General features: G+C 35.2%; 1 long non-coding RNA gene across 1 annotated transcript; it reads right to left on the minus strand.

The window, feature by feature from the left end:
- Positions 1-193,945: 193,945 nt before the first annotated feature.
- LOC120512111 lies at positions 193,946-195,936 on the minus strand. The gene is made up of 3 exons (XR_005629936.1): positions 195,849-195,936; positions 195,055-195,086; positions 193,946-194,027 (listed from the first exon to the last, which is right to left on the minus strand). It is a non-coding gene; the product is annotated as an uncharacterized LOC120512111 (long non-coding RNA).
- Positions 195,937-288,358: the final 92,422 nt, after the last annotated feature.

The raw sequence follows: 288,358 nt of genomic DNA on the forward strand, positions 1-288,358 counted from the left end.
TAATATCCCATCACGGCAGTAAAAGGATGTTTTCAAAGTTAATTTTATTTTTACAACTGCCATTTATTCTTGGATCTTGTAGGATCCAAGCAGTGAGCCCATGCCTCCTGTCCCAGAGAGCAGGCTGAGTGGGATAACAAGAAGAATGTGGCTGTTCTCTTTGGAAATGAGGGGAAATAAACATTTCCAGCAACAACTGGCTCCTCTGATCCCTTTTTAATGCTTCACAGCATCAAGGACAGGAAGCCTTAATGCTGGTTTGTAGCTCATCAACAGCAGTTGACCATCCTTTCCCCAATGCTTTCCCATCTCACACAGGTTTTGACAGAAACAACTTGAGAGACATTGGATATTATTAATGACATGGGATTGGTTGTACAAGAAAAGGCAGAGGAAAGAGATTCTGATGGACTTTTTGAGGTGAAGGGAGTGTAGGCTACTCACAGGTGTATGGAAAAAGAGCCCTGTAAGGCACAGAATTGAGAGGGGCTATGACTGTGGTTCTGTTCTCCCGGTAAATTTTGAAAGCAGAGAATCAGACAAAGAAATATCTGGAGTCAAATATCTAACATGTTTGGCACATGATGACCCAGTTTAACATCTCCTATGTGCTATATTTGAAATCACTGTATTGCTTTAATTTTCAAAAAATACATTCTCTAGATTTCTTGGAATTGATCTGTTCCTTGACAGCATGGAGCATCAAGATCTCTGCTTACACAATTGATGCTGTCATGGCAGAGAGAAAACATGAAATTAGCCAAGATAAGTACTGTAGCTGGAGTTAATAATCCCAAACAGGCAGAACTAATTAGTTATCTGGTGCTGGGAGGTCATATGAGCACCTTGTTTCCAGAACAGACTAATGCATATGACATATTTCTACAGTTAATACCATGCCACTGTTTTGCTTCCCAGTGAGTAGATGTGACATGGTTCATGTTAAAAAGTAAAATTTCGCTTACAGAGTTCTAGGAAATGAACAAATTATATTCTGTTGTTTTAAAGTGAAAACGTTGCTGCCACTTAACAAAACATGTAATTTCAATTTCACCATGTTCCACCAGGAAATCAAGCTGTTGGCAGATTTCCCATTTCCCTTCAAGAACATCCCAGGATAAACCAGCTAACAGATGAAACTGGTAGAGAAAGGACCAAAAAAATGTGGTAAGTGCAAGACATTGTAATGTTGAGCAGATATAATAGCTACAAGGTAAGAATTTGTAATGATAATTAATGCACAACTGAGCAAGGAGTGTCACCAGAGAAATGAAGTTTTCCTTCTGACACATTTTTGTACACAAGATTAAATGAAATTATAGGACTATTTCAAACAGTCTCTCTTGTGGAAGTCTTTTATTCACTGAAGTTCTGAGCATGGAACTTTTCCAGAATACTGTTTTGTTTTTTTTTTCAGATAGGTTTTTCCATCTTTATAGATGCCGAATATTTGTCTTGCTCTACGTTCTCAGGTGTGAGCACAGAATATCTTAAAATGAGCTGCTTTTTTCCAGAAGCTATTATTCTCATTGCAGTAAACTTTCAATGAGTAATCTTCTTAGACCTGTCATAAGTAGTCCCTATGGATTGTTTGGCTTTCAAAGGCGTAGAATTCCTTGTTGTAGTTGTCTGAATCTCGTTATAACTGGGCATAAGCATGGCCATTTTGTAATTTCCCCACAATCTTGATAAGCTCTTACAGCACCGTTAAAAGCAGCCAGCAAACTTCTCAAGTGGGTAACTGCATAACTGTTTCATTTTCTGTTTTGCATTGACTTTTATTATTTACTAACATTTTCTAAAAAAAGAAAGAAGCAAATATCAAAAGCTTTGGAAAGTATATAAATCATATAATGTGTGCATGCAACAAAGTAAAAAAATGTTTAATTATCTAAAATAATTAAAATTATTAAAGGCAAGATTTTTGTTCAGTTTAGAAAGTAGAAATTCAGGGAGACAGTAATGACTTTGAGACAAATATAAACCTTCTCTGAAGGGAAAGAACTTCGAATTTGGCCCACAGACCTTTTCATGGCCCTCAACTGAGAAATGACAGCATCTGATATGTTGACTGATTATTTACTGTCTTTTGAAAACCAAATGTTGTAGTGTTTACTAAAAAATAGAGGGAATTGCATATTTGCTAGATGTACATGAATAATTCATAACAAATCATTTATTCAATGATTTCACCTCTTCCTCAAATTTAGAAGATTGCAATTTTCTTTAATATATGTTCATTAATTGAACAGCTTCAGTGAATAATTCTGTCATTCTCTCAACAGGAGTATGACACAGAGTATTCAGAAAAAAACTCAACTTGGTTTTAACACAGAGAAAAAGATATTTTTTCCTAATATGGTATATTCTTATTAAAAATATTTATATGAACATTTACTATTGAAATGGCAACTGAACAAAATAATTTCTGACACTAGCTACCAAGTTTTCTTGCAAGTTCTTTGTTTCTGTGAACATGATTGTACTTGTTACTACTTCTACAATAATAGCTGTTCTGAGTATTAATTACATTTCTCTTTTCCATGTCAGTTTTTCATAGTGAATTCAAGCTTCTGGGTACTGAAATAAGAATTTAATCTTCTGGAAGACAAAAGATTCAAATTATTATGCAACAATGCTTTTGTAACAGCTTTTAATATTTAGTTGGTGGTTTTCTTTCAATAGAGATACACCTGATTTATTTTTTCTTATCTAGCTCCAAGTCTCTGTTGTCTTTTAGGACACAGTATTTATTTGCTCAGTCTAATTTCATTTTCACTGCCACATTTTACCCTTTACAGGTCATCACATAAATCTTAATATATGGTTTTAGTGGAATTGGTCAAAATTGGGGTTTTTTTGTAACATTGCCCTTATGCCTACCTAATTGCTGGCGCATGAAGCAAGCATCTTATGATTTAAGTACCAAAATTTCATCCTTCTCTGTTTGTGAGCTATTCCAAAAGTTCTAAAATTGAAAGAAAATGTACGGTTTTGGTATTTGTTACTTGGTAGTTTCCAGGGGACAAAAACTAGAGGATGATTTCATTTTTCTCCTGAACATGTCTTGAATTAGGGATTGCTTTTAATCCAAAGCCATTGGGCAGTCCAAATAGATTAGACATCCACTAGAAATCTGAGCTTTCTACTTAAACACAGCTCCTATAAAAGCTAAATGAATAATTGATTTTTTGTTCCCCAGTCTGGTTGCTGAGATGAACCCTAATATCTGTTCAAATTGAATTTAATTTATTTTCTAGTTTTTCTGTACTGGGAAAAGAAATAAAATAAAACAAAACCAAGAAGCACACTACAGTGTGTTGTGTCAAACTGCAATTTCATTCTGTAGGAAATATTTCATTTTCAAATGGAAAAAAAAAATCAATGAAGAACAAACGGGATAAACACAACAAGTGAGGGCCATCCTTTAAGAAGTGCTTGGACATTTCCAACAGGATGAAAAGGACCTTGTGTACCTCCTTTTAAGTAGGCCAAGAAAGTATGACATAAGAAAAGTGCCAATCAATGTAGCCACTAAGAATTCCAACATGGAAACTAGCATGGAAATATCAATCTTTCCCACTACACAGGGTCTATTGGATTACAAACTTATAGTTATAACAAATCTTTTCTAAATGTGCAATATTTATGCTCCTCAGTGGCCCCTGAAGTTTGAGCTCCCTTTTCAGAAGTATTGGAGCAGACCACAGGTACTTTGCTGCCCTCACATCCTGGTTCTATTTCAACTTAAATTGGGTCTTGGGAAAATGTTTCTGACATAGATTTCATTGCAATATGCAGGGAAATGGTTGTTCGCTTCCCCAACAGAAACACATGCTCTGAGTTGGGTAAGGAGACTGTATGGTCAAGGGTATAGAAAAAAAAACTTCTAATAAAGTGAGTATCTGTGCTCTTTATCTACTGCAGTGACATTTAAAGAGTTACAAAAATGGAAATATATGTGAGGGATGTACATGGATCTATATGATGGACATGTTAATGTGTGCCTGTATTTCCTGTCACCTTTGATATGGTGTTGCAGCTATACTTCTTGAGAGGGGAAAAAAATTATAGGAAACTCCTTCCCCTATATCTTTGGTGAAAATTATAATACCACAATTCACAGTCGCTGCAGAAAGGCCAAAAGAAGTTGATGACTCAGAGACTGATTCTTCCTCAAGTACACAGCTCCTTCACACAGGAATATTAGCAGTGCAGTACAGCTCCAAATCTTTCATGAATATTTGGAAAATAGTCACTATGTTACTTTGAGACAGAAGAAAATTATTTTCCTTCAGCACTTCTCTCCCTCTGTAAATCTTTTGATTCCTTAATTTTGAAATACATATTAAGAATTGGACTTGATGACCTTTAAAGTCTTTTCTAACCTAAATTATTTTATGATTCTATAACCATGATAAAAATAAAATCTACTGCCTTTAATGGTACTGAAATCATTAACTTGGCCTTGTTTTACATTGTTTTGTAGCATCCACCGAGTGCAGTGCTAATATTCATTAGCTAAACTACAGCCGGTAGCCTAGAGCACTTATGTACTGCGAGTTTCTCCTGGATTTCACTGATTTTTATTTACAGAGCAGACACATTTGAGTACAAAGCAGGATGTCTATTATTAAGCAAGAAAAAGCTGTTATTCTCTCCCCCCTTCTAGAGTTTTCTCTCTTCTTTCTAGAAGGAAGAAGACACCATCATATTATTCCCCTGGGACTAAAATTAAAAATGTGATATCTGATCTGCATCCACCACTGTATAAAATTTGGCATTAATACTGGGGTGTAACCAGAAACTGCAATCAAGGAAATATTTTTCTACTTACTTGACTATTTTCAGAACAAGGGTGTAACAGAAAAACTGAGCACAAAATATGGGGGGACTTACACCACAGAAGCACAAAGGCTTGCAAGTTTGGCCATCTGTGGGCCAGTGGACAGTCAAATGGACCAGGATGCACCAGTTCAAACCTGCCCTTGAATCCCAGAAACTCCAACCCAGAACAACTGGGCAGGAACAGATAATTTTTTTTCCTTTTCCTTTTCCTGTTGTAACATAAAGCCTACTCCTTGCAGAGGAGCCTGCCCAGATATCAGTTTTCCCATCAGTCGGGAAAGTCATATAATGGAGCACCATATTTCCATTGCATAGCCACAAATTATTAGTAATCATAATAAAAACCCCCTTATGGGGTCAAAGTCTATCAGCCTGTCATGTTTAAATCCCAAAATATATGTGCTTTGCTGTCACTTAGATGTAGCAGGCTACATCCAAAGCATTATTTTTCAATTCATTTTAGGCATTTTCAGAGTACATAAGTGCCCTCTTAACCTCTCTATGTGATTGAGTTTTGTCATCAGCTTTGGAAAAACATATTTCTATTGGTAGTTTCATGTTTTAAGAGAAGTTTTCATTTCATATGTTAACATCTTCTGTAAGAGTATGCTGCTCACTTAAACGATTTTAAAGTAATTTATTGTCCTTGCAGCATGAAATAAAATAAAAGAGTAACTTTAAACAAAAAATCTGGAAACATTTTGTATGACCGGGATATATTTATTTCATGTCATGAGTCTGGAAGTAGGTTTGTAGTATTTTCAAATGTTAAGCCTCTGTGAAATGAAAAATTGATTGAAAAAAAGAAATTGCATTTTGAATTCTGAGCTCATGCAGATGCTTGTGAGTTTTTTGCTTAATCTCTTGTTTAGTTATCAAAACCATAATTTGATGTGGTTAACATAAACCAAATGTATTTCTGAAATAAAAGACGAAGAAAGGTTTATGACTGAAAGAAGAAGGATGAGGCAGCAGTAGGAGAACATCTGCTTCCTCTGAGTATTTTTCTTTTATGATTTTTACCTTAAGATGTCACTTTCTATTTCATCGTTGGGTTTGGGTTGTCACAAAAGCTTTATGTAACCAAAAATTGCACTGTCTGTATGCCCTCTCTTCATGCACAGCCTTGGCACCCAGGGTGACACCTCACTGCTTCTTGGCTCTGCAGAGAGACCTCTGTCTTCCAAAAGTCTCTGGACATCAGTGGGGTATGCCCACATGCCTTCAACCTCTACTGGGCAAATTATTTTAAGAAGGGATAATTTCTTCTTCTTTGTGGCTGAGCAGAAAGGACAAAGGATGTCCTTGTTTATGCTATGAGTGCCAGTTATAAAAAAGGGGAGTTTTGTTATCCTTTCAAAAAAAAGAGATTGATTACATTTCGCATAGCAGATGGTCTCTTGGTATGGAACTACCTGTTGAGCTGTATGCAATTAAACACAGAGATAAGGGACATAAATACTTTAAAGAACAAGGCTTACTTTTTTCCTTTTTTTTTTAAGTCTGACTGTGATCTGACTACCTTAATGCAGAAATATATTTCGTGCACATAGCTATGTTGTTCAATATCAAATTGCACACTAATTGCATGTCTTTTTCACTCTGAATATATTAAACTAGCTATTTAGAACCCAACCATCAGGTTTTAGTGGATCCTGTCTACCCTTCCAGAAGCATAAGTTGTATTCCTGGCCTGCTTCCTTAAACAGTCTCTGAGGGGAGACAGCAGGCTGTGCCCATATGCTGCTCCCGCCATGGATGGTTAGATGGCCTCAGTGACTCTACCTCCGTGACTAATCTGGAGCACACCTGAATTAATTTGGTCAGATTTCTCCCATAACTTCTGCAACAGTGACAGGATCTTTTTGAGGCATTGCGATTAAAAATATCCACATCTACAGCAGTTTGTATTTCCAATTAATCAACTGTCCATGATAACTGCCTATTAAAGGCAGATACAGTCTGGTTTTCTTCCTTGAACAAACAAAAAAGGGGACATATTTGCATTCAGGAAAGGAATGTAGAGCTGAAGGAGAGGACTGAGAGAGCTTTTATCTCATCAGCTTCAGCCTGTCTTCCAATCAGTGCTGGTATGAATTTCCTCTGTTATAAACTAGCAACAAGGAGGCAAATACATCTCAGAGGCTTGTACCTGGAGGCATGCATCTCTCAGGATGGTTTATGATGCACACTGTTCCTCGCTCAGGGCTGTGCTCACAGGCACAGTTTAGCTCACAGGTATTTGAGTTGCCTGCTCAGTTGTCTCATCCTGTCCTACGCCAGCAGGAGAGGGCTCCCTTTCATGTATTCTGAAAACGCTTTGTCCATTTCCTTTCTGAACTTGACAGCATAAATTATTTTCTCAATTTTGCACACAATTCTGGTCATAGTAATGAACATTTCACTTTTCAGTCAGTCCTCATTTAGATGCAAACTCTGCTCTCGAGATGTGCATGGCTGATCTTGATTAAGATATTCTTCTCTTTTACAAATATAATCCTTTTGAAGTTCCATGCATATGGGGAGAGAATAATATTGGAGTGGAGATCTGCCTTTCAGATCTGAGAGGAAAATTCCAACCTTTTGATTAGGACCATCTTTTTTGAATATGACATAAGCAATTCAGTAGCCTATATTCTGTCTTCTACAATAAGGAAGAAATTTTGCAGGCATTCCTGTGGGAATGACCAGATTCTTTAATGTATAGATGGCCCAAACCCTACTTACGTGATTCAAAATACTGTTTATAAAGTAAATTATTTTGTAAAGGAAAGAATAACGTTAAGTGACTTAGATTATGCAGTCATAAACAAAAAAGCTAATCTGATTTCAGTGTGTGCATATATATGTGGGAGAGGGACAGAAACACACATGGGAGCTATGGAAGTGGTATGGATATTTAGTCCATTTAGAAAATCTGATCTCTACTCAATAAATCTGTTTGGCCTGGGAATTTCATGCCACAGTGGATTGGCTTCAAATGTCTATTGAAATTCCAGGTACAGTACTGGTCATCAAAGAAGTCACCTCAGTGTGCCTCCCAGAATGAGCGTTTTAGCATTTTAGCATAGCTGTAACCAAAAATGTTTCATATTGCCTAAGAATAAAAATAATCATACCACAATTTCTAAAAAGTGTTGAAAACAGATTATTAACAATTCTAATAACTGTTAAGAACATTTAATAATAGACTATTCATTATTGTAACTACTTAATATATAAAGAGAAAACCTTGATTTACTGATTCCAATATTTAAACTGTAAAGTAACTGCAGCTGGAGTCCATACAATTAAACAATTTAACTATAGCAAAGTGCAGTGTTACAGCAGAACTGCCATTACCTTGGACTTCTGGTGGAATTAAAAAATTATTATAAATTGCTGTGCCACTTTCTAAATCATAAAAAACATACTGACTTTTTAAAAAGGAAGGCTTTTGAAATCTAAAGGACAAAACTGGCACAGTGTACTCCTCATGAAAAAGTTACAGAATTTCTGTCAGCTGTGAAATAAATCCTACGATTGACCTAAGGAATGTTTTGGAAGCTGTAGAAGTTGTTATCATTCTGCAGCAACAAGGCAAACCATATTTTTTGTTTGAGTCTGAGTTGCTGCTTGCTTTAGGCTGTGAATAAGGGTAGGGGGAGCTCAAGAAATCTGGTCCTTCACCTCTCGTTCTCCAAGGCACAAATTTTCATCTTAGCAGGATCTTATCACAATGGTTTCTGCCAAATATGTAGTATTAGAAAATCAACTCTTTCTCACCTCCAGTCAAGTTCAGAGAAAGGAGAGTAACTGCTACCATGTTCACCACAGACCAAAAAAAAAAAAAAGTGAAGCAGTTAAACCAAACCAGCAAAACTTTTGGTCCAACAACTGTAAAAGCGAAACCAAACACCCATTTTTCTTCAGTTTCTTTAAATGTAACTAATTTTCTAACACATATGTGGTAGAATGCCATTTTATATCTTATACTGAAAGTCACAGTTGCACCTGTATACAAAGGTAAGGCTCTTTTATATCTCTAGATTTGAATCACTTTGTGTCTCTCTGTGTAGCTATAATCTTGCCAGAGCTTCCCAGGATTCAGAAGAAAAAACACCATTACATAGTCTCATAAAGTACAATTTCTCTGCAAATCTCTCTCAAATTCAAGGGATCCAGAGGATCCTGAGAGATGTTTTCCCATCACTTCCATGGGTATAATTAGGAAATTATATTCTGCCAGAAGTCAAATAACAGAAGTTCATCAGTAGGACATTTTATAATGGTCTTTTTCCAAAGTAAAGTCAGAAAGAGTAATAATGTAAAAGTATAAAAATAAATAAAGAATAAATAAAACATTTTATCATAAGTTTCATGTGTGGCTTAGTTCTTATGTATCTCTGCTAAGGATCTTTCAATACCATACATTCAATATTTGCCTGTAAAATGTATAATAAAAAAGAGCCAGCTTATGTGTTGCTTTTGGGAAGAAAAAGAATTTCACTTTTCCTTCAGCTGGGGAAAAAAACCACCTAAAATCTTCAAGAACAACTCATAAATCCGGGGGGGAGGGGGGTGTTATGTTTAAATTCAATCTTTTTTGCTGCACTTTTTAACTGTACTTGAATGAATAAAATAACAGTGACTTTCTCTATATAGGGCATTAGAATTAAATTTGAATATGTTTCCAATTTTCTTGCTCATCATTGTTTTACAGCTGAAATCACTGGAATATAAACTGGCTTTTCCAACTATTAGTAAAATCCTTTCCAGCAACACCACTTCAAACAGCCCTTGAAAATAACTTCAGTACATGTTCTGAGATATAAATCTATTGCTTTATAAGGATTGATGCTGAGGTTATTTCACAATCTTGAATGTTAATGTCCACTCCAATTAAAATGCTGCACATGGCACATAATGTATATGTCCTGTCCCCCCCCAAGCATACATAAGACTTATTTGTGAACCAGTTACCAGTTTCATAGCAAGCCAATATGCAAATAAAGCAAAAATGCATTATTTATCTTATGTTTGCCAAGACAGGTAGCGAAATGTAATTTACAGGATGAAAACCCAGATATGGATGCTTTTAACTGTCATTCACAATTAAATTATATCATTCCTCTCATTTAAGTAGCCAGAAATGTTTCATTTTTTATATTTCAAAATATAAAGAGATGCATGATCTTTTTTTCTTTTCTTTGTGCAACAATAAAACAGTACAAAAAAGGCTGAGATGCATGATCTTTTTTTCTTTTCTTTGTGCAACAATAAAACAGTACAAAAAATATTTTTTCATGAGAATCTTTTTGGAGGTAATAATTTGATTTAATACGTGTGCTACATTAGTGTAGGAAAAGAATCTTTTTGGAGATTGGAGGTAATAATTTGATTTAATACGTGTGCTACATTAGTGTAGGAAGAGCATTCTTTGTCATTGTTCTGCCTGAAAAGCTTTCCTGCACTTGCTCTCAGAGAGAAAGAAAGGCAGAAAACAGCTTCTGGATTTCCTTATGCTATCCTTTTACTTAGTGCACTAAATTCTGAAAGAAATAAACCCAAACTAATTGCCCATTTCCATTTGTACTCAACACATTTTATTGACTTGGGTGTGACTACTTGGGAGTGGTAGAGACAGGGAGTGGTAGAGACAGTGAGAAATCTGGTGTGCTCTGGGATGATTATTTACATGTGCTTGCTTGGTTGCATGGTTATGCTTGTTTTTGTTTTATTTTTTGCCAGAAAAGTGACCCCTACATGTCTTTGAACCATACTTGTGTCTTTATTATCTGGTACCTATGAAAGAAAGTTTCTCCTCTGAGAATGTAGTCCTTAAAACAGACTTTGCTAATCAAAATGAAACAACCTCTTCAATTTGGCCTTCTCAGAAGAGCATGATATTTTAAAGACTGAGCTAACTGTGTCATTTTCAATCAGGTCATAGAGTTTACCAGAAGAACTGAGCTGAAAGATTATTCTCTTTTGTGGTTTCCAGTTTTGTTTCTGTCTTCTTATTCTGTTGTGTTTTCCTCCTACAGTGATCTGTGCCATGTGCAGGACATTCTGCTATGGCAGCATAACAGTATCTGCTGTGTTAAAGAAACTCCTCAGCTTCATCTTTTTATTAAATTATTTATTTTTATGGGTTTTTGGGGAAGATCATAAACTGAGACTGCTTGCATAGCTCAGAAACTGGGGGGTGGGGTTCATAGCTCAAATGCCAACTCCATAAAGTCTGAACACAAAGTATCCATAAAAAAGAAGAAAACTCACCTTATTATCAAAACCCACTTATTTTTGAATATATGTATCCTTGTGTGCTGCAAAGTGGCCATAAGGAAAAAGAAGCTGCTTCTTAAACATGACCAGCTAATTGTTTTGACTTTTCCTGCTTGACCACAGTACAGCCCTTGATGTAGACAAGAAGTTAAGCACATATTGATTTTCATTCTGGTAACCTTTTCATAGAGGATGCTCACCTGCTTCCCTCAAATGACTACTCAAATAGTTAAGATTTAAAAAAAAAACAACATAACTTTCATGTTTCTAATGAATTCTGTTTCATTTAATGTTGGATTTATTTTTCTTTGATAACAGTTGCTGCTTTTAGCTGTGGTCTTTTGAGTGGCTCTGCTTTGTGACTTGAAGCACTGCTGATTGCAAGAGCAGGAAGGAGGGAAATGTGCAAAATGAGACGTCTTGACAAAACAGGATGAAGTAAATTAAGGTAAATTTAAGTACTGACCTTTGATTTCAATTCATTCAACAGAAATGCTCATATAATAATTTCTTAGTGGAAGAACCAGCCGAAGAAGAATGGTGCCATCTATTAAAGTAAGAAATCACCATTTTGTTCTTTTCTCTCTCCCGAAAATGTCAGACAATTTTGGTTGTTCTTTTGGAGCTCTGAAAAAGCTTTAGGACTGCTCATTGTCATAAAACATAGTGTCTATAGTGCCTCCTCTCATAGAGAAATTCAAATCAAACCTACTCAATAATTGCATTTGAAAACCCAGACCAGGTGTTTTCCCCCCTTTTAAAAATTATTATTATCATTTTTATAACAAAAATCCTGTTCAAGACAGGAAGATTTTTACAGACTAAAAGCAGAAGTTTTGGGAGTTAATTTAATTTCCTTTAATTTTTGATGTTTTAAAAAGGAGTGCCTCTAAAGAAGAGGAAAGAAAAATTTTCATCTTATTACTTTCTGATTGACATTTTTTTGCAAGGCTCTGTTGTAAAAACATGGGCACCTTAAAACAGCTGTATAAGTTAAGGAACTGTTTGGAAACCCAGTAATTGGAAGTGTCTGTAGGTTTCAGAATATGCTGCTCAGTTATCATTGAGGTTTGCTGCTTTCATTATACTTTAGTCTGCCAGTTGTATCTGATCCAAAAGTACAGAAACAGACTTGTTTAAACTCAGCCATTGTGTAGTGTTTGTGATGTGTGCATAATGAATTCTGTATGCAAATATATGCTGTAAAGTGAAATACTGAAAACCTGTATGACAAGCAGTAGGGCTGCACAACACAAAATATGGCTTTATAGCATAAATATTCACTTGTGTCAAAAATATAGGAGCTGTTCAAAACAGAGCATTCTAATTATGCACAGTTTGTTCCTCACTCAGTTTCAGCTACTTGAACTCTTTCATTTGAAGTGTTTGACCTTCACTACAAGAAGAAAACTGAAAGAGTAAATACCTGACTCATAAGATTCCCCCCCACAAACACAATTCTGCAGCAGCAGAGTATTTTCCACTTAATTGTCATATAGTTAGCTCCCTGAAAGCATTTGGAGACAATAGTTAGGTTGCATTGTTTGGGGTTTTTTTTTGGTTTTGTTTTGGGGTGTTTTTTGTTGTTTGTTTGTTTGTTTGCTTTGCTTTGGTTTGGTGTCTTTTGTTTGGTTTTTTTTTGTGTTTGTTTGGGTTTTTTGTGGTTTTGTTTTGGTTTGGTTTGGTTTTGGTTTTGGTTTATTTTTTTTAATCTGAAACAAATCAAAATGCACTCCCTGAATATGAGAAAGCATTTTATATCTGTAGGAACAAGAACAGCTGTTATCTCAGGCTGATTGATAATGTAAACTAAGCATTGGTACAGGGAATGGTGCAGGTGAGACACATAAGGTTATGGTTTTGAGGAACAACTTTAGAATTTCATAGACAAGAGACTCCAAACTTTACTAGAGTCTCAAATAACTCTTTGTGCTCTCTTGAGTTGGTGCTCCCACTGTGTGTACAACTGATGCTCTTTTGGCATTCCTCTGAATTTCTGAGTTGCACCAGTTGTATGTACAGTTGTTTGCAGCTTCAGATCTACAGCTTCAAATTAGTGCCCTAAGGGCATTGTATGACATTATAATTTAAAAAAAAGGCAAACCAAAAAACCAAATAAGACAAAACAAGAAACAAACAAATAAGGGAGAAGCTAAGAAGAAATTAAATGTAAGAAGAAAAAACCAAACAGACTTCTTAGTTGAGCTGAATTTAAATCAATTGTAGTAACTCATGGAATCTTCTTATTTGCATTTAAATTTAATGGTCTTGTCTTTAGTTCAAGCAGCTGAAGACACATAGTTCTTAAAGAGAAAGAAATGGATAACAATATTTCAGATCCTGACTAAAATAAAACCTTCAGAATATTCCACAGATAATAGAAAAATCAAAAGAAGAAAGTAAGACGGCAACATTAGTCTCCAAAATTTCTTGTCAACAGCTTGGAAATTTACCAATTACATTCAGTTCAAGCACCATGAACAACCTCAGTTTCTTATCTGTCTTTGAAATAAATAAATTCAACCAGAAAGAAAAGGAAATAAAGCCTGCCTGTTTGTTAAAAGACAGACAGATAGACATCTGTACTGCATAATTTAGCAAATATTTGGAAGCAGTGGAAGACTGAAGACATGAGGACCAGATCATACAAGCAATCACAGAATGAGAATATCCAGAGTTGGAAGGACTTCACAAGGACCACAAAAGTCCAGCTCCTGATCTCTCTACAGAACAACCCTGAGCATCACACCATGTGTCTGAGAGCATTGTGCAAATTCTTTCTGGAATCAAGAATTCAGTAATATTTTCATGTATGCAGATAGCTTCAGGGCTGGGCTGTGTTGCAGTGAGACAGTAGCTGCTCCTGCATTTTTTTCAATGCCTCCTCTAGGACAAGTGCTTGCCCACAGGAATACACAAATTCAGCTTCCTACAACATTAGGGCAGAAGAGATAAATATGGATGGATTGAAAATTATGAAAATGGTTCTCACATTTTATTTTATAGAAAGAAAACACCTCAAGCCACTCAAACCTTTCCCCCTTCGCCCCCTTTACATATCTAAATATTGGCAAAGTTTACAGTTTTTCAATGTTGTGCCTAATTTTCTGGGTAGTTAACTGAAAAGCAGGTGTTAGGTACAGTTGGCACATCCAAGAAGAGAAGTTCATTTTAAATGAGTTGGAAAATATTAACATTAAAACTCCCTTTCTGTGATATTGGTCCAGATACATATTCTTAGATAAATGGCATTTAAAATTCAATCTGTGAGTATAACTTACTGGAAAAAAAAAATGGTTTAATGTGCACTAGAAAGCACATGAAAAAAAGCATCCTATCTTTCATCATACTTCCACAAACACTGAAAAATATATTGCAAATTAAGACTGTTCTATATGTCTTTAAGGCCAGGGAACAGTCATTAACCAATCCTATGAAAGAGACACCATGATACACAAAACTTTCTGAGAAAACAATTTATTTCCCAAGACTTTTCCAAATTACAGTAATTCCAACCTCCTATGTTACATATTACAGAGTGCTGGAGTAAGACTTAGAAAAAGTGCAGACTAAATATTCTAGTTATTTTGATAACTAAAACTTCTAAGTATTTTAATGCGCCTGGAAAATTCTGAATAGAATGACTATAAGGGTATGGAAGATCTCCAATCAAGGAAATTCTTCACTGTGCTGTCTCTGATGTATGTGCTCTCTACAGCAAATTTTGATGATGACAGCAAAAAAATTTTCCTAATTCAACAATTTCCAAACAGTTTGTGAATGAGTTCTTCAGTTCTAATTAGTGTTTCTGTACTAAGAAACACACTTAAGTCTTCAAAACTGTCAAACTGACTATTTTCCATAGAATTAAATTCAATGACAAAATACAATAACTTAAAAAAAAGAAATGACAATGAAACCTGAATTTGTTGCTGTACTTTATACTTCTCTCCCCCTCTTAAGGGGTTGAAGCTGCAGAAAAAATTCAGGAATTGTTTGTGTGGATAATCTGTGTACAGGCAGGATTTTACTCAAAGTTGAGTCTATTCATGGTAAATGAGAACTCCAGAAGAGTCAGTGTGAGGCCGTTTTTCCAATTGATGCAGTGGTGTAGTGATTTTGCACCATCAAATGCTGTACTTTGGAAATGTTTACTTTTCAGAGGTTAATTTTTACATGCAAAGCTACTGTTATAATAAAAAACTAAAATAATTCATTTTTGTAGCAATTTATCCCCAGTTTTCTTCTATTCTTTTCCTTTCTAGGCATCTATTTATTTTAGGCTTGATTTAACATGTGAGGATGTATGAAAATTTGTCTTGATACCAAGATGACTCTAGACAGAGAATGGGACTTGAAATTATATTTATGATGTAGATATTCTCTACTTTTTTTACAACAGTTCCTGTTTGCATATTACTTAATTTTCTCCTATAGAGTACTTTTGTGTTCACTGGAAATGTTCCTCCACAGTGTGATTTCTGCCTTCTTTTACCGTAGTTGACAAATTTGTTTCCCAGAAGACCATTTGTTCTAAAATCTTTCTTTATGTATTAGTTCCTTTGATTTTTTAAACTTGTTTATATACCCGCAATATTCATATACCTACAATATTGTCTTAAATACAATATTTTTTTCATTTTCTTCTCCAGAGAATTCACAAACTTCTGATTTTTTTCTTCTTTGCAATGCATCTGCATTCTCAGGAAATGACACCAATTCTATCCCAGGGATATCAACTATTTTTTCCTTAATTTTTTTTTCATTTTATCTGCAGAAGCTTAACATATTTATTATCATGCCAGTGTACACCCATGTAAATCTTTACAAGATTTTACATTTTGAATATTTTTTATTTACTTGTATTTATTTTTTATTATTATTAGTTGAGGTAATTTTAACATAAATATCTGTTGCATGGTTTTTTCTCAAAAACTGACTTCCATTATCAGTATTTTTCATCTTGCTGCCTCTCTATTATGATAGTCATAGAAATTATATTTGTATTTCCTCCAAGCATATCCACTGGGTTTCCACTTACTAAGCCATCTAGGCCACGTTCATTTCTGTCCCTCCTTTTTTCTCTGATGAAAAATAGTTATTTCAGTTGGAGTCCTGCTATAGAAATGAACTGGTTATTGGAGCAAAATTGCTTCTAATTTGTTTTGAGTGGAATAACTGCTCCTGCTACTAACTTCCCTCTTTATGTTAATCAATCATTCAAAGTTTTTTATGAAATTGGCAATGATGTTAGTCACTATTTTCATCAGTTTAATAAAGATTGGACTTTACCCTTAAATCTTAAGAGTACATTACATTTTCCTCTCTTACACTTAGTGCACTTTCCCCAAGACATCACCTGCTTTCTTTTCTCTTTTACTTATTCCATCCTAATTATTTTACTTCTGTGTTATACTTCAGTGAGCAAATACCTTTGAATTTCATTATTTGTAAGACTTTCTCTTTTAAAATTCCTTTTCTCAGCCTTGTGTCCCATGAAAGAAAGTGATTAGGCTTTACATAAATATGTACAGGTCAGTTTTCAATTGTTTCTTTACAAACTTGATGGCACTGACCATGACTATTTTTCAGAATCTTCACCTTCAAAATATTTTAATCAGACCTGTGGGTTACATTATATAGTGCACAAGAATCGTACTGCAGTCAACCATATCTTAAACGTTGCCCAGAAAATTCCCTCTGATTCTGACATTTTATCCAGGAAAAAAATAAAAAAGTTTTCTCAGAAAATAAAATGCAATATCTTATTTATTTACAAAGCAAATGCCAAGCAGATATTCTTGCGCTGTAGAGCTCAAATAGAAAATTCAATTTGCCTAACTCCTATCTAGGAACACAGACATGAGAGAGTGCTAGAGGGCAACATGAAGGACATCACAGAATAATCCCTGCATCAGCTGGTCCAGACATTCCTGTAGGATAAAGAAGAGTGAAGAATAAAAGTTTGAATTATCCACAACAATGCAATTGGAGTATGAGTCTCGATGCATGGAATACAAAACAGGTAATGATGAATCGTGGGACAATATTTCCATTGGGGGGGTTGTAGTGAAGGCATGAACTGCACAGCTAAAACCATTATATTCAATATGCTTATCTATTCTTTTGTCTTACATAATTCATGGTTCCAGTAACATCCAAGCTATAGCACATTTGCATTTGCATTTTCTTCTGTTTGACTAGAGTACAGGGCAAATACATGCAAATAAATGTTCATATTTTTGGTTTATCTCTGTTCTTTTGCTCTTCATTTGTCATGAAATCAAATAGCTTGACATTTTGACAGCAAATAATACATTCTTATGGGTAAAAGTCAACTGATTAAAATAACCCCTTACCTGACTTTCACTATCTTTCAGCTAAGACTGTTTCTAGAATGAAGAAATTCATGACAGTAGATTCTTACAATTTCTACAAATTAATTTACTCCCATATTATTCATGTGCTCTGTGATGTCATTCCTGTAAATAAAAGTATTTGCTCAAGCTTTTTGTGCTATGATTCTTGAATTTTGGTATCTATTTGGCTGTCTCCCTATTGTTTCACAAAATTTGCCTGGAGATGATTTGTAAACTCAAGTTTATTTTCCTAAATATCTCTGGGAAAAAAATTGGCAGAATTTACAAAATTGATATGTATAACATTGCACAGATTAAAAAAAATCTGGATGCACAAGATAGGGATGCTTTCTGCCTCAGGTAAAGAGTTGCTGAGTCAGACAGAACAACTGTGATTAGGATGCTGCAGGGTATATCTGAGATGATATAAATCCTCAGGTACTTCACTCTGAGGAACACCTTATGTAGTCATAGAAAGCAGTCACTCAATAAAATAAAAAGCATTTGGGAAAAAATGGAACATCATTTTTGCATACAGATTCAGGTGGTTTTTTTCTCTTGAGAAATTTATTTTTTAGTTTAAACTAATTATTTCCTCTCTAATTTTCAAGTTCATAGCTCAAACACAAAACTAGTCATTCACGGAGAATTAGGTGGGTATCTCTGACACAAAATAAGATAGTTCAGACTTGACCGACTCTGCCACTGTACCTTAGTCCATCTTCTTGGCCTTTGTAACCCAATGTAATTTTTCTTGTCCTGATTGCTTCTTTCTCCTTTCCCTATTATGTTTCATTATTTTCCCTTGAGATTGCTTCTTTTTCTTCATTTATTTCTTATAAAATACATACAATACTTCTACAGTTTTTATATCACTGTAGAATCTCAGTATCTTCTTTCTTCCAGCTTTGTGCAATTGATTTTTTCCCAATCTCTTTTCTTTTTTCTTTTTCTCATTTTGGTTTCTTTTTTTTTTTTTTTTTCTTTTGGTTTCTTCTGGGTTTTTTTTCTTTTTTCCCCTCCTTTATCTCTTATTTATTTTCCTTCTCCTACTGCTCTTCATCCTGTGTGGTAGCCCATTTTCTCACTGCTCCTACCATGCCACTAATTTCTACTACTTCATTCTCCATCCCACTCTTTCTGTGCTTTTTCCCAGTTGTTTTCTCTGGAGCATCCTGGCACATCCAGTAGCTCCTCTGCTTGAAATTCTTCTCCTCTGTCATATACTTTCCAGACTTCTAAGAAGTGATCTTAAACCCTTGAAGCCTTTCTAAGAGAGGACATTTTTAAACACTGTATATATATATTTTGTATTCCCTATTACATAGAACTGGCTTGTCAAAATTAGTGTTTTGAGGGAGAAAAGGAAACTAAATAGAGAGAAAACTTTCACAGCCTGGACAAATGACCCCAAATTATCTCTTCAACATAGAGAAAATAATTGTCTGTGCTCATCACAATTAAAAAAAAAAACAAAAACCAAAACACCTTTTTTTAAAATTCTCAACTGAAATTTTGGTGCAATAGACAAAAAAAAGTTCATTTGAAACCAATTAATTTGTACTGCTAGTGGAGCCAAAAACAAAAGAAAATTTCTTGGTTTTGGACTGATATGAACAATTATATGTGGAGATGAACCTGTTCACTCCAGGTCATTGCAATACAGGTATTGATTGCCCAAGTCATTGCAGCATAAGGTTATTCATTGCTATTACTAATCTTTATCACTGTTTGTATGGCAATAGCTGAATTTAAATATAAAGTAATTGCAGTGTAGACAGAGTGCAAGTAGTGTCAATACTACATTCAAGTACTGCTCAGCCACACATGGGAAATCAGATCAATGGGGAGTTGAACTTGCTAAACTGAGAAATAAATCAGAAATAGACCATGAAAGGGTGAAAAATTTTAATTTTCTCTCCCTGTCCTGCCTCACCCTGCAATACTTGCTGTCCCCTGACTTACCCATTAAGAGCCAATTTTTTTAGGCTTTAAAATGAGCAAAGAATTCACTTTTACTCAGTGTGGCCCTGATATAATTTACGCCTTCTGGCACTGCATTTTGCACAGAGCATACCATGGATCTGCAGTCATAGCAAATACTTCTGTCAAAAACCTGAATCTGGCTGTTCGTGAGAATTTCTACTGTAAAAAATACAGCACTTTCATACACTATTCCTTGATTCTTGGTAAGTATCATCAGTAAAATTTAAAAAATAGTAGTGGTGGAAAACAAAGAGAAATATTCATCGTGCAAGCACCAGATCCTTGAAGCAAGGTAAAATTGCACCTAACTAAAATAAACCACATTCAAACAACCCCAGACTTTCCCATGACAACCTCTAGGTCTTAAAACATTCTGAACTTATTCTTTTGTTTTGACTAGGCCTGACCATTCTCCTCAAAACAAAAGGTTATTATTCCTGCCTAGAACTCAAGAAGCTGTAAAAAAATGCTAAAATAAGGAAATTTCTTCACTAGCCTTGGTCATTGACACTAAAGTTAAGGTTTATTATTGGAGTATAATGGTATTGGATATGAGAAATGGTCAAGGGGGAGTATGTGTGAGCTTTTTTTTTAAGGCGATCCACCACACATGGTGGTATCAATGGATTTCTGCATAATTTCATGGTGAAGAGGCTTATCCATGGCATGGGAGACTTGAGTTGAAGAATCATTTTGGGACTTTTAAGTAATAAAGGTACAGAGTTATCACTGCATTATTCTAGAAAGGGGTTTCTTGTTCTGTTGTTGTCATCAATCTTTTTCCTCTGGTAAGAAACTGTACTGAATGAATTGGATTAGCAGAGAGAGGCTGCCCTTTTCCCCCTCCTTTGGTCAGTTTCCTTTTCCTTCTCTGACTGCCACAGAATGAGGTGTAAAATTTCCTTTTGCTCAACATCTTCTCCATCCTTTCTATTCCACACAAAATGAGACCATAGGTGGCTCCACCATTATTTGCTCTAAAAAGCGACAGCTCTCTACCTCTTTTATTTCAGGAGAGACCCAGGTAGAGCAAATCTTAAGGGGAGAAAAGTATCTAATAATCTAATATCATATAATCTCAAATCATATTTCTTTACCTTCAAGAGATCTCTGTACCTTCAAAAGAAAGAAGTAATCTTCAAAGACTGCTTCAGGATGATTTTCTGGATATATTTATCTCTGATAATATCTCGGAACACTGAGGTCACTATCTTGTCTCTCTCCTACTTTCAGAATAGTTTTAGTCCAAGGAATGGTTCCTATGTTTTTGCTGTACCACATATAATACTTTTTTTTAATGTTCTTAAAATATTAATGCCAGAGAATTCAGTGGTCTTGTGTTTAAGGAATCAGGACGTTTGGATTTTGTCCCAAGTTTCCAGAATCAATATAAAGGGATGAGTATTGGTTTCAGATTAATATAGTAACAAATAAACCAAACCCTTTTACTCTTTTTAATAACTGATAGAAGAACAACTTAGTATAAAGATATATTTTTTTATTTTTTTAAGAATTGTGTTAATATCAGAAATAATCTGTTCAGACTTTTCAGCTTAAAAAATATGTCCAACTCTAAAATATAGATCAGTGCTTACCTTTACTTTTATTTAAAGTTAGAGGTCATAACACTTGAATTTCAGTGGTATTAGAGCCACCAAAAATATCCACACTCTAGGTACGCTGTCTCAGAAATTAGAATACCAAAGAGTTTACAGGCAACTTAATTATTTCATGACCACAATTACTTCATGTAGCTTATAGGAAAAACACAGGCTCCTATTATTGAAAACTATCAGATTTGGCGGGTAAAATTATTAAGGAGTTGTTCCTTGTTAATGGAACTAAATGAAGACCATATCATATTATTAATATGAACAATAAATTATTGAAATGCAGTATCTTTTACATTAAAATATTATTGCTTTTAAAATAACATATTAACATTAATAAAATACAAAAAGGAACAAAAGACTTGGAGTTAATATGGGGTTTTTTTCCAGCTTCTGAGTTTCTGCACATTTTGTAATTGTATCAAGGTCATCAGCTCTCAGATGATGTAGCTAAAATTGATTTCTGAATAGTCTCCTGCTGTGCTTGATGTCATTTTTTGTCCTTATAAAAGACAAAAAACTCCAGGAAGAAGGCAAAAATTCTTGTTTTTCACAAGATATTTTCTTTTTATGTCCTACTGTTGCCGTTCTTTTACTTGCAGATTTGTTTATCTGATGATCAACCCAGAAGAAAAGTTAACTATTCCTGAGTTTAATGTTCCTTTCTAAAAACCTTACATAAATATATCTGACAATGCCTTTTTGAATTAATGGTTGTGTGTACTGAGCATGAAAATTTTCACAACCTCTTGGAGTCTTTATTTTTTTCATTTTATTGTGCTGTTTTTTGTGAAACTATCTATTTATAGTTTTATTTTTTCATAAACACCAAAAAATCTCTGTGGCAAAAAGAGCCTGGTCCCCACATGAATCAGCATTCAGAATTTTATTTAGTCAGGAAGCAAAAAAAATAATGCATAAAGTGAGAAATTTTAAAAGTAGTTAATTATATTTTTTTAATAGTAATTCAAACGCTCATACAGGCATTGCCCTTCTTTTTTCCTCTTCCTTCTGCAGGAAATGTAAATTGACTTCAGTTCTTTCATTACATTAATTGTTGTTGCACCTTGCTACCAATAAACTTCCACCTACTCTCCTGCAGAGAGATGGAAACACTTGCAAAGTCAGAACACCCAACAAGCCCAGTTTAAGGCAACATCTGGAAAATGTTTATTTCACAAGTTATTTCTGCTGCTAATTAAACAAGTAAACCTAAAACCAGAAACTTCCAGAATATTAGGAGTGTGCTAATGAGTCCTGGGGAATGGAAACAGCGCCATGCTTGTGACATGAAGTAAAAGTAAGATAATAAGGGACTGGCAAGAGAACTGAAGCTGCAAAAAGAAGTCATGAAAGAGTCTTTAAAGTTATACCAGGGAGCCATAGAAGAGAAGAAAGAACCAATCTGAATTTTGGAAGAAAATGAAAGAGAAAACCAATGACTGCTTGAAGATAAAGTAGGGATAGAAATTGTTAGGAGTGAGGTTCAGAGAAGCAAATTTAGCAGGTGAATTTTATTTGTGCAATCAAAATTTGCATGCCTCTGATTCTAAAGTTAGAGACAATGTATGTAATAATGAAAAATAATAGAAAGTATTCCTCAAAGCATCTGTGACAAAGTTATGTCAAAACTATTATTGTCAGTTTTCAGATGGGTATTTTGTTTGAAAAAACGTCAACCATATACATATGATGCTAAAAGTATCTGGGTACCTGTGTTGTGATTCTCCTAACTGATGTAAAGAAATGGAGTAACAGGCAAAATTTCAGTACAAACTTGAGACATCAGAAACAATGGAAGGGATCTGGATTTTTCATATCTCTATCTGTTTACTTGTTTGAAACAAATGCCATTACATCAAAAGACTCTCTTTCTCCTAGAAAAAGAAAAATGTTTATTGGCATAGTAATTTGGGGAAAGTAAAAAAAAAAAATCTAATTCAAATTTATGATAGAAAAAGCCACTTTTTGTTTGTAATCAATAAAGAAAAAAATTTTAAACTCAGAGGTGAGCAAGTGCCCAAACTATACATCTGGATTAATTTGGAATTATCATACACAAAATATGTTAAATTTTAGACAGATAATAGAAACATATATCAGAACATCTTATTGTTTTACTTTTTTTGCTAAAAAAAGTTATAGGTCTTTTTTAATCATTATTTTTTTATTCAGTCAAGAAAATTTTGCTTATCTACTTTTTTTCTGTCAAGGAGGTTTAATTGTGTGAGAACTGCATTAATTTCACCTAAATTTTGATTTCATAATTCTGGAAATAATGTATTAAAAACGCCAGCATCATTCAACCTTTTTATGAGTTGCATTTTATGCATTTTATAAGTTGAATTTAGAAGATAACAAAAAAAACCTCTCCTGTGCTTTTTCACAGCAGGCTCAAATGGACTGGCATCTCAGGAGAAGATTAGTCTGTATCCATGATACCTTGAAATATCCAGTTACCATAGTATCCACAGTTTTAAAAGGTTGGTCATTCCAAACCATTTAGTAGGTGCATGAAGGAATTAATCCAGAGTGTGTTTAAATGCCTCAATGCCCTATTGTTCCAGGTAATAGCAAGTTTTACAAGATAGCAAGGGCTTTATTTAAATGCTTGGACTATTACTGTTTCCATTGTAGCATCTTGCATGGAAAAAAATTTACTACAATGTGGAAAAAAACAAGCAATGTCCTTTTTGAAGCTATTTATAAGTGCAATATTTATAGCACATCAGCCCAGAAAACTAAAATAATTTTTTTTTGTTTCTCTGTTAAATTCTGCCAAAATATTTCAAAGGTTCAGTCTGTGTAATCTTTTACAGATAGCTCTAAGCAAGCTAAGTGCATCTCTCAGACAATTAGGGGCTATATATATTTTCATAGCCTCCTATCCTATTTGTGGATATTAATTTTCAAATCCAATAAGTATTTACCTCATTCATTGTTATCTGCTTTGTACCTTTTTACTTCAATCACTAGATTAATATCTTGCGAAAAGACAAACCATTTGCTGCAGAAGATTATGGGATATCCTTCAGAGAGGTGATTATAAATAGAGAACTAGATGACTTCACAAAGCAGGATCCTGCAGACTTGCTGAAAATGAGCAATGAATAGGAAGAGAGATTCAATAAAATATTCTGAATGGTTGAAAATGTTTTTAGAAGTAGTGAAGTAGTCACTTAGCACTTTACTAGTAGTTGCACTCACTTGACTTGAGAAGAATGGACAAAAGGTTAAAGTCAGTGGAGAAAATGCACTGATCCTGACTTAAAGAAAATCCTTACACTAAAAGCTATAAAAAGCTTGATATGTTTGCATAACAAAGAGAAAGTAAAATAAAGTTTCATATGTTTTAAATTAGTAATGTCATAGTTATCTCAACAATGGCTAAAGAAATTTAAGATACGCTAGTTGGAGAAAATTAAATCAAGTTGGTAGAAACTAAACTGAGACAGATTCAAATTTTATGACAAGATACATATTTTTGATCATACAGGCTGGTAATTGTTGCAACATCTGCCAAGGGAAATTTCAAATTCTTTACCTTTTGATAGCTTCAAGTTAATGGGGATGTAATTTGTCAGTGTTATATTTTGCCTCACGGAAATACCTGGGCTCAGTTTCTATACCATGTGAGGAATGACATTGTAAAGGTGCTACTAGATTTTCAATTTCTTTTAAAAATTAAATGTCTTGAGTTAGATTGTGAAGTCCTGTCTTATATATGGACATTTTTACTGCCCTTGGTCTTACAAAAGCTTACAAAATTCCTTTATTTTATACATTTTGTGATTAATTAATGTACTGATAATGTAGCAGAGGTTAAGAGCTATTGATGGAATATTCCTAGTAATAGTTATAAGAACTGATGACCAATTTACTTTTCTTAGTTTAGTGATAGGAAAGTAAGGCTGGAGTTTTCAGCCTAGTGATCTCTGGAAAGAGGAAAAGCTGTGGCTGCATCACAAGGTTAGTTGGAAATATTTCTTGAACTGAGCTGGTAAGAGTGAAATTGAGTCAAACTTTTCTGAGAGTTTAGATGAGTGTTCATCTCCAGGTACTACACAATATCAGAGACATATGACCCCATCTCAGTTAACATGCACAGGAAAAGTGAATGCCAACATTTTTTCTGATACTGCCTTGCAAAAAAACTGCAAGCCCCTTTTTTTTTTTTATTCTGCCAAAAAAATCTATCAAGTTAGGAAAAAACTTTGCTACAAAAGTGAAAATTTCACTTAAGTGTTTAACTCCATTGTTTCAGTCCAATTTAACCTACAGATATATTAATAATTTGTGTTTAGAAGGCAAGAAAATATTCAATTCCCGCAACAGAGTGCAGGGAAGGGACACTATTTACCATGGATTGTTGGCTTAATCATGATAGAGATGGTAAAGGTCTTTCTCACTAGAGGCTGGGGTGCTGAGCTCTGCAACTAGGTCTTCACTTCTGCTTGGACAGACTGAAGGGCATGTTAACAAAGGCAATTTGTACATACTGTGAAGTGTAAGTTTAATTTGATTCTAATTTAAAGCAAAATAATTGTATATAAGCTCATAGTATTACACTATCCATGCATAAAAATTAGAGAACTAGTTATGCAGAAAGTTCAATTTCTATTTTAGAGCTCTTGGACTATCTAATTTTAACTGTTTATTACATGCAGCACAGTCCTGATTAAGCATGCAAAAATGTATTGGTATGCCTCTAACGCAGAAGAAATTAGTGTGCTTTTTTCTGTAAACTATTCAAAACCTAATTCAAATATTACACTGGAAATAAAACAGATTTTCTCTTTTGCAATTTCTGGATATGAAAAGTAGAGACAAGTGACCACAAAATTATTTCAGTTGACGTCAAGTTGTCAAAATCATAAACATAACTGAAATAGAAAATCCTGCTCTGTAATCAAGGCTAACATTCTGAATTTCAGAGTACCTGGCAGGTGAGCCAAGTCTGTATCTGGATTTTGGAACAGATGAAACAAACCTATGGGCTTCCTCATGCTTTGCCAAGTAACAACAGCATCTTAAGAGATGTTCTCTCAAACTGGAATTTCGGCAACATAGGAACTCTTAAACACACCAATTGACTCTTACAAAAGCCAGAGTCAGGAACTTGAGTCTGTTCTTTACACTATAAGCATCTATTATGTTCAAGTGCCTTGAAATTATAGCAATCTTAGGGCCTATGTTTCTTCATCCTATGGAACACAAAAAAACCCTGACCATTATTTGAAAAGCCTAAATTTAATAGTTTCCAGTATCTCTTTATGAGGGGTTTTCAAACCTCATAATTTCTCAATCATCAGCTAGTTTGACTGATGGCTACCTGAAAGAGGAGTGAGTGACTAGTGATATAAACTGGATAGCAATTAGAGAGGGCTGGCAGATGGCAGCTGAGCACAGGACTGGCAGTGGAAAACCTCAGAGCAGACAGCAGTGCTTACAGTGATGACAGATTGCCTGACTGGAAAAAAAGCTTGAATTCTCTTGTGTTGTTTTCCCCAGTGTTTTAATGGTTGACACAGAAGTTCAAATTTAGCTTTACATCCATCTTTTAGAAAGATAATCTAAATTGAACATTAAATATACAGTATCCTTCTATAGCCTTTTCTGTTGTCACTAAGCAGCCCCTTTCTCCTATGACTGTGATTATTAAGAGAAGTCTACAATGTCTCAAGGAGTATAAATCCACTGTAGTACTTCTAAAAATATTAAGCCAATTAAAATACATAAAAGAAAGTAGCACATAAACTTGAATATTCTTTAAAAGTGTAATTTGTTAAAAAATTAGATTTTTTTCACCAACAGACCTCATTTTATTGCTTAATCCAGATAACCTTAAGTCAGACCTGGACTCCATTCTGCCCAGTTCTTTGAAATGTAAGTTTATCCCTGTCATTTGTACAGACTGAAAAAAGATACTCCAAACCTTCTCATAGTTATGTCCCATTTGTCTGGTGGACTTTATTAGCATTACAGTACTTTTTGGTGTTTCCCATTGAAAGTTATTTGCACTGTTAACCATCCTTCTATTTCTTTTAAAATAAATCAATTCATACTTTCTTTAATCTTATGCATTCTTGTGTGATGGAAGTATCAAAATGACCTTTGCTGTTTCCAGAATCAAGTGAACAATAGCAGCAGCTAGGATAGTTCAATGAATATTGGACTAAGTCTGACACTGCCATCACATTTGATTTGCCTTTATCAGAATTCAGAGGCTATCAGGAAGTCTTTAGCACTCCTCTTGTAAAATAATTTTGCATTCCACATTCATATCCATTTTCATTCTCTGAAATCCTAAATGTTAAATCTCTTATTTTATTATTGTTTTTTAGTTCTCAATTCTATTGAATAGATAATTTACGGAAGTTTTCTAACAATATTCTTGTCAAACCTATAGATAGTACAAGCCATGATTACTACTTTAACTTATTATTCTCTCTTCTTCCTATAATGCATTATTTTCCCAGTTATGCAGTTACATTTTGTATCACTTTGATGCTAAAGATCCTTGAATTAGAATACAAATGTGTCATTTGTTTCTCGTTGACTTTCTTAAATACCTTGCCAGTTGGAAACAGATTTTCACTAATTATATTGCCCTAGTAGATGGTACTGTCATCAATATTGCAAACCTTTGCTGTCCATTCTGCTCATTTATGCCACTTTATCCAATGTTATGTCTTTCCTAAAAGGACATATCCTTCCCTATAAAATGAAATGAAATGAAATGAAATAAAATAAAATAAAATAAAATAAAATAAAATAAAATAAAATAAAATAAAATAAATGTGAAAACAAGAAAAAAAATTAAATTTTGAATGATAACTACCGCATTAATGAATTAATAAATTATACTTATGGTTCATTAGATGCATTTATAATGCTTATAATTTAGCACATGGTTTATGGTGTGCTTATATTTATAAGTAAATTAAGCTAATTCAAATAAAATTTCTGTAAATATATTGCTTAGGAATTTGAAATCTCATTTGTGTTAAGAGTTTATGATTCTTATTCATGATTCAAAATTTCCATCATATTGAACTGTGCAAAACTGTTTTAGAATAAAATAAGGAAAAAAATTTGAAACATTTGAAAAATTAAACCATTCATTGTAACCTATGGTGAAATTTCATATAAATGTGCCAGTCTGATTCTTCAGCTCTGTGAAGGAGATAAAAACTGGTACATTTCATTTTCATTAGATGACGTACTGAACTTTTGGGTGCTTGTTTTCTTCCCCATCCTTTATTTTCACACTTTGATATTAGTTTTTTACCACACTACTTCAAGTTGTTTTTTGATAGACAATGTGACTGTGTTATTTTTAGGAGTGTTTTCTCTACTTTTTAATCCCTTGCTGGACAAGTGTTTGACTTGGGAAATAAATAGGCACAGGAGCATCAAATCTTAATAAAAGTTACGCATTAAGAAGACCAAAATAACAATAGAATATTAACAAACAAATTGATAAAGCATGTAGAAGCTGATCTCCTATTGTGTGTTCCTCTTCCTACTGCAATTTTTCCTCTTGTTTCCTTTTCCCAAGATACTGACACATAAGGTTTCCCTCCATTCATTCTGCTGCATTCATTTCCAGCTCCTAAATTAAAGATGCAGCTGTGTGGTGTAACTCACACCCAGAGGGTTTTATATGGCCATCTTCATTCCACTGAAGATTGGCAGGAGATGATAGGGAAGTCTGGGGAAATTTTTGTTTGCTCTGCCAGTGCTATGCTTTAAAAAGCCCATATCTGGCCAGGGGAGGCTTGAGCAGATAAACTTTGTGCTCATCTAGGCTCTTCGTGCGTTCCTGTGTTTTGTCCTGGAATATGCCTCCTACCCAAAAGTATAAACCAACATCGCCCTACATTTCCTTATTGTGGAGAGATAAAACTTATGCTGATAAGTTATCTTTAATTTGGAAAAATGTACAAATAGGTTTTCAAAATATTTAAATAGAGTGAGCTATTTAGACATCCCTTCCTTTCTTATTTGTAAACTTGGAAACACTGTTGCTTTGAGGTTCTGTACCTTGTTTCAATTAAAAAAAAAAAAAAAAGGGCGCCAAGCTTTTTCCCCTTTTTATAAGCTGTGAAATCTCCTGGAAGGTTATTGGATTTATAGGTACTTTTTACGAACAACTGATGAGAGAGATAGAGTGGATGTGATGAGAGAAGTCAGTTTGTCATGCCTAAGAATTATAGAATATTAGCTGGATGTCACCACAGTACTCTGGAAACATGGTACCAAAGGAAGATTTCTTCTTGAAATTTCTTATATAAATTTTGGAAAGGATATTTAAGTTATTTTAATAAGAAGAAACTAAACTTTTGCAGTTATTCTTCTTTTGGCCAATGTGATAATATCTTAGGACTCATGCATCCCTACATACTTATGAAAAAATAACAGCCTTGCAATGCATGAGTTCAGTATAAATTTTATTGCACAGTGGAGAGCAGCAAGTTTTTATAAACAGAAAACATATTTCTTGTGGAATACCTAATGCTGTTTCCATCATCATTCTGCATTGAAAATGATCTCTCATTTAATTATTATTCCTCTTTCATACTGGCCACCTTCATGTAAGAGCAGTACAACCTTCACTACAGGGAAATCACTGAATTTCCAGAGGAAACAAGCTGGGTTGTTAACTCTATAAATATGCATAAATTTTCCACACAAATTTTGCTCAGCTCATAAAAGAAAATGAGCAAACCAGTTCCAGTTGTTCCTGGCTTCCAGAGTCAATACATGGCTATGTACAAAATAAAAATCTTTGTTTCATTTAATGTGATCTCATATTTATTACAGTAAAATGAATCTGGAGTTTAACAGAATTTATTTGTCAAGCTTGTCAAATTTACTGTTAATCTAATATTGTTGTAACTGTTCAGAGGTAAAAATATAATTAGAGTATAATCAAATTCAGTTTTTTAAAAGTGGCATTAGTTATAAATTATATAACAGCTTTGTCCATTAAATATTATAAATTTGTTACTATTAGAAACAGAGAAAACTCATAATTTTTTCATGTATATTTCCAGCAAAAATTTCAAGCTCATGTGTGGCTCTATGCTTTTCATCAGTGATCATGGATTTGTATCACTGAGACCTCTCTACAAAAAAAGGAGTGAAGTAGCAATCAGAAGCATTATTATTTTTTTAATCCCCTCTCACTATCTGATTTTACCTTACCACACACACATTTTCTCTCAGCATTCCATAATTCTGAAGCAAGACACATCAGGCCTTAGCTGCAAAAAGGTTTTATTCTTAAGAGTAATAGTGTAACATGGCCAACAGAAACTGCATTGTCTGGTTTATAAAAATAAGATAACAAACTAAATTATGAGGATTACCTGAGCAACACCTGAAGTCTATAACTATATTGAAAGCATATTTCTGTATTGAAAGTATCTTTCAATATTGAAAGTATAAATGATGAAAAAAAACCCCAAACAATATATATAGGTATATTTCAACATGTGCACCCAGTGATTAAGAAAGAAGAAGCAGCATATTGGAGGGAACTCAGGAAAGGGAGTCATTGGGGAGAGACTTACTTGCCTATACACTTGTTTCCAGCAGAGTGGATTCTTAATGTCTGAATAATTATATACTGTCCTGCAAAAACCACTATAAAATACACAAAAACAGTGTCAGGAAGATAGACTGACCATAACTTTATAAGTCTATCTCTAGATTTTTATTTCTATCAATATGACAGTCAACTGGAATTTCACTGGAAAATCTACGAATAACTACAGATAAGGAAACTATCAAATTGATGCAACATATTCGTATTTTCAGGTTCACTATGTAATATTAGAATGAAACCAAAAATTTTGTATCTCTTATTTAGATTCCTTCCATTTAAGGGACAAATATTGTTCTTGAATAAGATATACCGGCAAAACCAAAAAGTTATTAAATCATTCTACCAAAAAGTTATTAAATCATTCTAAGTTTTCCACTAGAATTAGAGGCATTCCAAATAAAGAGTACAAAATTCTCATATACTGATATATCCCTGCGGAATTTTGCTGTTCCCTCAACACTCAACTCAGAAACAGATAAGTGTAGAAATAATATTAGGCAGGAGCAGATATTTTAAGTTTTCCAACTTGTTTTTGTGTTTGTTTTGCGTAAGTTTTGGGGCACTATCACAGGCTCCTTTCTGGATTGGGTGGTGGGTTTGCTTATGCCACTGCCATTTACAGCACACTGGTGGCAGCTTTGGAGTAAGCCATGAATTTACCTGCAGACTTCACTTGACACCCTGACTGGGCCACTGGGGCGGAAGGAGAAAGTTGGTGGTGTTATGCAGTGATCAGGAATGATCAGTCACAGAATGTTTTTGAGAAAATGAAGGGTTTAGACAAGATAACAGGGTTTATTCACAAAAGTTCCCCAGTACATGAAGCAATGCAATAACCAAAAAGTAAGTGGTTGAACACTCCAATAGCTCTTAAAATGTGAGACGACTATCACTTGTGGCTTATGAGTGGTGATAAAATTTACAGACTGAAATAAGAAGCTGTATGGATAAAAATAAAGATATTATCCAGCTGCTTGCAAGTTTTGATGAAGTATCTATTACTGCTGTTGGAAAGGTAGACGCCAAGTGAAATATTTGTAGGAGCAAAGGATAAAAGCTCATTTTCTGTGTAGTGGCACCAGAGATGCTTTCGAGCATGGATTGTGTGTAGATTTCATTTTATCTCAGTGCTTAATAACTCAGTGTTAAGAGATCAAAGTTACTTTTGATGGGACAAGGGCAGGCATGAAATTTTATTTTCAGGCTTCGTGCTAGGATTTATATTGAGAAAATAGAGATACAGTGATGAATTTGTATAAAACCCTTACCGGTGAACATGACAACAAAATACGCTTGCTGTTGTGTTTTCTTGGCATGTGCTCTTGTGGCATATATATTGTTATGACTTCCAATATATATCCATATCCAAAGAAGAGAAAGTAACATATTTTTTGCTTCTTCTCATAAGTGTTCCATTTCCATCCCAAATACTGAACATTTGTTTCAAAAATACATTTAGATATAATTTTCATTTTAATAAGACGATGTTTAAGGATTTTCTAGTATACGTTATTTGCACTTCTTTCAGTATTTTTCTCCATGGAGGGAATGTTTTGTTACTAGAAAATTACAAGAAAAATTATTGACATAAATTCAGAACAAGATCAGCCTTTTTATATCAATGTAAAAAACCCCCACTTCCCAGAAGCCTAAAACCTAGAAAATTCACTGGGCTTTATTCTTTGTGTCAACTGAAAGTGAGTACATAAATATCTTTTAGTGTGAAAAACAGACTGTAATGTTTGAAATTTTACAGTTGTTTCACACTATGTACATCTACACTACAAGACAAGACATAGTTCTGAACTACTCGCAGTGGGTGAGGACACTTTCCACATGAGTGAACATCCAAAAAAATCACCATATCAAACTTTAGTTTCTCAGTTGTACTATTAAAATACCTGTAAAGGACATATATTACAGCCCTTAAGGATGATCAAAACTCCTTAACCTTTGCAGGATAGACAAGTAAAAGCTGGATCAAATCCTTAACATGCTTCAGGGGTTTGGAATGTCATATTCCAAAACAGAGAGAAACTGTCTGCTTCTAGTTAATTGGATAAATAGCACCTTTTCAAGAGGTACTTTGCAGCACTGTTTTCTAGCCTTTCTATTGTTTCTGCACTGAGGAAAAAGTGGTCCTTCATATTTTCATTCTATGTTCCAAGCATATTTAGGAACAACATTGTGGAGGCACAGCTGGGGCAGGAACCTGGTCTTAGAACACTCCTTTGAGGTATGTGAAGGGATAAAAAACAGTGGCAGTATTGACTGACTGAAGCAAAAATTTCATTTTGAAAAAAGAGTGGAAGGTTCCCTATCTCTTCATGTTTGCAATTCATAATATATTTCCTTTTTGAAAGTTATGATTTTCTTGTAGTAAAGTTATACAGTCTCTTCTTCAGGTTTTATTTTCTTAAATTGTAGATTTTTTTTTGTGTTTTTTTTTTTAAAGAAATCACAGATAATGACAGATTATATAATCTTTATAATCTTTAATCTGTTATATAATACTTTCATTTCAGAGGCATGGTGAGTAGGTAAATTCTGTATAATCTATTAGAGAGTTCTCAAACATAAGAAAAATTAAATCCATCTGGCTCACATAGGCACAGGGAGTGACATAAGTATAAGGAGTTACAGTATGAGAAGTTAAGAAGCATCAAGGAGTTGATACAAAATAAGATAAACAGGAAACTTTACAATAATTTAGTATGCCAGATATTCACAGAAAAAGTGGTATAAGGCCACCTTATATGTATGGATACCTGCAGTCAGAGCTGAATAAAATAGGTGGAAATTACTGAGGTGGGTTGCTGTTATACAGCTTTCTCACCTTCTGTCCGTGTCTCCATAGAGGCAATAGTGGCAACATCATCCAGGTCTAAAAACAAGAGCAGTGAGGTCACCATTTGGGTGCAGCCAGACCTGACCAAACTGCAATGCGTATAAGTATGTAAAATCCCTTAGGGAGAAATTTTGTGCCAGAAAGTCTTCCTAGGCCAGGTATTAGAAACAGGGAAAAAACACCAACAAACAGGTTCTTCCATCTATTTTCCAATTTTTGCTTGTATTTCCAGCCAGTGGTGGGATTGTCATGAGGTAATGAGAGGGGATACTCTCTTATACCCTGAGAATATCAATATCCAAATCCCTGAAGTCTGTTCCCACCCTGAAGGAGCATGAAGAGTTGTATTAGCCTACTGTGAGATTAAAAAAAATAAAGTGATGAAATCAAAAGCAATTGAACTACAAGTCAGTGCTCCATAACTGCAAAGTCCCTGCTGACGATCTGCAATCTGTCAGCTTGTCCCGACCATCAACAAATAAGATTTCAGTTTAATTACCTTCATGCTTCTAGCTTATGTACTGTCACGTTCCTTGCTCACTTACTACAGCTATAAGTTGAAATTCCAGCCATAAATCTTATACTTTTGTAACTGCCTTGTAAAGAAATATATAAATATATTCTGATATTGTTTATTATTCCTCCAAATTAATTTGTTTGCTTTTAGTGCAGAGATACTGGTTTGATAGAACTATTACAACCATATAGCCCCATAATACAGTACTCCCACTGCTAATTACTGGCCATAGTTTTGTTCTGAATTTGCAGGTCTCTGGGACTGAAGTTAGTCATACTTGCTCTACTTGAACTTCTCCTATGCTGCTTGTAATTTTATTTTACTCAGCTTAGTTTTGACAACAATTTCTCTAATTGACCTATGGTTAATTTGTATTCCTTTTGTTTACCTTTGTGTGGTCCCAGCAAAGTTTTGTACAGATTGCAGTAAAAGTAGGTATTCAATGTAGAATGAAATATTTACGACTTTACCTTACAGTGCAGTGTGGAGAAATACAAGGCTGGCACTAGAGAAGGGGAGACAGAGGACAGAGGGTAGAGAAGTGTAGGCACTGAGTATGGTACAAGCTTGACATGAGATTCCACAGCTATGAACAGCTCAATAATTAATCAAAGAAATAGAGACCTGGACCTGGGCACAGCTAGTTTTAGGGCTAACAGAGGAATAACCTCTCCCACACTCAAGAAGCATTTTATATATGAAATTTAGATGTAGTGTGGAGCTGCAGATTAATGAAGAATGAGTAAAGGTGTGAAAGCATATCAGCAAATGTTTAAAAATTATTACAAGTGGATCCTATAGGGAGCAGGATGAGAGTGGGCGTAGAACCAGGAAAAGTGTAGGAAAATAAGCACACAAACTGCATTGTTGCTTTTGTTTTTCTTCAGTAATTAAATCTGCACTAATAATGATTAGACTCTTCAGACTTCATTTAGGCTAACAACAAATTTTTGGCTTTACTTGTCTATAAGGTATGCTTCTACTTTGCCTGTAAACAAGATTTTGAGCATGATTCTCTCTTTCCTTAGGGTAATTTAAATGAGTCACTGATCCTCGGTCTTAATCATATTATGCAGAAGTAAATAAAACAGCAGTTCCAAATTACTTTCTTGTATGACTCCACAATCTGTTGTGTATTTTAATCCAGTCTAGTTTTGGGAAGCTGCTTGTCAATGCAGGTACTTTTTCTCCCAGAGATGCTGTATATCCACTAGATGACAAAACACTCTGACAAGATTGGAGGAGGAATGAAAGAAACATCTAGGGAGAGCCACAGAGAGGTTAGGCTATTTTTCTCAGGATTTCTGGAGAATTAGGACATAGAGAATAGTGGTAACAAACATGATGTTGGGAGAATAGGATGGGGTTTTGGGAAATATACTCTGTTGAGGGGAGAAAATATGGAGAAAAACAAAAAAGGATGTCTGAAAACAAAACCTTTAGTGTAAAGTAGGGCAAAATTTTAAGCCAGACAGGAAGAATTCTGGGAAGATAAGCTATATATGGAGCAGTGAACAATGTGTCTAAGATACGGTGTTCTACTGGTTTGTCCTATTTAATTACTTGAACATCCCCACCACATTTTAGCCTGGGCAGATTAGCACTCTCACAAACAAGACACTGCTCAGGGGACAGCAAGGAAAAAACACAGTTCCCAGAGGGTAGAATGGATGATTCCAACCTGCCTGGATGAAGGTGGCAAGAGAAAAGAGGGGTTGAGCCATATAATGGCACTGTGGAATGGTCCCTGGACAAAGAACTGCTTAGACACTTTTTGTGTACTAGTCTAGATGCAGGTTGATGTGTCAGCTAGGACTACTGTACTGCTTTGTGTTCCTCAGAAGGGCAGGTGATATAATGGGATGCATGGAATAAAGAGTATTTAAAAGTGTACCTGGGAAGTCTCTTGTAAAGCTGTGACTTACAGAAAGTTAAATCTCACAAAGGTCACAAAGTACTAATTCACACAGTACTTGCAGCAGATATTGTTTGTTCCGTGATGCAAAACTTGTTTATATGTCCAGAGCAAGTCAGTTACCACAGATGGCCTTTCTAAGAAAAAGAGATCACATAATACAGGCACAATTGGATTTGCAGCTGTGTAATTTGGAACTGTGTGTACCAAACCCCTGATTTTTATTCTTTCTGTGAATGATTTTCACAGAGCATAATATCCATGTACTCTGAAAACCACAATGCAGTTTCAAAAGAATTATACGCCAGTTTAGTACGCTGTAATAGGGTGTAACAGCACTGTGAAGATCTGTCAGGACTTTTTTATAGGACTGAGCACTTCTTACAACAGATGAAGCATAGAGAACTTCCTAAACAACTATTACTGGTTGGATTTTTTTTTCCAAAATTATAATTATGAAAAAAATAAAGTTAAAAGAAAGAGTGTTGAGTCTATAAAAAAACCCCATAATTTGATTGGCATTTATTTTTCTTTAGAAACTTTATTGCTTAGGCCACTTTTTTTTTTTTTCCCACACACAGCTTTTTTTAGGTGGTCTCATATATATAATATTAATATTTATTTGTAAAATATTTTTAGTATATTATCATAAGACAGAACAAACAAAACAAAAAGGTCCTGAAAGATAGCTTTTTATGTCATGTTATGGGTGGCTGTGGTGCTTTTTGTCTCTGTTCTATCACTAATTGTCATATCCCATGAACTCTTTACATAACAGAATGAAAGGTAGAGCCTCATTCTGCAACAGGTGAGGAGACATGGATTTTTGTTTTGAAGAGAAAATATATGTTTTGGAGTTCCAGGCAAGGATAAAATCTGTAGGTTTTCATCCACAGAAAATGTCACATACCTATCTTTTTTTTTTCAACCAAGATAAAAATTTCAGGCTACAAGAAAACATAAGAAGTATCCACTTAGTACACTTTTGTTTGCATTTGATTTTGAGTTCAAAATAATTCAAGCATCAAAACAAAGAACATATGGATTTAAAATTTTTTTCTCTGCAAGATACTATTCTTATTGCACAATTAGAGATTTGAAAATATCAAAAATACAGTCATCAGCTATAGCTGATACAAAATAATTCGTGTTAGAAAAATGCACCTTTTGTACAAAATAAATCTTCTGGAAAAATACCAATTTTAACTTACTACTGAGATTGAATTTATTTCTAAATATAAAAAAAAAAAAACCAAAAAAAAAACCAAAAAAACCTTCCGAAACCTTCTGTCTCAATAATATCTACTTTTACATTACAAACTAAAAGGTTGTTTTCCATTTTCATATATTTTAATGAAAAATACATTAAAATGTTTATTGATGGCCACAACAAGTAAATACATGTACTGTAAGAGAGCTTCATACTTAATACCTTGTTTTTATTCTTGCCTCTTATTTTTTATCACTCTTTTATCACTCACAAAATATTGTGAAAGCATGCTTTAATTTATATGAACAACAATGCTCTGAGAAAACAATATCTTGGTGTAAAAGTATATTCAAAGATTTTTAGCTATAGATTTAGATTTGCAACTTGGTTTAGTTTGCCATGTGTAATATACAAGAATGTAATCTAATACACTACAAAATCCATTATTCTATTAGTGATACTTATTACAAATGATTTTCCACATCAGAGTGTACAAAAAGATGTTTTTGACATCAGGGACAAAATTAAGATGAAGATAATACATTAAGGTTAAGGAAATGTATAAAATTGGGGGGGATTGGGCTGCTAATTTAAGTTCCTCCAGTTTAATGAAAAATGCAATATTTCCTAATTTAAAACAATTGTTCAATTTCTACTTGTGAAATTGACAATATAAGTGTTGGTGAAGATGTAAGTCACAGAATTAATGCAAGAATTCCAGGTATTGAAATCAGATATCTTTTTGCATTAGCAATTGAAACAGCTGTATTCATCATTTCACTGGTCTGAATTTTAGTACATTTGATGGCCAGATTGGCATATTAGAAGTTTTATTTTATTTTAAAAATGGGATAATTTATAATAGAATAGTTTGAAGGAGCTTATTATAGATCAATAGCATAAGAATAAAAATTAAAATGAAACACCATGAGTCCAAATATGCTCCTAGAATATAGATCTGAAACCCTAACTAAGGCAAATTCAAAGATGCCCCCATTCACACTGAAACTAACCTCCAGATTATTTTGTTGAGTGCAAAACAAGTACAAACAAAATCGAAAACTCTTTCACCACACAAGAAGGATGAACATTTGGATACAGAGATTTGTTATAGTGTATTTCCATTCTGAAAGACTGATTTCAAAATTTAAGCTGTTCGGTTTTTCATATCTGTACATTATACACATCATTCCTACAGGCTAAAGTGGATGCCTTGTTTAAAAAGCTGTCTTTCCCTCATATACATCTGATGCAACCACTGTGCCAAAACATTCTCATTGTTTTGTTTCCTTAGAAAAGCTTTCTGAAGTATTCTGGACATTTCATAAAAAAGATCAGCCTAATGCTTGAAGCCTATCAATATACAAATGTGATAATCTATAAACTGTCAATGATAAATTGCCTTTCCTAAATGGCAGTTATTAGGTCAAAACATTGCCCCATTTACTATTTCATCATTATTGGCAATAACTTTTTATGAGAAGTGGGAAGGTGAAAGGAAATTAATGTACAGTTCAATACAATTAAGGCCTCTATTTTGCTAAGCAGTTTTAAAGGAAATTAATATAATTTGAAAACAGATGATGACAACAATTCAAATAATTTGGATCAATAATGTCCAGGAAAGCGAACCAGAATATTCAGACTTTGCATTCAAACCTAATGGCAGTCTGGAGGATAAATAATAAGAATGTTATTGAAATAATAGGAACATCTCAAATGAGAAGTCAGACATCTCAGGCATCAGTGTAGTTAATTATTCTTTTGTTCTTTAGGAACAAAAGAATACTGTGCTGTCAGATCATGCATTGCTTGTTTGATGCACCTTTCTTATGGAAGCTGGAAATATAGATTCAAGTCTGACATTTGTAATCATGATCAATGCAAAAATATGCAAAAAAAAGGAAATTAAACAAGTATTGATTTAAGACAAATGACACAACCATTTTTCTATTTAATTTGAACTAAAATCTGTAAAATTGAATTCATAATTTTTAATATTTTATTATTACTATTTTTCTTTCTGGTCACCATTATTTCAAAGTTTTCTTAAACAAAAGTTTTTATAAGGAGTTCACAGTTTTTTATTGTTAATGATATGTTAAGAAAATTTTACTTTAGATTTTTATGTATATTTTGGTAAAATTCAGAAAATGGAATTAAAATTAATTCCTTTATTATTTGAGGACATGTTTTCTTTCTTCTCCTTTTTTTAATTTTTTTTTTTCTATCAGTGGCCTTGCTAAAGTTTCTTGTAGAACTAACAGAAAATGTTGGTTTTAAGTTTTCCTTGTTAGAGAATCCTGTGATTAGTGTATAAATTTTGTATTATCATTAAATTGTAGCCCCCACAGATACATGTTTTAATTCTTAAACTAACTAAAAGAGGTTGACTTTAATAGCAATTGAGCAGCTTAATCCCCTAATCAGCTTTGGAAATCTAAATGCAAAAGTCATGCTGACAAAATAAATTAAGCAACAACCTACGCATCCTTTTCATTCTCTAAACACAGAGCAAAGCTTGATAAAAGGAAAGATGAAAGTAAAGGTTGATTTTATACACAAAGTTTAGCAGAGCAGGGTCCATTCTAAGCAACCCACTGCTGGGGGCTGAAGCATTTCCTTGGACCACAAAAGCAGCAAATGAGGTGTCTGACAAAAATGACAAAAAGGAACTGGGGTCAAACGGGGACCTTCCCCTTGCTTTCCTACATATTTACACCAAAAATGGAAATCAGATGCAGTCTGATAGTTTGGCTTTAAAAAAAATGTATATACATATAAAAAGTAATATACATATAAAAATAATATACATATAAGTTCTTTCAAAGTCTGTCATCTGCCACAAATGATCTCTGTTGCCACTCTCAATCTGTCCTTAGCTTTCTTACTCTGTTTGGATGTCTAGTAAGCTTTCAAAGCTTCATAGTTAAGAAGAATAGGAAGAGACATCAGTGCGTCCTTAATTACACCACAGGCCTGAGTCACTGAAATTTTACAGCATGTTGCCTAAAACTGCTAAGTCTGCTAGTTCAGTTTGGTCAAAACCTTCTTAGATGTCATTTGTATCGCTGCCTATCATGCCTGTGATTCTATTTAGAATCAGGGATTATTTCTGCCATTATGGAGTGAAATATTTTAATCATATTAGGTATCTATAACTTGAAATCTTGTTATCTACGATGTCTATAGATGAATCTTCTGACGCTACTGCATGTGATAAAATCAAATATTAGCTGCAGCCAAGACACAGAGGAACAGTTTAAAACCATTTTCCTTCATAATTTTTGCTTTCCTATATTTTATATTTGGTGTTCCTATTTCATATAATCAGTGAGATATAAATGTTTCTATGAAGAGCCATTCCATCATAATAGTTTGTCTGTTCCAATATTGTTAGAACAATGACACTACAAAAATACCTTTGCTTGCAGAGTCTAGAAAGTTGCTCAGCCAACACCTTTTCCTTGTCATCAAGGCATTGAATGCAAATCCTTTAATTCTGGAAAACTCTTTGTGTAACATTTTGTATTGAATGTGTTTGTCTGAAACACAGTACAATCAAAATGTAGTCAGTAGTGCTGGACTTCATTTTAAAGTAATATGTAATGAAATAAGAAATTATAAACCTGTGCAGATCTGAACATTCAGTGGGTTTACACATGGTCTCAGCAAAGCAGGTTTGTTAGCCTCATGTTATGTTCTGAATATCTGTTAATTTATTCATTTTATTGTGAATATCACATCCTAAGGGAAGAAAAAACACCCCCAAGAACTAAAACAAACACGCTTTTCAGAAAGTGGCACTGTTTCTTCTCTAGAACTACTTTACTTTTCTTCAAATAACTCTTCTGTAGGAAAAAAAGTAGATCACATATGGCATGTGTGTAAGTATTAGAAAGAGAAACGTATGTGTTCAAAATACTGGGGGTTCATATAACATTCTGCTGATTTGAATCCTTGTAATTGGTGATGAAGTCTAAATAGCTGACTTATCCATATCCATTGAGCTTCATGATACTGCAAAAGTAGCACTGAAACTGAAAGTTATACGTGTATAATATATATCTCTGTATATATGATATAAATATGCAGTCGAGAAATAAGTCGTCCTGATGTATAACAAAATGACTTGTCACCTAAATTATAGACCCTTTGCATGTATTAATGAAATGCACTCAAGAAACATAAAGGGTTCCTAATTTGTTTAACTTATCCTGAAATTTAAAGAAATAAAAAGGAAAGATGTAGAAATCAGATACAGAGAAAATATTTCAACAAGGTTCTGATAATGATAGAGGTCACAGTACTGTTTGCTGGGTGACTATCCTCTGCAATGAGCCTTTTCTAAGCAGAAGTTTTCATTTTTTACAAAATATATTAATCAAAATCCATTATTTATTGATTCTTCACCTTTTTCAGTTAAAAAAATCAAGCTCATAGTCTTCACCTTAGAAATACTACATAGCTACTCTACCAGGAAAATTCATCATTTTCCTAATGCCTTTTTTGTTGCTGTATTTTTTTTCATTGACACCTCATTAACACCTGCCTTTGTAGCATTATTTTACTCCTTTTCTTATCTGTTTCTTAAGAAGCCAGGCTGAGCTCCGGTATATCACAGAAAGGTACCTATCAAGCAGCTGCCACTATGTCATGCCCAATCAGTGGTCCTTGACACATGCTTATCCCCCCACACTCATTTTAATTCAAAACCCTCTTCAAGACCACCTCATTCAGTTGCATAGCTCTCATTCCCAGACTAATGCTAATAAAACTATTTATGTTAGTGGCAGGAAGGAATGTGAAGGTTAAAAACTGGACTGCCCATTTTATCTGTGCTGCTGAACACCAGCAGTCATGAGATGCTGAGTGAAAGGACAGCTTCTCCCTGTGTCAGATATTGCACAGTACAAGCACATATCTTCACTAAAGCATCTTAGTTTCAATATCACAAATTGAAAGCAAATGTAGTAAACAAATTTTCAATTATTTCTCATAGCTATCAAATCTTTGGGTTCTGATTGGAAGATTGTGTGGTATGAAACTCATGATAATTTCTCTTTCAGATGGTGTCTAATTTTTAAAAATTAGCAATACTTAAAAAAAAAAGGTGTTGCTAACCTGAATCTCAAAGGATAAATTTCTTTGGAAATCTGACATTTAGCAATAAATTGCAAACACATGGAAATCTGTTCTTGATTTCAATTCAAGTTAAGGAGTTTGTTTTGTCTAGTGTTTCTTTTATACCACCCTCCCTTACCTTTTTCTTTTTTTTCTTGGAACTTTCTTTTTTTTAAAAAATTTTTCTTTAATTTGGTCAATAAAAGAGCAAATCCATTTAGAGCCCTCCAATCTCATAGACTCTCTCAAACACAGCTGTAACTGTAGTTTGATAAAGATAAATTACCCCTCTTTCCTTAGACTTCAGATTACTTCTTGTGTGTGCATTAGGTAATTCATAGGAGTACCTATTAAGTCTGTGGCACCAGAACCTCTAACACAGGTTCAGTTGAATTAGACACAAAATGCACTGATTTTAATCATACTTTTTGACTCAAATTCTATTTCTTTACTGGACATTACTTAACACACAATTATCCCAGACACTGAAAAGTAAAATACACAAATGCCTTGGTGTAAGATTAAAAATACCATTCCATCAGATATCAAAACAGAGCTGCTCAAAATATTTTATCATGGAATTATCTGTAAAATCAGAAAGTGTTAACAGAGGCTACAACATATATTTGAAGATGGATAGGTCAGTAGCTCCCATCAGTCAAAATAATTTATTTTCTTATCACAAGAGGGACAAGGACATGCTCACATATAAGATATTTGAGGGTCAGAACACAGGTATTTTATTTTTCTGGTCTCTTTTTTTTTTTTTTTGCACAGAGCAGTAGAAAGCCTAATGAAGAATTTATCAGCATCCATGATTATCTTGTGTGCATTTATTATACACATTAAGGTAGGTTAATTATGCCTAGGTTAATTATGAAGATTTAATGAAGTTTTTCTACCCTTATTAATCTCCAAAATATAAAAAAAAGTTATGGAAACATTCTGAGTTCTTCATACTTCATCTGCAAAAAAGTTTTTTGTTAGATAAGCATATGCTATATAATTCTCACCACAAAAATGTAATTAATAATGCCAGTAATATTCAAATATGTCATAGTAACATAAGCTGAAAAACAAAGAAAAAAAAATTACTTGAAAGAAAAAATTACTGTGACCAAACCCTGCAAAAGGCATTTTACAGAAAGATCAGTATCAAACAGTCTACACCACTGGTCTTATTTATCCTTGTTACTTTGGGTGAGCAAGCTACCCTTATCGACAGGACTAGCCAGACCTGTAGGAAAAATCTGGAGCTTGACAGACTCCTAGGGGAACACTTACCCTCTTGATAATATCTTAAACCCACCTGCATATGCCCTCGTATTGTCCTTTTTTACTGCCTAGTAACTCATCACATCATAACCAGGATATTTTTCAGACAATCTGACTATGTTTCCTGAGTACACAAATAGTGAAACAATTGCCAGAATCAAGGAATTAATTTGTAATAAGTGACAAAACCCCTGTTGCCCTCTGAAAAGAATTTGATTTCAAAATGGTCCTCCAATCCCAGATACTGAACATCTCTGAAGGATACTGAGTTATTTTTTTGTAAAATGACATTGAAGAAAGTGCAGCAGCCATTACAGATGTGCTCAGCAGTAGCTCACAGGCAATCTTAGGTAACAGAGAGTTTTATAGAGAAGAGATGCTGCCCACAAGAGTGCTATTATCTCCAGCTCTTATCTGAAAATGTCTCTTATGATTTTTAGCATACATTTGGATAACTGCCAGAAAGCTTGTTTTAAAATGTCACCTAAAGTACAGATAGCTCTTCTATCAGTAGAGCACTAGAGTGCCACTTTGAGACTTGAACCCATGACATTGTGTCAGGTGCAAAAATCATAACAAATGAACCAGAGAGACCTTGGCAGCCTACCTCATGACTTCTTATCTTAACACAAATTGCTATGACAAAATGCATTACATCTTAAAGAGAAATGTCATTTGAACCCAAACCTGGAATTATAACATCTGGTCTTTATTCTGTTAAATAATCAGAGTTTAAGGCTGTGTCTCCTTTTATAAACACTTAGGTTAATACTTCAAAGCAGGAAAGGGATCTGTGAGTGTTAAATATAATTCTTAACAGTGACCTTAACTTTTTACCTTCCCATTTATTTCTGATTGCTGCTATATGTAGTTTTAGAATAATAGTAATGTCCCTTTAAATAATGAATTGTTAATGCAAGAACTAATTCTTTTATGCTGAATGGCAAAAATGAAAAAAAAAAACAAACTAACCCTGGATAAAGTGCTATTGTTGTGAATTAATGGCAAACCTCTTTAAGTCAAATATAAGAATTTGATAAATATATATTCCTGGATATATATTCGAAATATTGGATAATTATATTTCAAAGCACATTTTATGTACAACACAGATAACATATTTTGCATCTCTCTTTTTAGCTTGTCCTAATGACTACTAAACTTAAATTTTTGTTTAATTCAGAAGGCCTAAATGAAGATGAGACCAATCTATTAGTTGCATTACCACCATTAGCCAGTAAATGCTTCCATTTTCACTGAGATTTTTCCATATGTATTAGAAACCAGCTTAAAACCATGACCTTCTCCTTTTTGTGATTGCCATAAATTTGTGTACCATTAATTCCTCCATCTGTCAGTCTCAAAAGCTGAAAATAATCTGACTAAACACGTGGTTATCTTTAGGCATAGTTCCCCCACTAAAATGGAAAGCTTTCCCAGACAGCTGTGCCATCTCTTTTGTAAAAATACACCTTCTGTCTATCACTGCTATTTTGCCAAACTGCCGTATGAGAGCACAGTAGAGGTTGCCATCAGAGGTTTTGTTGAGGTCTTATGTGAGAGCTTTTGAACCAGTGATAGAAAATACTGGCTAGTCATTTGTCCATCACATATTTTTAACTTTGTTCATTGCTCACTTGCTGAAATATCTATTTGACTATGCCCATTTTCTTCACTGATATAACTCTACATTTGAGAGTATACAGAAATTTCAGTTACAGAAATGGACACCGATACTATATTACTCTGCAGAAACTGTCCTTTCTTTTTTGACACTGATTTCCATAGGATAAATGTTACACGGGGATTAAAATTATGTAATTAGTTCCTTCTTTTAGGTACAAGATTTCTTTAAATACAAACACAAGTGTTCTGTTATGCCATCGGACTTCAAAAATAACTGAGATTCCAAGTAGTCCTTTATCTTAAGCCCCAATTTAATTTATGTTCTGTACAACTACCTATCCAGCAAGGTACTTCTGTAGTATCTAATGTAGTGCATGTTTAATACAGTGTTCTGTAATATATTCTGATTATCCAAATACTTTTTTGTTCTAATAAGAAACATTGAAGTTTGTAAAAAGGTTTGACAGTGGCACCTGCATCCTGACACATAAACAATAATTTACAATCCTTGTGATGTTTTCAACAGCATCTCCTTTTTAAATAGTAAAAAGTACATCACAAAATTTTTCATTAAAATTCTGAAATCCCTCAAGCTAAAAAATATTTTGGGTAAACAAATTGTATGCCAGAATGAAGTATGTGTGCCACCATACATCTTTGGGGGCAGTAGTTCTAGCATGCATTCTCTGTGTGCATACAGTGATTTTTCTTTTGAAAACACTTTTTGCTCTAAGTACAAAATTCTATTTTTAAGCACTTAATTTAATTTTTCATTAATTTCTTCACCAGCACACATTCCTAATGGATAACTTGGGAAACCACAGACCTCTCCAATGTATATGTACTAACTTAGATGTACTACAAAACAGGGCTGGTTTAATAGATGGTTTAAATTTATCCATCATTCACCTTTCAAGGAATACATTTTTGCTCAACAAAGAACCTAAACCTCTAAATTGTGGCTTCAGCGTCTTCACTGCAGGAGGAAGATTTCATGACATGGCTATAGCTAAAATAAGTCTGAAAATGGGTGATACCTGAGTCGGTAGAGCACACCTCAGCTAAATAGATTTTCAAAGGCAAGGCTGAGTAGATAGTTCCCAGCATAGCAATTTATGTTTTCTGGGATTTACCTTAGTGTTCATCCACAACTTTGAAACATATTCCATGAACCAACTTTTTCTTAGGACCATATTCAGGGCTGCTCACCTTGTGCTGTGTTACAAGCTATAAACATACCCTCAGGATTCAGCTGAAAGAAGAAAGAACTCAGACAAATTTCATTACTTTTACATTATAACAGGTATAACAACATGACTGATTTATTTCACAGGAGTCACCATCAAGCAGCTCTCAAGTAGATGTAATGTTCTGACACTATTGATTTAAGGAATTTCTAATTTAATTAGGTCATTATCAGACAAATATGAATGGTTGAATTTGGAAATTCCATTAATTCAAGCTTAATCTGTGAGAACACATTCTGCACTAATATTCATCATGTTTAGAGTGAAACCAAAATGAACTATTATTATCACTGCAAATTTCTTTAGAAATGAACATATATCAGTGATTAATATTCTTTATTTTCTTCTGTGACTTAATAAAGTGAAAGAATGTGTTTCATGTATTTTATTTCTTTCTGTTAAATTTCTTCTAACAGCAGGACTTACCTTCACTGTTTTGTCTGAATGTCTCTTCTCTTGAAATGCACTGCTCATGCTCATGCTTTATTTTTGCTGTAAATTGATCACATCAGCATCACAATTGGAAGTATTTGGTAATAGCTACTGCAACCAAAATAAGTCTATTTACAAGACTGACTTTACAGAATCAAAGTTGCACATATTGATCTGGAAGAATGTTCTTTCTAAACCTCCCTGATTGAATCCACAAAGAGAATTTAGAGAAGGGCAGAATTGATGGAAATAAAATACCTGAGGAAAATACATTAATCATACATGTTCTTAATGAGTTCTGTTCCCTGTTACAATTAAAATTATAAAAGAAATCAAATTACTAAAATAAGTATAAGTCTTTGTAGAGTTGTAACTAATTAACAAAGCAAAAAAGGATGCTCAACACTGACATGAGTACATCTAGCACATTTTGATTAAAATGTGGTAATATCCCCAAGGGATAGGCAAGTAATGTGAGATTAGATGAAAGCTATAAAAACCACTAGTATTAAATCACTCTGATTCATACTAAGCTGAGGAAAAAGGAAAAGAAAATTTAAAAGATCAACGCTCTCTACCTTTGCTTTTCTCATACTTGATGTTGATCAATTGCTCATTTCCAGTAAAATGGCTTTTTAGGTTACCATAATTCAAATTTAAATTATATCTCCTGCAGTATAAAAAGAAAAGAAAGTAAAATACATTAAATGTGATTCTAAGTGGGAAATTTTAGCATGCAATCCTGCTTGACAGACACTTGTGTGTATTGCATATTACCTAATTTGTTTCAGCTTAATATACATTCCCATTCAGAGGGGGTTTTTTTTGTTTTGTTTTTTTTTTGTTTGTTTGTTTGTTGTTTTATTCAGAGGGGTGTTTTTGTGGTTTTTTTTTGTTTGTTGTTTTTTTTTTTTTAGACGAATGTGAGCTACTTTCCAGCTTATTGTGACTATTTTCCTGTTGTCAGGATTTGAGCCTGCTTAATAAATTAAGATTTTAAGATTTTCCTCCAACTTTTAGAAGGGAGAGAATAAATTTGAAACAAGGCTTCAGAAAAGAGTAAATGATAAATGAGTAAGTAATGTTTTCCTGTTTTGCTGCTGCATAGAGGATGAAACTGTTTGGCTATGAATTTAGAAGAGACTTTGCGCACTGCATTGCAAATAGATATGGAGGATAATATGGTACCCATCTCAGATTCAGTTTCTGGGAAAAAAAAAACAAAACCAAAAGAGACAAGAAAATAAGTATGGAAGATTGCATATAGGTTTTCTTCATTAAAACACTGTAAGAACAGGCAAATAATAATATGATGCCTCTCTGCTATCTCCCATGGCAACTACAGATTCAGAGAATTTTGCATGTGCAAATGAACAAACAGTTGTGAACAGGATTATTTTGAAGGTCAGTTTGTGATACTGTTTTTGGAAATTATATGAGAGAAAGGAAGATAGAGCAGTAGCCATGACTAGAATTTTGCATTTTACTTAATTTTAACTTTAAGAAGTATATAGATAGATCATAGAGCAGGAATTAATAGTGAAGCTGATTATCAAATTATCTATTTTCAAAAGCTGAGAAGCTTACAGTATGTGCTTTAAAAGGCTTGCTTTTAAAAATGTTCTGAAGAAAGTTGAAGAAAGAATTTGTTATTTCTTTCACTTATCATCTCTGTCATTTATTTTAATTTGAAAAAGTGAAAGACGTGTCAGGATAGGGAGGCGGAAGAGCAAGAAGAATGAGAAAAATTTTAAAAAGGAGAACATTTGATGAAAATAATGTTTAACCTCTTTAAAATATAGATAACTTTGTACAATTTTAGGAATCTATAGAATGCATATTTTTAATCATTGAACAAAAGTCTTGGGAGATCAGGGTACATATTTGACATGGATTCATATGAAAGGTAGTATAATTATATTGCTGCATGGAAAAATTGAGATGAATGTCATTAGAGCAAATACAGAGAAGCAGAAAAATCTTGAAGCTTTGTTTCTCTCCTCTGGACACATTTGAGGACCTCCAGGTCCTTCCTGACTCATGGAGCTCAGAACTGCACACAGTGCTCCAGGTGAGGCAGCACCAACACTGAGCACAGCAGGATAATTGTCTCTTTTGACTGATTCGTGTAGTGTTTGATGTGCCCCAGACTGAGGTTTGCCCTCTGGGCTTGCAAGGCAGTCCTGGCTCCCACTGAGCCTCCTGCTGGCATGCAGCCTAAGATCACTTTTCTCAGTTTCCTTGTGCCTTACATTACTCCATTCTAGGTGCAGAATCCAACAAATAAGACTACTTCTTACATTTGTAACAAGAAAATGTTGTGTTTCACTTTGTGTTAAATTTCTGTGTTTAAAGTGTCTTAATGTCATTTCTGTTTTTTCCCTGTCCATTTATATTAGTGTTTATTGGTGCAAAAGTGTTTTTCAAGGGGAAAAAAAAATAGAAATGTGTTTTCTAGTGATGGGTAAATTACATATGAAAGTCAAGAAGGTAATTTGAGATTATTTCCAGCCACTCTTCTCCCAGTTTATACTCATGTCTGGCATTATTCCATCCCAGGTTCAGAATCCAGGATTTGTTGTTAAAGTTCATGCCGTTGATGATGCACAAGAGCTGTTCAGCAATAACTAAAACATGGGCATTATTAACACTGTGTTCATAACAAATCCAAACCATAGCAACCTCAAAGCTATACTTGTCCCTTGTGAGAACACCTCCCAGTTTCATACTGCCAACAAATTTGCATCCAGGTTGTTGATAGGCATACTGAACAGAACTGTCCTTAGAACTGGGCCCTGAGGAGCACTGCTGGTGACCAGCTGCAAGCCAGATGTAGGCCCATTCATCAAACACTTTGAGCCCTACCCTTCAGCCAGTTCTTCACCAAGCATGCTATGTATCTGCTTATCTGACAGCTGGACAGCTTGTCCAGAAGGATGCTGTGAGGGAGATCGCCAAAGACTTGACTAAAATCCAGAAAAACTTCATTCACTGCCTTCTGCTCATCCACTAGCCAAGTGACCTTATCACAGAAGGATCTCAAATCAGTTAGACAGGAATTTCTCTTTATAATTTGTGTTGATTCTGCCTGATGAGTGCATTGCCCTTTAAATGCCTTTCAATAGCACCCAGTGTGACCTTCTCTGTAATTTTTTCCAGTTACTGAGGTTAGCCTAACAGATCTGTGGTTTCTGTGTTGCACTTCTTTATCACATAGCAGAAAATTCAGAACTCGGGAGAAAGGGGTATTTGATTTACCTTGCTCTTGTCAGACATTACCTTTAGAATTTAGACAGCAACAAGGATTGCTTTTTATTATTGAAACCACCACCAACCCTTCCTCAGGAGATATGTACCTGCTGAAAATCTTTGCAGTTCTCTGTATTTAAGACCTAGTTCCAGATGTTTCTTCTAGATTTTCATTGGTTTTTGTAAGAATGAACCAGCAAGGACCATTTTCTAGTGGTTGTATCTAGTGATTGTACTTGAACTGTCTTGGTTCAGGAAGTAGTCTAATATTTCACACTTTCTCAGATCCTTTGTCCTTCCTGGACAAGTAGGTAAGGGGCAGAGGATCTGACTTCTACTTTTCACTGAATACCAGTCACGACTCAGTTTACCTAGAGATAATTTTTATTTTGTAAGTTGCAAACAATTGTCTGTGACCAAATGGATAGACCTGTGCCACTGCCAGTAGGTTAGGTGAGATACAGACTAATGTCAGGCCAGGTCAGTTTATGCTGCAGGTAAGGGTAAGGCTGAGGTCTTCACTGTGATGTTGGAAATGACTTTTTCACAATGACAATGAAAAAAAGCTCTGGGCAGTTATTGTTTATGCATTTGAGCTCAAGTTCATCTCACTTTTTATGTAATGTTTTGTAATGTATTATGATCTTATGGCTGTTTTCAAATATTGAGGTCAAGATTTTATCTAATTTTTTAACATATCTCCTTGCAAATATTTTAAAAATACCTAAAGCGAGATATAAAAAAAACTGTTAATAATGAGGATATCTTCCATGCTGGTTTTGTTTGTGACAAAGGGCACTTTTTTCTCTATTTTTAGATTATCTATCTATCTATCTATCTATCTATCTATCACACTTTTTTCTCTATTTTTAGATTATCTAGCTATCTAGCTATCTAGCTATCTATCTAGCTATCTATCTACCTACCTGTGGGGGAATAGAATGTAGGAGAATAGAGATAGAGCAGAAGGCAATCTCACCCCTGATGAGTTGCAGCTGTGCTAATTACCAAAGATCAGGAACAGGCCTGTCCTTAATTGGCCACAGCTGTATCCAATAAAGATGAGTGCTATAAAAGGGTGGGTTAGCTGGTCAAGAAGGGTTTGGAGTTGGTTGTGCTGTGAAGAAGAAGGTGAGTCTGTGCTTTGAAGGGCTGCCCATGAGAAATCACTGAGAAGGTATGGAAGTTTTACAATAAGATAATATTTATCTCTCTGTTAAATATTTACTTTATTTGAAGTGGCTGTTTCTCTTGGTTGACTACAGTTGACAGCAGGATAACTAGTCCAGATGTAGATAGACATCTATTTATATTTTTTTTCTGTAAATAATTCAAATGAAATTACACAAGAGAAAGTAATATTGGACATCTATACTGTAGACATCTCTTTATATTTTTTTCTGTAAATAATTCAAATGAAATTACACAAGAGAAAGTAATATTATTCACCATTCAAACATTATGCTGCTTTTTTACTCTGTTCTGGAAGTTTTTACCAACTTTGCCAGCAATTTTTCAAAGGGCAACAAGAAAGCAGTTAAGTTTGTAGAAGAGATATAACAAAACTCTAAAAAACATGGAACTGTACTGTAAATCACCACAAAACAATGTCTTAGGGGTCTTTTTTAAGGTAGTAGTTTTTTTGGGTTTGTGAGTTTTTAAAGTTGGTTTTCCAAATGCAGAGAATAACTGAACTAACCAAAAATTTTAAAAATGGTAGTTTTTATTTATGGTATGCTGAAGGTTAAACATATTCAATATGTAGTATAAACTTTCAAAAACTAAGAGTGCAGTGTGAGAGAACTGAAGCTCAATGCAGTGATGTCTGTGTTCTCAATGATGTATAAAACTTTTGACCTTTACTCATTAGGTGCTTAAGCAAAACTGATTTCTTAAAGCAGCTCCAAGGAGAGGAGTATTATTCATAACCTGCAGACTTTATGAAAGGTTTATGGTTTGTTACTATGAGATTTAACATTGTTAGATATGTGTGATATGTGTGGACAGAGCTATTCAAGGTAATCATACTGATCTCTGCAGTACTGACTGTATTTTGTGCATGTGCTGAAGATATGAAGGAATAAAAATCCCCCACTGAAAAAGTTTGCAGTCTCTCTTGAGCATAAACAGCAAAAACAAAAAAAGAAAAATGCAGGGACCATGACCTCCCAAAAAAATCCTCGTTTGCCTTTGGTGACTCTGTTTTAGAATACAGATTTTATTTGCTAATAATTCTCTCTCTTTACTTGTGTAGCTGATTATTTGTAGTTATTTACAGTAACTGCTAGTAATGGTTTACAGAATTTTTAATTATGGAGTCACACTTGCAAAATGGGTTTCATCAGTATTATTACATTACATTAAATGCTGGCATGAGTAAGTAAGTTTCTGTTAGATGAGAAATCTAATTTATAACCAACATGACTCCACTTGGGTTATGACCTCTAGTAAAGAACTACCAGCTCAGGATATGACTTCACAGAACAGCTCTAGGTGCTGAAGATACATGGATTAAAGACCTGTACATCAAACAGACATGTCCAGAAATACTCTGTCTTTAGTAATCTGATCATTTAAACCAAGAAATGTTCCTGTGCTCAGAAGGGAAAGAGATACAATGATTTTCATTTTTTAAAGAAAGGTATCATCTTTGTGGAAAATGATGATCCAAGTTGATTAATAACAACTGCAGCACTTTCTCACAATCAAAAGCAAGCCTCTTGAAACATTAATGGGATGAGTTCAAAGTCCCAGAAACTAATAATTTGTGTACTTTCAGCACTTAGTGAACTCATCTTTCTTGTGTAGCTCTTCCAGTGTCAGAGAGATCCACATGTAATGCACGATATCTCTTGTAACTTCTGAATTAACAGTGTAATTGCACTTGGCATTCAATTCCACTCTGTGCCAGGCAGTGAAAAAAGTGAGAAAAGAGACAGTTTGTCTCCAGATAGGATTGAACTCTCCTCTTCAAGTTTCTACAGTGTAGATGGCAGTGTATGAGATGGATGTCTAGGCTTCCAAGAAATGCAGAGGAGAGTGAATCAAAAATAGTTAATGCAATCTGGAGAGTAATTTCTCTCCAGAATTAGGTATGCAGGTATAGAGTCAGTTGTATGAACACATTATGCGGTGTTCTACCATATGTAAGATTTTTCAGGGATATTAAACTAAATGAGGTTGGACTAGATGATTTCCCGATGTCCCTTCTAACCCTAAAAATTCTGTGATTCTGTGTTGCTCCAGCACAATGTTGAAAAACATGGTATTGGATCTACAGAAAACTTGTCCTCTTCTGAACTAGCAGCTGGAGAAAAAGTGGGACACAGTAAATCTGTCTTTTCAGTGTAAAAATAAAAATATAATTTAAACCAGTAGTTTAATAGATAAGAAGATACCCAGAAGTAAGTATTATTGGGTTTTTTTTTCCCCTCTATACATTTGTTGGCCTACTGAAGAAAAAATGGAGGGAAGATGTTAAAGAATTTGAAGAAAGTAATTTAATTCTCTTTAAAGAGTGCAGATGATCTTTTTGTATGGTAAGACTTTGAGCACAAGTTGGGGAATGAGGGTGGTCATTAGTTGCAGTAAACTAGCAAATCTTGAGGAATTTGTGTAAATACATAAATACTTTGGGTTTTTTATAGCCAGAGACAAAGCAATGATCTTCAAGTTTAATTTGAAATTTAGATTCTTCTGAGAAGGCTTCAATATCCCATCCATCCATTTCAAATAATAAACAACTGATTCACTTCAGTAGTCTGATTAGATCTACAGATACTATGAACAAGTAATCCAGGTCTTTTCTATAGATACATAAAAAAATAAAACCTTTTACTTTCCTTTTGCTTTGGTATAATCCCTTGATTTAAAATATTTCTGTTCATTCCTTTCTTGAGGCATTATCCACAGGAACAAGTAATTTTGAGGGGCATCAATTCATGCCAAGAACAATTAAGAAAGGATTTGAGGCAAGTAAAACTAAAGAAAGCCTAGATCTATGGCAAATGAAGTTTTGACAAAAAGATTAAGAGAGAAGGGTTTGAAGAATGTTACCTATTAGGCAGTAACAGCAACTTAACCCTGTATGTACTGCATATGTTAGCCATATATTCACAGAGGAGGGCAAAGTTAAGCCCTTTTAGACTGATAATATTTTTCATTATATACATTTACTGGTTTCAAAATACTGATAAAAGAAAAAATGGTACATTAAAGAGCTTTGTGGACAAGCAGCAAAAAAACCCCAAACAATCTTTGTAAAATACTGTTCAGATATGTTGTACTGCTTCTCCCCCACAAAAGAGTTCTATCGTGTTAGTGACGAAACATGCTTCTTTCTTATGCATCTTGTTTTGATTGAGATTTAAGACATGTTTTTACCACATATTAAATTATTCAAATGTGTAATTATTCTTGTTCATATAGAGCAATTTATTTGATGTCAGTACACCAATTTTCTCTTGCTGTTATTTTGGTGGGTTTTTTTCAACTGTCATCAAAAGATCAATCTGTTAGTAACACTGTGGGCAAATGTAATCCATTTAAAAAATAATTTTCCATCTATAATACCAAAGAACAATCATACAAAAATTGTATTTTGAGTTAAAAAGTTAATTTATCAAGCTACAGTCATTCTATAACTTCAGGCAATAAATAGCTATTGTGAGAACTTTGGCACATAGTGTTTCAAATTGCATTCTGAATTTCATATCTTTAGGACCCAAATCTTCTAGGCCACATTTTAACCGCAATACAAAAGTAGTGGTTTTTTAAGGGAAAAGATTCAGGTCCATCAGGGACACATTGCTGGGAGGAAGAGATACTGGGGGAGGTGGAATATGACAGCTCTCAACTGTCCTTACATCTTCTCAGGTTTTGGAGCCAAATTATGCTTGTTCACAACTTGAAGCTCTACTTTGTTTCCTGCAGCAGACATCCCAAAGGGACTGATCTGGCAGCCAGAACAAGAGATGTCTGATACTTGGGGACTGTGATACACAACAATATTTCCCAGATCCATAGCCTAGAGAGGAACCTGCATGTAAACGCAATCAAAGCTTGGTTGTTTCAACCTATTGAATCCAGTGTGCAGTTCAATTAACTTTAAAAGGAAGAGATGAGGGTAGAACTCAATAGAAGGAAATTAATTGAGTTCTGGTGTATTAACTTTGGCCTCCATTGTGGCTAAAGCATAGAAATGTGGAAAGAAAAGTTATATGCTCTGATGACTGAATGTAAGCTGTTTTTAAACTTTTAAATTAAATTCTTATAGCCAAAGTTTTAAAGTAAATTTAGATTATTAACAGAATTTTCATAGTTCAGGAAAAGAACTCCATAAAAAATCAAGGCTAAACTGAAATAAGCAAAATGCAGTAGTCTAATTCTTATTTATACTAGGCAGTTTTATACTACTCTATTATTGCAGGGAGATTTGGAAATACTTGCAAAAGTAATTTATGCTGACTTTAATGCCCATTTATACTGCCAGAACAATGATAACTGAGTCACTGAACTTCTGAGAGTCACAGCAGTCAACCTGCATAAAAAATTCTAAGAGTGCACTTACTCATTATAAGTGTCTAAAAATATTATTCATCTGTGAACACTAAAAAAAAATTACACTCAGCAAATCAAGAAGGAAAAGCTGTCACGTGAGCTGGGCATCCAATTCCATTGCTCTGGAATTTTCAAATTATAAAGCTTTAACTAACTTTACTGGGACCAGAAATAGACTTCTGCAGAGTGATCTTAAACTTCCCTTTAACAGAGAATACAGACAAATTGGAATTAACTTTACAATCTGTAGGTGGTAAAGTATTTGAACAAAATTTCAATGATCATTTAAAAATGGCAAATGTTGAAGCAAATAAGATTCCGATCAGGTGAGCAATCAAATCTCTGTTGATATAAACTATTGTTATTCATTATAAATGGCTATTTCAGCTCTTCAAAAGAGTTTTTTCAGAAGGAAACATAATTAAAATCATTATGACTAGCAGCAAAAGTTGACATATTTCTCTGATCCAAACTTTTGATGCATATCTAGCTTGCAAAAGTAAAAAGAGCTAAGTAATTCTTTTGATGACAGAATTTCTAAAAAAAAAAAAGGCCAAATCCGAAAGTTACAAGATTCCAATATTTTACAAACAGTGATATCTTTTTTTTTTCATAGATATCCTTCTTGAATTTATCCCTTTCTCTCACCTAATTTACTCCCTATTCAAAAAAGAAAAAATGTTCATTTCTAAAGATATTTCTAGTGGCAAAAATATATTAAGTCTCATATAATGCAGCTGGAGAACTGAAAAGTATTCAATTTATAAATGTCATTCTGCAGTAGACTATGTGTTAAAATTGGGAACACTTTGTAAAAAGCCATCCACATTTAAGAGGCAAAGATTCATCATGTAATGATTAAATCCCTGATAGTCATTAAAGTTAAGGAGCCTGCTGAAGAGCAGCTTCAGATAAAGACTTGCAGAGAATAAAGTAAAGATTATCACAGACAGACAAACACATGGTACATGTGACATCAGTTCCAAAGGACTTACTCCTTTATTCTGCAAACTAATTCCAGACATAGTCAGCTAATGAGCAATATCTCATGATATAACTGAGATAGAGGTTTTTCTTCTTTGGTTTTCTTAACTTTCTTAGATATTAATGTCAATTCACAATTCTAAGAAATTTTCAGCTCACACACTGCAAGCTGAAATTTAGACTATAATCCCTCAACTGGGGCAACGTGACAGATCAATTGGGATGTGCAATTTACATTTCTACAATTTCAAGTATCTTTAAATGTTCACATTAGGTCTAGTGTTAGCCTTTTGTCTTGGTGGTCCTGAGACATACCAGGTGGTTTCTAAAACAGTGGCAAACAATCTGGTCTTCATATGTGGAATACAGTAAGTTCTCTTGTGTTGTTTGATGTGTTTCTTTGCGCTATTCTATTTACTAGACATAGCAAGAGCCTCTTCCTTCTGCTGATCCCTCTGGAAGAAATACCACACATGGGCTGTTTATTAAAGAGCACCGGAGTACACTTTCTAGTCACATATCTCAGAGTCACAGAAGCCAATTTTATATGCCTTCACAAATTCTGCATTCCTTCCAGACCATCTGCTTAACAGATAATAGAAACATCTGACACATATTGAATGAAGTGTCATTCAGGTTTAAGGGAAAAGATTTCCTGAATTAATGATTAACAAATGATGGCATTAACTGGTTGATAAATCTTTCAGAACCTCCTTATATATATAACATGATGAGGAGAATGCCTCTTCCTCCCTGACTTTAGAGTGCTTTGCTGAAGAATATCTTTAAAGAAGTGAAATTGAGAAGATAAGGGTCAAAGATTACAGACTTCAAGCATCAGTGGGTGTGCAAGAATAGACTAAGAAAGAAGACATTTCTACGCTATATTAAGTCTTAAAACCCAAGTTTTGCGTACCAAGATGTGCATCATTCATTTCTCAGTCATCTGCACATAAAACACCCATGAAAATCAGGGAACTGGATTTTCAATTCTTTAATCTCTAAGCTCAAACACACTGTGCACAGCTGAAGTTCCTCCTAGATAAAACATTGGAAGCAAAAATCAGTGTGCAAAAAGTGGTCTGTACCAAAAGACATTGAAAATGTGTTATATTAAATATGTGATTAGTTTTATGAGTATCTTCAAGCCTGTAAGCAGGTAAAACGTTTTTAATTTAAAGTAATCAGTTTTTTGCAAAGAAAATTGTAGCTGACCTGAAATGCAGTGTCACCTTCTCATACAAACCACAAAACTGAAAATGCCATCTCTCTTAAATTGTACTGGTGGTTACTGTCATTATTGTGCATTCCAGCAACTTTTTCCAAAATAAAATTTTTCATGTGTTTATTTTCTCAATTTCTTTCCTGTTCATTTTCACCACAACTATTTGTGCACTATTCTAAAGGCATATCAAGAAAATGCACTGATAACATAAAAACTCTATTTTAGCAGTGTATTTATATTTAATTTTGGTCTGCTTTAAGCTAATTCTAGTCAACTAAGTGGAAAAGGGGTAGTGGTGCAGTGCGGGGTGATAGTGGGGGGAGTTGAAATATTCCTGAAAATAGCTTCTTAGCCATGGAATAAAGCAGTATGTAAAATGTTGTGCCTCTTCCCTGCTTGAATAGACAGTGGATAGGAGCAAGGCCTAATTTAGCATCAATTTGTATCACATGAGACACTAGGTAGAATCATAAAGTAGTCTTTGCTATTCACTGGACATCATTAACAATCTCTGAAATTGGGGAGAATTTCTGTTCAGTATCCTGCATAAGTCTGCAAATTTATTATTTCAGTGCTGTGCCCTGTCATAAGCCCTGCCCTCCAGGTTGAATTTGATCAACAGCTCAATAGATATTTTGAACTATCATCAACCATTACCTAAAAGTTTAGTCATGCAAATAAATATATGCCACTGTGTTGTACCTACATTTGTTCTTCAGCTATTTCAGTGGTTCTATTTTTAAGTACTGAGAATTCAAATAAATTTCCTCTAAAATCTCTTTAGAACAGTCATATATCATGTGCTGTAGTCTCTATGCAATGAGGGTCAAAATAAATCTGTTAGGCAACATTTTGGATGCAGTCTTATATTAATAAAAAAAGTTGAAATTACCACTTGGGAGACATAGCCAGAAAGATTTGATAAAAATTTGTCTATCTTTAGTGAAACACAATTTCTCTGAAAACTAAAAAGATGATAAATGAAAGAAAAGGTTGAATGGAGAGAGTGAAAAAGAGCAAGAGAAAAATGTGGTGAGCAGGATGTAACATTGCAGTGGAAATAAGCTTCTTAATTATGTACTGACAGCTCTTCCCATTTCTACCATGCCTGAAATACCTTACATCAACTAATAAGGACTGAGGTGTGGTTAAATGTTAGAGTTCTAAGTGTAATATTATCTTTGGAAAATGACAAATTATTGTAAAGCTAAATTGATAAATTTGCTGTTTCTTGGAAGATTTAGTCATTCCTACATTAAAATGTGTTCTCAAATGTATATATTGCATTTTACCCTCTTCTGACAAGCATGAGTTCTCTTGCGGTTTTAATCTACCTTTCTTCTAAAAATTCTACTCATGCCAAGCTACTTCAGGGCACCAAAAGCAGTACTGGTTTGCAGTCAATGTCTGGTAAGTGGAAAGGAATTATCTCAAGTGCAAGGCAAAACTTAACTAAAAATCTGCTGAACTATGTTTTAAAAGTACTTTAAAAAAATTGTAATATCAACCACTTATTGAAGAGATATGAACAAAGCTAGAAAAAAAATATTGAAAATGTTTCATTTGAAAGACAGTGATAGTAAGAATGGAAAGGGAAACTGAAGAAAGTAGGTCTGTTTGAGAAGCCCAAATATTTGAGATGCCCAAATTATTCTTTACCATGAAAGAAAACTTAAATAAAAATTAAGATAAACCACTGTTTTCCAAGGAGGTGGTGTTTATTGTATAAAGCTTTGGTTACTACAATCTTGTGGAATCACCAGACTGTTGATTGTTTTCATTGTCAGACAAAGATGCAAAAAATATGCACTGTTTATCATCATTGAAGCTCCTGAAAATGTTCTTCACTGAGCTTGACTGATATCATACTCCATGCACTAGATAGAATAGAGATATGAGAGATTTAGCTGTCAAAGAGCATAAAAAATAAACTCACAGTAAAAGGACTAGCAACAGGCAAGTTTTTCTTACAGAAATTCATACATCAATTAGAAGTATTTGATTAAAAATTAAAAATAAAAGAAGAATTTTGATGCTTCAGTAGGTCATATCCACCACTAGCAGGATAGTGTTTCTACTGTTTGATACAAAAAATAATAAAATAATCTCATAAATAAGTAAATACAGTGTGCATTGTCATTTATAGATTAAATGATACATCCAAATAAGAATATGAAAAAGGATCATTTTAGTCAAGCAGTTGTCACTTGCCAAAAGTACAAACAAAATAGTAATTTAAAGAAAACCAAATGTGCACCACTGACTAGGAGAAAATATTCTTTTACAAACTTCCATAAAATGAAAAAATTAAAAAGAAAGAACAAATTCTAAGTTTCATCAAGTTGCTCAGCCTAAAGAGCAGCACGATGCAGATACCAGATTTTCCAAAGATACTTTAAACTGGGTAGAATCTAAGAGTCATGCTAGGATGGACATATTGCAGTGGAGCCTCCTCATGCACATCCAGATATACTTCTCAAAGCTCAGCATGGCATTTAAGTTATATTAAAAAATTTACAAGGGAAGTGGACGTCTCTGCATTCAGAACTGAACTGAAAAGTAATTCTGCAAAGGAAAATGTGGCTTTAATTGAAGATAACTCACTGTGCTGTATTGATGCCATTTTAAGTCAGCAGATACAGAAAAGAAAGTGTTCTGAAAGAGTATGAGAAGCAGTAACTGATTTTTAGAAGGGGAAACTGAAAAAGTGTGAGAACCCACAGGTGCAAAATACAAAAGACTATTTAAATATAGTCAATCAGAAAATTAAAAGGAGTACTTTAAAGGCTTTATAAAAATGGGACAAGCCACTATTCAGTTATTTTACTCCAGTCTAAAATCAGAATATCCTCAAAACCCTTTTCACAGTTTATTGCTCAAGTTCTCACAGAAGCTGATGGGTACAATGCTTAAACTCCTGCTCATAAAACAGTTGCGTGTCATAGAGCACAGGAGATGTGAAAGTATAGATGGGAAAACAGAACACCAGTGCACATATCTATACCTCTGCTACCTCAGCATCCTCACTGGCTTTTTCTGCTAAAATTAGATTTCTTGATAAAGTCCAAAGTCATTCTTTTCCATTTTCTATCTCATCTATCACTGTCTGCTCTTTCATCAAATCTTGGGGGTTTTTTTCTGGTTTATGCTTGGGGCTTTTTTAGAGTTTTTGTTTGTTCCATTATTGGTGCAATCTGGTGGTTGTTTGTTTGGGTTTTTTTTGGTTGGTTTGTTTGTTTGTGTCTCTGTCTCTACTGCTTTAAAGGAAATTTGAAACATTTTCTTTATAATTGTATGATTCTTAATCCTCTTCCCCATGCTGAAATATTATTTATTTAATTCAGTATGCAAAGAAGCTTTGAATAACATGGATTGCACTGGTGTGGTGGGTTAATAAAGCCACCCAGCCCTTAACCAAATGGAGAGAAAACAAGGTGAAAAACTCATGGGTCAAGATGAAGGCAATTTAATAAAGGCTGCATGTGCTAAAGTAAAGGGAACAAAAAAACCCCTTATTTTTCCTGAGCACCAGGAGGTAATTCCTAGTCACTTCCTGGGAAGTAGGGCCTCAGCATGTTTGGTAGTTGCTTTGGAGGACAGACAATAATAGTTAATATCAAATGCCCCCCCTCTTCCTTTCTCTTAGCGTTTTATTGCTGAGCACAATGTCGCATGGTACGGAATATCCCTTTGGTCATTTTGGGTCAGCTGTGTAGGCTGTGTCCCCTCAAAAACTCTTGCCCAGCCCCCACCTACTGGCCTTTGGTGGTGGGATTGGAGAGACAGCCTTGATGCTGTTTGAGCGCTGCTCAGCTTTATCCAAAACATTGGTGTGTTATAAACACCCTTTTAATGACAAAGCACAGCACTACAAAAGCCACTATGGAAAAAGTTAAGTCCATCACAGTCAGACTCAATATAAAATCCAGTTCTTTGTTCACACAACCACTAAGGTTTCATAATAATCACCACCCCTTGAGACAACAGCTGAGACAGAGCAGAAGGAAAATGATATCCATTGCTTAGCTATGGATAAAGTCACCCATGCTACTTTTAGAAAGAAGTTTTGGGAGTGAAAATCAGCATAGTGATTTCTATGATCAGTTCATTTCCTTTTAAAATATGGATTATTTTTTTAGAAAAACCCTCTTAAGCTTCATGCTGGAGTTTAAGGAACCCCACTGGCCATGCACGTGGGAGCTTGCCATGCACTTAAGATGCACACTCACCCTAGAGTGATGCTGGTTTTTTGGTGTGTTTTCCACCACTGACTTACATTGAGCTATGCATCATTACTCAAGATGGAACCTCTCTTTCCTTACCATAAAGGTGATTTCTAAGCTTGTATAAAAGTGGTTTTAGTTTCTATTTTTAATTTTCTATTTTATTCTTCTGCTCAGACTTCTCTGTGCTTCTAAATCTACTTCTGGTTCATAGGCACACTTCTATAACATCTCTGAGTGATATTTACGCATTTCCAAAAGAGTAGCTGCAGAACCTGTTCAGGCTTGTCATTCCAGGCATTTAGCAAGAGTATTCATGAAAAAGTTCATAGATTTTTGGTATATTTCCACACTTGACAAACGTTATAAAATGTATTTATTTTCTCAGCACTAATCTTTTGACTTAAAGGTGTAGAAACATCACTGTTCTTATAGACTGTTACAGAAAACCCCAACCAAAAAAAACCAAAAACAAAACAAAAAAACAAACAAACAAAAAAAAACCACACAAAAAGACGTGGGGTAAGCACATCTATATTCATAGCAAATGCCTCTTCCTACTATACTTGATCGCATTTTAGTAACTAATTTAGGCTAATGCTTTACTAGTTTATATTCAGATTAAATCTCTTTAAGTAGGGGCAAAACTGGGCATTCATATCCATTTCCTTGTTAAAGGAACCTTTTAAAAGAAGTCCAGTACCAATCACTTTAAAATAATTACCTACTATAATTGTCTGCTAATTAAACAATTTATCTGTTTCTTATCACTTATGTAAGCAAATTTCTATTTCAACATTTTTTTTGCCTTCTGCTGCCTTTCCACCAAGAGGTCTATCATGTACATTTATATCCACTGAGGGAATACAGATTATCACAGTTCTATTCTCTGCTAGTAAAACTAATGTAGCACTAATTATATAAACTTTAGCTTGTGAAAGACAATTTATGTTGACCATAGTTTTAAAAGAATCATAAAAAAAGATTAAACAATTGATCTGTTAATAAGTGTTAAAAAATAAGAAAGGGAAAATACTAGGCTTTTAAGAAAAAAATAATGAGAGAAAGTTACCTTTCTATGGATTAAGGAAAAAAAGGTATCAATCTGCTGCCGAGTTTTGAATCCTAATTTAAAATGTGGCGTTCTTTGCAAGTTCCTAGCCTTCGACAGAAGTTGCAGTTGCAAGGATGGATGCAGATGACAAGACTGCTGTTCTCTCTCTGGCAAAAAATATATGCAGAGAGGTAAAGCTAATGCCTTACTAAAGCATGAATCATTGCAGGGCACAGGAAGCAAATCTTAAATAATGCAACCATTTATTTTCGTATTATTATGAATAGTACTAAATCCAATGAAGAACAGTTTTATTGAAGCCTCTTGTGCTAGATCCTGCCTTTAACAGTTTGCTCTGATGAAACCTCTTTTTCAGACTAATGCAAACATTATCTTGCAGGCAGGTATAATATTTTTTATTGTACTCAGAAGCAGAAACAAAGAAGCAGAATACTACTGGCAAAGAATTTGCTGTACCACGGAGATTGGTCTGAATTTCAGGTGCTGCTTTAAAGAAAGAAAACAACTTGAAAACATGAGTTAAGTTGAATTTCTGTATTTGGTAGAAGTAAATGTGGATCAGAAATAATGTATTAGACCACTTGTGTGTTCTGCACTGATTCATAATATCTCATGTGAGTGATGAATGTGGATGTTTCTTTTTCTTAAAACAAGTATTTCTTCCATTATCTCTCTTTCCCCATTTTTAAAACTGTTAACTCTTATGCTTTCATAATGACCTTTTGCACCATTGTTTCTGGAAGCTGTCAATGCTACACTCTGAATTCTTACGATGTTTTTTTAAAGAATATCAAATAAATCTTTCAACATAAAAATCTGGAAAGCATTTCTTATAGAAAATTAATTTCTTACTACATAAAATATCCTCGCAACTGGAAACTGTAGGTCTTGAAAGCCCCAAATATCAGCTTGAAATATGTGTCTAGAGAAAATAAGATATTACTTTCCACTTTCTGCAGGGATATGCACTGGAGAGAAAAAAAAATACTAGTTTTGCCAAAATGCTTTCCAGCACCGTTTTTAATCACAGGAACTCCCATTAAATTACAGTTAAGCATAGGAAAGAGAAGAGCAGTAGTTTAAAATACAGAAGAGTTTTTTGGCCTTTAAAAAGTCTTTGCAATTTGAGAATATTGGTTCATACAAACTGTTATAAATCAGATACCTGAAAGGGTATTCCCAAGATGAATTATTAACTACACTGTTTGCTTTTATACAAAAATTATTCTAATTGAATGAACTAATGAAACTGCTATTAAATATATGATCAGATCTTTTTTCTTGTATAATAATATTGAACAGATTAATAACATGTGATGTAGCCTGATGGCAGATGTAGCATAGTGTTCTAAAAGCTAGCTTTCTTTCGTATTAACAAAAATGTTGGGATATTTAATGTGGATATTTTAACAATTTTCATTTGCTCCAGAAAATATTGTGCATCTGTACAGCTGTAGATTAGTGAGTGAGAGGGAGAGGGCTGTTTGATTTTTCTTGTGTCCTTGAGAGTGCTTTTATTCTGTCCTAACAAGTATCTTCAGAGTTATCCAGCAAATTAAGGCATGATAAGTTTTACATTGTCATCTTGACAGTTGAATGCATTTAAGGTTTATTACTTTGCAATATATTTCATACCAACCGTATTTCATAAACAAACAACATTACAAAGAGTGACAATTTCGTTTATTTACATGTATCCAACATTTTCAGAATGCAGACACATACAATAAAAAAAAAGTAAGGGTCTCTCTGCTAGAATTCTTTGACCAGTGCTATGTCACCTGGGTCATAATTTCATTTGTACTCCCGAATAAGTAAAATAGTGGGTGTCTAAAGGGATTTGGATCCTCATTTTCAGATAGTATAAGCAGTGTAGCTGGGCTGGAGTGTGCCTCAATTCTGGTCTATGTTCCTGACTTCTCTTGTTGAAAAAAAAAAGAATTGAATCTATGCAATGGGATCAAGGAGCTTTTAAATAATTTATATTTTTCACTGCTGAGCAGTTCCTCCTGTGGAAAAAATACAGCCGGAACTAACCCTCCAGACTAAAGGTTAAGACCTTGGACTGGAATCAGAGACTGTAAAATCATTTCAGCTCTAGGCTTTAAATAATAATTCAGACTAACTTTCTGATCACCTTCTTGCATTTAGATATATATCCATACCAAAGGTCTTTGGATATGTCTGGAACAAATGGGAACGAATGACAAAGCTTCTGCTCAGATTTTTTCCCAAACTGTTTCTTCAGTGCATCTGTGTTATTTCTGTCCTTCATTCCTGTAGGTTTTTCAGGTGTCTTTACTGAGAGAATGGAAAAATTATGTCTCCTATGCAATGTTGAATGATTTAGAGGGAGAGAGTTATGGGTGGTGGTGATCCTGATGCTTTGCTGCATACTGTCACATGTGATTGAGTGGGAGTTTCTATTCGAGGTATGAAATACAAAAAGTGTGAAATGAGGGCCAAGCATCAGCTGTGTAAATGGGGATGAAGGTACATGCCTGCTTCAAAAACTCCTTTGAAATGTATCAAAAGGCTATTCTGGAAGGTTTGTGACAGCAATAAGTCTGTTTTCAAATCTGCTTCCAATACCTTCTGGTCCTATGTATTCACACTTGTCTATGCTTGGAAAAGCCTGTGTTTGTTAGTGTTTTCATCATCTGGTCCAAAAGATCAAGGGTTTGAATTTTTTTTCCAATTTATTTATTTATTTATTTAATTATTGTTTCATATTTCCCCAGTTTTTCCCCAGATAGTCATTGCCTTAAATAAAGGGGGAAAAAAAACAAACTACAAAACTGGAAAAAACCTAAAATACAAAAAAAAAAAAAAAAAAACAACCCAAAACAAAACAAAAAAACCCACACATAAAACCCAAGCAATAAAAAATACCCTAAAAACCCCACCAAAAAACCCCAACAACAACAAAAAAAATACCAACCAAAAAACAAACAGCGCCTCCGACAACTGAATCAATCTACTCAAGACAAAATATGCTCTTTTAAACTGTACTGAATTATTGTTATTGATGCTAATGAATGAAAAAATCTGAAATATTTAAGAAGAAATTTTGCTTTGGCCTAATTTTTTCTCATTATGCTTTGTATCTGCTATGTAATCAACAAAGGTGGCACTGCCTATCATGATGGAGGACACTGATAAAAAGTAGTTATTAAAATTATCTCCTACAGTCTCAAAAGATAATTTTAATAGCAATGAAAATGAGTCATATTAAAAAAAATTTCCTTCAGAGCAATGACAACATGATCCAAACTAAAACTAAAAATTATAAACATCTAATTCTGATGTTAAAAATTATTACATTCTACTGTTCTCAAAAAATGTAAGAAAAAAAACCTGGTTTACATACATTCTTAAAATAGTTTTTAGCATTCATGGTATAAGATTTACAGTTTTCATTACTTTATATTTAGTGTCTTATTTTGATTTTTTTAATCTTTTTATGTTATCTATATTTCACTCACCATAGAGACATTTTCCATAGGTTAATAATGTAGGTTAGAGAAAGAGCAAAATCATATTATCTTACTTTTGTATCTTACACAACAGGAATGGCAAACATATATTTATATCTATATTTTCAAATGCTCTGAAACAATGTACAGCTGTGACCACTAAATATATTATTGAACACATAATATCTGTAATTGTACATCCTGTGGTTTCAGTGGAAATTCAAAATGCTGAGAAATACATCCTCTGTGTTTATGGCAGTAAAATGGAACTATATTTTTAAAAATATACATTAAACTGAAATTATGGGGAGAGACAGAGATTTGACTTTTTAATTCTGTATTTTCCTATATCAAGAAATAGGCATATAACAGGAAAATAGTGTTAGTAAACATTTGTCTGAAGAAAATCTGCCCATCTTATTCTATGGTATTTTCTAATTTTCCTAAAATTGTTTTTGAAAGAGAGCAAGCAGCAAGATGGGCAAAAATATGACCTGACAAACAACATTGTTAAAATGGAAGCAAACATTGTTTTAGAATTCTGTCAAAATATTAAGACGGCCTTTATGAATTTATTTTTTTTTGTTTAGAAGATTTTCTATTTTGGAGAAGAAAAACTGTTATCTGAATTGTATGACAGTCATACAAAACAGCAAATTATAAAAATATATGTTTCATAAAGAATAATCACTGCAAGAAGTTTGAATGCAATCCACAGAAATTATGATGCTAATGCATGAATTTGATCAATCTTCAGCAATCCAAGTTAGTAAAATGACAATTTATAAAGACACAGATAGAACAAATGAGTAATTGTAAATATTATGAGTAGATTTTTATAGAATTTTCTCATTTAATTATGCATTTTTAAAAATAAAAATATAAACGGTCACCAAAAAGCAATGCCTAACATTAGAACTGAAGCTACTGGAGTAGATAGATCAAATATGTGTACTAATAGCTTCTCCTTTTTATTAGACTTACACTTGTCTTTGTCCCTGAAAGACCCATCTGAAATGTGCACTATCAGGTGCATGTATTTTATCAGCCAACACACATCAAGAGAATAAGCTTGGACTATAATAGCCGTGATGATTCCAACACCACCATCTGCACTGGTTTTTTTTTGGGTTTTTTTTTTTTTTTTTGTTTTTTGTTTTGTTTTGTTGTTTTTTTTTCTGGAGGCCTTCTTTATAAGAGTAGCAGCTGTGTAACCTTATCTATTGGTCTTCTAATTAAGGAATGCATTAGCAAGTGCTAAAATTATTAAGGACTTAAATCCCAGGGATTTCAACTGTACTTTAGCATATTCCTAAGTGCTTTAAAGAAACTGAAGGGAAACAGCAAGAAGAATATATTGTATAAAATATATACATGTACTAGACCTGAGCAGCAAGGTCTAGCATCTCTCCACATATACTAAATACCAATGTTAATACAATAAAATCTAACTGACAAGAAACCCATGCAAACATTTCAACCACTGGAGGAAAATAAAAACAGAGAAAAGTGAGGAAAAGCTTTCATCCAATGCTAAGATTACAAATTTTAGAACACTGTGTTTTACTCATTCTGGTGTTCATGTACCTGGTTTTGGTTCTGTTTCCAAAGAATATGCTCCCTGGCATATTTTGGATTATGGAAAACAAGGCCTATGACCAAAGATAGTCACAGAATGCCTCCTGAAATGGTATACGATTCTTAATGTAAAATACACATGAAAGTGTAGAAGGTATCTATATATAAAGTCTTCTTAAATAATAAAAAAAAATAATTAAAAATTAGCACAGAACTTGTAAAACAGATAAAATTTCCACTTCTTTCTGTTTTTGTAGTGAATATTCCTCAAGGATTCTAGAAAAATACACTTACTAGACAAATATGTATTACTACTCTACAGGAAAAGACTTCAACATGATTTTATGTTCTTTACATTTTACAGCAGATAGTTTTATTTTGTCTATGTTATATTTTATAAATTTTATCCTTAAAGATCTAATTTGGCAATGATTTTCAAAGTTCATTCAGTATTTGATAATTTAAGAGGCTTTTCGTTAGTTGGCTGATTGGGATTGTTTGTTTACCTAAGTACTTCAATTATCTCAAAATATCAATCTAAAGATATTTGCCGTTTATCCTTAACTAACAGTGCTTATCCAAATACATATCCAAATTATTTTCCCTGTTCTTCATAAGTAATCTTTGTCTCTTCACTTTTTAGGGGATGCAGGTTTCATGTATTCCCCTCCAGGATTCAGTGTCAATATTTCCATCAGGCTCCGATCATGCTTTCATAGTGCAGAAGTTTAGTTTTGCGATGGCATGGAGGAAGACAGTCAGTCCAGTATAGACACTGAAGAAGGCCCCTTAAACTTTCTAATTGTGGAAGCTACCATGAGGCTAAAGTGGGATAATTTCCCCAACAGAGATGAAACAAGAGGAATGCTGGGAAGGTGAAAGGGGGAAGCAGGCCAGAGATAACAGTCACATGATTTCTTTAAGTAAAATCCCAACCACCTAAACCACAACATGGAGCAACCTGGCAACATTACCCACCTATTCTCTCTGACTGGCGTCTCTAGAATTATTCTGTACTATACATTTATTTGATGACTTAGTAGTACCTTCAGGACTACTTTCAGAACATTACAATTTTTACTGTTTTGCACCACCAATATGCGTAGAAGAAAGTAACTAGCTGAAGTGCCATTCAAGTCTTCTTGCTGACAATAGAGAGGTGATTTAGAATGAGAAAATGTAGGTTCACATTTTAATTAATTTTTTCTAAGACTCATAACTCTACATCCAGTGACAGCTATTATTACATTATTTCAGTTAATTTCTGTCCTGTTAAATTTTGTTTGTAATACTTAGACAACTGTAGATTTGGTGTGTGTGTCTCTCTCATGTTTGCCAAAACCAGACAAATAAGTCACAGCTGGCCAATCACTAGAGAGATGGTTTACTTCAATGTTAAAAGAAGATTCTCTCTTTGGATTTGCTGGTATATAGATAGTCAATTTGTAATTCCCAATGATGTTTTTCAGTAATAGTTAGCTATATAGCTTTTATTTACCTTATGAAAATAAAAAAACACGTATTTGAGTTAACAATATTCCAAGGAAAAAAATTTCTTCTACATTTCCAAAGGGTATCCTACTACAGTAATTTCACTTTTGCTCAATAACTACTCATTTACTTCTATGTAACATTAGGATGACGATGTGAAAAACTCAACCTGTCTCTAAATCTGATATTTTTTCCTGCAAATCTAGACCAGCACTTATATTAGTAAAAGCATTGTAAATTTCTCTGATTTGGAAACAAGCAGTGATTCTTATACTGTTGTTCGCTCAGTAAAAGTTCAATTTTAAGGCATAAGATTGCATTTGAACCATAAAATCAGTAGTACATCATCAACCCTGTATTATCTTGATGCTCTCTGATATTTTGGCTGCTGTTTTTCTAGCCAACCTTCTGAATTTTCTAATACTTTCAACAAGTTTGATCACAACACTTCATGAAGGACTCAAAAGAATAATATGAACAACTGATCATAAAATTTGCAATATAAGCATGTGCACTAATATGGTGACAATGAGTTGATTGAGACTATATGGGATGATATAATGTTACTCTGCTAAGCATTTCTGCCATATTAAAAATCCCGGCTACTGTATAAGCACTTATCAAAAATGCTTTATCAACCTTATCAGGCTTTATCAAAAACAGATAAGTAAAGGAGTTAAAATGAGTCCTCTGAGTATGTATTTGTCAATGCTTACTGAAAATGCGTTGCAGCCTCCATCAGCTGTGTCTGCCAAACTCAATAAGCAAAACAACATGGTATGGTCAATTTGTGCATGAGACAGATGTTTTCTGGAGTATTTGTTATGCCTGCAGGGAGCTGAGTGACCACAGCTTCCAATCAGCAGTAGATGTAATATAACATCCTAACATCGCTTTCCTCTGCAACGAGATTTAGCATGTTGCACACAATACTAGCAAGATTGCTAGCTTTTTTTCTGAATTGTTCCAAAAATGTCTGTTGAAATTGAATGTAAGTTGAAAAAATGTCACTAGAAAAACAAGAATGAAGTGCTGCATTGCTCTTTCATTTTAAGTTAATCTGTCAAACAATAAGCTGTTTTCGTCTTTTGGCAATCTTATTCAATGGGGAAAAGGAAAGGATTATGGGACACAAATTCCTAAATATATATTTACTTTTTCTTAGTAACCATTCAGTTCTTGTTTCTCCTTTGAAAATCACTCCATGCCACATCTCCTATGCAGAGACCCCATTCTACAGAATTCTTCAAACTTTATGATATAAAGAAGAAAAAGGTCTCACAGATCTCAAAGATGAATGCAGAAGAAAAAGATACTTGCTAACAGAAGAAATTAGATGTAATATTTAGCTCATGAACCAGAAATTTCTTTCAGAATTGCAGGATTGTTCTGTCTCATTGCTGCCAAATTTTATTTCTTCACAGTTTTCATTTTATTTTCATTTCAGATAGTCCATTTTGATAGCCTTGCTTACTCAGTCTGTTTAGGTAGTATGTTCCCATTTTCAAAACAGAAACACTGAGTCTAAAAATAATGAAAAATACTCAATTTTTCTGAAATTTCCTATTTCTTGTGGATGATATGCCTAAAACCGGTTTGACTGTAATCTCGGTATTTTTAAATAATCTAGGAGGAAAAAAAATGGAATGTAAAAAACCCTATGCTTCCCAGCATGCAAGAAATATAGGTTTATCCCTTTTTGGGGCATAATTGGTTATTATGGTTCCAGGATACTATGGCCTTCAAATGGCTTAATTCCTTATCAACTTTAACTCCTTTGAATGTAGTTTTGGTTTTCATGGTTTGTTTCCCCATGTATTAGCTTTCAAAGAGGAAGTACTTCAGTGAACAATATGACAATTTCAATATGTTTGGCTGAAGATGTGATGCTTGGGTACTATCATTGCTACACCTTTAGCAGTTGGGACATTGTTCTTGTCTTTACTTAGACCCCTGACACCAAGTCTGTTTGTCCTTTCTCACCCAACACTTTTATTATAAGCATGAGGTGAAACAGGCAAAAAGAGCTTTCCCAACTAGATGACTTTGTAAAATAATTGGTAAAAGAAAAAAGTAGATTTTAACTGGCTTATTATCTGTTACTTTAGGTTTTTACAAAGCATATGACATATTTCTATCTATCTATGGAACCAGACTGGTTGATTTTATAAACTGAGAATATCTTCCTATTCAGGATGAAATTTAGGATGAAATAAGAAGGTGTATTTGGAAGATTCATACCTCATGTTTGACAAGTTTGGTGATACGTGACACACATCTGCATGTATTTATCCAGTTGGCTTCAAAATATCTAAAGCCTGAAACTTCAGAAACTCATTCTTCACAAATGAACAACTTCTCCAAATGAGGGCTGACAGTACAGAGCAGGAGTCATGACTAGCAGCAATCAGAAAGGACAATTTTTACAGTAGAAGAAAAAATTAATTCCCCATTATGTCATCCAGAGTGTTACTGGAACGACTGTGTGATTATAAAATCCTTATATATAAAATATATATCTTAAATAAAGTCATGTTGCTATGTATTGAATAGTGTCTTGAGTGTAAGATAAATATCATAATTTTCAGTAAAGTCTGAAAAGCCTGTGCAGTAGATGTTCAAATAGCAAACTATTCCTCTACTTCAGCTGTGTAACCTGCAACTGGCTGGACACCAAAATTCCTTTTAGAGAGGTTCCTTCTAACCTTCTAACTTTTTGAGCCAAGCTTCAATAGCCTGCAATTTTTTAGAATCCAGAATAACAGGGCTTATAATGAAAATACTTATGCTCTTGTGGCTATAGATGTGCCAGCTACTGCTGCAATAATCAGTAGATAATTACTTTTAGCTTTCCACTCAATGAATTAGCACAGATGAAATTTTTTATTAAAAGATGAGATTTGCTGTAAGTAAGTTCATTTCAGGACATGTCCACAATAATAAACTAACTGCAGCTTGTTCTGTGATTTCTCAATACAATTTTTCAGTGTTATTTTTTTTTTTATTTCTGGGGAACTAGCGTGACTGAAGATATTCAGAATGAAAGGACAGGTAGCTGAGTGCAGCTCACTTGTCCTTTAAACATGACCCATCAGCACAGAGATCACGGGTCAGTGTGATGTGCTGAAGTGAGCTGTGGTTTGATGAATCAGCTCCTGTGGAGAGTAGCCTGCAGATGTTCTCAAGGAGTTCTAAGAGCTGCTTGATATTTAGACAAAAAAAAAATTAAAAAGCTGTTGTCTGACAGCATGAGAATCACCCAGCCTACCTTATTTTTTAGGAATACTGATTTCTAGTAATTTTTGTTTTATTAGGAATGAAAGCAACTAACCCATTGCCACCAGCAAAACAGTGATTATGAAGATCACATTATGAATTTTAACTTTTAAAATATTTCACTATTATTAAGTAGTCATTATTATAGTAAATGATACTAGGAGTGGATATAGCAAAATAACATTTATTGTTATAATCTATCATTAGTTAATCAATCAGTGCTCAAGGCTTTTTTTTCTGGATGTTAATTTGACCCACAGGATAAATTTAAATTGTGTCAGGTGATGATTTCTTTCATCATGAGAGGAGTTAACCCTTTACCTAGAAGAACATTATTTCTTATAAAAATTCCACAGAGTCATTAGATAATTCTTTATTATTTTTTTGATTCCTTCCTAAGTTGCTTTACAACTTAATTTGCCTTCCTGAAAGCTTCCAGAACTGTTGGGGCAAGGGAAAAAGGAGCCAATGGACAAATGAAATATATTTGTATCTATTATCTTCTACTTTCTTATATACTGATAGTAGGTGGCATGCAGCAGCTCAGAGCTACTTTAAAAAATAGTTACAGTACATACAGATAAAATCATCTTGCATTTTCACTAGTTTAAGAACTCAAATCTATATTTAGTTTTATTAGTAAAATTAGAATAATTTCAACTGACTTCCTCTCTGTAAATTGAAAATATGATATAATTTATAACATATATATTTAAATTAAAATTATTAAAAAGAACAGCTGCTCCTATTATGCTCAAGTTTTATTTTGCTTTCTTTCACCAAACAAAATGCCAAAGGATTCTCCATTTTCTTGTCAAATCCTATCTATTCCTCTTTCATATAATACTTCTTAAAATAAGATATGGTCATTGTCATTGCAAAAAAACAAACTAATTCAGGAATCAAATTAAATCAAGTTGGGATTATTAGAAGAAGGACTCTAGAATTGGTGGTAACAACTGGAAAACCAATTGGTGACTAATTTGTCAATAGCTGAGGGTGAATGTTACTTTTTCATTTAGTTCATTCACACTGCTCTCAGCTGTCAGAACCCAGGACATCCCTCTGGGTGATCTGTATGGTTTGGGCCCCTGCAGGGGAGTGATGAGTCCTGGCAGAAGGCAGAAAACACTTGGGAATTCAATCTTAGCCTTTGGGAGAAATTACGATCCTTGTATGAAGAGTCACAGGTCACAAATATTTAAGTAGCATAGTAGTAGCAATCACAGGGTGAAGGGAGAAATTTTGGAACCATGTACAGGGGGGTTTAGAACCTTGTACAAGGGGGTTTGGGATTCTGTACATGGGGGTCAGGGTCTCCAAGATTGAGGGATTTGGGCGTGCCCTGTCCTTCTTTCTTCTCCCTGGCATCCATGTTCAGGATGATGTTGGCATTCACAGATTGGTTTAGAGTAGAAAGTCGCTGTCTCATATAGGTGATAGGTATTGGAACATAATTGTAAATATAGTACACGTAGTTTTTAGTATAAAAGATAACACCAGCCTGGGAGGTGGGCAGTGTGCCTCGGTCCAACCTGCTGGACAGACCTGTGGTGGGTCAGAGAAAAAACATCTTAGATAAACAACATAAACAACCTTGAGAACTACAAATGAAGAATTCTGACTCTTTCTTCGACCATCAGGCTGGCTTGGGGTCATCCCGACCACAGGGAACCCGAGACTGAGCCATGGTTTCCATTTCCTTCTTTTCATTTTGTTTCTACAATGTGCTCCCCTGCAAGGTGTCAGATGGGTTTTTCAAAAGGCTATCATTCTTTCATTAATTTTTCAGTTACACAGTCCCCTCATGACAAATTCTTTTTATCATATTCCCCAGTTTCCTCCTCCCTTGCTCTGCTCTGCTAAACCTCCAGACTATAAAGTTATGGTTATATGAGAAAAGTTCTCTTATCTAGACATTCAAATTGGAAAATAATGATATTTCTGATTTCATCCAATCATAGATATTTCAACCATTATTAAAAATATTTGGTGCTTAAAACATGATAGAAATTTCACTCTTTTCCCTTTTGATTTTTTGGTGACTAAATTAACTTCTTTTTTAACTATGTCATATGAAGTCTGTAAAAAAATATCCTACTTCCTCAAAATGGATAAAATAAATTTATTATTATTTACTCTATCTAGTATAAGGAGAAATATATTTAAATGTATCTGCATGTATCTGCAGCAGGAAATTTTCAACAAGGGCAAAGAAATTTCTTCCTAAGAGAAATTTGTTTTTTCCTTTTTGGACAGTACTTTTCCTGTAATATGGGAGTAGCACAGCCACCTTTCTTTGGTAATAGAGGAATGGGACCAATGTATTTATTTCAAGTGAGTGTATGACCTACCACAGTAGTGCTATTTGTTCTTGCTAAGTGTATGTTTGATCCTGTTTAGTTTAACTGAAAGGTTAACTTGTAAACTAGTTTTGCCCAGACAGAGAAAGACACTGGGAAAGAACATGAAATATTTCCCCTTTCTGTTGTTTTTGAGATGTCTTGAGAAGAAAGAGTAACTTGAGACTGGGTTGTTTCAAGGTAGCCTCATGAACTACTGGAAGGTTTTTCATTGTTGCTCCAGTCACACCCTACTGCCCAAGACAACCTTTTGTGCTATACTACACCATGGGCAGCTATTAATATTTCCTTTTCCAGTTTGTCAGAGAAAGCAAAGAATTATGATTGCCCACATCCTTTGCTTGTTCTGAGTTTTTCCTGATGTTTCACTGAAGTTTGTCCCTGATATTTTAATTCAGGCAATCAATTTTAGAGATGTTCTCCTTACACATACGGAAGTGATTCCTGAGGCTTATGGACTAAAACCAGAATGTAATTTGATTTTCATAAAATGGTAAGTGTATTGACGTGCTGATTAAGAAGCTCAGATTTCAATTTGCAAATTAAGAAGTATTGGGATTTAAATGTTCTAGAGCACCTGAAAATAGAAAAGGGAATGACAAGATTTTTCTAAGTCTTTTGCCAGACCACAGAGAGATTCATGATGCCTAATATTTAAGAAAAGGAGCACAGTGCATAAAGTAAGCTATAAGTAATAATATTAGGATGTAAAATATCTCTCTGCACCTTTGCTTAACTCTGATGCAGCCTAAAGATGCTTATAATAATAAAACATCATTAAGCTAATTGAATTTCTAATTAAACCATTTATGAAATCTGAGGGGCTTTTGGCAAGCAAAATACTGTACTTGTTGTAAGATTACATTTATATTTGGTCAAAGCATTTCACACTTCTCAAGTCTTTAATTTCAAATATGCAACACCTGTGGGGATTTACGGTAGTTTTGTGACTTCTGTTGGAGTTGACACCTGCCAAACTTAGTTTATTCATTTGTTTAATTTATGGGCCCAGTGCGATGAACACATAATAGAAGTACAAGTAGATTCTCAGTTATAAACGGTTTAGAAAATGTTTATGTTTAAAATCAATCTTGAGGACATTTGATTTTCAGTTTGACTCAAAGATATGTATGCACATCTGCCTTTCCCATTTTGCACTGATATGAACTTTAGTGTTTCAACTGATACTGGTGTGAAAAGGATCAGACACCTACTGAAACTTAAATTATCAGGCTGTCACATGAGATTTCATCTTTCTCTGTGCTAAACCAACATATTAAAAACTGAAAGTGGAAGTAGAAATAAAGCAGCAGATGCCTCTTAGTCTACAACATTTGACCATTGTCACTAACTCAGTTCTTTTACAAATAAACTAAATGAAAACCAGCACAAGTGTTGCTATCAGACATTTGGAATCTCAGTAGAAAAAAGTATTTCTCAAAGGTTAATAAAGACTGCTGGCAATTGTTATCCAGCAGTGGCTAAAAATAAAAACAATATGAACAAATAACACAGAGAGTATGTTATTGCATTTTCATAATGCAGTTTAATTTTGCAGTTCTTCAACAATAAAAGTAAGTGATTCAGGTTTAATAAAAAATTGGAGTCAAAGTGAATGAAATATCTTACTTTTACAGCTGTGGGAACAATTTGTAATGCAGCACATCCAAGTGCAATAATAAGTTATGAGAGCAAGAGTGACAGGAAAGAAATAATTTTACAGTGTTAAGATTGGCAAAAAAATAGAACTAAATTAAAACTTATTTGTGGAATAGCATCAGCCTGTACTGAAAATGCTATATTAATATTATTTTTTTTTCCCTTTCTGTCATAAATGCATGTTTGGTTTGCAGGGCATGGGTTTGGTAGCAGGTGTGCTGGAGAAGTGGCTCTGTGAGAAGAGACTAAGAGTTTCCCTGTGTCTGACAGTGACTTTTCCAGCTGGCTCCAAACAGGACCTACTGCTGCCCAAAACTGAGCCCCTCAGCAATACTGGTGGTGCCACTGTGATAACATATTTAAGAAAGGGTAAAAAATGCTCTGCAGCAGCTGTGACAGTGAGAGGAGTGAGGGAAATGTGAAAGAGGGTAAAGTTTTAAACACATGAAGGGTAAGTTAGGGTATACTAGAATACTGAAAAGCAGATTCTCAAAGCAGAAAATGAACTTAAATTTCTGCTGATCTAGTTTTAGCCTTCAAGATTTTTAGGAAACTGCTGTCACAAAGCACTGTGTATCTCACTCAAAAATATCCACTCAACTTTTCACTTCATTGTAGCTCTGGGTGGTTATGTTCTGAGTTTAAAGATCAATTCTAAATTTAAGTTTAAAATAAAAATGCCACACTAACTCCTTGATTCTTTGCGTACCCCATGGTCAGGTATCAGCTCTTCAGATAGTACAATCAGGGCAATTATGTAGATTTACTCTGCCACAATTAATTAAATTCCAAATTCTTTGTGACATTTGAAACATTTAACAACTAACATATCCAGAGGTTGCTACGCTACTACACAGTTCCTGGAAGCCACAACCTTCATCAAGCATGGGTAAAACAGGTAAGTGATTTGGGCAGAAAATCAGTGACAGAAGAAGAATTGCATTCTCAAGTACAGAAAATGGATCCTATGTATATATTTATCTGTCTAAATAAAAAAGGGAAAAAAAAAATTAAAAGGACAGTGGGGCAAACTTGTCACTGGATGCTAGCTCATCTAAACCACTTACATTTTTGCTCCAAGGCTCTTTTTTATATCACCTCAATGGTGTGTCCTTTTTACAAAGACTCAAACATGAACCTTGTCATGGTAGCACTTTGTAGGAACTTCTTCCAAGACACAAGGTAGTGTTGTAGCACCATAATGGGCTGTTCCAAGGGTTCTTCCTTTCCAGCAGGCTTTGTCATTGTTTTCGTCTTGAATGATGCCCACATCATCAAACTAGTTCTATAAAGCACTACTCTGGCATATTCTTGTCCATAATGGGCTGTTCCAAGGGTTTTCTAGCACTATTCCAGCAGGCTTTGTCATTGTTTTCATCTTGAATGATGCCCACATCATCAAACTAGTTCTATAAAGCACTACTCTGGCATATTCTTGCAAGCATTTTAAAGTGAGAAAGAATACAAAGAATTACTGTTTGCCTCTTAGGTCCACAGGACTCAGAGATAAAAACAATCTCGTGTGACATATCAGCTCACACCAGCCATAAACATGGGGAGTCAGTATGCGTGAGCTAGGTTTTTGTATTTCCTTGTTTGGCCACTTCAAAACAGCCTTGTGTTCATTTCACAAGATGTCTGAATGCATGTGAGTGCTTTAGAGGTTGACAGGTATGCATTTTTGAACATATTCTGGGCATGCATTTAAGTACCCAGAATCTTCACAGATTTACTCCCTCCCCCAAACTCTGCTCTCCAGACCCTGTAGGAAGAGACAACAATGCAGGAAACAGGAAGAGCACGGCTGGGTTTTTTCCCTGGCTGGCAGCATTAGTGACAGAGGCAGAGTGAGCCAGACTGGTGTTCTGTGGAGAGCTAATAGGATCAAAGGCATCCAGTATTTAAGTGAAGGAATTCATTTGTTTTGACCTGCCCTGAAGCTACTGCAGAATTAAACTTTGCTGGTTCATGAACTGAAGACAATAAAGAGGAATTTTATCTACTTTACAAAGGCACACTTAATCAACCCTGCTAAAAGACAGCAAAAACTACTTGCAAGTGTAGGAGCTAATTTTTTAGCCAAGTATCTAATGCTATCTAAAATATCAGCTCTTAGTGTTGTCACCATAAATAAAAGCATGGTAAATTACTTGTTTTATCTGCTGGACATATGAAAAACAAGAAGCTTGGCTTGTGAAGGACAGACCAATGTGCCATCAGTAGTATGCAAAGTACTTTGATGGAGTACTCTGATGAAATGCTCTGTTTCTCTGCAGATATCATTGCAGGGATGCAGCTTTGTCCCATCCTCTAGAGTTTAGTGCCTTTCTTAAACCACATCATAGCTTCTGCTCAGAACATGAGCTGCTGGTCTGTATGACAAAAGCCATACATTTCTATCCCAGTTTTTCTGCTACAGTGAAAGCACAATTGAATAAGATGGAATAAACATCTCTGCAGAATAAAGAGCTGTGTGAACTCTTGTCTAATCTTTTCTAATAGTTTTCTCTTCCAGAGGCAACTTCAAGCTACAGATTTAGAAGTGAAATAATTATTATTAAGACATTGACTTATTTAAATCTGAAAATCTGTAGAAATGACACACTCACACACACATATATTTATATATAAAAAAATTCAATAGTCTGCCACATTTTAATGCTCCCTTGTTTAGTCTTTACATATCCTGAGTTTGCAGGGTTAGAGATGATCTTTCTTTTCATGAAATTATTCTCCTGAGAGTTATTTGAACTTCTCATGACATCTCTGCATTAAAGTATTGACTCATTTTACAGTCACATGAAAAGTCACTGCTTCATACCTTGTTATCTTTTCAATCTGCTGAAATTTCTGTACTTTAAAAATTACAAAAACATAAATTTGCATTTTTATACCATTTACCTTTTAAAAGTATTTTTATTTTCTGTAAATTATTGTATCATCATTTCTTCTTTACATTCTAAAAGTATTCATTCCTAATATGCTACTATACTTATATTTGGTGGATGTATTTAAATAACTTTATAAAATAGGAAATTTACTGCATCATACCAGATTTTCTCAAGATCCTTCAATATTTTGACATATCAGAATAAAACAGTGATAAAAAAAACCCTAATTATAATTCTCTTCCCTTTCTTATTATTTTAAATGCATATTCTTGCTGCTCTGTTGCCTTCTGATTTAGACCTTCCTGAATTGTGCAAACTCAGCAGCCAAGGTATATACAGCTTACCTACTGCAGCATTTACCCAAATGAAAATTTATTGTTGACATTCTTTATGAAACCATATACCTGACACTCTGTAAGAGGGGAAAAAAATCTAAATTGCAACCTGGAGAAAATAATACAGATTCTGTTCTGTGGATTACTCTTCATGGATATCTGGATCCACAAAACCTGATGGCCTTTAATGCTACTTCAAAGACATTAAAAAATTCCAGAATCTAGCCATGCAAGATTATAATTATTATTATTAGGCTATGTCTGAAACAATTTGTTAGTTTCAAGATTCAGCACTTATTTCAACTAAGAGCAGCATCCAATACCTCTAAGAGGAAAATGTATGCACTGTTGTAATTCTTTTCATGATTGTGGAATTATAGAATATGTAGAGTTGGAAGGAACACATCAGGATCCAACTCCTGGCCCTAACAAGATAGACTCAAGAATCACATCATAATTTCTTGTGCTCTTTTCCTTCTCTTTCCACTTCTCACAACATTACATGTTTATATTTTGGTAGCATATAAAATGTGAAAAAAAAAATTATTTCTCTTCAGAACTATCCTTTTCATTGTGAATATATATAGCCTGTGTTCTCTATCTTATATTCTGGGATAATATTGCTTTTCAACAAGAGTGCACTGAAAGTCCTATGTTTCAAACTCACATACATACATACATACAAGTTTTTATCAGTTTCTTCATTTACTTCACAGAAATGAGATATGAAGGTCTTGCATGCATCTAGTTTTCTTTCTGCAGGAATGACATATTTTGTGGCACTGCACAAAAAAAAATGCCTTGCATTTTTTGTAGATGTCGTTGTAGCTCTAGGGCTCTGATCATTTTAAATATCAGTGATATTTTGTAATTCCACTCCTACTCCAAAAATACATACATCAGTGGAAAAAAAAAATCTGTCAGATTCAGTACTGTGTCAATAAAAAAATTTAGCCTTCTTAGATGACAAACTAGCTAAATATAAAATCAGAATGTTCTGACAAACCTTTCAGAAAAGGAAAAATATAATAATGCAAATTACATATCACTTTTCCTACCAGGTGAGTTCTGTACCTTTTCCTGACTGGTCTAGTTTCTACTTCAAGCCCTTTATATATTCAGGTATTGCCAGAAAGCCCTACGTGAATATAATTTTCAAATTGGTCCACCCAAATTAAAGCAAGATTTTGGAACCAACTCAGCTTCTGTGTACACATATTTACCTTAGTTTTGTGCTGTTCATCTCTAATATTACCCTATTAATTTTTTTCTGCTGCTACAACAGCTTGATCTCTCACAGAATTTCTATTTTTATGTTTTAAAAAGCTAGAAGAGACTGGTCTAGAATTGGTTGGGTTTTGTTGTTGATGTTATTCATTTTTCATCCTTGTTCCATTTTTTTGTTGTTGTTGTTATTGCTTTAGTTTTAACATGTGTGAACATTAAAGGGAAAGTTACATTTCTGCTATAGTTATTAAGGTTAAATACATGATACCTGATATTGGTATATGATGGGATCTTCTGAATGATGATGGTAGATGCAACCCACTTTCCTTACCATTGACAGGTTCAATCTTTGCAAAGTCGAGTCTATCCCTCAAAATAATTTCAGTAATTTACTCAATTGACAATGCATCCAACACATTTTATTATTTGTTAAAATTATAAATTATACTTAAAATATAGCTCAAATAATTATTTAAATCGATAAGTATTTTTCTGCCTAGTATATTTCAGTCCCTTTTGTGCTCCAGCTGCAAATTACAATATTTAGAAATTCTTCAGAAACTTACATTTTTTCTTGTCCCCCTGTGCACTAAGAGATGTTTGGGGCTCGCTTTAGTCAGTTGCTGCCTTTGCTATCTCTGGTATTGTGCATTAGAGTATGTTGGTAAAATATTTTCTTTACTTGAAGACATGACTAACTCTGATAGAATGATGTCATAACTTTGTCTCATAATGTAAATTAGTATTTACTGATTTCAGACGACACATTTGCCAGTCGACATATGGGTCAAACATCCTGTCTGCTTAGAACAGCTAGCCAGAGTGCATGTTTCTTTCCACAATAAAGATATAAACCTTCCTACAGTTCAGTTAGTCTATCTCCTCAGTGCCATCAATATGTATTTTTCATATTGCTTTTCTTACACTGTTCAAATTTTTATTTATTGAGATGTTTATTTTTATGTCTTAAGGAGGAAGAAAGAAAACCCCAACCAACAACCATACAGTCAGACACAAGCTGTAACTTCCCTATTTGAATTAATTTTATTTTTGTGTGTATTTACATTATTGAAAATTATAGACTATTCCTGACATAGACACAAATATGAAAGAAGCAAAAGCTGAAGGTAAATGTAAGATTCTGTTCCACAATGGAATTTTTGAAAACAGATTTCTAAATGTGACACATCTTTGAATCCAGGTATAGCCAATGTGTTCTCCTCGACATTAAGAAAAGTTGTTTCTAAGCAACAAAGGGATATTTGGGAACTCACTTTGACTTTATTCAGTGCATATCTGTACCAGTGTTATGTCTTATCTGAATCGCTCTCCAGGTGAAAATCAGTTAGTGAAAATGAGAAATTTCTGAAAAATATTTTCAGAAAATCAGAAAATCTGAATACATGGAAGTGCAAATATCTGTTGGTCTATTGACCTATGAGGCTTGACTTTTCATTTTCTTATATTGCAATATTTTAGCAATAAAGGTCAAGAATTCAAGGCAGCTGCAGTGGAGTTGGTGCAATAATATTCCTGTGACTATTAAAAATATCCTAAACATAAACTTAGAATTTTTTAGGATGTGGTCAGAATTGTTTCAATTGGAGAAACCTTTCTTTGGCATTGCTCCTGCTGCCCTGCTGACTTTCCTTTCCCATAGACAAAGTGTGTGGAAACAGCATATTTGTTAAGGATGTCTGAAACACTGGGCACATTTGAACTGCTCAGTCCTGCAATCACACAACGCCGGTGGGTATATAAGCATATGCAGAGCAAGGCCAAACCTGCTGGAAACAGAGGATTTTATAGGCAGAAGAACAATGCAGGAGAGCAACAAGTGATAGAAACAGAAGAGCCCTGAGGGAAAAAGATACAGGCAGCACAGGAGAGGTTACAGGGAGAAACTGGGCTATCAGCTACATGGCTGGATAAGAGTAACATAAAAAGAAAGAAAGAACAATTCATAACTGAAAGGAGCATTGGAAGGATAAAATACATCAATAAACCTCTTTTTTAAAAAATCATTTTCTCTGCAAAATAGTCCAGAGTACAGAGGAGAGCACTTCTAAGATATATGGCCTCGAGAGACAAGAATCAAATGGTGACTTGGGAGCCATGAATGGGAGAAATAGATGGGTCTCCCTGACATATGATAGCTTGACTGGGAATAAATTTATTTGAGCATAGTTTTAAACTCTTCTCTAGGCTTACCAGGTTCATAAACAGACTTGTTTACTGAAATTCAATGGAGCATGTTAAAGTCAGACTGAAAAACACAGTCTGTTTCAGCTCAGGGGAAGCCAGATTGGGCTGGTGTCACTCATCACTGCCTCTCAAGGTTATCAGGAAAGATGTAAGGACAGTATATAGGGATCCTCAGGACCATTCTGACCCATCTGAGGGTGTCACCATCTCCCTAATCTCTCATAGCAAAGTCTGTGATAGCTCCTCCATGACTGCCTGTGCCCCATGGAGTGGGTCTGTCAATAAAAATGTTGACAAATAATTGTCTGTGAATTCCTTAAAAGCATAATCTGTTAAGATTTTTCTGGAACCTGGCCCTCTTAACTACTAAAGGGATGGCAAAGAATCAAAATTTTAGTGCAGTCATTCACAGATAAAAAGTGATTTTAATATTTAAGATTTTAGCTAACAAATAGTGAAAATTTTGCCAGTTTTACATTTGTAAATTCAAAAGTTAAATAATATATGCATGACTCTTAAATGAGTAATTTGCTCTGTAGAGATTTCAGTTTTTGTAGCTTTTTGCTTCACCTGTGCTTACATATACACATATATCCTCTCAGGTAGACCCACTATCTTCTACCAACAAAAAATTCCCATACTTGCATTTCCACCTGTCTCCCTTCAGTAAGCTTTGGAAAAGTGACCCTGACTAGGACCAAATTAAACTTAGTGCCAAAATTCTCACCCTGATTTCCTGTGCCTAGATAGCTCTACGAAACCTTGGTAAAAAATCCCATCTGTGCCTGTATATGGTGTGCCAATGACTTCCTTCAGTCCTGGAGACAACTCCAATTGCACAGAAAATTACCTTGCAAAATTATGTTTTTTCCAACCTTAACATTTCTCAATCTGCCTCAGGCTTGAGATCCTGCTTTGGACTGGTCTCTCCTGTCCCCAGCTTCCTGGGTCTAAAGAACATAATAGTCTCCTTCAGACAGAATACTCAGAAAAATAAGTAAGAAATGAAAATGGAAGAAAGATGGACGGGGATTTTTCAGTAGCTTTTATAATTTCTCTCCATTATTTACTCCCTTGAGAACTGCACAACTGCATCACAACCACTTCAGTGTTTTATTCTAAGAGAAGGATTATTGATTCATTGTATGTGCATTAAAATATTCCTTGTGTTTCCATCTCACCTATCCTTAATTTCAACTAGATTGTAAAAGCATGATATGCTTTTAGGTTGTTTTTTTTTTTTTATTGCTATAAGACTTATCACTATACGATTTTGTATATGGAAGAATATTTTGCATTTTGAAAGCCATTTCTGAGTACGTGAAGAAGAAAAAGGTGCTTGGGAATAGCAAATATAGGCTGATCAAAGGCAAATCTTGCTAGACAAACCTGGTCAAATTATTTATGATGAAATTACTCTGGAAAAGAGAAGAGCAGTGAATGTTGCCTACCTCTCCCATAATAGGTATTTCTTCATGATCTTCCACAGCATCCCTCTATCCCAGTTAGGATATTAAGATCTTAGGTATGGGGACTACTAGGTGGGTGAAAATCTGGATGAGTTTTCAGACTTACAGTATGGTGGTAAATGGTTTTTATACTGAAGAGTTCCTCAGTGGTCAATGAGGACACCATTCAATATCTTTTATTCTGTTCAATTACTTTAACCTAGAAAAGGAGATGGGGTGCAGCCTAATCAAACCTGGGGATAACTTCAAACTGGGAGGTACCCAAGGGCCATTCAGAAGGACTTAAGCTGTAGAAAGGAAAGGTGTCAGCAGAAAACTGCAGCCTGTATATTGAGAGACATGATTTTTCTCCTCTCGGAAGTATTGACAAGTTCAGCTGAAATATGAAATGTACTTTTGGGACTATAGGACAGTAAGTTTTTTGATAAATGGAACCAAATTCATCTGGTTGCTGTTGATGTGCTTGGAGTGGGATGCTGAACCAGGGACCTACTGAGGCCCCTTTTGACCAGAATAGTTCTCCAATTCTCAAATCCACAGACCCTGGCACTGTTATAATGCATTAGGAAGTATGTAATTCTCATTTTGTGTATTTTGTGAGCTTGAGGTGTGCCAGACTAATGAAATTGTTCCCTGAAATTTTCTGTCTGCATTTTTTTCTCTAATTATCTCTTGGGAAAAGGCATTCTAGTCCACATAAAGAGTGGGTTTTTTTGGTGAATTTCTTATTTGACTGCAGCCCTGTTTTGAGTGATTTTTCATCTGTTTGTAGCCATAATGGCATTATTTGCATGGACTGGTGGAAGAGCCTTCACTACAAACAGATTCATGTTTTGTCTTACATTATGTTACTACCTTCAAGTACCCAGTCATGCTAACATCAGATTTCTAACACTAAAACCAGTCATATTTTTAGCTCTGTTGAAAAATGTGTTAATGACTAGCTGTTCTTAGTTCAGTGATTCTGTTTCTTAATCTGTTAAAAACTAATCAGAGCTTCGGTCCACAGATTTGTTAGAAAATTCTCTCTGTGATTGAGGTTTCCAAATACCTGAGAGACCTGGTGTGATATGTGATGTTTTTAAACTCCAATTTCTCCTGAAGTTATATGAATTTGATGGTTTTTGAAGTATGAGTTGTGTACAAATTTTTAATATGTTGCAATATTGTTGGTTTTTTTTCCCTAAGATCTTGGCATGATAGTTTGGTAGATGATAACTTCATTTTTAGTAAAACATTTTCAAGTGAGACTACCACAAGGAAGTGAGTCTAATAGTCTAGAGGTAAAAAAAAAACCAACCTCTTTTACCTCCACTTTCTCCCCAAGCCCACCATCACTGTAAATTCTTCTATTTGACCTTTTTTGTAGTTTCCACAGGCTTTTGATGCATGTATTCATTTCTGAGTAGTATAAGTAATCTTTGTCCCTTCCCTTTTAGAATTTCTTTTATTCGGCCAGTGAACTACTTGTATGGGCTGTTAGGTTATAAATTCTTTTTCTCATTACTTCTTAATACTCACATTCTTGTATTTTAGAGCAAGACCTGGTATTGAGAGAATCTGTAAACTCATATGACATAGCTGAAGGTAGAGACTTGACCATCCAGTGATAACAATTGTTTTCTGCCAGTACAGGTTCTCATGTCTCCTTACAACAGAATGAGTGTCTGTCCACACATGTCTGTTTGAAATGGATTTCTATTTAAAGCTGGGGCCTAGTCACATTGTTTGAAACATTTTAACACTGCTGAGCTATAACATATACTAGAAAGACTTTCACAGTATTAAGAAGAAGGCAGGGTAAAGAGCCTGGGGGGCTTTTTTGTAGTTCAGTTCTATTTAAGGGAAATATAACAAGAAATCAATGTTAATCTAACATTTATGAGATTTCTTAGAAGCTGTCCCTTTAACTCCAGTTCCCTGGCAGCTTTTGTGCCTTTCTTCCTTTTTTCTCCCTTTAATTTCTTTCTATTTTGATTCAAAATGCTCTGAAAGCTCATATTTATTAACAGGGCAGGTTTTGGCTCATGATTTCAGTGGGACAGTCTGGCTCCAAGCACATTTGAAGAGACATCTAATGGCAGCCCTAATGGTTCTAGCCCTTGACTATAACCTCATGTGAAGCTTCAATTATCCATTCTTGTCCAATAAAAATCAATCCACTACTTCCTTCACATTCACCTTGTCCAGGTTTTGTCTAATATTTTTCTTTTACATTATATGGGTGATTCAGAAATAGAAAAAAATAATTTAAAAAGGCAAGGTCCTGATACTGCCAAATTGTTTTACATAGGTTTCAGTAAAATCTGTGAGCATTTTGTCATCGATGACACCGGGAGAAGAATTGGGCTGTGCATGCTCATTGTAATTCAGTGGCTCAGTTGAAGAGTGCATGGTGTCACTAATAAGCTCCCTTCAGAGAACAGTAATGGGAAACTGGTATCCTGGCACCAGCTGTGTACCTTACTGTGCCCTGCTTCTGCTGAAAATGAAAATGACATATGAATTCCACTGATCAGAACATATTATGGAAACATGCAGAAAGGAGCAAGTTTTATTTTCCACAACAGAAAGGAAGATACACTGTAAAGGCTAAATGTTCCAAAGGACAAGCATCCTGGGCATACTCTGGGTAAAGGATAGGTGTCCTGGGAACACTTTGTATTAAACAGTTGAATGTCTGACAGCAAAGCAGGAGCAGTCAGATGAGCAAAACTGCCTGAAACATTAAAGAAAAAAAGCTAATTACATGTTTAACTGAATCAATGATAAACCTGGGATTGCTGAGACTTCTTTATTGTTGTGTAGGTTTTGTTTTCCTTTGCAGCGTTTGTTTTTTTTTGTAATTGACTGATAGGTAGAGTCTTGGTCCTGAAAGGCCAATCTTATTATTCATCTCAATCTTCACCTTTCACAAGATGAAATCTCAGAGGCAGTCATAGCTATAAGCTCTCTCCTCAGTGCCTCTGTAGGCTGCCTTTTGAAGGTTAAGTGAGCACCAAAATGTTACCTTTTGTTTTCTATTTTTATTTTTTTCTGTTTATCACAAGATTCCATCTTCCCTTTTGAAGCTTATGGCATCTATTTCTTGTATCTTACCTCTAGTCCTCTTCTTCTATTTATCTTTTAGTTTTCCTCTGCTCTTGGGGTTCTGTCTGTGAAATCCCTTGTAGTTTCATGCTAGAGATATATGACTTGTCTGCAAACTTTCAAGAGTCACAAATGAAACAAGCTTAGCAACACCTTCTCTCTTGATACCAAGTGCAAAAAATTTGCCTAAATGCAGTAGTTTTGCCCATCAATTACTGAGTAATAACATTATGGGACATACTGCAAGGAAAAGCAGGAAGTAGGAAGTCTTGATTTAATCAAGAGGATCATTATTGATTCTTGTCCTCTAGAACAGAGCTTACAAACAAATAAAATCTATTACTTTCAATAGCAAATATTTTAAAAGCCTCTGTGGAATGTCTCAAAACATACTGTATTGGAGTTACAATGTCTCTTTATTATTGTCATTTCTGTCTTGTTACAGGTGATGTCTTTGCTCTTACATCATCAGAAGATCTAATTTTCTAATAACTATAGTATGTATTCGTATAGATTCAATTGCACCTGGTTTACTACCTTGCCCAGTGTTCTCAGCCAAACAGGATCTACCATGTCAAAATATAATCTGCAAGGAAATACTAGATCTTGCAGGAAAAAATCTGTAGACTTGGAAATCCGTGACCTGGATTCAGCATTGCTTTCAACCCCCAATGTATAGTGAGGGAGAACCATGGTCTTCAATGTGTTTCTATTTCAATTAAAAAAGTTGAAATCACCTAAGCTCTTTCAAAAGCTATGGTTTACTTGGGGTCATGCTGTCATCAGTTCAGATTTTCCTTCTTTGTGCCACTTATCCCATCTATTTTCAGCAAGCATTAGAAGTACCTTCCCATGAAAGGCCTTTTGTGAATCAGATCTTAGAAAACCGGCGTACATTATCTTCACCTATTTTTCATCTTCTTCTTGAAAATGGCCTCTGTTTCTTCCTGCAGTAAAAGATACAGGAGAAATCAGAGTACCTTGGCAGTGTGAGATGTCAGCCAGTTTTTGTCCTCACATTCCTCACTTTTTTTGTCCCCCACATTCTTTCATATGGAAAGTAATGATCGTGACTTGGGAGTCACATAAAATTGTGACCTGCAAAAAAAATTATTCTCCATGTGAGAATTATGAAGAATGTGATTCAGTGGACCATCAACATCTGATCCCTTCCTAGCATTTCAGAACTGAAAAGAGCTGACTCGAAATGTTTTTAACTTCTAACATTAATCAAATGTTCACAAAACTTTCTAATTAATTAGAGGCACTTGTTCTCAGTTTTCTGAGTGACCTTTCAAACACTGAGTTCTGCAAAAATTAAGACAGTCTATTCTTCTGTGTTCTATGAAAAATGGAGATCATTTATGTAAATGAAGAATAAGAGCATTTAACCACCATGAACAAGTAAATGTATATGTACATGTATACAAAAACACACACAGATTCATATATACATATATATGTATTTGTTCCAATTAGTTTCAATTGTGTATTCTTCTTCTTAGCTCTCTGCTTAAAATCCTAATTTGGAAATGAATAAACCAATTTTAGGGAGCAAAAATCCATTATTTTGGTTAGAGCATGTCCCTACCACTGGTATCCAAATATGTATTTTTAAAATGTCTCTTTTTTTTTTTTTTTTTTAATTAAAGAGACACCAACAGGCTTGACAGAAGTATTTCAAAGTAGAACTGTTGTACATATGGATTAAAATAAAACCCAAAAATACCTTGTGGGTCCCTTCCAACTCAGCATTTTCTGTGATTCTCTGAAAATAATTTGGAGGTTATACTTATGTATGCTTATACTACTACTGATACTACTACTACTACTAGTACTACTAGTACTAGTGCTAATTTGGTCCATTCTGCTATGGAAAACTTCAAGAGTTTTTATCCAAGTCTAATGAGTTCAGTAATGGTGATGACAGAATGACAGAACCACAGATTAGAAGTGTCTTCTGCTGATGTTTTGGTCCAAACCTCCTGAAAAGGCTGTGTCAAATAAAGCAGGTTATGCAGGAACACATGCAGGTGGGTTTTTAGTGTCTCCAGAGGAGAAGAGTCTATGACCTCCATGAGCTGCCTGTTCCAGTGCTCTGCCACCTTCAATAGAAAGAGGTTCTTCCTCATGTTTAGGTGAAGTTTGTTGTGTTTTAGTTTATGGCCATTGCTTCTCATCCTGTCACTGAGCACCATCCTCTTGACATCTGCCTTCAAGATATTCCTAAGCACTGAGTTCTCCTCAGTCTTCTCCTGACTGAACAGGCCCAGCTCCCTCAGTCTCTCCACATAAGGGAGATGCTCCAGGCCTCTCATCATCTTTGTCACTCTCACTGGACCCTGTCCGATAACTTCTTTACTTTCTTGTACTCAGAAGCTCAGAACTGGACACAGGACACCAGATGTAGCCTCAGTAGGGTGGAGTAGAGAGTGATGATCACATTCCATGGCCTGCTGGCCACACTTCCCTATTTATGCCAGGATTCATTTGCCCTCCTAGCCACAAAGACACACTGTTGGGTCATGGTCAACCTGTCATTCTCCAAGACTCCCAGGTCCTTCTCCACAGACCTGCTCTCTAGGAGGTCATCCCTCAGTCTGTGTTGGTACTTGGGCTTATTCCTCCCCATGTGTAGGACCTGCCTTTGGTGAACCTCACTATATTTCTCTCTGCCCAACTCCTCAGCCTATCAAGGATCTGCTGAATGGGGCAGTGCAGCCTTCAGGTGTATCAGCCACTCCCCCAGTTTGTATCATCAGCAAATTTGCTGAGGGTGCTTTGTATCCCTTCATCCAGGTCACTGGTAAATAGGTTGAGTAAGACTGGACCCAGCACGGATCCGTGGGGAATGCCACTGACTACAGGCCTCCGTCTGGATTCTGCTCTGCTGATCACAAACCTCTGGGCTCTGCCATTTAGACAGTTCTTGATTCACCTCACCGTCCTTTCATCTACCCCACATTTCCTGAGCTTACCTGAGAGGATGTTATGAGTGACAGTGTCAAAAGCCTTGCCAAAGTCAAGGTAGACAACATCCACTGCTCTCCCCGCTTCGGATCATCCATCATAGAAGGCTCTCCCTTTGGTCAAGCATGATTGATGCTGATCTTCCATTTAAAAATCTCCCTAATTTAGATCTTTATCCGTGTAAAGAACAGATTTCTTTACTTTGTCATGTATATAGAATGTAATGCATGTTCTTGGAGATGCCTTCCAGACTGTAACACTCTGGTGTATCTACAGCAACTGAAAGTGCAGTTTATAAGCATTAGCAACATCCTCTATTCAATCTCTCTTGAGATCTTTGAGTAAGAACTTAACAGCCCTGATTAAAATGTCCATCTACCGCATGCTCTTGGCAACTGAGATTTAAAAATGTGCTACAAAAAAGATAACAGGAATACTTGAAATTGGCCTACTCTTCTAATAAATTTTTCTACATATCAATATAGAGACTTTGGATTATTAAATGTTTTATGCAACTCTGTTCTTAAAAACATACAGAACAGGTGTGAGAGGTTTTGTGATTAAATGCATGTCCTATATCTTTGATGAGCTTTATCATTGAAGTATCCATTACTTAATTTCCCATGGTAGCCGTGGTTCGTGTTTTCTCTTTTTTAATTCATAAAGCTGTGTTCTAGCAATATTTTTATAATCTGTGCACTAGAATTGAGAACTGGAACCTTTTAAATGTTACAAGATTTTGCACAGCAGGCCAGAATAGACAATTTAAGCTTCAAAATCCACAAGTGGTTTTGAATTGCACTGAATGTTCCGGGCTTTGTTCCATGGGATGCAATGACACAAAAGCTTATATATAAAATCTCATCTTATGTAGCAATTTCAGCTCTTTAATCCTTGTTGTTAGTTCATTTCTGTAGCTCTCTTCAAGAAATTAATCATCTCTACAAGTTCAGACTGGGACTAAAATATCCAAAGAGCTTTCTACAGTCCACTGTACCCCACAGCGTTTACAGTTAATGAGGCTAATACTGGTGATAACAATGTTTATCTTAACAATATTTGTATGCTTTTAATGAGAGATTTTATGTGATTTTTTTTTCACTGGTTTTAATGCTCTAATAGTTTTCTATTTTCTTGCTGTTCAAATAAATTTGTTCTCTTCTTCTGCCTCAGTAATGTTACCCAAGTTATCCATTTTATTTGTAATTAATTCGTTTTAGGCTATTAATTTTACTTGTAGTCAAGTTGCTTTAACTGTAAAACATTCTTATATTTCTTTCTCACATCTAAAAAACATCCTTGCTCTTGGAAGAATTTAATTACTTTTATTTGTGTGGCCTGTTCTTTTTTTTCAAATAAATGGACAATAACTTCCTGTCCTTCTGCATTTCCATTAGAATGGATAGTTTTCACTCTCAAATGACAATCTATATGTACATTAGAAGTGTTGACTTGTACGGATCTTTTCCAGTCAAACAGAGCAAGCAATCTGATTTTACTTGCAAACGTTTTTCTAACTAAATTAATTCATTTTCATGTTCTAGATTCCATAGACCTCAATATGTTCTTAACAACAAAGTAATGTATGATAATGAAGTGGTAGATATCTGACAGTAAAGTAATATTATTGAGACCAAGCCTTTTTCTCCTGACATCAACCCCATGCACTTGTAGGCAACTAGTGCTCAGAGGGCTACTGCTCACTGCAGTTGCTGTAATGAATTTTATATTCTTATGCTCTCTTTAGGTAAATAACTTTTTAAGAAACCTCAGTGTATCTTGGTATTGCAAATTAAGTTATACCAAATATTGGAGTTAGGAATGTGGTGTGCTTTGTTTTGTTTTACAGATACGATTTAGGTCTCTTTACAGAAGAGTATTGTCCTCTGGGGGATGATTTCTCACTGATTCTGATAAAACAAGATGTGCAACTGACAAAGGAAAAGAATAATGTTTTGGGCTCAATGAAGAAACTCTACTTGGTGGTGCTGGTACTAATTGATTAAAAAAATCCAGCTTGTGAAAAAAATTATATTTTATAAAATTTTTAGTATACAGCATGACTTTTGGAATTCAAAATGTATGTGTGCTAACATGAACATAACACAAAAATGTGTTCATAAGAAAGGATTCTGTTATGACTTGGTATATATTTTATCAGGAACTTCAAATTGGAAATAAATGTAGGAAACTCATGTATTAAGGGTTGTCATTATTCACTCACTTAAAAAAAATTATTTTGTGAGATAAATTTCCTATCAAAACAAACAAACAAAACAAAACTAACCAGGAAATATTCGCATATGGAAATAACTGTACGAAGTTTAACTTGTATAAAATACTGTCATTAGCTCTCTACAACAATATCTATAAGGCTCTACACCAGTTTTTTAGATGTCTTCACTGCCTTAATAGATGATGAGACTGCAGGGAAGTGAGAAAATACTTCAGCATTAACCAAGATAGGAATTGGCACCTGCAATTTTCCACTGCTAAACAGTTTAAGATCACAAATTTTAGTTTGACTAGATAAAGAAAAATAATTTTTTTTCTGTATTTGCATCTATTCACAGCTCCTAAAGTGAGAAAAAAATCTGCACAATAGTTCCCAAGTCATCCATTAGAGAACAGATCGCAACATAAGAATAATCCTGATTTGTAGGATTCTTCAAATACTATTCTTAAAAATTGCTTAGCACTTTATGCAGATCAAGTCTGGCAAACAAGTTGATCAGAAAAAGCCAAAACCACATCTATTAAGCATTGTTTAGAATGCAAGTGAGTGTTGAGATGTGATTTTAAAACTTAAATTTAATCTCCAGTTTTTGAAAATAATGCCTGATATAGGGAAGGCTAGAAAAGAGGTTGCCTTTATTAAAATTGCCACTTGTGTCTTTTTAAAATGTTCCCTAATGAGCTTCTTATGCAACACAGTCAAAAATGAAACTTGAGACAGGCCACAAAGAAAATTCTAGAATCTGAATCCTTATAGATCTAAATATGAAATTAAGGTCTGCTGAAGGACTAATGAAGCACATAGACTATGCTTTGCTCTGTTTTTATCACAATAGCTAATCACAGTTCTAAACATTAGAACGAAATAGACACATTTCGAGAATACATGAACATTTGCATCCTCCCGTCCTTCCAAAATAATGCATTTCCCTGTTGAGATACTTGTTTAATATACACAGCAGAAAATTTATAGACTGTAAATAATATGTGAGGCTTTCTTATGCTTTTATTTCTGTTAGCTTTTTACTACCCTGTATGGAGGGAATGTTTACATAAATACCATTCAAAACCAAATCAAGTTGAGTAAGGGAACATCAGTAAAAGACGCAGAAATGAGTCATGCAAATTATATCAAAGTTAAGAACCATCAAATTGTTATTTGGAGACTGCTTGGCAATTTTTCTAAATATCTCCTATAGTCAAAGGGTAGAAGAATACCTACATAAGTATGGACATTCTTTTGACATTGATTTTCAAAATACATGTCAAGCAATTTGCACTGTGTACTGTACAAATGTCAGTCAGAGGTAGAAACGTGGCCACAAGGGACGACTGTTAAAATATAGCATAATATCAAAATCCCAACTTTGGTGGAAAAAAGTTCAGCAACAGATTTTAGGATTTTAAAAAAGATCAAGGTAATCATAATTAAAAGAGGTAAATTTGACCCTTTTGCTTCCTTACCTCAGATCATACTAGTCCTTTAAATTCTTTGAAATACAGATTTAGTGACAATATTGAACTAACAACCATGAGCAGTTTCCTATGTTCTATCTCCTCCCTTATACTTTTCTATCAATGGAAAGAATATGTTGATATAAAACCACCAAATGGATTTTTCTGTGTTGTCAATCAGCGGGAAAAAGACAGTTCTGAAGAATTTGACCTTACAAAATATAAATATTTGGTTGCAGTAGGCAAACAAGATCAAAGTCTTTAGAGGTGTAGATTCAAATACATTTCAATCTAAGATGCAGTCAATTTTCCTTGCTGTTTGTGGATAGATATGAAGGTTTATTTTATAAAAAAATTATAGCCCTCGGTCAAGAATAAATTAAAAGTAAAGAAATATAAATTTATAGTGAAAGACAACCAGAAAAATATTTTTACTTTGTTTTTAATTTTCAACTCATGCCATGTTACTCTCTAGATAGAACTTTCAATTTTCTGGATCTGCACTTTAATGAATTTCTGTTTCAAAGACAACTAGGAATAACAAAACCCATAGTTCTCTCTGATTAATGTAGTTCCAGATACCCCTGCAGTGCCAAGGTCAACAAACAAAGCAGCATTTTCAAGTCATGTATTTATTACATTTCTAAAGTGTATAAATGAATGATACATGATACACATACGTATCACAGACATTGTACACATACACAAATACATAGTGCATAAAAAAGAATATGCAAATATTTAAAAACATTCTTTATGTCTTTCCTAGGTGCAATATCAGCTATTCATAAATATTCATATATTTTAGTGTTCACATAAAATTATATAAATAAAGAAGCACAGACAAATATAAATATGTATATTTGTATACATAAATATAATTTACATGTACTGACAGGGCAATTCTGCTATCTATATTTTTTCACTTTTACAAATTTGGAATGATAATCATGAATGGAAAGTTATTTATCACTGTACAAGAACATTTTAGTTTAATGAAGACTTATATCGTGGGTTCTTCTGCATTTCTTTTGATATAATAAGTTTTCTAAATTTTCAGTGATGGAAGGAGGTAAATAGAGTTTTTACAGATATTCAATTTATGATCATTTATTGCTGAGATCATTGTTTAATTCCATTTTTTTACTACAATTTTATGCCAGTTTTGTAAGGGAATGAAATAATAATCTGTGGATCCCAATCTGAAGTAGCATTCCAATACATACTGTATTCATCAAAAAGCATCACGATTGGATATGTTTATATGTAACAAATATTTGTATTTTGAAGCAGACTGCATAGGAAACTGTTAGACTATATGATTCCTGAAGCCTTGGACAGAACATTTGTCAGCAGAGTCTGACTACCCAAACTGTTTCCATCTGTCCATTATATGACATCATAACGGGAATTCTGAACAGAAAAGGCAGCCCAGGGTCATTGCTAGAAGAGCTCTGAAGCCATCTGCCCCAAGGGCAGGTGGAAATCGAAGTCATCTGCAGCTGAGGTTGCACAGAAGGGTGATATTCAGCCCTGCTGTTGTGGAATCACCTGGAGCTTTTTATCCTCTGAAATGGCTCTCACAAGGCTGAGTACAAAAGCTGTAGCTGCACAGACACCTTGCTGTTTGCAGTGAGATTGTAAACTGGGGATTTATGAATATCTAAAGGGTTCATAAGAACAGCTTTCTTTGAAGAACAGCAAATCCCATTCTCTTTTCAAAAACTATATAGAAATAAACTTCCTCCTCTCTTTATAGCTATTTAAAACTTGCAAACTTATTTATATATTTTTTAATCATGAAATCAATGTAGTATATTGATGGAAATCTTTCATGTTGGTTTACAAGGCAAGTCAAAGTTTATATATAATTTATATACATATATGTACTTTTTGCATACATATGATCAAAAAGTTGCCTATGTTCTGTATTACATTAATGATTCTCTAGTAATAATTTCCATAGTAAGCCACAGTACAAAAGTTACCTCTTGTATCAGAGCCAGTTTTAAATTCTTATCTCAGTCTAATGCTAGTTGAAATCCATTAATTTAAGTTGATTTATGTTAGTGTAAGACTGGTAGAATATGAGCTAGAAAGAAAGAATCAGGTCAACACTTTTTAATCAGAATTTTAATATTCACACAGTCAGAGTGCTATGTAGGTTAACTTCATAACAGCTCCATAAAGTGAATTGATGTACAGTACTGTATCATGCCAACATAGCATTGCAATCTATAATTTAAAACTTTTCCTTTGAAACTTGTTAAATACAGATTAAGAAAATAGATGGAGTCTCATCATCTATCAAGTAGATAAAACTATACATCAATGAACGTGCATAGGCATTCTTCTTTGTCATCTCCTGTGCTGCATATGAGTAATAAAATCTTGATTAGCTGAGAAACTTGTGTAGATTTTTATAAGTTTATATATTTCATATATTCCATGGTTTAACAAAAAAGGTACTTAATTATACTGAATCTATGCCACAAGAACCATCACTGCCGATTTCTTCACAGAACAATGAACTGGTACTATAATTCTTAAATGCTTAAATGAATTCTTAAATAAAAATCATGTTTCCCCAATTCTCAGAGAGAAACCAAAGTACCAAATGTACTAGTTTTGGTAACGATGTTGAGTAGGTGTTTGCAATATATTTTCAAAGAACATGGCTACTGCTAATATATTTTTCATTATTTTCTTTATGTTCTGGAAAATAGAAGTTGTTCCAGACATCAGAACATACCAAAATCTGTGTTTTTTTTTTTTTCTTTTAAGTCAGAAATATAGGAACACTCTTACCCAGTTTTGTTCAGTGACAGAACAATTCCCATGAAGAATCCATGTGTGTGAGATTAAGTACTGATAGATTATCTGTTAATTTATGGTGATATGATTTCCTGGAGCTGTGACAACAAATGGACTCTTAGGATCATTGCCTTGGATAGTATACTTTTCCTGTTCATGTCCCCTGTTCATGCCTACATGCTCAGGTACTCCAAAGAAGTCACTACATATCCAAAACAACCGTTCAAATTCAGTATCCATATTTCAAAGTGCTCCTTGCTACTCCTTTCACCCATTTGCCCTCTCACCCTGAAGAAAATCATCTTGGCTTGAATGCTGTGGTTTTTCTGACTCATCTCATATTTCAATGCTACATAACTATCATCTCTATCTCTGTTCCCAGTGGGTTTAGTACAGTATCTCTCCATTTCATCAGTCAGTAGCAATAAGCATGTATGTTAAATTAAATTTAAGAGCCAGGAGGGGAAAGAAGTCTGCTTATCTGACTACCATTTTCTTTTAAGTGGTGGAATAAAGCACTCCAAATGAAGAAAAATAACTTTCTGTGGCTTACCAGAAAATGCTGGGTCTGTCCTTGTGGTAAATATGTGAGGTACAAAGTTTATGAGGTCTGTAACTTATTAGTTTACCAACCTGTTTTTTCCAATGTGAGTAGTCTTCTAAGAGACTATCTGTTTTGACTCTTTTTACAGGTTTAGTGGAAACCTGTCAGTGCTGGTTTAATGATTGGACCTGATAGTCTGAGAGGTCTTTTCCATCCTAAATTATGCCATGATTCTCTAATTTTCATCTCATTTTATTGGATACTTGCTGCAGGGGTACAAAGAAGAACCACTGTCATTGACACCTATTATAACTATCATGTACCAGTTTATATTTTTTCCTTTCAGATTGGAAAAAAAATAATATATTCAGTATTGAGTGCAAGATTTTGATACTGCAAGGTGCTCCTTCTGGGTGGCCTCTCTAGAAGGAGGTCAGGAACTGCCTAGCACAAGTGGTTCCAGATAGCTCTAAAATGGATCCACCACAAGACACAGCCAATCCCACCAGGAAAGCTGGTGGCATCTCTGTTAGCATATTAAAGAAATTCTCAGTGAGGAAGGAAGGAGAAAAATGGGGAAAAATATCAGAAGGAATGGAGGTGCTGGAGGAGGAGGGATCCATGGCAGAATAGGCACACACCAGATATGGCTGATGTCCCTAGAGGAGCCATACTGGAGCACAGGAAAAGGGTGATAGGAAAAGGGTTCAGAGGGAAACCACTGAGCATTGAGAGACCAAGTGCAACCTGTGGCAATAATAGTGGGGAAAGAGGGGTGTCTGAAATGAAGCCTAGCAAGGGGAAGGAAAGTGCCTAAATGTTTTGGGGTTTTGTTTGTTTGGTTTTGTTTTTTTCTCTACTTTTTGTTGTTTTTGTTGTTGGCTGGTTGGTTGGGGTTTTTTGTGGTTTTCTGTGGGGTTTTTTTTTGCTCTTTTTTTTTTTTGTGTGTGTGTGTGTGTTTTGTAAGTTTTTTTTGGGTTTGTGGTGGGTTTTTTTGGTTTTGGTTGGTTGGTTGGTTTCAGTTTGGTTTTTTTCTTGTGTTTTTTTTGTTTTTTTTTTTTTTTTTTTTTTTTTTTTTTTTTTTTTTTTTTGTTGTTGTTGGTTGTTTGTTTGTTTGTATTTTTTTTTGTTTCCTAGTACATTAATCAATAATTTAATATTTATATTAGCTGGCAAATTAAATTTCCTAAGTTCAGATAACTTTGCCCAAAACAACGGTTACCAAGTGATCTGGTTGTCTTTTTTTCACCCCTTGAATTTTCTCTCTCCTGTTCCCCTGGGTTTCTCTCTCATTCCCAGCAGGTGGAGAAGTGAGCCCTGTGTGGGTGCCTGGCTGCTGGCTGGGGCCAACCCACCACAGTGAGATCACCAAGTGGTGACCCTTACCCTCACTTACAAGGCCCTTGTAATTAAATATGCCATCAGTCTTATGAAATTAAGGATTTCTTCATGTCATGCACCATTTTGGTAGTTTCTGGCTGTTCTAGGATAAATCTAACACTATGCCTATACTTACATATTTTTTATCTCGCATCTTTAACTGTAGAATGACCAATAAAAGTTCCATGATACTAATTTGAGGAGAAGGAGTCAAAACACAGACTAAATTGAAATGTGAGAATAAAATAGAAGAGAATTCAAGTCAGTGAAAGAAATAAAATGCTGCAGTCAATATCACCATCAAATCATCAAAGGCATCTGAAAAGACAAACAGCACCAGGTGAGAAATACTTCTCTAATGAAAGCCAAATGTCAGAAACATATGACATTTCATCACATTCTTTCAAAAAGTCTGCTGGAAAGACCTGCAGCACCAATCACCATCTGTTAAAACATCAATGACATCAAAATTTGATAATGATTTTTCAATATATTTTGAAAAACATCATGACTGTTTTTGTACTTTAAAGACAGTTAAATACTGTGCTGTTCTTTAATGTTCTTGATAGCTTTATAGAGTAAAATTTGTTCTTCTATTCCCCCTTCTTTTAAAAACTGGCTTAGCAAATATAAACTTCCACTACTATGGTGAGTCAAAGACCTTTTTTTTTGATGCAGAGGATATACATTGTCCTTTAAATGCTTGTTTAAAAGAACACAAATACTAATATAAAAAGGAAAAAAGTAATCAGTAATGCCTACATCCTTGAAATAGGTATATTTGGTCAAAGAAATAGATCTGCAGCCCTACCTGCATTATAGCTTTTAAAATTAAATAGCAAACATAGCCTATATTATTTATAAAGGGAAATGACTCTTATTCCCAGGATAGATTAATTGATTTTCCAATGCCAGTTGCTACTTGATTGAATAAAGATATTCAATGAACTTACTGTGTTAATTACAATAGAAACTTTTAAGAATCATTAGTTAATTTTCACATTTGTCAGTCTTTATAGAATTGAGGTATTTTATAATCTTCAGGTTTTATTTTGATTTGTTTTGTTTTCAGTTGTGGAGAGCTTCAATCAGACTCTTTTCTCCAAAAATTTTAGGAAAAAACTCAGAAAGTATTATTTATTATTCATGTCTTTTGAACACCAGAAGGAAATTTCAATAGTCTCAAATTCTTTCCTATGATTCTGTTTTTTCAGGCTTCAGTTTTCTGTACATAAAATAGTCTTAATCATGCCACATTTACATCTTTGTTAGTTTATATTCATTCTGCTGTCATTTGAAGAGGATCAATTGTTGATTTATGTTTTTCCATTCCATTCTACACCATAATACCTTCTACTGTTGTGATTATGGCTGTAAGAAAATCAATCTTCAACTTCACAGTTTCACAAGTGAGTAGTAGATTTTAGGGATTTGTTTTTAAGGCTGACAGGGAAATAAATTTGTTGTTAAAGTTTCTTCTGTTCTGCTACATGAATAACAAGAAATTCAGGATTCTTGACTTATGTGCAGACCTTCCTATGAAGAAATCCTACACTTAGACCTTTGTGTAAAATATTTTGAGCCAAATGCTCAGGTGCACTTTGCCTAGCTAGCATTCCCTGTGTGTCCGTGCCTATATTCCAATGCCTGGCTCTAATTATAGGTGAGCTATGTCCTTTCCCATGGGAGCCAAATACAGCTCTGGCTAACAAGCTAAACATTGGGTTGACTGCCACTTTTACTACTTCTGAAGACAGACATGGGCCACAGACCCTACTTAAGATGGCCCCAGCAGCTGCATTAATAGAAATAAGGAACAGCAAGTTCACCTCTGCTGAAATTTCTTCCTGGCATCATTTCCTTCACTCATATTAATCATTCCCAAGAGCATTTGGTCTAGTGGAGGGCTGGACAAGTGAACTCTGATAGCTTATTCTTGGAACAATGAAATGCAAGCCCTGAGACAGTTCTGTGCTAATAAAAATACACAATAATTCCGTGATTAATATGAGAGGAAAAAATTCTGCTATTCTGGAAACATTTGATTGCAGAATTGCAACAATCATTCCTTTGGTTTAAAGTCACTGTGGCACATTGTATTCTGGCTGCTCTGCTTGTGTTATTCTGGACCGTGCATCACACAAAGAAGATAAACTAGGTGAGTCTTACAGCACTTTTATATATTTGACATTTCTATTTAAGCATAATACTTTCTGTAAGAGAAAAAAACATGTTCTGATCAACAACATTGAATGCATTACACTTATTTAGTACAAATGCTAGACAGGGACATAGGTCATGGAATGCAGTTAAATACATTTCATATACATTATACATAGAGGAAGATACATTATATGTTTTCATGAACTCAAGGATAACTACAGGTTTATTTAGTAGCATTGCATAATATATTACAATTAAAAATTGAATTAATTAATGAAAATAACTGACAAGAAGAATTTCAATCATCTGGAACATGCTCTGGTATTAAATCTTACTATTGTAATGTGATATTTAATAAAGACTGAACAAATCAAACAGTTTAAAATAAAGTAATTATTATAATTATTTTCTTGGTGCGATAGTGTCTTGCTAAGAATTCCATGAAAAGTGTCGAATTCTTCTCAATTTCACCATTTCTCTCCTAAAATATATTCATTTAAAGGCAAGAAGACATCAAAGGTGTTCTAAGCTCAGACTGGGTATGTCTATTCAGCATATGCTGTGGAGCACCAGCATGAGTGATACAATGGCATATGCCTCAGGATGCTCTGTTCAGAGAGCCCTAAGAAACCAGGATGAGGACTATGCATACGTAGCTTCTTGTGCAGCTTCATTCTTTAGGCGTAAAACCTTAGCTTGGCTTGTGGGTACAAGGAGAGGAAAATATCAGACATGGTATCTAAATGCAGTTCTGTAATTTAACTGAGATGTACTGATTTGGAATGCTGAATTTTCATGTCACGTAACCTCAAACCTTTGTGATGTGATTAATGTGTCTTGACTTTATGTATGAGGGGAAGAAAAAAAATCTATGATGAATTGAAAAACTTTCTTTTGAAATTTGTTTCTGATTAGATAGCTTGAGTCTTAAATATTTAGAAGGTATTTTAATATGTTCTCAGATGGCATGAAATAGCCCAATTCTATGGCAGAGGTCTTAGGTTAGAAGATTATTAGGACATTAAGATGTTATCCTTTTTTTCTTCCACGGCAGAGGATGATTATGCTCAAGGGAGTAATTGGCTGAGGTGGATAAAGCAGACCAATTTAATTTCTTCAGACAGCCTCCATTCTTCACATTGGCAGCCAAGTGCCCTCTGAGGGGACAAGGAGGAAACCTTTGCAAACTCCTTTCTGGATTCCTGACAAGTGCCTCCTCTGTTTACTAAAGAAACCCCACGACTGCTTTCTCTGCTGTCCTGTCTATGTATTTATGTTATAGATTATACTGTGCTGGCTGCAGATGTATGTGCCTTCTCAGCAGCCAGCCAGACAAACCTTGTCTTCTCAGCCATAAATTTCACATTTTAAATATGAATGGAAAATAAACCTTTCCCCTTCAAGAAAGAAAACCAGGAGTCATATTTTGTCTGCAGTTTACAATGCTTTGATAAAATGTTGGGAAACCTGCAACTGAGACAAGCAATCTACAATTACATGTATATTATGAAAATATGTTTTGTATGTATATGTAACATATTTAAGCACAGAGAAGACTTCTATTTATGGTCACAATAAAGACACCATCCTGGTGTCATTTTGTTACTGGTAGATCCCAATGCAACTTGTTTATCTTAAGACTTTTTTTTATACTTTTCTTCTTAATTTTAGCCATAAAATCACAAGATATACATAACCACCAACACATATATAGCTCATCATTACATTCATGTTTTTAATACAAAAACTATTTTAAAATGTAACATTTAATTCTGTGCTATACCCCACACCCACTAACATGCCAATAATTACATTTTTTATTTATTCATACTCTTTTTTTTTTACTATTCCCCTTGGGAGAAGCTGCTGAATATAGACAGGTTTTGCTGCATGACTTATATATCAATTCATAGAAGCTCCAGAAGACAACAAAGAAGTGAATCTCAATGTTAAATGTGAGATGATGACAGTTGTTTTCATAGGTGAATTCAGAGTTCAGAGAAGGAAAAAGGAAAAGAAAACCTCCTCTCCTTTTGTACATATGAACAGGAAAACAAACAAGTGATCTTTAAAATATCTAGAAAATTCCAGATCTTTTAGTGCTCTAGAAATGAATGCCAGTACCCTGAATCCAACTATAGAATGAATACAAGCCAGTGAAGAAAAAAAAGAGCACAAATATTTTTCTTTTCTTTAACTTGAAATATTTTATACCCATTTCTCATCACTTTGCAGAGGCACAAGCAGAATCACGCAATCTAAAATATCTTCTTGTTACACTATGTTTGGTTTATTTTCTGAATTATCTTAGAGATGAACCATGTATATATTAATAAGTAATATATTCATGCTTGAGTTCAATACACAATATTATTATTATTATTATTATCCTTGTTTTTGTGAAATATCAACTTTAGCATGTGTAAGAGTATCCCATTCATATTTGTGTGGTGACTCAGGACCAGAAAGTTTTCTCACTGGTCTACTGATTTGATTATTTCACCAGGCATATGAAATATCTGAATGTGTTTAACACGTGTTTCCAAAGAGCGGAGGATTGTCAAAATATCAGCACTGTTTCTTTATACTTTCATAGCAAAGAAGTAGCACTGAAGAGGATTACTTAAATTTGAATAGACTTTAACAAAACCCGAGCAAATGTTTGAGCATAGATATTAGTGCCCTCTCAATGGAGACAATGACCTTTCAGGCTGCAGTTCAGTATTCTTGCTGTGCCCAGCATCACAAAAACTATTTCCAAGATGTTGAAAGGGTGACATTGGGGATGAGGCTGGGAGCTAGTTCTGCATGACCAAAGTTTCTTCCAAATACTAAAACATACCATTATATTCCTTGTCAGCAGCATGGTAACACAAAGGAACCTTGAGGAGCTTTGTGTCCCTCTTCATCCCATCCCAATTAAGACCGTTAACAACTCATTTTATGTAATTTCACATTTAAAAACATTGTTCTACACCACATCCATCTACCTACTGTACAGAAATAAAATTTCTCACTAAATGTCCCTGCTACTTACATGGTCTCTCTGTGTTATCTTTCTACATAGGTAGCTGTTACAAATCAGAGCACATACCTTCAGAATGGACATAGCTTCTATTTAATGCTCTAACATATTTTGAGTTGCTGAATTTTGGAAGGAATTTCCTGCATTTCACTCCAGCCTAGTGATAAAATGTATAGATTTTGGAAATAATTATGCAAAATATGGTTTAGTTGTGTATTTGTATAAATACATGCACACATATCTCTATATCATTAGAGGCAATTTTACCTTCATTGGGTCTGCTAATTGAAATTTTCAAGTTATGCTCTCAGCTTAAAGAAGACATTCCCATGACATATGGAACTAGCAAAATCAATGAGAAATGGGAGACAGAGAAAGCATCCTAAATATCATAGTAAGAATTATTTTACCTTTGTGTCATTTACATTGATGCAGATAACTAACTGTATTTAATTGAAAACAACCCCTCAACTTTGAGAAATGTTTGCTGTCAAATGGAAAGAATACGTTCAAGATCAACATTAACACCAGATAAAATAAATAATTAATCCTTAGCAGACATTACAGCCATGTGCCCACAGTACAAAAAAGTGTGTGATTTAAAAAACACAGCATGAATTATCACTAGAATGGTAAATAGAAGTTTCACAAGCCAGTTTTCTGTATTCTGGATCCTTCTTCTCCCACAACAAGCATCAGTGCTTGGAATTGCAATCCCTTCAACAGAAATTTTTTGATCTCATAGATTCAGGGTGGCTGAGGCTAGAAAGGACTTCTTGAGATCCTGTGGTCCTATCCTCCTGCCTAAGCAGAGTCACCTCCAGACAATTTCCCAGGACTACGTCTAGATGTTTTTTGAATACTTACAAACAATAAGCCTCCATAACCTCTCTGCTTCTTGAGAAGTGCTTGCCATCACCCTGCTTCAAAGGGGCAAACCATGATGATCTCAATGACTGGCTCAACCACAGGCCTTGTTTCTCAAATGCTCAAGCTCAATTGTCCATCAAAGAAGTGGTCAAAATACAGAAGAGATTTGCTGAAAATTAATCTTCTGTAAAAGTAAAATATAAATTTTTTTAAGTCTTTTAAGTAGGTAATACTTTATATGTGGATACATTTTATTTTCCTTTCTTCCCCCATTTTCACTGTTATAAACTTTCCAGGCTGATAATCTAAAATTAGTATCTATCTATTTCATTAAGCTAAGCATTGTTGTAGGAGTAGCAACATCTTTCAAGATTTTCATCCCATGAATCTCTAGATCATGACTTACCCTATTTAGAATATAAGGAAGGCTGTTTCCTGTGGAGGTCTTTTGCAATTGTCTAGGTAATTGATCTATTAAGCTACTTTCTTTTAACATCATATGAGGCTAAAAAATCTGAGCAAAACTGAACTTCAGAAGATCTGGGACATATTTCTTTCTAATCAGCACTTTCTCTTGGCTCAGAGCTCACTGTAAAGCTACAAATTAGCTTTATATTTGGGCAAGTACCTCTTAAAATGTAAGCTAACAATCCTTGCAGACACGGAGAGGAATGTTGTTTGGTGGAGACAATACATAAAAGATTAAGGAAATTCAATGTACAAAACACATTTGTTCTTTTTTTCCCCCTAAAGCCAGGTTTAGAAATTTTAATTTATTTCTTCTGGTTAGCTGTGTACTTGGAGAAGAACTATAAAGAACAACTCTAAAGAAAAGGATAGGAAAAGATAAAACCTGGAGATGATTCTTGCTTGAAGAAGAAGAGTTATAATAATATTTTCTTTAGCCCTTTGCATCCTCAGTTATACAGAGCAAGGAACATCTAGTGTATCATGAGAAGGAAACATATTCAGACCATGAAAATAAACAACTGATGCTTTAGTGAGTCAATTCATATAATAACAGATCAATAGTTTGCATAAGGGTTGAACAAATGATTATAAAAGCAGAAAGAAACCCTGTTTATTTCTATGGGCTTGATATAAGAATGCTATTAATGAGCAGGAAGAAAGACTGAACTTATGAACTTTACAAATAGTTCCCCAGATCGTGGTGGTAATACTGACTACCACTGAAAAAAATATATGCAACACATTGGTACAGCAAGAGAAAGAAATGTGTATTGCTGTCACTTATGTTGTACCTGTTGTGTGGATAAATACAGCAAAGAACGTCTGTTTCACAAGGCTGCCAGTCTAGCAACTTTACTTAGCACTACATTTCAAAGGAAAAAATAGCATTTTATTACTTCACTTATCTTCTCCCTGTGGCAGAAATTGTTGAAGAGTTATCCAGGGTTTTAGCTGCTCAGTTTCTATTGACTTTAATGGCAAAAACATAGCTAAAACCCTATGCATCTATAAAAACCCTAATTCTATCTGCTTGGTATACTGACAAAAAACAAGTTGTTATTACTGTCAGTTCAGCACAGCCAATGTAACTGTTAAAGAGCAAACTGAATTGCACTTTGCTTTGCATATTGTCAACAAAATTTCAGCCAGATTTTGATTCCAGTGATTTTACTGCTAGCAATGATTAGTGTTGTGCACAGCTAAATGGCCAGGCAGCTTAGTTTGTTCTGGATGAGGCCCCAAAAGTTCAAAAGGTTCTCTGAACCTTTTTCCAAATCCCATGTTTCAGCAAAGCTGAGCTGGTATTCTTGAGAGCACTGTGCTCCCAGATCCATTACAAGTTCATGAGCACTTCATGCTACAGGTCATTTGGAAAACACTGTGAAAATTACTTTTATCAGAGTAATTTTGACTCTGCTGTCAGTGTTATTTTCAACAAAGATTTGACAAGGTTCACAAGCATGGGCTACATATGAAAACGTGTATTCAATACTTGTTCATGAAAAATGAACATCATATGAACTGTAATACAAACATTTTCTTCAGAAAATCCATAGAATGATTCCTCAGAAGCAGAAAGAACATACTCAATTCATGGGAAGAATGGAAGTGCCAATGCAAAAGGACCTAGTAATATCTTTCAGGAAGCCTTCCCTTCTAAAAAGAAGTAGCAATTCTGTGGGATAACTAGAGGGTTATAAAGGACATTCTCCAAGTCCTCATTAGATTTTTTTTTTTTGACTTAGTAAAAAGTCTTATACCTCTATCTCATCATTCTAATCCATAAAGGTGGTTTTCTGGAGTTCAGTACCAAAGCAGTAACTGAATTTCTTCTGTCAACAGTGCTCTGTGGAAATAGCATGAGGATGACAGCTTTCTTGCTGGTACCTTACATGTTGCTGAAAACAAGCAAAAAAAAAGTTCAAAAAAACAAAACAAAACAAAAACATTTTGAGGGAGTTTGTCTGAATGTGTTAAATATCAAAGCATTTATACACGTACCCTTCATAAAGGCGTGACAAGAAAAACTAATATTGGCCCAATTTTACCGATACAGATTTCAATCCATATCAAAAATTAAGAACAATAAATTATATAGGCAGTTAGTTTCTCTGTCTCATTTTGTAATTTGTACTTCTTGCTTTTTACATTACTACTAGATGGTGCAACAGAATATCTAGAACAGGAAGACTACCTTAAAAAATCACCCTTAAAGATCAGAATACACTTTAAACATGTGTCTGCCATGAGAGTTGTGATGCCTAACAAAGAAATAATGAGCTGACAACACAGCTACAGCATCTAAAAGAAATTAGAATTGTCACCTTAACATTTGTTCTTGATTTTATGACGTTATATGTGTGTGTTTGTGTGCAGTAAGGGCAGAGAGATGTTTGAAAGAAGTTACACACAAAAAAACCCCCAAAAACCAAAACAACAAAAAAAAAATCCCAGTTCTTTTTCTTTCTATGATCTTATAACTATGAAAGAGAAAATATGACAAACAACAGATTGATAGGGAAAGAAAAAGGAAAGAGCTATGTGCTCAAAAACATTGATATGCACAGTTATGTTCAGATCCTGACAGTTATTTGCTTTTATTTTAATTGGATATTTTTTGCAAAATATTCTTTTGTAAGAAGATATGCAATTCATATGTGTTGTCAGAAGACAAGAGGAAAGCCAAGACAGGAAGGCCAGGGCAAACACAGTGCAGTAAGAGTTGTTTCTGATGTGGAAGGTAGGATGAGGTTGTCTTTAGGAGGAAGGCAACAAGATAAGGGAAAAACAACACTTTCTTGAGCCTGATAATGGTGTCAGCAGGGTCACTCAACATAAAATAACTCAGCAAAATACCCCAATACCTGTTTCTTTACACAGGCTTTAATTTTTCTGGAATTCATTCAAACTCCCTAACTTTTAAAGGCTTTTATATGCTTAAAATGGATCCACTGTGAGACAGAATTTCCCTAGGTTTTTTGGGGTTTTTTTAGGGTGTGCAGCCATGGAGATATGAACTCAGGAATCAGGCAAGATTTTACCCTGCAGATGTGACCGAAAAAAAAGCCTATGTCCTCATTCTATCTACCGCTCTTACAAACAGGCTTCAAGAGGGTCCCTGGAATAACAACCAGGATGTACAGTGGACTGCAATGAGTCTTATAAATGAGCAGATTCTGAGGAAATTTCTTTCTGTTTTTCCATGGGCTCCAAAGTGAATTACAGCCTCCTTATAACCTCCTATTGCCTTTGCTCAAGTGACATCACCCATCCCTCAGAAACAATGTTGGTCCATATTTATTCTTAGCTACTATAAATTCACATCATGGCTGTCTTTTTATACTAATTATGTCAGCTTTCAACAAAGAAATCTGTCCTTTTGTTTCTTTCTCCTGTGAAAGTAAATAAATTTGTAAATAAATTCAGAAATAGAACTTAGAAAATGTTGTGCAAAGATGGACTTGAAGTCAACTGAAAATGGAGTTCTTGAAAATCAGGTCTACAACATAATACAGCTTATCAAAATCTATTTCTTGAGCTAGAGTCAATTTAATGAGCATGCATTTCTGCAGTCATTATACGTTAGAAAAAGTTTCTAATAATTAAGGATAATTGGCAATGGAAATAAAATGAACAGATGATAATGGTTCTGCAGAAGACTTAGGCAGCCTGCTCTTTCAGCATGCATTGAGTAAGACAGCAGAGGCAAAGGTTTCTAAGAGGCAATCCAAACTGGTCAACTCTTTCTTGATTGTTATTCACCTAAATTTTTATACTCTGTCTCTGCCTACGTTTTTCAAGTTGTTGTTTGTTTCTTTTTATACTGGAGCAGGAAGACTTCATAACGTCAGAGCAAAAGCTTTTTTTATCATGGCTGTGCATACTAGCTTCACTGTCATTAAAGTGTTTTCATTATATAACTTTCCATTTTAATTAATTTAAATTTTGTTTTTTAAAAAGTTTTTTTGTAGAATGAAAACAGAATTCCAAAAGGACTGCAATCACAGTGTTTACAGTATTTGTTTGAAGCTAAGATATTCATTCACCCTTAAATTTGTATTTGTTTGAAGCTAAGATATTCATTCACCCTTAAATTTGTCTCTTGATGCAGCCTATAAAAAAATATACATTTCAATCTCAGAAACTGCATCTGGACATGGTTGTCCAATCCATTGTGCTCTCAATCAAAATTGCTCTAAAGAAATCCCAGAATTATACTTGTATACAGCAAAAGTACTGAATTATCTGATCTTTTTAAACATCACAGTGTGCCCAACCTAAATATCAAAGTGTCTGCCTAATTTCACTGGAAATTTCTAGAATAGAAATCCAGGAATATTGCTTTGTTCTTGAGTAGGAAAGCTTTAAATTACTTATGCATTAAAAAAGGTCATTAAAAAAGTGACAAGAGAATTTTGCAATTGCAAAGCACAATGTGTCTGAATATACTACCTATAATACCAAAAAAATGAATTTAGAAATTCTAGAGAGAGTTTTTCAAGTTTTAATTGAAAGTCTTTTATTTGTATAAATTTATACAGCTATGAACTTTAGTAAACTTGAGACCCCTTTCCAAAACTCATAAAAGGAAAACATATTTTCTGTACTTAATAATGTCATAGTCTTAAAGTCCATCCTCATGAGATACAAAAGAGATAACAAATGAGCAACAAAACTCAATTTCTGAAATGGATAAATCTTCCCAAGCACAGCAGGGATTCTGTATCTAGTTTAAAGTACTTGTTAGACCTAAAGTTAGAACTAAATTCTTTCCACTTGGTCAGACACATTAATGAGACAGGAATTTTCATATTTTAGAGAAGAGACAAACAAATATTTGAGTGATTTCCTGTTTTAAATATAACAACTATCTTAGTTTGCTTGAAGGCATTGCCTTTGAAATAAACCAACCACTGAGTTGTGTAAAAGAGAAGATATGAAAAGTGAGGTATAGATGCCATAATTTTGGTCTCATGAATTAATTTTATCTTTTGATAAATTCACTACTTATGTGGTAAACTGTAATGATTCTAAAGAAGGATTTCGTTTTGGTGAAGTTGAATGTTGGAATTATACACAACCGGTTTTCTCACCAGCTTAACTGAACATTAATAAGTAGTAAAAGTTTAGAAGTTCTGTTTTCTGTTTCAATGGAATAAGGATACATAGTCAAAAGCCATGTGTCAAATGATTCAATGTGGCAATATAGGAATTTTCTGTTTAATAGATATCTGTGTATACAAGCAATAAGTATTATATATATGACTGCACATAAAGTCTTATGTGTACACAAATATTTGGGTTATTTGGTAATTTCAGGTAAAATATTGCAGTTTTCTCTGGAGCTACTTTATGTATGAGTTCCAAATGAACTCATTATATGTGCAACTTTTGTTAAGACACAATCTGTGGCTTGAACAGAAAAGAAAAAAAGATAAAAAAAAGTAAAATGGGACCAGTGTTTTGTGCACTGTAGCTATTCATAATTTGAAGAACTCTCTGAGCCAGGTTTCCAACAGAATATAATTTTTTCAGGGTCAATAAACATAGACAAGCATTAATACTGCAACTGAGCATTGCAAAGCCCTTCACAAGGTACAAGTGGTAGAGTTCATGTCAATTTGTAATGGCAGGTCAGAACACAAACCTCCAACTTTATTTTACTGTCACAGTAGGCACCTGAAGAATAGGAACAAAGCTCTAAGTTTATACAGTAGAAAGAATGTGGGATAATATTTTGTTAAGTTGGTAATGCTATATTGCATGAAACATGAATGCTATGGGCTGTATGGGGATGAATGATTTTACTGTTCAGTATTCTACAGTCAGGTTTTATAATAGATTTTTATGTTGATTTATGGCTCTGCACTAAAGCCATAGTTTTATATGATAATTCAGCTTGGAAGGGACACCAGTATCTCTACTCCTGGTTCAAAGCAAGATCAGCTATAACATCAAGTGAGGCAATTCTGGGGTTGAAACCAGGGCTTTGCCCAATGTAAAAATCTCCAAGGATGGAGACTCCACAACCTCCCTGGGTTCCTGTGACAATACATTACTGTTCATCGGTGAAAAAGTTTCTCCTGATACCAAATCTGAAACTCTCTTCTTACAATTTAGCAGTTTTTCCCATTGTCTTCCAACAATGTAGCTCTATGAAGAGACTGGTTCCTTCTCCTCATAGATGCAGGGAAGGTTGCTGTAAGGGTGCATTTAAAGCCACCTTGCTGGACAAGCCCCAGTTCTTCAGTTTCTCCTCCCGTGACTCCTGTTTCACACCCTATCCATCTTGGAGGCATTCCACTAGTCTCTGTGCATGGTAATTAAGTATTCTGTGAATTGCTTATGTTTAGTCATAGAAAGAAAAAAATTGATTGATGTGCATGCAAAAGTCCCATGCATTGCCTTTGAGGGAAAAATCCACCCAACTAAAGTTTTACAAAGGCTTATACTGAGGATATAAAATGTGATATTTACAGATATGTTAATTCTGCTCTATATTCCAAGAAAAATAGGATCAAGCAATACTGGCTTCGGAAGCAGTATGACATGCATTTTCACTTATTCTGCCCTTTTGTCTTGCTAGAGCTATGCCATTTTGTTTACTTGAATAGACATACCATGGTGAGTTTCTTTTGAGCAATGGATCTATATGATTTACCAAATCCCATTATATGATAATCAGATTATGTCAGACAGAAGGTCATAGAAAAAAAAGAAAAGCCTTTCACCCTTGTTTTCTGTTTTCTCCTAAAAGTATTATGACAAAGCATTGGCTAAGAAGATGATAACATTGGGTTTTGGTGGTGGGGTATTTTTGTTTTTGTTTGTGTGTTTTGTTTTGTTTTATTTGTTTTTGGTGGGTTTTATTGTTTTGGTTTGTTTTTCGCTGTATCTGACAATCTGTTTAGATAGAATTTCGATAGAATATCCCTGACCTATCTACCCAATCTTTTTAACTTCACCAGCTTTATGATTTTGGCTGTTGCTTTTTCTACCAGGCCTGCATGCTAATATAATTTTTTGAATGATAGTAAGAGTCTTACATTAGCTTATGCCACAAAGAGTGGCATCTGCCTCTGAGTCTCATTTCTCAAAATTCAGTCTTCTCACGGGACTCATTTTTTCTCTTTGTATGATTGTCCCTATTGTACTAAACTTCTGATGGGGCTTGCTTGATTAAGTCATTTCCAATCTTTTTTACTGGACACCCAGTATACCCATCACAATAATATATTTTCTACTTCATGGTAATCTCTAAATAGGAAAAAGTATATTTTATGGTATGACATGAATGTTCAGTCTCTAATTCCAATTTTCCATTCTGTTCAGTCTTTAGTCATGCCAATATGAGCCATATTTTATCTCTCTGTCACCTAATTTATTTATCTCACTACTTCATAATTAACACACTAAGAATGTACTTTGATTTCAGGACAGATTACTTTGTACCTTGAATATACTTGAATAAATAATCACAAAAGTTTGACCCTGACATTCAGAAGGAGGCTCAGATATCAGAGGAAGTGATGGTTTTTGTGTATTTAAAGAGTTCAAGTAATCAATGAACACAGAAATGCACTTCCAACATAAAGTCCTTTAACATAAGAGTCACCTTACCTGTCTTTCTACATTGTCTGTAAAGCAACCTGAGGAAAAGAAGACTGGCACAGGACTTAAAATCCTTTTTCTCCTTAAAATAGTGAAAATAATTTTATCAAATTCATTGCAAGCAGTGAAAAGGAAACTGTTTCTTCATACCCAAGTGATATTCTAGGAAGGCCTTGAGAATTACTGGAGGAGTTCCAAAGTACTCGAAAGGCTTTAGGCAAACATTGTAGTTCTGACTGCAAAGGAGATCTATTTTTCTTTCAGATTTCCAAGACAAGTGCTCTCTGAAATCAGAGACACCACTCTGCTCACAAATTATTGATAGAATTAAATGGCAAAATGGAAATTGCTCCTTATCACTTTAGAAAATAATTCCATAAAAATACAAATTTGAAGGGGATGCTCACATGGAAAGACTTATTTAAATAAGTAAAATTAACTGGAGCTGGTCCATATTTTAGAATGAAAGGATTGACATGAATAAGGAAAAGGTGTGTTTCTGTTAATTATTCTCATTTATAAATGAACAGTTCAATTCATCCCAAAAGATTATGACTGAATTCTCATTTACATTAAGTCCTCTTTAAACCTCTTCACAAGTGGGCTTTGAAATGCACATAAATGTAATTGATGCCAGAAAAGTTAAGAGTGGCCTTACTACAGCCCTTCATTTGGAATATTTCACATGTCTTAAAACTTAACTTAAAAAAATGCCAGAATATTTTCATATTTGAAGTAGCTTTTTATAAGAGTATAGTTCAAAGGCAGATTTAATTTTTTTAAAGCCTAAATGTCAAGTGATTAGTTTGCAATATCCACTAATCTCCTCTGGTAATTTCTCTCAATGTTTATAAGGATTTTTACTATGCTGCATAAAGCCTAATGTTCCTTATGTACATTTACAACATTCAATGCAATTGCTCTGTAAGAGTTGCTGTGGCTTATTATAAACAAAACAACTCCCTTGGCTCTTTGATAGAATGACACTAAATTTAGAAAGCAATATTTCGAATTTCAAACGTTCGAACAAGTTTGTAACGTGCTTAAGGATGCTTATGAAATTCTTATAGCCTTGCTGTATCTCTCCATTAGACAGTAATTCACTGAAGTATTCACATAGCATCAGTTTAAGAACAGGCCTGAGACGCTGTCAAACAATTTATTCCAAATTCAGCACCAAACTGGATGGGACAGTCACAAACCAGATGTTCATTCCCATGACTGGGGCTCTCAGGACAAACATGATGAACCCCTTTCCTTGGACTCAGGATCTCCTCAGTTCAGGCTTTAGTGTGGCAGCTTTACAGACATTGTGCATTAACATCCTGACATTTTGCCTTGAGGAATATAAGTGTCTGGATACATGGCACTGCTTTCATTGAAAGGACACTGCTACCTTTCTTCTGTGTAAAAACACAATGGTTAGAGCACATGCCCAAGAAAATAAAAATAGGTTCATTTTGCCACTTCAAGAGACCTTCCCATTCCAATGGAAGAAGTCTAACCGCCAATTTATAGACTAGATCATATGAAAGTCCTGTTTGGATTTGGATTCGAGCTTGGATGCTGTCAAGGATACTGTCAAGATATGAATGGAGGAACCACAGGACAAACATAATAAGGAAAAATCCTATCCTAGTAGAGGCAGAAGATGGACTATGCAGTCTCAAGAACTGTGTCTGTATTAGTAGTTTGGCCTATGCTAAAGTTATCAGAAAAAATTTCACGTTTAGAACTTCCAAGCAGAAAAAATAATTTTCTTAGAGTAATTTTGTACCCCTCATCCAATCTAAATTTCACTTTGTAGTTTCATATCCTTTTGGAGGTTTTCTTCAGAGTTTGCACTTTTCAGTAAGTGTACAGCTAGTTTAAATGATTTAAAACACTTTTTGAAAAGACCAAGGGCAAGCAAGAGTGTTTATTCTTTTTCACAAGAGTGTAAATATTTGATTTCTGAACATAAGAAGATGGAGAGTAACTCTATTGACTTATCAAAAGGTGTTTGATCAAAATGAAATATTTTAGAGTTTCAGCTGATATAAGAAGTCTAGACCAGTAGATACTGACCTAGATATCATATATATGTCTCAAAATGGTCACATCCTGGGATCACTTCTGACAGGTACTCTTGTAAACATCCCTGGTATTACATGGTTCAATGAGAAGTGAACTTTGTTAAAGTAGTAGTAATTAAATTTCACATGAAAGTGAATGTACTATTTTCATTCACTACTGCATGCTTTAAGATTTTAACAATTAATTCCCCTTTCCCAAAAGTAAGAATATTTATTATTACCAATCTACATGGACTTCATAGGTACCAGTTTTGTGCCCCAATGCATCATAGTAATAAAAATATTTCAGTTATGTTTCTTAAGAGTTATAAATAAGTATACCTCCCTTGATTAAAAAAATGCATTTTCTTCTGTTCATCAGACTTTAGACCCTTTCTTTTTCATTTACTGTCACTTAAACACAGGACTCAATTCTGTGAGAATTCAATTTTTCTACCACAGAGCCTATGGTTCACTTTGACAGCTTACATCAGACGATGACAGAAAAATCTGTAACCTAGATTCTGAGACTGTGAGTTTAAGCAACTGTTAGGACTCTAGACTTTAAGACTTTTGAGTTTAGTAATAGATGGCCAGGTTTCCCTGGGGGACCATAAAGAGGAGCAGAGTAGAATAGTAATTTTTAGCACTCAGGAACAAAGTATCCTGTTCTACAAAAAGACAAGACATTTTGGTAAGAGGCTAAGCAAAAAGTTCCTAAAGAATAAAACTTCAAATACAGCATCCATTAAGTGTAATCAAGGACACGCAATGAAATAAAACTGGAAGATAATTCCTTAGGTGTTCGGGTGTGAACATGAAAAAGCCAAAGCTGAGCTGAACTGAACCAAGATATTTTCATTAGTGTCTAGTGATAAAACAACAGATAGCAGTTACAAGTTAGGGTTTGGGATCTGCAGACTGACCTTAGGAAAACTTCCTCATTATAAAGTTAGGGTAGTAGAGAAACAGATTTTCCATAGAAATCTTTTCAAGATTCAAGTAAACAAAGAAACAGCTGACCCAATCTAATATGGAATATAGTCCTAATCTAAGGAGCAGTGTGCCTAGATGACAGTTAAATGTCCTTCCAGAAAATATTTGGGTGATTCTGAAAATGTGTGTGCATAGAAACCTATTTGAAGACTTTCAGAATCAAAAGTAGTCACAGTAACATGAGCTGGTGAACAAGATGGTGTACAACATCTTTTTGCCCTTTGCTATGTGTAAGGTCATCCTTTTCACTGATTACTCTCTCTTATATTCTTTCACTGATTGTTCTTTTTTTTTTTTTTGTTGCATCTAGTTCATCTACCTGCTCTTATCTTTCACACTTTTTGAAGCTCTGAGTATCCCTACCTATTCCTTCTCTGACTCTAATGAGTTGCTCTTTGACATTTCCACTCCATCAGTGATAGTAGCCTAAACTGTTCACTTGACAGTTTCTGCCCCAGGAGTCTTAGCACTTTTACAAATAGAGCACACTCCTTGAATTAGTGCATAAAGCCATTAACCTCTCATCTTTCAATTGCTATTTGAGACCCACAGGATTTGGAAATGGCCAACTGATAATGGCAAGAAAAAAGGTCAGTGGGGACTGCTGATACCTATTTTTAGTGTTTACAATTACATCAAATGATAAGGTCAAAAAATAGCATCATAAATATACTTTGTTAAAATAATTATAATCTTCTTATGGATCCCATCCTCACCTTCTGTCTCACTACAGATTTACTATAGTCTTCTTATCTTTCAAGCTCTGCATTCTAGGTGGCACACTTTTAATTGCCTTCATGAAATATCATAGAATATCCTGAGTTGAAAAGGACCCAGAAGGATCATCCAAGTCCAACTCCTGACACACTACTTCACAAAAAAGCTCCATATCCTTTGAAATCTCAACTAAACTGATGAGTAGAATAAGCCTTGGTGTCACTATTAGTGTTTAAAAAGTGTTACATTTAAAGAGTGTTGAAATTAAGAAATTAAGAATCATTCCAGTAACTGTGGACATAATTTAAAAACAATTCTTTTGGTTCAACAAAGAAGTTGAAATATCCAAATGCTTTTTATGGAGAGCAATCCCTTGTTACTCAGGAAAAAAAACCTCTTTGGTGACAATGTATTCCAAAGGACCCACAGGTTTCCATATACATAAAAGAGAAGGAAAATAAAACACACTATAAACCAGATTGAATAGTAATATAAAATCCAAATCTGCATAACTACAGTAAGCCTGGATAAAATATTCACAACATATTGGACTATTTTTTTGTGGGTGAACTCATTACCACTCTTAGATGACAGGAAGAGACCTTCACACTTGTCAGTAAGGATGTAAGTTGGATTGTGGCTTGGCTAGCTGCTCTGAACAGCAGGAGTTCAAGCGAACAATATCTCAGCAGAGAAAGAGCTGTGGCTTGGAGGTCAGAGACCGTCCTGGATTTCTCTGTGCTCTAGGGTAGGTATTAGTAACTTCATTCTTCCACATAAATCAGGCTGCTGCTCTTAGAACATATGTTCAGCTACACACAGTGTTTTTGCCTTCCAAACTCCAGCATATAGAAAAGTTGGGTGCAAAATCCTTTTTGCCTCCTCTGAGGAAAGCCATTTTTCTTTTGAATAAAACAATTTACTTCCCATAAAATATCTATAGCCCATGCTATGGAAATTTGAGACTCTCCTGGCTTAAGAATACAGTGATTTTTCATGAAAAACACATACTGGCAATGCTGAGAAACCCGTTTGCCGCTTCCCCAGCTAGCCGATGACAAGAGAGGGGAAGGCGGCAGGTTCCCCCTGGAGCTCCGTTGAATCCCAGTTGTCAATTGTTTCGGCACAATATAAAACACAGGCAGCGCACACGGGTCCCAGGGAAACTTTATTTGATGATAAACTTCCCCTTTTCCTCTCCTGGGACCCCAATCAAGGGGCAAACAAAGACTTATAAGTGTGGGCAGGTCTCAGGGGAAGGCGCAACTTTCAACAAATCAGGAGAGTTGGGAGTAAAAATCTAGGTGGAGATAACGGCAGTGAACCAATAACATTCCAAAGGAGGAAAAGCGGTTTCAATAAACGGGTAAAGTTTGGAGAAATAGAAACTAGAAACTAGCTGACGAAATAACTGGGAAAAGGCGGAGTTAAAAGAAAACAGCACCAAGGAAAACCACCAAATCATAAATCAAACCATAAACCTACTAATAAAACAAAAAGCATGATACAACACCCTTTGGTTTTATTCCTTGCTAAAATTGTACAGATTATGAGAGCATATAGAAAAGTTCAGGCAAACTATGTTTTTACCTACATACAGCCTAGTCTGGTCATTTGCTAATAAGTGCCATTAATGTGTGGCTTTGTGAGGTTTATAGTGGCAGAAGATAAATTTCTCCAAGTTCAGCATTATAAATATATATTGTTTCATGTAATGGGTCTTTCTCCTCAAACTCTCACAGCACATTTTGAAAGCATTATATATAACCCATAGTTCTAAGAGAAATAAAACCCCAACAACAACCAAACCAACCAACCAAGCAAAAAAACCCCAAAACTAAGTAAAACAAAACAAACAAACAACATAAATTCAAAACCAAACAAAACAAACAAAAAATCCACAAAACTCCTCCCCCCAAAAAACCCCCAAAAACCAGAAGAGTATAGTCTACAGAGTAAAAACTAATTAAGACAATAAACTTCCAAAGCCATGAAAGATTCTCTTTTGATCATTCCAAAATTATGGGAAGAATATAGTAGCTACAGTTTCAATCACCTAATGTCCTCAAGATCCATATTAACATGCTGAATGTTATTAAGACAGATGTCTGTAGCTGTATAAATTCTCTGTGATGAAAAAGTATCTGAATAAGCAGGAAATTAGTCCTGAAATATTGTGAAATTCTGCACTGTTAATATACCCTGAGGAGGATGTTACAGCTGAGGTTTAGATCTACTTATATAAAACTCCTTATCTTGGAGCTAATGAAGAGATACTGACAGTTTTGCTGCAGTGTGAAGTGTTCTAATGACTACAGATTAGTCATTTTCTAAAGCAGCATTCCCCAGTGGTTCCCCATCCCAAAAATCATAACCCAAAACAAGCAATAAAATGTCTTTGATAATAGAAAAATCCAAAAACCAAAAAACAGAGCAAAAAAGCCAGGAACAACAAGGAAAAACCAAAACAAACCCTCCAGCCCCTCACATCTTTATGTCAGAAAAGCTGCAAGCATTTATAGTTACATTCTCCACAAGAAAAAAACCTAGAGGTGACAGTGGATCTAGTGAAGCAGTCAGTTAATTGTTACGGTGAGGGTTTTAATTTTCTTTTCTATGTAAATCACAATTGAGGAAAGCATCTGCCACCTCTGATATTTCCTGTACAGTAAATTTAAATGGATTAATCACCCTCTTTTTTCTGAATTTCTGAGTAATGACAGGCACTTGCCAATGGTCTGTGGAGTCCCTGGCTCATTGGTTTTTAGCTGTCTTGGGGGAATTAGTGAGGCTATAGAAAGATTTAAAGAGAAATTAAAAAATAAATTATGCTCAAAAAATTTCCACCGCACCCATGTCTACATCCTATCATCAGAAACTGATTAAAATATTTTCTAGGACACCAAGTGTGTTTGCTAGCAGACTATCAGGATAGAATTGTACTTGATTTCAGCCAAATCAAGATTCTAATGACAGGAACATTTTTACGCATCCAATAGAATTCCTCAATACAGTGGATGGTATAAAATGTCACAGCTGATAGTCATTTTTCCAAACAATTTGTGTGATTTTTGTATTCGATCCACTCCCATTCTTGAATTCATTGAAATTTAGCAGAGTCTGTGTGAACCATCCACAGACAACTGTCTTGCCTTGTCATAGATTGCGCTTCACTTAATTTGGGTTTCCTTTAAATCCCCTTATTAAAGATAAACTGGGGTGTTCAAAAAATGGAATGGAGTTGGTAAGGCAGCTTTCAGAGTCTGCCCAGTTCTTGTTTTACAGATAAACATAAACTACATTGTCTGTAGTTGCCATGTGGTCTTGCACAACATCAACCATGAGAGATGATACAAGAAAAAAATACCCCTTTTAAGGAACATGCTGCACTGCTTAGAGGAAACTCCTGATCCACAGAGAGAAAATAAGAAACTAGGCACTAGGAAACATGGTATGATTTACTTGTAAGAAAATCTTTGCTTACCTTGTGATCCACGTATTTCTACATTTCATTTATTTTCTTTTTTTAAAATTGATTTTTGCATTTCACTGCCTTAAAATTCATTTCATATGTAGTCTGCATTTGTCCATTCATTATTTTATTTTGAAAAAACAGAACAAACCAAATAAACAAACAAACAACAAAAACTCTATATGTAAAACCTCTGTTCTGCCAAGAGTAATTTTCTAGTATTTCCACATGGTTCTTAAAGTGAATTTTTTTCTGTGCCTGAGCTAAAATTATTCATAGTGAAGGTCTATAAACCATTAAAAAACAAATGCTGCTGAAACTCATCAACCTTGCAGAACTCAAAGAAAGGATAAATAGTTGTTTTGGTGAGATTAGTTGTATGTTGCATTAGTTGTTTGTATGAAAGAGAGAAAAAATCTGTAAGGTGATGTCTCGAATCTATGGCTGAAATCTCTTCTACTTTAATTTTCTAACTGAATCATTGATTCAAGCAGCCTGTGAAATAGCATGAGGTGAAAGTAGATAGCTGCTTTAGCTATACAAATTAATTTATTTTAAAGGTATTAATGTCTATGTAGATATGATAAAGAAGATCTTTTACTTTGGGATCTCAAGGTGCCTCATGTATATTCACTAATTAACAATCACAATAAATGTAAAAGTTAAATAAAGAGCATGAAGCAATTTTTTCATGCGCAAAGCTATACCAGATAGGAAAACAATAGCTACTTCTTAATATAGAACAAAATTTTAAATTAAGAAGTAAAGCACTTGTTAATGAATTTAAAATGGACATGAGCACCTGTACAAAGTTCTGGGACATGTTGCCACAAAGAGTGTAATGACCACAGATTCAGATTCCTATCATTGTCCCAAGCAAAAATATCCTTGTTTTGCAGGAACAGTATTTTGTCCACATCATGCTCTCTTAGCCATGTTCAAATGCATCAGGGATTCTTCCCAGGAAGGACAGCCAACTGCTGCATTTTCCTATTCCAGTGACAACAAAGATGTGCAGTTTACTATTCAGGTGGCAAGTACAGTTAAAAATATATCTATATGGCTGTTTGAACACAGGTTTTATAATGCAAAATATGGATTAAAGGGTATAAATTACTTTGATTTTTCTTCTGGGTTTGTCAGTATATGAATCAAACAAGATCAACTGTCTCCATGCCAGCAGTGTATTATTTTATCCAGACAACATGAAGACCAGACAATCAGACTATGGTGATGTTTATAAACCATAACAAGACCTTCTTTGTTTGTTTTTTTTTTTGTTACATTTGTTTTAACCAACCCTTTCCTTTCAGTGGTGGACAAGCAATGTAATTTTCTTTTCAGAAAGTGTTTTGAGGTAAGATATAAATGAGGAGATACACAGGAGTCAAAAGAAAGTTTTCATGTGTAATCAATGCAGTAATTAACTTTGGATTATCCTCTACATTGGCTTTGATTGCTTGTCTATCTTCCAGCTCAGGTGTCTGTCTGGACGGGTGTATGACATACACCTATGTTAACCATAGTTAAGACAAAAAATACTTGCTAGTAATAATGAGTCTGAATTATCTGGATTCAGGCAGACACAGAATTTCATCCTGGTTTTGCCAGCTACTCCCCAGCAGTTCATGACTTCCACACCACATACCAATGAACCTGCCATGTGAGTAAGGATAGGTCTGAGCTCTCAGCAGCCCATTCCACCTCTTTCCCCCACCACGTCTGTGCAAGAAAAAGAATCTCTCCAGACCTGAGGCACAGTGAGCATCAACATACAAACAGCTGCTCATCTTTCAAGGGAATAGCTGGTGGTGCTAAAGGAGACCTTGAGCCAGGTGTCCTGGGTTGTGCTCTCTCCTATATATAATATAAATATGTTTATTCTACTGTGTATATTACCTGTGATAATTCTAGGTTAGAAATATCTAAGTATATGGAAGTTATTTGTGAATTTTTCACCAAGAAAGCTGGACGGAGAAGCTGGAAATATACAGCCATATAGCCCAGTCTGATTTCATCGAGACAAAGAGGGCAACGGAGAACAATGGAAGATTCCACTGACATAGGATACAGATTTGGGAAAGCTACAAGTAACTTTATAAGACATTTTAACCTAAATTTTCTCTTATGAAGTGGATTACAAAATACTAAAAGACAGGAAAAAGGTCAAAGGTATAAGGATGAAAACTTAAGTAATTGAAAAGAGAGGAAACCAAGGCTAAAAATTTTATGACTAAGCTCCTGATTATGTATTTCCTTTCACAGTACAGCTGTAGAAATGTAAAAGCTTTAAGTTTAATATCAAGCTAGGTTTCATTTTGCTCCTGTTTTTCAGGCTGTGAGGAGAGGAGGCTGCTATCCAGGCTTGGCTCAGACCCTTAGCATGGTCTGGCTGACAGGGTAATAAAATCTGTGGGGTAATAGGGCACATCACAGCTCCAACTCACCCACTGTCCTAAAGGGCTGTTTCTGCCTGTCTTTAGTGGTCACCAGAGGAGGTACCCAACATCTTTCATGTCTCTTTTTGTTTCTCCTGTTTTTCTCAGAAAGAAGCAACCACAAGTGGAGCTCCTGAGCAAAAGGTATGTATTGCCTTTGCAAAGAGTATGGTACTTTTTGCTCTGTTTCTAAGATTCTCATGTGTCTAATATGTACAGCAACCATCTAACCTTTGTTCTCTGGGCTTTTTTGTGTTTGAGTGTCTTTCATTCTCTTGTTCTGCATTTAACACAATGTATCTCTGATTCTGATGCTCTCAATCCTTCTGTTGTAGAAATAAATAATAATAATTACAACAATTTGTCTCTAAGCAACTACTCTTTTAAAAGTAAAATATGTGTTCATTTCAAAGAGTTTCTTACCATACAAATACTGCACCTGTTTTCAGCTAAGAGCAGGATCACAAATGCTGTGATTCAGGGAGCAGAGCACAGACTCAGGAAGTTAATAAAATGTGTTGATTGCTTTATGAAGAAGTTGCAAGCTTATGAATCCTTAACACTGTGCAATTAATGACTACCAGTGAAAACACACCCTCCTCAGGACATCAGCAAATCCATGAATTTCAATAAAGTTACAACTAAACCAATTAACAAGTGAACACAAAATCAATTATTGTGAAACAAGCTAGAACAAAACAATGAAAAATCCTAGTTTTAAAGCAAGAACAGAAAAAACTCCAACATATTATCATTTCAAACATAAGTATTAACAGGCTACACGTATTAAAACATATTAGAATGATAGATCTTATACAAAGATTTATACGTGAATAAAAAGAACCACATCTTAAAATATCGTATTTAAAACAAAATTCACAAACAATTCTACCACTGTGCATTTGAAGATGACTTCTCTTTGATCTTCTTAGGTACTATAAAAGACCTCAAATTTGTGGCCTAAATGAAAAAAATACTAATTAGACAAAGGAAAAAAAATGTTTCTTTGTCTTGTAAGTCTTTTAATTTTTGCTTGACATAACAGCAGCCCAACTTACAAATAGAGGAATCCAGTCATGAGAACATACGATGTGCTGCAGAGAACATAATTCTTCCTTAAAGGATAGCACACAGACGCTTGTTGGCTTTTTAAATTTTATAATGAGGAGTCTTAGAGCAATGTCCCATGTACACAGCCTCTGTACATTTGACTATACAATGTCAGTGGCTCAAAATAAATACGGTGTGGTCTTGCTCTTGAGAATGATATCAGAGGACTGTTAGCTCATAGTGAAGCTGCTAAGATTTCATGGAAATGAGCCCGAGATCCCTGCTGTTTGGGATGTTAATGGGGAGAGTCACTCATGGCTTTGTAACAGATTGCTCCTGTTGATTACGTTTCTAAGGCTAGATGGCAGCATTGTCAACTCTCATGATTTTTATAATAAGTTTCCTAATATTTGGTATTATCCTTGAAATACCAGCTGTCAGAATACCAAGTCTCCCTGAAAAACTCTGTGTTTTTTTTTTTTAAATTGTGTTTTTTTAATTATACTTCCAGTTGTCTGATGGTCAGAAACATGGCTAGAACTCAAAAAAGAGGGATGATAAAACTGCAGAGGGGAAGTGGAGTCTAACGATCATTTTATGCAGCCCACTACTGATAGCATAATTTAAATCACTAAATAAATCACCTGCAACATTGCAAAAAGAAAAGATAGTGATAAAAAAAGAACCCTTCAGCTCTCCTGTCAGAAAGAAGAGGCAAAGCCCAGTGCAGGTGGAGAAAAACATTTCCCCCTTTTGTTCTCAGGACTAATGGTTATTTCTGGGCTGTCAGCTAAAGACAGTCATCTTATACTTCCAAAGAGCTTTATCAACTTATCTGTTCTTATCCTTTTTCCACTTTGCCCTATTGTCATTTTATATAAGACACTCAAGTCAGAGATCATCTATTTTTATATCGCTGCCAAATGCCAAATACAACTCCAGTGTGAAATAAATAAATAATTACAGTATTAATAATGTCAAGTATTCATTAAAAACACTATCACAACAACCTTCCAGGAGTAAATTCTTTTATGCTTGTAATCAGTTATGAAATATTCGTTTGTTGTTGATCCTGTATACTGCAGTTAATTTGGCAGTAATTATGTCAAGAAAGTTACTAAAAATACACAGTGCTTAAATACTTGTACTGGTACCAAGCTCGCATTGAATTATGAGAGATCCCCTACTTAATATATTTTAACTTTCAGTTGAATATCTCACGTACATTGCATTACTTGTATTTTTCAATTTCTTTTAATTAAAAGACATTAACCTTTCTAATACTCACCTTAAACTTCTTCACTTGTTTCAAATACATGAAACTCATTACATGGTAAAATAATTCATGGCATAATTTATTGATATAAACTCTAAGCAGGATTGTTCAGTCTTGCTTAAATTTACTGTAGAAAAAAAAATCCTGCCCAATCTTATAGTTGAATTTTAATTATTCTATATTTTCTTTGGATGTGTTTTTTCAAACACAGTGGACTTATGCTACCTTTTCATATCCAACCTTCAATTGCAGATTGTGTGTTTCCTCTTTGACACAGCAGCTCTAGGATTTTGTTTTTCAGTCTTCAGCTTGTAGACACCTAAGAACATTTTCAAGCAAAGTGTGGATTCTGGTATAATTTAAAATTACTGTGTACTAATTTCTCTAAATTCCTGTCTCAGAGGGTCATAGGTTAACTATTCAATACTTGATTTTTAGAAGTATTAATGACAATGGCTTTTCTTTCTAAAAAATACATTGAATTGGCTATTCGATGCAATTTAGTGCAAACACTTTCTACAACTGGTATTATTAAAAAGTATACTGTATAAGTTCTCCATATTGAATATGGAACGCCAAAGGATTTGAAAATTTCAAGGAATTTATGTCTCTCTGCAGCCTGTTCAGTACACCACCCCAGAGGAGATGGATGTCTGAGGGAGGCTTCCTGGTAGGTCCTGTGGACCATGGAGAGGGGAGCCCAGAGCATCAGGTTTGTGGGCAGGACCTATGATCCTGTCATGACTCTCCCCTTGAAGGACTGAAGCCTGTGGAAGAGACACACTGGAGCAGGTTGTGAAGAACTGTAGTCCAGTGGTAAGGACTCACACTGGAGAATTTCATGGAGGATTGTCTCCTCTGGGAAGAGTCACATGCTGGAGAAAGTAGCAGCAGAAAAAAACTATATGATGAACTGACTATTCCCAGCTCCCGGCACTACTGGGGGTGAAGAGAAGATCAGATATCTTCTAAACTAAGTTAAGGAAGGACGAAGACAGGGAAGGAAGGTGGTATTAAGATTTGGGGTTCTTTCACATTATCCCTGTCTTTAATTCAATTGATTTCCCCAGGCTGGGTCTGTTTTGCCCATTATGGTAATTGGCACGTGATCGCTCCCTGTCCTTAAGTTAACCAATGAGCCTTTTGTTATGTTTTCTTCCCCCTATCCGGTTGAGGAGGGAAGTGATAGAGTGGCTTGGTGGGCACCTGGCATTCAGAGAAGTTCAGCCCACCCTGCAATTTTAATAACCCCAGTACAACCACCATGCTTTTATAAAAGTCTCCACCAAATCTCCACAGAGCTATCAGCCTTGGTTCTCTAGAAAAGTGTTTTCTTAGTGGGTGTCATTCAGCATCAAAACTGAACAGGCTGCTCTTTGAGGATGAACAAAATGAATCAGAGATTTTATACTTCCCAATACAACAGGACAACCTACAGGAGAGACAAATACTTCTCTTTCTTGGAGGTGGAATGTAATGAGTGCAGTGTTGTTAAATTAAGGAAGTCCACTGCACTGCCTGTGATTTTGATCACTCTTGAGACAATGTGTAATAATAGGCTTATAAGAGATGAAAGGAAGAAAAGGGTATGGAGCTTGAATATCAGCAGTAAATGCCTAATAGCCAGAACATTAAAAGGTTTTGGCTTTTTATTTTAAACATTAAACCAATGGACTAATTAAGCAGTATATAGAGATTGCTCAAGGGTTTCAGTTTCTCTGCATGTGTCACTTAGGCACCGTAGGACAAAATTCAGCATATATTGCAGGGAGCCGCTTAGCATTGGAAGAAGAGAATGATTTTGAAACCTAACTCCTATGGATCCTTCATGTGCTGGTTTCTTTGTGCCAGTGGCAACTTGTCTGAGTAAAAAGGGTGTAAGAACCATGGGATTTGGTCTCATTTCCTCTGTAGTTGTCATTTTGTAATCCAGTGTGAGTCATCACAATCTTTCTTAATAATTATTGCACTTCATGTACCCACAGGAAAGACATATTTTTAACTATATTCCTAGGTCACAGTAAGCCAGTAATGTAATTTAATGCTCCTTTCTCTCTCTCCCCTAATTTCTATTGAGCTCAGTTTCTATTTCCTATCTATATTTTAAAATGCCAGGTTGCTTGTTTGAAGCTGAAGTGACGTGTTTGGACAATGGAGTCTGCCTGTCTTTCTTCCTCTAAATTTCATTAAAAGGAGGAAGAAAATAGATCCTGCAATTGATAAAAATCATATTTTGTTTGCCTGGAACACACAGGAGATTGCTACATTTTATATTATGTTGAATCATGACCTATAATTGGTTACAAATGAGGGAAAATAAACAAACAAGTTATTGATCTTAGAAGACTTAGAAATTTTGAGGGTGGTCTCCTGTCTGAAAATAAATTTGATACCTATTTATAGTCACACAGAGACTAAAATCCATTTACTATTTGTTTAAAAAACATGTGATATTTATAGCTTTGGCTATTGATTTCTATGGTCACAACACTGAGCTGATTAAAAAAAAATAGATAAGCTTAAACAACAGCTTTAGGCATGAAACACTGCCTGAAAAAATTGCATCACCTTCTATGAGTATCTAGGTTATCAAATGAGAAAAATTAATATGCACATACAAAAAAACCTTTCTACTAAAAAGTAAAAGAAAAAACTTATTCAGTTGTTGCTAAAACTCATTTGTCTTTCTTCTTTTCTTTTCTGATGAAGCTTTCCGACTTATATTGACTACTTGGGTGACATCTCTGAAAGGCAAGTTTTTGACTGTAATTTCACTTATGCTGAAGATGTTATACTGAAATTCATTTTGGAGCTTCTTATTGCTACATTGGCACATTTTTTGGGGTGCTTCCTTTAAGAAGATATTTTCCTCTGTGAAAGGAAATGTTGTTTCCTTGTAAGAAGAGTAATAATTTTTCCCAAACAAACTATATTCCTCTAATTATTTTGGGACTGGAGGTGAATTTGAAACCTCTTGAAATTTTACTCAGATGGCAAGTCTTTTCAAAATCAGACAAAGGTTCACATTAAATACCAATATAGTTTATATTTTCAGGACACCTTTTATAAAAATTCTATTTTCCTAATCACATGTCTGCCTGTTTCTCTTCTGGTTGGATTCAAATCTCTGAATGCACATATTTCTGCAAAAGAAATTAGGCATATGTGAAGAAAGAAGGAAATAGCCCTACTGCTTTTATGAAATTGTGTCAGTATGACTTTGAACTTTCATTACATTTTCCAAAGGGCTAAGAAGATGCCCACATTTCAGTGATCTACATAATATCACTTCTCGCTTTAGCAGCTCCTAATAGTTCCTCTGCACACAGCAGCTCAAATTTCCTGATTGGCTTGATGACATATTTTTGACCATTATAGCAAGGGCTTGATTCACTCAAGAGCCTAGTAAGCACTGAGGCTTTACAATGAAGAATGACATTACCAAGCAAGTGGAAGAGGAGCTGCAGGCAATTTTGTTCACTCTTACATTACTCAAAAAACTCCACGAGCCTGAAGCAGATCTAATTTGTGATTTCCAAACTATATGTAAATTTACCAAGCAAAAGAGAATAAACCACACAGGACATAGAAAGAATGATTGAACCAGGAAAAAAGTTGCCTATTATACTTTCAGGTTGTGGAGAGGCAACAATAGGGAAGCAAGCTGGTTCGATTTCTGCTATAAACATGTCTCATATCAGAATGAAAGAAAACATTCAATGGAGTCCATGGGGTGTTTTGCATCTCCATTAGACAAGTGATAACCATATGGTGTTATCTGGAAATGAAAAGCCCTGAAAGCATGCTTGCTTAATTTTTAAACCATGGTTTTACACTGAAATAAATGTTATTAGGTAAAATAATGCTAAACATGGGTGTTTTTGTTTGTTTGTTTGTTTGTTTTCTCCCCCTATGGATTTAACTGCAAAAAATACTGTCTATACAAATGGATTGTAGGGAATAGTTTCCTTCACTGGCAGTATAGAAAGAGGAAAATTTCCTTGCTTGCAAAAAGTTTCTTTTATCATTAGTAAAAATTCTGCCTTGGGTCTTTCAAAATAATTCTGACAAAGCACTGGTGGCCAGATTAGGGAACAGCTTGCTATTATTTTCTGTGCCTTACTGGTTTCACATTACAATTGGAAATATTAGAGATTGCTTCGTTGTTCAAATTTAAATCTAACTCTTTCAAATTGAACTGGGCTTAGAAAAAAAAAGGCACATGTGTTACACAGTTTAGTCCACATCTGACCTGGTTTCAAAACAAAAAAAATTGCATTTCAGATCAATTAGTACCTGATATTTAACCTACTTATATGGTTAACCAAAAGGGAGGAAACATTACTAAACAGTGTGCTGTTATTAAACCTACTAATTGTTTTTAAACCACACAGATGGACAAAGACCACTGGGGATTCTGAAACTGAGTAAGAAACTGAGGACCTAAATATGTATATCTTTACATCTCAAGTAGGTCAGGTCTCACCCTTTCTTATCGGAATGAGCCCTACTGAAATGAAATGTGAAGTAGGTCTTTCCCTTATGGGGCACAGCCTAAAGAAAGAATAGAGCTCTGTGCAGCAGTGAGAATTTTTTGCAAAATCTGAGACACCTGAATTCCTTTCATGCCCTTAACCCTCCATCATTGTAGGGCTAGAGATTACTGAACATTTTTGAAGAGTGTTAAGTGGAAGTCAAATATTAACAACTGGGCAGTGATATTTAGGGAGAATTTTACCACCTCAAGATGCTTCCTCATTTCTGAAGATCTTTGTGGGAAGCAAGAAAGAACCTCTTCCCACCAACAAAAAGGAAAAACTAAATTCCATCAATGGAACCATGGAGTGCTCCTCAGTGTTCTGATGCAATATGCAACTTTGTGTTCCAGCTGTCTCTCAGTGACCTTTGTGAAATGCATTTAGCCTGTCCTTCTGAGGTTTCCCTGAAAATCCCAAAAGTGCCAGTGTCCCTGGAAAGTGAAATCAAACTAATCTATATGCTAGGTGAAGGAAGAGTCAAAAATATTTTCTAAGCTCATGAAATGACACTGAACTCAATTTTTATTTTTGGTAATAGCCTTTTCTTCATAGTAATGCAAAGGTCATCTAGGCATAAAGGTTGTTAGAAATTTAGCGCCCCTTTGATCAACTTTAGAGCATGTTATTTTTATTGTACTGATACTTAGAAAACATTTTATGTCTAAACCCTTGGTACTGAGAATTCAAAATTTTCCATTTTGGTAAGTATTTTGCAAATCTAATTTTACTCCACCAGAGCTAAGAAGGAAAATGGTGTTTTTCACTTTCAATTGCTTTTCTTTTCTTGAAAATTATCAATTTATGCAAAGCATTGTTATACAAAGCATTTTTTTTACAAAAAGAAAGATTTTGTGCCATTTAAAAACTTTTGAGTAATACAGGTGAGAATAGAAATAATGTTGAGTGTGAAACAAAATCACCAAATGCTCAAATTTAAAAAGTCAAAAATGGAAATGCATAATAATAATAATAATAATAATAATAATAATAATAGTAATTTTAAAGGTAGTTTTTCTTTGAGTACACTTGTTATTTAATCTTTTGGTTTTTATTCCAATGAAGCTTGTTTACGATTCATTTGACTTAAATAGGACAACAGACATTTTGTGCTCTGCAACTGCTTATTTTTTAAATGATCTGATGGAAATATATTAGTAACATTTTAAGATTGACCTGTTCAAGCCAGGAAGGGAAATTGGTTCCCCATCTCCATCTGATTTCTCCAAATGTCGTGATTCCATCTAGTGGATGGGTTAACATAAAACATTTTCCTCAGTTCCCACTGCTTAATTTATGTGGCATGGTCACTGACATCTGAGTTTCTGTTTGTAGCCAAGGAAATCCCATAAAAGTTGTAATAGTTCACATAGCTGACAGCAACCCAGTGCACTGAATAAAGAGTTGGGGTCCATGTTTTGAGTATTAAGGAATATCCAGCATATGAACCATCCTCCAGCTGGTGCTTTGAAATCCGTTTGGAGTTACAAGCACTCAGTCTGTGCCAGCTTAATGCAGGACTTAATGCAGGACTCTGTGAATAAAAGCAAAGAACCACATTATGCAGGAAACTGCAGCAGAACAGCAAAAGACATCTGTAAACGTGAAAGACTTAGTGGCCACAAACTTATCTGTCTTTGCAGAAGGCTATTTTGGGGCTTTTCTAGGAATGGTGTTGCACTGTGGTATTTTATCAATATTTCTCATATGGAGGTATAATTTATAGGAACACCTTGGCCAGGCACAGTAGTCTGAGCCAATCCATTTTCCAGGTGAATGTGCATGGGGACCCAAACAGAGAGGAAACAAAAGCCTGATATTCCTCTCTGTTCTTTGCTAACATTCTTTTTCACAAAGCAGTGAAGCTTACCTCCAAATCAGTACCCATTGAAATGGGTACAGAAAACAGACACAGACATGGAGCATTTTGGAAATCTAGATTCGCAAAAATCCTGGTTGAATGTTCAGAAGTGACAATGACTGCAACTGCTGTTTATGAATCTTAGAAAAAAAACAGTTCCTGCAATTTAAACATGTCATATTGCTGAATCTAGTGTTAAATGTGATTTTAATTACTCAAATTTCTAGACATCAGCAAATATGCACCTGTTATGCCCAGAAGCAAAGAGCTCAGCATAGAGGAATACTGCTGTGATTCACAGCTATCTCTATTTACTTTTGCTTTATTTGTTAAAAACACATTAAGAAAATTTAAATCAAGCTGTATGAAACTGGAAATAGAAACTTTAATCCTTCATCATAGGTTTCTGAAATGGATTAAAGAACAGAATACAGGTTTAAAATGACAAAAAAAGATAGCTTAATCTTTGAGTCATTCTGCCATGTGCAGTAAACCTGGGATTACCCTCTGCAGAACTGAAGGCTTGACTTCTTTTCCAGAAGAAAGCATCTTGCTCCTCACTTGCTTCAAGATTAATAATATCATTCCAACGAGATTAGAGCCATTAGTCTTCCTGACCTGACCCAAACGGTACAAATGGGATTTTAAAGACAGTGTCTACTGAAAGATCCAGCAGAATGATGAGGTACACAGAATAGGTACCATGAGGAATCACCAGAGATAGACTGTCAGTGCTATAAAGAAGATACCCTATTAAGCTTAGCTATTATCTCAGAGGAAGATTATAGGCATAAATCCTGACCTTTAATTAAATAGACAGCGCAAAGACAGAAAGATAAACAAACTTGTGCAAAAAGTAGCAAACTTGTACTGACTTGGTAGATAAGTCTATGAAGCGGAAAAGAGACAGTGACCAATGGGAGATTTTACAGATTGCTTTTTCTCTCATTTATGAGGCAAAATGTGATGATGACGACTGTTTGATAGAACAGAAGTTCTGCTTTATTGACGAAACAGCAATGTTAGAATTAGGAAAGGAAAAAGAGGAGAGGAGAGGAGAGGAGAGGAGAGGAGAGGAGAGGAGAGGAGGATTGTTTACAGTGGATCAGCATGTATTTTGAAGGTGTGTTTGTTTTTACTCTCTAGAGAACTGCTTTACTTGATGTTGAATACTAATGAACTGTAGATAAGCTTTGGCTTCATTTGTCCAGAATATCGCTTCCCTTGTGTTACAATACGGCAGGATAATAATATCCATCATTTTGTACCTCACATTTTCTAAATACTGAAAAAGATATACAATGAGAAAATGTTGGTGACTTCTGAAGGTGATATGAAGAACAAAAATATACCAGTGTTCTTGGTATAAGTTTATTTCTTGAACTTTCATTATCCAAGGACACTCAAAAAAGTATTATGTGTTTGTTCAGAGTGCACTGTATCTTACTTTATGGTTATTCCTAGGATAATATTCTGTTTGGAGAATATGCCCATGTATGCATGAGCATACAGCACAAGCAAATCTGTCAATTATTTGTAAATAATATGACAAGAATTACTGAATTTTTATAATTGGTTATTGAGAAAAGACAAAATTGTTTTATTTAATAACACTTAAAATCATGATGATTCAGCTTCTTTTGCTCTTAATTTCATCTTCTCCAAGAAGAGAAACTAGAATTTAAGTGATCTGGAATTCTTAATTTCAATCTATTTTAGGAATTGCTCCAGTCCTCCATTATAAAAGTAGCAGCATATAAAAGAGCCTTATGACTAAGGACTTCGAAGATGACATGACTACAAAAAATACTAATTCAATGAACTCTTAAGATGAAGGCTTATATAGACAACAGGAAAATTCATAGTTATTATTTTAGTTGACAAGTAATAAATGTTTTCAGTTGATTTAAAAGAGGTTCCACAAAAGCTATAAAACAGATAACCAGCCAACAACAAATCATGTATGTTAATGGAAGGTCCTATTTATCTTTAAAAAGTTATTCTGTTTAAAATTTTGTATTTATGAGGAAAGTCTAAAGCAATTCACTGAAACTTATTTTAGGTATTAAAATTTAAGAAGTTTCCCCAGACATTATGAAGATAGCATACATTTCCCAACTTACTTATAGTGTACACGACATAGATGACTTTTCTATTCCAACAAACCAAGGAACTGCTACTGAAAACAACCTGAATGTTTCTGCCTCATCTACTAAAACTTAGCAAAATAGTGGTTTCTTGCATTTTTGGGTTCACCTGTACCGACACAAGTTATGGTGAATGGTGCAGAATAATTTTGCCATAAAAAATAATGGTGGATCCTGTAGCTCCAGCTGCAGTATGTATCACTTTCACCAATTTTTGATTCCAGATCATGGCGGAGATGGCAGTTTGGTCACATAATGCAGCTGTCTAGTATTATAACCTAGTGGTTTTCATCTGAATTAAAAATATTTATGGGTATGAAATTAAATAACAGCAGAGATATGTGATATCACAGAATTGGTAAGGTTGGAAAAGATTTCTAAGATCACTGAGTTCAGCTGTAAACTCAGCACTGCCATGTTCACCACTAAATCACTCTGTAGGCAATATCCACATGTTCCTTTAACGCTTCCCTGGATAGCCTATTCCAGTGCCTGACCACCCTTTCAGTGAAGAAATGTTTCCTATGTCTAATCTAATCCTCCCATGGTAAAGCTAGTTAATCTTTTTTACTATATAATAATTTAATAGAATGTTCACCTCTGGAAGCTTAACTTCAGCTTCTGAACTGGTCATCTAAATCATCCATTGCAACAAGCCTCTGGTCATTTATTTCATGTGCTTTCCAGTGAATAACAGTTTTCTACCAAAAATTGCGACATACTGAAAGCCTTTCCTTACCAAAATTAGAAGCTTGGAATAGCAGAAACACCCTTAAGTATTAAGATATTTTCATATCTTGGTATTAGCAAAATCTCTCTGAATTGTGCACTGTTCCAAACCTTTCATTTTACTATATATCAAATATACTTATTCAAAGTTTTTTAAGCATGTTCTTATTCACATGATGACAAATTATATTGACAGACAGTTTTCCATGATTAAAAGAGATTGTTAATAACTGTTTTAAGAAACAACAAAATTTTAAGTCAGGTTGCACAGAAATCCAGGTTTTGATAACAATTACATTTAGTACCTATGGACCCCTCTAAACATTCAATTTATTTTAAGCAAACTATTTCTGAAAAAATCCTAACAATTAAAGGCAGCCGCTAAGATAGAAATGAGATATCTGAAACATAAGCATTTAGCCATGCAAACCTTTACTCATGTAATTAATCACATTGGCCTTCATCAAGGTACTTGCATGAGTAAACCTTTGCAAGATCAAGCTTTTATCTTGCTGACTATCTTTCAAATCAAGGGCATTCAAAAATTGAGGGACCCAGAACAATGATTTCACAGTATTAAACATTAAATCAATGATCAAATATTAAATGGAGGATTACAGAAAATGACTTAGATGCATTGCTCTTAATTGTGTAAGTTATGGACCAAATTGCTGGTTTCATTTGCAAAGGGGGAAATCATTTACAAGGTTAATTGCAGTGTCACTTCACAGCCTCCAGTTCTTTTTCGTGTTGTGCAAAGCAAGTGTGAGCAGATGGACAAGACTAACATCTGGCAGAGAGAAGTGGGATCAATGCTGCTGACAGTCTTGACTGATTTCCTTTGGTGTGCACATAAAATAGTTGGTGACAGAAAGTACATTCAGAAGTAAGGTTCCAAGCCTATTTGCTGATGCTATTAGGGGACAAACTACCTTCTGTAGCCCTCCTTGACAAAGTCTAGAAGAGCTTAAATGTCTTGCAAAAAATGTGGTGATAATTGGCTTTTGTGCAATATATGGGCTTAAAATGAGTGACATTCGCTTACAATTTTGTTCACATACTTTTACTTTGATCTCTAAAACTATGAAAGCTCCAATTTAAGCTACATTTGTGAAAAGGTGTCCATGTGAACCAACTGTAAGGTTCTTCTTTCTCATCTACATGCAACTGTGTTAAAATATAGTAGATCCTATGAATCACAGATCTGCAAACTTGTAGGATGCACAGTACTATACTCCAAGTTATTAAAATTATTTAGCATTCCTTTAAAGCACTTTTAATGTGTTTGGAAAATAGGGATTTAGATGATGTCTTGTTGAAACCACTCTCCAATATCTTGAAGGAGTTGTAGCAATGACAGAGGGTCCTTGGTTTTGCACAAAAGAACAAATGTAGCACCTGTCTTCAACAAATGTCAGAAGAAAGATCTGGGGAATTACAGGCTACGCAACCTTACTTTAGCTCCTGGAAATCATATCCTCCTAGAAGTCATTTCCAGGCAAAAGAAATAAAAATTTTGTGTGGAAGTTAATAGCACAGACTTCCTGTGGGGAAATAATATTTTATCATGAAGTTGCCCTTATGCCTCATCCTCCAGTCTGTCTGCTCCAGGCCTGCTTTTGGGTTTATCACCTGCATTCCCAGCCTGACATAATTTAGAAACCTAATGAAGATGCACTCTGTCTCTCCTGTTTGTTTTTGGGTGGGTTTTTTTGTTTGTTTGGGTTTTTTGTGGGTGTTTTTTTTTGTTGTTGTGGGATTTTTTGTTTTGTTGTTTTTTATTGTTGTTGTTTTTTGGTTTTTTTTTTTCTTTTTTTTTTTAAGAGAGAGATATTGCACAGGATAGGTTCCAAGATATATCAGAGAGCATTTATCTTGGCAGGCAGGATATGAAATATTAGCCATTTTGTCTTAGATCCAGCCAGTTTCACCCATCTACTAGACCACTCATGTAGCATAGCACCCCAAGTTGGTTAGAAGGATATTCTTGCTTCTTTTTTCAGAACTTGACATAAGATTTTTTTTTAAATAATTTGTTTCTAATCTTGTCTCACACATTTGGACTAGATGGGTTCTAGATTTCATTTTGGAAACTGGTATAAAAACAATTGCGTTTGCATAATTCCATCTTTGTATGTCATGTAAAAAAAATTGCTTTTCAGGTTGGTTTTCAAAGTGACCAATTACTTGTCTGTATATATATTCATATGTGTAATACTTCATATGAATGCCTTTATTTTTACAACAAAAACATGAAATTCAACAGATCATTACAAATCTTCTTTGGCCAAATTTCTATTGCACAATTTGGTATTTGATTCCCTGCTCATAAGATAAAACTAATATTATTAAATGTCTTTACACTACTATCTTTTGATTCTGAGGTCACAAGAAGTTTATGGGTAGCTAAAGTTCTCTTTTTTCTGTCCACCTGTTCTGATTTTTTGTCTAGATTTCCTTTGATGGCCCTTAAAACTTTACATTACTACCAGATTAAAATATCTCATTATGAACATTGCTGTGCCTTTCTGGTAACAAGGGAACTACATCTGTTCTTTTACTTTTTTATGGTTTTGTAGTTTTTATAATATTTTTCTGTCTTTTCTCGAGGTAGGGAATGATTTCCCACTTATCAATCACAATGTAGAGTGCACAGTATACACATGATACATGGAAGAGGAAGTTCAGAGCTCGCACCTGGTGTTGGTATTCCTTCTACAAAGTACAGATAAAGTTGTCTCTGTCTTATCAAAATAAGAAACATTGTGCACAACACATGTAATTAATTACCATCAACATTATAATCACTGGGATCAAACCAGTTACTATGTTGCTTCAACTTGTATCCTTCTCCCTCTAAGGATACCCAGGAAGGGAATTTGATGTATTCAGCCATGTAATTAAGATGTTCCTAAACAGTTTATTCCTTTCCCCTGACATTGTCATATGTTTTTGTCTTTTTTTTTTTTAATGAACTCATCAATTCCAGTGAGTTGCAGACAAACCTGTATGTACAATATAGATTATTTTCCTACATTTTCACATTTATTACAAGTGCTGTGTGAATACTAATAATAGAAAAAGGGGAAAAAAACCCCATCAACAAAAGTTTGCAGCAGAAATGTGAACAGGTTTATTTTTCTAACTTGGAGCAGAAAATAATGGGGGCATACAGGAAGGTAAGCTTGACAAGTTCAAGGAATGGAGTAGATGTTGCCGTATTTGCTGAAGGGTGACTGAGGATTGCAATAGTTGCAAATTTCTTCTTCTATGTTACCACAAGTAACAATATCTGTTGGAATCTTTCACCATAGTATCATTTACTATAATAATACTAACTTTTGGTGTCATAGTAGCTGACAGAAAATTCTAGTTACTCTTTGATTTCTCTCCCTCACTTTTTCCTTACACTGCTATAATATTCTTAGGGCAGCAGGTAGCAACTTTTTTTTTTTTTTTTTCCCATGATGGAAACTGCAGCACAGTGCTGGAGTAGATTTTCTCAGGACCATGATAACTTTCCTCCTGGGACATGAAGATCTCCCCTGCAGAGCTTTGACTCTTCACAGGGGAAGACAGAATGTGCAAGAGCCAGCAACACGACTCCCAGCCTTCTTGTCTCCCTGTAATTTCTGCAGAGAAGTTGTGCTCTTAAGAAGGGGCTTCAAAAACATGTGGTCATGAAACTCTCTGGATTAAAATGATACAGGTAAAGGTGCAATGATAACATTCTTGGCATTATTGACAGACATTTCTTGAACCAGCCAGTTAGAGACCTCAAGGTCTGAGAGAGGCTTTGGTTATATCTTGAAAAGTGTTGAAAGCATTATTCCAGATAAAACGGACAAATGGAAGTGCAATAAAGCTGTGATATTACTAATCCTTACAACAGGTGTAAAACCCAACAAAATATAATACAGTAAATATCTATTACTAAAATAGGAACAAACAAAATGAGGAATAAGGAAATCATAAGTCATGATTAAATGGGAAAAGACATGTATGGCACATGAGAATGATCATTCTGTCCATAGGGAAACTTTGGTATAAACCAAAAATTAAGCATGAATTTAAAATAATTCAATAAAAGTTAATGGGATCAAATGGAAATATAAGAAAATTATTAGAACCACAGTGTCCTGGCTTGTAAAATAAGCATGTATTCTATTTTTGCCATCTGTTGGGGGTTAGGCAGTTTTTCTTATCTCTTTCAATAACAATGACACTGCCAGGAAGATAATATCCTGCTAATGGGCTATTGAATTACTCACTGTGGCTGGTAAGATTAGTTACATCATCCCATTGGGAGATGCTCCACCCAGAGGGAGGAGCCAAGCATCCCTGCCACCATAAAACAAGCATTTCTGAGACCACAGACAGCCTTCTTCTCTGGATTTCCCAGAGGAATCAGGAACCAAGGCCCAGCTGCTCCTTCGCTGCATTTTCAGAAAGGATCTACACCCTTCTGCAGATCGCCGCTCCAGGAGGAGCAGCCACCATCTGGCTGGACTACTATCAACACCCTGACTTCTCAGGGTGTCAGGTTTTTCTCACTCTGCCCGTGGTTTTTTGCTTGTGCTAAATTACATTGTTATTTAGGTTTTTTTTCTTCTTAGTAAAAAACTGTTATTCCCATTCCCATATCTTTGCCTGAGAGCCCTTTTAATTCTGAAATTGTGATAATTCGGAAGGAGGGGTTTTACATTTTCCATTTCACAGGAGGCTTTTGCCTTCCTTCACAGACTCCTGTCTTTTCAAACCAAGACACACAGACATCTCTCAGAAAGAAAAATCTGTGTCTTAATGGAGAAAAATGAAAATAACTAAATTTGAAAAGTTAAAAGTAGAAGTATAATAGGGTGCATGAGAAAAGATTTTTATAAGCAGCTTCCTCATCCCAACATACGTTAAAATACCACAGAAGCTTAAGTTGAAAGTATAAAGCACTAGGTTGTGAAGCTTCTATATTATGATACTATAAAAGGAATTAGACTTTGCAAAACTAATTTACATTTTTCATTGGTTTACACAGAGGGATTTTGGAATGTTGTCACACTGATGATTTCTCCTTGTACTTACAGTGATGAACCTTGTAAAATTGAAATGTTGGTAGAAATACCTTTGCAACAAATTGCTAAACTTTAAAGCAAGAAGTTGCCAAGTATTTTCTAGAAATTCCAATTTAAGATTAAAAAGACCTCTCTATAGATCATAATCTGCTGTATACCTTGGATTTAACATCAAGGGAAAAGACATTCGTTTTTAAAAATAAGTTACTTTTACAAAGATTTCCATACCCAACACAACAGATAAGTGAGGTCCCTATAGAAGGAAAGCTGGAAAGATTGAAATCATGACCACAAAATTATTGAGAGTCATAAAAGTATTAAAAATGACCACAAAACTCTATAGGCAGTTGTCAAGGGCATGAGGATCCAGCTGCTCTCCTCAATCCTGCCTCTGAGAGGAAGAGAAGGGTACTAGTAGAACAAGTTAATACTTGGCTGCAGAACTGGTGCTGCTGTGTGGTGATGCATTTAGTACGGAGAACAAACACTGTGAGTTAGAGATCTGAATTGAGTTTGCAGAGCTATTATCTTCTTTGGGTCATGGAGGCATGGTGGATGGCTCCCAGGAGTGGAGAGTTGCAAGGGACGGATAGAGGGTCTGTAGGAAGTACAGGAAGGGAAGATAAGAAGTGAGGGTTGTCCTTAATGTGATAATGCACCTGGAGTGCATGGAGCTCTTCTTGAGGATAGACAAGGGAGAATATGGTTTAGGATTAAACAGAGGACAGGGAAAGGTGACATTATAGTGGGTGTCTGCCAGAGGCCACGTGACCAGAAAGAACAAAAGGATAAGGAAAGAATGTCGGAGCAGTGTCACATTCACAGCCCCTGGTCCTGATCAACCATCTGATGTCTGTTGGAGGGTAAACACAGCAGAGCACTAGGAATTCTGAAGGTTCTTGCACTGCATTGACGACAAATTCCACCTCCAACTGAGGAATAAAGAGCCAATGAGAAGTGTTCTGTTGGGCTCCCTATTCACCAAACTGTGAGACTTTTTGGGGATGTGAATATCAAAGGTGATTTGGCTGCATGATCATGAGTTGGTGGCGTTCAGGATACTGTGGACAGGGATGAGAGTGAAAAACAAGTTTACAGCCCTGAACTTCAGGAGAGAAAACTTGGTCTCTTCAAAGATATGACTGGAACATACCCACGGGATAAGGCCCTGGAGGAAAGGGGAGCCCAAGAAAGATGGTTAATATTCAAATAATGCCTTCTCCAAGCTCAAGAGAGCTCCATCCCAAGGAATACAGTATCAGTTGAAAATGCTAGGAAGCCTGCTTGAATGAACAAGGAACTCCCCAGACAAACTCAAACACAAAAAGAAAGCCTACAGAGGATGGAAGCAAGGATAAGTAACCTGGTAGGAATATAGAAGCATCCAGGGATGAAGCTGTGAAAACTAAAGTTCAAATGGAATTGAATCTTGGCAGGCATATAAAAGTCTAGAAGAAAGGCTTCTCTAAGTACATAAACAACAAAAAGAGAAATAAGGAAAATGTGGGCTCATTATTGAAGACAAGGGACCTGGTTGCACAGAAAGTAGAAACAGAAGTACTGTAATGCCTTTTTTGCTTCAGTCTTTACTAGCAGGACAAGTCTTCAGGAATACTAGGTTTCAGAGGTGAGGGGGAAAGGCTGGAGAAAAGACCATGTACTCCTGGTGAAAATTAATAAGTTAGGAAACAATAAAGCAAACCAAGGCCACAATATTCCACAAACTCTGATGGGATGCACTACAAATGCTGAAGAACCAAGCAGATTTCAATGGGAAGGGTGGGGGAGATGACTCACTTAATAATCATTAATTAATAATGGTGACTGGGAGAAGTTCCTGAAGAATGAAGGAATAAAAATGTCACCGCCTTATGGAAGAATGAAGACCCAGGGAACCTCATGTTTGTCAGGCTCATCATAGTTCCTGGAAAAGTGATGGAGCAGCTAATCCTGGAAGCCATTCTTCAGATACATGAGCAGCAAGAAAATCATCAGGAGTACTTAGCATTGCTCCACCAAGCAGAAGTCATGCTTGACTAACTGGATAACTTTCTACAAGGAAATGAGTATCCTGGTATGTGAGAAGAGAATAGTGGACATTGTCTACCTGCACTTCAGTAAGGCCTTTCATGCCCCCATAAGGTCCACAGAGGGAAGCTGTTGATGTACGGTCTGGATGAGCAAACAGTGACATGGATTGAAAACTGGCTGAAAGGCCAGGCTCAGAGGGTGGTGATCAGCAGCACAAGGTTGGGTTGGAGGCGAGTGACTAACACTGTACTCCAGGGGTCAATACTGGATCCAGTCCTGCTTAACATCTTCATTAGTGACCTGGGCAGAATGTGACCTCCAAAATTTGCCACAAAAATAGGATTTGTAGCTGATATGCCAGAGGGCCATGCTGCCATCCAGAGAGACATCAACAGGCTGCAGAAATAAGTCAACAGGAACCTCATTAAGTTCAAAGGGAGTAGAGCAAAGTTATGCCCCCAGAAGAGAGCAGCCACATGTACCAAAACTTGCTGGGAGCTACCCATCTGGAAAGCAGCTTGGCAGAGTAGGATCTCAGAGTCCTGGTAGACGCCAGGTTGAACATGGGTCAGCAATGTGCTCTTGTGGCCAAAAAAAGGTATTCTGTGCTGCATTAGATGAAGTCTGATCCCCTCAAAGGGAGGGGATCCTTTCCCTCTACTCAATGCTGTTGAGGCCACACCCGAAGTACTGTGTCCAGTCGTGGGCTTAGTACAAGACAGTCATGGACACACTGGATAAATGATATGAAGGACCACAGAATATTGAAGTATCTTTTTCATGAGGAAAAGCTGAAAGAGCTGGGCCTGTTTAGTCTGGAGAATAGAAGGCTCAGAGAAACACTGTCAAAGTATAAAAATATCTGAAGGCAGGGTGCAAAAAGAATAGAGTCAGACTTTTTTAGGGGTGCACAGTAACAGTGGACACAGACTGAAACACAGGAGGTTCCATCTGAACAGGTGCAAAAAAACCAGTGTCAGACTCTTTTAGGGGTGCACAGTAACAGTGGACACAGACTGAAACACAGGAGGTTCCATCTGAACATCAGAAACCACTATTTTACTGAGTGATGGAACACTCGTACAGGTTGCCCTTGGAGATTCCAGAGTTTCTATCATTAGAGACTCTGGAACCTAAGAAGGATTCCAGAGTCTTCTCCCTAGCTCTAAACAGTCCTGCTTGAGCAGGGGGATTGGACAAGATGAGCTTGAGAGGTCTCTTCCAGCCTCAACCATTCTGTGATTCTGTGAAAAAGTTCTGTACTAGGACAGATAAAGACACTCAGAAGTGTTCAGTCAAGGGATGAACTGTCATACAAAGCTTATAACAAGAGTGAAATATTTGGAGTTGATCTAAAAAGAGATAGAAAGTTATTGCAGAAAGGTGTCACAGATACCGTGTGGCTGAATGACATCATGATGAAGCAAAAAATACTTATTCTTGTTCACCATGAGGGACAAGAAAATGAGTTATGTAGAATTTTGATCTAGCCCTACACAAGCATCGGCTTCTGATAATTTGTTAGGATCAGAATATACAAATGGAATGTATGTGGACTCTTCAGGCAGTGCACATAGACTCCTTTTAGCAACACTAGTGGGACAAATCAGGTAGGAAAATGTCTGCAGTGATTCACACAAATCCCAGTCTCTTCAAGCAGGCCAAAAGTCCTGAAGAAATGGAACATTAATTTTTTGAATAGCAGTGCCTTTGGATGAAAGATCCAGGGACTGCATGATTGCCTTGTTTATGAACCTGATTTCTACTGAAGTCAAAGCAAACACAAGAAGAAATATATTTTCATAAGTTCACAACCTACATGGCACTAGACTATTAATCCAGGGCTAACATGCTTTGTGAGTGATTGCCCTAAATCTGATTAATTACACAGAAAATAACCCTCATTTTTTTCATGACCTAAACAGTTGAGTCCTCCTCTCTCCCACTTAAGTTTTGATAAACAAAATGTTATTTTCTGTGGATGTTTTCACTTCACTTTGTGTATCAAACAACACCAGCTTTTGGAGTGAAATCTGCTCTAGGAAAACATAATTTTGGAAGAGATTTTGTAGAAGATACATGCACGCTTCACTAATTTTGGGGCTACTGCCAAGAATCTATTCAGTGTAGAAAAATATTAGGAAATAGGCTAGAGGATTTTAAGCACTGTATAAATGTGGGTTTGAAACCTTTTCTTCTGTATGTATACCAGCCTTTTCATAGGTACGATCCTAACATAGATTGACCAAGATTTTTTTTTGTCATTATTTTTACTCTTATGGCATCAGCTTAAAAACCACACCAAACAAACAAACAAACAAAAACATATCTCACTTTCACAAAGTTAAATTACAAGTGCTGGTGTTGCCTGGTTATTTTGAATCCCACTTTACAGGAACCGTGTCATCCTTCCCTGTTTTGTTGAAGTCAATAAGTATTCTTGCTAAACTGTCTAGGAATTTGCAGCCTCAGTTAAATCAGGATGCCAAACGTAAACCACGTCATGACTGGATTCTTTCAGCAAATACAAGAGTAGTTAAATGTTCATTGTTGCAGGTAGCATTGTGCTGGACAAGACAACAGAGAATGAGTACATTGTTTGTCAATAGGATGTGTTCTAGAAAAATAAAAAATGCAACTTTTCATTGGAGTCCATTTTAGGTAGCAACACTCCACTACTGAATGCAGCAGCCAGTAAAACAGACCCAAGATTCTCATTAATGAAATGAAAGCTTAAAAGGAGGTGTGGATTTGTCTGTTGTTTATGAACTGTACTCACTTATCCAATTCAGGAAAGGTACTTTATACTTTGACATATGCAGCTAAAAGTAATTTACCTGTGGGAATCTGCAAGCATTTCTTGTACAGTTCTGGCAGCACAATTATGGTGTAGGTAATACAGTATTCTGGAGCCTTCTCAGGAAAAGAATTTTCACTCAGTGTCAAATGGACACTTGTCAAGCCAAGATGAATGTGCATACTTAAAAGAAAGTCATCCATCTAGCTTGATAACTTCTGTAGGCTGAACAAATTCAATATGCTTCGGATATGATAGTTCAAGTAAATGTGTGAAGCACCATATGGAAGAAGTGAACACCTGCTGCAAGGTGTCACCTAGCAATATTGCATATGTCTGATGGAAGATTGCTGACATAATTCACAGAAGGGACAGAGTTTGTCTCCTACAGATAAAGAAATGATGGTAGTGTGACTCACAGGGGACTTGCAAAAAAGAGCAGATCCAAAATCTGTCACTTTTAGTAATGTACCTCAACAACTGCAATAGCCATTTTTTGCAAGGTACTTTTTTAAACTGTTGTCAGCTGTGTGGTCTTCTTTTGCCCTTTAGCTTTATGGGGATGAAGAACATACTTTTCCTGTGGCATATGGTCAGGTTCTTTAGAAATTACATTGAAGCCTTCCCAGTACAGTCTTTTTTTTTTCCTCCTTATACAGTCTCACTACATTCACATTGATATGATAAAGAAGTGTTATGATAGAGAACGTGGAACGATGCCCCATTTTATGAATCATTTAGCAAAGGTTCTGTGTTCCTGAAAAGTAACAGAAATGCAAAAAGCTATCTGCACAGTATGATAATATTAACTAAAATGAAAGTGCTATCACATAGGAATTAATGCCTAACGCTCACAGAGAGGGCATACAGGGGGTCTCTGAAAAGAGGAAGTAGTGGGAGAAGCAGCACTGTTCACTCAGGATACCTTATTCTGAGAAAATGGCCAACACAATAAGCAAGTGGATAATTACTCTTTCTGTATTGTTATAATGAAGAAGAAGGCATATATTTGTTAAAATAAATAGGGGAAAAAAAGTCTTCTAGCAGGTTTTTTTAAGGAAAAAAACCATGAAAAATATTTATGTATAGGGCAAAATATTTAGAATAACATCTGAGCATTGTTTCGATGTGATAGTTTATGGGGAGGATTTTCCATTCTTTCAGCTAAGCTTATCAAGCTTGGTAAGAATTTATATGAGAACAAGTAAAGAAAAAAGCATAGACTGCAGGAAGATGACAAAGGCAAATGGTGCTCTCACTATTCATTCCAGGTTTTGTTCTTTATTTAGTTAGATTTGCATAATGAAAATAAAAATTGTACATAAAGCTCTAGGCTCTCCTACTTAATCTTTCAGTGGTATTCTACATCCAGCAGCTTAAAAAAACCCAAACATTCAGCATGAACAAATCAGCTCAGGTTAGTCAGCCAGTGAATGACAAAAACCCAAGTATTTTCACCAACAGCTGTCTCTTAAATGTAGCACACCTCTCTCTGAAAAATCCTTATACACGAATGGCTTTGGCCCTATTCCTGGATTGTTCCTGAATACAGTCAAGCCATATAGAACCAGGAGTACTTACAAAACATGTCCTGCTGGCAGCATGTATCCTGGTAGGTGACAGAGAAGCTCTTAGATAATCAGGTCTCTGATTTAGGACTAGAGAGACAATGACTAGCAAGTATGAATATTCAGCACAGATCCCCCTGCTTGGTCTTTTGTCTTCTATGCATGACTAACTTTAATCTGTAGTGATAAATTATGCATTGTAGTAACCTAATATTTAAAAGGCTCTGGACAGCAGGGGCCAGATCTAAAAGCGAAGCTGACGTAACTCTGCAGCAATTAAATAGCAGTGAGACAAATCTGACTCTTTTAATTTTCAGTGTGATCATCATCAGCTGGTAACAGAGTACCAACAACTTAACCTACTAAAAACTGAATAAACAACCAATGACTAAAGAGCTGTTTATGGGAAAAAAGCTGAATCTTGCCTTGATCTTTCCTGAGTATTTCTGTGCTGACCAGGTTTACCTACTATATCACACAATTATTTTCTTTAATTTCTTTTCTTCTTATTGAAAAACTCTAGTTTAATTAATTTTCATACCTTTTCATGCATGATTGTAAGTGTATTTCTATATATGCGGATGTGTCTGTCAGAAGATATTACTGTGAGGTAAATACGCATGACTGCTTAATTCCAGGGAAATAACCTATGCATCATCTGGCAAGGCTAAGTGCACACAGGTTATTATGAACCTTGCAGCTACATTAATTTAGTAAAGTTTTCATAGATGTGTGTCTACATTAACAAGGAAGCCATTTCTTTCCCCTTTGTCTTGCTTTTGTTTTGCAATTTCATCCGTTCTGTGTCTACATAATAAAGAAGGTCCATTTATATAAAGAATGAAAAGCTGCAATGAGTCACCAAAATAAAGTAATTTTATAAAGAAAAGATTGTTCTGTAATAATTTGTTTCAGAGTTGAAAATAATTGGAAGCAATGCTCTGAAGACTTTCCATAAACATGGCATTCTGGGTAAAGGAATTATTGTTATTTTGGAAATTAATCTAATTTTTGTCTGCACGTTGTCATTTATGTGAATAGGACTTGTCAGCTTGATTTGTTACAATGCCTGAATTGCTTGCTTAATCCCCAAAATATAAATAAAACATTTAATTGCTTTAACTGGGAATGTTAACCTTTTCAGTACTGCTTTCTGTGTGTGCATTTCAGAAGAAAGTTTTATTATTGGCTTTAAACCTTTCAATATATGATCTCATCAAAATTATTAAAAGAATAAAAAGATACATTAAAAGAATGCCAGAATTCTAGAGTGCACAGAACAACAATGCATAGAAATTGAGTCCTTTTCACACCAGACTCATCCATGAGACACACAAAGTACATATGATTTTTGCAAGTCATCTCCATTAGCTGTAGCAGCCAGTTACAGAGGTTAAACTTATAGACGGGGTAGATAAGCAGATCATTCTAGCCAAGGGGTCTGGGAGTTTTACATTAAGCCCTGTGTTTTGTCCTGTCCCTGAAGCTGAAGTACAAAGAGGAATAATTCAGATTAACAGTGCTTTCAATTTGAATGTCATCCAGATAGAAGCACTACAGACTGAGAAAGAATAAGTATTTCATGCAGCTTTTTGCCAGTACATGAGAAGCATCCAGCATGGTAGCCCTGTCCTTTGAAATAGAAAAACAGGAGCAATCTTCAGAGACCATTCTGCCTTCACGCTCAAACAATTCTGAGAGCAGATAAATAAAAGATGGGGTGGAGCAACCATATTTTACACTGATATTCACAGTTGTTCAGCATCAGTAGAGATACTTTATTAGTACACTGACAGCTGTTGCAGGAGAACCAGTAAATGAGAAGCAAAAAACTCAGGAGGGTTATCTGTTGAACTACAGCTTAAGAAAAAACCACAGGTTGTCTAAATACATCAGAGAAAAACATCAGTGTGAGCACTCAAGTTTAACTTCTCTGAGAAGTAAGGATGGTGTGTACAGCCAGTGTGTTAGGGATCTCTAAAATTTTGCCTTACAATGTAATATTGAGCAAAACCTATGATCTTACTTGAATAATTTATCTTTAAAGAATTGTCATGTATAATCCAGACATACAGTGGCATACAAAGAAGTTTAGTACAATTACCCAGCTGCTTTCTCAGAACTACTAAAGAGTGGTCAGATTTTTTTCTTTTTCTTTTTCTTTTTCTTTTTCTTTTTCTTTTTCTTTTTCTTTTTCTTTTTCTTTTTCTTTTTCTTTTTTCTTCTCCTTCTGGATATACTGCTATATCTATATATATTAGTTCAGAACACAGAAAATCAGTGTAAGTTATGTCTCAAGTAGTCTCATTTACACTACACATGATAGAACAGGGATTATTTTGCTGCAGCAATGAGCTGTAAAACTAAACTCTCTGATTTACTTTATTTCTTATTGCTTTTCCAATGCTGAATGGCATAAACTGCAATTTAGAATGATTTTTATACAAGAATTCTCTGCTAAAGCCATGTGAAAAAAAATAGATGAATACTGTATACTAATCTTTTATTGCTGCCTGGTAGTAACATTTCAGGAAAGACTGATTTTAAGAATATGTAGCTGTAATGCTAGTATATGGCAGTGCAACTGAATTTTATCAAGATTTCGTTTTGTTAGAAAAGATGTTTATTCTGTCTATATGCAGACTTGGCTTTCAAAGAAGACTCATATCCCTATACTTTATTCATTTTCCTCTTTCTTGAATTACTTCCAAAACCAGAAACTTGATTCTACTGGAGTTAGACTGTTGGAAACATTCTGTGATCAGCAACATTGTAGTATTTTTAGGTTGGCAACTTGTGCCACCAATTAAGTTTTCATATATCTAGTGCAAATTACTTTCTTAAGTTCAAAACGTTACGTTTGAAGGCTGTAACTCTGCAAATAGAACATAAAATATCAAGGGAAATACAATATAATTTGTCTGTGAAACTCATGCTGGCATAATTAATTTCATAATTTTATAACATGCATATGATATGGACAAACCATAATGATGTTGAATTATTAGTTAGCCAGATCAATGAATGTGATATGTAGAAATAGCCCAGATCTCTCAAAGCTGCATATTAAAATTCTTATTTGTATTTTTAGGAACTAGAAATGCCTGGAAAACCCCATGGAACACAATCAATTTTATTTGTTTTTAGGAGTAGCATTTGTTATGAATGTGAGCCTAAGGGAAGGTTAAGTGAAGTCAACAAAGATCCTTAAAACCAGGAAATATTAAGGCAACTCTTAATATTGGCTCTTTCTACTCTAAAAAACAGGGAAACAGAGTAAAGTTGTCAATGTAACTGCTCTCAATATACAATCACTGGTACCTGCATGTACTTTATTGTCAGGCAGATGAAGTGGAGTGACCTGGAGCAAGGCTCAAAGGACAGCAAAAAATATAACTCCTGGTTTTCCTCTTTCTAATCTTGAGATTCTTGCGCTTGGAGTGTTAGCAGTGCCCCCAATATTCTGCTTCTTTCCTTCCCTTTCTTGTAGAGCAAGTCTGCAGGCAGTAAGGTTGGCAGGCACCAGCCAGGGTGGAGCTTTTTGAGGGAAGACAAGCTAGAGCCAAGGGTGACCACAGGACAAACAGGGCTGATGCTGCCTCCAAAACCAGCAGCACCATCTGGTACATGGACAGGAGTAGCAGGGCAGGGCTTCTGGCAGTAACAGAACCCACTGCCAGCCCCGTGACCAGCAGGCAGGAAAGCAGCAGCCTTGGTCACTGCTGGTCCCCAGTTACCCACGTCTTAGCTCTGCTGAGTCTGTGAGCTCAGGCCTGAGGTACTGTGGGGCTTCTGTACAGGAGGCACAGGGGTGGAGGTACCAGGAGAGGTGGTCAGAAAAAACAAGGACCAATGGTGCTCTGAGGGCTCTAAGTCACTGTGGCAGAGCTGATTGCTATTTCAGGAAAAAATTACCCTTTTGGAAGGGGAAAAAAAAATTAAGTGCTTCAAGTGCTTCTCTGGTGCTTCCTCCTGCAGGCACACTGGCAGATGTGGAAGAAAAGCCTGGAAGAATTTCAAAGTAAGGAGACTGGCTACATGCAAATTGTTCTGTCGCCAATTTACTGACCTGTTGAGCCCTGTGAACAAAGATTTCATCCTTTAAGCAAACATGTTGCCTTTTCCTTCAGTGTATGTGTATGCCTTTGCCTCACTATGGGACTACTTAAAGTAAAATTTGCTAATACTGGTTGAAATATGGAAGAACTTCCCAAAGCTGGCAAAATCCTAGTCTGCTACTAAAGTAAATTAGGATAATTGTTTTAATCCTCTTCTACACTGAGTATATTCAACAGTTTAGATTTTACTTCATTGTTTTAGTAATTTCTTTACTAAATACAATCTAATAGCAACTACACCTGTCACATTGAGACATCTTGAGAGGTTTCATTCTACTAGAAGCTTTTTAAAGAGAAAGAATCAGATATGAATTTCAGTCAGGGCCTCATAATAAAAACATTTTTTCCCTCTGGTTATGATTCAGTGCTGCTGCTGCCCTGATGCTCTTCATGAGGAGGTGTCCTCACCTGAATTATTCTCTAGTGACAGTGGATATAGTTGCAAAGGAAGTATCACAGTATCATGCTTCATTAAGTCAGCTTAAATCATTAGTATAGAAGGAAAATGCAGAGTTAAAGGCTGAAGATCATTAATTCACTGCATGTTGTTAAAAGAACAGCATAAGAGGTAGATGATGCATACATGGCAGCAAGGATCTCACATATTTTCCCTGGTTATTAAAGATTCATAGCTGTCATTATTAACCTGCTGTGTTAATATGTGAAAGTCATTTCACCTCCTCATGAGTCTCTCATTTTCATGGCTTTGCCTTATGTTTGTCTTACTTGGCAAAATTGTAAACAGCATGGGAAACACCTCTCAGTCCTTGTCCACAAGTAGACTTTGCCCAGGTATAACTACTTCAGGGAGGAGTGAAATTAGCATATATAATTGTTTTTGTAGACGATTAAAATAGCTTTGTCTAGGCATTTTTATACCCATTTAATGTTACAATGCCATGCAGCTCATTGGGTTTTTATTGTTCTGTTTAAACAACAAAACTTTTGCATGTTTGTTAAGCTTTTCAACATTTTCTATGGTATTTAATGCACTGGCGACCTCTTCAATGCAGCTGCAAGGTAACAAAGAATAATTATTATTAGGAATAAAGGGAATTGCCGAGCACTTTGTATTTGTAATACTGCATAAAAAGCATAAAAACCCATAGTGCCTACCACAAATAACAACTTATCCCTAGCCACAAAGAGTATTACTATAAACCAAGCACATCTATAGTATCACTTTTACAAAGATATTTTAATGCATGGTTCCTCTGCTATAGAATTGTAATGGAGACTTACATGAAATAAGAAAAAAAATAATTCCTCCTAGAAGTTTATGAGAGTTGACTGTTCCATTGGAGCCATTATGGTTTATCATATATTTAAGGACTTCTAAAATATGAATTATTGATAAGCTCCAAGGAGCAATGTTTCTTTATCATTTATAAATATTTATTTGCTGAGTTTCAGAATGGGTATTATTGAACTCATATAGACCTTAATGGCTCCAAGTGGTCTATAACACGATAGAATATGACATTTTAAAAATCCCATCTCTTATTTGATCTAGTGGAAACATAATTAAATGTTATTAAAATCCAGAAAAGGGGGAAACTTTGGTTATGATGAAGCAGGCATACTTGCAACCCTCCTTGTTTTCAACAGTCTCATATTTATGTGCTTAACAATATTTTTAGCTATTTCCACCATCAACACATTCACTGACACTTCCTTAGCTTGCATACATCTCCAAATGCTTTTTCACTGTGACCTTTCTGAACCTGTTGCCATGTGGCTTTTATGTTCCCACATGAACATACTCTTTCCTTTTATTGTTGTTATTATCTTTGATTTTGTGTTTATGTTACAGTAGCTATCTGTAACATCAAAGGTAAACTGTAAGCAAAAAGATAGTTAAAGTAGCAAGTGACTTAAAATTTGAATATGAATATTTTCACATACAGTCTGTGTATTGCACTAGGTCAGGAGCTTCTCTATTCTGTTTTTTTTGGGGGGGGGGTTGGGGTTTTTTTTGTTTTGTTTTGGTTTGGTTTGGTTTTTTCTGTTTTGTTTTGGGGTTTTTTTTGTGGTTTTTTTTGTTTTGTTTGGGTTTTTGTTGGTTTTTTATTTTTTTGCTTTTGTTTTTGTTTAGGAAGTGATTGCTCATACTCTGTGTCTACATTACTGAGTACTGAGTTAAAATACTTTTTTAAAATACAACTAACTATCTCTATGCTAGAAACTCATCTGCTTTCCAGTTTGTCCCAATCCATCCTAAGACTTTTTTCTCTATTTGAAGTAATGTTAATAAACTGAAACTTTTGAATAATCTCCTGAAACATAGACTTTATTATGCTTATTATTTTAACCCCACATGCTGTACATCACAGTTCCTCCTACAGGAAAGAAGACTCAGTGTGAAGGTTTCGTATATTTTATGCTTTGTATGACTATAATATAAAATAAATATTAGGTACACTATCTGCTAGAGCCATGTAAGTGAAAAGAGGGTCTAGGGTGTGTGACATTTATGTGGTGACAAATAAAAAAGTCTCATTGATTTGTTTAGGGGATCAAATATTTTGAGATGCTTTGAAGCTGGGCACCATTTCCTTAATACAAAGACAACAGGGTATTTATAGCAACAATAAAAGATGTCTCTTGTAGTCTGAAAATGTGGTTTTATTCTTTTTCAGATTAAGGGTAAAAAGCATGGATCATTATCATAGAATCCAAGAAAGTTTATTAAATATCACACCTGCTATGCAGGGTGTTTGAATTATAAAACAGTTCTGCTCAGATGGATTTTCAGTAATATATATAATAATTTATAAACCAGAAGAATTTCCATTGAGGATAAAATGAAATTGAATAATTGGCATGTACAAAATCTAAATCTAAATCTAAATCTAAAGAGCTGGAGTAATAAGGTAGCTTGATAAATGTTTACCCTTTAGCGAGACAAATATTTTAAAAACATAAGAACCAGATTCTGCTATCTTATTCAGTGATAATATGCAACAGGAGTATGTAATTCCACTACTTTTTGATTTTCTTTGGACTTCTTACTCAGGCTAGCACCATACAGTATGAGCAGATGTGCCATAATTAGCATTTAACATCATCTTCTTCAAGAAAAACATTCAGACTAGAGATTATGCTTCGTATTCTGTGCCGTTATTTTGTATTTTGATTAATTGTGCATTCATGATCTAAAGAAGACCAGATGCTTCATATTCATTATTATCCCAAAATACAAAGTAGGTATCACTAGCAAGATAAAGCAAGAAGCACTTGTAGCATTCACATTATTGGCATTCTGAAGTGTGAAGAAGTCAAGAACAAAAATTTATGAGTGTGTGTTTATGCAGTGTGTGAGAGAAACAAACCCATTCCCAACCCCTCTTCTGTGGACAATATCTTTTCTTCTAAAGGAGTGAGAAAAGTGTCCTGGAAGGCTCTTTTAAAGCAGTTACAAGTGTGACACATGTAAAATTAAATTCTGTCAGGATCTAATATAGAAAAGATTCTTGAAACACATTGTTTGAAGTAAACGCTTAATTGCTGATTCATCAGGGTTTTGGGTATGAACACAGCAGCTTTCATCTGATTTGATTGCAAATATAGCTACTGGCATACTTTGCCCATTTCTGTGACTTTGCACTTTAGCACATTATTTATACAGGGAAGAAGCAATTATGAGATTATAGAAGAGGTCCAGGGGAAGAAACAGAAGAAAAGACATTTGAGATTTGTTTGCTTACTTGTTTAAATAGGACTGCAAAGGACATCACATGTATTAGAGAAGCAAATTGTAAAAATAACACATAAAATTAATTTTAAATTTCTCAAAGCCACTGGCAGCAAAAGAGTCAAGAATATCATTTTGAGGGTGAAGTAGAGCATCCTGAGTTCATGTCCTTGGTTTTAATTTCATTGAAAATAATGAAATGTACAAGTACTGTAAAAACAAATAGCTTGCCTGTGGCAAAAAAAAAAAAATAGAGGAGGCACTACTAACAGAAACTTAATTGTGAAAGAAAAGTGAATTTAAATAAACTGAGACTGTTACTTCTTGCATTCATTGTCAATAGGCTTGGAAATTAAATAAAAAATTAGAAACAGAGGAATACAGTGTAATCGGAAAGAAGTTTGAATACTTTTAGCTTTCAAAAATACATAATAACAAGGATATTTACTTGTCAAGATTTTACATTCTCCAGGGTAGGATCTTCATTGCCTAGGTTCCTAGCTGTATGTTCCTGTAGATATGGCCAGAGTCTCCAAATATTCAGAAAGTGTAAATAAACAGATTTTTTTTATAGTTCAGTGGTGGTGTAGAAAAACTGGTATATTTTGCTGGTTTGCATTAGTTTCACACTATAAATATCTGTATACTTTTGACGTTTAAAGGATCCCTTAAACTGAGCTTACATCTGCATTGAAGAAGTAGTACACATCAGTCAAAAATTAGATGGTGAATAAAGCTTAATAAGTTTTAAGCAGGTACTTAACATCTCTGCCCAAAAGGAATTAACCACATAAAATGAGAATGGAAAATTCTTTATTCTAGGTTTTGTCAACTTTCCAGAATTTCTATTTTGGATAAAAAGCAAGTAAGTAGCCAAATGAGTGTGCAAAAGCCCCTAATTCTATCATAACTGCAGGCAGTTGGAAACTATTTTAAACTGTTTTTGTCTGTTTTTCTCTATTGGCTGAGAAAGTAATGACAGATGTTCAGTAAGTCAATTATTTGTAAAACATCATCTAACTAATAAAAAAAATCACAGTATTCTGGTTCTGATCAAGTCTTTCATAGCTGATCAAAGAAATATCATAGCTTTCATGCTGAACTTGATTTATCAGTTTCAGTGTTTTCAGGACAAAACTGGATCTTTGAATACATACAAACAGATATGAAGCTCAATACATTTTTAGAATGTAATGATATTTTATTTCTGTTAATTTAATATTTTCAGCATTTAATGATGGGAGTTATTTAGTCAACTGTTATCCACCAGTTTTAACTGTCCGTCCTACTTTTTTTTTAAATGACTGGTACACGATATAGGCACATTCTACATAGAGGAGAATTCATTGCAAATTGGAAGTTGGTAGAATTTTTTGCTGTTTATGGTCTTTTTCATTTCTTTAAAAGCTTTTTTTTCTACAGATAGATAGACAGAATAAATTGGGTTTCTCAGACTGACAGTTTCCATATTTATTTATTTCAGCTGGAATTTTATAATGTCTCTGAAGAACCTTCATCACTGTAATCTACTTTACTGAGGTTTGACTACACCTGCTTCCTTCAAGTTATATTATAAGTTCTATTTATTTGTTCAAGCTTTTATCTGTTGGGTGGGCCAATGGTTTAGTTTTTCTGAATCAAATCAGTCTGTGCAGAAGGACTGTGCCAAAAAAAAATGAAATCAAGGGACTCCTAAAGGTCTCTAGATCCTAAGTAAATTGATAAGAGAAGAGCTAAAGACAATATTAAAAAAAGCCCCAAAAACTTGTACTAACAAGCAGCCCTTTCTTTAAAAAATTAAGTAAACTTTTTATCCCATGTTTCTCTTTTTAGTCAGACAGAAGGTCGCGTTGGTCTATGTATTGTCTAATTTTCCAGGTTTCTTTGCAAAGCCTAATTTTAGCTCAGCAAAATAAGTAATACTTTCACAAACGTCATGTCAACAGCCTGCTGAGGGTGAGAACATGGAGTGGAGCCAGGATTAGGTTATGTGGGGCAGCAAATGTTCCGTGTGGTACCATATCTGACCGGACAGACAGAAAGGCTACTTATCTCCTGAAGTTTTTTTAAATACTAGCATGACCAATATATAAGAGAAGATAGTAAGACAAGCTTAACATCATTGTGGCTTTCTTTTGTTCCCCAGGGCTGTGACATGGGGTTTTTTTTAGCAACATGCAGTACAGAATCTCAGCTATTGTGTTTAGGAAATAAGAATCCATAATCCATAAGAGGATTTTCGGATGTAGCCTTCTAGAATCCTATTTTATTTATTTCCATACTGTCCATCTTAATAGAATTTCTTCAGAAGTCAAAAGACAATAACAAACACATAACTGAAGAAGTCTAAACAACATTCAGGGCACTGAATGCAGAGACATGAACAAAGCATCTGTAAGTATAAGGAACAGCTAAAAAAAAAGAAAAAGCAACTAGCAAAGGAGAAATCTTTACACTGACATTCATTTGCTGGTAAGGTTTTCAGTGTTCTATTTAACAGCCATTGCTAGGCAGACGTCACTTCTGGATGGTATATGGAAGTCAGTGCATTCAAACTTGACCTAAACAGGACTGAGGTCAGGTCAGATTATTTTGAGTTGACCGAAACATCACTGATTGGATTTGTTTTATTTAGGCAGTAGGCAGAAATTCTCTGTGCTTTTCCTGACAGTTGAAGAAATTTGCATACCAGAATATGATTTGAACAAGCAAGAGCGTTAGACATCCAAGCAGTAAAGAAATTTTCCTTTAACCACACTAACTCTTGCAATAAGCAGTGCCCATCATTTTTGGAAGCTGCACCTTGGTTAAAAATATAGAGATCATTCAGGAGCTGTTTCATTTGATTCTGTCTATAAAAAATCTGGAATAGTTCAAAATGCTAGCACTAGGAAAAATAACAGTTATTGTATAGACTTCAGTTTGTCTTCATATCTCCCTGACTGTCATGCCAAGAAACCACTGTCATTAACCATAACAATAAAACATAGCACTATGTGTCTCTTATTTATCAAGAAATCTAAGAACATTGCAAACAGTCCTTATAACAGTTCTCAGTAATTGGAACATGCAGCATCAGCTTGTCTTTGTTAGATAGCTTCTTAATGCCAGTACACCACACAGAGATATTTTCCCAGAAATCTCTAACCTTCACGGGTATTGCCTGATTTGAAACCTTAAAGCAGTCTGGGGATTTTCATACACAGTTACAGAGAATTCAAGGAATGGCTCTGATAAGTTTTTGCTGTTGCTGTGGTTATCTCCAGCTCTATCTCTGTATCAGTTAACAGAAGAAAATTGAGTCTATTTTGTTACTCTTTCGTTTCTCCTCATGTACCCCTTATGTCTGAGGTATTTTCATTTCCTTTAATAATCTTGAATCAAATCCAAACTTCATAACAAGCACCACAGTATTAGGGGAAAAATCCTTATTGGCAATTTCTAAGATCTGGATGAGCAAAACAATTTGTATTTTGCACTAACTAGAGGTAGTCTCTGCAAGAAAGCTCTGGAGAAATTCTGTCTATGTGAATTACAATGACATTTTTCCTGATATCAAAACACCTTTACAGTATAGAATTTAAAAAACAATCCTTCTGCATACTTAAAGTGTTCATATTTATCTAGTAGAAAATACAAAACTCTTCTATGGAATCTGTTTTACTCAGTTTAACAGAAAAAGTTCCACTGTTTTAAATACAGTTATGCTATTTTTAAATAGTTGCTCATCTTTTGTTGTTAGATTTCTGAGTATACTTAATAAATCTGTACTATAAACTGGAGTTTTGATTCTTCAGTTCATTGAGTCACTTCTAAGGAAGGTTATAACTTCAGAGTCCAGTTAGTTACACTGGTCTAAAATTTCCATATATTAATAAATAATCCTGGTTTGATAATTCAAATTAACATTTGGTAAAAACAATAGTATAAACTGCTCCCTGTTTTACAAGCCTTTTAAATAAATTGGGTCTATGTCTATTGTGACTTACTCAAGCATAAACCAGGAGCAACTCTGTTAATGTTAGTATAGTCATATCAGCTTAAAACTGTCATGATAGCAGAATCCTTTATGGAAATCATAAAGACAGTAGAATGCCATCGAGCACCAGACAGCAGATGTGATTTTTAAAGGAAGGTGGGTTGTTACCTAGAAAGATTCATCGTTGTTTCAAAAGGTGACCTGATAGACCTTGTGAGTCAGAAGAGGTGAGAAACCCCCAATAATCTGGCAAGAGAGGAGAGGATGAATTCATACTTCATACAAGGAATGGTGACCATCTAGAGACTGAGAGCAAAGGAGTGTTTATGGCCACTACATATGTCTAGGATATTTTTTTAGCTCAAATATGTGTCTATGTGTCTTAGTGCTCAGTGCTCAAAATAAGCTGTATTCAAAAAGCACAAGTTTTATTTCAAAGGATAGCACTAAAGCTGATATTATCATAAAGACAGCAGCTGCTTTTTAAATTTTCTTTTTAAGTGGTTAAACACACACACACAAACACACACAAACCCAGACACAGGCACAGACACACAGAATGACTATGACCTCTTGGGACACATACAAAAGCCTGACAAGGAAGTAACTTCTTTTGAAAAATGGCTTGTATTGGATATGTTTATGAAGCATCAAACAACATTTCCTTGTCATGCTGAGAAACAACTAATTCAAATACTTGAATGTGGCAGTTTTAAAAACTATGTTCTTCAGATGAAATGAGCACCATTCTTTAAACAAAATCATCTTTAAAAAAGCAATGTGGCTAAGACATGCTAATCATCTACAGCTCTGTTCTTCTCTGAGCATTGAGACTATGGAAGGATGAACAAGGGACAAAGAGTTTTGAGCAGAGGTAAACAGAGGGCCCCATCCTCTAAGTTACAACCCTCTTCTTTGGCAGTCTCTCACCTCTGTGCAGCAAGTGCCCAATTCTCTGAATAACAGGTTTAGATAGAGATCTTTCTGTCCCTTAGAGCTGCTTGTTTTCCAGGTACTCATGACATTTCTTTATATCCTTGTTCCTTCAAATCTCTCACCAAGGAAGCATCCTTTGAAAATGCCTCAAGCTGAACTTCTCAGTCTTCCTTGGATATGCTTTCTTTGCTGAGACTATCTAATGTTTAGTGCTAAAAGCCAAAATGTAATGGTGGCATAAAGAAAACTATATAAATTCATAAAACAATTCCATCTTATTTCTCTGATTTACTGTAGAACACCTACTGTGATCCTAAAAATCTACAACTATTGCATAAATATAAGTAGATTTGAAATTAAATTTACAGTAAAATCCAATTTATCTAAATTGTAAATGAAATAATTTACTGAAAAAATAATTTTGACACACACAGCCCTCAGTACTAAAGAAACAAATAGAATTCTTAGGAGAGAAAATAACATGTAGTTTTTGACAGCGATATGCAAAAGAATGTTGTGGTTCAGATTGTCTTAGCCATGAAAATTACAGCTTATCATCAACTGTGCAGATAAATACTCTCAACAGCAAACTACAGGCATCCAATCTCATATGTCTCTAAAGACAAAGGACACACAAAGATAGGTGAAGTTTGAGGATGCCTGCCAACATTTCCTGAATTCAATTCTGCACTCTATTCCTATTCACTGAGTTTGATTACATAAACATTGCCATCCTGAACCTGTTCCAATTTCAATGTATATTATAGGATGTGAAATATGATGGGAATAATTTCAAACCATGCATGTGTTCATTGTAATTGCTGATACTAGAGGTCATCTATTTTCATGCCACTCCAAGCTGAGGCTATTATCACTGTGTAGCTGGTAGAGGTTCAATACTGCAGAGCATTCCTAATGAAGAAGGGGATCATTGCAAAAGCAGGGCATGAAGTAATAATAGCATGTAAATGCTGTTGATGTTCTAAAAGAGCCTGAAAGGCACTCCTCTCAGCCAGCAATGATGGCAGAAGTGCTGTAGAAGGGCCGGAAGGCCAAGTCACACGTTTTAGTAAAGGTCTCCCCAGTTCACCGTTGTATGATGACAGAAGTTCTTTCTGATTAGGTATTAATATTAATATATGTCTTTTTTTCTGTTTCCCACCCTTGTATGATGACAGAAGTAAGTTCTTTCTGATTAGGTATTAATATTAATATATGTCTTTTTTTCTGTTTCTGCTTTTAATTAATTAACTCAAAGACCACCAATGTCTAAAATCAATCTTAGTTAAGCTTTTATATCTTAACCTTTCTCCAAGAATGATCAAGGTTTTTTTTCACCTCTACAGGTGATTTTATGCTCTTATCTGAAATCTTCAATGCAGAGATAATGCAGATAAGCAAGCCCTACCCCTATATACTTCAGGTTCAGAAAAAATATTTTCTGAAGCTGAGTTTAATTAGAACTCATTACCCTGTAGTTGGGGAAGGAGGTTCCTGTTCCCAGAGGAACTTTGAGCTGGGAGTAGAATGAGTGACAGACAGTGTACCATTGTGAGGTAGTCTTCATCATGTTGTATGATAAGGTACTAAATACTTATGAAGAAGATAAATGAATGTTTCCTCTTCTTACTTTTGAACATTATAATGACAATCACAAATGTACCACGTTTACCATTTGTAACACCTTTCTATAACTAGTGTGATTGTGTTTTTAGAAAAATCCTGAATCTTTTTAAACAAAAAAAAGCATTTATTTCCCTCTGCTCCTAGTCTTAAGTCAATACAATATTTGTGTGTGAAATATTCTGCCATTTTTTCAGGCAAAGAAATGACAAGACAAAAAATAGAAGTAAATGCTGAACAAATTTAGGATTAGAGAAAGTGGTGGTTTGACTGAAAACATAGTATTGTTTGAAATAATTTGCAAAGATCTGTGTGGACTGTCTATAATGTGAGCTTTTAAACTGAAGGTGGAACACTTTCTGAATTTTTTTTTATTTCATTTCAGATATCATTCACTTTCTTTTCTCTAAGAACAACTTGAAGCAGTTCTACAGTCTCCAGTGCTCAAGAGGCAGGCCCTAATGGTGTTCTTGGGCCAAAAATCTATAAATACAACCGGAAGACTTTCAAGAGTATCTAGTTATCTGTGAGTAGTTATTCAACAGCTAACTTGCCTGTTTGTGCTAAACCTTTGCTGACAGATATTACTTAAACACATACACACACAAATACACATGCATAAAAAATTTTAAAATAGCATGTTGATATGCCACAGCATGTATAGCAAGAATTAATGAAGTTCCTTCAGTATTAGTAATGGGACAAGAGTTGGACTTGATGATGCTTTTGTATGATTTTATCCATTTTCCATATGATGCTAAATGGAGACATTCAGGGTGATTTCAAATATCTTATGACTACTTTGTGGTTAGTCAACTTAGTCCAATTTTTCTATGGGTTAATTTCTCTGTGTCGAACTGGTTGATTTTAATAACATGGACATTTCTGTAATGACTTTATATTCATGTACAAATAGCAAATACAAAGTAAGGAATCAATTTGACTCAAACTTCCACTACACTATATTTAATGTAAAGGTCTTGAGGCTTTCCAAAGGAGTCTGGTACCAGTAAAAGACTAGTGAAGAAGATGTTACTTTTTTGTATAATATTATTAACTCAGTTATAGTTGTAGAAGCACTTACTAAATTTTCTGACTGGAAGGCAGGCAAGATAAAATTTATTAAACAGGATGCTACAGATGCTATGATACTGCTTCTAGTTAAGAGATCTGTAAAGATGTTAAAAAACCTATTTATTTCTCTTTTGTTGTTTAGATGTTCTGAGAGACTGTTAATATTTTATTTCTGTATTCCATTATGAGTACTGAAATATGTACTTAGCACATATGAGGTCCATGATACCCTACACAAAAATATACTACAGATGTTAGAAAAAATGTGGCTTAGAGGGGAAACTGGACAAATACATGTCAGAGAATCTCTTGAGAATTACCAAATGCTGCCATGTGTGACACAAGAAGATACTTCAGGTGAAATTTCTGGAGACTGCGAGAACATGATGGAAAATATCATGTAGGCTTATCCTAACTTTTCTCTGCTTTAGACATTTCCCCTCAGGAGAAGGATTATAGGGCAGAGGCCCAGGATCAAGCTGGACCTTTCTTGTGGTCTCATGAACAGAACCATAACCATCTTTCAAAAATCTTAAGCAAGACCCTGAAGAATTATTGATACCTCTTTCTTTCATAACTAACCTTAATTCTGTTATATAATGACAGAAAGTCACTGAAGCAGATATTCAGTTTTAATATTTTCTCAGCATTCTTGCCTTTGAAATATACAAAAGGAAGTCACATCACACTTTTCTTTCAGATTCTTTATATCCAGAAATTTTAAGAGATGGAATAATTCAAATTACGTAGCCTTCTTGGAAGAGCAAGTGGCCTCTTGGAGAGTACATTATTCATTCTCAAGGGGGCTGGCTAAGGCCATTCTTCATTTTGCAGCTAAAGCAGTCCCTATTGACAATCCTTTCTATACAAAAGTTATATTTTTGTGGCAAAGAAATTCAGGAACAGAAGGCAGCATTTTGACAAAATATGATAGAAATATAATATCTGGGACCTAACCTAATTAAAAAGAGGCATATTTGGTCTTGGAATTATTCCATGTGGCTCTCCAGAGAGAAAACTAGTTTATGAGATCTGACAGCTTCAAAACCCAAATGTTTTTATCCTCATTGATTTGAATGATAGTGAAGTAAAGATTCAGTTTTGATAAGAACCCTTTGATATGCGCTGATAAAAATAATGCAGAATAACCTAGACAGATGCAAGTTCCTATTTTCTCAGTGGCGAGAAAAAACACTCAGTACACAGAATAACATTTTGCCATACTGTGTGATTCTTAAATGAATTTGCCAACTGAAAGGATGGCACAGAGAAAATCATTCATGAATTTGCACATGTTGCTGCATGTGTCAGAAAGCTTAAAAAAAGAAAAGGCTAAGAGGCATAGTGAGACTATCACTATACTGCAACATATTTAAGCATGAAGAAGCAATTTCTGGAAGCATCAACATTTTACTGCCAACTAGAATCTTATCTTGATTAGACTACTAAAGGAAAAAAAATGCCCAAAGGAAAAAAAAAAAGGAGGAAAAAAGTGGCAACAAAGTTCTGATTTGGGGAAATAAGCAGTGGCCTCTATTATGTTAAAGGAATTATCACAATATTGTCTTTTTGTAGATCCTTCAGCACTGAAAAGGCTAAAGGAGGTTTACTGATATTGGCAGTGGAGACATCCTAAGTCTCTTTGCTATTTACACAAGATTCCTAGCACAGACATTTCTTATCAGGCTTGTTTACATGAAGAACACTTACCTACAGCAATTCCCTGTCTCTTTGAACAAATATTTACACTTGCAAGTAGTTTTACATGTGTGAGTAGTCTCATGTGTGATTTCAGTAGGGCTACTGACACACTTGCAAAATTAGAGCAAGCTTTTGCAGGCTGTGAAATATCTGTTTCTCTTCTACCAACTTCCAAACTTTCTGAAATTCTTCCTATACACTCTGGTGTCTGAGAAAACCTTGGAACCATTCAATATTCATTTATATCCATTACAGCAAGCTAGAAAATATAGATTGAATGTGTATTGTTTAGAAAATCTGTGTTTGCATTTTTTTCTATTGTTAGCTGATTGCTTATTATTACAAATGTCAGCAGTAAACCAATATTCAAATATGCTATTTCATGGTATTCATCATATGAAAGAAATCTCTCATTGTTTCATGTTGTCATATATTTAGAACAAGAATAAAATTTGTGGTAAATGTGCTGCTACTCCATGGAATAATGCTCTCTCCCTCTGCTCATTCCTGAATATGCCAGCAATCAGATGGATTTTTGAACAGTCACTGCCATTCCACAGAAAATTCAAACAATATTTTAGCATTGTTGAAATACTTGAAAAGAATCTGTGAAATATACATATGTTAAAAATGTTAAAAATGTAAAGAATAAAATATGGTCAACAAATAATTTCAGCTTTCACAGAGAAACTTTAAGTCTGGTGCTACAGGAAATGCTACATGCATTTTCTCATGCAGAAAAAGAAATCTTTAGAAAGAAAAAAACAGAAGAAAAGTTATTATTTTGCATCCACATACATATAAAATTTAAGAGCATCAAATTCATAGAATTTCATGTAATTTTAGTTTATTCTTCTTTAACTAGTGTAAGGAATACTGTATCTTATTTTCTTACATTTATAGAAAAAAATTGCTATGTCTTAACCTTTTAATGTCAGACTATATACCATATGGCCTTGGAAGTTTCACTAGTTCTTTGAAAAATAAAAAAAAGAAATTCAAACCTCCCTCTGGTGGACATGCAGAAAACAGCTACCTGATTCAGCTGAATCTTCAGATTTGGCTAGATATTAAACTAGATACAGTAAGGTCCTACTTATTTAATGGAAATTATTCATAATACTTTAGTGAATTAAATGGGTTTAGGTAACCCTAATGTTCATTTACTAATTCAAAGTACACCATTTCTGTGACACTGGGTAAGTCTGACAAAGGTTTGCTTTGGTTATTGATGGCCAATATTTACTAAATAATTTCTCTGTGTGCAACTGAAATGAAAGATCCCAAATGAAGTACTCATAAGGTCTGTATAAGGTCTGTGTTAGTTAAATTCATTACACAGGGAATCATAGAATAATAGGCCTGAATAGATCCTCAGTTTGTTGTTCAGCTTGTTCCTTTGTCTTGAAGTAGAATCAACTATGTGTGTGCCATTTCTGTCATCAGTTATCTCTGAATCTCAGATATTCTTAAAGCTCTGTAGTTTTCACACGCCTCCCAATCACTAAAAATATTCACAGAATTTTTTTTGTTCGTTTGATTGGCTTTTAATAGCGTCCTATTTTGTCCTCACACACTTTTTTGGGTTTTTTTCCCCCAAAATCACACCTTACAAAGATGCCAGTTATTATTTAAGACAAATTCCTACTCGTTTCCGTGACTACCTGCTATGATAGCAGCATTCTGTGAGCATTAATTTCACATTCTTCTCATATACTTCCTTCTTGATTTTGTGCATTTTGATCGTATTCACACTCTCCAAACTCAAGCTTACCAACATTTTTGCCCTTCACGGCTGTGTGCTCCATCCCTTTAATCAATTTTATCTCCTTTTCTCTGTGCAGTCACTAACGCTGTTATAGCCTTCATGAAATACTGGCACAAGAACAGAAACCGGTACTTGAGATGCTCAAGATGTAGAAGAAGCTTCTTCTGTTGCTGTTAGTAGTGTTCCTGAGGTTGTCCAATATTTGGTTGGTTATTTTGGCTACCACTGAACATTGAGATGGTGGCTTTGGAGAATTGCCAATGACAACTCTATGTTGTCCTTCCTAAGGTGCTACTGCTTATTGATAAGAAAAGATTTATCATGTAAACCATGTCTTCTCAGGGATGTCTCATACTTCTAGCTACTCAGACATGGTTGGGGTGGTACTAATATAAAGTAGCTGGTGTCCACTAATTCAATTTTCTGTATATTCCTAAATAAGCCTGTAAACAGAAGAGTTCTAGACCTCCAAAGCAAATGAAAACTAGGTTCATTTTTAAACAGCCAAATGAACGAACATGCTATTAAAAAAAAGCTTCTGAAGCTAAAGTTTTTTGCTCCTACTAAAAAAATGGCTATCATAAAGGCGAGTACTGAAGCTCAAGAAGGAAATTAAAATGTCATGTTTTGTTCAGTCAGCTTCTTTGAGATTCTATTCCTCATATAAATGAGATTCAACACTCCTGCTAATGTTCACGACGAGTCTGTATTTTACTTCTGAGGAATCTTATGGTCTATATTTTAAGAAAATTAAGGGTCTCAAGTGTGCCTTGTCTTTGAATAGGAAGACGGCCAAGAAATCACAAATCAGTATTTGGCATATTTGCAGGAGTACCTCGTATGATGTAGGTGTGGATGGCGCATCTGTTAGCCTGTGAATCATGCAATGGCATATTACTTGGTTTTCATTTTGAATATGATTACTGTGCCAGGATACATTAAAAAAAATGAATATATCTATAACAAAATGGTTCTCAGTATAATGACATTTATTCGGTGACTGAGTAGTGAAGGAAAGGAAAGAGCATGAGATGGAATGTCATATGGATGGAATGCTGTATGTCATGGGACTACCTCCGGGGCATAGAGGTGAGATGCAGTTTTTCAGGATGCATAAAAACAGGAGCTGAAATAAACAATATTCAGAAGTATGAGTATTGTCAAAGGAAAACTCTGTTAATATTTAGTGCCTCTGTAGGTCTGATATAATGTTTCTAATGGTTATTGAAAGCTGTCCATCCATCTCAGTGCCATTGATCAAGTTATTTTAATTCTACTTGCAGGAAAATTTGAGGTAGTGGGGACTAGGTTTCCTGGAAGATCCACAGCATATTTGCCACTTTTAGGGAAATTATCAAAGTTCTTTCATCTAAAATTATTGGTCTATCTTAAGAGGAGTTGCAGGATTCCTTGCATCTGCCACTAGTTCTTCGAGTCACAGTCAAAGAGTAGAGCATGCAGGACTTTTATGATTGTATTAGTTTTATTAAACTAATTAGATGAAATGCAACATGCCAGGAGCACTAAGAAAAAGAAACATACTTTTCAAATTTGCTGCCTTGAATAACCTTTCCCACAAAATCCAAAATGCACACTGCATTAATGTGACCCAATTATTACATCTGAATAAGTACATAATACACCATAGTACATTTTTGGTTACGTAAGTCAGTGCTATTTTGCCCAAGACAGTGGCTAACATTGACTCATAGTAAATTGCAATTAGAAGGCTTTAATATATCATGACTTTTGCAGTATGTCTGATCCATGGATTCAAGAAACAAGCAGTGAACCATGTGCTCTACAGCCCTCCATTTTTTTGGTACAAACTCAGCCACTTAGTTTGCCTAGAGGAATATTGCATGTGAAAAGAAAATTGTGTTGTATTTTACATACTTTTATACCTATTTTAAGCTACCAGTCACCAAAACTGGAAGAGAGTTTTTTAAAAGCAAGCATAACACCTGACAAAAACGCATTTGGTCTAAAAAAGAGCACATCAAATATAAAACAGTTCAAGGAATTATTCCCAAAAAATATTTGTCTGCTTTCCAATCCAAGAATACAAAACGGTTAGTGAAGTTCAGACTAGGTATAAAATGATCATCTTAAAATAAATAAACTTACTAAAATGTTGACACATTCTTTTTCAGCAGCAGACTTTAATGATATCTGAATAGCTTTTATTTAAAATAATCACCAGGCTCAATAAAAAGTCAGGAAATTATAAAGAGCTAGTGTTCTATTACTGAGTATATTATAGATATCCCACTTGCACATGTATTATCCACATTTTTGAGGGTAGTAGGGAGGAGAAAAAGGAAAAAAATTGATCTACATTTAAAAATATATTTTTGTGTGTTCAGTCTCAGAAAATGAAAACTGGAAAAACTGGAGAAATTACAGATTATCAAAAATTAACCTTTTTTAATATCTTAATAAGGAAGAAAGTAGGGAAACATTAAATTTCCATTAAATTTTTCAAGAAAAATATTGTCTGCATTTTGCCAACTGTTTTTCAATAGAAGACCTTGAGAGTGCTCTGGCATATAGTTATAGTCAGAAGAGTCTCATTCTGCAATTCAGTTCTATGCCAGAATAATTCCATCACTTGCAACAACTGCTCTCAAAATAAAATAGTAGAAAGGAGCACACTAGTGAATTGCTAGAATGATGTTAGGATTTTTTTGTTTTACTATCTTATCAATTTATTATTTTATTTAAAAATTACTTCAACAAGGAAAGACCAGCCAGCCATTACTCAGGAAAAGTAAAAAACCCAAAACACAGAACAGTTTATACCAATACCTGTCAAAGAAGACCATTAATAAGATGAAGATGCCTTCTTTATAGCCTAAATTCTAAATAGTCATTTCTCACTTAGGACACAAAAGGCTTGAGATTGAACCATTGTTTGTGTTCTAACCACTGTAGATGCAAAGGACCAAATCTACTTTTAATGTGAAGTTTCTATTTGAAGGTGGATGCAAAAATGCTTTTATTGAAGAAAAGCTTTGATGCAGAAAATCTGTGGTTTATAGGTTTATGCTTTACAAAGCATTTATGTGTATACAATTTCTGTTGTGTATTAGAGCTAAATGTTTCTTGGGTGTCTACTACTAATATATTTGGGAAGTTCTGGAGCTGCAAGCAGATGGAACCAAGCCAGCAGGTATTAGCTTCTCAGAAAGAGGAAGAAAAAAAATTTAAAAAGAAAAACAACAGCTGATTTTATCCTGAGACCTTTTAGCAGCAACTTTCCAGCTGAATCCAGAGGTCAAAACCATGAATGTCTCTTATAGTCTTCCACAATTAATAGTGGAAAGGTGGTTGAAAGCAGAACTTGAACTGTCCTACAGCTGTGATTTTTTTTCTGCTTTGAGAATTCCAGACTTATTGCCATGGCCAGTGTTTTTCTGTGACTGAAGGTGAGCCTTGTTGTCTTGTTAAACCTGAACTAGTTGTGTAAAAGTTATCTAGAATAGGATGGAGATTTGACAGCTGAAACAGGCAGACAGCAAAGCTTCTATCTCTGATAGGAAAGTAAATCTTATTTTGCACAGTTCCTCTTTTAATCCTCTGAAGATTGTGAGCACCATTTCAGTTCAGGCAACTTTGAGTCACCCTCAGGCAGAAACCACCTGTCTCCCTTGACTTTCTGTAGCGTTCATCTTTATCTCAGTAGATGCTCTGGGTTGCATCTGAGCTACCTCACAAAGGTGAAAGGAAGATACAGTCACTCAGCAAGCCTGAGGGGTGCACAGACCAATGCTGGGACTGATGATTTGTTATGTAGGCTCTCAGCTTGACATCACAGTAATCAAAACCACTGTGCTTATAAGATTCCTCTTTCCACCCCTCTACCCACCTACAAAAAAGGGTGGGAGTTGAAATTTTGCATCAATCACAACTTGTCTGCAAAACATTATTTAAGATTATTTAAGCAGAATTCACACATTTATAGGGGGCTTGGGATGAGAGAAATTATTTAGGGTTTTATTCTAAGCAATGTTTCTCAAACTTCAGAAAACTGTGTATGCTTCTAATCAGAGGCTCTGGAGAAAGGGTAAGGGGTTAAGAGATTTACCTGGCATTTTATTAAGAAAAAAATTTATTATTAATGATGTTAAGAGAAACTACAGACAACATGCACACTGTGCTTCTTATAGACACAGCAATAAGATCAGCAGGGAATGAAGCTCTTTAAAATATTGTTGTTCAAGACAGTAAGACTGCAATTTAAGATAAAACCTTTACACAAGTGGAATTTAAGATAAAACCTTTACACAAGTAATTACATCATCATATGCACTTGCTCTTAAAAGCCAGGCTGTATTTTGCATGAAGTGTACACTTAAAATTTCTCAAAATAGGAGATCTTCACTGCCAAACTTTGAGCTTTACCTGCGTGTTGGTGACTTGCAACCCCTAATGCTTCACCAGATTTATTATTTAGACTGAAATGTATCTCTGTTTAAGATTAAGTGTTTGGCTTGGGGAAAAGTGGATTTCAAAACCAAGATAAAAAAGTGAAAGTTACTCTCATATTAGTGATTTTGTTTGGTAGGTTTTGGGGTCTTGGGGGCCAGGAGGTATGGTGAGGTTTGCTTCTTGCTGGTTTTTAGTTGCTCTTGTTGGAATGGGTTTGGTTTTGTTTGGTTTCTTTTGTTGTTGTTGTGGTCAGTTTGGTTTTGTTCTTCATTTTTTTGTTGTTTTTTGTTTGTTTGTTTGGGGGCTTTGTGTTTTTTGGTTGTTGGTTTGTTGGTTTTTTTTCAATTAGAGATAAATTCTTGATATTGTGGACACTGAACTACCAGTGATGGTAGACTTCAAAACATTTAGTTATACAGTTATATATAGTTGTACATAACCTTTTTTATCTCCTTGCTTAATGGGGAATTGTATGTCCTGATTGCAGTACAAAATTAGTTCTAGAGAAGTTCAATTACAGTTTCCTTTTTCTCATACCAGTACAGCATTCTGGCTCCAGTTTGCCGTCTATAGTTGTTTCAGTGTCAGGAAGCTCAGATAAACACTGTCTTGTTGGTTTTGTCATCGCAATTTTCCAGTTCTGGAATAGGTCATCACTACCGGTAATCTTGTCTTTCAGAAATCACAGTCCACCCAGCAACATCCAGGGAGAATCTCTGCCTTGAGTGTTGAATCTAATCAGAGACCAAGCCAGGGAACAAATTCTCCTGCTTCTCACACAGCTATTTCTAAATGCAAAAGTTTGCATGACAAAAACAGCTATAAAACAACAAGTTTTTCAGTCTGATCATGTGCTAAGAAAAATAACTTGGAGGAATATGTAAGAAAATCCTTGTTATTGTACTGTAAGCACTGAATCTTGGGGAAGGACTATGTACTGTAAGAGTCAAACTGTGAAAAAGCCTAGGAACCAATTGAGAGAACACGCAGTAGAAGGGACATTACAATAGCAAAAATAATATTGCCTCCATTTTCCTAGCTGATGAAACTGTATTTACATTTCATAGATTTTTTGTGTGTTTTCTTGGTCTCCCATAGAGTTTCTGTTGCAACATTTTGCACATGGTGGGGTTGTTTCGAGGATTTGAAGCTTTGGTCAACCTATGTCACTGTGACATCTTTATTGCCTTTTAGCACTGGTGGGAATCAGCAGCCACTGGAGTACAAACCATAACTGTAATGAACATCCTTTTTCCCTATAATCACTCCATGTGAGTTTATGTCATCCTCATCTTTCTGCTGAAGATAAGGGATTGCTCTAGAAATGGCATCTTCTCTTGAATAAAGACCTTCTGCATCCACGTCTAAAATTTTAAAACCAAATTAATCTTTAGTATGCTGCTACCAGTGTCCAAGTTTACAGTTCCTTTTCCTGCAAATTTTCTGATATTCAAGGACATCCTAACTGTCTGGTCATTAAATTTTAAAGAGCAGAAAACTATGAAAAAACCTCCATTACATAGAAATACATATAGTTATGCATTTTTATTTTATGTATACATATATATGTGTGAGAATAGGTATGTGATTATGCCTATTATTTATGTATATTTTTAAATATAAACTCTCATCTGTTTGCTCAACTTGTCATTGATAAAGTAAAATTAATTTTAGCCTTCTGGGCTATATAGATAATGATTCAACTTTTATATCAAAACCCTTGGAACAGAAGGCATTTTCAGACTTCTTAAATGATTTTACCTTAGCCAAAATAATTCTATTGAAAGTTATTTAACTAAAAACCCAGAACATGAGCTTTATAATTTAAAGACTTATTTAAAATTTAGATAGCAATTCAAAGGAAAAGAGAAACTACCATCCGTGAGTTCTGAAAGTCTTTTTATTCAAGAGAGGATTTTCTGTCCTGGAGGGTAAATTCTAAAGGGTACTTTGAAAACCTGTAAGAAAAGAGCATTATGGCATTTCCTATGTCTTGTAGCATTCTTAGAAATGAGAAAGGAATAACATCACTGAAAAGGATTTCAAATCCTCCAAATAAAATTTTTGCTTTTTAGTTTCTTTTTTTTTTTCATTTAATATGTTCTGATTGTTATTTTTTTAAACTTTGGGGCAATCATCAACTTAATGTATCTGAAGAATGAGAAGATTCTGAAGTGAACAAAAGCCAAAATGCACAGATTCAAATTTAATATCAAATTTAATTAACTTTTTCTGTATTCTATTAGCATATCAGGATAGATAAGCAGAGGATTGACACCATTTATGAATTGAAAATTTTTATGTAAAACATAGTTTGCACAGTTATTAATCAAAGAGAAACACATGTTAACCAATCTTTTTAAAAAAGCATTGTTTTGATGAAGCATGTTATTTGAAAGCACAATAAATGTCCTAATGAGGTAAAAATACTATATTACAAGTATTTGATCAGAAAATGCAGATTAATATTGGTAGGAGCACTAAGAGTAGCAGTACTGATAGCAGCACCAGCAGGAGGAGTAGGAGCAGTTTTGAATGATAAATTGATTAGCCAACCTTTAAAAAATTTCATTAGCATACCTTCAAAAATAAAAACAATCTCTTCTGGTTGCCATTGGGCAAGCAGCTGCCTGTCAGCTTGTAGACACTGAAGGTATCAGGACACCAGCTCCACTCTCACTTTGCCACCTACCAGGCTGTGCTCTCACTTCCTCCCTGTGCTGCCCTCAGATATTTTTTTGGCTTGGTCACCCTGAATACCCAGGCATCCCTTGACTTGGTCCAACAGAAATCTAGGTAATTTAATGGAAGTGGGGGGTTGCAGCCAGGGGTCTGCTCTTTAATGGGAAGGTTTAGTCCTAAAATCCTTGGAGAGGGTCAAGACAACAGGATTCCAAATCTACCACATAATCTTAGTTTCATCACTTGTCACATGGTCCAGTGCTGAGGTCTCACAGGTTGAGAGAAGAGAAATTAGGATATCTTTATAGTATGTGCTGCAGAAGAGATGCTCTGAGAATATTGAAGTGAGAGAGAAGTCAGCATTCTCCTGTAACTTTAGAAGCAGTTTGTTTAAATATTTACATAAAGCAACTTGCAGATTATCAGTTTAACAATTTCCAAAGCAACTTTTAAAATTGATAATGCTTCTTATTTTGTGATGTTAGTCCCACTTTTTTTCTGTACAATGTTACAATGTGCTTTTGTTTACTTTTGCTTTTTTATATTGTGACTGAACCTCTATAAAGTACATTATGGAATCCCAACATGTGTTTTCACAATGATCACAAGCTATAAAACTGCATTTGCAAACATTTTTGGAGGTAAATCTTGAGTTCTAATCCAGTCTCATCAGTGAATGTCTGTGAAATTTATTCATGGGTATTCATGAATAAATGAATATGAGGTACTGTTATTCTTGTCTCTATTGTCTGTTTACTGTGGAAACTCTCTAGAAGAATGATTATATCTCTGATTCAAATCTCCTTGAGTCTAATGGATTCCATCTGGAGAGCTTACATGCTTGTAAAACCTCTAGTACAACTGGGAGGACCCTTTGTGTGGTATTCTAATGTAATCTTCTGAAATCTTTAAGTGTTTCCAAGACAGGTCTCTATTCCATTCACTTTCAAATGAGCTATTCATTTCACTGAGATTACTTCAAGCCTTGCAGCATCTTTTGCATGACAAAAACTAAGCTAGAAATCCAGACAGGATCCACATCACAAAACAGCATAATGTTTGGTCTAATGATTAAGCTAAGAGTCAGAAGGAGCTGGTTATGCAAACTCAGAGACAATGAGCTCCCACTATTCAGTATCCCACTTCTTCCGTTTATTCATAGCAGCAGTTCTGTGATTTTGTAGCCCTTGGTTTTGAGCATTGTCTTGAAATTTCTGTTTAAAGTTGGACAAAAGTTCCTGTGAGTTTATGCAGATGACGTTATTGCATGTGTAGACCCTGAAAAAAGTATTAACTTCATAACCTCAATATTCTCTTATACACTGGGTCTCTGTAATAGTGAGCTTCTTGTCTTGGACACCAAATAATGTTACAGGTACTTAACCCTCCTCAGTTCCTTGAGGATTTGATTACTCTGTGCATCGCAGAAATTATGAAAAGAAGGGAAATTATATAAAGATAGTTTTGTGCGAAAATAAAGATACTAAAAAATAATTTTCATTCTCTGATATAAACCCTGAACACTTTCCTGGGATATACAAATAAACGAAATAAATGGCTGTGATCTAAAATACCTACAGACCCTTACTCAGACATGAATATTTTTAACTGACATATTTGACAATTACTTTTAAAGAATTCTTTACTTAATTTTTGTTGTGGTCCTCAAAAGGATTTTTGAGTAAGTACTTCCTACCTGATTGTATTTTTCTCTGATAGACAGGAGCTTGTATTCTACCTTTAGCTCAAATGACTTCTTCAGATTTAGACGTGTCAGAATTTAAATGAAATCATTCATTTCTGTTCCCTTCTCTCCATCACCAGAAATGGATATCCAGTCTCAGTGTATGTGGATAAAAAGATCTTCATAGGTAGTAGTGAACCCTGGCTGTGCTGGAAGACACTAGAGTCACAGGCAAAATCATATCAGTTCACAGCACCTAGTGTCTGCAAAGTGCAGCCAGTCACTACATACCTCTGGAATTCTGATCTTCCAAGCCAGGAAAGTTCTTGCAGCATACTGTGACTTTAGTCCAACTCTTTTCTGCAGAGAGAGGGTGGGGGGGAGGTGTGAATTGACACATACAGGTAGCCAGGGCCACCACCACAAAGCCACTGCTGAAATGAAAAGTGTAGATTTATTTCATTTCCTTGCTGTCAACGGGTGGCAGAGACCAGTGACAACACAGGCTTGGTTAGGATCAGCTCATCCCAGTGGACAGAGACACGTGGGCACATGGGCTCTGGTAGGCTTAGTTCATCCTAGTAAAAAGAGATGCATTAGAACACAGGCTTCATTAGGATCATGCCTGTGGACAGACACATGGGGACACAGGCTCTGTTAGGCTCAGCTCACCCTAGAGCACAGCAGGGTAGGAGGGGCCTCTGCCTGCCCCAGTAAAACAAAAGACTTCACATAGTTTATGACAAGGCTGGGCTTTTATGCCCTCACTCTCTCCCAGCAGGAGGCTCAAGCATATCTGTGAGAGTGTGGTATCTCTACACAGGAATTCTACTTCCCACAACAGGCAGAGGATGAACAACATTACATGTAATAAATGGAGTTTTCCCACACCAATGCTTTTAGCATTCCCAGCTGCAAGGTCACTTTCAGTGAAACTACTCTCTCCTTTTTGCCAAGTCTTCCAGTTTTAACTCTTTTCTTCCAACAGAGTATGACCAGAAGGACTGGCAACCACCCTGCTATTAAACAGTTATGGGTCTGCCTCTTGTCTAGAGTGCATACCCAGATCATGTTCTCAGCCTCTTGGAGACTGACAATACCTAGTGGTGAAATCACCAGTCCTTGAATACCTATGTTGCTTGTTCATGACATGCTGAGGTGTTCCCAAGCATCTACTAAGGACTGCTTCTGTCATGGCATCCCCCATCATGGGAAGGAATTTGTCAGAATACAAATCTGAATGCAAGATTACTAACACTGGAGATTATAAACCAAATATAGTAGAAATTGTCATGAAATGCTCCATCCCTCTTTAGCTGTGTTTTTCCTGTCAAGTGTCCTCTGTGAGATTATGATCATTAGATTTAAAAATGCATATTTTTGTCTGGTATGAAGCATGTGGTTTGATCTTCAATTGATAATGCTGAAAAACAAAGATTGCCCCTGATACTCTCACTTCACTGACTCTTATGTTAGTGTTGCTTTTTTATCTGTAAGGTAACAATAACTCTGGCTACTCTTTAACTGTAGTTCCACTCTTGTCCTCTAGTAACTTCATTTCCAAAACCAATTTTATATAGCATTAAAACAATTTTTGGAACTATTTTTTTGATTTTTTTTGTCCTGAAAATGAGAAACATATATTTCTAACTTATGAATAAGTCACCAAAAGTGCTATCTGTAAATGCTTTCTAAACTTTAGAGAATTTAAGGAATTGTCCTTGATAGAACTATTTTGTATGACTACAGGAATGAATGTGATTATTACTGCACTAAAGAACAGTGTTAGTGGAAAAAATGTGGGGAAAGTGTTCAAGTAACATTTACACATCCAGACAGACATGCACCTAAATAAACATATATAAATCCATATTTCTACCACACACATATACATATGTGTAATGTGTATATACACACATACACACACATACTCATTACACACAAAATCAGACTTTGCAGAAAGCATCTGTTAGTGATTGTGGTTTGACTTGCTTCCATAAGGCATTAAGTTCCTTTATCATAACCATCTGTCATTTTTGCTGTGTTTACCGAATTAATTACAGAATTTTAAACAGCTCATTTAAAACAAGCCACAAACAAAATTACTATCTGGTGAGAGCAGTATATAAATAATATGTGTATTCTTACCCTGAGGACAGTAGCCACTATTAAAATTAAGTCATTCATCTAGCCTCTGAAGTTTTAGACATACAATACTAAGTTCTCTAATGCAAAAAAGCTCATGCTGTTATGAACAAACCCCAAATCCTTCAGAATTACTGAACTACACAAAAACCAGTGTAAAGAGAAAGTAAATTTTATCTTTAAACTCCATTTCTTCATTCAACAGTGGGAGATCAAACCTTTGAATTGTACTTTGAAGACAAATTAACTTTTGGCACAAGTAGGAGCAGTTCTCCAAGTCAATAGAAGTACAGCATTTAAATTTGCTGATACAGAGCCCTGGATTTACTTTAAAGCTCCATTTTTTCAGCACAGGTGTGGAAGGCTTGCTTTTAGAAATCTTTCCTGTCTTAAACCATGTACATTTTGGATGGATTTACATCTTTTTATTACCACCATCATTGCTATAATGCTCTGGGGTAGAGAGGATTACTGGCCCTTGTACTATATTTTCTTGTTCCAGTTTCATGTGGGAAAAAACTGGGAGCAAACACAAAAACTGACCTTCTCTTGTATGTATGGGCATTCTTGATTAAGCTGTGTAATAAATATTAGAAGTGGTCAAACTGTGTCATTAAAAAAGAAGTCATTCTATTATGCATTAATTATTTCTGAGATTATTTCCACACAGTGGAAATATTTGGGTAAGTTCTTGCCAAGTGTCAGGGTTGAACAGTCTATCTCATTATACAAGCTGTGCTCTTTATTCTTTTGGTTTTATAGTCTGTACTAATTATGGAGACATTAGTAAGATTAGATGTCCCCAGTTGTGCCAGTTATGCAACAGTACATCCTTATTTTTGATATGAGTATGGTTTCAGTTGAAGCATATATCTAGTGGCTGCTACTCTTCCACATTTCAATATATAACCTCTGACAGACTCTAAACATGTGGTTGGGCTTTGTGTTGTATCTTCATTTGCTCTCTCACAGAAGCTCTCCACCTTCCCACAAATTGCTAAACAATTACTTTGCTTATCATCTGCAATGTGCATTATAATTTCATCACTTTCAGTCTGAATTCTTGCTGAAGATCCTGGGTTCCTTTGATCTTTGAGATGAAAGTAAATTTCTCAGTATGTTTTTATTGGCACCTTTCCAGCTTTCCTTTCTTGTTCTCTATAACCAAACAACTGCATACTAACATTTTAAAATACAGACCTGTCATTATTTTAAATACTCAGTCCCATTTGGTCTTAATTATTGCACATTCAAACTGAAAATTCTCCATTTCTAAAGATGATATAGGCTTGTATGTATTCTAATTAAGCAAACTAAATTCATTTTGACTACATAATAAAGTAAACCAAACAAAAGCAAAGCTTAAGTGGGAAGTAAGTGCACAGAAAAACTATTTTATGAGTACATTAGAACTTTTAATTTAATAATAAAAAGTTAAGAAATGTCACCATTGAAGTTGCCTTTCAACAAATGTTTTATGACAGTCTTTAATTGCATGTGTGAACAACTGGAGAAAATTATTACTGGCTCAAAACAGCCAAAGACAGTGTGAGTGTGTGCATGTGTGTGTGAGGGGGCAAGGCAAGTTCTGTAAAAGTGGGATGGTGTTCTGGCCCACACCCTGTCCCTTTTGGAGCCTCTAGAGGAGCTCTCAGTCACTGGCAAACCTGAAGCAATCCCCCACAGCCAACCTCTGGAGCCTCAGTGTAGCCCCAGAGTGGCCAGATGACCAGCAGCTCCATCTGCAGGGTAGCGGAGTCCACAGGAAACCAGAGCAGATACAAACTATTGCACAAAGATGCACATGGTTTGTTCCTATTTTCCTTGGATTTTATGGCAGCTGAGACAATGCTGGATCCAGGGGCGGTACATATATCTCTCTTTTTTTTTCTTTCTCTCCTTTTCTTCTCCTAATTTCCTATTGAAGTCTGAGAAATGTAAGGTTGGATGAGTTGAGTTTGCTAAAGAAGTGCTATGTGAAATGCTTTATTTTGATTGGATATTTGCTTTATTTTTTGCTAAATTCCCAATCTTTTAGAGTTTGCCATTACAGTTTGGTTCTTTAACCACCTGAGAATTTTTTTCAAGTTTTTCTTTGTACTGCCTCAAGTAAAAGAGGCACCTTAAGTGCCTTTTAAATAAACCCACTGAAAGTGGGGCTTTAGAGCATGGCCTTACAGTATTTTCCAGCTGTGGGGAAAAATGTCTTGAATATATTACTGTCATTCATCTGTAATAAAGGCTTCTTTATATAGTGATACAATCATATTTTGGGGAAAAAAATAGTATGACAAAGTAAAAATTATATCATACACCTTACAACAAAAAGTACAACTCTAATTGAAACATTTCATTTTCTCAGATATTTCATAACCTTGAGAGCTGCAATTAACAACTTTATTCTGATGTGTAGCATCTTTATTTGACTCACCTTTCAAGAGTGATTTCAAATACTGTCATATAAAGTTTTGTATGGATTACAGGAATAGTATGGACTTGCAGAACTGTTAGAATATAAGAGAGTCTGCGTAGGACATGATCAGATTTAAACTGTAATGCCAGAAGTAAAGAAGAATTTCATTGGATTTTCTTGTACTTTTTCATGTAGGAGTTATATCAGCACATAGAAGCAAAGTCTTCTCACTGAATTAGTGACTCTAGGTTTGAAGGTGTACCTAGTGGTGTAACAAAAGTGTCATAGCAGCTCCCCACAAACATCCCGACTGTGCAGGCCCACAGACTTCATGGGTGCATTCAAGCTTGGGCTGAGAATTGTAGGAGTTTTCCTGGGCAGTCCACATTTATTCCAAGAAGCAGGTTTGTGAAGTTTATAACAGTTCATCTTCAGATTTCAGCTTGTTTAAGTACATGACCCTGGTTTATCTACCAACTTTCAAGGCCAATTTTCAAGGCCATCAAAAGCTCCCCAGTACAAAGTGTGTACGCTCAGAAGTTTCCATTTTCTACACTGCCTCTGCTGTCACAACAATTAGAGCTTTCTTTTCTCCAAAACTCTTTTATGAGACCCACTAACGATGATACACATACTCTCAGCAGAGACCATAATATTTGCAATCTCTCTCCCAGTGGTTTGGCTTCTGAGCAGTGCCTTCATCCAGAGCCTATGATCTGACATCACACTTCAGCACTTGTAACCACAAGTACTGAGAGATTCAGATTTGCCAGACAACTCTAATCAAAAACACTATACTGAGTAGCCAACCTCACAGATAAATGCTGTAGTTCGTGTGCCAGATACCACTGAGACCCACGCCAGCCACCTTAGAGTCCCTGTTGATACCTGTCCAAGTCCAGGCTCTCCCTGCTGGGACATACTGAACAGCCCATATGTGTTAAATTTTAACAAGAAACAGCAATATGCAATGGGGATTTCCTCTCCTTCACCAGAAATCTAAGAAGAAAATGATCTGGTGAAAAGGAAGAGGAAAACTCCTTTTAGACTGTACAGTCACTGCTGCCAAAGCCCCAGTCCTGTGCTAACAAAGCTGATGCTGGCAAACTTGTGCTTACAGTGCTTCTAATGCAAGGAGTCAGGCAGTGTCCTGAGGTGGCTTCCACACTAATAGGTCAGGGAACATCTCATAAATTGTGGAGACAGCACAATGGCTTGTGTGCCAGCATTGTAGCTGAGGACACTCCCTATATGCTGCAGCCAGAGTGTGCATGGGCACACTGGGGCACTGCTGCTGCAGCAAGGTCACAAAGAACATTCTGGGGTCTGCAGGTGAATGGATGTGGGAAGCCCAGATTTTCATGCCTGTATCATCCCTCCTTCCTTCTCCACCCTTCTCCTTCTCATCATGTAGTGCTGGCACAGCTGTAGCTGGGTTAAGACTGAGCACCATAAGATAGTCAGGCAGATTCAGGAAGGCTGAAATTTCCATAGATTTTAGCACATAAAAGACAACCAAAAATATAGACCAAACATTTTCTGAAATGCAAAACTCTCCTGTCTGACTATTACAGATGAAGTGATTCTAGCTTGAAAGAGGGGACCTCCCATGAAGTTGAAAAACTTGTCTGACTCCATCCCACTGTGTCGTGCAAGAATGCTCTTTCAAAGACAACCGTGGTACATAGAGTCTTGTGCATGTGGTCACATATATTTAGTCAACTGTAAATGCCAGGGGGCATGGATGCTTTCAACCAACAGGTTAAATATATGTGCCCATAATTACTGTAATCTGAATTAACTGTATATTAATATAACCACCATGTGGGTGACATATTGTTACAGAAGAAATATTTGTATTTTAAACCGAGAGACAAGTAGTGGAAGTTTTCACCTCAAACTTATTTTATTTTCCATGTTCTAATTATTTATAATTCTGCTGAGAAATATACTGCATAATTTTGCTCTCAGAGAAATGTATTGTGCGGCTGCACACTGACATTTGTACAATTTTATACCACATGGCACATACAGAATAGACTAGGGAAATTAGTCTCAGATTTATAAACAAAACTTCTTACACAAGTGACTCATTTGAGTTAAATGTGGATGGCCCTTAATGGGAACACATATGTTTATACTAAATAACCTGCAATACCAACTAAGGTGGCACAATTCTCTCCGCCATTAGGAAGATTGATTTTGCCTTGGAGTGCCTCTACTCAGCAGAAGTACTCTTCAGGTAAGTTGAAAAGTTATCAGGTATGTAATGTAAATGAACAGTGGAGATTCTGGAGATGAAGGAAAACTCTACCATAAAAAAAAAACAACACTCTTCACTAACATGAGAAATATTCACCCATTAAAAGATATTTAAAACCGGCTGTATTTAACTGTAATAACTAATTTTTTCTTATAAATAGCCTAACAATTAAGACATGGAAAAAAAAATTCTAAAGTTGAATTACAAAACCACAAACAAACCACAGACCAAACTCCAGAACTGCTGAAATTTGACCTTTGAAATTGTAAAGAATATAAAGCATTCAATGACAAGTACAGGACAAGATTAGGACAAGATTAATTCTGCTGAATTGTTAGCAATACTCCACTGTAAATCTACTCAGAGATCAGATTAAGTTGAGATTAAGCATAGGGTGGTTACCAATATGGACAAGCTTAGAAGGTGATTTTGAGTTGATAAAATGCCTGAATGAATATGGCAAAGTTGGTATCATCATTATTTTGGAGTCATTTTAAGAACTGTAGTCTAAATAGAGACAAAACACCTAATAATCATGCAAGGCAAAAATTGCTAGTGAAAACCACAAGATTGGAGAGAAAGAAAAGAAAGAATATTTTACTACTTGATTTGACATTTATATATCTAAATTAAGTTATTGGATTTCAGTTCTTAAAATCAGTTCCTCAGAATTATAGCTCCTACGTCCAATCTTACCTCTTTGTGACTTCTCACGATTTCAGAGAAGGATGAAGTCTAGATACCAAGATGGACTACATATATATTTATACATATATATAAACCTCATCTTTACTATATAAACATATTGCATAGAGATGATTCATGCACTTCGGTATGGTATTATCAGTACTTTGAATCAGTAAACTCTAAGGAAACCTATGTCAAGAGAATGTCTGACATTTTGGGATTTTTAAAATTTATTTATTCTTTTTTTTTACTCTCTAATGCATGCATAAATAGAAATTCAAATGTTATCTCCCTACACTGTTTAATTTGGGTTGATGAGGTGCTGAGAAATGAGAATGGAGGAGCACTTAAAAGGGGTAACAACCATGCTCCAGTATTAGGTTGTTCAGACCAAAACTGTCAGATAACAGTAAATTCTTTTAAGAGGTAAAACTAGATTTATTTATTTTTCACTCTGGCATAATTTTTGAAGTTGTTTTATTTATCCTTAAACTAGGTGGTAGTATAATAAAATACTCCAATTCTGTTATGTTCCAAGAAAAAAAAAATCACTTCTATGGAGTAATATTTTAGTTTTCTGGAGACACACAAACCATATATTTATCTTATTGCCAAAAAAACCAAAACAACCCTTTCCTTTGCTGCTTGTTTTTTCCAATTTTTCCCATGGAATATAAAGAAATTAGAGTGGAGATGGGGGTAAAAAACATGAAACAATGTAATCATACTACTGTACACCACAAAGTAAACATGTACTGTCCCAGAACAGTTAAGTCCCACCCTATTGATTTTTGAAGATGGATTGCAACATGTACTGGGTATCAGACAGATCTCAAAACTGAATCTAAGACATGACAACGTCCATAAACCATTTATCACAAGTTGAAAAGGATGATTATTAGTTGAAACACAGATATCAAATTACTTATTGTTTTGAAATGTGGAGAGTAGTAGAAAAAAGGTCATCTAAACAATCAAAAAGAAAACATATCAGATGTTGAGGCTCAGTTGTCAAACCTTGGAGCAATAATAATCACAGTGATAATAACAATTGTAATAATAATGATGATAACAAAAATAATAAACTTCATTTTGTGTCAACATAGTCTTTGAATAGTGGTATAATGAATTCCTTATCCTAATGCCAGCAAAATGTTGAATGTTAATAATCAGAGTGTCATTGACACCTATTTAGAGCACAGACATACAGGACAAGGGCAACGGCTCCTAAGCCACAAATGGGGGGTCTCTATATAGAGAGAAAAATAAACAAAAGGGAATGACAGAAATTTTTTATAAATCTTGTGTGTTTGTATTAAAGGGGGACAATCTTTTTCAGAAATGGAGAACTTAAAAAGATACTGCTGATATGTAAAATATTTATTTATTTATTTGAATCAAAGTCTGCCCTTTCGGAACTACTCAAGGAACTTTTCAGAGAACGGAATCTACAGGCAACCATAGCTATTCCTATAATTAGATGCCTGAATTTTCAGTGAGTGAATAACATAAAACACATCCTTTATTTCTCAGACAGACATTTTCTTTCATTTTCTGAGGCAGTTACTCCCATTTTTACACCGAGCACGATAGGATCTGCTGGTAAGAATATGATCCTTTCAACAAACAAGCTTCATCTTGCACATTTCTTTAGAGTATTCCAGTAAAAAATAAGTCTTCAGAGCCTGGTGGAGCATTGCATTAGAGATCTTTGAACAACTTGGTACAACTTCATAGTGAACTGGGATGTTGAACATGCATTTTTCTGAAACAGCAGGCAGGATCAGCACAGTGCTGTGTCTCAACTAAATAGATTTGCCTTTTAGCAGGGCTTATTAGCTCGGAGCAATCACAGCCGTCTATGCATTTATATGTCTTCCAGCTCTGGAGTTTAGATCTCTTTTGTTAGCTTGGGGACCTCTGCACTGGAGCCTGCTGTGCTGAGGAAATGCAACAGTCCCTCTTGTATGGCTACAGCAGGGCTCAAAAGGCAGAAACACCTCAATCCTCCCAAGCTTATTCCCCTGCCAACAAAGAGTAATTGAAAAAGCTCCATGACTAGAAAACCCCAGAGACTCAGGTTAAAAAGTTCCTGGTTCTCAAGTTATTCGCAAAACAGACAGTATTTTGAGGGCATGTTAGAAGTTCTACCAACCTCAGGGTGTATTAAGATCTTGACATAAGACAGTAATCAGCTAGACTATTAACATTCTCTCCCTGTTAGATGTCATTTCTCTGTACACTGAGAAAATATTAGATAAGTTTGTATTGCTATCTACAGTAAAGAGGTCTACAATGTTTGTGGCAAGAAAAAATTCTACATTTAATAATTATCCTGCATATAAATGTTAGTTCTAATGCTCTGCTTAGCATCAGAGAGGACCTTGGGTTCTCCCACAATTTTTCTACATCCAAAAAATATGGATCTAATATAAAATGCGTTAGAAAAATCATATCTCCTGACTCTATATGGCTGGATTTTACAAATAAGTTAAATGTTTTCTACTCTTTGCTCTTCTGGTTCAGCTTTTGGAAGATAGCATGATGTACTTACTATTATCATTACTTAGTGTGAAAAACTTACTCTGCAATTTCAAAAGTAGCTATTGAAATATCAATTAATGAACAGGTTTTATGTCTGTATATTTCTGGGTCCTTCTAGCTGATTTATTCAGACTGCACTCTGCATATCTGCAGGGAAAGTAATTTTTAGCAAAGTCATGCACCCTGATTCTTAATAAAAAAACTGCAGTGCAAAGAATTTGGGTTAACAAACAAAGGGTTTTGATACACCATTGCCAGATGTGCAAGTATTTTCAAACACAACTGCTGCACCTTCACTTCTTCTTAGAGGATTATCTAAAAAATCTGAACTAGTATGTATGAAAGAAATGTAGCACCTTTCATTCAGTAGGGCTTTTTTTCCCTGTATCCATGGAGTAGAGCTAGACAGATACTGAAATATTCAACTTCACATTCTGCCTGAGTAGTTTTACAAATACATAACTCAGACGCAAGAACAGTATACTATTTTCCTTCCAGAGAGCACTGCCTGTAAAAGATATCATTTACAGGAATAATGTAGAGAGAATGGGAAATGTGTTCTGCTTCAACTAGCAGCTCTAATTCAGCTTTCTAGAGCTATTGCTTTGATTCTGCATTAGGAAGACACTGAAGTGCTGAGCCCAGTTCCCTTACTGCTTACAGTAGGCATTACTGTGACAAGCTGGTGTTCAGTTTTGCTCAAAAACAGCATAATGAAATTGAACTGTTGATAGGCAATACAGAAAATGAACAGTAAAGGCTACAAGCTAGATATTTCTTAACAAAAAATGAATCCAAAGGACTACATTTACACTGCTTCCAAAACTAGAAAGGAACAAATAAATGGATTTCCTAAAAGTTTATTCCAGAAACATAAATCTAGCATTCAAACATGATATTCAGCTGTTTTGACAGAAGATATAGCAGAAAGACCAACCATTAAAATTATCATCTTTAATTTCAACAAAATCACACAGAATCACACAAAATCACTAGGTTGGAAGAGACCTTCAAAAGCATTAAATTCAACCCATGCCCCAACACCTCAACTAGACCATGAAGTGCCACATCCAGCCTTTTATTTTTTAACACACCCAGAGATGGTGACTACACTACCTCCCCAGGCAAACCATTTCAATAATTTATCACCCTTTCTGAAAACACTTTTTCTAATATCCAGCCTATATGTCCCTTGGCACAGCTTAAGACTGTGTCCTCTGGTTCTGTCAGTGGCTGCCTGGAGAAAGAGACCAACCCCCACATGACTGCAGCCACTTCTCAGGAACTTGTAGAGGGTGAGAAGGTCACCTCTGAGTCTCCTTTTCTCCAAGCTAAACACCCCCAGGTCCCTCAGTCATTCCTCACAGGACCTGTGTTCCAAGCCCCTCACCAGCCTCGTTGCCTCCTCTGGATGTGCTCAAGCATCTCAATGTCCTTCCCAAAGTGAGTGGCCCAGAACTGGATACAGCACTCAAGGTGTGGCCTCACCAGTGCCGAGTACAGGGGAAGAATGACCTCCCTGCTCCTGCTGGCCACATTATTCCTGATGCAGGCCAGGATGCCCTTGGCCTTCTTGGCCACCAGGGCTCACTGCTGGCTCCTGTTCAGCCAGCTGTCAGTAGCCCTAGATCTCTTTTCTGCCTGGGCACTGTCCAGCCACACTGTCCCCAACCTGTAATGCTGCAGGGGGTTATTGTGGCCAAATGCAGGACTTGGCACTTGGACTTATTAATCTTCATCCCACTGGACTCTGCCCATCCATACATTCCATATCTCTCCACAGAGCCCTCCTACCCTCCAACGGATCGACACACAACCCCAGCTTAGTGCCCTCTGCAAATTTACTAATGAAAGGCTCAATCCTCTCATCCATCTCATCAATAAAGATATTGAACAGAGCTGGCCCCAGCACAGACCCCTGAGGGACACTACTGATGACTGTCTGCCAGCTGGCTGCAGCACCATTCACCACCCCTCTCTGGGCCCGGCCATCCAGCCAGATCCTAACCCAGCGCAGAGTGCTCCTGTCCAAGCTGTGGGCTGCAGCTTTTCCAGGAGTGTGCTGTGGGAGACAGTGTCAAAAGCCTTGCTGAAGTCCAGGTACACAACATCCACAGCCTTTCCTGCATCCGCCAGGCAGGTCACCTGGTCATAAAAGGAGACCAGGTTGGTCAAACACGGCCCACCCCTCCTAAAACCATGATGGCTGGGTCTGATATCCCTGGCCATCCTGTAACTGCTGCATGATGATGCCCAATATAAACTGCTCCAACAGAATATATTGAAAGAGAAGTAAGTATGGGAAGGTATTTTGAGTGGTTGAAAATAAAAAAGATACTGAAGGTATGACAGTATTTTTACTTCTTTAACTTTGTCTTGCTTAAAGCTCTTTTTATTTTTTTTTACTGTCATAGCATTTGGGCCTTTGTGAAACTATTGATTTAAATGACAGGCACAGAAGCCCAAGATAGCAGATCCAGAGGCAAGATCAGGGCACAAGGTGGTTCATAAATAAAAGTAAGAAAAGCAGGTAACTCTTGGGCCTGTGAGATTTGCAGCTACCAGTTTCTCATTCGGGAGAAAAAAGTAAGTCTTAAGCTCTCAGTAAATAAAGCCAACAAAATGGATCCTTGCAAAATGTCTGTGTAGAGCATAATTATGAAAACTGACTTGCATCAGAAGGTGCTAACTATTTATTCCAGATATGCTGCAGTTGAATGTAAGTACTAGACATTGTGGCTATGATCCTTCGGCAGCCACTGTGCTCTAAGTTTCACAAGCCCACCCTCATTCCCCAGGTTTTCCAGCTGCAGGAGCCCCTGCTCAGTGCTGACACAAGTGTTTATACAGCCACAGAATGGATTGGATTGATGAACTAATTTATTCTAAATTATCTCTGAAAAAAAGTTTGAGCTCTTTTACAGCTGGATCAATTCCCCAGTTCACCATATAAACAGCTGGATGCAACTGTGGGTAGCAGCAAACACAGAAGGCAGATTGATGATGGGAAAAATTGCCTGGCAATAGGGTGGATATATGCTGATGCAGCCATGTCACCAAACTTGAATCTCAATCTAGAAAAGAGAAATGCAGCCTAGGATATAAAAGATAAAAGCAATGCTGTGATAGAAAATCTGATATATCATGCAATTTATAAATTTGTCAGTTATCCTGACTGACTTCTAATGTTGCAACCTTTTCTGCAAAATTTAAAGCAATTAAGTATTAAGTTAGATTTGGTCATCAATCATGAGTACTACTGTGCTGTTTATCGGGAAATAATGGCTACTTTACATCATTCAGTAAATGCAAATTTAAACATATAAGAGAAAATGGCATTTAAATGAAGGAACATTAGGACATAAATATTTATCTTACTATTTTTATTTGATGAATAATGCTACATACAGACACTGCATTTGAAAAGGGGAAAAAAGGACAAAAAATCTTCAATGAGGGAGTTTATGGTACTTAAGTAGTAATGTGATAATTACCCATGCATAACCATTCAATTATAAATATGGAAATGCTTAATTAATTAATAGATTAAATTAATCATGACACAGAAAGATATCAAAGGGTACATTGCAGCATTTAGCTAGAACTTTGTGGTTTGTGTACAGCTGCTGTGATCCTAGAAAAGTTTAAGGTCAAATTATAACTAATAACACTAGAACTTCTTATCAGAATCCTCTGATTTAGAACTACAGTACTGAGGGATTTCTCCTTTCACACACACTCTTCAGATGCTGTATGCTGGTTTTGAAGGGAGATGAGACCTTGGCTTTTTCAGATTAGTTAAGCTCATATAAAACACTTTTTGTCTTTTTCCATGCTGCTAGTTGTGGGAATACTGTATTCCTCAAGGTTCTCAAGAAAAATGTTTGAGTAAAGCATTGTGTATCATCTGTACCTCATGATGTTTCTGCAGGCAAATGAGTATGCTAGGTGTATGATATATAAATATGATTTAAATTTTTCTTACAATTAAAGTGAAACTGAATTCTGTTCTCAAAACATCTGCAAATACACATTTACATCTAGTAACCAATCACTGTGGCTCTAGATTACCCTCATTTGTATCTCTGCCACTGTTCCAATTCCTGATTTTTTTGGAATGAATATTTGTGGAAACTAGCAGTTTTAAACAAACATTATGAAAACTGATAAAATTTAACCTTGTTAAATTTTTTGTTTAACCTTGTACTTCCATACTTATCCTGACCATCTGATTCTGGGCACAGTATTGATCCATACCATATGAGGTGTCTTAACTGACTAGGAGTTTCCCTATCAAGAACTAACAGAAAAAACCAAAACAGAAGCTGCAGTAACAGATGTCACTGCAGCCTTTTCTGGTGGAAAGCACTAGATGAGGTTTGTACGTTGCATTTGGTTTGGGCAGTGGTGCTCAAGCAGAAGTTATGTAAGACAGGTTCTCTAAGGTGAACAGGTTTCCTGAAGCTCAGTAAAGGAAAGACTGAGGCCAGAAAACTGAGGCTGGAGAAACAGATTGAGGCTGAAGAAACAGGGAGAGAGCAATATTACTTTCAATGATTGGAATGTTGTAGCTACCATCAGGATCTACTGGCACTTACAACAGAGGCATGATTTTAGACTTCCATTTGGTATTTGAATTGCTATACAAGCGCTCCAGTCAGTTTTTAACCTTCTGCAGTTAGTTTGTGATAAAATCCACTATTTCACATGAGGGGTCTTTTTCCATCCATTGTACAACCTAATTTTACAAATTATACTATGCGTTTAACATGGTCTGTCATATAGTTTGTCATATTATATTATCACGCATAATACAAATCAACAGTAGAATACCAGAGTATTTAAAATATGTCAATACCTTTCACTAAAACTCACATAGAACTCCAGCATATTTTAGTACTATTCAGAAGGTGAAAATGTCCAAATGAGAAACAGACATTCAAAGTCTGATAGTGCACAGTTATATTTTCATGAAATTTATAGATTTGGCTATGAAGTACAGAAAGTTGAAATGACGTATGAGAAAAAAAATCCCTTAATTCTTCATATTCTGTATCACTCATCGGGTCAGCAGAAACACTTTAAATTGTATTATATTTTAAATAAAATAGAAGAAGGTCAGTAGCTGGAATTTTGAAACTGCCATCCTTTTTTAGCCGTATTCCAATGCTGTGATTCTTCATGAAAAAATATGTAAAAAAAAAATAGAAAGTGTCTATTTATAAAAAGTGTCTGTTTGTAAATAATGAAGTAAGAAAAATGAAGTTCATATAAATCAGATCACATATTTATTACTGAGATTTATATTAATTGCACTTATTCCATACCATCTAACTAGTCTTCACTATTACAGTAAGTAAACAACTGAAAGACATAAATATTTAAACTTAATTTTAAAAAGTCTTCAGATATGGTGTATTTTTTTAAGCTGTCAAAAAATTCAGAAGCCTAAATCTTGGGTATGAGACTTCTTTTCCACAATCTACAGCAAGAATTATACCAGCAACTGAGTAATTAATATGTCAAAATAAGTCAGATAATTTAATTTCTTATCATAACAATATATGAATTTCAGAAAAAGTGACACTGCTTGTTAAAGTCAGAAATTGTTTATAGTGGGAGTAGTTACAGCAAGCATTGTTATGACAGTAATATTTTAAACTAGCTAATTTAATATCACTTAAAGGCTTGCTAACACTGAAACTTTACAATTTGTTTTATGCTGATAGTCTGCTACTCTCACTTCAAACCCTACTGGGCCCCTAAGACAGGGCCAGGATATGCATAGTTGTGAATCTACCAAAAAAATGGTAAATGTGTTTGAGTAAATGTGCACTTATAAAGCTGGAAAGGAAAGGAAAAGGATAACAATTGTGATATCATTAGGCTTTTATTCCCTACATGCAACTTCAGTGTCAGTTTCCAGTCATTAATGCTTCAGTACTTTCTAAGTGGGATTGAAATATTCAATGGCCTTGATATGGGAGACCTGCAGGTCCAAGCTCCATTTTAATTACTTACAAGAAGAAAAACTCACAAAAACATGCACATTCCTATGCTTTGCTGTAAGCAGATACCAATTATTAAAAAAAAAACAACCCAAACCTGCCAGTCTCTACCTTCCAATAATTTCTCTAAATGAGTTCTACCAAGAGGAAAGTTTTCAGTAAAAATCACACTATTTTTGCAGCATTTTCTTGTATACTTAGCTTGTATTACTTGAAATTAACTGAATCCATGTTCAAAGGCTATCTTCAGAGCAGCATTCAGAAAAACTAGAATATTACATGAGAAGACGTAAACTGTGTATGCAGTGAAAAAAATTAATCAGTGTGGATATTGACTTGAAATTTTCTATTGCTAATGTACAATCTAGAAATTATAGCAAAAACGAGGTCTAAAATCTCATATTTATAGAAGTCAGCAATATGAAAATAACTACAAAACAAAAAAAAGTGTAATTTTAAAAAGTTATTTTCAAATATTTTCAAAATTTTTATTCTGGAAAATTGTATAAATTATTGGACTACAAACTTGTGTGCAAAATAGACTTTCATTTATTTATATTCATGAGAAATAACCCAAGAAATGAAAATATATACTTGTTCTTGTATTGAGTTTCCATGTCATCTCAATGCTGGAAAGAAATAATAATTTTCTTTATTAGGAAGGATAAGAGTATAAAAAAAATATATTTTCTTTGCTTCTTCTCTTATCTGGATTGTACTGGACACTTAATGGCATAAATGGATATGACTTATATGAGATGCTTGCCATTCTAGAGTTATTTAAGCATGCCATTATAACTCTGAAATTAGCTGAAGCAATCACATAAATCATGCAGAATATAACATTGTGATATGCATGTTATGCTATATGGTGATTAGCTTAGAAGCTGGGCCAACGACCATTTGCATGGTAATGAAGCATTCTTTCATAAAGGTGTCAAAAACAATCTAAGAGGCTAATGAAATTTTATGCAAACCACCTGCTGGTCACCTTCACTTCAATTAAATGCTTTTTGGGGAAATGGAAGAATCTTTCTTATTAAACACAAATTAGAATGCAGATAAACACAGGGTAAGCAATAAGTAATGTACAAAATACAATGTGTAGGAATAAGACCACATGTCCTGTATAGAGGATGAGCAGTGATTGCTTTGTAACAAGGACCATGTTTTGTTATTTTTGAATATTCAAGGGAAAGTAGAAGCAATCTTGTGTGACTTCTGCCAGTAGTATTGGTATGAAAATGCCTACATTCAGAAAAATAATTCCTTCATCCTTCTGGATTCTGCACTTTAAACAGGAATTTTTGTTTCTGTAAATGGGTCAATTCCAGATCACAGAAAATTTTAAAGAACAGAAAAAGAATGAACAACACAACAAACATAAGCAAACAACAACAAAAATATTGAGAATTCAACTTTTACCCTATAAAGAAGAGAATATGTCCTTCGACTAAAACATTCTCAAGGAGACAGACACTCAGGATTGCAGCATTTCGTCAAACAAAATAGGCAAAGAAAAATATTGTGTACTTACTTTGATTTTTTAGACATATCTATATTTTAGGAAGGCAGAAACATTAGAAATTCCCCACTAGAAATTCCCCACTATCATATAGTACTATCATGAGTCAGTTTTAACACAATAAAATTTTTTAGCGGTATCTAAAAGTGCTTCATACGTTAACAGTGGAAAACTGGACAACATCACACATTAAGGGTTCTTAAGAACTTGTGGGTTAAATGATAAAGCACTTAGGAAGAAAGTAGTAAATAAACGATCACTTTTCAGACACATCTCATAGGGATTTTTGCCTGAACCTTTGTTGTTCATCATATTGAAAAATAATAGAAGGGGGTAATTAGTAAGATGACAAAGTTTCCTGGTGATTCAAAATTCCTGAGGACAATAAAACCAGCTGGCTCTAAAGAGCTACAGAGACTATCATGGTACCAAGAGATTAAGTGATAAAGTGGTAGATGATATTCAGGAATGATAACTTCAAGGTTACACACATGATGAAAAAAGGATGTGAGGATGTGAGGATCATTCTGAACAGCATTAATCCCAAAAATAGACAAAATGATAGTCCTAAACATATGCACTGGGTGATATGCTTTAAGCTACCCAATTTAAATAGGAGAAGGATGTGAGGATCATTCTGAACAGCATTAATCCCAAAAATAGACAAAATGAAGGAATTATTCTTCAAAAAGAATAGAGGATTAAACACTATGCATCATTATAAAACTGCATAAATCTATGCTGTGTCTTGACTGCTGAGTGAGAACTTGGATCCCATCACTCAAAAAAGTTACAAAGGAAACAGTTGCATTTTTCCTGAGTAAATAAAGATAGACCTCAACTTTTAAGAACCAGTGATGGGAAAACAACTACACACGAGGTGTGCAGAAACGGAGTAATTATGTAATATTTGTGATAATGAAAGCACTAAAACTAAAGCAAAGAAAACACTATGTAGAGCTTTAAAATAAAAACAAATGCTTGTTCCACACTGCAGTCAGATTGTGGAAGGGACTTTTAGCTGAAAGAAGTAGTTAATATCAATGTATAAATAGATTAAAAAAAGCAATTAAACATGGTAATGAAATAGAAACTGTTTAAAAAAAGATAATATCAATATCTTGAGAAACTTCTAAGCCACAGCGCTGAAAGATGGGTAAGCATTACTGTATGGTTTATATTTCTTGCTTGAGGAATGCTATCAACTGCTGTCATAAAGTAGATAATAGTCTTTCCTGACCTAGAGTTACTTACTTAGGATTCTTTAAACTAGCAAGTCATATACCCTTGAGAAGGGATTTTATATATTCTCACATGGAAGCAACTAGAAAGAAAGAAAGAAAGAAAGAAAGAAAGAAAGAAAGAAAGAAAGAAAGAAAGAAAGAAAGAAAGAAAGAAAAAGAAAGAAAGACAAAAGACCCCAGAGTTATAGGATCATGGAAAAACATTTTTCTTCTTTTTGTCGTTTACCTTAATGTGTTGGTCATTTCAAAGTTGTATCCTGTAATAGTCTTTTTAAGTACTTTTGAAGGTTAACATCTATTACTACTGTGTTATTATCTATTTAGATTTATGAGAAAACCCCAGATATTTTAAATCTTAAATAGAAAAGCACTATTACATTTAGAGAAGCATTTGAATAAGAGCACCTTCCAGGTTCTGGCTTCACATTTAGGTAGGTTATTCAGTTGGTTTCCTTGTGTGCTTAAATTCCTATCTTTACTTATAAATGGTTTTACTTTTAGTGAACAGATGTGCATCTGAAACTTGTGTGTGTGATTTGGCAATCTAGAACATTTTCATATTTGTTCTTTGCATCTTTTTAAGTACTTTGAAAATTTCTTGCTATGAATTCGGAAGACTTTACAGTAAACTTCTCAAGTTATTTTATTTTCTCTCCTGTTTGAATACATGAAAAAATACAAAAAATCCCTTAGAATTTGAAAAACCATTTAAGAAATGTGTACTTTTACCTAAGGATTCTAGTAATGATATCAGGCATGAAAAAGAGTTTAAAATAAATAACAATTTATAAATGTACCCTATATAAGGACAAAATCAATCTTTTCAAGTTTTAAGACATAATTAGAAATAACATAGACTCAAAAAGTGTCATCTTGTAAAACAAAATTATTTTTACCTGGAAGCACATTCATTGCTCCTTGAAGGGGAAGACAAAGGAGAAGAGGATCCTTCCTTATAAGAGTTTTAAAGGTTGGGACCTACATGAAAAAAATGTTTGATTTTGCAAGCTCTAAGTAAGGTCTACTGGATTTAGCAAATTAATGTAACTTGAGATTTTGCCCAGAGTTCAAGGTAAGGTTGTCTTCAACTGAAAAAGTGTGTTATAGTTTGTGGTAGAAGAAAATAAAGACAAGTTTTTTCTCTAGCCTTCTTGCAGCTAACTCCAGAAGCATGTAATGACAAGTACTTAAATCCCCTTTTTCCTGTTTCTTACTAAAGTGGTACAGCAACAATGTAGAGATTATTAAAAAATCCCCTAAATTGTTTATTTACTGAGATAAAAATTTATCAAATTGGTTCAAATATTATGTCCACAATTTATTTATTTATTTATTTATTAAGTTACTTCAAGCAAGATTTAATATGATCAATCGTGATGTCTAGACAGGAGGGTTTGGATCATTCCCTAAATTCAGGTCTTATCCTGGGACTGAAATATTGATAGTAAATAAAAAGGATTTTCTCACAATTTTATTTATCCTGTTTACATCTGCTCAGCAGCTGCTCATTCATGTTGCCAGAGCCTCCTTCCATGGATAGCTGATGTGCACACAGACCAGCTAAGGCACCAAAATCTAGATTCCTTTTCAACAAATGTTGTCTCACAGGCTTGCAAAAGTTTCACATCTTTGTGACCATACATCCAAACCATTGCAAATCAAACTCCATTGATGCAAAGACCACCAATTTAATTCACTCTAATTGCCCACTATGTAAACATTGCCGTGATCATATTGTGATAGTGGAAATATTTGCAGAATATCTACCTAAACTGCAGCCTAAAACAGAATGGAAAGTCTCCTCTCAAGTGTGAATAATATTGAACAGAAATTAAAGAAATCTGTGTTCTCATGATATTATAGGTAGTATGACTGCTCTTTAGAATAAATAATGCTGTTCCTTCTACATTTATCAAGGCTTTGCAAATGTTGTTCAAAACAATGTAGAGAGCACATAATAACTCACTGGACTTTCTGTTAAAAATCCTGCTGCATTTATATTCACCTGATGCACAGCAGCACATCTCTCCATTTCATCTGCAAAAAATATGTAAATTCAAGGCAATAGTAAGTGATTAGGAGATGTTGGGATTTCCAACATTATGAACCTACTGAAAATTACATTAACATAGAAAGATAGGTGGTGAGGAATATTAATAGATTTACAAAAGAGTAATGCCCGCAATAGCTATTCTTTAGTGTAGCAGTTCTGAAAGTAGTGAGAGAAAAAACAGGCACAATCCATTAAAAAACTGATCAAAAATATAAAAGAACATTAATCTATAAGCTTTGATATATTATAAATTTTAATGAAAACAAGCCTAATTACCAATGGAAAAGTTTTATTCCCTACAGGTTGTTTTCATTAATAGAAAAAGAAACAGAGGTGTGTGTTTATTGAACACAGGCATGGTCCAGAAATCCTGCTCTTATCAAAAGAGCAACAAACAAATTATGTTGTCATTCACTGATTATAAAAACTTGAATAATCTTTAACATCTGTTTACCACTTGTCTTTTCCAAGACAAATTTCAGATCATCAAATTATGTTGTCATTCACTGATTATCAAAACTTAAGTAATCTTTAACATCTGTTTACCACTTGTCTTTTCCAAGACAAATTTCAGATCTTGTTTGGTTTGTTTTGAAAATTCCTCTGAAAACTATACGAAAGACTCAGTATTGAGTTTATCAAGTGGATTCTCTGCTCCCCTCTTTTTTTTCTTTCTTTTTTTTACATCACTCTAACTCTTGTGATTATAAGGGTAGGAATTGAAAAAACATGCAGACCAAACCTACCTTGCACAATTTTCCATTTTTGTTCCCTTTCTTCTTCACATTTGTTGCATTACACTAGGTGAGATGGGAGATTCCCTTCTCCCTCCTACAAAAGCTTAGTGCTATATGTAAAGATAAGGAAGTAACAGAGTATTCTAAAGATTTTATTGTCTGAGCATGGAAAATACCCTGGAGAATACATTATCAATACTTAATAGTTTTCTATCAAATCAGAGATAAGAAGCTAAGTAATTTATTAGTGGCTATTTAGATGTTTACTTCCCACTCTTATTTCAATATTTGTATAATTTTAATTTTGAAATTAGAAGGGAATTCAGATTATCTAAGGTCCAGAGCAGTTACTTGTCTCAATGTTTTAGTCACCAGAAGTTTCATTAGCTAGAATGATGTGTGCAGAAAATGTCTTTGATGGTGGAAGTAATTAAGGAAGACAATAGAAACATTTCAGCTTCCTCATGAACAAAAGCTTTTGAAAAAGTAGGGCTAGGCTGCTAAAATACTTGTCGTTAGAATACAGAGATAGAAATATATATAAAAACATGTAAAACTGGTTCTAAACTTTTTTTTTCTCCACTGGATTCACCTCATAAACAATATCTCCATATTTTAGATCTTTAAGAAACACCAATACATCTCAGGCTTAGTTGAGTCAGATTTTCATCCTGTGATCCTACCTATGTAATGTTGTTCCTCTCAGCACCAAGCACTAACCAATGCTTTAAAGCCTAAAGCATTTCTGCTGATGATATCACCATTAATCAGGAATGATTCACTAATCCTGGCTCCTCCACCCACACAACACCACTGATCAAAGCGAGAAGGTTAGACAGACGTGCAGCAGATGAAAAGAAGTATTGTTCCTACTTCATTAGACAGACACGTTATCTGCAGCAGCAATAGGCAGTATCACTGACACCTTTACAAGGTAGCATTCTGTGTCCCCACAAAAGCATGGGAGTTTAATGTTGCAGGTAGTCATTGTTTCCAAGGAAAATAATTGACATCCGGTTGCTACAAGCTGGTGTGACCCCAGCTTGTGAAACCACACGCTGCTTATTGTCTGGGAGGATGATGCATGTCACTACTAAGCACTCAATTTCTGGTTCACAAAAGAAGGATCTTAGAGTGTATTCACATACTAGAAAATTACATGTTTAAAGCTTGGCTGGCAGCACTGCCCTTTTTGATCATTAATTAATTGCAGTGGCTTTATTTAATGAAGGCTTCCCACCTGCTTTTTTGCTTGTTTTTTTTTTTTTTTTTAACTGCAGAGCAAGCAAATCAGCCTTTTTCTTTCATTTTCAAGAAGCAAAACCTAATCTGCAAGTTAATGTTAACCTAGGCCTCTATATTTCTACTTGTACAGGGAATGAGAAGGGAACAACTTTTATCTGCCAGACAGTTTAAGCAGTTCATACAGTTTAATGCCCGATTATGCCACATTGAAACTCTTAAATTGCATGTAAGTTGTGACATACAGGAGGGCTGCTACCTTTGTACGGAATCAGTGGGGCTGTGTAGGAGGGTTATTTCTTACCATGTAGATGAAAACCAGATATTCTGTATTACTGCTGCTCAAAGGGCAGCATTTTATTAAATGTAACAGACCAAATCCTGCAATTACTATGACCAAAAAAAGAAAAAAAAAGGTATTTGGGAAACATGCCTATTGTGACAGAGGTTCTCAAGGAGCAGGTAACTATTCCATCTCAGCCCTTCTTCCAGTTAATGTAGGTATAACCATGCTAAGCTGTACTCAAACCATCCTAGACAGTGGAAGAAATATTGGGATACATTTAAAATGCTGTTGAACTTGGAGGTCAATGCAGATGATCTGATTTGCACTGATGATCAAATCCTGAAAATTTAGAGGTTCAGTCTATGTGGAAAAATGCTGGTTTGTGCTCATGTATTTAAAAATTGCATGTATGTAAAGAATAATAATTTCAATTTGACAGGCAGATTTTATTCTGTAATTTTATAACTCTATTTTCAACAAATATCTTCATTTTCTATCCATAGACTTTTGGTAAATTCTCACCATAGCAAGAAATATTGTAGACACACATACAATGATTTGTGAAAACTTCAGTTTTGAACAATATCTTGCTCTGAACCGCAGTATCCACTATTTGGGAGAAAACAATAAATGTTCATTAGGTTTTTAGTTATTTGTAATAATATTTTAAAGATGAGAAAAAACCATGCATACTATAAAATAATTATCTGCCATGAAATCAAAATTGGCCTGTTCATGAAAAATAACCTAGGCATTTTCCTACTATTTGTTCTGTGAAGACATCAGGAGAGAAAATTAAAAAAACAAAGAAGGGATATAATGTATTGCAGATTAAAAGGGATTCTGTTATGTTGCCACAGAGGCACTCCCCAGACTCTCTGGCACCTTCCTAAAATGTGACAAAAACATCTCAATGGTGCCTTTAACATGAAAGGACCTTACCCTGTGAACTGGAGCACAGCAGACAGAAACACTCACATAGACCTGTGTTCAGAGAAAATGTTATCTGGAAAATTCCTTGAGCCACAGGAAAGTCAGTCCAGGCCAGTGATTCAGTCACTCATTGTGCCAAATTACTGGAACGACTTTTCTGCTGTTCCTTTTGAAGTCTTTGTTCCACTGTCCAAACATCTAAGGATTAAGGAGACCACAAAAATTAGTAATTTCTCTGCAACTGATTGATGACTTTTTGACATTTAGGTCTTGATACACACTAGTATTCTTTTCTCTTTCAACAAGGCTAGTAAATGAAAATACAATATTTCTTTTAAATTTCATTGTCATCTGCCTGGCATATATCCATTTTTTAAAAATGGTTTCTTCAATTTTTTAAACATTAATCTTATTTTCTAGGGCCATATTAAACTATTGGAAACAATTCTGTAATTAGGTAGTCTTTTTAAATGGTTTCAAGATATTCTGCATCAAATTTTTGATACCAACAGACAGACAGCAGTCTGACATTTCCCAAGAAAGGAGAAAAAATAATTTCTTTCTTATTAAGTCAGTTTGCATTTGGAGATAATTTTTTGGAGAAATTGCTTATGTTTCTGTGATGTGGAGAAAAGAAGAGAGAGTTGAAGTCAGAAATGTCTACATCTTTTAGAGTCCCATTTAGAGTGGGCTTCTGTATTACTGTAGATGATAAATTTGGAAGATCTGTAAATATTGTAAAGTAAATTTTTTTCCTTTTTTATCTCTATGGAGTAGCTAAAATGTAACATGTAGAAATTATGTGCATTTTTCCACAAGGAAAGAAGAATTAGACTTTGAGTGCTCACAGCAAAAGATTTTAGCCATGACACAGAGGAAGAACAGTTGTCATGTTAAAGATAATGGAATAGAAATTTTATCAAGTGTCTGTGAGTGGTGGAATTCTAGGACTGACAAGCACCAAATTATCTCTGTGAGACAAGTCTTTAAGCCAAATAAATTCCTTTTATGACTTTACTAATATTTCTGGAGTCATATTAATGACTCCAGAAATATTAGTAAAGTCATAAAAGGAAATCACAGTGAATGTGATCCTCTTTATGTAAGTATCAAGAGAGGTGTCCTTATCTTGCAACAGAGAAATATCCCATACTGCCCTTATTTTTGAAATTTGCTGTTCACTTTTTATCTGTATTTTAATTCCCTTGCAATCTTTGGATACAGCTGCTTCTCATATCTGCAATCTATCTTTCCCAGGAACTAGAGTGAATTTTCTCCAGCTGAATCATATGGACCAGTGGAAGTTCAGGCTGAAATTCAGTAGAATGTGCCAAGTTAAATCCAATAAATATAGTCTTCTAATTGCTAGCAAAAGGCTTTTCTATGGTAGCAGGGTGTCAGGACTTGTTTGGTTTATTTGGAGCTCAGTCCTTCCTATTTTTCTTTTGACAACAGCTGTGCAGGGATAAGATACTACAGCCTGAATTTTTTTTAAACATTGGGCAATTGCATGTTGTAATATCTTGCTAGTTACTGGATAAGAATAACAAGTATTTAGACAGTGGGGAACAAGCTGTTTATGAACTTCGAACAAAGCATGATGAGGGACTGCAAAGATGCTGGAGGATACCAGAGACTCCAAACCATAATCCCAATGCACAGTGGCCAGTTACTGATCAATATAGTACAGCCTTGTAAGCCAGTGATCAGCCATACGTGGACCCTGCAGTGAGGGAGAATAAATCTCTGTCATATTTCTTCCAGCAAACCACTTGGGATGTTGATAACTTGCTGTAGCTCAAATCCTACCCTTCCTTGAATCTGCTTACATTGAGAACTAGAGAGACATTTAAAGGGTGAATTTACACTGGAGGAAAAGATTAAATTACAGATGCTTGTATGTAGAAATCTTGAGTGTATTATTACCTATAAGAGTTTGTATAATTTTAAGTACACTAATAATAAATTGTAGGTAATTTGGTTACACCTTCAGACTCTTCAGATCTTATTTGACTAACAATAATGTCTTGAATGTGTTCCCTTTTCTCCACACAAGATTAATAGCAAGTTCTAACTTCTGATATGCAATACCTATCATAAAAGAAGAACTCTGGTCATATCAGAGGATACAGTTGAAGACAGAGATAATGCAGTACACCACTGGTTCTTATTTTGTATAGCAATGGTGACAGCAAAAGTGACAATTTATTGTCACTCTCTGTTTCCATCTAGTCCTCCTCCTCCTTTCTCAATTACTGCTTATCCCTAGTTTTATTTAGTTTTAGTTAAAACAAAATTTTTTCAGCTGTTCTCTGGATTATTCTAAGTAATATCAGAAGATATGGCGCTTGAAGATTATTATGTTCTGTGCTTTCTGAATTAAAATTTCATGGGTTTTTTTGTTTGTTTGTTTGGGTTTTGTTTTGTTTTGTTTTGTTTTGTGGTTTTGGGGTTTTTTTGCCTGTGAAACTATCAATTTTGGCTTGAAAAAAAGCACAAAACCTCAAAAATCTATAGAGATGGCCAAATAGGTTTATATTTATAATCCCCTTGAGACAAAGGAGGATTGAAAGAATCAGAGATATATGAACTCTGGTTGTACCTCCACAAGGGATCCATATCAAATTTGGAACTCTGTAAATTGCACTCCCAGTGGCATTAACCAAGACAGCAAGGAAAGCAGAGATATCAAAGTGGCATGAGGGCAAAGACAGTTTTTAACAAAAAATGATTTTATTTTAAGAAACAATGGTGACAGCAAAAATATCTGCCAGAGTTTGCTGGTAGTGATGGTTATTGCTGCTGCCTGTTATAGCTACAAGTTGGCTGCTTCTCTCCCAGCTCTCACACAGTGAAAATAGCATCACTTATTTTTATGCTGTATGCAGTGCAAATACAATAAGGACATAAATACAGACACCTTAAATTCTTTGTGTCTACAGTGCTCACAAAAGAGCCAGGTGAGTCAAGATTTTTTGAAGAGCATTTTATTTTGAATCTCAAGAATTCTTGGAAAGGAAGTGACTGTTCCCTTAAAATGCATCTTGTCAAGTTCTATACATGCAATAATTTTGTCAGTCAGAGTTCTCCTTTTTTCAGTATCCATGCTTTAATTGTGGACAAGACTCTGTTCCCAATGATAGTTTGTTTTGCAATAGCCATGATACCCCAACCCTATTATTGTATTATAGTGTCAAATAAGTACATCGTGTCAAAAACCCCATTTTCAAATTGCAAACAAATTGCTATCTTTTGGACAGCATCACAAGCTCTGTGTGCTGCAGAGACTGCAATTGTGGAAACAAGAGAACACATGGCTGCATTACACAGTGCTCTGCTCATGTTTTTGATTCTGTGAGCACTGCTGACATGGTGGCTGGAATCAAGCAAGCTAGGAATGCCAGCGTTGAAGTTCAACCAGTGCTTTGATTCCATGCCTGTTCCACATGGCGTATAAAACAAGCATACAATATTAGCTCTTTCAAGCATTTCAAAGGATTGTAAACAGCCAAGAAATTATTGCTAAACAGGTTGCAAATATACACCACAAAAGTAAATGGAAGAGCTGGGATGAAAATTACCTCAACTTACTCCATTGAGAAGAATGATGTTGAAATAATGTTAAGACCTAATAGAACAACAACAACAACAAAAAAAAAAACCCCAAAAAACCCCAAAATCTAATAGAACAACAACAACAACAAAAAAAAAACCCCAAACAAACAACAAAAAAACCCCACACAAAACAAAACAAAACAAAAAAACCAAACAAAAACAACCAAACATAGCTACAATAAAGTTTGGTATGCCTGCCTGAACTCTTACAAGGTTAGAAATAATAAAAAAATTGCAGTGTAGCCCAGTGCTCTCTGATTCTTCATATTCTTGATTAAGAATTAGGTGGTTTTGAAAGTTTCTAGACTGGAGAAATTTTCTTTCCAAAAAGAAGTTCACACCATCTTGTAGTTGACCTTCTTTTTCTAAATACAGTTCAGGTCTGTTAACAACTCTTGCTTTATACACCTACACTACTACCTTAGTTGCAGTACAGAAATACTCTGGCCAAGTTTCCTCTAAATACTTTGGACACAATATGCAAGCTGGAATTACAGTGAAGATGTGAGTTCATGATACTTTAACAAAAATATTTTGAATTTTGAGTCAAGACTCCTTCATTCTTGTAGGCAGTATCAGTACTGAGAGAAGCCATTGGATACAGAAGTGGTACAAAAAAGGAGCATTTCATATTTAGTTCTTCCTCTTGTGTGGGCACTAATAACTTTATTTTGCTCTCTTCTGACATGTCTTCTATGTTGCTGAAACTTACAGAAATTCTACAACTTTAAATCTATTAACCTGCCGTGAAATTTATTTAACGTTATGAATTCAGTTTTAAAATTAGGAAATGCAATTAACAGAATGGCAAAAAAAATCAAAAACCCTGAGAAGATAAAGAGCACATCTCAGGCTCCACAGAATCTGAGGAAGCCAGCTAGTTAAAACCAGGAAAGGGAGGAATGTGCTGTGATAACAGATCCTTCAACTAAAAGCCCTTGATCTGTTGAGCTGAACACATTAATTAGTAAGATGTCAGACAAAGAGCATTAGAAGGAACAGGACATGTAGTTTAATCCACCCCATGTGTTCTGTGATTTTCAAAAATGTGTCTTTCTGGTGTATGTGCAATGAAATATGCTTGTATATGCATTGTAGAAGGAGAGAACAAGGGTTTGCTAAAAATCTGGACTTCTGAATGTCAAGCAGTCATGTAAAAAGGGGTCTCAAATGCACTGTATTTGAAATACTTAATTATTTAGATTTATAGACTTTAATGTCTGAGAAGGGTTTTGAAGAAGAATGCTGCCTGGCAAGTGAGACTTTCTATGTATGTTACAGAGCTGAGACAAAAATAGTAATTCACTTTAATAGAAGACTTCAGAATTCTAGAGCTAAAGCTTCACAGTCAATCTGAATAAAACTTTTCTAAGATTCTGGAAATTAATGTCCATACAGATTCCTTATCTTAGGAAAATTAAACCCAACCAAAAACACACACATCTTACATTCTGTGTACCCCATCCAACCCCTCACACCTGCCTCAATTTTGATTGCAATTTCATAATTTAGCAGAATAGAGAAGAGGGAGGGGGGAAGTTTCAGAAAATTTTCTATAAGAAGCTTGTAAACTATGTCATTTTTAACATGTCACAAAAGGACACTTAACTATGTTTTTGGACAAGTTTGGCATACTTTTGTAGAACTTCTCACCCTTGATGAAAGGTTCTATCAACACTTTCACAAGCAATTCTAACATGGACCTTTCATAAAAAAATACAAGAGAATTTAGCCTTATAAATGAAGATGGTTAACATGTAACCATTTCAAACCCAGAACTTTCTAGGTTTAGGACAGTTTCCAAATAAGTTCATATCCTACAGTTTCGCCAATCCCTGTCAATGTGGTCAGTCAAAGTGACTACTGCTCGACAACACAGACCTCAGATTACTCTTATATCCACCTCAGAAGGTGAGTGCTGAAGTAAATGATGCATTTCTGATAAACGAACATGATCTAAAAGAAATAGAACTAAGCTCACTTTGTCTCTTAAACATGACAGCAAGATTAGAGTTAAAAAGGAAGGAAGACTGAAGGTCATTGCTTGTTAAGGCAAACAAAGGTTTCTTGGAATGCAAGTAGAAAAAATGTATGATTCTAAAGATTACTTTTTTTGTTGCTGTCTCAGAAAAAAATGCTATTTTAAAATGGAAATACAAGTCTATCTGCAAAGAAGCTTATCATGCATAATATCACTTTACGTGCTGGTGTGGTCCCCATAGGTTTGTAGAGAGATCCTTGGAGTGCCGTCATATCACTTTGGAACCAGTAATGGAAGAATCCCATTCTCTCTATGGATTTCTCGTGAAAGTATTTTTGCTTTTGCAGCTTCGTATTGTAATGGCTTCATAATGGAATCCCTTTAGAGTGATATTGAAATCATCTTGCCATCATTAGTGCACATCATAAATGGTACCATAATAGGGTCTCCATTAAACGCTTGCATTAAAATCTTATTGAAATTGTTACTGTGTTATTGTCCCAACAAACTGACTGGGGATGTAGCTTGGAAAATGGCTGGTAATGTTCTCTAGTTACTTTTCAAATTGACCTTTAGTATATTTAATGCAACATATTTTGTTTATATTTTTTCCTATTGTGTGTTTATATTTTATTGTTCTCTGGTGTACTATAAACACTTTGTCTTTTTGCTAAAATATCAGTGGCTGTTTCTTAAAAAAATGTGTATTTTTTAAGCCTTCTAACTGGAAGATGTTTCTTTTAAGAAGCATTGATAACAGTATTTAAGAAGTATAAAGGAGGTTTTAAGAGTACTGTCAGAAGAGCAAAGCTCTGTGTAATTCTTTCTTCTCATTCATGTGACTGAAAAATGTGACAGTTCAAATACATTTCATCTGAAAGAAAAGAAAAAACTGAAAACACTTCAACAAAGACAATCTCTTGAATCCCAAAATACTGAGTTATTTGGATTTATAATATGGTAGTTGCATTCCTATTGTTATGTTCAAGAGACAATAAAATGTCTCTGAACTTTGGAATATTGAAACACCTGAAAAGAATGTAGCAGCTCCGTTAAGTTCAATGGTGCGATCAGATGAGTAGCATAGTGAGAAGGAAACATCATCATACATTTACCAGCTAAGACACACCTCTGCAGAGAGAGAACTCCAGTTACACCACCACCGCATAAATACAGATTTACTAGAGGTTAAAACGAGGCATTTATCCACATGCCTGACACACAAAGTATGGATTGACATGCTAGCAGTTTCAGGTCTGAGATCAAAGAATGCCAGTTGGGGATCACTATGTGTAGCCTGCGTTCAAAACCTTTCAGAGCTGTTCTTCTGCCTGCCTGGGAGGCCAGGGTTGGGGCATTCCCCAGGTGGTGTCACAGGGCTTCACGTGCTTGACAAGCCTGGCACAACTCTGTTGGTGCTGGAAAACAGGCATCCTGGGTTTCAGCATTGAAGAAGCCTGAAAACACTACCCCAGTGGTGTATTTTTTCAAGACGTGAATTCACAGTTAATATTAATCAGAAATGAGGAATATCCCAGAGGATCCAGCATTAGACCTGCTTGTGAGGATTAGTTGTGGCAAATTACTCAAGGGATAAATAATGCATTCAAATTACTTTGGGTCTGAGTGGTAGTAGGGAGATCTTAGTTCTGTGTATTGATGTCTAAAAATACATAGAATAACCTTCTGACTACTAGAGGTAAAATCAGAAAGACACTGGAAAAAATCAGAGATGTTAGCAAAAAAGGCAATAAGCACTACATTATTCAAGATTAAGGAATGCTTTGTTGTAGGTGGAAATTAATTAATGCTAAATTACAACAGAATTCCTAAGGGATTACATATTGCAACCCCATGAATGCTGAGAGAATTCATCATAATTAATGGTATATTTCCAAAGGAATGTTGCCCATTACATAGTTTTGTAATATTTCTTTCATTATTTTAGGGGCTTTATTTACAAAACATACACACACACACCACAAAAAAGGAGTGTGTGTATATATATTTCTACATGTGTGCATAAATATATGCGTTATGTAAATGAAGGAAGGTTCTTATTTTTATTTCTATTTAGTTTTCACATTTTTCTAAATGACAACTGTATCTCCAAAAAGAATACATCTCATCATACGCACATTTCCTGGTCCTATCACACTGTCCAAAAGGGATTCTAGCAAAAGCAAGTGTTACTAACACTTTTAGTTCTGTGTTAAGAAGGGGCCTGCTGGCAGTGTGAAATGACTGATCTGAATATGACAGGGTGAGAGAGCTTCTGAAACTTTTTGTCACACAGCCAGTCCTGGAGATTTGGGAATATAGAGAAGAAGAATCTTACAGCTTGGAAAGAAATGCCTGGAATCTGTGCCTTAACAACCTGGAGATTTGAAAGAAGAAAGCAGGATTCATATTTGGATCTGTACAGCTTAAAAATATTTGCAAATCCTTTCTGTCTAAAACATGACTCTTAGTTCTGCTTTTATGAATCTCTTGAGAGCTATTCTTAAAAACAAAAAAAATAGAACTGAGAACCTATTTACATTAATGACTGAAACTACATATGGAATCTGATATTTTCTTAGAGCTAATTTCTGGAATTTCTTCTTATGGACAGAATTTTTTATTAGCTTTAAAAGAAAATTCAGAACATTCTTAGTTTTATTTCCCAATAATAACCTCTCTTTGAATTTTTATCTCCCTTGTCCTCACTTTGTCAATGTAATTCAAAGTAAACTCCAAGGCACACCCACTGAGCCAGTTCCCATTTCCCATCTTTTTGGGGGTTGCTTTTTGTGGGATTGGTTGGTTGGTTTTTGTTTGCTCGTTTGGTTTTCACTGCTTCACGATATCAAGTCTGGTCTGAAGCAAACAGGGTGATTTAAATAATGCTTATTACAATTATTTCAACAGAATTGATCAGATTTGTAGCATTAAATGAATAATTTCACCTGAGCCATTAACTGAATTAAAACACAAACCATATAGTTTTGACATACATATCAGGCAGAATATAAATTCTAGTTTTATCTTCTGTAATAATTTTTCATTTTTGGTTCTTCACAGAGCACTGTGTTCAATAGATAATTTTCAAAAAGCGACCCAATTGTCTGATACTCAGGCAACATACAAGGAGCCAAAATTAGGAAGCAGAAGTTGAGGCTCTCTTGATGTTCTTAGCTCATAGACTAATAAAGAGGTAAAGGAGCTTAAAAAGTTCACTTGTTACTTTTGTAGGCTAATTATAATTTAGAAAAAAATTATTCCCAAAGGCAGATGCAGCAATGATTAATTATCATATTTTGATTAAGTCAATGATATGATGTATTTTTCTCATTATATATGCTAATATCTAGTCAGGCTTCACAGCTAGCCCCAGGATAAGGTCAGAAACCAGTAATCTCTGCGTGGATAATACTTGTAACCTGTATTCAATCGAATACATTCAGAACTCAAAGTTTCATTTAAGTTGGCAAGTTTTTTCAAGAAATATTTAATTTTTATATTCTAATTTTAGCTCATCTGAGTTTCTCTTGCAGTGTACATTGGTTTCCTAATTGAGCACTGACAAGACTATAAGAAGATGATTTTTGTTTGGTTTTAATGAAATGAGACATGGCTCTGTAATTTCTGCAATGTCTGTGATCATTTGAACACCCTCTTTCTTAGCTATCAGGGTTGAAAAGTGCACTGTTACAAAAGATCCTTTCCCTTTTGAGTCTTCTTTCTTTAGAGCCGCAGGCTGGTCACAACTGCCACTATCTCATCAACCATGAGATTATTTTCAATATTTTATTGGTAGGACCAGCAGTGGATTTTCTCAGAAAGACTTTAATTCATCTGAACACAGTGGCAACTGCTACCTCTAGCCATGGCTGCTTTAGCCCTAAGGAAGTCTTTTTTGAGTGTTAAATACCCAGTATAAGCACCAAGGTCTTGATTTTTTCTCCCTGTTTACTGCAATGCAACATATCACTCCTTAAAAAACAATTTAAATAAAATAGAGCTATGAATGGTGTCTAGTCAAATTCATGAACTTTTATCATGCAAATGAGAACACCTAATTAAGAGCCAATGGTCAAAATTTCCATAATGATAGAGCCAAATGAAATGTGTTTCAGGTTCCCACAGGAATCTAGATAGCTTTTCTTGCATAATATTGATTATACAAAAGCACCTTGTATGAAGATATTCCTTTATAACACCAGGTCTAAGAAGGCTTTTTGGTTTTTTTCTTATTTTACTGAGTAAAACTTTTAAAAGTTAGTTGACTTTTCTCTGTTGAGTTCTACAGCAATCCTGAAGTTTATAAAATGTTGACATCATAATACAATAAGAATGAGTAAATAGATTAATCAAAACTGTTTATGCATTATGTAACATTTTAAACTTATGTAATTTGGGAATTGGAACAGCATATTTTTATGCCTTTTTAAATTATAAATTATTCCTCAGAGTGAACTATTTTGGATATTGTGTCCAACAAAGGTTATCAAAACAAACTCTAAAAGAGGCAGCTTAAAAATAATATATTAAGATTGAAAGATTTGTGCCAGTGAGATAACATAATAATTTAGTGAACAGAACGAATTACTATGACCATATCCAATATGAAATCTTTTCCACATCTACCACCCCTCATTAATTCTAATGAACTGAATCTTTAAAGCTGTGATGTAGACCATTAAGTGATTTTATGGAGCTCTTCCAGGTCAGTGTCGCAGTGAGCATTTTTTATTATCCCACACTTAAAAGCATGTGCCTGAAATAATACACAGAAAAATAATTTTTACTACCTATTAGAGCTCTGTATTGCCATAGTTAATTCATACAAACATAATTTTTATAGAACACCACCCACCTACTAATTCAACAGCCCCCAAAAATCATAGAATCATTATAATTTCCAATCATAGAATCATTATAATTTAGAACACTTTTGATTGGAAAGGATTTTTAAAAAGCAGCAAATTCCACCTCCCTGTCATGAGCAGGGACACTTCCCAACTAGACCAGGTTGCTCAAAGTTCCATTCAGGCTGGCCTTGAACTTTTCCAGGGATGGGACATGCACAGGTTCTCTGGGTAACCTGTTCCAGTGCCTCAATTACCTCACAATAAAGAATTTCTTCCTTATATCAACTATAAATATACCCCTTTTAGCTGAAATACATTGTCCTGTCCCTGCAGCTCTTGGCAAAAAGCCTCTCTGCACGTTTCTAACAATTCTCTGTTATATATCAAAAGGCTCCTATACATTATCCCCAGTTCTCCGGGCCAAGCAATTTCATCTTTCTCAGCCTTTCTTCAAGGCAGAAGTGCTCCAGACTTCTCAATATTTTTGCGGATCTCCTCTGTCTTCCAACATGTCCAGATCTTCCAGAGCTGGACATAGTAATGAGGGTGATGTCTCACAATAGAGGAGTAGAGTGGTTGTGATCACACCCCCTTGACTTGCTGGTTGCACTTCTTTTTGTGTAACTCAGGATATGGTTCTCTTTCATGACTGCACATTGGCAGGTCATGAAAAATTTTTTGCCCACCAGTATCTCCAAGTCTTCCTGCAGAGGGCTGCTGTCATTCATCCAACCTCCATTGACACTGGTGGGGGTCCTGACTCAGGTACGGGACCTTGCAAGTGCCTTTGTTGAACTTCATGAAATTTCCATGACACAAATTACAGGTTTTCTTTCTCAGCATATCTTCTGTAGGTGTTTGCATGAGGGATCAACAAACTCCATTTGTGTGGCATTCTCAGTCTTTTAAGCTGAATTTTGGAAATACTGGAAATAAATTAATGTGCTTTGCAAAGATGTCTCCATTACAGCATAGACCTTGTTTCTAAAACCTACAAAACTTCTGCATATTTTCCCTGTGGCCAGAGTCCAGGCTAGCCACATACATAATGCCACATGATGCCATAAGGTTTTATCTTCAAATAATTTATCTTCTATTCTAATTCTTAATAAAGAAAAAAAATTACTATAAATATAAATCACATAATTTAGAATAATAGTATTTTTGTAATTAGAGAAAAAAATTGAACTTTCCCTCTCTAAAATGTATATCAATTTACCTCTATATACTATCAGTATTGCTATTGATGTTTATAGAGCCAGTCACAAGCTATGTCTTCTCTAAGCCAGAAAATATAAAACATATCAGAAAAACAAAACACAGAATATGCATTTGGTGAGTTGATAAGCTTATGTGCATAAAATAGCTCGTGCTGATCCCCATTTTCTCCCAGCCAGGTTTTTCAAGTACTTAAGATATCTGTGCTTTGCAGACATGTTTGAAACATGAGCAAGAGGCAGTGTGGTGCAGAGAAGAACATGAGATGCTCAGAAGACCGGGAGAAGCAGCAGTCACTCCTGCCAAGACCACAACGTATGCTGAGGTTTTTTTGGGTCATCTCTGCAAAAGTGTCCTATAGGATAATTGAAAGAGAGCAATGAAGTATCTTTCATGATGTTCATGAACAGTGAACATGACATTGTCTGGAAAAATATTATAGATTTATATATTTGACAACCTGGTGGACTGAAGCTGGAAGAATGGGTCAAACATTGGCCTCCCAGCATGTGTATGTGCAAACAAGGAGATACCAAGCCATAAAAGACTTTGAAAATTAAAGCAAAAATTTTTTTTCACACTGAAAATATTTCCATCTCTTCCCTGACACTAACAGCTTCTAGAGAGGAAAAAATAATTTGGCCGTTCAGAACATTAGACATGGAAAATTCAGACAAGTCACAAAAGTGCTCACAGTGAAACATTAGAGGAACTATTTAGTGTTCCAGATTTCTCATTGCCTCCCAATCATGTGGTTATATACAAGGAAAAGAAATATTAATGATAAATATAGAAGGGTTTTTCTATGTGATAACATGAAGGCAGGAGAATATTAACTCTGGTAACAAGTGGAACAAAACAAAACCCACAGTTATATCTAGCAGGAAAGATACACTTCTACTTATATGAATAACAAAAATGGTAAAGTTTCTTATTTTTTCTCCAATATCTCTTTTGATTTAGAATGCATTTTCATAAGGTATTTCAGTGACTGACTTGTAAAGTTGATGTCCAAACAGGCTGCACTTGAACTGGATATTTTTAGTATAGAAAGGCAAGGGAAAAAAATACATTTCTATTCATTTATGCTGAAACTGCAGATCTCTAACAATATACATCTTAATTTTACCACTGTGCTTGCCAAGGCTTTCTTTGTCATTGGCTGCATCACTAATGCAGTGTTTACTAATAGCTCAATAGAGGAACAGTATTTCCATAGTAACAAATGAACAGTACTAGAGATATTAATCATTTCTCCATCATCTGTGTACAGTTTGCTGTAAAGCAACATTTTGTAGTTTGATAATTGCTAGACTGAAGTGATTGTACATTATGAGATTATTAGCATAAACACTTAAGAAGAAGAATGGCTGTGGAAAAGGAGAAAAATTTGAAGAAAAAGTGATATTGTACTGCAAATATTACCATAGGAAGCAGCAGAAAGAACTAGGTCTAATATTAGTCACTGTCCCTGATATTAGTCACCTCCTTTGGATTAATCTATGAAAGATCTCTCCAAACTTTAGCAACATGGAGACATGCATGTCATTCAGCTACCCAGTTTCTCACTGAAAATACCTTGTAAAGTAGGGGAAAATGTCTGATTGATGGCCATTTTGGAGGCATTATGGTATTAAAGCTTTTAATGGTATAGGGTCATAAATCAGATTATATATGAAAATATATGACAAAGACAGAAGAGAGAGAGAGGGAGGGAGGGAGGGAGGGAGGGAGGGAAGGAAGGAAGGAAGGAAGGAAGGAAGATTGGTTTACAACATTTGGCAAAGGGAGAGTGACTAGTATTAAGAAAGACTCTGCAGGCAGAGAGCCTTGGAAGAAGAGGCTGAAGATTTGTGAGGCAGGTGTCATTTCATTTATTATGATGTAAGACCACAGCTACTCTGCCTTGATCAAGACTTTCTCCTTACTGAATTGTTCTTAGAGAATATGAAAAATGTATTTTATTTTTGTTGTGGTCAGCACTGTTTATTATAAATAGAGTATTAAGTTAAAATACAGAAGAATATAATATAGTTCAAATGTAGCTAAGTAATCAGAGCCTCATTGTCTGAACTATGCTTGATGATTTCATATGAACTTAGAAAACAAGTGTGACATTTTTAAGATTTAATAGTTTTGTGATAAATATTCTGTGTTTTTTTCAAGTTCATTAAAATTCAGACCAGGATTGATTCAATTATGAGAATTAAATAACAAGAATTGTTTAAGTCTATAGAAACTTCCATAATTATATTGAACCCTGCCAGTGACCAGAATAAATTACATCCAGCAGAATTAGAGCCCCTTTCCAGGTGTAAGATAACCCCACTAAACTTTGCTGCTCAGCAAATTGAATTTTTCTTTTTTCATTATTACCTAATATCATCTAACATAGCTTTTAAAAAGTAAAATAAATAAAATAGACTCAGTTATTTTAAAATTATTTTACATATTCTCTATTTACTGCCTTCAGGCTGTTTTTCTAGGTTGCTTCTGTTCTCCCTTCTCCTGCTCACTGTGGTTTGGATAAAAGGGCTGCATTTTTAATCGTGTTCTCCTGCACTTCAAAAAAAAGCTAAGCTTGGAATTTTCTTGGGTGTCCTTCATGTGTGTCTTTAGTTCCCATTACAATAGCTGGACACCATTTTAAAAGATACTGTAGCAGATATTAGAATCTTTTCAGTATTCAAGCACTAAACAACCCCTTTCAGTTACTTAAAACATGCAATTTAGTGTGAGAGCATGTTGTGGTACATACACTGAATCAAAGCTGCTGTATCAGAATGCCATACATTCTTTATCTTCTTTTCAGAAGGTTCATATCTCAAATGACACCTAAAGCACATATCTCTATGTGCTTTAGGTGTCATTTCTTCAATTCTTAATCGTACAATGTTTCCAATACCAAAACATAAAAATTGTTTTTCACTATTATCCCATTAATTGATATCACTTTCTTCTTTCGCTTATAAGCATTTCCAAAAATCCCTGAGGTTTAAGCAATTCTCAAAGTTATGTTACATAATGTTTCCTGTACCTTCATACCTGATGACATTGCAAGACATTATTGACTTCTAGCCCTACATTAAATCAGTTCCTTTTACTTTTGTTTTTGTGTTGTTTCTTTTCTTTTATTTCATTTTCTTTTTTGTGGTTTTGTTTGTTTGTTTTTGATTTTGTTCTTGTTTGACACACTTGCCTTTTAAGGATTCAGCCTTTCTAGTAATACATAATACAAATATTTCATTAATAAATTGATAGCATTTCACAGAAAATGATAGGCTAAGGCATTTATTTGCTTTTCTCATTGCTGTACACTAAATGCAAAGACAACTATCTGTGATAGTGGGGTTTTGTAACCATTGTTACTAGGAGCTGGAGTTTCTCCTACATATTTGGAACCTAACCCCTTTTCCATGGAATTTGGAACTCCCCAGAGGTACCTCATCAAAGGCTTTTCCTTCCATCTTTGTAAATTATCTTTAAAGGTACTTATCTGCACTAAAGCAATTTTAAACTAAGTCTTCTGGTATTTAATATCAAATTCTAATACCATTTAGAGAAGAACTGTTATACTTCTGGGACATTTAATACACATTTGTAAAAGTTTAAGTTTTCCAGAAAATAAAAACACAGAGCAAAAAGTATTTTTAACACATCATTATTTAATACATCTTTTACTTGCTCATATCAAGCCCTCATACCTATTTATCCCTCTTTCACCTTCTTACTATGCACCCACCTCAATTTCTCACCAAATAAAGCCATGTACTGCAGTCCTGGTTTGAATCTCCCATCTCCCTACATGAAGATTCAAGTCTTAAACTCTCACTCAGACTTTTCATACCTGTGCTAAATCAAAAAAATTATTCTGAAGACTAATTCTTAAGATCTTATCCAAAAAGACATCAATAACAAACATGTAAGCTGGAAGACAGTTGATACATACACTTGCAGTGAATGTGTATTCAGAATGACATGGTCATGACTGCTGTGAACAAATTCTGCATTGCTTCAATGTTAACCCAATTCACCAAAATAAGGAAGTTTCCGTAAAAAGTGGTAGGATAGCTTTCATAAAACTCTTATTTTAAAGAATAGACTGGAAAACAGCTTTCAAATTCACAGACATATTCTGATATGAAACATTCATATCAACTAGATGCAGCTCAGAAAGGTGCATCACTTCAAAATATTTCTAATTGTTTTATGATTTGGAACTGAAAAGCTTTCCAAACTATCCATAGCCGTGCTTATTATATTTTTTCTGAGGAGTTACAGTTTATCTCAGTAAAAATGCTGAGATTTCTCTGCATTTTTGGCAGATTTCTCTGCCATTTTAGTAAAACAGTACTTCAGTGAATATGGACAGACATCAAACAGATGTAGACAGAACTGAACTCTGTATTTCATATCTATTTCCACAGCTTTCCAAAAAAAAAGGTTTATTTTACTTTACTGGTAGGTAGGCTGATAGACCTTCACTGTAGATGCTCAAAATCAACAGAAACATTTTGAAGAACTTTGGAAAAGTAGACTCATTACTATTACAGTTAATTAACAAAAAAGGCTTAAACGACCCTGATAAAACTGCTTGTGGAGTTGAATCACCAAATAATTATTTACCCTCCATGAGCAGAAATGCATATTATTACAAACCTACAGGAGCTTCATACTGTATACATACATTGCACTAAATATTATTCCATATGGTTCTGGCTGATGCCAAGACAAATGAAAAGAAACAAAAAAACCCCCAACAGTATTTCCAGTCTGTTTCTTTTTCCCCACTTCTGTATTTTCTATCTCCAGCTCCTTGTTTCTATTGCTGTCCCTGGAAAAAAGAACTTGGAGGTCCATCAGCAGCTTCCACGGGTATGTTTTCAACTTGCAGTTTATCAACATCCTGTAGTCCCTTTTTTCTTCACCATTATGAAGATTCATACTGCTTTCACATAAGAGTAAGTGCTATTGCTGACTCAGTGTAGCTAGCATTTTCTTATGCCTCTCTGTGAAAACACAAATAAGTCCCCTAATCATTTGCTGCTTTGTTAGTGCATATAATAATTCCAAAATCCCATCTTTTCATCTTTTACAAGTCCTGTGGAGTACTTCCTCATGTGTCTTATACTCTTCTGAATCAAAATATTTTTCTTTTTATTAATACTGTTTAGAGAAATTGCTGCTGGGTTTTGTTGTTATGGTTGTCTCTGTTTTATAGTGACACTGAATTTAAAATGAAAATAGATTTCATTATTTATTCATAGGACTTGATTCATCCTCATTGTGACATTATTTTTGATGTTGACAGTTGTTGGCGAGTAGTGTGGAAAGCTAGAGGGCATTTATTTGACCATAAAATGCAATAAACAAAAAACTGATATTGTCTTCCTTTCATTGGGAGCTTTTTAATCTTCATAATAAGAAATTAAAGTAAAAAAAAAATTAATTTAATCTGTGAGTTATATGCCATTCACATGAACTTCATGTCTTGCTATGTCAGCTGCAGTGTGCAAATATTAAATCTTACTGCAAAAATTTTGATAATCCCCATCAAGGTACAAAACCAGAATTTTAAAATTTAAAAAATTAAAAAAAAAAAAAATCTAGTGTTGCATGGATAGGAAATACAAAACCAGAATTTTGAAATTTAAAAAATTAAAAAAAAATAATAATTTAGTGTTGCATGGACAGGAATCTTGGATAGTGACTGCAGAGAATAAATTTACAGAATAAACCAAAAAATTCCCAAGTCCGGAAAAAAAAAAAAAATCTAGTGTTGCATGGATAGGAATCTTGGATAGTGACTGCAGAGAATAAATTTACAGAATAAACCAAAAAAATTCCGAAGTCAGGAAAAAAAAAAGTATATTAAAATTTACTATTAATCAAAAGGAAACTTTGTTTTCTTTCAGAATACATTATCAATAAAATGATATTTGAAATCACAATTTTAAGATTTTAATTGGTATGCAAACAATACATTTAAGCTGCAGAACATAACTCTTGAACTTTAATCAAAGAATAAGCTGTTCAACAATACAGCCACATAGTAAATATAGCTAAATTGAAGAGCTGTATCAATCATTGGTGGTTTTGAGGATAAATGAAAGTGCAGGAAATTTTAAACTGTGTCTCAAAGCTTCTATCTAGATTTCAACTATCCAATTTATATCTGTCACAGGCAGAAGCTGCTCATGTAATTTAAGCCAAAGCAGTTTTCTGAATTATTAATGGCACGTACTTAACAAGCAATCAGTACACTGCACATTCAGGATCAATGTTATTCAGCAAATAAACCACAATGCTAGACATGCAAACCATTAATAAACACTTATGAATTTCTAAAGCCCATTTTCAGTCAGTCCCAGGCGGTGCTGGCCGCACACATGCACCCATGCAGACCTACACACTCCCTCTGAAGGGCAGCCTCTGTCCCCAGCATCCCTCCAACGTTCCTTCCTCTCCAGGCAGTGCATGTCAGGAGACATGCAGAACCTTGCAGAACCCAGTCAGGACCACAGCATCATGCCCTGCACTGCCCCTTGGCCAGTCGGGTGCATGTCCCATTCCAGCAGCCACCCTGGTGGTGGTGCCAAACCATATCTGAGCTACAGCTTCTCCTGCTGCTAGGGGTGGCCATCTTTAACATGGGCACAGCTTTCTTTATTTGATCCACATACACTCTTCATGTTCACTTTTGTAGCTTACAAGTGTGATTTTTGTCTGATTTAGGACATAAAGTCACTCCTGCAATTTCCTTCATATATTGGTGGCTTTATATTGGGAAAATTGTATCCTTTTGTATTGCAATACAAACTAAGTGCCATAATAAGAACCACCACCAGTGGTTCACCACCAGTGGTTCACCGCCAATGGCTCACCACTAATCAACACCAGTAATCATCCCTATTATGAAACTAAATTGGTAATAAATCACAAAACAAAAGTCTTTCATGTTTGGTTTTACCAGATAAATACTCTAGTAAAGCTGTTAGGAAATGCCATAACTCCCAAATTCTCCATTTGGATGATACATTCAGGCACATTTATCGAATACCAAATACCTCCTATTTACCAAATACCTCCTGGAGCAAAAATTTGTAATACTGATATCATTCTAGATGGAGGGATGTTTGTGCTAGTTCTGTGTGGGAGTCTCGTTAGTGGAGGACACATATCAAAATATTCCATGCTGTGGTCTGACCCTGTCTTGTCACAGTGTGACTCTGGCTTCAGATGAAGTTGCATAATTCATGAACAGTTTCCAAAGAGAATGGTGGATTTAACATGCCTGGTAGCCTTCATCTCGCTGAAAGGTAAGTTTGCAAACAGAGACACACACACAGACAGGCTCCACTTACAGCTGGTCAAAAATGTTTCAGCAGAACACTGTACAACTCCAAAAATTCAGTTTTGTTGAAATCGAGTTGCTCTATGTGAACATTTCAATTTTGAAGAATTTTTCCACAGGAAAGTGTCAAAATTAATTATTTCATCCTTCTTGTTTCAGTCTGATAATGCCAAAACATTTCATTTCAAATATATCACCCTATTTCATTTCATTTGACATTTAAATTAAATGTTATTATTAATTTTAAGAGACATTTAGATTAAATGTTTATATTAATTTTAAGACACTATATTTATACACTAATATATGTATACACACATTACATAATTTTTAATCTAATTTTATCTGAATTGCTGATATTATAGGACTTTTGTATTATCAAAACAAAGACTTGGATTTTTTTCTACCAGAATTTATATGCTGGAGATGAAAAGACTTTAAAAAAACAGAAGGAAAAATGTCGTTAGCACTTTCTTGGAACAGTACAATTTCCTCAAAATTGTAAATTGTGAAACTGGCCAGAGGAGCCAGAGAAGTCCATTTTTGGATGCTGGCAAAATTCTTGCAGCAAAGTAAACAGCAAGGCAGTTATATCTGCAAAACATAGTACAAAGATTCAACGCTTTGAGTCAGTATGCCTCACTTTAAAATAAGCTGCCTAGTTACCAATCATGGGGAAATCTTAATGTTTCATCACATCTCAGAGCTTTGTAGATCCAGAGAAGGGATGAATTCTTGGATACCTTGTCTGTTTACCTTTCTCATTAGCTTAGCTAATTGGGTTCAGATGTTAATATATATTAAATCATCCTTTTTCTTTTAAATGCCTGTGAAGAATGCTCAAGAGACAGGTTTAAAGCATGAAAGCCTTTATGCTCAAAATGTCTGTGGTCATGACCACAGCCATTCAAGCTCACACATATCAGCCATCCAGGGAATCTCACAGCTGCCTGACAGGGATCAGGCAAGAGGAAATATTAGGTAATAAAATCTCAGAGGCATACTCAGTCCTTGGCTCCTTTCCATCTGCCAGCAAGAGTAAAAAATGAGTACTATTTCTACTGCGATATACATCTGCCCACTAGTCTCATGGAAAAAAAAGTGAATAGCCATTACTACATTTGGAGGATTTTACCCACTACCCACTCTGAGCCCATTTGTCCCCTGATACAACTTGTGGCAATCAAGATCATAATTAGGATTTTTTAAAAGTAAATATTTTACTCTTAATTAATCAACTGCCTGTTTGATTTTTTAAGGTAGTTGCTGGAGTGCTCTGGTGTCTCACACAAAAGATGTGAGACTTTTATGCTCCAAATGAAAGTGCTGAGGAAAGTTCACACCACCCTGGGTCCTACTTTTGCAAGTGTAACCGTTGTGACAAAATAGGAGTGACTTGCACACAGATGAAAGATGCCACCAATCCCCATCTCATGCCGAAAAGTTAAACTCTAGCTAGTATTTTCAGAAGCCATAGCAAAACACCTCCCCTTTATTTACCTCTCTCCTAAACCACTGAGTAATTCTGCAGGTTCTGTGATAACATTCAGCTACACACTTTTCTTGGGGATGCAAAAAAACCCCACATTCATTTTAATGTTTGGTCAGTCACCTTTGCCTGTGTAATAGGTAAAATGTTTCTCCAAATAGCCACGAGGCCAAATCATGGAGCAGGTTAGCCTCAGCAACAAATCATGCTTAATTTCTTTCACTACCACTCCTAACATTGTTATGGAAGCTATTAAATTAACAGATTCCCGTGACAACGAAAAGGCAAGCAGCTAACACTGCAGAATTTTCATGAGCTAATGCCTTGTAATAAATCCATTAGAAAGCCATTGGTATCTAATTGTCTAATCACAATGAAGGCCTAGGAGTGACATGGCTGTAATGGGATTAAAGTAGATTGTAGTGCAATGCCTGCATTCTCTGATCCAGGCTGGAGATAGCAACAACCTTGCAGGTCATTTCAGTTAATTTAGCCAGACTCAGAAGAAAAGAAGGAAAAACGGCTTTGATTAAATAGGCAAAAGAACAGACACTGTTTTGTTTACACCTGAAAGAGATAAAGTGGATGTTATGGCTTGAAAAAATACAGCATTAACTTGAAAGTAATCTAAGGCATCAGTGAAGAGCTGGTCCCACAACTGAATTTGGTTGTATATGAGGAATGGTTGTATGTGGTGTGGTAAAGAAGGTAAAGTTCTAAGTGTGCTGGAGGGGCTGAGTTATCAAACTTATGCCTCTTCTCCCCATAGTAATTTGGCCTCAAAATTGGCAGCTCCTAGACCAGAAGCAGCCTTTTGCCTGATAAAAGCCTTTCTCTAAAGCTATGCAAACAGAACTTAAGGAAATGGACTTACAAACATTGATGCAGTAACTGTGAGATATTACGCTTCCTTGCTGTGGATGACGTGGAAAACCAGAAGTCTTTGTTTTGCTGAAACCATTTCAGGCACCTTGGAACATTGCTTTGAAATTTCTACTGCTAAACATGGAAAGATTCTCTATCCCAGACTTCACGTTAACAAGATAAATGGTTTCTCCAGAATTCCTGAAGATTTTCAGGAAATCAATGTATCCCTTTCCATCACAAATCTCTTTTGGAATTTCTCTTTAGCTTCTGATGTAAGCTAATTACACCATAGTAACCAAACCAGGGAGACTACAAGTAAGCAAGGGATAAGAGTTGGGCTGAAAAATCAAAACAAATGTGTATATATTTAATCATAGTAGCTGCAGATTCTTGGTTCAGCTTCCTAGTGTGGACATCCAAAGTAATCTGTCAATGAGACATTGTTATTCTAGGAACTGGGAACAGGACCAGTCCTAAAATAAAGTACTGTGGTATGATATGGTGATTATTCAAAATATTTCAATTTATTTAAGTGACACTACAGTGTTTAAAACAATTACTGAAATAATTACTCTTTCAGAAGAGGAACACACTACAAATCTGACATGAAATCTGAGCAACTTTATTTAGACTTCTCTACTTATTCCTTTGGCACAATAAAGGCTTTCGTGCCTTGAATACTGCTAGTTTGAGAGCCTGTTAAATATTTGTAAAAATATTTAGCAGAATAAGGAAAAAAAATGAACACAGGCATTGACCTACTGTCATAGTCAAACCTCAGCCAGAAACTAAGCAGCGCACATCATGCTGCTCACGTCCCCCCCACTGCCCCTCAGGAGGGAAGATTTGAAAGAAAAAAATTAAACCTTGAGGGTTGAGATAAGAGCAATTTAAGAATGTATACAAGGCAAAATAAAATAAAAATAAAAACACTAATGATGATAATAATTATTATTATAATAGCAACAAAAATATTAGTAGTTGTAATGAAAAGAAGAGAGAGAGAGAGAGAGAGAGGGGGACAAAACCCAAGAAACAGAAGTGGTACACAATTGCTCACCACCTGCTGACCAATGCCCAGTCCATTGGCCCCATTACAGGTAACTGCCCCAGACTGTACACTGAGCATGGTGCTCTGGGGTATGGAATATCCCTTTGGCCAGTTTGGGTCAGGTGGATGTGCTCCAGCCTGGTTTCTTGCACACCTACCTGCCTGCTGGCAGAGCATGGGTGATATAAAAGTCCTTGTCTTAGAGTCAGCACTGTTGAGCATTGACTAAAATATCAGTGTGTTATCAGTATTATTCTCATACTAAATTCAAGCCACAGCACTGTACCAGCTACTAAGAAGAAAATTTATTTTATTCTGGTTGCAACCAGGACGTGGACCTCTGAGACAGATGTCAATCTTGTTTCCAATATATGTTTTACAAACATCCGAACTAAATGTTTCACTGAGTATATTTTTCCTTTTCAAACTGTACTAATCGTGTAAATTCAGACAATCAAAAAATAGTTCAACCAGATAATTTTGACTTGATTATACGTGTCTCAAAATGTAAAAATATTTTTAAAAGGAAAAAATGTTTTTTGAATAATTTCAAGATGCTTTCTAAATTTTTGGCAGGCCATTTTTCTTTAGATAGTATGTTTAACTGTAAGCTAAAGGTTCAATGCAAGACTTGTGATTCTCTGCTAAGGGATTTCTTTAACATATTAAACACTGTATGCATTTTATCAACAATGTAAACCTATGATGAAAAGAGTAGAGATTATATAATGTTTTAAAACCAAGAAAATTAAGGCCCACATTGGGACAGACCATGCAGTGACACACAGAATATTGGCTTTGACAGGCTCTGTGAGAGTATGTCACTCCTGAAGTTTCTGGGACCTTATGAGAGTGTGTCTTCAGCCTTAACTCCCTCTTCTAAAGTCTGTTGACACATTGGATCAATCGTGATTCCATATTAGTGTAAGGGACTCTAAGGATTCACTCCTTATGCAAGCAATGGGCAAACTGAAACTACACCTAAATTAATCAACCTTGGCCAAGTTGCACCTGTTGAAAATCTGCTTCTGCAGTTTTAAATTACTTCTTTCTCTGCTTCAGCAACAGATAGCCCAAAACAGGCACTCTGGTAAGGAACATGAAATATTTAACTATGCATTTATGTGTTCATCTTCAATCTTCAAAAGCTTGAAACTGAAAATCTGTGAGAGACTCAGAGCACTTCTTCCGAGTAATTGGTTGTACTAACTCTAAAGAGTCCAGGTGTCACATAGTGTAATTTGTGTCTGTGGATGATATTATTGACCAAGTTTATGCTCTACATAAAAACTGAAGTGCTGTCTAATGCATTTAGTGTGACATTTATCTTCTTAAATGACCTCATTATTTCTTTTCTGCATTTCAATATACAAAAGCAGTATCCTTAGTGTGCTTGGCTAGTAATAGAGGTGATTCCCCTCTCTATGGAAGGAGAAGACTATTTTCCACAATTGATATAATTTTATTTAATAATCACTACTTTAAAAAGAGTTACACTGTAGCATATATTAAGTTGCTAAACAACAGTGATAAAGCCTCTCTATAATATCTTTGCTACTTTTCAGAATAAAATCTTTCAAATGCCTTTAAACTTAAGTTGATAGTCTGGCAGTGTCTCTGTGTTGATAGAGATATAGCTGTGTACACTGTCAAAGAACTACCTCAAAATTAATTTGAATGGATATCAAATTATATTATGAGGTTTTTGTTTCTAAGATGTATCCAGAAGCTGAGAATAATCTTACAGCTCTACAGTTCAATAGCAAAGATCTTCTTACCAAGCAGAGAGTAGTGCTATCCTATATAAGAAAGGATAAAACAGGGCAGCTGGGCTTGGCTCTTCTCCCATTGATGGGGAGAATATAGAAAAAACATTAACAATTTTTTGACTCTAAGAAATTTGGGTCACAAAATAATCATTTTTAAAATGCTATTGGCAAGCAAATAATTGGACTGATTTCAGCCTTCAGAAAGAGAGTTTTGAAGATGCTGTTTCTGAAACCTGGGGTTAGCAGAGGAAGATACCATGATAACACAGCTGAGAATGAATACATGAATTTTATTCAAAAGTGGGACAGGAGAGGGAAAGGGAGGGATGGGAAGGGAAGTAAGGGAAAGAAAAGGGAGAGGATCTAGCCACCACTTATGTCCAGGCTTTTCCAAGTAACTTGACTCCAAACGTTATGACTGAAAGATGAACTCACTGAAAAATTTACCCTTCTCTTTGCTAGCTTTTTAACACAATGAAGAAATTACTTAGCAAGCATTGCTGATGAAAATAGATATCTTGTTGCAATGATGTTTATCTATAAAAGATGTGCAGTTACCTCTGAATATAGGAGGAACCTTACAGAAGTGTCCCCCTACAATGAAATTTAAAGCAGTTTCTGCCTTAAAAACGAGGTTTTTCCTCTCCAACTCGGCATAGCAAATCCTGATTGTCTGTAAAACACCTGTCAACAACTGCTTTCACAGTTTCTGTGCATTTTTTCTTACTTGCAGCTTTGAAAACTGCACTGGGCAAAGTCACTCCATCTAGGATCAAATTACAGCATGGATTCACAATTTCTCTTTGTTTTGGCTAGTGGCATATGCCTGTGGTTTGCACCTGCATTTAACATCAACAGTGACTGTGACAACATCTACCAACGTGATTTAACCTCCACAAAAGTACTTCTTTTCTCCTATACACTTTTTTTCCTGAAATTCTGACTGAAACAACATGCTTTGCTGCATGCTGAGGAGGTCACGAGCTTCAGTCACAATTACCCTGGAAAGGAGGTAAAAATTAAAAGTCTATGATGCCTTGCTGAGAGTCCTTATTGTTAGCACTGCCATTAGTGCAGGGAGTCGCAGGGGAGATCATATCCTTCTGACTAAAGTCATATAATTGACAAAGGGCCCTCAGCCTCCTCGAACTGTCTTTACTACATCACTGGGCTGTTCATTCAGCACTTCACAGCTGGCCTCTGCCTAATATCAGTTAGGAACTAACCAAAGAAGGCAAGAAGAAATCCCCATACTGTATCCCCGAGTTTTAAAGGTTAAGCCCCACTGTGTGACAAACAACACAGAGCTAGTGTGGAGGTGAACTGGAAGTGTGCTCTCCAGCTGATGGACTACTGTATTTTTCACTAGCTGGACTTTGAAAAGGTCATTCAGGTAGAATCTCGGATAGAACTATAACAAAGTGTGAAAGTGAAGAAATTACAGAGAGCAACCATGACAACAGATGTTACAAATACGCAGATTACATGTATGTTTAGTTGAAAAGTAAACATAATTTAGTCAGGATAATATCCCAGCTGGCCTTCAGGGTGTTCTTCCATGTCAAGTCTGTATTGGAACTTTTAGTGATGATGACTCTAAAATATTACAAGAGATAGATTAAAAAATATCTTTTAAAGAAGAGGGGGAAAGAATTTTTTTCCCTTGGGAACCGTGGAAAAAAAAAGAGGTTGCACAAGCATTTCCCCACCTGGGATTTCTTCCTACTTTTTTCCCCCCTTTTTTGGGGGGTGGCAGGGCAAAAGGACAGAAGGAATTACTTTATGTGTGCTGATATATTTAGAGCAAGATGAGCAAAACAAGGTGCACTATGACCACCTAAGGAACCATTCTGGCATCATTGACAATGGGACTTCTGAGCCTTGCTTAATGAGGCATTTATGTTGCACAAGTAAAGAATCAAGAGAAATTTCTCTGACACATAGTTTGCAGGGAGCCAGTATTAGTCCAAAAGCCAAACAGCTGGCAGTTTGTTAGTCACTCTTCAGTGTCTGAAGCTAACCTAGATACCTTATACCTCAATGCTTGCTCTAAGAACTGCTTTCTGAAAAGCAAAATTCCTCTGAAAGACAGAGAGAAAAGATTTACATACAAAGGAAGTCATCAGCATACATGGGGTTTAAATTGCCTATAAGTCTAGGAGAAACACTAAAAACTAGGAGGTGGATTCACAAAGATATAATTTGTTCTTTCCCATTTTATGGTAAATAGCTTTAACAGGAGTTAAAATACTTTGCAGAACAGAATTCAAGTTTTCACTTGTGGTCATACTTCATATTAAGCAGGTGTGAAATAGAGATTGTAACTGCCCAAGAGTAACAGACAATTCAGTAAATATTTTATCAAATAAAAGATTTTCTAGATTGTTTAAAATTACTGTGACTCTGAAAGAAGCTATAAATGTCTAATAAATATTGGTTTATTAGCTCTGGAACCTTAGCAGGACTGGTGATCTTCCTTGCTAGACATAAACAGCATTATTTTAAAAGAATCTTAGAATTACTATAGTCACTACCAAGTAAACTACAATTAAACATCTCCACGACAAGCTTGACAATAGTCTTTGTTTTGCAATGAAGAGAAAATTGTAAATATACTCTTAAAAGCTTCATCTTTCAGCAATTTTCCCCATCAGAAGGCTCAGAAGTAAAACAATTCCTCCCACTCAGTCCCACATCTCCCCTTGCTTTTCAAAAAAAAAAAAAAACCTATGAAAAACCACTCTTTTCATATCTCATGAAAGAGGAAAAAGGTCTAAGAAAATCTAATAGCTGAGAAATAGTTGGAACCTTTTTTGCATCTAGGTTGGAGGGAAAAATAACCCTAACACAAATTTAAAAAAAACCCCATATGTTTTTATTATCAGTGCCAGAAGTCTTTCACAGTTATTGTTTTGGGTCTTGAGAATTACTCGCCCTTTTAAGAGATTTGTTTTACCCGTTTTCATTAAGCCATCTCTCCATCCTAGCCTCATTTTAACAAAATGAACAGACATTTTAACACACTGAAACAGTGCAGTTTATCATGCTGAGAATAGGGTGCAAATGAATTTCTGTATTTTGAATGTGTTTTCAAATAAAATCCAGCAAGGCCAAATTTGCCTAAACATATGCCTAAACGTATCATGAGATATCTCTTGGTTATAGAATCACAAGTCTGGAGGAATATAAAGTTAGTAGAGAAAATTCAGTGAGAAGATATATACTATAAAATAATAAAAAAAGAAAAAAAAAACCAAAACAAAACAAAACCACAAAAAAACCCACAAAAAATAAACTAAACAAACCACTTGAATTTTGAAAATATTCTTTTGAAAAGAATACATTTACCTGAATAACAGATTAGGAATTAAAGGCTGTGGAAAACAGGAAAAGTTATATGAAATTGTGTTACAAATGTACATGTCAGTAAAATTAGAAATATTACTGAAATGAGAATAGTGAATCTGCAGCTGCAGTGATTGGGACATTGTTACCTCTGGTTTTCTATCTCAGAAATTATGAGCAAAAGGTGCTAAAAAAGAAAAATTATTTTTAGTTCTGAGGAGCCCTTACTCTGTCTTTGAAAGAAAATGAGTATGGGGGCTACATGTTCTCAAAAATGGCAAATGCCAAAGCTGAATGAAAATTTCCTCCACCCTATTATATCTTCATTAATTTCTGGTTTACTTCCATACTTATATTTCAAATAACCTGAATACATATTTTCTCAAATCAATCTCTACATTTAGATTGGAAATAAATCTATAAGTATGGACATGTTTTTTCTGGAAAATTGTTCTACAATTATGATTATGTGGAAGATTCCTTAGTTCTCTGTAACCTTGGAAATACTTTGCATCAGTTATAAATAAATAACGATCTACCAACAGATATCCCAAATATCTTGCCATGTCTTAATCCTGACTGGATGAACCATTTGATTAATTTTTTGTAATGGATTTTTGGTGAGTAGCAATCAACAACTGCTGAAGGAAAAGCAGGCTGAGCCTTTTTCTCCTAATAAAGCCCTTCCAGTTCTCTCTAGGAAACAAATAGCAAAGAAAGAGAATCAGAAAAGTGCCAAATGTTAGAGCAATTTTTTTTTTGTTTCTGAACTCTGCAAGCAAATGATAGCACTGCTTTTCTCTTCTTCTGCCTGTTTTCCAAGTCCTTCTCCTGTTTGTGTGCCAGGGAGACTGAAGATTAAACACCTGCAGTATTTGCTCCAAAGGTCTGGTGGAAGATCTGAGGAAGCTTTGAGGAAGCAGATTAGAAGGTGATTGGAGTGGGTTGGTGCAGTTTAATGTGCTACAAAACTGGAGTACATAATGCCCAGGCAGGAACTGCAACACTTATTTTCAGCTATTAACCCAACCAAGTCTTGTTCTTTATAAAGCAAAGACTGATCCTATGTAAGACTGTAATTTCCATGACTGATGTAGTATTGGACCCTAAACTATCTCCTGTTGAGGATGTTCTTATACTGCTAGATCTTGAGAGTCATAATCCAGACATTTCTAAAAATATTACCATCTTCATGTTTATTTTAAATTTATTAATTTTTCTGCTTACTTACTTATTCATGCCACACTGCTGTCTCCAAGAACACTCCTTGTTGCATTTTTAACCACTTAGTTTAATTCATATTTTGAAATTGCACAAACATTGTAGGAGTTCTCACTGTTCTTCTGACCACTTTGAGTTCAGGATATATTCACATTTTACTTCAGGGCTACAACATTCTTATATTAGACCTCAAGAGAGTATCATATGAAGAGGAGCTCAGTAATATAATGTTTGACTGTACACTACATTTGAGAAATATCATAATGATTTCTTTTATCTTTTGTATTTATTCAATAAAAAAACTTCCCAAATGAAGGGTGTCTCATAGGTCATGATGCCTACACCTGAATATGAACTGTTTCCTGGATTCCTTTCTACAATAATACACTTTTAACTGAAAATTATAGGTGGATAGATACAGGTAGGAATATGATCCAGAGGAATCTTATACACACTCTGCTGGCGATGTTTTTGTTTTTCTGTAGCACTACAGCTTTATGAAATTTGAAAATTTTCTGCTCTGATAACGTCTCATCTGTGACAATTATACATATTATTTTCTCTATCCACAAAAGGCAATTTTCATAGATTTATATCACTCAGGTGAAACATACAATTGCACTGGTCAGAAGTAGACGTTAAAGAATGAAGTTTACTAGAAAACATTTAGATTTCCTAATTAAAGTGCCCTTTTAAAAGATTAGAAAAGGAGGAACTTGAGCAGGATGATAAAGCAAAAAGAACTGAAAAAGCCATTCTTTAACAGGGCATTTATGCTCTAATATACAGAAGGAAATTGCCAAAGCATAAATATAACTGCTGGACCATGTGGTGAATACGTTCTTTAAGGTCATTTAAAGAATCACCAGCAAAGCTATCAGCAAAAGAAGGTTTAACATAAAAGTGAAAGTACAGCAAAGTTTGTTGTCCAGGTTCACTATACTACTTGTTAGGTGGTAAAGTGCATAGAGAAAAAGCAAAGAAAAATCCAAAATCAGAAAAAAATTAAATAAACACAAAACTATCCACTTGGGGGCTGGGGTAAGGGTGGGAAATTCTGTGAAGTACTGTGAAGTACTGTGAGTTCTGTGAAGTACTCACTTTGGATACCTTTGCTTCTCCCTAATGCGTGAAGCATTCAGTCTGGAGGAATGGATGCATCAGCCCAGGATCCACCATCAACATTCAGTGATTGCCTAAGTGTAGCAAACTGGAGACCTCACTAGATCTCAGAGACATCCTGCTCAGAGGGAGGTTGCTGGTTGCATCTTGCTGTGGTCCAGGGGAGTTCAAATGATCTCACTTAAGACTGCTGCTTATAGGGTCACAAGAGATTTGGTTTCAAGTGATTTTCCATACTGGCCGCAATGCAGGTCAGTAACTTTCTTTGATAACGAAAATATTATTCCATCTGAGTTGTTATTCAGGCAAGAAAAATAAGTTTCCAATGCTGTTCGTTAAAAACCAGGAGCTCGTTAGACAGCAGCAGTGCCTGGGAACAGACTGTGTTTCTGATAAGCTCCAGAGGAACTCAGCCCAGGTGCGGGAAGGCCAAGGAATAATGAGCATTTCTCAGATCATAGGGCAGCTTGAGGTGGGGGAGGGAAGCAACACCACACTCCAGTAGCTACTCTCCACATCCAGCATCTAGTGGGTCCACAGGCTTTATCCTACTCACGTTATTTGGCTCAGTCATTTCTTTTTTTTTTTTCCTTTAGGTTAATTTTGTTTATTTTATTATTTTTCTTGAGTTTTTATCTTCTAGCGTCACTACAGGAAGTCAGAGAGCAGCAATCTTCAAAAGCAACAATAATCCTTTCTCTCTTGAGGATTCAAAATTTCTACTAATGGAAGTAGAATAATTTCTGAGGGAATATTTTGAAGTGTTTAACAGGAGTAACGGATGAGCTGATATTCATTAACTTCCAGATTTTTCATTTGAAAGTAAAGAATACAAATCACTTAAAGAAGACAGATGTAAGAAATGTACTACACAGACAGGTACTTCAGCTCTGAAAATTATTTCTAAATGACTATTCAAATTATTAAAAATAAAAGGGACACCTTTATAGCAGTATGCCCAAAGGGAATATAATATACATTTAAGACAGCTAGATGCATTTTTGATGATGTCTATGATAATTTCTGTTATTTTTTGTTTAAATGGTATTTGTTCATGAGGTTTGTTTATTTGTTCATGAAAAAAGGCCATTTTTCTAAGATATGCTGATCCAAAAGACTCAGCAGCCTGCACTCACCCTCTGCAGAATGATGGAAGTCCTCTGCCACTATACACATGCTTTTGTTCTATCACACAACAAAATTTCATGTTTCCTCTGATTTTTGGATTCAAAATATGATGAGGTTTTGTAAAAACACACCAGGGATTCACATATGTCGAAGAGATTGCCTTGAAAAGGCTGGGTATGAACTCCATTAAAAATTAATGAGATGCAGAAGTTTATGTGGATAAGAAAAAAAAAGAATTATGTCTGGTGACTTTTCTATCCAGCAGATCTGAATTTAGCATAGTTCAATCAGGAACCAAAACTAAATGGTTGTTTGGCATACCGCATAATTCTGGCCTATGTGTCTCATCAATGTTGTGTGATATTTTTATAACCTGATCCACTAATTTAATGTGCAGATTTGGCACTAGTTGCATCAATGTGTCCATTTCATACTAAGAGGTTTGTTTGGACTTGTTTTACAGTTCTCAGCTATTATCTTCTCACAGCAGAAATGTTCCTTCAGTCCTCCTTGGGAGAATTTCACGCTAAAAGGAAAAGCTAAGTAACAGAAGTCCTGTTTCTTTTCCTTTCCACCTACTTCCCTCTCCCCTAGTGCTTATTTGAGTTTGTATGTTACTTCATACTCAGTCCTTTTGATAGCAACTTTAATTTCCAGCTGAGATGCTGATACTTGAATGTTCAGCTGCAAATCTCTTCTCAAGTCAATGAAAAATGTATCAACCATTCATCAATTTGTAATCTACATTAAGGAATTTTTTACCAGAAACACATGGAAGGCAATACATTTTTTTCTCTGTAAAAACATTTTTTCTTTCTGTTTTGAATACCAATTATATTATTTAGAAAAATGAAACAAAAATTCTCTAGATCATTTTTATACCTCATGAACTGCAATGTAAGATAGGATGCTGATGGGGTTATGTGTTTGCTCAACAGGAAAAATATTGAATATGCATTCTAAATTATATCAGTAGCAAAATTATCAGTGATGTCTTTCTTGAGACATTACTTCATGAACACTCTACACAAAATTAATTTGAAAACATGTTGATACTTGATATTCTTACACTTCTGCTGCATAAGAACCAACATGTGTGTTCTCATACTTCATCTTAGCTACATGCTCTGATCTCAAAAAACCCAAAAACTGATTATTTCTTTAAGGTCATAAAAATATGGCTGCTTCTGAAATCCCATATTTGACAATATCACTTTATCTTGTTTCTTCTCTTCCCGTGACAATTAAGCTGCCAAACTCAACAAGACTGACAAATGTTCCAAGGTGATGTTGCTCCATTTATACTTCTGAAGTTCATTCCAAATTGACTGAGTCAGTGTAGAAAAATTTAGCAGTTTGTTTTTCTTGGTTTCTTTTTCCTAGTGCTGTTTTAGGGGCACTGAAAATTTAGAAATGCATGGATACAAGAAGCATGAGCTGACCTAAATGTCAGCCAGATTACACATTCAGAGACTTCAAGTCACCTGAAAACACAATCCCAACTTTTGGGATGATTTAGAATAGTAAGTATAAAATAATAAACCAACATGTTGAAAGCTTCTCTGCCCACCACTGAGCACTCATAACACAATGGTCAACTAATAAAGTTCAAAATTTCTTGAAAATTTTAAAACAAAATGTAATTGAACACAAAATCATGCAATCCAATCCATTCAACAGTACAGGAGAAGAAAGTTAGTCAGATCTTTCTTTTTTGTTTGTGTTTTATGTGCCAACAACATTTTTTTCCCCTCCTATGAAATCTGTTCTTATACTAATAAAAGAAAAACAATATTCTTCAGTAAAGAGATTTGGATCACCTTAAAGAACTTAAAGCCCTGATAGAATTAAATCTGGCCAGGCATGTTAACAGCAAAAATAGATGATTCCATATGTATGTTGGTGGTAAAAGGAAACCTAGAGAAAATGGGCCTTCTCCAGAATGAAACTGGAGACCTGGTTACCTGGAACATGGAAAAATCTGAAGTACTCAGAGTTTTTTACCTCTGTCTTCATTGGAAAATGTTCCAGCCAACCACACAAGTCACAGAAGGGAAAGGGCAGGGACTAGGAAAATTGAAGAACTGAAAGCTGAAGGTGGAGATCAGGTTCAAGACCATCTAAGGTGCCTGAAGGTGCACAAGCCCATGTGACCTGATAAAATGTGCCTGTGGGTTCTGAAGAACCTGCTGAATGAGCTGGTTAAGCCACTCTCCATCATATTTGAGAAATCATGACACTCCAGTGAAATTCCTATTAACTGGGAAAGGGGAGATATAACCCCATTTTAACAAGGGAAAAAAGAAAGATCCGGAGAATTACAATCCAGTCAGTCTCAGTCCAGTGCTTGAAAAAATCATGGAGAAAATCCTTCCAGAAACTATGCTAAGGCACATAGAACTTAGTGAAGTGTTTGGTGACAGCCAATAGGGTTTCACTAAGTGTAAGTCTTGTCTGACAAATCTGGTGGCCTTCTAGGATGGGATTACATCTTTGATGGGTAAGGGAAGAGCAACCAGTGTCATCCACCTGGACTCGTGCAAAGCATTTGACATTGTCCCACATGATACCCTTGTCTCTAAATTGGAGAGGCATGGATTTGATGGCTGGACCACTCAGTGGATAGAGAATTGGTCAAAGAGTTGTGGTCAAAGAGGGCAGTGGCTTGTGGCACCCCTCAGAGGGCACTACTGGCACTTGTGCAGTTTAGCACTGTCAGTGTCCTGGGCAGTGGCATCAAGCACATGTTTGGTGTGGTCAACATGCTGTAGAAAGGGGATATCATCCAGAGAGACCTGAGGGCCAGTGAAAACTTCATGAAGTTCAGTTTCCAAACCAAGCCATTCTATGAGACTATGAAGCCTGAATACTACCTCTTAAATATTACAAATCAATCAGGCAAGTGAGCTCATCCTGCTAATCTGTAGCCTTTTATTAATTTTTATAAACTGTTCTGAATATAAAAAATGAGTATTCTTGTGCCCATTTTTTTACTTTTTGAAGAAAAGAATTTTAGTGTATTTACTTGCTCTAATTCATTACTTAAACTGGGTTAATACAGTACGACTTCTTCTGACTATATATTTAGTGAGAACATATTGCCACACACAGCATGAGCCCTGAGAGAAATCTATTTATAGGATAAATGCCTCCTCTACCCCATTTGCTATACAAAATACATCCACACACATATAAAAACCTTGAGATGGAGAAATGTGTGAACAGTGTATATTTTAAAAGGTTTTTTCCATTCCAGCAGCTCTAATTGCCTATGAACTTAACCTTTATGGTTCAAATATTTTTCCCATGCCATGATCCAGAAAGTCTTAAAAGCTTCCAGAGGTTTGATGCTAGATTTTTTTATCCTTTGCATAACTTCTGATAAACAATATAAAATCTGCATTATAAATAAATCACATATTACATATTTAATTGGGAAATTTGGAATTCAGAATAATGTGTGGCTCCCCAGTCTACTGAGCAAAATCATCAACAGCCATACTCTAGTTTACAGGAGAACAAAATGCTTTAGCTGTTGCTAAGTTACGCTGAATACCCATTGAATTACACTTGAAACCTATGTTAATTCCAAATACAGTCATTATGAGTGGCAGTATTACAAAGAATACTGAATAGATTTGAAATAATAGAAAACCAAATTAAAGAACTGCCATCACCTTTTCCTACATTTTCTTCAGCATTTCTGAACTTTTTTTTAAAAGATAGCTTAGCTGTCAGGTGAAAAAAAAATTATAGGGTAGTCACATTGGTCCTTTTACAGTAAAAACCTCTGTGATATAAGGGCCAACTAAAATTTCAAAGTACAAATCAGAAAATGAAAACAAGGAACAACAGCTGGGCTATGCTGATATATACACTAAATTCAAAACAAATTCAAGCCAGTTTTATTTTGCTGTGCTTTTAAAACATGTTCTAACTTGTCACTGTTCCTTCTGCCACTGCTGGAATTACATCTTGGACTGAGCCCAAGTTTTAAAGTAGGGCAACTCCTACCAAGCAGGTGATGGTAATTTCTCTTTATTGTTGCAGTCCTGACTCTCTGGTCCATGGTGCTTTGACTTGGAATGGCACTGGAACTTCTGCAGGAGGACAGATCTGTGCTCACAGCCAGTGTTTTCCAGTGTAGGATAAATATTGCCTTTCAAAAATGCCAGGAACAGAAATTAGAACTACATTAACAATGAAGCTGTATAAATTTATTGGTGGGATTACACAGGTATTTGGCCCAGCAGAAGGGACTGATGATTAATATGAGATGACTCAATGACCAAGGAGATCATACCCAGACCTTTGTTTTATGCTTTAGTAGCCAGCTTAGATACACCTGCTTGCACTTCCCACAAGGCTAAAAAAAATTACACAGGACATTTCTGAATTTGCATACATATATTCTTAGACACTTAGGACACTCCCCCTGGGAGTGGAAAAAGTGAAAGGACTTCTCATAAAGTAATAATGAAACTTGCTATCCAGCTGTGAGGAAGGCGTGTTCTCTGTAAGTACAAGAGCTTTGCAGATGACATTATTAATGCCCTAGTTATTAACTGCATCAGTACATACTGTATTCTGTTTTCTTTTTCAGATAAAATTCCATTGAAGCTGAAACAAATATTGCTATTTGCCCTTGCAGGTGATACACCAGTGATTGTAATAGTTCTACTTTTGCTACTGGTGCAATGATGCAGTGTTTATAGGGTCTGCTGTCTCTTTGGATGTTATTTCAGACCACAGATTCTACATGAACTACACATAGCTGCAGTAAGAGTTTTATCCAGGGCTGGACAAATTCTAGAAAAGTCCACTGTCTAATAGATTCCATAAGATCTGTTGTGTACTACCAGTATAATTACAGCACAAATTTGACACTGATCACTTACTCCTGAGTAGAATAGAATGGAACAGAATACTTCAGTTGGAAGGGACCTACAATGATGATCTAGTCCATCTGCCTGACCACTTCAGGGCTGAACAACTCAAAGTATATTAAGTGTATTGTCCAAATGCCTCTTAAACACTGATAGGTTTGGGGTGCTAACCATCTCTCTAGGAAGTCTGTTCCAGTGTTTGATCATGCTCTTAGTAAAGAAATGCTTCCGAATGTCCAGTTTGAACCTACTCTAGTGCAGCTTTGAGCCATTCCACACATTCTGGATACCTGGAAGAAGAGTTCAGCAGCTTCTTCTCTACTTTCCCTCCTCAGGAAACTGTGGAAAGCAATCAGGTAGCCTGTCATCCTCCTTTTCTCAAAACTAGACAAACCTGCAGTCCTTAGCCACTCCCCACAGGACATTCCTTCCAGCTCTAAATTCCTCTGAAAAGTGTGAGTGATATTTCTTTCTCATTCTATCACCCAGATCCATTGTACTGTGCCATGATTTACATTTATTGGTTATTAAAAGACTTGCAAGAGAAAATAACTGGTCTGAACCCTCTCACTCACAGCTGTGAAGATAAGTCTCTGGTTGTGCTTAAGTTTAGCAAACAGAGGTTATTGCTTAATTATTTGAATGCCATATTCAGCATGGCCATCAGCTGATAACACAGACAGCAGAGGTGCAAATCCATTCACTCCCATTTTTTTTTCAAAATGTATGTCAAAGCATTATGTAGTCCATGATCCAAAATGCAAATGCTGTGTCTGTGGAAATTGTCATGATGTGACTCACTGCCATGCTGACAAACATACTGCTTTGTTCAGATATTTAAAAGCATGACTGTAACAAGCTATCAGCAAATAGCAGTTTCTTCCATGCTCAAGCAAAGCAGCTGCCAGTTCTTATCAGACCTTTCTGGAGTACAGCTCTGACTACCATGGGTTCTTCACAACCTTCCTCAGATACTTTGTACAAATGCAACTCTTCCACTTGCGTGTCCATATTGCATATATAAAATACACCTCTTGGTTGCTTTTAGCATTGTACCATGCATTCATAAGTAGTTTTCAGACTGATTCCACTGAAATGTTTTTACAAGTCAGACCCAGTCACATTTTTAGGCAAGTCTGACTTTTTAGTTTCAAAATTCTCATTATTTTATTTCTACCTTTGAAAGGCATACCTTTGCTTCATACCTTCACTGCTTTGTCACTCCTTTATTCTCTTATTCTGTGTCCTGAGTTATTGGAAAACAAAGATAAACACTATAGTATTTTCTCCATATTGCTCCACCTCTTTTTTGTCACCTTCTTCTGTAAAGATGTGCAAATGAAGATCTGCAATCTAGATTAATCTTTCACTCCTGTCAGTCATTTTGGCTGTCTTAAAATGAAAATATGAGGGCTTTGTGTTCCAAATACAGATATTTTGATACAAAATCGGCAACATTTTCTGTCGTTTGCATGCAGCTGGACGCATATGAAATACCTACTACTAGTAGCTTACAGTGCTTACTAGTACATGCAAAATATGTTTCTGTGCTTCTGCACTGACACCTCTTGTACTGTTCCTGCAGTTATAATTGTCTTATAGATGCAGGAAAGTATCTATCAGTACTTTGGTAATTGTTGTTATTATATTCCATTTCCACTGTATCTCATATTGGTTTTTTTTCTTTCAGAAGTGATGGTATCATTTAGACTTGGTGAAGATCATTATACTGAAACAACAGATTTTCTGTTTTCCCTTCATTCTTTCAGTACATTTCTCAGAGATGGTCTTTGGTTTCAAAGTTTGGATTTTAGCTGGTCATAATCTCAAACTAAACTTGTAGCTCTTTTGGATGGTGTGAGGACTATTAAATGCTTTATTGTTTTCACTGCTGTGGAACAGATCTAATGCTTCTTTTTTCTAAGGCCTGATCAAAGTAATTCACATGCGCTACTCTGTTTTGCATTTTGTTGTGATTCAGTTTTAGGTCACATTTCCTGCATTTGTAAACACTGCGATTAAGTTTTTGTTGTGCACTTTTCTTGTGCTGAAATGTACAGTAATATCATAAAAGTTACTTTGACTTCCATCAGACCTTCTAACATGTCATTCTTCTGGCAAATCTCTTGTGCAGTGGAGTACTGTATGCTGAATAGTCTTTTGAAGTGCCATCTTTGGAGTGCTGAAAGTGGTTAGCTTGCTACTTTCTTCTTCCTGATTCATCTTTACACTTTGGGTCTGATTAACTTGTTCATTTGGGAGTGATGTTACAATACAGCAAAGGAGAACTGTCAAGTTTTACTATTATTTTTTCAAAGGCCTGCTCAATTTAATATTTGTTTATCTTCTGAGTATATCAAACTTACACATAATTCCTTCATTTTCCTAATAAAAATATCCAAATACATTTAAAGTCAAAAACTATTTGTGGCAATTCACATATTACAGGCATTAAATTGGCACTAGAGGTATAGACAGTAGAGTTGCCATTGTTGTGGTAGATATCCAATACAACTTAATGCCTTGTCAAAGCAATACTTCTTTATTTTCATTTGCTTGTGTTTATGGATACCCTGTGTAAGCTCCATGAACAGATCCATTTGCATGTACTGATTTATTATCAGGGTTATTATTGCTGGATACTTATTACACAGATATATAGTTATTGACATTTTTCTTAAACACATTGATGTTCTATAAAGACTGAATATTCAATGAATGTGCCAAACCATATGACTACAGATACAAGCAGTGGTGCATTGTGATCTACAATTTTCATAATTCAGCTTCAGGGATGCAAGTACTCTGATGAATTGGAAAATATGAAGATTATCTTTAGACCCATTTTAACATGTTAACTTCAACATTTTACGGTTTTTAACCTGTCTTGCAGGCAAGAGCACAGCATGACCCCTGATGATTGCTGTATCCTACAGTTACATCCCACTGCATTCCTTGTACTGTTCTGATGATGCCTGCAAGATATCCATGCCAGGAGGTTTGTGCCATGACCTATCATGATCATCTTCCCTAGTTTTGCACTTAGGCAATAAGATGAAAGTGATACCCACTGCAAGCCTGATGTGTCACGGTGTTTGCTCTAATTTTTCTTGGAATAATACACATGGCATACTTTACTGAACCTCCTTCTCCCTTCTAACTTCTGTGCTTGCTAAGCCACTGCATGCATGGCACTACATGTCGTTACTGCCATTAGCAAGAAATCTTATTTTCTTTTCAGATGTCTTACGTACACTTCTGTTTTGGAAATGAATTTTGAAAAGTATTTTCTTTAATGTTTGATCTCACTAGTCTATCTCCTTTATTATTTAATGATAATCTATGAGTTCTACATGGCCAAAAGTCTCCTTATTATGTGTGAAAATAAACCTTGATTCCCTGCACAGAAACCTTTTCTCGCTAAAGCCTGTATTTCTGCTCTGGAGAATTTAACTTTGAACACTCATTTGCTGGCTATTTGTACACAAGGAACTACACCTCAAATGCTAAATCAAATGCTGTTTTCTTCCATTTATATGATTTATATTTAGGGGCTTCTTATTTCCAATTTCATAATAGCTACTGATGATTTTCCACATTAATTGTATGCTGGGTTTGTTTTTTTTTTTTAAATACATATACTTTTCCCTAATTCTTCCATTTTCCTTTTTTTGTTTTAATCTTCTCACAGAAGTACTGACTTCCTCAAGACAAAGGAATTTTTTTTCCTTACAATTATTCAAATCAAATTCCCTCTTCGTATCACAGAGGTACTTTACACTAGAAGATTTTGTCTTAGGACCAATTCAAGCAGCAACATCACATTTTGTTATGCTATGCAGTTTAGGATTTTTTTTTGAATTATCAATCTGATCATATCAAATAATTTATCAAATTAAGACAAGGTTTATCCAAGGAAAATAAAAAATCATCTAGGAAATTAGAACATTGATTGAGGAGAAATTATCCATGTGATTCTCAAAATGAGAAAAAGTTTTGGAGGGAAGTATAAATGAAGGAAAGAAATGGTCAAAAAGTAAAAGAATGAAGGAAAACAGCAGGATAATAATATTAAGGAAGAAAGATGTTCATATACTCTGTATATTCCTGGTATAACAAGAAAAAAGCAAACAAACAAACAAAAAATAACCAACACCATAAAATGGAAACTATATAATTTGGTGTAATTTACAAGCTGAAACAAGCTACTTTAACAGCTCAGATTCCACTACAGAAATTTCCTGCCATTACATTTCCAATCTCCTTTTAAAATGTGCCCTTATTCCTCTTTTAAGGGACCAGTTTTGTTTTATCATTAGCATTTGATGTTTTATTATCAAATTATTTTATGTACATAATGACATGGGCTGAGAATATTAAGCCTCACATTTTGCTTATCTCCAGAATTTTCCAGACAAATATTTGCATTGTAAAAAATAAATACACTAGAAATACCAGATTTTTTTCCTTCAGTTAAACGCCCCAAAAATTGTCCCTTCTCTGTACAGCTGTGTGAACCATTATCCAGCAGAGGTTATAACTCCACTAAGACAAATGATTACTTTTGAGGTCCCACAGAAAATAACTCATACATTGTAGTATAGGAAGAATTTAATGGCTACCTTCATAATCATCATTTGCCAATGGTGTTTGAGAGCAGGAAGAGGACCCTTCCATTTTCGCCATTATTTTCAGAAAAAGAGAAACACGGCTTAAAGCAGATACAATAACACATGAGAGTTCAACGTACTTCATGTTTAATCTAGGGTTATCAAATTAAAATCTTAGTTTTACATTGTCAGGCCTACTATGCATTATCATTTCCTTCCGCAGATTAAGTCCTTGAAGGAAAGTTTCCTTCCATACATGGGCCAATTATTGATCTGTTTTCTGTCTCAAATGCCTTGTCAGACAATGATCTTTGTTTATTCATGATTTTTCATATTTTACTACGGTGATTAATTTTTAATCCACCTTTGTCTGAACAGGACTAAAGACCATTACAGTTTTCTACTTTGTAAGCGACAGAAATGTCTGAGCGCTTCAGACATTTATTGAATTTATTAAAGTCCATTTATTTTCTACCATTCTGAAAGGAATATATTTTTTGTTCGCACAGCTGGTATTTCAGAAACTACTGTATCAATAAATAAATTGTTCTGTTTCCCACCCCCCTACCCTGTCAGTCCTTCTGTGTTTGAGGAGTTGCATATAACCTCTCTGTAATAACTGAATTTCAAAACATTGCTATTATAAAATCCGTTTGTTTTTTTTCTCCTTAGGACACTGACACATGCAATTTCCCTTTCTTGATTGTAGTCATTGTGTTGGGGTGAGAGCTAGAGCACAAGCAAGAGGCTGCCCAATAAAATAACATCCTTCCTCTATCATTCTCACTGTCAAGAACATCTGGGATGAGTGCCTTGTATTTGTCTTGCAGAACAAATAAAAATCTCAATTTTTTTTTTTTCTAAGGCCATATTTTCAATTACTTTTCCCTAGTGTTATTAAAGAGAGATTTCTCATGAAGCCAGAGCCAGAAGAAAGAAAAGACCCAGGAATTATGAATGTGAAACAGTAAGTTATTGAGCAAACAAACAGAAGATAGTTCAGTCTTATTGCATGAGAGTCAGCTTTGATAGGGATGATTTGTGAAAATGCCAGGTAATAACACTCTCTACACTCATGACCTTATACAAATTTTAGCCGTGGCAGCCACTTCTGGGAATGATTCAAACCCCAGCTCAGATTAATCAAGTTTTAAATCAGTGTATCAATGGGAACAAATCAACATCCCTTCTTATACCACCAGTTTTTTCAGAATCCTTGCTTGATTATTCTGATTGTTGCACAGGATTAGAACTATTGTTTTTGTCCAGATCAAGGTTTAATAACTGTAATTTGAGTAGTTTTTGAATACTATGAAATAAAAGAACTTTTTTTCCAAGGCCAGTTGACTGCCTTACTATATTACAGTGTCATGTCCAATTATACAGCAGAAAACTCTACATAACTCCAGCTGGGATTAAAAAATATAAAACCATGTCTAGCCATTTCTGCTATTGATTTCCCCTTTTCCAGGTGCAACATAAAAATGCAGTCATATCGATACTCCATAAGAAATGGTGGCCCACCTATGACTGCACAATCTTGTTTGATGTTTCTCAGACCCTTGTGTTAAACATGATCCTGTTGCTGGTTGTCAAAAAGGACTTAAGGATGATAGATGTCTTTTTTTTTTTTTCCTTGAGGTGCATTTTCATTCTCTTTTGGATTTTTGTGCCTCTGGTATCACTTTAACACATGATGAACAATAAGCTGAGAAGCAAACCAGAGCAAGAAGAGTAACACAAAAAAAAGAGAGAATGAAAATTTTGATGATCCTACAAGGAAAAAATGAGAAGATAAAAATATACTTGAAATAAAGTAATTCAATGAAATATCATAAATTAAAATAAGGGAAAGGAAAAATTTGAGGACTGTGATAAGCATTTATTGATAAAACAGCAAATATATTTTCTTATCCCTAAGTGAATTTCCCAGTGTGGTGAAGTATCTTCACTGGATTCTGAAAGATTATACAGCACACAAATAAGTTATCAGAGACAAAGGTCCTTTTTTACCTAGACTTCAGATGTCCTCATTCGTAATGACAAATTAATTTCACCTAATAATTTAAATTTTCTAATGAAATGTTTTGTTGTTTTTTTTTTTTTTTTTCTGTTGGCATTGGGTTGCAGAGGTTATTTACTTGTATATTCATATGTCACTCCCTTTACTGAGGACATTCTTTCATTTTCAATAAAATCAAGGAAAAGCCCATGACTTGAAAGAAAATTTGAAAGTACTATAAAATATACAGTTATATGTTTTCATGTCTGTATGTACAGATACTCCTACATGATGGTGGCAAAATAACCGCTTTCTTTATTCCTTTTTTTTTTTTTTTGTTGGTATGGCACTTTCTTCTTGCAGTTGTTTCTTTCTCTTCCTCATCTTTTTTCAGCTTCTGGCAATTCAGTCTTTTTAAAAGAGCTTTTCCAGGAACATTACCTCTTTAGGTAATACTGTGAACACTTTTGAGTTCCTTTTGTCACCAAACAAATGTAGCCTCAAAGTCATGGTGCAGTATCAACATGAGCACACTCCTTACAGACAGCAATTTTGAATTACAGAACTTCATAGATCTGCAGTGCTATATTTAACTTGTTAATTTTTACTTCATTATTAGGTTCCACTTATCAGGAATGACCCTTTTTGGAGATGTAGGTTCTGAGGACTTTATGAGTCAATAGAACTAGAAAGAAGATGTCTATGTTGTGAAAAGTTCTCCATGTCTGTGAAAACTACCCTTCAGGGGAAAAAAACTGGGAAAAAAAGAAGAAAGAAAGAAAAGAAAGAAAGGAGTATTACAAGTAAGGAGACTCAGTGGAATTGTGACCAGCTAATGAAGTGACTGGTCTGCATAAGAATGGGCCCAAACTAAATTTACATTTCCCTGAGGATGTGAGAATGCACATATATTAGAGAGGGTGAGCTGCCCATTCTGTTTGTAATAAGCAATTTATACATCTGCCACCAATAGAGAAGTATGAAAAACTCCATACATTTGTATTAGTAAGGTAAAATCCTGTCATCTCAATGCAATAACTTTTTCAAGGTGGTAAAAAATGGAATTTCTCATCCCATTAAAAAGAAGACATATCTTACGTCAGAGACTGTTTCTTAATTAAAACCTTACTCAGAGAAAAAACCTTTCAGCAGAAGAAACTGCAAGAAAAAAAGGAAAAGTCTTAATGCTTATGGCATTTTTTTTCCAAGACATTAGACTCTCAGTGAGGAAGTAAACTTGAATTTTGATTGGCTTAAGCACTACATTACAGCTGTAAGATTATGTATTGAATGTAGATTTTGTTTGGTTGCATTCAAGCAAACTGATAATATGCTGCTATTTTGTAACTTATCAAAAGCTAAGCACAAAATAATTTACTCCACTAATTCAATATTTATCACAATAAGGTGATTATGAACTTGTCACATGTCATTTATTTAAGGAAGGATATTTACACACAATTTTATTTTATTTTATGGACACCCTACTCAGATATTTTATTAATATTCATATTCTTCTCTGGAGATAAATTGTGCTTTGCATTGTAATTCAATACTGCATCTGTGATTATCATATTGAGAGGATCTACACCTTGGACTGAGATAGATTACAAAATAATTATGGGAAAAATAAAGTACCACTTTCTGTAGCAATTTTTTTTTGTATAAAAATTATCTTTTTTTTTTTTAAGAGAAGTATTTACCGTGCAATTAATTTATCATTTGCCTAGTGCTTTTCATTCTTAAGCTGTTTCAAAAAGCTAGCAAGTTATATATGAATGAAACTAAGCTATCTACAGCAGAATATCTATAAGTTCCTCAGTGTGACCTTCAATGGAACCATCAAAATGAAATTCACAACTCACAGTATTACTTCCGTTATTACTTACCAGTATTACTTCATAAAATGGACTATTTCTAAATCAGATCCTGAGCATATCCAAATAACATTAGTATAATTACTCTCATTGTCATGAACGAAAATATTCTTGGCTAAGGTAATCTTGTTGGAAAATCAGTTTAACTTCTGAACAGAATACCATAAAGGCTTTGAATTAATTTTATCTATTTTAAGGCATAAGGAGAAAAAACCACCATAATTTCTAGTCAAGGGAACAAACAAAAAAGCCCATAAACGCTTGTGTTTCCTTGTTCTTCACTAAAATGTTAATGTTTTTGAGACTAAAACCAAGAATACTTTCTAGCATAATCCATCTGGATGTATTATTGACTATGTGAATCTGCTTCTTGACCACCTGTGAGGGAGCAGTTGTGTGAGATACTGAACAACATGGAAGTTGCCTAATATTGTCCAGGAAGTCTGAAGCAGAGGTGGAGTGTGTTTATTCAGTTAATCACATTATTTATGAAGCATCTATTCTGCAGGGTTGCTTCTAGAAACAAGAATAACCTTTTCACCTGTGTTTTGTCTCCTGTGCATGTTCAGTATTTCAGTCTAAAACCCTAAGATAAAGACCAATGCAAACAGAAAATAATAGATTATTTGTGGGACCGGAAGAAATAGTTTGCTCACACTTTGCAGAGGCTGGTGATGTTTCTCTCCTGAAATCAATCTGTGTTCTGTAAATAAATTGTTAATAAACACGCCTGCTTATTGGCATCAGCCAGAGAAACAGATAAAATCCCCAGCCAATTACTCCCCTGTTCAAGGAATCAGGTAGCTGGCTGATTTGCAATCAGATACACAGGCTGTTTGTCCTTTGGGGGTTTTCTGTGGGAAAGCTTTCTGAACTGCATACATATCACCCTATCAGAAGAAAAAGGGAAAAAATAAAAACACCTCAGCAAGCTGCAAGGATCTAACTCGCAGAGTGTCAAAGGGAACGACTCAAGGTGACAAACTTTCATGCTCACTTTCCTGAGAGACACAGAATTTGCTGCTACTAAACCAGGTCTGTCGAAAAGGACAGCTCATGAAAGTGGAATGAGGGAAAAACAAGTCTCATGGCTCTTCTCAGTGAATTGAAACAAAGGATTTGATTTCACTAGGTGTATTGACAATAGTTTATACACTTTGTAGATGGGATTTCCTACTTTTTCTATGCAATGTTGGCAGATTAGTATGAAAAATCTTTTATTATTCCTGCAATGTACTCACTCATGAAGAGACAAACAACTTTGAAATTATATTGCAAAGCTGATGTCCAGCTTACTGGGTGTCTTTATAGTTAGTTTTGCAAGAAAGCCTAACTTTCTACCTGAAAATTTTTTCCATGTCTACAAGTTCCCATAAAAGTAAAGTAAAAAATGCATCTTACATTGTTACCATGCTGAGAGAATGAATAACTATGAATAATTTATTAAATTAGTTTAGCCTCTTTTTCTGTCTGCAGAATGTCTACAAGCTTATCACAGCTTTCTTGCATATATTTGTTATTCTAAATTACTTGACAGGTCTTTTTTGTGTGTGAATTTGTTTACTCTGTAGGTTGCAATGTGTATTCTGAAATTATAACTTACCTATCAATTTGTGACTGGATATCTAAGTCAGGCAGCTTTCTTTTGTTTCCCTGCTTGTCAAAGTGTTCATTCTATCTAGGACAAGTCTCTTGGTATGGACAGTGCTCAGCCTGAAGTTAGGGACACAGCTTCATGCATACACGATGAGTCCTCCAGGACAGAAGCAGAAATTTGTTGTGAAAGCATATGGTCATAAATTTAAAGTAATGTTTTTTTCTTTAATAATTTTTTTCTAAAAGCCAATTACACCTTAATATACGATAGGTAAGAGGATCAGAAACCCTCTTACAAAAAAATGAGAATATTATTTTTTCATTATAAGCTTAGAGTCTTTGTTGTTGCAAAACTCTGTAAAATTACCTATGCAAATAACCTGGTAGCCAGTGAATTCTATGTGTCAGATGTACTTGCTCGGGGGAAAAAAATAAAGGTAAGGGATTTCCATCTAGAAGCACAGTTTCTTCTGATCATAGTTCAGGCAAATGCCAAGGGAAGTTGATACAAATAATCTCTTAGGTCAACACAAAGAGATGGAATCTCCAACGTCTGCTGAACCCAATTTCTTTCTATCTTTATTTACAATAATAAACTTTTGATTAATCTAAGGAAAATAAAATTATTCATAGCAAATTGGAATTCTAGATACATCATTAAAAATATGGGTTGAAAAGAGTATTTTATATATAATCCTGTATGATCTTTCTGAGTTTGTCTGGAGCACTTGGCATAAATGTGATCCCAAATTCCTCTTGCAGTCTCTGTGGAACTGTTTACACTGTTAAGACACTTATCCAAAAGTCACAGAAATGAAAATTTAAAGAAATTAATCACAATCTTCTCTTACCATTTTTACACTGATGTCCCACTATTGATTTTAGTGGATGAAAAACAAATGAAAACTCCACCTGTTTTATCAGTGGAAGCTTTAAGTTGACACACATGTGCAAAAAATGTTCTCATTTGCGCCTGGGGGTAAGAACTTGTAGTAAGCAGAAGGAAAAAAAATTCCTTTATCAGTGTGAGGTATTTTTCCATTGTCCTCAGAGACGCTAAGCTAAAAATGGCCATCACAAGCTAAGCATTCATGTATAAAAAGTAGTAAAAAAATTCATCTTAAAAGCTAACCTAAAACAAAGGGAAATGTTTCTGTTGAAATACAGAATGGATTAGATGTGGACATGAGAGGAATTGGAGCAGTGGGTTGTTGTCTAGCCAGGGATTTAAAATTTAAACGTACTACTAGACTGTAGTGGTTTCCAGATCTCATTTGCACCTTCACTTCAGGGGAAGGAGGGGTGGCAAGGAAACCAGCCTAGCAGTATTACCCACAGTGATAATAAGCATAGGTTGCCCCAAGGAGAAAGAAAGAGAAATTAGAACTATAATGTACATTAGAGAGGGTGTATACTGCTGATTGAGAATTAGGCACTGACAGGCAGCAACTGCAGGGGAGCTGTCAGCGGCTCCACTGAGCTTTTCTAGCAGGTGTCATTGTAAGATAGTGTCAACAAATAAACGGGAGACAGATTGGAGGAAAAACTGAAAAAGCTTTGTAATAGAAGGAATGCATTCACATGTCCACTTGTGTCCATGTGCATGTGATATCTTTTTTTTTTGTCTGTGCTATTCATTTTAATAACTGACCTTTCTATGTAAAATCTTCTCGCAATCAGGAAATAATGTGAGCCTATTTCTGAAGTCTGTGTTTTTTAAAATTCATGCTGGAAGATGCAGAATTCAGCTACAACAATTGCCTATTCACAGATACCTACCAGACAGAGACTTCCTACTGACATGGAGTGGACTAAGGGCACACAGCAAGTGATTTGGTGTGGAAATGTATAGCTGTGCATATTCACAAGCATGACTTTCAGCCCCACCCACACATCCTTTCAACCCAGACTCAATATATCACCATTGCTGAGTCTAAACTAAAGGCAAACCAGCATGGTACCATTTCATTAGCAATCATCCCTACTGTATATGCCTTCAAGGGACAGATTTGTTCTATTTTTAGGCTCTACTACTAATTTTCTAATTTTCTCTCATTACAATATAATTTTATTGTGTAGGTTTTATACTTCTCATTCCTCCATTATCTTGCCCTTTAGCCACTATTTCGATTTGTGTTCTGCCTGACTGGATCCACAGTACCAGACACCTTCTTGTCAGACAGTCAGTAGAGACTCAAACTTTATTGCCCATAACAAATAAAAGTTATCTTCCCACTTTAAAGCCTATCTGTGACTTGGAGAGTCTACAAGTTCAGAAACACACTGTTGATGGAAGGCTATAATATGAATGAGCAGATGAGACAATTAGACTGCAACCATTTGTTTAAAGGATTTAGGGTCTCTTTATAGCCTCTGTGAGCCATTATTAGTATTTTATTACTTTGCCTTGTGACGGAAGGACACATAAGACAAAAGACAGTTTTTCAGAGGCTTTTTTTTTTTTTTTTTGTGAAAGTCTGATAGGAAAATCCACACAAATTTATGAATTATGTAAAGAATGTCTCTGAAGCAACTATTTGCCTGGGAAATTTTCTCTAAAGAAGAATGGTTTTTCTTTTTCTTTTTTTTTTCTTGACAGTAAACAACTTTTTAATCCAGGAGTTTGTGTTGTAACTGTTCCTTTAGAAATTATACTAATAGGTCTTCTTTCAGCTTTTCTGAGAAGTACATATGAATAATTAGAAGCAATTTTACTATGTTAATTTTGTGTCAAGTACAGGGGGGAAAAAACACGTTTTGAGCCCCAGGGAAATAGTGGCATTCAAGAGGAAGGGAAGGGTGGGCTGAGAACATTTAATACCAAGACCAAAGAGAAATAGACTTTTCAAAGGAAACAAAATCAGTCACACAATTTTTTATTACAAGTAGAAAAATCTTGACCATAATGACCAAGTCAAAGGTGGCAGATATGCAGGTCAGGAGAAAAGGTGTTTTGAGTCAGCACAGCACTCTGTTTCCACTGGCATGTTTCAGCAACTGTGGACAGAAAATTGTTTGGATAGCCCGAATCAATATTCTCTGTAATATTGACATCTTACAGAGAAATCACTTTTTAAAAAAATTAATCCTATAAGGATATTTCCAAATAAAGCAAAATAATTCCATAGTATGCATTGGGTTCTTTGACTCCCAGGCTGCTCCAAGAAAACTGTACATTTGAGGACTTTGAGATATTCAGAGACTTAAAAAAGTCAGCTTCACAAGCTGCAGTACCATTTAATGTTATTTTTCCCTTTAATTTATAGGCATCTTAAACTCCAGAGTTCAAAGCTTGTTCAAGCCTTTCAGCTTGAAATGTTAAGAGCTTTACAAAGCAAACATGTTTTTATCCTCAAAGAATGACATTTGAAAAAAGTATCTTAAAAGCTAATAGCACATATTGATTTTTGCTTATAATTCTAGTCCAAATAGCTTAGCATCTTTTTTATAGCAGAGTGACAGAATGCCAGTGCTTTAATTTATTTATTTTTGGCTAAGAAGAAATTAAGATAAGAATTTTACACTAAAATATGCAATTCTAGAATGAGTGTAAATGTGATATGGAGAAAGGAAATCTGTAATTGCCTATTATCTTAAAATGAAAATTTTTATTTGCATCCACTTCTAATTACTACAAGCAAATGAATTCAGCTATTTCAAATAGCTGTGTTAGAGCATTGTAGCAAAATATCTCAGTAATTAACATGATGCAAATTAGGAGACACACAATAAAGATGCCACAAATAATATGATGGACCAAAAAAAGTTATCTTAGAGCAAGGCAGAAAAACTTGCCTGGTTTGTATTAGTCATGTGTTGTTCAGAGTTGCCATCCATAGCAAGAACAAAAGAAAGGAAATATTTTAATATTACCTTATAATATTTATTATTAAGAGATAAAATGTCACCAAAAAATTAAAGTAAAACTAGATTGAAATTAAAGGGGGAAGTATCCTGTTAACATCATTAGTAGATTAAAAAGATCCTTAACATTTAGGATGCTTTGATCAAAATCATGTTTCCAGTAAAAAATGAAAGCATCACCTTGTGCAAATCATGACCCATTTGAGAGAGACTCTTGTCAGCTAAAAGGAGAAACTGTCTGGAAAAATGAGTCAGTTCTCTTATCTGAAATATCTGAGCTAAAAGGAAAGGATGATCTTAAGGTATCCCCCGCTGCAGTTCATTCTGTACCACATAGATGTGAGCTGAGTCAAACTTCACTGCATTTGCAGACACCTTCATCGCTTTTCAAAATGACCCTGCTCAGCAAATTGCATAACCAAGTTTTGTCCTCAATCGGCACTCAGGGTGACCTTTGGTGAGGTTACTGATTTTAGCATAAGATGCCAAATGTCACATGAGTAGAAGAGATTATAACCTTTTAGTTATGTCAAGAAACAGAAGGAAGATGCTACTTTGCAGATCCACTGGTTAAGACATATCATTAATCACAAAGAAGGTCTCTAAATAGATTGTCCTAAGTTCACATCAGCTGATGACCTGTTTCTGATACATTCAGAATAAGAGTGAATTAGTGGAAAAGTAAATGAGTGTGGATTTAAAAGATGCTTTCCCAATACGTTTAATAAGTTATGGAGTACTTGGAAAAGATGAACAGCATTAAGTGCTTATTTTGAGTGTATTCATAAAAATAAAAACAAAAAAAGGAAAAAAAGGAAATGGAGAAAAACAAAAAAAGAAAAAAGACTTCAAACCAAATATTGCTAGCAACAGTATCTTATGAAGGTGAATATTTTAAACTGTGCATCACAGACTGAAATGTTAAAACAAACTTGTGATGTGTTTTGTTATGACATTTGTTTGCAAAAAACCACAACTAATATTTAATGATAGGTGGACAGTATTTAGATGATTTAATGAAAAAAAGAGCACAAAAAAGAGACTAGAGAAACCTTTCCCAGAGGAGATCAGGGTTTTCTGATAAGAAAACAAGAGATAGAATCTTTTTTTAAGGCGCCCATCCATAGTGAGATTTATAGTGTGAAATGAAAGAAAGGAGTGATGCTATATTGACTATTTCTCTAGCTCATGGCAGGGTCAGCTACAGCTAAGTTATTCTGGAGTGATATTTGTCTAAACTGTGTAAGGGATACATTGTATTACTCTTAAACTTTCTATCTGAGAAACTGGTTATTTTTATCTTAGGTTTTTTATCCTATTCTTTGTTTTACTTCATTTTTTTCCCCTGAAGTGCAACTGGAATCTATCTTGTTGTGCTGTAAGATTGTACCTTATTATTCTACACAAAGCAGAGAGCTGGAGAATAATTTATTCCTTTCATCTTTACATGTCTGACTACCTCTCTCCTACAATCTTCCCAAGTAAATAATCAATTTTTTTTCATTCTTTTCTTACAAGTAATATTACAGATATCTGATCATTATTTTCTTCCTGAAATTCAGCCTGGGAAAAAGCTCTTATTGTTCATGCACAACCCACCAAAAACAGATTAAGAAATAATTTTTTAATTTTTACAAATGACAGTTATGTTTATGCACTAAGGGCTGACACATTCACCACTGCTAATTCCCATTCAGTCTGTGGTCTTCTCTAAAGCACAAATCCTCCTCTGGGCACTGGCTGCATCTACCACACCGTTCACTGTTCTTTACTCCTGCAACTCATTATTTTACTACTCAATATTCATGATAAACCATCATTTTAGTTAATTTTTGCAAATTCTCGGTGTCATGTATAAATATATTCTTTTCCTCGGGATTGTTTGATAGCCCACTTACCTTGGTATCAACAGTAAATCTTGCAAGCACTATCCTTTCCCATGGCATTTGGAACATGACTGGGACAGGACATCCTGTGGGTCATCCAACACCAATAATTAAATGAATTTGAATTTTATGACTCAGAGAACACATAGTGTTATCATTTGAATATTATTTATTATTTGAATATAATTTCAAATCTGTTGTGAAATTCTATTAAAAATATATCTACATTCTATAATTTCTATCTAAATAAAATTTCCTTGTTTTGTAATACTGCCAGTAAAATAGTTTTCAACTGCTTTAAAGTCAAACAAAAAAGACACATCAATTATTTCTGCACTCCAAATGGGTCTCTTAACCTGTGGTAAAAATAAATTAGTGTGGCTTGAAGTCTTTTTTTCTTTCTTTCTTCACAAATGTATGCTGCCTTTTGCTCCTCTTGTTATAATCTAGATGTTTACAAATCTTTGCCTAGTCAAGATTTTTAAGATATGGGATTGCTTTTGTTTGGGTGATTGTTTTTTTAGTTTGGGGGGTTTGTTTATATTTTGGTTGCTATATTTTTTGAGGGACTAGCTTTTTTGTTTTGGTTTGGTTTGGTTTTTTTTTTTTTTTTCATTTGCTCGTTTAAAGAGAAATTAAGGGCAGGCTGACTGTTCTGCAAATTCGTGGTTCCTTCAGCTCATTTGAAGAGCAACATGTGCCAAATTCTGACAACTTACATTGTAGTTCAATTCCTACTATCAGGTCTCCATATTAACTGAGTGTATCTCAAGGACTAGAGCCCTAAAAGGAAACATGACATGCAAACATTTTCATGATTTTTCATACAGGTATGATTATGTTTCCATGTTTTCTTTTTTTTTTTTTCCACCTTCTGGAAGGTTTTTATGTGACAAGAAGAAAGTCCAGTGGTGTTGAAATTTTATTCCTTAAGCATGTGGGTTAACTCTAATGACTTTTTAGTATTTTGTATTCTTCTTGCTGTTGACTCAAAACCAGGACAGATATCAGATTTTAAAAAAGAAAGCTAAATTTTCAATATTGACTTTTATATTTTATTAATATTAATATATGAAAATACACCTCTTTTTCTAGATGTGTCTTATATCTGGACAACGAGGGAAATAATGGAAATCTCCTATTATGCAGAATTCAGAGAGCCAATGTTTTTTCTATTCTGATTTGAAATGGAAATCAAAAATTCTGAAATGAAGTGCTTCCATTCCTTTTGCCCCATACGATTTTTTAAAATAAAATTGGTTTAAATTTTCTTTTATAGGTATGAATGAAAGCAGATGAAATGCTTCTCTGAAACAAAAAAAAATCAGATAATTTTATTTTGGAATTCTGAAAAAGGAAAATTTTGTGTTCCTGGAATGCATTCCTTTATTTTTTTTAAAAAACAAAACACCCTATTTTGTTCAATTTACTTCCTTCTATGAAAGAATTTGAGGTATTTAAACTTTATTTTTCATGAGAAAACACAGTTTTTTCTCAAAAAAAGTCATATCTTCTGAATAACCAATATAAAATTTTGTGGCACTGAAAAGACCAGATTCTTTTAGAAATAAAAATTGATTGAATACCACATCAAAATCTTCATTAAAATTTTTATTTAGTGTCTAAATTGCCAGAACTAAGATTAACCTCCTTTTACATAAGTCAAAGCTCAACTTCAAAACTCATGTTGAAATTATACCACTATTATCTACCACGTATTGAGTAAATTTGAGAAACAGGCCATCTAATGTTAATTGTGAAATGACAAAACATTCCTCTATAGTCAGACAAGATGTTAACAATGAAAAGAAAATTATTCCTTAAGAAAATTAACTCCTGCTTACTATAAGCAAGTAATTAAAAATAAAAATAGCTAAATCAGGATATAATCTTGTTTAGCATTTATTGTTTGGAGCTTTTAAGTAGCAGGAGAAGATAAGTGAAGAACTCCTCCGAGGAAAACACTAAGTCACGTAAAGAAAAATGGATTGTGTCAACTCCACCCACCAAATAATCACAAAGTATTCTCTCCCGAAAATAAAAAGGAGGAGAAAAAAAAAGAAAACATCTCTGAGTTATAGTCTAGGGTAAAGTAGACTTTAGGTGCCCAAATTGAGGGAGAATTTATCTTAACTGACACTGTATTTATATGTTTGGCATTTGAAAAGCAAGTGGTGTTGTATTAATTAAGTGGGATTAACTACCTGTCACAATTTTCAACAGCTTGATATTGTTCTGAGAGTCAGGGGGATCAGAAGCGACTGTGACTGCAAACTACAGAATGTATCCTCTTATGTTTCACTTCCACATCATCATCAGATTAGATCTCTGAGTAGGCAAAGTTTTGAATAAAAGGCCCACTGTTTCTTTCTACCATTAAATAGCTGCTGCAAAAAGGCCTTTTCGTTTTTCAGTAACAAAAAGCAGTTACCTCACTTCACACCCATGTGCTGTAGCTACTCTATCTACGCTATTAAACTGGCAAGATTTGACAATGACCTAAAAAAGCTGTTTATTAAAAACTGTTATTTACTGTTATCATCACCTTTATTTCATCAAACACTATTAAACTGGCGAGATTTGACAATGATCTAAAAAAACCTGTTTATTAAAAACTGTTATTTACTGTTATCATCACCTTTATTTCATCAGTGTATTGGAATTTCAGAAAGTAATATACTGCAGCCATAGAGATAGATCTTTCTGATCTATACCTAAATTGGATTCAAAATTCATGACTGGAACAGGTCAAGTGATCTTCCTGAAGAATGCCAATGCCATGCAGGATACTTCCTGCTAATTTATATGGGGTTGGTCTCAGGTGGTTTCATCTGAAGCTTTAAATTTAGTGCTGTGTGGGAGTTACCCTGGTTAGATACCAGGTGCCCAGCAAAGCCACTCTATCACTCCCTCAGCAACTGGGCAGAAGAAAGAAAATATAATGAAAGGCTCATGAGCTGAGATAAAGACAGGGAGAGATCACTCATTGATTACTGTCATGTGCAAAACAGACTCAGCGTGGGAAAATTAATTGAACTTCATACGAACCAAAATCAGAGTGGGATATTGAGAAGTAAAAGAAATCTTAAAAGCACCTTCCCTCCTGTCTCCCCTCCTTCCCCTTCTCCCCCTGCAGAAGTACAGGGAGATGGGAATGGAGGTTAGGGTCAGTTCATCCCATGGCTTTTCTGCCACTGCTTCCTCCTCAGAGAGAGGAGTCCTTCCCCGTTTCCAATGTTGGGTCCATCCCACAGTGACCCCTCCTGTCTCCCCTCCTTCCCAGGCTCTGCCTTCTCCCCCTGCAGAAGTACAGGGAGATGGGAATGGGGGTTAGGGTCAGTTCATCCCACGGCTTTTCTGCCGCTGCTTCCTCCTCAGAGAGAGGAGTCCTTCCCCGTTTCCAATGTTGGGTCCATCCCACAGTGACAGTCCCCCATGGACTTCTCCAACACGAGGCCCTCCCACAGGCCACAGCTCATCACAGACTGCTCCAGCCTGGGTCGTTTCCCAGTGCAGCCCTTCAGGAGCAGCCTGCTCCAGTGTGGGTCCCCCAGGGCATCACAAGCCCTGCCAGCAAACCTGCTCCAGCATGGCCTTCTCCTTCCATGGCTCTGCAGGTGCCTGCCAGGAGCCTGCTCCAGCATGGGCGTCCCACAGGTCATGGCCTTTCCAGCCATCTCCCTGCTCTGCCCTGGGGCTCTGCCACAGGCTGGGGGAGAGCATCTGCACCCCTAGGGACTGCCATGGACCAGAGGACAGTCTATCCCACCATGGTCTTCACCATGGGCTGCAGGGGAATCTGCTCTGGTGCCTGGAGCACCATCTCCTCCTCATTCTTCAATGATTCAATGACCTTGCTGTCTGCAGTCTGCAGTGTTGTGCTTCTATCACATATTTTCATTCCTCTATCCTCTTTTTGTGTTGGATTTTTCTAATTTTTGTTTTTGTTTTTTAGTTGGTTTTTTTCGGTTTCTTTTTTGTTGTTGTTTGGTTGGTTGGTTTTGGTTTTTTTTTTGGGTTTTTTTGCTTGTATTTTTTTTTTTTTTGGGTGGGAGTTTGGGGTTTTTTCTGTTTTGCCTGGAAATACAGCTTTGTGCTTGATTAAAAAAAGAAAAAGAAAATAAAAAAGCAAACAAAAAACCAAACCAAACCAAACCAAACAAACCCCAAACATCTCTTGAATGTAAGAAAAATTCCAGTAGCTGTAGCAGTCTGGAATTTGCCAAATCTCAACCTGGATAGAGAGTCCAAGAAAGCAGCTCAGTGTAACCACTTTATTCTGGAGATGAAAGTCTATATACTGTGTAAGAAATTACATCTGTGGTTGAAAAACTTTTTTTATTTCTTTTAATATTTCTGTCCAATTAGTAGGGCTGAAAGCAAATGAACAAAACCAACACAATCATTCATCCTCAAAATCTGTGATGCAGCAGCTCATGAGGATAGCAGTGGTGGTGATCTGTCTCCATAATGCAACATTTAGCTGAAGCCATTCAGTTCTTTTGTTAGGCAGTAGTGCTCATGGAAATACATTTAATCAGGAGATATTAATTGCCTCTTTGGGTAGACCACAGTAATGAAAAAAGACCTCTGCACAAAATTCTTGAATTATATTCTCATGCTGCAGGAACTTGAAAGCCAAACTATGCAGAACCTAGTGCATTGTGTCGGGGGGTTACGCAAATATTTGCTTAATAGTTATGAGCCGTGCAGTTTCTGCAAACATTTGTCCAAAATTCAGTGTGATTTGGCCATGTACCTTCTCAGCTGTAACAACTTGTTTTGAGAAAATATTTGTGTGAACTTAGCAAACCAAAAGCCTGTTGTGCAGCTCAACTTCACACTTTTGTCTTGGCCAGCTCATTGACTGAGAAATGCAGTGCTGCCTGGAGCAAGGTTTGTCTTGCCTCTCTTCAAATATTTCTGGAAAAGCCCAGCTGTTCTGGAATTGTTACTGAGGCAAAGGCAGGCAGTCTTAAGAATTCACATGAGGAAAAAATGTGATATCTTAGACAACTAGTTTTACATTACATTAACCCTAACTGTCAGAATGCAGTGAATTAGAATTACACATATTTTTACTTAAATTATTTGGATTATAAATTGTAACAGGTTGGGACTTTCTTTTGTCTGGTGTTCATAAATCACCTAAACAATACAGACCCTGCTTCATCCAACAACACTTAAATGCTCACAAATGGGTATTACATGGAAGCATAAATATTTGAAACACTCTGATTCATTTTGATTGCAAAATGAATCCAAAAACACATGGAGTCTGGGTTCTTGGGACACTTTTCAAGCAGTTCTATGTATTTGGGTATTAACAAAGGCAGCTGTTTGACACTTTTCAAGCAGTTCTTGGGTATTATTTGGTATTAATACTTGGCAGTATTTGGGTATTAACAAAGGCAGCTGTTTCAGACAACTGAAGAGATTCAGCACATCAACGAGACAGAACTGATTTGATGTATACAAGATAAATCAATTATCTGACCTAGCTCAGAGATGCCTTACTATTTCTAAGCAGCTACTGAATGGAGGGATTAGTCAATCAGTTGAAGGGCCATCTATGTATATTATTCATCTTTTCAGAATAGTAAAAAGTTTAAAATTTAAATTTCTTCACTTTGCAAGTTATCTGGATAAAGGTTATGAATTTTACAAATATATTTTTCCACTTGCAGTTCTTCAGTAAATACCTTGTGTCGAGAAATTTATACTTCTGATTCATTCATGGGCTGATCATTGAGAATATTCATTACTTATGTTATATAATTTGTCCTGTAAATTACATGGAATATTTCCTGAGTAGGTGATTTATAAGTAGCTTTTAAAATAAAATTAATTGTATTTTCCTTTATCAGATAAACTGTAAACTTTCCTTGTTGTTCAAATCTATCATACAAATAATAACAATCTGCAAATTGTGCTGCTGATGCCCACAATTCCAATAAAACTGATGGTGTGTTTTTTGTTAATTTTTTTTTTTAATTTAGAAATGTCAAAAATAAACACTTGTAAATATAGGTTAGTTACTGAATGGGAGTAATTACAAACAAAATACTCAGAGGTATTGTGAAACCTGTTTTGATAGAAACAATAAAATGGTTCTTGTACTAAGGTATGTGAAAACATTATAGGGGAGAAATATAGAGAAATTTGAGTCAGTCTTAAGATTTTCAGAGCCATTATTGTGTTCACAAGGTCAGACATATTTCTCTCACTCTCTCTTATACTTTGAGAAAGAAGACACTTGTTTTTAAGGTGTGAAAAAAATTATCAAACAGAGAAGTGAAGTAAAGGCTTCCAAAGTTATTGAGGGTAGGTAAATTAAAAAATCAGACAGCAACCAAACTAAATTACTGTTTTCTTTTCAATGCTGCCTACTCCATGAGCAGTAACAGGCAGTGTGCAGAACAGCATGGTGCAATCCAAATGTCACTGGTCCTGGGGATAGCAATGCCCCTGAAACAATGAGAGGAGGTGGCCCAGCTGCAGCATTTCTCTCAGACTTGCATTTTGCAGAGATATTTAGAGCAGAAGTGGCATCTGGGCCTTCCAGCTCAACTGCACAACACAGCAGGGGTTGAACAAAAAAAAAAAAAAAAAGAAATGGGAAGCAATGCACTTAGTTGGAGTTCCACATCTGCCTGGCACTTAAATACCATTGAAAATGCCAAGAACACATTTCTTTGGGGTTTCTTTAAATAATAAAAATAACAAAACCCCCTCACCATGAACAGAACCTCAAAGTTTTCATTTAATTCCTTTTCTAATAAAACAGACAATGAAATAGCACAACAAATTTGCTCCAGGGATGTGCTTTATTGAAATCACCTTGGATGCAAAGGAAAGCAGTAGCATGAGCTGACTGCTCTACACCAGGAGCAAGCTGGGAGCCACCAGGGTCAGCAGGACAGTGACAAGGAGTGAAGCCCCACGGTGCCCAAACAAGAGAAGCAGGACAGGCATGGTGACAGTCATCAGGAACCTGCAAAGGCAGACTTAGCACCAGGGTTTAAATGTGGTACCTGAGCCAAAAAGCAGAGGATGCACAGGCAGATGTCCCAGATAAGCTCCTCACAGCTTTTTTTTTCACAACTTAGTTCTTTTGCCAGAAGTTTGGTCCAAGGCTGCAGAGATAGATGCCAGCTATTGGCAGAGAAGGCTACAGACAGGTCAGGGCATTCAGAGTTTGTCAGTGAACTGAGGACCCTGACAAGCACAGCAATCCAGGCTTTTCCTTAGGTCTTATTGGGATTTTTTTTTTTTAATAAGGCTTTATATTGACTGCTAAAGGTGGTGGGTAAAATAATTCATTATTTCATTGCCTTGAAGCAGTCCCTGAAAGTTCTTTCAGTGGTGATTCTTTTACTAGAGTTTGGGTAGCAAATCTCACCCATCAATCATGATCGTGATGAGCAATCTTCATGAAAATAGGCAGACACTGGGATGAGAGACAAGAAGAGCATTGCCCTCCTCAGACTGTTCATATTACTCGAGCTACTGGAGTAAACAGCTACTTTCCAAACCTAGGAATCAGCTCTGCTTATGCCTTCTTTTTCTCCCAGCCACACTGAGATTATTGAATAATGAAGCCTGGTTTTCAGAAGATTAATCTTTCCCCTCACCAGCTGAATGCCTGGTTTTGGGAATTACTGGTGGGCAATTATGTGGTCTCTTATGACAGCCAAATAGTTTGCCATGGTTCTCTGCCTCTGTCATTGAGTTCTGCACTTTGATTCCCTTATAGAGAAGAACTACAAACTACTTTTTTTATTAGACAATATATTGGATTGGGGAAATAAGAAAAATAAAATAAGCATGAGTGATGCAATAAAACTACCCATGTTTTCTGTACTTCTGAATATATTATTTCTTTTGTGCCAGGAGCTATGAAGATAAAAAACCTCTGCTAGCCACTAAACAGTCTGAATTAATAAGAAAAACTCTCATCATTAAGTAATATGGAATGTTCTATAGAAATGTTGATTAAAATAATGTTTTGTGATCAGAAAGCTGATCACAAGTACCAACCAAAAAGAAAAAAAAGCCCAAAACAAAAGGACAAAACAAAGCTTAACAGTGAGTAATGAGAATAAAGGATATTTGCATATTTTTCTAGTTATTATCAATCTAAAATGGAGGCAATTGTTTTAGAGGTCAGTGTGGTAGAATAAAAATGTCAAGGTTACTATTTAAGTAATACACAGAACACTTTAAAATTATCTGAAGCAACAAAATAGAGGCAAATTAAAATCATGATTGTAAGAGAAACCAAACACAAAAAGTCAAACTGAAGCAAATATTTCAGCCTAATATGTTTAGTGAAGGTCACTCTAATTGGTTTCATAATGTTCCACAAAATTTGCTTTTAGGGTAGGTTTTTTTCTGTTTGATTGTGAAATAGAGCTCACTGCTGAATCTCTAAGGAGCAGATCCTACTTACCTCCTGGCTGTCAGGAATTAGGGGTTATAGATGCAAATGCGAGCAAAATATATGGATGCAGGAATTTGTAGGTTCTGAACCTTATTTGAAATTACAGGAACCTGCAGAGTAAATAGTTTTAAATCCTGTGTTTGAAAATATGAATCTTCCACAGGAGCTATTTCTTTCCATCAGACATGTAGAATACTGGGGATGACTATTCTGCTTCCTTGCTTAAGCTTAGAGACAAGTAGGTAATGAGAAAGAGATGACCTACAGGGAAACAACAGGGATGTGATCAGTCTAATAATCCAACCCCATGAGAGCACCCTGCAGTTAGGAAATATACTTGGGAATGCACTTGGCATCCTCAGTCCAGAAATCCTGAAGTGAAAGCAGGTAGCAGCATGAGCTTTCTTTAGTTGAGCAGAGTAAGAATAATTTCTGTCTCATAAAATATGACTGTTCCTTTTCTACCTAATAGCTTAGTTACTGCAGTGTTCTTCTAGACCCTGACATAAACCAGTTCCATTCTTTGCCTAGCTGTCTTGTAACATGTTCATTTTACCTGAAAAATATATTGGATAAACCATTAGTACTGTCCTGAAAAGCAGGACCACAACAAAGACCTCTACTACAAGTCAGTGAATATCCTGAGAGTTGGACTGCTGTTTGCTGTCTTGTTAATTTATAAATGACACTTTTGGTAAGATGAGCAGAAATTCAGTTTTCCCTCTAAAAACCTGTCTGTCTTTCCCTTGTGTCTGATGTCTCTTAATGAGAAGTGAGCTACGTCTGTATAATTTATTTGATAAAAAAGTTATGTTTTTTGGGTTTCTGTGCACACCCACAATACTGAATCAACGGTGCTCCTTGCAGCTGCAGCATGGTGCTGCATTGGGATGATGAGACCTTCACTTTGCTCTCCCTTGGAAGAAAGCCCAGGCATGCAGGCAGGGGATGTACTTGTAAAGGAGCTCTGGTACAGGCAACTACAGCTTGGAGACTGTGAGACATACTGCAGAATGCACTGATATTGTATTCAATACACACAGCCTTTTAGGTCTAAGTACTTTCTATACCTGCATTGCATAACTGAGGCAGAACTTCTAGATACTAAAATAATTTAAAGGCTAGAGGACCTAAGAGCTTAGAAGTCAAATTTGATTTGAACCCTTGATTTTTAGCCCATAAGAATAATTTTTAAAGTGCCCTAGAGTTTTTGGTGGGTTTTATTCGGGTTTTGTTTGTGTTTTTTTGCTGTTATTTCTTTTTTTTTTTTTAATCTGATCTTCTTTGCCCTACCACACATGATGTAATTCAGCAATAAGTTTCAGTTTAAAAACTGCTTACCTGTATAGGGAGATGGAACTAAAAGTATCAGAAAGTTTTAAAATAACAGGCTGATAAGTATTTCAGACTAAACAGATATAAAATATTTGCATTTCTTATAAGATGCTATGTGATTAGAAGTCAAAGAATCTGATTCCCAAACCAAGCTGAAAGATAATTATGTTTTCACTAAGCAGTGTTCGTTAAGTCTTTATAATATTATTTTGATATTTAGGGGTTTTTCCTCAGCTGAGGGCACTTGTTTTAAGCAACTGGAATTAAATAATATTTTTAGACCACTTTAATAATTTTTTTTGAAATGAGGAGAAATAGGAAACTTTTCAGATGATCTAAATAACATTTAGAATTATGAGAGGGAATGATAGCAAAGGTAGGACAAAATATTCTCAGTACGAATGATTCAGACATTAGAGACCACAATTTAAATGCAGAGAGAGAGATAGCACACAAAGAGTTCAAGCAGAGAATTTCACTTATTGCAGTTGCCAAGTAAAGCCATCAAAGCAAATAGCTCAAATGAGTTTAAGAGAGAACCCTGCATGTCTGATCGGCAAGGGAATCAAAGGATATAGTTACTAAGGAAGAAAATGGGTGTGAGATAAACTTAAAGGGAACAGTTTATTGAGTCAGGTGTCCTTTTCTCTCTCTGTCAGTGCCTTGTGTCCTTGTTTCTTAATCTGTCATAAAAGAAGGATTGAAAATAGACATAAGGAAAAGTCCTACAAAGACTATAATTAAAATGTACTGCAAATGTTTTAATCTGACTGATTTGTGTTTTGATTTGGGGTTTTTACATTAATTAGAGAGACTATAAAGGCTGTGACAACCGTTTCATCAAAGACAAAGGCTTAAAGAGCAGCCCAAGAAAGAGAGATTACTTCTTAATGAAAACTTGTTAAACATGTTAAATATGTGAACTAAGAAAATTTTGAACCTGTAGATCTGAAGAAAGAAAACTACATAGATGTGAAAAGTGGAACATAAAACCTATACTTGGGAGAAATTAGCCTAAACCATACAAACTAGAGAGCAAAATCTGTCAGAATTCAGTCTGCCTGAAGAGTTACCAAGCATAGGTTGCAATAGTAGATACTGTACATCATTATGTTATTTTTAATTAGCATCACAATTTGCATGTCATTATTACCTTTCCAATTGTCTTCCAGGAGATAAAAGCACATCTATTAAGAATACTTCAATGTATCACAGTTTCTAGATATAAATAAGAAATAAATTTGCTCTATGATATTGCCTGGCAATCTTTCCTGAAAATGGCAAAAGCACAAATATGCTTCATTAATCAAAAAGACCTGGAAACATTTGAGTTTTAAGATGCTAGTGTTTAAGGAATATTTTGTACCAACAACCATTTTAATTATTTTCTTTCAAAAGTAAACCTGCTGTTTTATTTAATAGCTTGATTACATATTTATTTAAAATGTTTGCGTTGTTATAAGCTACAGCTTAGTGCTTACCCACAAAACCAACTTGTAAAACCTTGGAAGGACTTCACAAAGGATAAGCTGTGGCCATCTGTACTAAAATCAGTGTTTCTCATGTAACCAGGTGAAAGTGGGATACTCTGAAGTGCTGAGGATTATGAGTGGTTGCTTCTTAGGTTGAAGCTAACTAGGAGGCAGGATCTATCTTTAGTTCATCAGATAATTTATAATCTTCTCACCACCTACATTAGTCTTGCAGACCAGAGGTACAAGATAGGACAAGAATGTGTAGCAAGGGGCTGTAGGATTTGAAAGGATTTTCTGAACAATAAATAGCTTTCTGTATCTCCCAAGTTTGAGTTTTAGTAGTTGCAGGGATAAGACCACTGGACTGTGAGCCTTCCTTGCTGAAGAGCTTGTGTGTGTATGTGTGCAGATTAGAGTTCTTTCTTGTTCTCAAAGTTCAAAATTTCAGAATATTTTTCTTTACTATCTCTAATTTAGTATAGATACTAAATATAGATAACCCGAACTGCAAGTTAACTTTGCATTTAGGATCAGATGGCACAATCAGGCTAAAAGACTCAGTATTTCTTTTCTCTTTCTTTTTCCCTTTTTTCCCCTTTTTTTATTTCCCCTTTTCCCCCTTTCCCCATAATAGTACATCATTTTTAGAAGACATCCACAGCAGAAATTTTTTATTTTAGTGGAACAAAACTCATGTTGGTGGTTTACCAGCATATTTGGTGTGGATTTTTTCCTGCTTTTTTCCTTGGGATCAGAATGCAGAAGTTAAAATAATTTTTTTTAAAGTCAGCCGAAGAGTGAGGTGCTGATGTTAACTGCTTTACAGTGAGACAACATTTAATGTACATTACTCTATCAATACTAGCTAATTTTATTTTTCAGTCTTACTGGAGATGTTCAGAGAAATTGGGTTTTTTTGCACTTTACTCTTCCTCAGGACTCAAAAATTCTTAAGGAAACAGAGGATCAGGTTCCAGGTTTTCTCAGCTTCAGCTGCAGTCCTCTTTATTGAAGCCCTCAGTGTTGATACTGGGAGACTGCAATCTTAAAAACCAGCAGTGGTGACCTTGAAGAAAATAAAGGAAGTCTGACTAATAAGTTGGTGGCTTTCCATTTTATCTTTGTCAGAATTAGTGTCTGCAGACTGGTTTGATTTTTATGGCGTGTTTTTTCTCTAACAGAAAAATAGAACCAGCTCTAGCATAAAGACACCCTGTGGTGAATAATCCCATGGTAGTTTAAGACAGTGACTTACGGCGCATGCAAAAGAGGAGAAGAAAAGTGTACTTGAAGCACTCCAGTCACTGTCTAGTGTAATCACTTCAGCTGCCAGCAATGGTAGTTTGTGCTGCTATGCCAGAATGAAGCAGACGAAAGATGCTCACAGACTCCCTTTTGCCAGCTCTGCTATCAGGGTTTAACCTTCCGGAAGCACACGAGGCAGGCAGCAGAGCAGTGGTGATAGCTAAAGTAGCTGCAGAGATCTGCCCTGCTGAGCCTGAGCAAGCCTTTAGCTCATAGCCAGGCTGTGCATTCTTGCTGTTAGAACCATGCAACTCTGTGTACAATACGTGATGAGTGGAAAGCAGAAACATATAATTTTTAATTGTCTTCTTGGTGGGAGAGTAGAATGAGACCACAGCATTTTGCTTATTTTCATTTTGGATTTGATGTAGGTTTAAAACTATGCTTCTATACCTACTCCAAATGAGTGATATACTAATTCCCTGTACTGCCTAAAAGTCCTCCAACCCATCTGATTTTTGTAAATCTGTCTTTTGTAAATTGAATTTATATCATGTGAACCCTTGAATTTCACATGCCTTTATTAAAAAGTGCAGCAACTTTTCTGCACTTAAATACCAACCAGAGAGAAATAATGGGTTAAACCTAACCAGACACTTTATCATAAAGTAAAATAAATATCTGTTTTTGTCAATGAATAGATTAATCTTCACCCTTTTTTTTTCCAAAATAAACTTATCTTTAAATGAAAAAGGCAAATGTACACAAATATATTAGAGTTTACTTTACACTCTACCTGGAAGACTCAAATTTCTTTCACATCTTTATGGATTTGTCTTTATGTTTAAGACATAGACCTTTCTCTTTTCATCTGTTTTGTTTCATAACTCCCTTATCTTTGAGTGTCTGTCTCAAAGACATTATGTAAATAAACAGTTTCACTCAGGTTGTTAGGGGCAGTGAGCAGAGATATGCAAGCAGATCTGTTGTGTGACCTGTCATTAGAGGCTTTATGATGTTACACCTTCAGCCCAAAGAGGTTACTTGAAGTCCTATTGAGTTCCTAACACTGATGACAGAAAACGACAATAACATTAGGGAAAAATACTTTGTCACTTTATATTGCAAAAGTATATGATATCCCCAAGAAAAGGTCAGTTTTCAATTCATTGTTCTTCCCAGCTCATATTATTTTGTTGCTGTTGATAACAGTCTAAAGGTGTTTTGAATCCTTGTGGATGTGATTTTCTTTGACAACACTTTCAAAGCTCAGACAAGCTGATTCAATTAAAAGAAGATCTGAAGTTGTCAGTATGGGAAGAAGTTGAATAGTCTTTTTATACAATTAATTGTACATCTGAAGCACACAATGAAACAGACTGAAAAAAAAAAAAAGTAGTCTTTTTTCCTTAATACAATTGTTTTGCTGAGAACAAAGTTCGGCATAGCTGTATGAGATTCAGTATATCCGAGAAAAGGTAGCAACAAGGCGAATATTCTTTTTTAGTTTTGGTCTTTTGGTATTACTTTATACCCAATAGTAAAGAATTATGTCTCTTGTTCTCTAAATGTTGTAGAAATTTGAAATCATCTATAACCATGGGCTCTATACAGTTATATCACTAACAATATCGCCTGTTCTTTTACATACTATTACACAGTGGATGATTGAACAAAAGGAAGAAGATGAAAGAACAAATTGAATATATAGTTTTCCACATGTATTGAAAACACACTCTCTTTTTGCCTCCCACTATTATTTAAGACATGGGATACTACACACCCCATTTGAGCATCTGTGGGGGAATTGACAAAGTCAAAATTATAAGAAATACTTCTGAAAAACATTGGAACATGATGGAGCATCTACAGAATCCAGGCTGTCCAATATCAATCTTCTGTTTTTATCAGCAGGTACTGTGGCACACTTGTAAAATGCTACAGTGGCACTAAGGACCCAAGATCTGCAGGTTTGGTTGAGGATCGTTGCTCAAGACAGGCTCACAGCCAGTCTCTTCCACTAGACACTCCTCAGCAGCTGCAGGATGCTACATGAGCTCCTGGACCATGGTTTCCAGTTAGTTTGAACAGAAAGGAATGCCACTTATGTGCTTAAATAATTCCATGGGATGTGAATCAAGCCAGCTAGGGGACTTTTTCACATCCATAGTGCTGCTCCACATGAAAACACTAATGCCCTTTGTAAGTGCTGAGCGCTGTGAGGTAAGCTGATGAACCTTGTGGAATAATGTTCCTGTCATTAGGATGGATGGGATAAGGGTGTTTAGACTGGGTCACATCAAATAACCCAGTGTTAAGCCTGTGAAAGGAACCACAGCAGTCATACTCTTCTGTGGCAGAAAGAGAATCTTGCATTTCACTGCTCACAGTGGATGTTTTAGCAAACATGTCTCTTAATTGCTGCCTAGATGGCTGTAAACTCTTGGTATTCACTGAATTTCATAGTTGGGGTGTTGGTGAATTCGTGACACCATTTTTATTTTAAACTTCTCATGTAATGATGATTTCTTCTGAGGCTTCCTGGATAATGAAAAGTCAACAGTAGCTTTTCCCTGCATTCTCAAGGTGGTTGCACTGGTTTCAGCTGAGGCAGAGTTAATTTTCTTCAGAGTGGCTGATATGAGGCTATGTCTTGGATTTGTGTTGAACACAAGGTTGATTATACAGAGATATTTTTGTTATTGCTGAGCAGGACTCTGAGCCAAGGCCTTTTCTGCTTTTTTGTGCTGTCACGCTGACAAGGAAGTTGAAGGTGAGAAACTGGGAGGAGACACAGTCAGGACAGGTGACCCCAGCTGAACAAAGGGATATTCCAGACAGTATGACATCATGCTCAGTATACAAAGTGAAAAAGAAGGAAAGGGGAAAGATTGGCACAATGGTGTTTTTCTTCCCAGGTAAATGTTATGTGGATGGCAACTTGCTCTCTTGGAGATGGCTGAACCCCTGCCTGCCGATGGAGTGCAGTGAATTCCTTGTTTTGTTTTGCTTCCATGCACAGCTTTTGTTTTCTCTATTAAATTGTCTTTATCTTGACCCCCAAGTGCTGTATTTTTTACCCTCCCAGTTCTCTCCCTGATGTGCTGGTGGGGGAGTGAGAAAACAGAAGAGCTTGGTGCCTGCCTGGGGTTAAAGCATGACAATTGTATAGATCCCTACCATGTTCCCTTTTAAGTATCTGTCTTTCAAATTTAAAGATCCTAGTCTATTCAGTAGTCTGTTCAGTAGTCTCTTCTTGTAAAAAAGCCAATCTGTAACACTGATTTAACTTTACCTTTGACAGGCTTCTCTAAACACTTTTTGATACTTTTTCCTTCTTGAATTAGGGAGGTGCACCTGCTTTTAATACTGAACATGCATGAAGACTTATGATTTCCAGTTTGTCCTTTGCTATTCTGCACAAATTCTTAACATTCTATGTGCTTCTGTACTACATTTATTTGTTCAGGCAACGCTTTCACAGAGCTGTTTTTTACAAATCCCACACTTTGTTGTTGAATATCAACAGCTTTGTCAGATCCTTTTATGGGATATGTCAAGTTAGAATTGTTTTTCTACATGGTCAGGCTTTTATATTTAGTAAAATTGAAGTTAATCAGCCACTTTTCCACCCAAGTATTCTGTTCAGTGTAACAAAATGCTTGACAATTGGTTCCAGTTTTCAGTATCCTGAAGGGTTAGTACCAATAAGTACAGAACTTGTTTATGTCACCTTAACCTCACAAGTCAGAACTTGAGCCTTAATCAAATAATGTATTGCATAAATGTGTTTTTCTAATAAGATTTCAGTGAACCCAGTGTTAATTATCCCCACTGTTATTTTACAAATTTTCTAAAAAAAACCTACAATGTTAGTCATATGATTTCTCTAGACATGCTCTAATTAGAATAGGATGGTACACTGCGAGCGCAAAATACTTTCCCTCAAACAACTTTTTCTTTATAAGTTATAATCACTATATTACTATCCTTTCAAGACAAAAACTTCCAATAGTCTTGGCCTTTTGTTCAGAGATTTTTTTTTCACATACAATTTCTGACATGGAAAGAAAATTACAAGCTCAGCCACTTTTACTGCATTTTGTCATTGTTATTGCTTCCAGACCAGCTTCTTCTGTGTGAGAAATTAGAAGGGCAGATTCACAGCAATAGCTGCACAAATCAAAGACCTTCAGGTCTGACAGTTCGAGGGAATGAACTTAATGCACATTGAACTACATCATTAAATGCTGTAAATGGGCATGTCTCCATTAAAAGCAAAGGAGACATGTCTCTGACACCATAAGACCGTCTGATTCATATTGATGACATGTCAAATGTCACAGGACTCAGTCAGAAAATAGCTTCTCTTGAATATGCGTGGTAGAATATGGCAACTAAAAATGTAAATTAATTTAAATTTTTTTGGGAAATGTCAATTTCCAGTTGCTTGTGAGCTAGTTGTCATCTCTGAGTCATAAATTAGTAAAAAATAGAAACAAACTCTCATAGATACATTTTTCTTTTATGCTGACACTAGCTATGTGGAATGCCAAAATGTGTGGATTGTGGTTGGCTCTTCAGAAAGGACGTAGTGTTAATAATCCAGGGCATCATGACAGCTTGGCTCTCAGGGATCTCAGAATACTTTAGATGATGAATACCTACAAATATCCATCACTCTACACTACTGAAAGTTAAGTGTTCAGTAACTGAAGACGTTGCTGTTCAGACTCCATGACCAGATTAGGTATTCTCATTAAAACTGGTCTGACTATGAGTGACATATCCAGTGGAAAGAGGTTACATTAATTTAACAGACTATTAAACAGAAAAAAAAAATGTTTTGGGAAAATCTCATTCCTAACTTGAGGAGCTTTTTTATTTGGTTATATCTCATGTAATAAGCATGACCCTGCAGCACTGCCCTTTGGTGCCATTGGTTTAAAATCTTGTAGAGCCTGCGGGTGGGAGGGCAACATAAAAAATAAAGAGATGCTGCCGCCACCAATATTACATTCTAGGAATGGAAGAAAGTAGCTGTAGTCACATACATTTATCCTCCTTTAGAAGTGGGGTCTCTCCTGATTGTAGGTGGGTTGATAGATTCACATTGCTAAAAGGGTAAGGAGGAGTTGTGAAACTATGACTGCTGACAAGCAGCTACTAAGCAAGGTTGCATTTGTTTGTCTATTTCCAGGGATTCATGAGATTGAATTTTATGTATTTATTTATTTCTGTTGTTTCTTACTGCTTGTCTGCATTACTCTGCTGCTGATGTACCTGTGTTCTTTTTATGTTCATGATGTTCTAGTTTACATTGTAGCTGACATATGTTTATTTTCAGTGGGTGTCTGATACTCTCTCCTGGTTTGCTGCTAATTTGCATTGTTATTTTCTGAGATTTCTTTCTACCTGTAGTGCATTGTTCTCATAGATTTATCCTGACAAAACAATTTTCTGAGGCCTTTAAATAAATAAATTACAATATTTCTTTTGGCACTATTGTAATTTAATGCACTCCTCTGTTTTATAAAATGCACCCTGGTGACTGGTGGAAAAATCCCTTTCGGCCTACTGTATACAACTTTTAAATTCTTGCAGAAGGTAAAGTGTCCTCCTGATGTCATTTGATTATCTCCTTTACAATTTTCTCATAAGGTGATCTTCCCACTGTCTTAATTATTTTTATTGCTCATATTCCAAATTCTTATCAGTTTTATTGCAAAAAAATGTTCGCCTTCCTACTTTTGATATTATGCAACTTGATTGCCTTAGCATTTTTCTTTGTTTCCCCACTATATTACATTACATCTTCATCTCCCCTCTTCTTTAAATCAGGAATTAAGTCCTCCCTAACACTTCTTCTCAATTAAAAGTGTATATTGTGATTCTTTTTCCCCCCTGTAATATGTGAAGTCATCTTTTTCAGAGTGAACTTCCTGCCTCTGACCCTTTTTGATTTATCTCTTTGGCCTCCTTGTCATTTGTAATACCTCACATTAAATAGGGCCTGAAGATTTTAATTAATGTGCTGTTTACTGCTTCATGCAATTCAGTAATAAAAAAATGATGATTAAGTTATTAAGACTATTCTTGACAAAGGGCAAATGTATTTCAATACTGATGTGAAAGGCTGAAGCTCAGGAAAATGACTACACAGCAGGAATACATTTTAGCTGGGAAAAGTAAAGTGGCTTGCCAAGAGAGGCTGCAAGCCTTTGTTTCTTTGTATACAGTGATGAAATTCAAGCAAACAAAAAATGCAGGACCTATTGGCAATATAAATGAGAGGTAGAGCAATGTCATACACTCTTTTATCTCACAGAAATATGAGCTGAAGTAATGAAAGCAATGAACAGTGCAAATGTGAAATATTTATAGCGGTTTCTTGGAAGCCTTGCAGCAGTGTCAGACTGCGGGTACAAAGCATCAAGCATTACCTGGCAGCTTTAGAGACACCTGGAAGTCCATGCAGTGTTATTCCTTCTAGATTTCTCAGTAGCTAAACGTCAGTACCTACCATAGCAGTATCAGAACTTATTTCCCATTTTTCTTGCCATTATGAATATGTCTTTCTCTATCACCATCAACCTGAAAAATCAGTGTCACCATAAACGATTCTATTTCCCAGACTCATCTGAGCATCACTCAGGTCATCACTTCTGTTCTCCCTCCTGCCATTCTAAACCAACATTTTTTTTACATCTGCAAACATAATGTAACATACACCAGCATTTTTTTACCTTTTTTTTTTTCTGTTGAGACAATTGATTTAGGAAAAAGTATATGCTTTTTAGTTTTGGTTGATTTTTGTTGCACTGAAAGAAATATTTACAACAGGGTGGAAAAAGGTGGAAAATATAGTGTTCTCCCAGAGTTTTTTTTTCATTTTGGAATGAATTTAAATTTTCATCACCTTTTTGCCACATTTATATCTCTGATGACAAATAAGATATAAATAATTTCCTCATGGGCATTAAACTGTAGCAAAATTGAAGTCAGGTCAAGACATGCTCAGGAAAACAAAAGAGTGTTCCAGCGTTTCTTCAGGTCTCATGCTTTCCCCATTTACAATTACATGTATTATATTACTCCATATTTAGAAAGATACACGGAATTATATATACTGCAAAATATATTATATTAAAGATATGTATATATATATATATATATATATATATATTCACACATACGCACATACATATTTGCACCTTGTATAAACTATAATCTTTCCCATCTTAAAGGGCAAACATTTTGTCATCGTGTGTCTTTGGGCAGGATGCTTAATTGATGCAAATTGCTTTGGCTTCATCTCAGATCTGATACTTCCAAAACAAAGTGACTAAACAGCATTGGCCAGCAGATAATGCATTACACTGGTGTATTTCCTGACTGTTCTACACAAAAATTATTAAACTCCATGAACAGCATCAGCGCTACTGGCACCTGCTTGTTTCAAAACAGGTTAAACAGGCAAAATATATTTAAACTACATACATATAATAATAGCTTCTCTGTGATTTTTGATTTGTTTAAAGTTCAGAGCAGTCTCAAAGTTCATGAAACCAGTCATACCAATTTTATATTAGTTTCTTTTCTTTCTTGGGGCCGAAAAAGGAAGTTAACCCCCCTACCCAACATACACAAGTACAGTTCTCTACTTGTATACGGCTGCACTGAAAAAACACATTTCATAAAATGAAAGCCATTCTAAAGAATTCCCTGGAGGAGATAAGAGCCACACAAGGCAGCTATTACTTGTACTCACAATTGCATCAATCTTTGATCTTTATTGTTACAGTATTCTTTCTATTCTGGTACCATAAAAATGTTCCTTGTGGATTTTCCGTAAATAATATATGTGCCTACACTAAAACTGCTTGGGAAAAAGAGATGGTTGCAGATCAGTGCTGCAAATAAAAGCCAAGCAGCCCTTTTATTTAATTTCATCCAGAAATGGCTGTGAAATTGCTATCTTGAGAGAGGAACAAAAATTAAGTTCTCACAATTTTCTATTTCCATGACAATCAGTAACATGCAGAAAATATTTCATGCCATTTCCTGTTCTTACTACAACTTTCATACTGAGAATTGAGAGTACAATAGAATTTTAATTTTCAAATATATCATATAAAGTATCAGTGGCCTGTACTTTTTTGGAATTTCTGTTAAGATGTATTTTATGCTTTGATATATTGATCATTAATTTACCTAAATCTTCTTGGACACTATAAATGAGAACAAAATAAGAATTCAGAAGAAGAGAAAAGTGTTCCTATTTAGCTTATTTAAAAATTAGGGTTAAAACATTAAGATAAAAATATGGTGAACAATGGTACAAAAGAAGAGGAAATTGTTACTGAGTAACCTACTTATACCTTTCTGCCAAGTAGACACAGGACTCATAGAATAATAAAGGTTGGAAAAGAGCTGAAAAATCATTGAGAAAGTGTAATACCAATCTTCTTTACAAGTAATTACATTCAGCTTATTTCAAATGAATTTTAGGTAATATAAAAACAAAGATCATATGCATGCTAGAAGAATATTTTCTAAATTTTTCCATTTACATGCTGTTCATGTTTTCCCAATAGATTGTTTTGTATTTATGAATGTTTTAAAACTCACAAATTATTTTATTTACTTCTCATTGTGTTTGAACATAATGATTTTTGGATAATTGAATCCTAATATGACACTTAGCTGTTCTTTATTTGTTTGGATTATATAATACAAACACACAAAAATATAAAAGGTTAGGAATAGGAAAAAGTGACAGTCTTCTGAATTTGAGCTGGGAACTTTCCATGTGAAATCTGCCATGAAAAAGTATGAAAGGAAAACCACCCATATACACCTCATTGTAACTTCTCCCAAGCCTCCAATAGGTTTGGAACACAAACTGAAATGATTAATTTTCTATTCAGTCTACTACTGAGTACACAGGCTGCACAGAATGTTATAAGGATTTTAATGCAAGCCATGTTTGTGGTCCCTTCTGCAGCTGCTTATCACATGCAAGTTCTTTATAGCAGTATGCTGTCTTAAATATAAAATACTTCCAACAACCTCAGCTGAAAAGTCACGTGTCAAATAAGAGCAAGGTTTATTATTAATTTTCCTCCTTTCCACTTTCACTGGGAAAATCAAGACAAAATGATGAGAGGAAATTACAAAAATTTCACACTCCCTTTACTTCTCCAGAGTTATCTGATTCAGATACTTGATTTCATTGAGAGGAACATCGAATAGCTGAAAGTTGAGAAGCGATCCAATGCAGCAATGGGTAAGGTAATGTGGTTAACAATACCTAAATGAAAAAAATGGAGGAAAAATAACCTTTTAGTATGAAATATTCTGTTCTCAGGCTCTTTTTCTTGCTACCCAGAAGGATACATCCATCTTGAAAGATCTCTGATAGCTCATTTAATATTTCGTTCTTTTCTTCTTCATTAATAGAAAGTAATCAGTCTCTGGAGCCCTCAATATTCCTCAATATCTTTTATCACTATATAGCTGTTCCAGTAGGAGGTTCTTCATTTAGAAGTGAAGAGTATGCCAACATGCAGAGACAGAATTTGTGCCTATTTGTGCCTAAATCTCCAAAAAATGATTCAACTCCATGAAACTGGTGTGAACAGCAAGAGGTTCTAACTAACAAAGAAGGGGAGTAATTTCTAGCAAAATCCAAAGGGCTACCAAACCATGGACAGTCAAAGCAGCAGTGTTTGGTCTACTTTATTTTAAAAATTGGTGGGAAACATGCTTTTTTTCTCTGCACAATACTTATCCCTCTCTCACTGCACTGAAGTAAATACAGCCCTCTCAAATTGGAGCCTTTTATTAGTTTTGGCTCATAACATCCTGTCTCTTACCAGTTCTCTTTGATCTGTGTGGCTCAGACTCATTAGCTAGTCATTCAAGTAAATAAACCTGAATACCTCCCATATTCAGGGTGCAAATCTGCAGGGTGTTGCTGTAACATTAGGCATAATAGTGCAGAATTACTGCTGCAGTATTTCACTATTATGCTACAGACCTGTACATTCAGGACAAACCACGTAACTGAAATGCACAACAAAAAAAGCAAGCAGCAGATCCAAAAGTTTCAAGTGCAAATGTTAGAAGGAGTGGTGGGTTTTTTTTCCCTTTTAAAGGAATAGAACCTGAAAAACTGAAGCGGCAGACTGAAAGAAAACATAAAATGCCCTTCTTTACTTTTTTGAATTAAGCATATGGAAAGATCATTAACTAAAAATATATAGGAAAAAATATTTAAACTTAAATTACAATATTTTGTATCTATTAACATATATTACCTTGAATATGTTGTCTTTTATTAAGAAAACATGATGCATTAAGGTTTTATTTTCAGTTCAGAGAAGCAGAGGACCCAATTTTGCTCTTGTGTTTACTGGTGCAATATGTAACTGAGCTTGAGAACCTGCATAAGAATTTCAGAGTGTCTATAGTAGTTACATTTCCAAAAATGGAAGTGTCACTAAAACCAGAGGGAAAATTGATTCCCTTAAAAAAATATATTAAAAAAATAAAAATAAATTGTGTTTTTACCATATCCCTCTATGACTGACTAGATACCTAATGTTTAAATATATCTGAAAGGGCATAAAATACTTGTGTAAATGGATGTAACTGTGACCTAAAAATGCATAACAGTTATATGTAATTTCAAAACTTCCATCCAGAGTTTTTTCAGTCTTATTTTACCAAACAATTTCCACTATAGCTGCTCCTGATCCATCTATATTGTGTTTTGCCTCAGAAATTCTACACATGGTATGCAATATGACATAATGTTTCAGTGTTTGATTTTGAACTGGATGCGTCATCCTTCTAAGCAAGCCTTCTTAAAGACTGCACATCTAATATACAGATTAAAAATTAGATATAATATTAGATAAATTGTGAAATTATAAAATTAGATGTAATATCTCATTTTCCAAAACCCGCCACAGGAACAGCAGTGGTTATTCATGGCAGGGAGACTGGGAAGATAAAGCCTCTGACACTGTGTGGGGAGATGCTACTTCAGGAAGAGATTCCTGAGCAGTGCATCCCTTTTACGCTTCGGCAGCATTTCTGTATACCTTGTCATGCTAATAAAGTCTCATTGAGTGCAATTGACAAAATTGCACATACAAAGCTGTAAAAGGACAGTAGAATAAAAACTTCACTTAGTTAAGTTCATAGCCAGCAGCTTGAAAATGCAATTTTTTGAAGCAGTAGGAAACAGTGCACTTTCCAGAAAAAGACAGGTGACATTCAGATTTAGAGCAATTTACTGGTAGTCAGAATGCAATTTTCCTTTGTATGAGGACAAGTTCATAGTCATACCCTCTGGTTCCTTGTAATGTAACTCTAGTAAAATATTGCAAAGAAACTAGGAGAAATGAACATCCCATCATTCCATAGGCTGTGTTCTTGCCTGTATACATATGTATATACACACACAATAACTACAGTGATGTAAAACAATGCAAAAAATCCAGGAGAAAGTAATTTTCAAAAAGGCTGTGAGAGAACAGTTTTAAGGAAAATAAGGCAAAATAAGGGGAAAAAAGAGAAGTAGAAATTCCATGAAAGGACCAAAGCCATAGTGTCACCTTTAATTATAAAAATTATTTGGTACATAGGAAAGTAGTATGTGCTGAAATACTCCTACTTTCTAGTCAAACTTATTATATGATTGGAACCTAGTTTATAGACTTCTCTTTATTCTCACTTTAATTCTAAATATGTTTTTCTAATCCTAGCGAAACTTGAAAAAGTGTGATCTGCTTTGCCAAAAATAGCAAGCTATTTCAAAGGGTTTTTTACCTCCTTTCTAATACATTTTTCAAGATATGGATACAATAGCTTAATAAAAAAGCAAAAGCCAATAATCTTTCTTTATTCAAATAGTATCACTCATACCTTTAAAAATGAAGAAAATCCTAATGATTGAGTTAGAAGTCATAGATTCATGTAACTATAAAATCCCCATAATAATATTCACATTTTAACCACTGAAATGATGCTGAAATACAGTATCAGGACTTGCTTATTCTTGATTATTCTGGAAAAATAAAAAAATAATGACATGACTGAGACAATTATATTGCATAGGTTTGCAGTTTTGAGAAGCTGAAAAGGTTTTTACTAAAATGTTTGGAAAAAAAAAATATCTGTTTCCAGGTCTATTAGCTTGCTGCGGAGATCAGCTACAAAACATGCTGGGCTCTGTTGCCAGTAAGGGACCTGACCTTAATCCAGCATTTTCATACAGCCAAAAGAAAGCTGCCTAGAAAAAATGTAGAGTACATGCCCGCGTTAACCTTTGAGAACTACATTGAGTGTTCCATCTTCACTCTGTCTGTCCTCTGAAAGGGACAATCCATTGAGGCAGCCTACTTTGGTTTCTAAGGTACTGTGGTTCCTGTAGTGAGCAGAGTGGTGTGTGTTGGGCTGCAGAGGAGTAGAAGAGGCCTCTGCTGAAGGGAGCAGCTTCAACTGACTGGCTTGAACGCTTCCACTGGGTGTCTGAACTTGGTGCTCCACCTTTGTGAGCTTGTCAAGGAAGCACAGTCAGAGAAGAGTGTTTAGACTGCTTTTAGTCTTAATTTAATTTGATCCAAGTTTCAGCCTGCAACCTGCAGTAACTTAATTTCTACTATATCATCCATGCAGTGATAGCTGCATTATGTCCTAACCCTTCCTCTGAAAGTTTTTATCCCACTCCTGTGGTTCACAATGGACTACAAAGGGAACCCTGTAAAGTTTAACCATTCTTTTAGTGCCATCTGAACAGCATCTAGCACAGCAACAAACACTGAAGTCAGACTAGAGTCTTCAAGCCCTTTATTATAAAATAATCTAATTTGAAAAAAACCCTGTTATACCAGCTTGAAAGTCATCATCAGCTAGCTTGATTTCTGAGGTAACTTCCCAATAAGCAGTTGACTGTTTACATGTGTTAATTTTTAAAAACATAATTAGTACTTTATCATTGTGGTTTGTTAAAAAATTATTTTACAAACTGTATAAAATAAATAAAATATAATATTTAAGAAACGTAATATATATAATGAATATTTATAATACATAAAAATAAAACATTTATGAATTATATCATTTTAAAGAGAATATAAAACATTAACAGAGCTTCAATATGACTAAATAAGAAATATTGACACCATTAGACACCAATCAAAGAAATGAAATGTCTACTTCAAATGATAAAATAATGAAAATGTCAGTAATTGAGGAATTGCACTAAAGCCAGGATATCAATATTGACAGAAAATAATGATAAGTATAACAAATTGCATACAAAAGAGAAATTCTAGCAAATATCTAAGACTGGAGTCTCCCAGAAATTACCTAACATACACTACAGGGTTAGATATGTTGAACAATGCAGATTTATCTGCACTTGATAGGGAAAAATAATGGAAAATTTTTCACTGAGTTTGGCAAACAATTTGGAAGTTATTTCAAATATTGAAATCTAAGTCATACAGAAATTAATACTGCTGGTAGTATTCTGTGCTATTACACAGCATCAGGAATGTGAAGCAAATGAAATTCACCAGTCTGAGAATTACATTTTTTCCTATCCCTCAAATGCCCAAACTGAACAAAACAACTCCATGAGTCTTTTGTCCCTTCACTTGCAACCAAAACAAAACAAAACAAAATAAAAAAAACCCAAAAAAACCAAACAAAAATAACCCCATAAAAAAAACCGACACAACAAACAAAACCCAGGGAAATGCCAATTTTCACTTTTTTGCAAGATTTAGTAGATGTCACCCAATGTAGTTCTCTTCCTCTCTGACACTGGAGATGCACACTGCTTACCGTAACTCATTTGTTCCTTTTTCACATCCAGTCAGCTGTCCTAATTTCTTCGTAGTTAAACTGGCATCTCTAAATCCTTAGTATACCCTTTGAGTTAAGATCTGTTTGGAAAGAATAAAGTGTAATATCCTAGTGAGAGCAAAGCCTGTTGTATTTTCCATTTAAAAGCTTCCCTTTGTGTCCCAAGGATCCCAAGTGATACATACAAAAGTGCATTATCTCTTGTCAGTATTTTATCTCCTAGAGTTTCGTTTTAAAATCCTTTGATTTAACTCTGTGCATTGAGGCCCAACAAGATCATACAGAAAACTGTAGGTCAAATAGTATTTATAATAGCAATGCAGATTGCAAGGGTTACTTAACTTTCAGTCTGTGTATGTCTAAACAGCCTTCTTCTAAAGTTGTTGTGTGTCTAGAACCAATTTACCCTATGACTGAGTCTTTTCTGGGTTATATTGCTATGAATCAAGGCTCGTTCTTCTAAAATCTCTGGAATTACTCTGACTAAAGTAATATAAACTTAGGGTACTGGAAATGCAAATTCCTTCTCTGATGTCTGGCTAACTGTGACCATAACAAGGATAAAAAGTATGCAGAAACACATTAATTTGATCTTCTGAGGTAGCTTGCAGAGTTAAAAGAAGTGTAACTGAAAAACAAGACACTTTTTTTGAATACCTTATACATTCCTTCTCTGAAGCCATCAGCAAGCCTGTCTCACAGCAGAAATTGGACTGTTTTAGATCATGTTAATAGAAAATGTATAAAAAAATATTGTGCCCTAATTTCACTGAGTAATTGTATATGTGAATAATATTGCATCCTATTAGAGTGGTTGCTTGCCACACTTCTGCTCAAGATTATTTTCTTTATCTAGGAAGTATCAGATATGAGCAATAAGACACGCTCCCTCTTTTTCTTTTTTTCCTGTTTCCTTCAATTGGGCTGGCAGCAGAGGCTATAAGTCAGGTTTCGCTAGCCTCGTGTTGGTGAAGGAATTAGTCACTGTACTATGACTCCTCTTATGTCACAGAAATATGTAATGTGGGGCCACCCTCTCATTGTCATTGTTCATTGTCTATCAACACTTTATATTTACTTATGTGACTTCTAAGAGCCTTTTTAGACATGGCAAAGCCATAAGCTAAGTTTGGCTTCATTTGCTTGATCCATGCCAGTGGATTGGATCAGCTGAGAGCTCCAATCAAGATGCAGAAATAAATGAGGGACCGCAAATAGCAGCAGAGGTTGGTGTTCTCATAAAAAACCACAAGATTTTCAGCCCCATTGTAATAAAATTAAGTGGAATTAGAAGCTTAAGCATTAAATAGGAATGTCTCTTTTCACTGTAGACTTCTTAAGCTACAATTTCATTTGAGCTCCCTTGATTCTTTGTCACAGCTGAAACCCTTTGTCAGCGTGGATAGGAAGAGGAGGACTGTGGGGTTGAGCCCTGTCTAGAGCAAGGTGGCATCATTCTTATGGGATCCTCACCACCACTATGACAAACTGAAGTCTTCAATGTACTCCAAGGGAATTAAATTGGAGATGCTATTTCCAGAGTCTGTTTTTTTGTGTCACCCACATGCTTTCATTTAAAACAGGTGACAGTCCATTCTGCAGGAGACTGCTTGGCCAGTTCTTCCTAGAAAGCTTAGTGGTATCAAAGTTAATGTCTGGAAGCTTTGAAATGCCAGCCACCTGCATGGCTTTTTTTGTGTAAACTTCAGATGTAGATATACTTTTGAAAAAAACTGCAATAGGCCTATCAAACAAAGATAACAACAAAGCCAAATGATTTGAAATTTGGATCCCACTGTGGCATTATTAGATTAAGCTGCATTTGAAGAGTGCTGAGAGAATGGTAACATAAGGGAACTAAAATAGATTAGAAAATAATACTGAGTTTTAATAATTTTTATAAATGTTAATATTATGGAGTTTGGTTACTGAAACGGTATATCAGAAAAAAAAATACATCGGATTTTTTTGTTTTTTGGTTGGTTGGTTGTGGGGTTTGTTTTGGTTGGGGTGTTTTTTGGGTTTGGTTTTGTTGTTGTTGTATTTTTTTAGAGTTTCTTTGTCATAGTAATGGAAGAAAAATGGAAAAGGGGATGAAATTACCATTAGCTTACAGGGCTGTGACATTGGAGTGTGTCTGTCTGAGGTAAGCACATTAGCTGCTGAATGTGTAAATTGCAAAAATAACTTAGAAACCAAAAGTGAGAACAAATGAGCAAGCAAGTGATCTAATCTCTGTTGGAACACATCACCTATGTGATTTGCAGGGTCCCCTGGAAACAAAGAAGCAGATGAAGCAGGAGTAGCATTTGTGTTATCAGCAATGGAGAAAAATCAATAACAGATAAGGTCTGAGTGTCAGCAAAATAAAGGAACTTTCCATTCCTTTCTGAGACGCTGACACAATTGAAGCAGGGAAAGCCAGGGGTCTCATTACAGTGAGAGGTTCCCTGAGCTGGCCACATTTAATGTTTAGTTATTGGCATACATAGATTTAAGGCTGATAAGACTTAACTATAATTCTAAACTATGTGAGGTAATAGCCTAAAAAAATTGTTTACATTTATATATATATCTCTTTTGGAGAGAAAGCTGTAAATGTAAAGCATTGCCATTTGTGGAGTAAATCAGAGATGGGAGACACATTTGTCTTGTAGACCTTGAGAAACTATGGGATCCAGAAATAGGCTTATTTAGGACACAAACTGTTCTCCCTTACACCAGAGCAGCCGCTTCTCTAAGTGCTGCTGCAATATGAATTGCAGAGTGTAATTAATTGGATTTCACAGTCTGCTAGAACTGTGGGCAGCTAGTGCTTTGAGCAGCAGGAAACCTTTCTTGTGGACATGGAGCTCCCAAGTGGCACCAAGAAGCTCATTTTGAGACGCAGGAAACTTCCAGTTTCAGTGAAAGAAGAAGTACAGGTCAACCACAAATCAATCAATTTTTAAAAGGTTTTGAACTGGAAAAATGCCTCAATGTAAGCCAGTAATGGTCCACACAAATGTAATTTGAAGAAAGAGACTCTGCTGTTTTGTATGGTCCTGGATATGCTGGAGGTACTGGCAAATACACCTGCCATTTTTGTTTTATGCAGTGGACAACCATTGCATATTTGAATACGGTACACAGTTGCTTTCTTCCATGTTTTTTTTGTTTTGTTTTGTTTTTTGGGGTTTTTTTGGTTTTTTTTTGACAAACCTAAAAGAAAATAACAGGCAGAGCAATAGGCATTAAAAGATAATACTACACATTTATCTTTCAGCAATGTCTGGAGTCACTACACTTTCCATGTAATTGGAACAGGAGATGTTTGTGGTAATAGATAAGGAAAATATTGACTTTCTAATTGTTTGTTGTGGGGTTTTTTTGCTTTTATATGGAAGACTTGGAGGTTTACACTGTATTTCCAATTAATGTTGTCTTGTCATGACTAACATTCTCAGCTTTAAACCTGTGCATCCAGGAAGGATTATAACCACAAAATAGAGTTTGTTGTTTGTACAAGATACTGAAGAAGAATGGAAAGGTGAACTCAAGTAAGTAATAGTGAAACAGAAGCTGAAATTAGCTGAAGGTTATCCAGGGATAAAAAAAAATTCCCAAAACAGAAATGCAGCAAGTACTACATTTGTCTTAGCAAGAGGCAATGTGGTAACAAGGCTGAGAGATGGAACTATAGCTAATGGTAGGACCCAGGACAGATTACTACCAAGCTTGAAATAAATCCTCTGTGAAGAGCCAGAGAACCTAGTACTGAAGAGATCAAACAAACAGCTATCATATGGAATGGCCGAGAAAAAGGGTTTAGAGTTTTAGAAAGCATATGGTGTTAGAATAATAGCTTACTCAAGTTCACCACACTGGAACGTGCCATTTTTTGACCCTGAAAATGAGAAGTATATTTAATCTCCTTTAGACAAAGTATGTTTGTCTATAAAGTCCTTGCTAAATGTGTCTTGAAATCTGGCACTATCTTAACTGTTCTGCTGTTTGTATTTTCAGAGAACTTAGAAACTTTTGCTATCTATGTAATTGCTTTCAGTGTTATGTATAAACAGTGGTAAAAGAAGATCACTGCAGAGTTTGGGTCTTTTTGCAGAATTTACAGTTTCATATTGCACAGTGCATTAGAACTCGGGAAAAAAAAAAGGTCCTTATGCAGTGGCACCTTCCAGAAATATTAGATCATTGAACTCCACAGTTACCCTTTACTCAAATGGCCAGAACAGCCATGATTTTTCAACAGCTATTTTCTTTCTTTTGGGACCAAGCTCAAACAATTTCAGGTGCACTGTAACTGGTTTAGATCATCTTGTGGTAACTGTCAGCTACAGAAAAGAAGAATGGTGGTTAAAATTTTCTCCTCTATTAACCAAGCTGAAAACAGTGCAGATGTACTCTCCACCCCCACCCCATGACTAGCTTTTTGTGTCAGAACTTGTCCCAATGTTTGTGCGCTCACACACAACCTGTGATATGGAAACATGAGCTTGGTGCTTATTTTCTAATTAAACCTCTTTGCATTCAGCACCTTTTTTGGCAGGAAACTTTAATTACTATCAATCATAGGCACAAATCCAAAATATAAAGTAAACTGGATTGAGGTTTGAGTAGCTAGAGTTAGGGCACACTATTGCTTTCCAGAAACAGGATATAAATGTTAAGCACCACATAGGGAAAAAGAAAAACAAATAGAGCCAATAAAATATATATTCATAAGTATCTCCTTGAATGCATCCTTTGTCTCTGGTGTAAGGAAGCCAGGTTACACCACCCATTTGCACAGTTTGTGTTGTAGTTTTCTTTTCTCTAAATTAGCAGATCATTTCCAAAGTTGCTTGTCAGCTATCTGTCCTTGTATGTGTGAAAGTGGTAGGAAAAGAAAGTCTGACAGTAGTGCTGAAGAAAACGTGCCCACATTTGTTGCCAATTATGCTCCAATTACGAGGCTTTCACCACGATTGTTATTGAGGCTCCAGGAACACCTGCAAACCCAAAAGAGAGCTCAAACATTTCCTATCAGAGCTTACAGCTCAAATTCATTGACTTCAGGATGAATGTGGATGTACTCATTTCAGTGGATGCACTCATAAGTGGTGCAAATCAGTTAAAAGCACCCAAGAAGTAAGACTCCAGCTTCAGTGGATGTACTCATTAAGTGGCGCAAATCAGTTAAAAGCACCCAAGAAGTAAGACTCCAGCTGATGGATTTTCTTTTTTGTTTTTACTTTCCCATCAGCTCATGCCAGGTGCTTAATGTTAGAGGTCACAGTCACATTAGATCATCTCTTGTTTCCTGGATGCAATTTTTGTCATTCATCACAAAGTGGGTATTTGATGAAGCTTATAATGGCACAAATAATGGTCTGATGTTTGTTGATAAGAAAATTAAAAGAATGTTACAAAGACTTTTGCAAATCAAGAAACAGATGTACTGATAGAGCTGTAAACCAAATTACCTCTTGGCAAGCAAATGAAAAATGGTGAAATTTTATACGAACAGGTACTTAATGTGTGTACTCAGGATATCTGAGAGGTAAACTGATATGCGTTTTTATTACAGTTATAGGAAATTAATGGCACTTTTTGAGAAAAGGAAAAAAACAAACCACAATGACGTGTGTGAAATAATCCTAACAATAAATACAAGAACAATGGGAAAAAATAAGGCAGGATACTCCAAGTTTGTTTTATGCACTGGATTGCATCACTGCTTTACTGAAATTTGTGTTTCTAATACTTTCTTTGTTTTTTTGTTGTTGTACTGGATGCATCATCTCTGAACCCATGTGCTTCAAAGGAAATGCAGGCATGAAATGTGGTATAGAAAAAAATCTTAAAATTTAAATTACTAGTTATACTGCAGTGAATGATGTCTCAGTGGTTCAGCTGAGGTTGGGTTAAGTGGTTCCCAGTGTTACAATGTCAGGCCATGTATCCCTGCCCATATCCTCATCTGAGGGGTTACATTTTTCTGTGGGAAATCATCCTTATTAAAAAATTCTGTAACTTCATTTGTATGATATAAACTTAAAGAAAAATTATACCAAAAAACACAGCTGCTTTGACAAGTACCTGCCATGATGGAGGTGATAATTTTTTTTTTTTTAGAGAGAGAGCATGCTGCTTAAACTTAGTAGAAGAGCTTTTTTGATGGGTCATTGACCATACATTAGATCATACATAAATGCATATTACTTATGGTATTTTGAATCCCAAGTATGAATCTCATATTCAACTACCTTTTAGATACTTTTAAGACTTAATTATCACACATTTATGAAGTGTTTGCCAATGAATAGAAAAAAGACAATAAGTACAAAATTATTTTATATAATTTCCAGCTGTATTTAACAACATGAATGGAAGAAGAATGCAAAATAGTAGGATTACTGATACTGTTCACACACATAAATTCTCATATTTCAGAAATAAATCTATGACCAAACTGCAAATATTAATACAGTATAAACATATCACTAAGGCAAGACATGTATTCCGTCTTCCAAATAATGCAATTTGCATTTATGAACATCAGCAGGGGCTTGAGGAAGCAAGAGAAGGAACACAGTGATCTCCTCCTGGGTACATCCCACTGCTTAACTAGTTGCCTGCTTTAGTACTTCCTGGACAAAATAATCACATATGTGTGGGATTTACTGAGGTTGAGAAAGGAAGTTTCTAATTGTTATCATAAACTTAAATAGCTTTCCCTTCTTCCCTTTCCGGCCACAGGGCAGCTGTTATGTATTGTTTATGTAGAAATACATCTGGGATCAGAATGCCAGAGGATAAAGTAGGTTGGGGAAGACATAGAAGGGGTGGTTTCAGTTCATTGTCAGTAAATTTTTATAACATTGAGGTAGCCTGAAAAGAAAAATGCAGATTCTGTTGCATAAGAAATTTATTCTTCACCAAAAAGAGGCATTCTTCATTCAGAGAGAAAGCTGAATTCAAGGATCCTTCAGAGACAAAATATTAAAGATACAATTTTTTATCCCAAACTACCTTGCAATTGTGAGGGAAAAGAAAGAAGTAGAAAATAAAAAGTCTAAACAACTATAGGTTCAATTAGTTGTACTGTTCTGTTAAGATATAACAAAACCTGGAGAAGTGTCTTGGAAGTTATTCTGCAGAGGGTGAAATATGATTCTCCTGCTCTGTTGTATATCAAATTTACAAGCTGCTGGAGAGCGAATACCAAGACAAGACTGTCCAAAACTATCATTCAATAGAGAGGCTCTGAAAATCAATAAAGAGAATTAGGAGAATGCCACATATATAAAGAAAGATTGAAATGAAAGTGTATAGACAGCTTCTTGAGAGCATGAATTTTTAAATCAGGCACTTCTCTTGATACAATCTGATTTCAGAGTCAACATATTTCTAAGTGGCTTAAAATATGTTGCCCTTTCCATAAGCCTAAGAAGTCCCTGAAGGATTATGAAAATCTAAATTCTATTTCTTCTGACCAAATGTTTGAGGAACAGGAGGTGGGCAAAAGTCAAAATCCTAGATGTGATATTTATCTCTTGACACTTGTTTTGAGAACAGCTTTGGGAACTAAATCCAATTCTGAATGTCTTATCCTTCCATTTTAGGATAAGTCAAACCAACACATTTACATTTGGAATAGAAATAATCTTAGATTAAAAAAAAAAATCCCTATAGTCATTAATAGCTGACCAGCATAAGTTAGAGTGTTATTTTCCAGTAAAAAATTCAGACTGGAGACCAAGATTCTATAGAAAATATTTTCCTGTTAGGAAGGTCAGGATTTATGCCAGGGACATGAAGGGAATTTTAATTATAGACACCAAAAGGAAATAAAAAGTTTAAAAAAAATCAATCTAATTTCAGATGCTTCAGAAGCAATTTCTGTGAATCTAGCCTTCCTCTGAAGTGTAAAGTATTGTATCTGAAAGTCTCAAAAGCAATTACAAACATTCCATTTGAAAAAGTACTAGGAACTGTTTGGATTTTTCTTATAGCTTCATTAATATTTACCCTGTTAGAAACCAGTATGAGTTTATTGTTAACTTCTATAGGAACACATTTTTCAATCACATTTCACAAATCCTTGCCTTGCCATGCTATTGTCTGAGTGGCTGTTTTGTTCCTGCCTTTGCACCAGCATACAGGGGTTAACTTAGGCGGGCACTGCGCACAGCCATACAAAATAATTCAAATAGTGTGTGATATTCCTCCACAGGTGCTAAATTACTATATTCACTTTTATTGAATTAAACATGGAAACAAACATTCCCTCTAACACATGCTGCTTATTGCCAGTTTAGAATTATAGACAATAAAATATTTCCAGGGAGCTTTCCTGCATGCATTCTCTGAGATTTTCTGATCTAAAGCTCTTGTGATAGATTGATTCTATGTACATCTGCTGGATGTGTGAATTTGACATAATTTTATAATCTCTTATGCATTATATATGAACCGATCTTTGTATTATATATGAACTGATATTTGATAGAACTCTGTATCAAACAGACTTTACCCCCAGTGTGTCCTGGGGATGTCCACAACCTTGAAAGAAACCTACTTTGGCCTAGGAAATTCTCTCAAGCTGTGGTGGCTGTGGTTGGAGCTGCCCAAAATAAGAGAACCTCCATGACATCTTCAGCAGCGATAAGTTTCTTCTTTGTACTAGCTGTGGTGCAAGAGGAAACTGCAGTTACCTGGGTCACCTTGGGATAGCAATTACAATGTAGAGTCTGACTGTAAAGCTCTCTGAAGATGAAGAAATATAGCATTTTTTCTTCCTTGTGTCATTTGGAAGTGATCATTTTTGTCACGATGCAAGCCACACAGAGAATACCCTCAGTGATCTGGGGAGAAAGTCATAAAAGGCTTTTGCTTTGTGCTGAATTTTATTCCCTGAGTTCTCAGCAAGCATGTGTGAGATATATTGCTAAGATGAGAATGAGTATTCAAGGAACACTTTAGGGAAGACTAAAAGTTTTTGGTGGGATCACGAACAGCAGTGGTAACTCTGAAATGACGTATGAGCAGGAGACAGATGCTGTCTGTATGGCTACAGTCTATCCATATACTCACTTGGAGAGTATGTTTTCCTTTCTAAACTTTCCTTAAAGTTAAGGAAAGATTTGGCAAAGATAGGAAAAATCAAATCTTCATCCACATATTTCTTTATTCCAATAATTTCTAAAGGACTTGCCCTTTTGATCCTGCCTGATTCATCTGTCAGTTCCTTCAGAGACTTTTGGTCCCTAAAATGACTTTACAAAACTTAGCCAACATAAGCAAAGAAAGTATAAATGGTGAAAGGGAACTAAGGATAATTTTTTCCCTCTATTCCTTCCCTTGTGCAGGAATGAGCTGCTAGGTTCTAAAGTTCTTTGATGATATTTAAATTTGTACCAAGGTTTGGCCTCTCACCTATACATCTAAGGAGCATTTCTGAAATCTAACCACAGCTTCTACATTTCAATAAATGCTTGTCCCCAGGAAATACCTGAAGTGTAAAAGATGCAAGACTGCTGTTTGCTTTGATTCTGACTTTGCTCTGTTATAAGTTCCAAGTGTTTCTCTTTGAGTGTTTTGTTTCCTTTGCTTTTAAAAGTGAAATGTGAGAAGTATTTGGGATTCTTTTTCTGGTTTTAGAATGTAAACTCTCAGTCCAAACTTTGAAAGAATTCCTGTGAAGCTGTAGCTAAGTTATGCTCCATGATGATGAAATAATGCATTCTGTGTCCACAGCTGACATTTGTAGAGGCATGAAACTTACCCTGTTTTGTGCAACTGAGAGTTTTCTTTGTTAACAATACTCTGGCTCTAAGAAAAAGATTCTTTTCCTGTATTTCCTGTGTGTCTTATGTGGCCTTGATTGTATGATATCCTGACCTTTGTTTTATATACACAGAGTAATAAAATCAGATTTGTGGTTTAATATATATATTACTAGAGTATGTAGTTACAAGATAAAAAACCACTACCATTATGCAAATCACAAATAGAGTCATAATATTCCTATTAAAGTTCTTAAAAGACAAGTCATTGACTGTTTAAATGTATTACAACCCTGACAATAAACATATAATCTAGTTTATTGAACATCTTTCATTATTAGGTCATCAGAGACTGGAAGCAAACATAAGATGCCATAAAAAATCTTCCAGAGAAAAAATCTTTTTCAGTGAGTTTTCTAATCACTCCCCTTATTATTGTCACCAGAAAATTCCACTGGCAGCACTATAATTGCCCCTAGGACAGCAGATTGGAACCTTTATTTGAAAATTAGGAATAATGTGAGGATTACATGGGCAACTTAAGGATGTATATCTATAAAAAATAATCCTTTTAATGAAATAAATTTATTAAAAAATTGCCAAAAATACACGAACTTATTCAGCTTCTGTTAAAAAAAGAAGTTAAACTAGGCATGAAAAACCTATTAAAAATTTACAAAGTCCTACTTTAAGTCCTATTATTAGCTATTAAAGCCAGACTAATAATTTATACAACTTCCATGTCATTTTATATACAAGATGTTTACTTTTTTTTCAATTTTAAGCTTCTGAGAAATTAAAATTATTTATTTATATGACTGTTTTGGCATTTTATGTCATGATTATGGCCAATACTTTAAAAATGTCAAGTTTAATTTTTTTTGGTTTTTTTGGTACAGAATGTTATATTTGCTTAATCTCAGAGTAAAAATTGTCATATAGGCAAGAAAATGTTGTATACAGTAAATGTTTGCCCATCTTCTTTGAAATAAGTTAAATGTTGTGGCAGATTGGCTGGCGGTATTGGGACTATTAACACAAAAATGTCTGCAGGACAGAACAAATCCATTCACCCAGCTTAGATTCCCTGCATAATCCTAGTGACATTTTTATGGACAAAACCAAAAGGAATAATACTTATAATGGTGCTAACTGTTACCTGTGCTCACATGCTTATCTGAAGCAGCCTTTTATATTGAGTTTTCCTTCAGAAGAGGAGCCTTGTTCAGCAGCTGAAGTCCTCAGCTTGGGAAATGGTTGCCTGTGCCCTCAATGCTTCTTTTGTGATACCTGATTAAATTAAAATACCTGATTCAATAGTATAACCAGGTAATAATTATTTATCTGCAGTTTGAAGATACATAAACATAAGGTTTCCTTTTTGTTTGGACATTTTACAAATGGCTTAGTTTTGTTGTCAGTATGGATAGACTCATGCTGGCGTAATAGGGCCGTGCCACATGTACCAGAAGTGGGAAGTTATCATCATACTGGTAAAATGTTAGGGAAAAAATCCTGAGAAAGTTTTGGTCCATGCCAGACAGTTTGCTCAAACACAGTGCCCAGGTATGAACTGGAAGTAGCTTATCCAGTTTATTTAAAGATGCTATTTTGGCTAATAATTTGCTGTAGTGACAACAATTTTTATCACCACCCACTTGATCTTTACCCAAAATTCCTGAGTAAAGTATTACAGCTAGCACATCTTCCTGTTCTAAATCCAACTGAAGCCTGAAAAAGATTGATTTTAATATGATTCAGGATGTTAAACTTGTACCAGAAAATCTGTTCAGAAAAAAGCTCTCTACCAGTCATCTTCAGATTTTTCTTCAGCCACATCTGAATTTCAATAATAATCTTATTTCATATTTGAAAATCACTTTTAGTTACTTTTCATATCTAAAGGTAGATACTGTTCCAAATTAATGGTTAGACTGTGCTTCTGTTTAATATCTAAAAACATAATTCAAGATATTATTTTTTATGAAAATCATTATTTGATATATGCCTGGGAAACAGGAATATGTATTGAATATCTTCTCTGATATAAGATTATTTTCATTTTATTTCTTTACAGTGGTGCCTCAGCTTATTAATGTGTGTTTGCAAAGCATAACACTCAGATGCACTGAGGTCTTGTCTTTTACAGCAGACTGAACCTGGCCCTCACTCTGA

This window comes from Passer montanus, unplaced genomic scaffold, assembly GCF_014805655.1.
Source record: "Passer montanus isolate IOZ18808 unplaced genomic scaffold, ASM1480565v1 scaffold70, whole genome shotgun sequence".
NCBI lineage: Eukaryota > Metazoa > Chordata > Aves > Passeriformes > Passeridae > Passer > Passer montanus.